General features: G+C 35.9%; 2 protein-coding genes across 7 annotated transcripts; one reads left to right on the top strand and one right to left on the bottom strand.

Annotated features, from left to right (window-relative positions):
- The first annotated feature begins 58,958 nt into the window (after nt 1–58,958).
- On the top strand, nt 58,959–182,050 carry CHD1 (chromodomain helicase DNA binding protein 1). Of its 6 annotated transcripts, XM_072597364.1 has the most exons (38): nt 58,959–59,441; nt 61,762–61,941; nt 88,143–88,344; nt 89,187–89,291; nt 91,556–91,623; nt 94,451–94,600; nt 94,997–95,256; nt 96,302–96,527; nt 111,258–111,358; nt 111,523–111,701; nt 112,881–113,008; nt 117,603–117,819; nt 117,939–118,028; nt 120,393–120,583; nt 121,076–121,264; nt 123,667–123,829; nt 125,884–126,036; nt 127,745–127,816; nt 128,244–128,393; nt 131,143–131,291; nt 131,469–131,565; nt 131,655–131,750; nt 138,037–138,213; nt 138,419–138,579; nt 139,920–139,961; nt 140,988–141,118; nt 143,264–143,305; nt 144,517–144,655; nt 144,865–145,015; nt 147,366–147,488; nt 148,187–148,315; nt 148,744–149,007; nt 149,596–149,736; nt 156,017–156,195; nt 157,644–157,740; nt 178,680–178,734; nt 179,417–179,624; nt 180,527–182,050. In XM_072597364.1, exons 2-38 carry the CDS (start codon nt 61,889–61,891, stop codon nt 180,885–180,887), a joined length of 5,439 nt encoding a protein of 1,812 aa, XP_072453465.1. In that variant the 5' UTR covers nt 58,959–59,441; nt 61,762–61,888; the 3' UTR covers nt 180,888–182,050. The 6 variants fall into 6 exon arrangements, with proteins under 6 accessions (XP_072453465.1, XP_072453466.1, XP_072453467.1 ...); XM_072597365.1 differs by lacking the exon at nt 143,264–143,305; XM_072597366.1 differs by lacking the exon at nt 148,744–149,007.
- A 36,635-nt stretch (nt 182,051–218,685) lies between these two features.
- Nucleotides 218,686–253,093, bottom strand: RGMB (repulsive guidance molecule BMP co-receptor b). Its single transcript, XM_072597363.1, has 5 exons — nt 252,424–253,093; nt 251,211–251,308; nt 247,759–248,009; nt 241,741–242,249; nt 218,686–222,021 (listed from the first exon to the last, which is right to left on the bottom strand). Exons 2-5 carry the CDS (start codon nt 251,213–251,215, stop codon nt 221,353–221,355), a joined length of 1,434 nt encoding a protein of 477 aa, XP_072453464.1. The 5' UTR covers nt 251,216–251,308; nt 252,424–253,093; the 3' UTR covers nt 218,686–221,352.
- Between the last annotated feature and the right edge of the window lie 35,265 nt (nt 253,094–288,358).

Raw genomic sequence — 288,358 nt, 5'->3', positions numbered from 1 at the left:
ATTGGGGAACCTGCGACCTCAAGTCCACGTGTATGATGCAGGCCAAGGGTTCCCACCCTTGTCCTATACTCTTTCCACTATAGTGAACTGCTTCGTCAAGTCCCAAATGTGCTTATGGAGTAACTTCCTACCAAAGAAGTCCCATTTTGCCCCTTCTGTAGAAACCTTAATGGATTTACTTTGAACTTGAGCCTGAATTAGGTATCTGGAGTGGCATATGGGAATAAGACAGAACAAGTATTCTTTTCTTTCTAATGATCCCTTCGCTACTGAGCTGCCACTCATATTGCTTCTATCTTGTTTCTGAATTATTCTTTTGTAACAAATTAAATCAACATGTAAAATTACAAGACTAGTCAGTAGACTACTGTAACAAACAATCTCTAGTTCTCCTAACTCAGTTCTCGGTCTAGAGTGACACAACACAAGTGTTGAAAAATATATTAATACTACAATCTATGTTCTAGATACAAATCTTACAGAAATTTTTTTAAAATAAATTTATCATGATTTTAAATCCAAGCATTTCTAGCTTAAAGAAATTTCCAAACTGACAGTCCCCACACCACCACCATGTACTTTAACAGCTCTCTTCTAAGACAAATTGAGGTAATGTTTATCTGAATCTTGAACAAGAAAGGGGTTAAAATACAGTTTGGGATTTAGTATTCCAGAAAAAAATAAAGATTTAGTACTAACTATTCAATTCCTTTCTTGTCTAGTCAGTTGAAAGACTGATTTTTTTTCTCCTTATGATCAATATTTTAATTTCTGTGAATGAAGAGGGAGTCATGGTGCCATCTCTTCAAGGGATAGAGAAGAAAACAATGATCTTAATTAGGCAAGAGATATTTATTTTTCTACCTAAGTCTTTGTCCTTAATCTTTTCTATATTTTCCTAAAGGGAAAAGTTTGGAAGAGATGTTAGATTGATGGGAAAAAAAGAATTTTTAATATTTTCAGCTGAACTGAAAAATAAGTTTTTAATATGCTCCCATACAAGGAAGAGTTTTTCCAGCTCCTTTGCAGAGATTTGAGGACTCTAGGAATCAGAGAAGATTTATGGGACAGGTTTCCCTTTCTATTGTGGATTTGGCTTGCTACTCAGTGAGTACGCCACTGAGAATACCTACCTTAATAAAATCTTAAGCTAAGAGGAAGTATTACAGTAATATAATAGAAAGATCACAGGACTGGGAGCCAGAAAAAAAAAATGGTTCAAGTTGACTAATTTGATGACTCTGGGCAAGTCATTAATTTCTATCAACCTTTGTTTCCTCATAACTAAAATGTGAATCATAATATTTCTGAGGAAAACATTTTGTCTTAAATTTTATTATAAATATGAGTTGCATTGCTCTTATTATTGGGCCAGTTCTACCACTATTCAATCCTTTAAATGTTTTATTGAAGTTCTTTTTTTTTCTTACATCACTTTGACTTCCTTATGACTCTGCCCTCCCTCAAGGAACCTAGTCTTTATAACAAATTAGTATAGTAAAACAAAACAAATCAACAAATTGAATGGATGAAAACATATACCTCATTCTGCACCTATTGTTCACCTCCTTTCTGCCTAAATGCAGGAAATATGCTTCACCATCAAGTCCTCTGAGGTAATGATCGAGGGCTGTCAATTGTTCTCCTGGTTCTGCTTACTTTGCCCTGGATCAGTTTATATTAGTCTCCCCAGGTTTCCACATGGATGAATAAGACCTTTACCCCCAGACAAAACTGGAAAGAGACAGATAACTGTACCTCAGTCAGGTCAATTTAAAAGCACAGCCAATTCTGGTTATATAGCTAATGGAAAGAAGCTATTTTCACTCATGTACTAGGGGAATGAAGAATGTCCTCTGCCAGAAGTAGGTCCCAGCCATCTCCTATACAGGTGTCTCCATCTCAGGTGAATTGAGCATGCTCAAAACCTGGTTATACTTGTTTGCATCAATTCCCTATATATCTTGGGTATCAAACTTTTATTGGAGATATTTTCTAAAAGTTAGCCAATTAACTAGTTCTCATTTCATTCTAACTTCAGTGATTTTGTTTATGCCAAAGCTTTTTAATTTTATGCAATTGAAATCATTTTGTCTGCTAAGATCACCTCTTTTCCCTTTTTAAATAAGAATCCCCTCTCTAGACACGGTTATGCAAGGTAACTCCTTCCATTCTCCATTACTTTTAATGATATACCACCATTAAAATTTCATGAATACAGACATGGGCTTAAATTTTAATAAATATGTGATATATTTAATATGATGATACCCCACTGTCATTGTTTTGTATGTCATTTATACAGGAGATCTGGGACTATAGCACCCAATATACAGAACCCCTTCATAAATAAAAGAAGATTCTTTGCACAATTGCCTATGTCCCCCAGCATTTTGTGACATTCTTGGTAAATAATCTAAAATTTCAAGAGTAAATACATCAACAACTTGAAGCTATTTTCTGCAAAGAAACACACTACCAAGTCCCACTTAAACTAGTTTCATTTTAAAATTTAGTAGGAAGTTTAAAGTACATTTGACATCATCGCACATATGTGTGGCAGGAAACTTAATTGTTTACAGCTTTTTAAAGGAGACCTGCTTACTGTCAAACCTCTATAAAAACTTGGCAATGTACCTTGTACTCACAAGTATCAACCTGCACCCTGCAATAAGATTTTGTCGGTGTAATTAGCTTGAGTTTGAAATGATATGACCTTGTTTTTAAAGGAATGTATTATAAATTAAGATTAAATGAAAAAATACTCTGAATTAAAAATTATTCAGAAGACAGAAAGAATTTGTATTTGGAGGAGTAATGTGATGAAAGAATACCTCATAAGTGAAAAAGGTTATTTCCTAGTAGTATTTTCACTTTAATAATAAAATAACATGACAAGGACTTCTGACATGATTCCTAGCAATAAAGCTCATTATAGCTTGTATCTGATGAGTCACTAGTCAGACAGACACACTGGCAATATCTCAGAAAATCAAAAAATGTTCTTTTTTTCCAAGGTCACACTTTTATTAAATTTTGGACAAATACTAAAACTTAAATACATAATAAGAAAAACAAACATTAAAACTTAAATATAAAATAAGAAAAGAAAAAACATGTCATGTGTCATAGGAGAGGATTCAGAATATATAGCAGTAACTTTTCATTTCAAGAAAGCATATACATTAAATGCTGTGAGTTACATCGAAAGCTATCTATCTTTTCTTTGCTTCCTTGTAGGTTTTCTTTTGTTCTCTGCTGTATACTTTTACATTGTTCCTTATTGCCCCCTTTTCCCCTCTCTCTGTTACTCCAAGGCTACATTTCATCATGGATATATATATATATAGGTACTGACACATGCCTACAAGTATATATACACATACATATATGTACATATATAAATGTATACTTTCCCTAAGAAATTCTATTCCTAATTTTTATTTTTATATTGTAGAGATCTCTTTTTTCCCATTTCTCCTAATTCCTCTGCTTTACTTCTACCTGCTACTTAACCTCCCTATTGATTAACCTACACTCCAGAAATTTCTCCCTTATCCTCTTATTTCTCTAACTCTAAACACTTTTCAATATGCTCTTTTTAACCTATTCTCTCACCCTCACCTCAAATGATCCCTCCTTAATGCTTTCCCCCCTCCCCATTCCCTTAGAGTTTTATTTCTTTCTAAATTTAGAAGACTTTTATACTCTTAAAGATGTATATAGGGGGGTGGAGCCAAGATGGCAGAGTAGAAAGATGCACATACACATAGCTCCAAACCCACAACCCATAGAACATCTACAAAGAAGTAACTCATGGGGAATTCTGCACCCAGAGGCCACAGAACATTGGAGCGAGGGAGATTTCTGTTCTGGAGAGACCTGCAAACCTCTCACAAAAGGTCCTTCACGCTGCGGACTGGGCGTCAGGACTAGGAGCTGAGTACAGCCCTGCTGCGGCCGCGGCACTGAGAGGAAAAGATCCGAGCGGGCTTCAGGTACGGGATCTCCAACGGCCACGCGGGTCCCTCCACCCACAGAGGGACCTGCAAACCTCTCGCAAAAGGTCCGTCGCACTGCAGACGCAGAGCCCAGCCCAGACCTGCCGTGGCCACGGCACCAAGAGAAACAGATCTGAGCAGGCTTCAGGGACGAGATCTCCAGCGGCCGCACAAGTCCCTCCACCCACAGGTGATGGGGGTCGGTGAGAGAGTCTCTTTGGCGGGTCGAGAGGGGAGTGGGGTGCCCCCATGGCTCAGGCCCCCTCGGGAGGCAGAAGCTGAGGGGCAGCAGCAGACCAGGGCTCCCCAAGCAGGCAGGAGCCTGGATCCATTGTTGAAGGTCTCTGCATAAACCCCCTGAGGGAACTGAGCCTGAGAGGCAGCCCTGCCCCCACCTCAGCACCTGAACTTAATCTCACACTGAATAGCAGCCCTGTCCCCGCCCAAAGTCCTGAGGCTGGAAGCAGCATTTGAATCTCAGACCACAAACGCTGGCTGGGAGGATCAGGAGGCAAGGTGGGTGTGAGGAGAATATTCAGAGGTCAAGTCACTGGCTGGGAAAATGCCCAAAAGGGAAAAGAAATAAGACTATAGAAGGTTACTTTCTTGGTGAACAGATATCTTCTCCCTTCCTTTCTGATGAGGAAGAACAATGCTTACCATCAGGCAAAAACACAGAAGTCAAGGCTTCTGTGTCCCAGCCCACCCAATGGGCTCAGGCCATGGAAGAGCTCAAAAAGAATTTTGAAAATCAAGTTAGAGAGGTGGAGGAAAAGCTGGGAAGAGAAATGAGAGACATGAAGTCAAAGCATGAACAGCTGATCAGCTCCCTGCTAAAGGAGACCCAAAAAAACGTTGAAGAAAATAACACCTTGAAAACTAGCCTAACTCAATTGGCAAAAGAGGTTCAAAAAGCCAATGAGGAGAAGAATGCTTTCAAAAGCAGAATTAGCCAAATGGAAAAGGAGATTCAAAAGCTCACTGAAGAAAATAGTTCTTTCAAAATTAGAATGGCACAGATGGAGGCTAAGGACTTTATGAGAAAGCAAGAAATCACAGAACAAAACCAGAAGAATGGAAAAATGGAAGATAATGTGAAATATCTCATTGGAAAAAAGATGTATATATATTTTCTTCCTTAAACCCATCCCTGATAAAAGTAGGTTTACAGAACTAACAGCCTCCTTCCCCCATCTAATGCCTCTGTATTGGTTCTTCTTCTTGCACCTCATTTGCATAAGATAACTATTCTTTTAATTATTCTTTAATGATTTTATTTCTTGAAGCTATATCATACTCAGGTCTACCCCAATCTTTCTTATAAGCTACCTAATTACCAGTAACAATCTTAGACACAGGTTTTACATTTTCCATACATAAAAGGTAAACATTCTATCCTTATTGAGTTCTTTGTAATTGGTCATTGGTATGTACCTAATATTTCTCTTGACTCTGGTATGTCAAATCTTCTATTGAGTTCAGGATTTTTTGCTATTTTTTTTAACAACGTCCTGAAAGTCTGTGTGCTGATCAAATGTCATTTTTTTTTTTACATTCAGAATTATGCTTATCTATGCTGGGTATTTTGGGCCTGAGGCCCTATTCTTCTGCTCTTCAATATCTAGTGTTCCAAGATCTGCAATCTTTAATATTGCCAATGTCTTGTGTGATTCTAATTGTGGTACTATTATATGTAAATTGTTTTTTTCTTGTTGCTCATAATATTTTCTCATTGATCTGTGGGTTTCAGAATTTGGTTATAATATTCCTGTGAGTTTTCCTTGTAGAATCTCAGGTGGTGCTCAGTGGATTTTTTCTATTTCTACTTTACCCTCTTGTTCTAATGCTTCAGAACCATTTTCTTTAACTATTCTTGTATTATTGTATCAAGTTCTTTTTTTTATCAGGACTTTCAGATAGTCTAATTATTCTTATGTTATCTCTTCTTTATCTGTTCTCTATATCTATTGTCTTTCTTATGAGATGTTTTACATTCTCTTCTATTTTTTCATTCTTTGTATTTTGGGGGTTTTTTTTATATCTTCATCTCTTCTAGCTTCACTGACATCCCCTTGCCCAATTCTGATTTTCAAGGAGTCATTTTCTTCCTTAAGATTCTGGATCTCCTTTTCTAATTGATTGACTTTCTTGTCATAATTATCTTGTTTTTCTTGTCTTATTCTTTTTAAAAAAATTTTCCTCCATCTCACTCATTTGATTTTGAAAGTCTTTTTTCAATTCTCCAATGAATTCTTTTTGGGCAAGTGACCATTTGACTCTTTGGGGTAGAAGAGTGTTTCTTTGCTTCAGTATCCTCTTCTGAAGATGAACCCTGGTCTTCTCTATTCCCATATTAGCTCTCTATGGTTGAATTCTTTCTCTTTTGCCCATGCATTTGGGGGGGGGGGGGGCAATAATTTGATTTTTATCAGTACCTCTAGTCCTGGGTGTCTCTGGCCTCTGGCCCTCTTCAGTTCTCCCCTCTGACCTTGATTTCAAACCAAAACCTACAGCCTCCTGTAAGTGCCCACAGCCAGCAGCATCCCACCCCACTGCTTCTACACTCACCAGTCATGTGGTGGTTCCTTCTCTCCCTCTACTCCCTCCCTCTGCAACTCTCCATGTAGCACCATTTCGATATTCACAGAGCCTACAAAGGCCATGAATATCCCAGCGCAATTCTGAATCATGACATACAACAGACTCCACATGAAAGACATAACCAAAACATCTATTCAGACACCAGAAAGCCGAATCCATCATAGTAACAAAAATCTATACACAATAACAATGAAGAGAACAACACCATCCTCAAGACTTCCCCCTGCTAGTCTTCCCACAAACCAGCTCTCTTCAACAAATCACAAATAAGCTGTCTTAAACAAAATCATGAACAGACTCTTTCATTCAAACTAGCCAGCAGCCTGCATCCTTCCCAGTCAGTTAGCTCTGACTAACCTGACCAATTTTCTCCCAGCTCTGCTCCATCCTTCCTGCTTCACCCATTCAGCAAGTTTCTCCCACCACATGTGACTTAGGCTTCCATGTGATTTAAGCAGGTCACATGCACCTATTAATGAATGGGAAATTTCCCATTTAAATTACCCTTATACTCCACAGCACAGCTGTGTCTAGCATTCCTTGTTAGCAGAGGATCCCCAGATCTTTTCCCCAGGTTGGACACTCAACTCTCCTTACTGTTCCCAGGGTAAACATTCCTGTGACTGGTGCAGAGGCAGTCTCTGAAACCAGCTAACCCCAGGGTAAACCCACTTGTTGTTTAATGTTCCTAGACTGGAGGTATTTACTCATCACAAAGAGGAAATCTAATCCTGGGATTTTTCTTCAGATCTCAGATTGTCCCAGGAGGTCCTCAGTTTTGTCCCTACTCTTACTTGTTTTCACAGCTCTATGTTTACCCAGAGGCACTATTTTATCCCTTTTGTGGTGGAAAATCTTGAGAGCTTGAAATTTTCTAACCTACTCCACCATCTTCCCAGAATCCTCTCCCAAAACTTTCTAATAGAAAGGGATCCTAGAGATCATGCAATCCAACTAATTTTACAAATGAAGAAATTGAAGAGGTTCATTGACCTCCCAAAGCAAAGATAGGAAGTAGTAGGAGTGAACCTAGAACCAAGTTTTCCATGTGTAAATCAGCACCTTTTTCTATTATCTTATACTGCCTCTGTCTAAGTTCAATTTCTGAGCAGAATTTTCCACTTCCACAGAACATGTTTTATTGCCATGGGATGATTTTAACTTATATTCTGTGGTCAGGAGAATTACCCTGAGAGAATTAGTAGGAGAATTAGTTTGTCCCCTGAATAAGTTTTGTGAGATCTGAAATCATCCAATGACACATAGAATCCTTCTCATGTATAATTCAACTTGGAGTTCGGTAATTGATCACAGCTTTCACATGGAAGCTACTCTGACAGGTACCAGGAGATTACCTGATTATTGTTTTCTGCATATGCTTTGTATTTACTTATCTGTGATAAGTAGGTTTTTAAATTATTACTTTTTTAAATTATTCACTTCTCTAGAATTCTAGGGTGATAGATGCAGAGCTAAAAGGGACCGCAGAAGTCATTTAGTTCTACTTCCTTATTTTACAGATGATGAAACTCAGTCACAGGGAGGAGAAATTTGTCCAAGACCAAATTAACAGTAAACATCAGAAGCAGAATTTGAAGCCAGGTCCTCTAACTCCAGAGCAGGTGTTGTTTCTTCCAAGAAAAAATATAAGTTCCTTGTAATCTCTAATTCCTAGTGAAGTTTACAGTATATAGTGGGTACTCAGTATTTGTTAGATTCAATTGAATTCTTAAGGGTGGTGTAAAATGGAGAGAGTCCGTGATGGCAGTGAGGATAATGACTAGATCCTAGGGTTATTTGAAATGACATCATGGGGACAGTTTCAAGAAATAATGATTCATGTATTTGCCACATGTAGTAGTTCTACTTACCAGATTTAACTAGGGTATTATCAACATCTTTTATTAATTTACTGAAATGTGCAGAACAATGTGTTAGGTGTTCGGAATATTACACAGAAATATAAGATACACTTGTCTTAAGAAACTTACTGTCTAGTAGATATAGCAGTATATACATAAAAAGATAAAAAAAAAAAATTCCATTGTATTAAATGAGTGGACTTGGTGCTACTTGTTGTGAGAAACAAAAGGAGGAATTTTGTTTCCACAGGATTAAACTCCTCCCAGCTTTGAATGATAACAGAGTGTAAGTCAGAGGTGACGTGTTCTAATCAGAATTGTGACCTAGCAGAGTTAGGCTTCCAATGAGGCAAAAGGTCAGAGTCTTGTACACATGCTTCTGTTTGAAGGATGTTTGATGGGGAACCTTCAAGAAGGAGAATATGAAGAGGGAAGTTCAGAAAGCTGTATCTAGCCAATGAAGAGTGAGGTGGGAAGTTCAAATTGGGAACAATATAAAAAGTGTTGCATTTGTCTGAGTAAATGTCCTTTCCATTAGGGAGTGACCCATTCACTAGGAATGTAGAATAATTGACTAAAATAAAAGGAGAATTTTCCTGACTTCACAGCGAGTATTGTTTTGTTTTGAGTGAGCATGTTTCTCACAATGTATTATGAGTTCAGAAGAGGGAAATGTTTTCTTTTATACTGAGCTTGACAAAATTCAACAAATATTTCCATATACAAAGAGCAGAAAAAGATGATTGTATGTCAAAACATGTATCTCCATTATGGTCTTGTTGGGTTGTTTTTTGTCACGTACAACTTTTCTTGACACTATTTGTGGTTTTCTTGACAAAGATACTGGAGTGGTTTGTCATTTCCTTTTCCAGCTCATTTTACAGATGAGGAAACTGAGGCGAAGAGGGTTAAGTGACCTGTCCAGATTCACAGACTCCAGAATCACACAGTCTGATGCCAGATTTGAACTCAGGAAGATGAGCCTTCCTTTATCCATTGTGCCACCTAGCCATCATGTACAGTTCTTTAAAATAAAATTTAATGGGGCAAAATCACCAGCACTGCCTTGTTTTTATCTATTTCCCCTTGTAGATTTCCTTGTGTTCTCTTTTGTATATTTTTAAATGTTTTGTTGATGCTTTTCTTTCATTTCTTTTTTTGCAACAATATGACTACAACTTCACTCTACACTGCACTATAATACCAACTACTACTAATACTACAACACCAACTCTCACCACTACCAGTGGCAATATCTCTTCAGACTTGGTTTTGGAGGCTTCTAGGAAGACAAAACTGAAATATTTCCCATTTGAGTCACAACACAGGAAGACCAGTGGACAAGATTAAGCAATGCATCCATTATAGATACCTAATATTCCCTGTCCTCTATCTCTAACTTTTTAAAGTTACTATTGCAGTATGGATTGATGTATAGGAGACAGATTGCTGAGAAATGCATGTATCACACCAATAACCTGTTATTTAATCTTTTTCTCTTTCTAATGCTAGTGAGAGAGTAGACTACCAACTCATTTGAGTTCTATCTCTTTTCAGTCCAGCAAAGTCAGGAGTTGATTTCACCTTTGTAGCTAGCAACTTGAGCAACCTTCTTTTCATCCAAACTATCCCCTTTACAGCTAATTATTCATAGTCTTTTCATTGTTATATTTTTATTCCCCATTGAGAAAATGGAAATTAGGTACTAATCCTTGTTTTTGTGATTAATACTAATGTGAGCAGAAATTTGCAAATAGGTTTTGGTCCTTTTAAAGAGATAAAAGCCCAACTTCAGCTTGAGTTGAAGTAATGGAAAAGGAACGAACATTGATCCTGTCTCAAGTCTCAGAAGAAAGGCAGACATACATCATTAGCCCTGGGAAAATGCAAGTTTCTCAAAGATAGCAGAGCCTATACTTGGAAAGCCCCAATGCATATACCTGTAGACCTAACATAGATAAGCACCTAATGCAAACTAAAATCCAGACAGGACAAGGGGGTACTCATTTACCATGGAATAACTCTAGTATAAACACATTCAGGTTCTCCTCTCTGGACGGCTAGATGACCCAGTGGATAAGAGTGCTAGGCCTGGGAGTCAAAAAGGCTCATCTTCCTGAATTTAAATCTGACTTACGACACTTCCCTGCTGTGTAACCCTGGGCAAGTTACTTAGCCCACTTTTCCTCAGTTTCCTCATCTGTAAGATGAGCTGGAAAAGGAAATGTCAAACCCCTGCAGTATCCTTGCCAAGAAAACTCCAAAAGCGTTCTCGAAGAGTTAGATACAACTAAAAATTAGTGAACAACAACAATGGATTAAAAACGGGCAGAAAAAATCTTCCCAATTGGGATAGGAAACTATGAAGAACGAAATTCTAATGACACAAATGAAAATAATTCCAGCAAATTGGAAAAAGTTGTCTGAAGAGATTGATGTAATATATAATTTACAAGAAACTCACCAGCCAACTTAGATTTTAAAAAGCTATATACATAAAATACAAGCAAGAGTAGAAAAGAAATGATTAGTATGTGGTTATGCTATAGTCCTGAGAAAATAGTGCCAGGAAAAAAATTAATGCCATTAGAATTAGAAGAGAAACAGCTAATTAAGGGGAACAAACTTTTCTTTGGAATAAATTTCTCTGATACAGATATCCATAACAGATGGAAAATTGATACAAATAGAAAAAATAAGAGCAATTGTCCAATAGTTAAATTGTCAAAAGATGTAAACAGGCAGATTTCAAATTAAGGAATGTAGGATATCAGAAGTCATATGAAAAAGTGATTCAGACCACTAATTATATAGGAAATCTAAATTAAAGCTACTCTGCAGTTCTACCTCATACTCATAAGACTGATAAATATAACACAAGGTGGAAATTACAATTATTGGAAGGGCTTTGGACTTTGGGAGGACAGATACATTAATATACTCTTGGCAGAGTTCTGAATCATCCCAACCACTCTGTAAAATAATTTGTAACTATATCCAAAGTTTAGTAATATATACATATCCTTCAGCCCGGTAATTTTACTATTAGGTGTATAACCTCCACCAAAAAGAAAGTCGAGATGGAAGGAAAGGATACACATATACACAAACATTTATAGAAATGCTTTCTGTTGCAGAGCAAAGAATAGAAACAAAGTGAATGCCTACCCATTGGAGAATGACTTAAATTCAGATATATAAATAGAATGGAATGGTGATGATGAAAGATTCAATAAAAGTTAGAAAGACTTGCATGAAATGATGAAGAGTGAAGTGAGCATAAGCAGAACTATTTTCACGTTGATTGCAATCACATTAAAAAAAAAAGAACTTTGAAAAACTTCAGAACATTGACGCATGTAGAGACTAGTTGTTATTTAAGAAAACTGATAATGAAACATGTTTCCTATCCCTCATCAGAGAGGTGATGAATTAGAGGTAAAAAATGAGACATACATTTTCAGATACGACTGAGAGGCCGATTGTTTCACTTGAATATATTTATCTATTTTGAGAGTATACGGAAGGGTTAGTGAGTAATGACAGAAATGATTTTTTTAAAATGAGCATCAACAAAATATTTATAATCCACAAAAGAAAAAAACAGATACTCAGAAGGGTACAAAAACAAATGACTTTTTTTCCAAGTTTAAATATACTCTTAAAAAACAACATAGCGGAAGTTCATATACACTCCTTTATCTTTTTTATTGAAATGTTTGTGTTTCTTGATTGTGTTCGTGGTAAAAAAAAAAAAAAAAAAAGAAAATTTATTTTTTTAAAGTGCCAACTACTAACTAAAGTATGGAACAAATTAAAGTTAATTAAAGCTAATGAAAATAAAGTCTTCAGAAGTGAGAGAGGGGTTGGGAGGAAGGGAATTATAGTCATAGTGGAAGAAATAATAATACTTGAGATAGATGTGATAACTGACAAGAAAGAAAAGGCAGGACTATTCACTTCTGATTTTGTTTCTTTATAAAGATAGGACACAAATGTGTAGTTTCTGGTATATTCTGAACTGTATAATTTTTTCTGCTTTTCCTTTCCTTCTTTACATGGATAAATATCTATTTGCTATTTGTTATTGGTGATAGTCTTTTGTGGGACTCGCCTTTAGTGAGAAGAATTCAGACTGGGTAAGTATAAACTAAGGACTAGTGACTAGGGAAATAGCTTTTTTTCTGAACCAAAATTGTGCCTTTAGTCTAACAATATTGGTGAGTGGAGGGGATGGGGGAAGAGGAGCAGGTAGATATAATTGTAGTCCATTATCTCTCTCAGAGCCTGAAGAATGAAGCAGGGAGCTTCATGACCCTTCTCCTGTTTCCCTGAAGGTGGTAATCGCAGTTTGTTTTAGAGAGGTATTTATAATTCCTCCTATAAGCTGCATTCAGACAACTCATGAAGGAAAACAATATATATCTGACATGGGAATACATAATATAAGTGAAAGATACTTTTCAAGATAGTGTAGTAGATAAAAAATGTACAAGACATAGTACTTGGTCTCAAAAACGCTATAATCCAGTATAGAAAATAATATAATTTGAAAGATGACAAAGGCCCTAAGATTCATTTCCCATTTTAGGATGAGAAAACAGTTTCAGGAAGGCAAATGTCTCACCCACTTTGGGTCCATCTCCATACCATAATACCAGCAATTCAGAGTCTTCACACCAGAACTTGAGGACACTCCTGAGACCTCTTATTGGTGAGTTTTCGTTTATGCTGAGCAGATCTAATCCATCATGTCACTTTCTGGCCATTCTCATGCCATATCATCAAGCTTGCAACTCCACTTCCAACTATGTGTTGTCTTCCATTACTGTATTGAAAGCTCCTTAAAGGCAAGTATTTTCATGCTTGTTTCTCTTGGTATCTCCAGAACTTAGCAAAGTGCCTGGCTTTTTTATTCATTCTTTCACCAAAGGTCACACACATATTAATGGTGATTCAAACCAAGTTTCAGGTCCATCACTCTTCTTGCCTATTCACAGATAATTTTCCTGAAAGACTCAATGATATATTCTATGATCATGAACAAAGTTCTATAGGAACTAAAAAAGGGAGAGACCACTTATGTCTGGAATGATCAAGGAATGCTTTATCTAGAAAGGAGCATTTGAACTAAGCCTTCAAGGATGAATAAATTTTCAACAGGTTAAGAAGGAAGGAAGAATATTAGAGTTGGAGGTAATTCCATAAACAACAGTTACTTAGGAAAGTGTGAGAGTATCTACTTTGGTTGCAGTATAGGGCTTATACAGAAAACTAGGGAGTGGGAAATAAGGTTAGGTGATTCCATTAGAGACATGTTGTAGAAGACTTTGTATATGAGGTTGAAGAATTTGTACTTTTTTCAGTAGGGAGTCTGAAGATCCTGAGATTGTTTAGGTTGGAAAGAGACAGGATCAGACTCATACTTTAGAAACATTAATGTGGTAGTGGTATACAGATAGATTTGAATTGAATGAAAGGGGAGGAGAAAGAGACTAATTGAGAACATGGACCAAATAGTGGAAATAGAATGGAAGTTGAAGAGTAAGTGACATCGTGATGGAAATGCTACCTGGATTTGATGAATCATGAAATGTTTGGGGCAAGGAATCAATCAACAAGTGTGTATCAAGCTCCTACTGTGTGTCAAGAACTGGCTATACAAAGACAAAAATAAAATAATATTTTCCCTCTAGGAGCTTACAATTCTATCAGGAGAGATAACATACACACACACACACACACACACACACACACACACACACACACATATATATATATACACACATATAGTGTGTGTGTATGTGTGTGTGTGTGTGTGTGTGTGTGTAGTATAGACATACACAATAAATACAAAGGGTTTTTTTGGCTTTTTTAATTTTTGTTTTTGTTATTGTTGTCGTTATTTTTAACTGGTAGTCACCGGTAGCCTAGTACATTAGAAAGGCATCTTGATGTGAGAGGTAAAATGAAGTTCAATTTAAATTGAACTTTGAAAAAATCTAGGGATTCCAAGAGGATGCTTAGCAGGTATTTGTAAAGACAGAGTTGTGAGTAAGGAATGCTAACCAAAGAGTGTGTGAAGAGGAGTAATGAATAATATATCTGGAAAGGTAGGTCAGAACCAGGATCTGAAGAGCTTTAAATGCCAACAGAGGAGTTTCAGAATAATATAGACCCATGATAAGATATAGAGTCAGCATTTACCTGGGACATCATCTAATCTAAATATTGTTTGAGTAATTGCATCAAGTCTCCTCTTCATTTTGCTTTTGTAGACACAGAGTTAGTTTCTTCTTTAGTCAAACTAAAAAGAAATTTGGCAAGGCAATTGAATCCAAGCTCACAATTAGCTAGAGAATGCTTACAAAGCATTTCCAAATTCTTCACGTCATCCTGTTGAACTAGATTGACTAGCTGAACAACTAAAACTCAGATTGAGATTGGACACACAAAAGGCCACAGATCAAAGTAGTGAAAAAAAAAAAACTACAGGAAACATTTCTTACACAAACACATAGAAGTGTTTATTGACTTTGTGACAAATCTTTAGAACAGAATAAGAGTCACTTCAAGCTGCTGATTTGTGTTCCTTTTTTTAGCTTTCTCATCCTAGCTTTCTACTATATAAAGTCTTTACAAAAAAAGAAGAAAATAATTGTTTAGGCTTTTCTTTCCAAATCACAGTATTCTTTTAAAGATCAAATAAAAATGACTGGTGGAGTGGAAAGGGGTAACTATTAATACCTTGGAATGAATCTCTAGTAAAAGTTCCCTGTTCTAAGTAAATAAATGAAATATTTTTATATCAATAATGGGTTTTTTATATAGAGATATTGTTTTTAAACAAATTAGAGAAAATCAAGAGCGTATGTGTGTGTGTGTGTGTGTGTGTGTGTATGTCTGTGTCTATGACTGCATTTGTGTTTGGTGGTACTGTTCAATCTCTCAACCAAGGGACATATTCTCAGTAATTGTGTACTTTAGTTACTGTGTGGCCTAAGGCAAATAATATAACCTGCCCAAATCTGATATTCCTCAGGTATGAACTAAGATAATAGTTTTTAACCCCCTGAACTAAAGAAGTAGCAGGCATAGTTTGGCTCTGCCTTAGTATCTGTGGATAAAAAGGTCTACTATACTAAAAAGGAAGTAATGGTGAGATACTACTTGTGCAGCAGCTGCACAAACCTGGTCCAACCCTGTCAAGTGAAAAAAGAGCATAAGTGATGTTTGAAGAGGTGTAAAGGATGGGGTAAAGAGAGAGACCAAAAATATAGGGTGAGGGACTGAGACAGAAACAAAAGAGAAGTTGGAATAAATTTGTTCTCATCAATTCAATTCTTTTCTACAGGGATAAGACAGAATTCTTCCCATGGGACTGAACTCCTGAAAATGTGGAAAGGAGAAAATCTTATAAACAAAACTCAAATCTTTAAGGGGTAAACACTCCCTACGGAGCTAGTTTTATAAACAACATTGCAAAGATAAACACCTTTGAAAGACCTAAAAATTCTAATCAAAGTAATAATCAACCCTGTCTCCAAAGGACACATGATGAAACACTTCATATCTTAGAGATGATGGACATAAGGTATAAAAAAACCCAAATTTTTGGACATAGCTAATTTGTAGATTTGTTTTGCTTGACTATGATTATCTGTTTCAAGACTTTTTTCCTCTTTTCTGGTTGGTTTTTAATTGGAGGTGGTTTCAGAGAAAAGGTGTCACCAGCAGTGATGAAAAAGAGGGCTCAGGTCATCATTTGTCTCATCTTTCTACCAATCTAGAATCATGCTCTAAAAATATAAAGCAGCATAGTGCTACCCTTTCCTTGCCCAGCTTGATTGGTAATTGGGTTAAGCCTCTAACTATCCTAAAATTTGAACTGCTAACTGCCACTTTCCCACCTCAATCTACATTCCCCAAAAGGAAGCATTAAAACAGAGGAAACTATACAATATTGGATCAATCTTCAACTTCACAAAAGAGAAAAATAACAACAAGCTGTTCTCTCCTCAGATATATATCCAAGTTTACTTTGGAGTAAGATATTGTTTATGGAAAAGTTTCTTCCTTGCTTAGCTGGAGTGACCTCTTCTAGCCTGAGTGTCTCAGCTGATGGGGCAATCTATGGCTTCATGGGGTGAAGGCAGGTCACCAGGCTACTGTTCGTACTCCTCAACAAACAAAACTGACACTGTTATCAGATCCAATGGTCTCTTTGTAGAAAGTCGCACTGATAAGGTCAGATATTTAGGATATGTATATATAAGAACATGGATCAATAAAAGTGAAAGCATATGAATAGGTAGTTCTCAGTGGAAGAAAACCAACATATGAACAGCTGTGTGAAAACTTTAGATCACTAAAAAAGAATTTACATTAAAACAACTCTGAGGTTCAACTCCATGCCCACCAAATTGACAAAGATGACCTATAAAAAGAAAATGACACTTCTTAGAGGATTCAGAGAAAGCTAGGCACACATTAATGCACTGGAGCTGTGAAATGGTCTAGTCCATTATGGAAAGCCTGTAGTCTTGAGCCCACATGTGAACTTCAAGGTCCTCAGATGTGGCGCTTTGAATTCAAACTTCTTATGTGAAGTTCCCCACCTCTGATCTAGTCATTCTGCAGACCAGTTTGGAATTATATACCAAAAGTTACTTAACTGTGCATAGAAGAGATGAACTCAATATGCCGAAGGAGACACACATTTTTCAACATGTCATGTATAGATTTGTTTTGTTTGACTATGGTTATGACAGCAGAATTTTTTTAATGCCAGGTAGGAATAATAAAAATGATAATTTTACCCAAACTAATTTATATATTCAATGCCATCCCAATTAAATTGCCAAACAATGTTAATAAATTAGAAAAAAACAATAACAAAATTCATTTGGAAAAACAAAAAGTTAATATCAAGGGAAGTAATGAAAAAAATATAAAGGAAGGAAGTTTAGCAGTAGCAGATCAACTATGAATGACTCAAGAGTTCTCAGAAACACAGGACTCACAAAGGAAAATGCTATCCAAATCCAGATGAAGAACTGATGGACTCTGAATGCGGATTGAAGCATACTTTTTTCACTTACTTTATTCTTTCTCCTATTTTCCCACTTTTTATTCTGTTTCTTCTTTCACAACTATGACTAATAAGGAAATATTTTTACATGACAGCTCATGTATATACTATTTCAAATTACCTATCCTTTTCAGAAGAAGAGAGGGGAGAGGAGGAAGGGAAGGAGACAAGTTTGGAACTCAAAATCTTTTAAAAATGAATGCTAAAATTTTTCTTGACATGTAACTGGGGGAAAAATAAAATAATATTTTAAAGGAGAAAATAATTAGCATTTATTTTATTAAAGAGATGTTTGCTGAGATATTGTTTTTATAAGGGGTTAACTGAGAAAATATAACAAGAACAGAAGTTATATAGGAACACCCCCAAAATTTGTAATAGCTCCACCCCTGGGGATAATGGGTTCAAACTAAAATATTGGATGCAAAATATTTGTCCCATTAAATTCACTTCCAAATGTGGCATGGTCATTTGATGGATGAATTGTTCCTCAGCTACAAGGTACGTAGGGAAGTCACTGTTGGCTCAGATAGCTCAGGTCAGTCCTCAGGCACCTCACCCAGGTTGGTTGCCTGCAAACTGAACTTCTGATCTTTGGAAACATCACAGGTCCTGTACCAAAGGAAAGAGGATACAAACAAGAGGCAGTTCCATTTCAGACACAGGTTTACTTACAAGTAAGTGCTCATAGTGTTTCTGGATAAGCAAAGAGCTAAGACCATTTTCCTACCTATAGGACCTTAGTAGTTCACTTGAACTCATCTGAGGAAAGAGTTTGAGATTGAGTTATTGGAGGCTTTTATATGCACACTCATTTCTGGCTTAGCAGTCATTCAAAAGGCACCTTATGGCAACAGAGGAGACGGATATAAAACAATCAGAGAATAACTTAGGTGCCCTGAAGAAGAGACCAGGGCCCTCCATTATACATGACCAGAAAGTTCACCAAACATCTATTTAGGGGAATTACAACAGATAGAGCATGAGGCTGACCATTAAGAGCTCCCTGTTATACTCATGTGATAAAGTTTCTTGAAATTTTATATTCTCACTGCCTTTAGTACTTTTTATTTTGATCTAGAAGTTGTGGAAGTGTGGTTCTCCCAGTTTCTGGTTGTTAAATTTGGGTTAAAGTAAAGTAAAGTGAAGGCAATAAGTGGTGAGAATTTTTGTAAACAGATTGGCTGGGGGAAAAAAAAGGAGAAATATAAAATTATAGCTTAAGGGAAAGGTAGAGCATTTAGCCCTGGCTAGGCAAAGAGCCACTTCTTTGTCAGAGACTTGAGGTAGGGACTAGGGAGTGAGAAATATTAGGAGGTTTTGAAATGAAGGGAATGAGAATTATAACCATCATAATGGCAATCAGTGAAAGTCACTGCAAAATCCTATCTGCTCCCCATTCTTACTAGTAGTTTATATTCTTTTCTTCCATCTTTTTTTATTCCTTTGTATTACCTCTTCATACCTTCATGACTCTTTAGACCCTTCATTCCATGGTAATAACTTGAAAGTCACACCCAACTTCCTTCATTTCTCTCAACAAAAATTTGAAAGACATACTCATCTTATTTTCTTCTTTTTTTTAAATTGTTTCCTTGCCTTACTAATTTGTTGTACTTACCTTTTCTTGCTTACTCTGCCTATTTTCAAGTGTCCAGACACATCTAATAATGTGTCCAGAAATAATGGACCAGAAAAAACAAAAGTTAAAATTAAGAATTATTTTAAAAATTACTGTTATGTAACAATAAGTTTTAGTTCATTCTTATTTCTATTTTGGTTTATCTAAGATTACCTTTCTTGTTATCTCAACAATGTTATTTTTCAATCACAACAGCAAATTAAGATCCCAACCAAAAAGAGAATTAAATTCTATTTCTGTTTAATTAAAAAGCAATCACAAAATAAAATTTTAACTTCATAAGTATTCCAGTCATATAAATTATATACCTGTCATTAAAGAGAGTCATCATTTTCTGTTTACACTGATATTAAGAGAAACTAGTGCTTATGTTTAATATTCCAGTTAAGAGACTAAATGCTTTAAATACAATTCGATAACATCTCTTTAGAGATTTTTCTGAAACAAATTATTTCAAAACATAAAAATTTAACATTTCCCTCTACAAAATGTGGCAAATCTGATAGATATCTGTGTCTCAGACTATTGGGCTGGATCCCGAAGGTTATTCTTTGGGGCATCAGTGTTGGACTGACTGGCTGCTAAACCTGGCATGGACTCTGATCCTAGAACTTCTCTACTTAGAAAGAAAGAGTGGACACAACAGCTATAGAAGAATCAGCAGGGCTATGTACTTTCAACTGCATGCTGACTCTGGGTAAGATAAGACTCCAGGACTGTATCTCACCCAGAGGCTTTCAGTCCTCCTCCTCCAATGCTAGCAAATGGAGAAAGAACACATATTAATATTGGCCTTGATGACTAGTGACCTTCTGAATGCACTCTATTCTGGCTATGCAGCCAATCAAAAAGCCTTCTCTTCACCTTGTAGTTAGTTGAATCAGTCACAAAATGTCAGCATGTGCTCCAAATCTCTCCAAGGCACTTTCATTACATGTCAGCACACCATTTTAGATGGATGTTCCTAGCCTCTTTCACATGGGGAATCCTCCCTCCTCCCCTATTACATATACATATGCTGAATATGGAGAAACATGGAAAGACTGATGTAAAGTAAAGCAAACAGAAAGCAAAAGAATCAGGGCTAATGACCAAGCTTGTCCCCTTCCATAACATACACATAGAGAAAGACAGAGAAAGATAGACAGAGACAGAGATACAGAGAATTCTTACCACTTCTCTGAAGAGATAGAGTTACGTGGGTATGGAATTCTATATATAACATTAGACTTTTTTGATATGATGGCTAGTTCTGCTGAACATTTTCTTAATTCTTCTTTTAAATACTTTATTAGAAAGTATATTTCTCAGGAAGGAGATGGAGAGAGTGAGAAATGCAGGTAATGAGAAAAATAAATCAATAAAAATTAATTTTTTAATGGAGCAACTGAAGCATGCTGAATCCTCATTACCAAGCTATCCATCTCTCGAACCACTTTACAGGCAAGGTCCTCTTAAATATAAGAAGACAGATTGAAATACTAATAAAAAAATAGTAAACTGGAAGTCAGAAGACATGGGTTCTATTCCCAACAGAGCCATAACTAGAAATTTTTATGCCTGGGGCAGCACAAACTGAGACTAGGGAAAATGAAAACAGCCCTAACATTTAAACCAGGACACCACATTTGCAGTCGTCCTGGGATGTAGCTGACAAGGGCAAAAAATGGGCCATCTGGTAGTTTCTTATTTTAAATATTTTAGCTGGTTAACTAGGTGCCAAACACTATTGTTTCTACATTGCTGAAGAATTACAAATGCCTTGGTGCCTTCTAAATTCAGCTTCCTGGGCAAAACTCTGATCACCCCACCCTACTAACAGCTGATTCTCAGCTATGTATGCCTCAATTAGTTAGGTGACCTTGGACAAGTGACTTAATTACCCTCAATTTCATTTTCCTCACTTATAAAGTGAAAGTATTGAACCAGACAATCTCAAGAATATCTTCTGGCTCAAAACTCTAGTATCATATGTGTGAGAATGATTTTAGAATTTAGAGCAGATACAAAATAAACCCATCTTATACCGAATTCAACATTACAGCTTGGATGAATTCTAGGGAGGCCTGAATTCACATCTCAATAATTATGGGTTCTGAATTTATGCCTGATAACACTGTTCTGAAATAACATTCATATAAATATCTACATTACAGAAAAACTCACCCTCAGGGAAATCCTATCTTACAGAGATAGATGATCCCCTAAGAGTCAAACAACAGTCCAGAGCTATGGTAGATTTTTTAAAGTGTATTATTCTTCTTAAATGTTACAGTTCTTTCATTCAGAGACATAACTCAGAATGTCTATTGTCTAGTACAGGACAACTTTCAGTTTAGTTGGTTTTAAATTATTTATACTAAATAGACATTGAAACAGGGTGCTTCAAAAAGAAACTATTTTGAAATAAATTTTCTTCAAATCTACCTTTAAATAATACCTTTTAAAATAAAAATCTGAGGCTTTAATTTCATAATACAATAATCAGAATTGATATTAAAGTTTACAAAGCATTTTTCTCTGAAATGGCCCTTTAAAGTAATATATTTAAGTATTATCATACCCATCTTAAAGGTGAGTAAATTGAGGTTCAGAAAGGTTAAGTGATTTCTCCATGGTCTTACAAGTAGAAAGGGCCAGTCTTGGACTTGGACCTGCTGTTCTGTCTCTAATCCTCTCTCTCAGATATTTAACATTTTAGTAAATAAATTTTATGCCATTATAAAAATGTTAGGACATGAAGTAATAATAAATAAAAATACATAAATATTAAACACATCCTTTATAGGCCATAATACAATAAAATAGTCATTAATAAAAGGAAATCTAAGTAGAAAAATACAAGCAAATGGAGACTAAGTAAAAGTCTGAATAAGCAGATTTTTTTAAAGTACTAATAGTAAATAATTGTTAAATGATAACAATTCAACAAACTTTTATTAACTGTCAACTATATGTAAGGTACAATAATAGGTGCTGTTTATAAAAAGAAACCACACTCATCTTCTATTAACTTATATTCTTCTAGGCCCAAGTAACTCCGGGGTTAACTTTTATGGAACACAGCTAAAACTTTCCTCAGGGAGAAATTTAGATCACTCAAAATATGTTAACAAAATTGAAAAGGAGAGGATTAATGGATTTAGAGTGCAATTAAAAAACAAAAACTAAAAAGTAAACAAATAAACAATTTTGAAACAAGAACAAAAGAACCATGAAAATTAGAGAAAAATACGTGCAACTAAAAAGAAAAAATACATATAGACTATACTTTTTTTGAGTAGTTTTTTTTTAAAAAAAGAAAGACTAAGAACATCAATCAACCATCAGCTATATTTTATTTCAAAAAAACCAGAAAAGTCAAGTTAACAAAAAAAATAAGGTGATATGACAGTGAGGAGAGAATAAAAAAGGTTATGAGGAAACTGTTGTAAGTAATCATATGACAAAACTGAAAATTTAAAGGAAGTGGATGGTTTTCTATATCAATACCTATAATCTTCATGAGGTAGTTCTAGGAGTATAGACCTACAGAATAGTTTGAACTTGAGATAGTCATTCACTGAGGGACCCTATTGGCAAGTGTGAGGGGCTATCAAGGTAGCAGACTAGAAGCAATATGTATGTGTGTGTGGTTATATTTGTATTCATATATGTACATATATTCACATATGAATCTAAACATACATATATACGTAAGTCTGTATCCATGCCTATATGATCAATTATGTGCTAATAATGATAGGTATAATCACCTATTTCTTTGAATCTTCAATCCTGTTGGCATAAATTTGTGATATATAGAGATGACAGAAATAGCCATATAGATAGAGATGTATAGATAGCTCTTCTGTGCTACACTCACCCCCAACTCATTCATATGTTGGATGACTATCTCAGATTCAAGGTACTCTGTTCCTAGAACTGCTTCCTAGAACTATGCCTCATGAACCCCCCACTCATGCACTTACCTTTATTCTAGTCAGCTGAAGAATACAGCCAGCTCAAGGAAGTTATTTACCATAATGGCGTCATAAGAAAAGCAGCAATATAGCATCTCTTCAGTTAAACTGGGGCATACTTTCCCACAGACACCATATGTTAGTAGAAAGAGTTGAAACCTATAGTGTTCACAAGTGGAGAGGCATATGTGTAACGTATACATGTGCCCCAATGCACAATTAAGAAGGGTTAATTCATGTCTCTGATGCTGTAGGACTGCAGGGTAACTGATGTCCTCAAATTATTCACATTGCCTTTGATCTTGAAGCTTACGCTGCACAATGCTTTACTACTTGGCTGTAGCCAACACTGTCTTCAGCTTTGGATTTAGCTGGTACCTTGGTCTATGGCGCTGTTATAAACTTTAGGAAAGAAACCAGATCCTAGCATGGACACGTTACTCAACCACCATACCCCTTTTCTCTGTAAACATGATTCTCCAGTCATCATGATCCCTTCAGGCCTGATTTCCATTACATTCTACAATCAAAAGGAAAATTTGAAATAGCACCTTAGTATGGTCTATCTCTACTTTAAGTGTAGTTTCATTGGACTTTAAAGGTTGGTTTTCCCCCTTTCAACCCTTTCACCATTATACTCTGTGGCCAAAAGGAAAGCCTGAGCCAGCTTTCAGGCTTTCCACCACCCCCACTTTGAGTTGTTTTTCCTTGGGCATCAAAGCTGATTTTCCACCCCATATCTCTGAACTCCCTCCTTCTACAACTGTCAGTAATGAAAAGAGTTTCAGCACAGTTGTCTTGAGTCAAGGTAATTTTCCATACCAATCTCTTCTCAGTACCAGTATAGTAATGTTTGAAATTGAAGGAAAAAGGTTTTGGGCTTACCATACAAGGCACATCCTACTTACTTTCAACTTCTGAAGAACCCACTCTTTTCTCAACCCCTCAAAAGTGTAACGATAATAATAATTAGTAATAGCCAGCATTTACGTAGTGCTTTAAGGTTTGCAAAATGCTTTATATGTGTTAACTCATTTGATGCATGCAAAAATCCTATGATCTAGACACTATCGGTATGCCCATTTTATAGATAAGGAAACTGATGTAGAGATGTTGTGACTTGCCCACAGTCACACAATCAGTAGTGACTGAAGCAAGATTTGAACTCAGATCAGGTCTTGTAGGTGTCAAACATGAGACTCAGAGGTTATATTGTACTTGTATGATCCCCTAGTTCCACCAAACAAAATTGAAATGTAATTAGGAAATATTTGACAAAATAAATACAAATATGATAGACTATCGATAATGTAATATGTGGTTTTCTAAGTCCATATGCAACGCCTTTGGGTCTACCATACAAAGCACATTCTACAGACCTCCCATCATTTTGAATTCCAAGAAATCAAGAATTTTGTATGGGTAGGATAGAGTTAGGAATATGGAACAGACTTGTGATTTCACTGGCAACACCTGGTTGAGGAAACTTCCTGGTAATGCAGGTCAGCACTTTCTCTGCAACTTAAAAGTTTTAGAGTGTTGTCCAAGGGCACATACAGCTTAAGTAACTCACCTAGCCTCATATAGCTAATGGGGTCGAGCTAGGACCTGAACCCAGGTCTTTCTGGCTTTGAGGCTAGCTCTCTATTTACTACATCATGCTGAAAATTGGACATTTCAAAATGGATGCCCCAGAAACAACCAAACATGTCTAAGATTGTACTCTTTATCATTAAACATTTTCCTCTTCCAAACTTCTCTGTTTCTAGTGAAAGAACCACCATCTTTCCAATTTCTCAGGTTCATAATCACTGCATTATCCTAGACAATTTTTACCCTATATGTTTAATCAGTTGCCAAATATTACCTTTACAACATCTCTCACATTCAAGATCTGAGTTCAAGTCCTGCCTCAGAGATTTGCTAGCTGAGTGACCCTGGGTAAGTCACTTAAACTATGTCAGTCTCAGTTTCCACATTTGTAAATAAGGGTAACTAACACCTACTTCACAGAGTAAGAATGAAGTGAGATAATGCATCTCAAGTACTTTGTAAACCTTAAGGTGCTATATAAATATTAACTATTATGATTACTATAATTAATCATCATCATTATTATTCTCAATACTCTCTCAGCTACCACCCTCATTCACGCCCTCAGGTCTTCACCTATATTATTGTAACAACTTCCTAGTTTTCTTCTTTCCTCAATTTGTCACCATTCCAGTCCATCCTACATAATATTTTGAAAATAATTTTTCTTATATGTAGATTTGACCATGTGATTCCCCTACTCAATCAAACCCAATTATTATTCATTCTTAAATCCCCAACCTATCTTTCTGCTTCATTGAATGTTACTCCTCCTTCACATGATATCATCTAGTCAAATTGTTCTCTATGTTTCTCACAGGCAACAATCCATCTCCAGGAAAATGGTATGATTTGGTAGGACCTACTTTGAACACACAGAATGTAAGTTGCATGCTTCCTGTAAGATATTAACTGCCATTTGGGACTAGTAGAGATCAAATTGTCTATTAATCCAGTATCCAATGTTATCCTACAGAGCTCTTAGGACAAGAGAGAAAAAGGAATTGAGTAGAATGCTTCATTTCATAAACATCTACCATTCTCTCAGCAGAAGGTGCCCATTGAGGAATAAAGCTTTATTCTCTTAAATATCCCCCTGCCAGTCATTCAAGAACAAAAGGCCAGGAGGCTTGGTTTAACACTGCAGTTTCTGTCTTATATTTCTAAAGGCACATTCTTCTAGTGTCAAGTCTGGACTGAAGCAGAATAAGAACATTAAAAGATAAAGTATAATTTATCATCATTACCTTGCTTTATTCTTTTATTTTTTTATTGTCTGTGTCTAGTTCATTTCTGTGTTAGCTTGCAGTCTCTAATTGAGAATGATCCAAAAGTGAACCCCAAGATGACTGAATGTTATTTGTTATGATCCTAATAAGGATTTTAGTTGAAAGTTGAAATGATTGATTTATCTGTCCTATATCTTTGCATTCATAGGGTCAAAGATTTAGGGCTGCAGGAGACTTTAGAGGCCATCATGTCCAGCTTCACTTTATTGATGAGAGAGAATTGAGGTTTGAGAGGTTAGTAACTTGTCCAGAGTCAGAAAACTAGTGTCTTAGGCAGGATTTGAATAATTAATCAATCCATTAATCAAACAATGAGTATTTATTAAGCATAGGAAACTGGGGTACAAATTCAAAGAATGAAATAATCTCTGTTCCCAAGGATCTTACATTTTAACATTGACATTACATTCTAGATATCATGCTGTACTTTTAGTTAGGAAGACAGATTTGGATTCAGCTGTGTGCTATTGAGCAAATCAATTAACTCCTCTAAGGCTCAGTTTGGTAATAATAATATCTACCTCACAAGGTTCTTATCATGATCAAATGAGATAACATAAGTAAAGTGATTTACAAACCTTAGAGCACTATATGAATGTGAGATGGATTCATCTATTATACTATTTTCCTTGAAAGCTAATAGTGTACTATTTGCTCTAAGGAAGAAAAAAGAAAACTAAAGAAGAGTTTGTGCAAATAATCAAATATAGTGTCTTCAATCCAGTTACACATATCTGATGGACTGCATCAGCTGTGCCAATAATAAAGCTTAAAGGTAAGATAAAATCTGATGATGATTACAAGCATATTTTAATAAAGCATTTTAATAGCCCTCATAACCAAAGTTTGTAATCAATCAATTGTTCTTCCTGGGGAAAGATCTTTGAAAAACTTGATATTACCCAAGATTATCAACAACTCATCACTGATGAAATTATTATACGTGTGCAATCATATCTTCTGTTTGGAATTTTTGTTGTCCTGGAATTTTCCATTAATTCATGGAGATCATGCTTTCTAGGATTCTACATGCCGTATCACAGCTTTATATTTTAATGATGGGATGCAAAGAGAATGAACTTGAGTAAGATCAAGGAACAGTTTACTAAGTGCCTACTATATGCAAGTTACTGGTATGTGTGCTTAGGATTCACATATTCCCAAATAGATTCACAATTTCATCAGTGTGGGTGCTTCCTTCAATGAAACTATGCTGCAATCAATTTGTCTTTAACTATCCTATGATACTCATTCATGCCTTCCCCTAAATTCACCACAGGGACTCACTCATGTGCTGAGTGAAGGTCTTTCTTGATTTCTCCTGCTATTACAAATGTAACATAAATAAAAAGAGTGTGGTGTTACTAAAGCTAGAGATAATGTGAGATATACACACTTCCACAATACTACATAAAATATATTTCCATCATCCCTCTTCTCACATGGCATGTCAACATCTCACTTCTCTCTGATTTTGGCTTTCTGACTCTAATGTGTTCATACTTGCAGGTCTAAGTACCAAGAGATAAGAGTCTACACACAGTTATAATCAAGCTCTCTCTGGGGACTAGAAAGAGAACTTTATTATTACCTTTGGCCTACTCACCACTCTAGCCCTTAAGTCTTCTTCCCATATGGTTTTTAACCTACACAGTCATCTCCTCATAAGGCAATGCTACTGTGTGATATTTACATAATCAATGACTCAATTTTTTCTGGGTAATTTAATCATTATTAGTAAGTCCCACACATTATCAATAAGAGGATGGCCATTTGGTCATCTCCCTTAGACCAAAGACAATCAGTGAGCTCACAGTTCATATTCCCTTCAAAGAGTAGGTGTTCCTGAGGGGTTACAATCAACTCTGAGAGGATAATACAATAGAAGGTGAGCTATATTAAGATGAAGGGCTGAGAGTCACATCCCTTGGATACAGAAACTGTCTCTACACCAGATTACCCACTGCTTGAGTCTATCTGTTCAAAGAATGTATTCAGCTACCTTCACACCATCCATATGTGGAACCATCAGTTACAGCAAATGAAGAAGTTTTGAATACTGTGGATAAGCTCACTTACCTTGGTAGTGTACTTTCCAGGCATGTACACATTGATAATTAGGTTAATACAAGCATTGCCAGAGCAAGTTCAGTGTTTAGAAGACTCCAAAGGAAAGTATGTCAAAGAAGAGGTATTAGATTGACTACCAGACTGAAGGTCTACAGAGCTACTGTGTTAACCTTTTGTTGTACACCTGTGAAACCTGGATGGTATACCAGTGTCATACCAGGAAACTGAATCTCTTCCATTTGAATTGTCTTAGAAAAGTTCTGAAGATCACCTGGCAGTATGAGATACTAGACACTGAGGTCCTTTCTTAAACTAAACTGCCAAGCATTCAGACTCTACTTCAGAGAGCTCTACTCTGATAGGCTGACCATGTTGTTTGAATGCAAAATGTACTATTTTATGGAGAACTCATACAGGGCAAGTGTTCACATAGTGGTCAGAAGAAGCAATACAAGGACATTCTTGAGGTCTCTCTTAAAAACTTTGGAAATGATTGTGTGACATGGGAGACACTGACATAAGACCACTCAGTATGGAGTGTACAGTACAAGAAGGTATTGTACTCTAATTCAAAGCAGAATTGAAATAGCCCAAAAGAAATGTGAGATGCACAAATTTAGAGAATCCACCCCAAATGTTCACATGGACTATTTGTGCCTGACCCCTGGTAGAACATTCAAAACTTATATTGGTCTGATCATTCACAAGTAGACACACTGACACTTGACTCTAGCATAGTGAGGTCATTTTGCTCATCTTTGAGAAGAAGGGCAACAACCAACCAACCAACCCCATGCAAGCCTAAGCAGAACACAATAGCTTTCAACAGGTTGGGATCTTGAACAAGAAAATTAGTTCCTTCTCATTATCAGCAATATCTTTCAAGAGACTGAACTTTTTATCAGGACTTTGGGAAAAGGGGAGAGCTCTACCTCTTCCCAAATTATTGAATATTAATGGTCATTTCTCTCATTTCATTTGATTCTATTGAGAGGTGTGGCCTCTTCAATGAATGATCAACTGAATGACAAACACTTTATCAAGAGTTTCTAACTATGAGACTTAGGGGAAATAATGCGAGGGGGGAAAGGGAAGGATGGATGGAGTGCTTTGACAAAATCAAAGCAGGTAATCCCCTTTGATAAGTAGACCTTATAGATAAAAGGTGCAAAATGAAAAAGTAAGCAACAAAACAAAATTATCCATTTGAGGAACAAAAGTCTCATCTCATACAATTGTCTGGTTCTTAGGACACCAACTGATGTAGTCCTGTGGTTTACGTGGTTTCAGTGCAGTTCTTCTCTGGTTCAGGTCACTTGTAAAATCCTCTTCTCTGCTAAAAAATTCCTGCAAAACAGGTCTTAATACGATTTTAAATTTACCTTGTCAATAACCAGGTCAGATAATGGAAGTCAGCTCAAACCTTATGTCTTATTAACAGAAAATCAAATTTGGAACCCTATAGACTAGGGAATTTACAATTTTAGATTGGTAAACTGTCATATTAATAGATAAAGGCAACTCAGATACAGACAGAAATTAGAACCCAATTTTTATATTTGTCATTATTCGTTTCCTCATTAGGAGGATGAAATTCCACTAAGAAATTAATAACAAAACACTTTTTATAAGATGATGGGCTCTAATACAAAAAATGAATTCATCTAAAAGTTGTCAGATTAACTTCAGTTGTAATACAAGGTTCTGGGATGGGATATACAAATACATTGAGTCATCAATTTTAAAACAGTGCATACACACGAAGTAAGTTATTTATAATTAAAACATTTTCATCTTCTAGCGACTTTCAAATGAAATAATCCCTAACAAAAGCCCATGACTCTTTAAGGCATTTACAAGACAAACTACAAGTCATCCTTCTTGTAAGATAACAATTGTATTGATATTACTTTCCTTAACACAGAACTGAAACAGTTATAATACTCACTGAATAGCAGAAGCATATCCTGGTTTCACAAGTCTTTACATCATTTGGCTAATTATCCCTATACCACTATGAAAACTTAAAGTACCTTAACTTATACAGGAATGTATAACTAGTAACAGAGGTCAAGTTTCAATAATTAGTTAGCTGTTTGGAATACAGAAAGGACTGAAATTCTAGGCTAAACAGCTCAGATCTTATACTTGTATCTTATAGTAACTTGGATATTCTCTAATATTAGTCTGTAAAGATTTAATACTATGTTCAAACTGATCATCTAACATGATATGTAGAAATTTGTCATAAAAGAAGAATACAGACATAAGGGCAAATGTTCCCTTACCTTGATGTCAATTCCAGGCAAAAGTTATATAGAGGGCCAATTGAATCGAGGCAGGCTAAAAGTAAGTTAGAAGGAAATGTAGTATTAGGGAAATTGAGTCAGGAGACTACTACCTCAGTCCATACCAAAAGTCATTCTTTTTTTGTATTTATTTATTTATTTTTAGATTTTGACATTCATTTCCACAATATTTTGAGTTCCAAATTTTCTCCCCTTCTCTCCCTTTCCCCCACCCCATAGTACCTTGAATTCTGATTATCCCTTCCTTCAATATTCTCTCCCTTCTATCACACCCCACCCTTCCCTTATCCCCATCTTCTCTCTGTTCTTGTAGGGCAAAAAAAAATTTCTATACACCATTACCTGTGTTTCTTATTTCCCAGTTATATGCAATAATAATTCTCAACATTTCTTTCTAAAACTTTGAATTCTAACTTCTCTCCCTCACTACCCATCTCCACTGAGAAGGCAAGAAATTCAATACAGGCTATATATGTGTCATTTTGCAAAAGATTTCCATTATAATCACGTTGTGTAATACTAACTATATTGCCCTCTATTCTACCGTCCCCCTTTTCTTATTCTCTCATTTGATCTTGTCCCTTCCCAAAAGTGTTTATTTCTTGTTACTCCTTTCTCCCATTTGCCCTACCTTCTAACATCCCCTTCACTCCACTTATCCCCTCCTCCCCTACTTTCCTGTAGTGTAAGATAGATTTTCATACCAAATTTAGTGAGCATGTTATAATCTCCTTAAGCCATATATGAAGAGAGTAAACTTCACTTTTCCCCTCTTACCTTCTCCCTTTTCTCCTTCATTTAACAAGATTTTTCTTATCTCTTTTATGAGTTGTAGCCTGCCCCATTCCATTTCTCCCTTTCTCCTTCCAGTATTTTCCTCCCTCACCCCTTAATTTTCATTTTATTTTTTTTATGGATATCATCTCTCTTCTGATTCAACTCGACCTGTACTCTCTATCTATACATGTGTGTCTGTGTGTATGTATAATCCCTCCAACTACCCCAATACGGAGAAAAGTCTCAAGAGTTACAAATACTATCCTTCCATGTAGAAATGTAAACAGTTCAGCTTTAGAACGTCTTTTATGATTTCTCTTTCCTGTTTACCTTTTCAAGCTTCTCTTGATTCTTTTGCTTGAAAGTCAGATTTTCTATTCAGTTCTGGTCTTTTCATCATGAATGCTTGAAAGTCCTCTATGTTATTGAATGACCATTTATTCCCTTGAAGTATTATACTCAGTTTTGTTGGGTAGGTGATTCTGGGCTTTAATTCCAGTTCCCTTGAATTCTAAAATATAGTATTCCATGCCCTTCAATCCCTTAATGTAGAAGCTGCCAGATCCTGTGTTGTCCTGATTGTATTTCCACAATACTCAAATAGTTTCTTTCTAAGTGCTTGCAATATTTTGTCCTTGACCTGGGAACTCTGCGACAAGGGTTGGGCTCTGCTCCATTCAGCATCCTGTAAGATAGACCTTTCTTGTTGGCCTTCCAGGTTACCTTTGGCTGGAAACCTCTTTCACTCTATTGTTCTGTGGCTTCTGTTGCTCTAGAATTTGTTGAAAGTCATTTTTTTACAGGAATTTTTGGCCTGTGGGGGAAGCGCTAGAGTATATGTGTCTTTCTACTCTGCCATCTTGACTCTGCCCCACCAAGTCATTTTCTCAATCTTTTCCCATGAGAACTCCATCTGTAATTCATGGATGTAAAATCCCAGAGTTGCTGACATCATCAATTCATTGGCTCAATAGCATTCCTTGATGATCATAAGTGGAGTGAAACTCAGAATAATGTCAGTTAACAGTCCCATAAGATCTTAAACAGCAAATTCCAATAATCAGAGCTCTGGATGAATTCAGCTCTCAAAGATCACATATCCTAGATGAAGTACTGATTATAATCTCAGATTGGTAAGTAATAGTAAAAGATTCATCAAAGAAAAATCACAACTTATCTTACTATGACTAGTACTCATGGGAAATAGATGCTTTGTCATCCCTAAGTTCAATATTACAAAGAATTTTGCTTTAAGATGCTTAATAATAAGCATCAAAAGACTTGTGATGGGATGTGTGAATATAAAAATCCCAAATTATATACAGAGAAGAGACTATATGAAACACTGTCTACAGCAAAACATGTTAGTCTGTTAACATGTTAAGTTGTTTAAATGGATATAACATAGACCACTGTTCTCACAATCCCTTTAAACAATAGGAACATCTTTAAGGTGACTCTTAAGTAATTTGCATGCGTTCCTACACATATTCTAATTCCAGATTAAATGGCAAACAAAGGTAAAATCAAATTCTTTAAGATGACACAAAATAGCTCATAAATTTATACTCTTCACTAACATAATTGATTGTACTGAAATACTATTCTTTAAACAGAACAAAAAGAGGTTCCTGACTTTAACCTCAAAGCTTAACAGATGTACACCTTTGCTTCACAGGTTTGTTTACCTTTGTCTAATTATACTTATATCATTCTAAAAAAAAATAAGATGCTTTAGGAACTGAATCATATATACATATATATGATATATATCATATATATGATATATATGATATATATATATGATATGATATATATACATATATACACACATATATGATATATATGTATATATATCATATATACATATATATGATATGTATGTATATATGATATATATGCATATATAATCATATATACACACATACACACACACACACACACACACACACACACACATATATATATATATATATATATATATATGACAATTCAAGCACCAATTTAACTCTTGCTTAGACCATGGAATGACCACAAATTCATATCCAAATAAAAACAGCAAGATATTTGTCACTTGCAGCTTATTACAGTAATCTAAATGCTTAAGTATTAATCTAATGACTAATAGATTCGGTATTACAATGGCAAACTGTATCAGACATACATGGAGGGCCTGCTATCACAGGATCTTAGATCTGCATTCATAAAAGGAAAGGCAACTTTTGAAGGGTTGACAATCACTTTAATCAAGGACATGTATCATTCCTCTAACCAAGCACATATATCATTCAGTTAGTTCAGGGGAGTCAGCACCCTGAATTACAAAGAAAATACAGAGAAATCAAAATATCAACAGACATGGCTTCCTCTGCCTAAATTCAACAGACAATTGGATCCCAACTGCCTGACCATAGTTACCAGAGAGGGAAGCAAGGCATCTGGGTTCTCAAAGCTAGGGGGCACTCCTTAGCTGCTTCCCAGAGACCTCATCTGGCACTCAAACTTTCTTACAAAAACTAAGCCCCAAAGTAAAACCTCACTCTCATTGTATTTATACATTTTTTAGAGCCAGAGGGCATCCCAGTCCTTGAGAACCAGTGCTTCATTAACAAAAGCTGTGGGTGTTCTTACAAATCTTCTCTAATCAAACTCCCCTTAATGAGCAGGCCCATTAATGGGTGGGGAAGATATTTAATCACATTAACAACACAAATACATATACTGTTTCTAGTTAAAGAAACTTTTGAGGCAGAGCTAAGATGGCAGGGTAGAAAGATGCACATACTATAGCTCTTCCTCCACAGCCCATAAAATATCTGTAAAAAATGACTCTCAACAAACTCCAGAGCAATGGAAGCCACAGAATGACAAAGTGAAAGAGATTTCCAGTCAAAGGTAACATGGAAGGCCAACAGGAAAAGTCTATCCCACAGGACACTGAACCAAATGGAACTCAGCCCTGGCAGTGCAGCACTGAGAGGAACAGGACCAGAACAGGCCTCTGGGGCAAAATCCCCAGCAGGGAGGGTCTCAGATCCCTCAACCCACAAGTTCAAAGAAAGTTTCAAAGGTCAGTGAGATGACTTTCCCAGCTGGGCAAAAGGGGAGCAGGGTCCCCCCACCATGGGTCCCAGGCAGTGGCAGCAGCAGCAGCAGCTGCAGTGCTACCGAGCAGTGGTGGAGTGGGGCAGCAGCCTCCATTGTGGGAGTGGCACAGCTTAAAGACCCTGGGGGAATTGAGCACCTGATCTGAATCTCAGCCCTGAGCATGGTCCTGGGGTGAGGAGAAGCATTAGAACCCTTCTCTTGATAAAGGATTCAGAAATCAAGTAATTGGCTGGGAAAATGCCCAAAAAGAGGAAAAAAATAAGACCAGAGAAGGTTACTTTCTTGGTGAACAGGTATTTCCTTCCATCCTTTCAGATGAGGAAGAACAATGCATTCTGTCAGAGTAAGTCAAGGATCCTGCATCCAGTACCTCCAAAATGAATATGTAATGGACTCAGGCCATGGAAAAGCTTAAAAAGCGAGTCAACAGCTTGCTAAAGGAGACCCAAAAAAAAAATGCTGAAGAAAATAACACCTTTAAAAATAGGCTAACTCAACTGTCAAAAGAGGTCCAAAAAACCAATGAAGAGAAGAAGGCTTTAAAAAGCATAATCAACCAAATGGAAAAGGAGGTTCAAAAGCTCACTGAACAAAATAGTTCTTTAAAAATGAGAGAGGAGCTGAGGGAAGCTAATGACTAAATGATAAACCAAGAAATTACAAACCAAAGCCAAAAGAATGAAAAAATACAAGATAATGTAAAATATCTCATTGGAAAAACAACTGATGTGGAAAATAGATCAAGGAAAGACAATTTAAAAATTATGGGACTACCTGAAAGTCATGATCAAAAAAAAGAGCCTGGATATTATCTTTCATGAAATTATCAAGAAAAACTTCCCTGATATTCTAGGACCATAGGGCACAATAAATAATGAAAGAATCTACAAATCACCTCTTGAAAGAGACTCGAAAAGAGAAACTCCTAGGAATACTGTGGCCAAATTTCAGAGTTCCCTGGTCAAGGACAAAATATTGCAAGCAACTACAAAGAAACAATTTGAGTATTGTGGAAATACAATCAGGATAACACAGGATCTGGCAGCTTCTACATTAAGGGATTGAAGGGCTTGGAATAGGATATTCCAGAAGTCAAAGGAACTGGGGTTAAAACCAAGAATCACCTACCCAGCCAAACTGAGTATAATACTTCAAGGGAAAAAATGGTCATTTAATGATATAGAGGACTTTCAAGCATTCTTGATGAAAAGACCAGTACTGAAGAGAAAATTTGACTTTCAAACACAAGAATGAAGAGAAGCATGTAAAGGTAAACAGGAAAGAGAAATCATAAAGGACTTTCTAAAGTTGAACTGTTCACATTCCTACATGGAAAGATAATATTTGTAACTCTTGAGACTTTTCTCGGTATTTGGATAGGTGAAGGGAATACACACACACACACACACACACACACACACACACACACACACACACATAGAGCACAGGTTGAATTGAATCAGAAGGGATGATATCCATAAAAAAAAATTAAGGGGTGAGAGAGGGATATATTGGGAGAAGAAAGGGAGAAATGAAATGGGGCAAATTATTATTCATAAAAGAGATAAGAAAAATCTTTTTCAATGGAGGAGAAAAGGGAAGAGGTGAGGGGGAAAAGTGAAGCTTATTCTTTTCACATATGGTTTAAGGAGGAAATAAAATGCTCACTAAATTTGGTATGAAAATCTATCTTACCCTACCGGAAAGTGGAGGAGAATGGGATGAGTGGGATGAGGGGGATGATAGAAAGGAGGGCAAATGGGGGAAGGGAGTAAGTAGAATGGTAGAATGGAGGGAAACATAGTTAGTCTTACACAACATGACTATTATGGAAGTCTTTTGCAAAATGACACATATATAGCCTGTATTGAATTGCTTGCCTTCTCAGTGGGGATGGGTGGGGAGGAAGAAGGGAGAGAAGTTGGAATTCAAAATATTAGAAACGAATGTTGAGAATTGTTATTGCATATAACTTGGAAATAAGAAATACGGGTAATGGGGTATAGAAATCTATCTTGCCCTACAAGAAAACAGGGAAGATGGAGATAAGGGAAGTGATACAAGGGAGGGTACATTGAAGGAAAGGTTAATCAGAATGCAAAGTGTTATGGGGTGGAGGGAGGGGAGAGATGAGGAGAAAAATTGGAACTCAAAATAATGTGGAAATGAATGTTAAAATCTAAAAATAAATACATTAAATTAAATTTAAAAAATAAGAAAAAAAGAGAAACTCTTCTTTCCGTACTTTACTCCTAGTAATAATCCTTGATTGATAAAAGCAAGATTCAATCAGGCACTTGATTATACTAAAGCAAAAGCAAAAGATCCTAATTTTACTTGCCATTACACAGACTTCTGCTTTTTGTCTACACTGGTAATAGAAATTTACTATAAGACTTAGAAGCAGGAACATGGTTCTAACAGTATCAAAACTGGTCCTCAAGCCCTACACCACTATAAATAGCCTAGTAAATGGAACCAGATGGACAGATTTCTTGTATGGGAAAGTCCAACCATTCCAGGGACAGATATTCAGTATTCCAACTACTGATGTTTTTCTTAAAGTGCTCATTTAAGGACAGTTCAAGGACACAATGAACCTAAGAATATGAAACTCAGAAAAAATATTCAGGGTCCCAAAAAAGGTTTCTCCTCAAACAATAAAGTCTCACCACTCAGTAGGCCTTCCAAAAATCACACAAAAGATTTTTGCAAAAGATTTTTTTTTTACTTAAGCATTCCTTCCTAAAAGTATTTCCCTTTCTTGAAAACAGTTTAAAATTTATCCTGGTGTTAAAATGGATAATCACTAAAATTTCATGAAGTAAATTAGTTGTAAACCTCTAAAATGACAGAAATCTCTTATTCAATCTTAAAACAAAAAATACCTCTTTAAAAGTGGGATTTATCAAAACAAATTTGGTGTAAAATATCTTTAAGTGACATAAATAAATCTCCCCAAAGTTTCATAAAACCAAAATAAATTCCTAGCTATCACTCTCCTCTCATCAAAAAGTATTTACAATGTATTTTAAAAATATTTTCAATTTACAAAAATGTTTACAATTCAGTTTTATAAGTCAAATATATATCTACATATATATCCTATCTCTATATAAATATCTATAAACCCAATGAAATTAGCCTTATGACAATAACAAAATTTACCAGGCTTTTAAAAATGTTTTTTTTTCCTTCCCTTTGTCTTTAAATATATCACTAGAAGTTAGGAAAATAATTACATTCTGGAATCTCACATAGTAAATATGTGATAGTCCTAGATAGTCCTAGAAAAACAATACTGGCCAATTGCTGTAAACCATCAAATTAACATACATACACATATCTGTCTCTAAAGGTACTTTGTATTGACCCCTTAAAACAAAATTAAGCTTTAAAGTTTTAAGCTTTAAAATTAAGTTTGTTAACTCAATAATTTTTTTTAAAGATCTTAAATAAACCATTGACTTAATAGTAATGGATTCCAATAGACATCTTAAACTCAACATGTCTAAAACTGAACTCATTTTTCTCTCTAAAACCTCCCCCCTTCCTACCTTCCCTATTAATAGAGGGCAGCATCATCTTTCTAGTTCCTCAGACCTGCAACCTAAGTGTCATCCACAATCCTGAACTATCTCTCATCCCCTTTAACCAATCTATTGCCAAAGCCTACCTGCCTCTTGAATATGCACTCTTCTTTCCTCTGTTACTGCTGCCAATTTTGTGTAGGCCTTAATCACCTCATACCTGGACTATTGCAATAACCTACTGGTGAGTCTGCCTGCCTCAAATCTCTTTCCCATTCCAATCCATCTTCTAGCCTTAAAACATCTACTTAAAACAGCTACTAATAAGTAGGGTTGATCATATTACTACCCCACCCCAACCACGCAACAAACTCCAGTGGCTCTACATTTCCTCCAGGATCAAATACAAAATCCTCTGTTTGGTGTTCAAAGCCCTTCATAACATAGTCCCCTCCTGCCTTTCTAGTATTCTTACACCTTCCTTCCCAATGCATACTTTTTTATCTACTGGCTGTTCCATGAAGATATTGCATCTCTGCTCCAGCCATTTTCTCTCTCTGTTTACCCAATGCCTGGAATGTTCTCCCTTCTCATCTCTGCCTGCTAGCTTCTCTAGATTCCTTCAAGTACCAATTCCCATCTTCTACTGGAAACCTTTTCCAATGCCTCTTAATTCTTGTTGTACAAATGTGTTTGCTTGTCTTCCCACTAGATTGTGAGTTCTTTGAGGTCAAGGAACTATCTTTTATCTTTTTTTGTATTACCAGCCCTTATCACAGTGCATGGTACACAGTAGGTGCTTAATAAATATTGATTGACCGACAATAAAACAAAAGAAACAATAACATTGTAGACATGAATATATTAAAACAAATGAATAAATAATAAAATGTATAATGTGTAAGTATACATGTATATAGTTTGTAAATAATTTTAACTATATTATCTCACTTGAACATCATATATACACATTTGCATATACATATGTGGATATATAATAACTAACATTTATAGTGCTTACTATGTGCCAGGCACTTTGCTAAGTGCTTTACAATTACTATCTCAACTGATCCTCACAACAACTCTGGAAGGTAGGTGCTATTATTATCCCCATTTTACAGATAAGGAAACTGAGGCAAAGAAGTTAAATGACTTGCCCAGGTTCACACAGCTAGCAAATATCTGAAACCAGATTTGAACTCAAGTCTTTCTGACTCCAGACCCAGTGTTCTCTGTTCACTGTACAAGATAGATAGATAGACAGACAGAGAGATATGTGCATGTACATTTACATGTGTATATATACATACATGTATATGCATGAGTAAATATACTCACATATACTTAGACCATGCTTTCTCTCCAATGTAATCAATATGTATGGTGAAGAGTGAACACACATTTGCAGGAACCTGGCAGGGAAGCATATTAGAGAGAAATACTCACTTGCTTAAGGTAACTCACACTCACAACTCTGTATTATAGGTCTTACTGGATTCATCCATTAAAGAACATCTGCATAACACGAAACTGTTTGCTCATTGTTTGACTGTTAATCCTCACCAAACATCAGTTGGGGAAATCCTCTCCTTTCAAGAGAAACATAGCCTTGCTAAGTTCTTTCAATTAGCCATCACCCTGGATATGGCATTTAGAAAGTGTTAGTTCTTAATGTGAATAGCAGTTCTCTTTAAGCTAGTAAACACTAAGGTCATCAAACTGCCTTTCTCTGGGCTCTATGGACCACGACAATCAGTTATTCACTCATCCAGATGCCAATTGTCTGTCAGAACACAAGTCACAGCAACATGGCTCAGGCTGATACTCACCAGGATATCAAAGCAGCTTCAAAGCCAGACCTCAGACCTCAGCTTTTCTTCTTCAAAGTCAGAGGCAGCAGCAGAGAGCAACAAAAATTTACAAGCTTTGCCTCTTCCCAACTTGAGATTTTGATGAAAAGCAATAGCTACCTTGGCCAAAAAAGTCATTTTTTCTCTCCAAACAATCGACAATCACTTAGCTGAAGGCTTCACCATCAGCTGACTGCTTTTAACTGTCCCACGGTAGCTTCCAGCCTCCCTACTATGTTCCTTCCATGTTCTGGCTCCTCTCCCTTCACTCCTCTTCCAGTAGCTTTGATTTAAATGATGGTCTTCCTCACTCTCAACCACTCTTCTTTTCCTTAAAGGGTAGCAACTCCTCACATTCCTCCTATCAAATTGAGAGTTCCTTTTAAATCATTGTTTAGCCTCCAAAAGTTTATATGTGTAGTGACAGTTGTCTTCCCCCACCCCCATCTAACATAGAGGGTGTAGTTGTGTGTCTCAAAGAGAGACAGAACAGACATTTCTAGCCTCTTCTCCCATACTCCAATTCTTCAAGGAAGATGTTAATTCCTGCCAGGAGAGGAAGCAGATTTGGGCCAGAAGCTTTGCCACTCTGCTCTTCTCAGAGAGAGGGGTTACTGGCTAGAATTTTTATCTCTTCCCTTAAATATTGTTAGTCGAGGGGATGTAGTTCAGGTTGAAGCTAAACTTCTGGTGCTTAGTGATTAATGAGGGGAGGAGGACCCCAAAATCTTTATCCAAGGCTTGACTTTTTCCCTCCAAATACCAGTTCCACAATGATCACATACATATCAACTAGGAAAAAAAGCAAAACTAAACAATAACACTTATACAAGTCAATAGCAAAACAGAAATCAGAAAAAGTCAAATAGGAGAATATGCACCCGACCATACATAATGAAGGAGCTTTCCCATTGAGGTAACTCAGCTCAGCAGAGAGAGAGAGAGAGAGAGAGAGAGAGAGAGAGAGAGAGAGAGAGAGAGAGAGAGAGTCCCAGATCTCACCCAAGGAGAAGTTAACAAAGTCCTAAGTGTAGAAAGCTGGGGATAGAGACATTATGGAGACTGCTAGCTCCTTTCATGTTGACTTCTTCCCAAAGTCTTATTTTCCCTTCAGTAACCTGAAGCACTATTAACATCATCCATCTTCTTTCTTGAAATTGAAAGCCAGACAGGCCCAAAGCAAATGCCAGCCTGGAGGGACTTTGAAATTACTCAAGAGGCCTGAAAAGACTGATGAACTCTCTTCTCTCCTGCTCTCTCCAACTTCACCCAGTCCCTCACCCAGCTGGAGGACACTGATCTCTACTAATGAAGAGGTCTATTCCAACGGGCTTTGGAACTTGGATTATATAGGATTTCTTATTTTTTTAGGTTAGCCTTTAATAAAAAAAAAAATTTATATACAAAGGAACTGATTTACCCTCTGCTTTGAATCCTGAAGTCTTCAGCAAAATTGTCCGTTTTTGCCACCTACGTTTCTTTATACTTACATTTCCCTAATTTTTAATGAATAAAAGATGAGCCCCTATTTCTTTATAACACTAAACTGTGGGCACAAATGAGGCACTGTGTGAAAAAGGAGATTCATATTTTCATATTTCCATATTGTTGACAAAGAGACAAAGAGATCCAAGTTCTCATGTTTATACCACAGATCATGTTCTGTCCCAACTGTCCAAATCCTATCTGAAAACTATTTCTTTACACATATATATTAGTAGTGTGTATTAAAACAAAGTTATTTTAGGATTCATAGTATCCTTGTGTAGGAGCAGGAATATCTCACATTATTTAGCAATCAATACACATCTCTTTCTTTACATAAAATATTTTTCTTCCCATTTAATCATTAACTACTCCTTACGAAAAGGGCCTTAACTAGATAGTACCGTACCTCAAGATTCCAGAGGAGAACAAAGGCTGTCTGCCAGTTATACCCTCTCTTTTCACTTAACTAGTTCATCTTCTTTTATGCTCATACTTTTTTGGGGGGTGAGGGGAGGGAGAAGGAGCATGGTATATTTTATTTTGAGTCTCCATAGCTTCTTATTTACTATTGCAGCCTACATACACTCATCATTTATCTTTGTATTACTTTCTAGGTGCTATCCATTTTAAATTCTTCAGAGATTATCATATTCTATAACTCATAGCCATATAGAATACTGGTATTAAATATCAGTAAAATATTGGAATAAAATAGAGGGGACTTCATTTTAGGGAAAGGCACAGAATCAATAAAGGAGCTTTTTGATTTCTCTTTTTCAAACTACCCTGCCTCCTCATTTATTCTTAACACTTGAAATACAAAGCAAAAATCAAATAGTATCTGCCCTCAAGGAATTTATATTCACCTGAAGGAATCAAATATGGACACATATGAGTAGACATAAGGTAGTTTGAGGGGCAAAAGAGCACTTTCATCTGAGGGATGGAGGGAATCTGGGAAGAGTTTATGTAGGACATAACACCTAAATTGACCCTTGGATCCAAATAGGTAAAGACTCTAAATGGCAGGTCACATTTTTTCTTATCCTTTAAAAAATCTTGATATCATCTGTTATTATATCCCCTACATTACCCACTGTACCCCTCCTATGCTGCCTCCCACAAAACTATCTCTTATAAATTTGTGTAATTCCAAATCACTTTCCAGAATGGTTGGATTAACTCACAGATCTACTAAAGATATACTGGTATGCCTGTCTTTCCAAAATTCCTCCAACATTAACCATTCTCATTACCTTGTCAATTTCAAGGCTGTGACTTTAGGCCTCAAGGTTGGTTTATTATTAATTATTTGTAACGACCTTTCATATGTTCATTAATGGTTTGTAATTGAGAAATAGTGTTTTCTCATATATTTCTGCTAAATGCCTACATATCTTGGATATGAAACCCTTATGAAAGGAATTTATATTTTATCCTAGAATACAAGTTACCTGTTCTTATTACTGAATTCCCTAGCCTTCCTCTCTACACTGACCAAGTCCTGGAAGTAACTATAAATTGACCCATATATAAGGGGTAGCCAGCACAGAAGATGGCTAAGAAATTTAAGCCATTTGTAATCTAGAAATATGAATAATTTGCCCATGAAATAGACTTTCTATGAATAGATCATGTCATTATTCCAGAAGGCAGTTATTCCCACTTTCATCTACATGTAATATATTCAGGAAATGTGAACATAAAATATAATCTTTCTTTTGTGTTACAAAAGGGGATTCTATGGCAGGCCAGGGGGAAATGTTGCTGCTATTGTTTTAACCATCGATATTTTTTTCTTGTTGACTTGCCTTTTTAAAAGCATGTTAGAAGTGCTGTCTAGTGACCTAAAATTATCCCATATTGAGAAAAAATATATAAAGCAAGAATTTTTAGCCTGGAGTTTGTGGACAGCCAAAGAGTCCATGAATAGATTTCAGGGGGTCTGTGAACTTGGATGTAAAAAAAAAAATCTTTTATTTTCACTAAGCTCTTACTGAAATTTAGCTTTTATGTCAATTGTGAGTTTTTTTTTGAAAATTGTTCCTTGTACCCCACTTCCTCAGTCACCAAGGATTAGTTTTCCCTAAACAATGACAAAGTTATCACTGAGAATTGATTGGTCCCTGCCTCCTTTGCTATAACTTCCTAAGCACCTAAGGGCATAACAATTCCCACCCACATGGAGTGCAGGCCTCTCAGACTTTCTGTGTACTTGAGACCAGCAAAGTCATCATACTCTGCTCTGCTTGCCAGATGAATTTAAAGTAAGAGAGTGTTCTACCAAACTTGAAGTTAAACACTACTTCATTCTTACTGATATATTTTCTATGTTTTTGCTAAAGAAACCTTTTGTTAATTGGATTGGGAGTGTCTCTTCATCACAACACTGAACCTGAACCTAGTTGGGTACCAGTGTCAGACCTGCCCCAAGCATGCCTATTACTAAACATTCATTTCTGACATGAATACATGTTCTATCTAGAGTTACTTATCATCAGTCTAAAAGGATGGTGCATTGAAACAAATTGCCAGTTTTCTTATCTGTCACTTAACATATTATTGAATGTTCAATAATAGTTGTCAGTCATTTGCTTTGTCTTCATTTAGATGTGAGAGGCAGTGTGTTGTAATGGGCATAGTAGTTCACAGTTATAATCCCTGCTATCAAGTTGAAATAAATCAATAAACATTTACTAAGGACCTACTATGTGCCAGGCACTGAGAAGACAAAGACAAAAAAGAAAAAAAATGAGTCTCTGCTCTCAAATAATAAGTAATCGATTATGTACAAGCAAGACAAATTGGAGATAATTTAAGAGAGAAGGTATTAAAGCCAAAGAGGATCAGGAAAGGCTTGTTGCACAAGGTGCAACATATCAGAAACTTAAAGGAAGCCAGGGAAACCAAGAGGTAGTGATAAGGACAGAGAATGTGTCAGGCATGGGGGAGGGGGGTGAAAGTGAGGGGGTGGATAGCTGTTACAATAACCAGTCAGTAAATCATGTGTAACTAGAGGTCAGTGTTACTGGATTGGAGACTAAATTGGAGATTGCAAAGGGAGTAAAGTCCAAGAAGATTGCGAAGATAGGAAGGGTTTAGGTTATGATGGGTTTTAAAAGTCAAAGATGGGATTTTATTTGATCCTGGAGGTAGTAGAGGACCATTAGAGGTGACTAAATAGGAGGGTGATGTGGTTGAGATTAGTGCATCACTTGAGCTTGGGAATTCTAAGCTGGAGTAAGGTTAAACACAATCAAGTATCTGCATTAAGTCCACTCCACTACCAGGACACCTTTGGGAGCCCCCGGAGAGCCTAACGAGGATGTATGTGAGTAGTTCAAAGCTCCAGTGCAGCGGGATCAGGACAGTGAGTGACCATTGCATTTCCAACCCTGGGTAAGTTTGGGAGACCCAGTCTGAGAGAGAAAGTGAAAGGTTAAGGAAAGGGAAGAGGAAGAAAGAAAAGTAAGGAGAGTGGAAACTAGGAGGGATGACATAGAAGAAAGTATATGACCTAGAGTTAGTAAAACCTAGGTTAAAATGTTGTAGGTTCAAATTATATACATATATATACACACACATATATGTATAAATATATGCATGTGTGTATCCTCCAAAAGAATTTTGTTATTAATTTTTCCAGCTCCATAAAGTAATACACACATCTACACATAGACATTCTTTACAAGTATTACATAAATGTCAATTATTACTATTAAAATATCTTCATTTTAATTCAATTTTATTCAGTTCCAATTGTCTCTCTCCAATCCCCACTCATAAACCAAAACAAATATGCATAGACATGCAAAACAAATTTCTGTTAGCCATGTCCCAAGAAAAAAATAGAAGAAAATATGCTTCAAACTTGTGCTCTGAATCTTTCAATTTTCTTTCTGGAAATGGATAGCATGTTTTATCACAAGTCCTTTAGAGGTGCGGTTGATCATCTTGATCAGACATGCTGTCTTTCAAGCTTGATTATATTGTATTTATAAATACTGCATATATTGTGTAAATTGTTCTCCTGGTTCTGCTTACTTTACTTTGTATTATTTCACCTAAGTCTTCTTAGATTTCTCTGAAACCATCAGCTTCATTTCTTACAGGACTATAGTATTACATCGCATTCATAAACCATAGTGGTATTGTTAGGTCAAATGGCATGTACATTTTAATAGTTTTTTGGGTGAAGTTCCAAAATGCTTTCCAAAATGGCTGGATTAGTTTACAGCTCTACCAACAATATATTAGTATATCTATTTTGCCACATTTTCTCTAGTATGTTATTTTCTTTTTGATCATCTTAGTCAATTGTGGTTATGAGGTGGTACTTCCAAGTTGTTTTAACTTGCATTTCTCTATTATTGATTTAGTAATTAGCAATTCTTTAATTATTAGTGACTTTTCATGTTGCTGTTGCTTTTTTTTATTTCTTCTCTAAAAACTGCATGTTCACATAGTTTGGTCACATCAGTTGGGGAGTCAGTTTTATTCTTATAAATTTGCTGTATTTCCCTACATACTTTAGAAATGAGACCTTTATTAGAGAGATTATCTCCCTCCCCTAGTCTCCCACTTCTAACTTTAGCTGCTTGATTTAAAAAAAAAACACATTAGTTTTTGTAATTAAAATTATTCATTTTACTTCCTGTGAACTTTACTATTTATTTTTTCATGAACTCTTCCCCCATCCATAGATCTGAAAAGTAATTTCTTTCATCCTACACTACTTTGCTTATAGATATATTTTACATCTAATTATGCGCCCATTTTAGCTTATTTTGGGATATGGTATGAGATGTTGGTCTATGCCTACTTTCTGTCAGACTGCCTTCCAGTTTTCCCAAAAATTTTGGTCAAATAATGAGTTATTGCCACAATAACTGGGATCTTTGGCCTTATCAAACACTAGATTACTGTGCTCATTTGCTACTATATACTGTAAATAATCTTTCCCACTGATTAACTTCCCTATTCCTTATCCAGTCATATTTTTTTTTCACTTGTTTCAAGTAGTTTTTAGGTGACTGTCTAGGATACTCTAAGTAAATTATAATACCATCTGCAGAGTGATAGTTTTATTTTCTCATTGCCTATGTTTATTCCTTTGCTGTTTTTTCTCTAGTCTTAATTGATATTCCTAGAATTTCTAGAAAAATACTGAATAAAAAATGGTAACAGAAATATCCTTGCTTCCCCCTTAATCACTGGAAAAAGTTCTGGCTTAACCCCATTCCAGCTAATACTTGCTCTTGGTTTAAGATAGGTACTACTTTTAATTTAAAGAAAGCCTCATTTATTCCTGTGCTTTCTAGTGTTCTTAATAGGAATGAGTGCTGTATTTTGTCAAAAGCTTTTTCTGCATTTACTAAAATAGTCATGATTTCTATTTTTAATACAAGTTATTAATTATAATATAATTTAATAAAAAACTATTATTATAATTTTTCTAATATTGAACCAGCCCTGCATTTCTGGTTAAATTCAACCTGGTCACATAATATGATATTTATCATATATTGCTGTAACTTCCTTGCTAGTATTTTTTTGCATTAATATTCATTAGGGAAATTGGTTTATAGTTTTTTTTCTGTTTTGACTCTCCGTGGCATAGGTATCAAGATCATATTTGTGTCATAGGAGAAATAGGGTAGAATTGCTTCTTTACCTATTTTTTTAAAAAAAAGTTAATGTAGAATTGGAATACATTATTTTTTAAATGTTTGTAGCTCTTAGATTTCAAAGCTAGTTTTATAGTGACTCCATCAAGTATATAGATCATACCAGTGTCTCAACAGAGACCAAGTATGAATCCTAGGAAGATAAAAGTACTTGCCACTTAATCATATACAAAGAATTTTTGAGAACTAAAAGCTTTTCTTCAATTTGCTGGCTCACTACTATTAAAAACGTGTGAGTACTTATAGTATCATCATTGAACTGCTCAGTGAAATCTTAGGGATATGGTTGAGAAGAACCAAGAGCAAGCCAAGAAAGGTCAATCTGGTTTGGCCCCTCCTACCATATTTCAGATTGCTGGAATGAAAAATGTGAATAGCCTTTAAACACTTGCTCAACTACTCTATACATGTTCTAGTACCTACTTATGTAAATCCCAGTAAACCCTTTGGTTACACTGAAAATAACCCGCAAGACTTGGGAGTATTGTTATTCCAAAAGAGTGATGATTATCAGAAACCTATGGCATTTCTCAATAGAGGGCTTACAGACAGTGAAACTTGTTATCCCATACATAAATTAAAGCTCCTGGATTAATCAGCTCTTGTCAGTAAATAAATATGTATAAAAATAGTGGTGATAATAAAGTAGCTTACATTTAAAAACACTTTAGGCTTTGCCAAGCATTTTAAGTACACTGTTAGTCTATAAATGCATATTGACTAAGTCGATTTGAATTATAGACAAATAGCAACCAATTGACAGATTTAGACAAGTGTTAACTTGGATACTGCCTGTCAGAAGTGGGTATTAGCACTAGTCAATTATTAATTCATTATTAATTATTACTCTAAGACTAATGTGAATACAGATACCCTATTCCATAGAACATGTTGATCCAAAGCTATAATAATACTCATAAAATGAGTAAAGGCTATCTGTGATACAAAGAAAATTGGGATTTTCTCATATAAGTGCATAAAAGTGCAGCAGGGAGCCCAAGATCATAGAGATCATAGAGAGTGCAATCAGTAAATGTGAACATCATTGTGTTGAATGTCTTTTTTTGCCCTTACATGATTAATAGGACGAACTGTATGACGTAAAAGGGAACAAACTTTATTCCTCAATAGGTTCCTCTCCATTGAGAGAAAGGCAAGAAGATAGAGCTATGAAATTAAGTATTCTACCCACTGCAATTTTCATTGCCATGAACACACTACAAGATGGTATTGGATACTGGGGGTGAGGAGACAACATGAAATCTATGGGCACAAATAGTACCCAATAGCTAGAAGTATAAGGTTTGTTCTGTATGTTCAAATAAAGTGCTACTGACCCATGCCACTCACCTAGAGTATAATAAGCATTGAGAGAGAGAGAGAGAGAGAGAGAGAGAGAGAGGGAGAGAGAGAGACAGACAGAGACAGAGACACAGAGAGACAGAGACAGAGAGAGACAGAGAGACAAAGAGAGAGAGAGAGAGACAGACAGAGAGAGAGAGAGATACAGATAGGTATAAATATATAGTCTTAAAGTATACATGTGCATATCAATCAGGAAAAAGTAAGTTAACAGAGGTGCTAATACATTACGAGAGAAGTTTTTGTGATTTTATATGGCTTCATTTCCAGTTTTCACTCTGATCATGACTAAGATTTTGAGAATAAATTATTTAAGAACATCATCACTTTGGGAGGTGTCAATAAACCTACAACTACTACTTAGTTGCTACTCTTGCTACTTGCTACTCTTAAGGAAACCCACAGCCTAAGCATCTTAAACACACTTATGAAAATGTTAAGACCTAGAGGCCTGAGTAGAAGACTCAGGGTAATCAACATGTGGTATTTGCAATGCATTTACACAATTTTACCATGAAGAATGCCAAAGAATTCATTTCATACCTGTAGATATTTGATGGAGAGACATGTTTACCTACTGACTTGTGCTTTGGAGTTTCTAAAGATGGAAAACACATAGAGACTCCAGGTATAATCAGTATGTCTTGAGTGAAGCTTACCACTTACTTTTGCCTCAGCTTAGAAAAGCTCTGATAGAAAGAAATAGCAGTGTTATGCTCAAGTTAATTGTCAAGAATTTCAGCAAGGGGACAGAGTTCTGCTAAGAAATGTTGGTGTGCAAAGAACACATTAGAAAGTAGAATTATATAAAAAGTCATCCCATAGCAAAGTTTTGGAAAACTGGGCTACTTGGGACTCTACAAAATAGCCCTAGAGAACAGGTGATTATGTAGACTGTAATATATCACAACAATCTCTTGCCTCTACTGGAAGGAGTTAGACATCATGATGAATTGAGGGAGAAAAGGGATAGAAGTTAATCCAAATGGGTTCCATACTACTCAGTGGTTATTGAAGGACTGTTAGGAGTCAGAAAGTGGCTGTTGTAGTGGGGATTCAGATTATGGTTCAGATAAGGACACCATGTGTTGGTACCCACCAGAGAGGTAAACAAGAAGTAAACAGTTTGTATCTCAGTCTGAGGCCTACCTCTGTTCAGATGGTTGTGGGGATTAAACCAAGAAGCACTCTCTTTTGAGCAAAATATTCTACTGTCTGAAGTCCCTATATAAGAGAGGTCATTTACAGCAAGCTAGAGATATTGATAACCAAGCTAAGCCATTCACAAGATTAGGAGGTCATAGTAGAATTGATAGACCTATTTGACCAATCACCTGGTCATTTTATGTCTCAGGAGCATTGGAAGATATAGTAAGCTAGACAATTGTCACTACCCACAGTATATAAAATGACTACTTTGTGTTTTGTTGTATATAATTTTGAAGTGCCAGAACTCTAACACTTTTAAATATAAGGTTGAGGGAAGTGGAAGTTAATCCTGGGAAATGGAAGGAAAAAAATTATTTTCTACAAGTACTACATGCATAACTAGATGAAATGAAGCATGAGTTTAAAAAATGAAATACAAATTCCGGGGGAAAGAATTGGAGGAACAGTGGTATGCTTCATCCAAGTAAAAGACTCCCCATAAACTAGAATGAAACAAATATAAAACAATAACTTCATCAGAGAGTAAGAAATATAAGAATAAAATCTGAATAAAGACTGAAAAAGTTGAGGTGGGGGGAGTGCAAAGAAAGGACCTTTAATGAAATAGGGAAAAAATGGAAATATTTGTGATAAAAAAAAGTAGAGCCAAATAAGTCTTTGAAATGCAAATACAAGTCAAGAGAAATCTATGAAGGTACATCTATTTGAGCAGCTGGGAAGGTTGTATGATGTCTCATACTGACATTCTAATGGGGGAGAAGAAAAATATCCCCTCAGAACCATATCTTGGGAGGATTTTGAAAGAGCTAACAAGAAAAACAAAGGGCTTGAGAGAATTGACTCTTCTGAGGTCACCGGCGGGGATGCGGGGTAGAAGGTCAAAGGAACATGCAACATATTTCTCACAATTGTTGGAGAGAGGCCATGAGAAGGGTAAACAAAATCTCTCCTCTTAACTTCCCTGGCACTACCACCATCCTACGCAGGCTCATAACCTAGGTGTCATTCTCAAAAATCCTCTCTCACCACCTATCCCGTCTGTTACTCAGTACTGTCAATTATACTCAAAACACCTCTTGTATATGCACATTCTCTCCTGACACTACGACTACAGCTTACCTGGACTATTGCAATAGCCTTTGGCTTGGTTGGTCTCCTTGCCTCATTTCTCTCTACACTGAAGTCTATTCTCCACTGTTATCCAAATGATCTTCCCAAAGGGCAGGTCTGATCATGTTGTCCCATCTTCCTTTCTCCTCACCCCCTCCTCCACCAATCAACTCCAGTGATTCTGCAGTACCTCTAGGATCAAATATAAAATGCTCTGCTTGGCTTTTTATGTCTTTCATAACCCTAATTCTAATCATCTTATACTTTATTCTTCTCCATTTCTGGAATTTTTCCCCTTCTCATCTCTGCCTTCTAGATTCCTTCAGATGTTACCTAAAATCTCACTTTCTGTAAAAAGTATTTCCCATTCCCCTAAATGCTAATGCTTTGCCTCACCAATTAGCTCCAATTTATCAAGTAATATATATTTTGGAAATACAGAATCTACTTAGGACAGAAATATATAGGATATATATGGTATATGTATATGCATATAATTGTACTATCTATATGTGTATACGTGTCTGTGAGTAGTTTGTACATACTTGTTTTCATATTATCTTCCCCATTAGATTGTGAGCTCAAAGGAATATACTTTTTGCTGTTCTCTGTATCCCCAGAACTTAGCACAATGTTTGACACATAATGGGTGTTTAATAAATGCTTCTCACTTGTTTTCATGGAGGAAAGATTCTGGGGAATAGGCATCAGGTGAACTACTCTTACCTGGACAAAGGGAGGTTGAAAATACATATACACTTCAAATCACCCAGTTTTGTGCAGAAATTCAGCAAACAAAAGGGGTTAGAGTACTAAAGTTGTCTATTACCTCAATTTTTTTTTGTTGATTTCCCTGTTTCCTGGGTATATAACTGCATATCAAAGATAGAGATTTTTAAATTTATTCTGAACACTTACTCCCGTAATTTTTTTTCATGCATTGTTACTTTTAGGAACTATAAAATGCATATCAAACAGGAATGGCAAGAGCCATTTGTTTTACTGGGAACCTAACACTTTATCACTGTACACATTAGTTCCTGGTTTCTTAATGTATACTTCTTATCATATTAAGGAAAGTTCCTTTTATTCACATTCTGATAGGATATTTCCCATATTATCAATGAAGACTCATCCAAAAGAAGTTGCATAAAATATATATATATATATATATATATATTTGTGCAGGGAGTAGGGGGGCAAGTGATTTTATTACTGTTGGGAACCCAGGATGTGGAAACTCTCTCTACTATATAGGTCAGCACTCTCCTACAACTTATAGTCTTAGAATTCTGTCATATGACTTACTCTTGGTTGCATAATCCCTGAACTTCACAGTTGAAAGGGACCTGAATAACAACATAGGCCATCTCATCCCCCCAAAATTATTTCCACTAGGTTTGACAGATGGTCATTAGTCTCTTCCTGAAGACCCCTGAGGGAGACCCCATTCTTTCCTGAGAGCTCATTTCACACTTCTGTATAATTTGTTAGGGAGCTTTCCCTGACAGGATGCCTAAATCTGCTTCTTTGGATACTTTTATCCATTTTTCGATAATGTAACCTTGAGGTAAAATATATTGTTTGTTCCTCATAATGAACTTCAAATACTGAGACAACTATCATGTCTTCCTTGAATCTTCTCTTCTCAAGGATAATAATCGCTAGATGTTCTAATCAATCCTCAATGGCATAGACTTCAAGCATTTCCTCATTCTGGTTCCCCTTCTCAGGACCTTCTATAATTTAGCAATCTCCTTTCTAATCTGTGGTCCTGAGAATTGAAAACAATCCTCCAGGTTTGGCCTGACTAAATGGAATTTATAAGACTCTCATCTCTATTCCTGAGAGCTATATTTCTCCTGCTCCAGTCCAATGTCTCAATTTTCCTGGGTAAAATACAGTATTTTTTTTTTTGACCTACATCAGACTCAGTCCACCAAAACCTTATTCAAATCTTCTTCAAACTCCTAAGGATGCCTCCCCTATTTAGTACCTGGGAAGTTCAAAGTGTAAGAGTTTATGTTTAAACCAATTTCATTTTATTAGATTTAGTCCAATTATCTGTCTGTGAAGATCGTTTTGCATCCTTGCCATCCAACGTGTCAACAATCCATTTTTTTAACCTGCAAATTCGATAAGCCTTGCCATTTATTTCTTTATTGAAGCTTTTGATGAAAATGTTAAATGGCAAAGGGCCAAGCACTGATCTCTGTGGAACTCCTCTGGAGACTTCCTTCTACAATGAACTGAACAATTAATGCTCTTGGTTTGGTCAATCAATTACTTCTGAAACCACCTAATTGTACACACTCTCATCTTTTCCAAAAAAATGAAATACTTTATCAAACGTTTGCTTAAAATCTTCGCAAAACAGATCTAACACATCCTCCAACCTAACAGGGTCAATTATCCTGTCAAAAGAAAATGTTGACATTACTTGTCCTTGATGCAGCCACACTGGCTTTTAGTTATATGCTTTTAATCTCTTTACCAGTACACTCTAGATTTTGCCCAAAAAACAATTAAATTCTTTGGATCATAATCTCTAGAACCTGTTCTCTTTATACATACATATCTGCCTCCCTTGAAAAAGAAAAATTGGATGTTTGTCCTTTTCTAGTCCAGTGGTCCCTGCCTTTCTTATTCTTCATCTTTTGAATGTGGTTCATAGTGGCTCAGCAATGGGACTGAATTAGAGTTTCGACCTTAACAGTTTGGGTACAGCTCCCTTACTTTATGTATGAAGAAACTGAGGTAGTGTCCAGTTCTTTTGGGTTAGGTGATGTGAATTCAAGGATAGCTAAATGCTTTGTTACTTTATTCTCTCATACATCTTGAGTACACTTTGCCTATTAGCAATTGTTTTCCTCTCCATCATTCAAATCATGCTCTTTCATAGAGAAAATATAAAAGAATAATTGAACAGCTCTCCTTCTTCCTTTGGTCATATTGTTCCTTACCTTCATGATCCAAGAAAGCTAAAAAATGCTTTGTTTTGTTTTGTTTTTGTCTTTAGCTATTCTTACTAGCTTCCACTCATTTTAAGCATTCACTCTCCTTATACTCTTATAGTACCGTGTCACATTTCTATATTCTGGTTATCTGTCTTTGACTACAACTTTTTGTAGATATCTTTACAAAAAACGATCAAATTTTCCAAAAAAACCCAGTGTGTTCTCTATGTATCAAAGTAGGTCTAGTCTGACAACTTCCTTGTTTACCCCTTCTCATTAGCAATCTCTATAGTTTTCAAAGACAGAAACTGAACTCATCCTCCTTCAAAGTTGCTCTAGTCACGCCATGTATTTCATCTGTAAAAGACATCATCTACAAATTTATGACAAGAAAGGGCTGGATTACTCAGATAAGCAATAGTGATGTGCAACAGATAAACAGTCCTAGCTAGCACTATGCAAAATAATTAAACCATGAATTAAGACTTCCAGTGCACTGAACTGGCCATATGTGAGAAGCTATTAAAAAATCATACATTATATGTCCAATTGCTTCAAATCTCAGGATAACTGAGAACTTAGAAGAAAAAAGAGAAGCTTCTGTCCAAAATATTAATTTTTGCTTACCTAATCCAGAGTTGGTCTAAGAAATGAGATTTTTCCCAAAAGTAAACAGAAAAAAAAACATTCACTAAATTTAGCATTTTTGCTCTTTGTCCCTTTTCTTTCTCCTGTGAAGACTATAACCTCCTACCCAATGAGTAGCAAAGTCATATTAATGTTTATGTCTTTAATCTTAGGGAGGTGGAAAATGAAAAATACATTACAGCTTTCCTTCTGAAATTGGACTAATAATACTGTCAAACCTCTAAATGATTTAGAGTACCTACAATGTATCTAGCAGTTTACATACCACTGCTCCTTAATGTTTTGAGCATGCCAATTCAGTTTCCTATTAACTCATTTTAACATGAAATATATGTTGTGACTCATCTACAATATTGTTTTACTTTCTTAGTTCTTCAAAATCTGTATTGAGGAACCTGTTAACAGGCTATAAGAAGAGGTAATTCCAGGTAAAACTGAGAAGTGTTTCTCTATAGTCCTGTCAACTTCCCACCATTTGCACCATTCTTTCTCTCACCTCCATATCTCTTTATAATCAGTTTTATGCTAGTGCCCAATTCCTGGTCTTCAAAAAATACTGAGGACTCAAGGGGACTCAAGTGTTTATTTCCCTGTGTTGTTTCCTGTGGATGGCTATTCTTTTGGAAATTAGTATTCTGTCATAAATATAAGAATATATAAATCATATTTTTTCTTTGCATCAAATTTTCAAGGAAAAATATTTGCCTGTCTTAATCAAATAATTTGTGTCAGATTTATCCTAAGAAAGAATAACATTTCCCAAAATAAAACTGACAATTCTACACAGATTCAAACATAAGAAAACCAATCTCACTAGATTTTTTTTTACATTGGTTTGAATATGCTTAATATTAATTAAAACTAATGAGTTACTTAGGGAAACTGAAGCACAGGATTAAAATAATTGTCTAGTTAAAGATAAAAACACTTTTGTACCAATGTTCCAGCTGTTAAAAAAAAAAATAGAATTGAGATTATTGTTTCAATTTTCTACTTACCTTGAATCTGTAGATAAATCTTGAATCTTCCTACTTACTTGGTGTATATCTTGTATGTATCTAGTTATTTATGTGAGATTTTCCCTCTTTAGAATGTATATTCCTAAGGCAAACACTGCTTTAGTCTTTACAGAATCCCTAGCATTTCATACACTGCCTTGGGACACAGTAAATGCAGACAGTAAAATGCTTGTTGACAGACTGAATGCCTGTTCTGCAAGTCTTGGGAATTAAAGTACTAGAATGGCAACCACAATCTTAAATGGGGAGTAGTTTATTGGACAAGACATGACTTGGGAAAGATCTTACCTTTATAAAATACAACTGGGAATCCCTCTATTTAATTCTTAAACTTCCAGTTAGCTGAATTATCAAGTCATAAAGAAAACAGAATGCTTAATTTCTTTTTTTTTAAAGGCAAAGGCAATGCAAAAGCTCATTTTCAGGATATACTTTGTTTATAGTCTGAAGTTGGCATCATACTGTCATTTTTTATGGCAACATTTCCATTAATGTATTAATAATTTTCTGCAATTTAAATATCTTCACTAAGTGTATTTTTGCTGTGATAGCTGTTGTCTCTGATCCTATATTATTGAATTTATATTCCAGTAATGCAAATTCATGTGTGTTTTTCTATCTGATGATTCTTTTTCTCTTCCACTACTTTAGTCTAAATTAAATTTTCACTAACATACTTCACTCAATTTTTGGACAGCCAAATTGGCAGGAATTTTTTTCCTTCCCAACAGTAAGTCAAAAGTTGCCTTCCTGTCACTTTTTGTAAGTTCTATTTTATATCTACTCTCTGGAGCCAAGGAGAACATATCTACTCACTTTCCACATGGCAGCTCTTAAATAATTGAAGACAGTGATCATGTTCCCCCTAATTCTTCTCTTTTCCAGGCTAAACATTCTCATGATCTTCAACTGTTTCTTATATGGAAGAGTTTCAAACCTCTTGACCCATCCTAGATGTCCATCAGCTTATAAAAGTCCTTCAGAAAATGTGGCACTGAGAACTGGACACTGTACTCCAGATATGTTTTAACAAAGGCAAAATACAGTGTAATAACTGCCTTTTATTTTTAACATTATATTTCTGGGATGTATTAGATAGCAAACCTTTTATGTTACATTACTTGACTCCCATAAACATAATTTGAGTTAATCACAAAAACTCCATGTCACATGAAATCTCATGTCTCATCTCTCCTCCCCATTCTGAGTCAACTGACTTTCTGGTCCAAAATGGATGACTTAAATTTATTTTACTTAATAGACTGGATATCTCATAAAAATCATAAAAATCTGTCAAAACCTTTTGGGATCTCAATTCTGTCATCCAAATTATTAATTTTCCCTCCCAGTTTCACATAGTCAAAAAAAGCACACCATTTTTACCTTTATCCAAGTCACTGATAAAAACAACAAAACTCAAAATGTAAAGGACAGATCCCTGGGGCACTCCACTAGAGACATCCATTCAATTAACAAGCATTTATTAAGCACCTACAATTTAAAAAATTTGCTAGGTGCTAGGAAAACAAAGGCAAAAATAAATTCTACATAAATTCTTGTAATACATATAAATTTATTTTTCCCTCAAGGAACTTATCTTTCCTGAGGATTAAAACCTGTATGAGGCAAAATAATTTGAAGGGGAGTGTGACAAAGGGGAATGGGTCAAGAAAGGCTTTAGCAGAAGCTGGCACCAGATTTGAGCCTGGAAGGCAGTTAGGGATTCTAAAAGACAGAGTTAAGAATACATTCCAGGCATTTAAAGCTCTTGGCAACCTGGTGGCTTCCTATCTTCCTGGTGTTCTTACACTTTATTCCTCTCCATGCACTGTATGATCAAGCTATACTGGTCAACTTGTTTGTACATAGTTGTCTGCATATTATTTTCCCCAATTGATTGTGAGTTCCCTAAGAGCAGAGGCTGCCCATTGCCCTTCTTTGTATCCCCAGTATTTAGCAGTGTCTACAAAGAGTAAGCACTTAATAAATGTTTATATTTACTGACTTCCTAGCACATACTTCATTTCTACCTCTTTGCCTTGGTGGTCCACCATTCCTGGTACGCTCTCCCTCTTAGCTTAGCTGGCTTCCTTTCAAAATTCAACTCAATTTTCACCTTTGACAGGGGGCATTTACCAATCAGTCCTGCTGACAGCGCCTTCCCTCTGAGATTACCTTTCATATAATCTGTACATGTGAGAAGTGTAGAGTTATTTAAACGCTATCTCACCTATTAAAATGTGAACTCCTTGAAGGCAGATAACAGTCTTTTTGATTTTCTTTGTATCATAGCCACAGAGCAAGGACTCTAAAAATGTTTGTTGATTAACTGATTCCTATTTTAGGAAGACATTTTGGCAATTCTATAAAGAAGATTGTCAGGGGTTAAGAATACAGTGGAAACATTAATAATCATTATTTGGATCTGGTCAAAATAACAAGTCTGAACCTATTTAAATGTATTATTACATTTCTATCTGTTCAACCAGGAAATCATGAGAAACTATCACAAACACCTTGAGGAAATTCAGTTACGCAATGTTTTATGAAATTGCATTTACCAACCAGTTTAAAATAACAAACGTTTTCCAGAAATCTTTTAACATGCTGAAAGATGCCACAAATCCAACTGTCTAATATGCTAACGGAATATTTAAAATATGTCACTAGAGAAGAATCAAGTAGCCCATAGTAAAATTAGGCAGTTGTTAATCTATTGCAGGATGATATATTATACAGCTTGCCTCACTCCACCTTTACCATATGTAACATAAGAATATAAAATTAATCCAGTGGGTCAGGATAAAAGAGAAAAATTAAATAGCAACAAAACTGGTGTGGTTTAAGATCACTGACAGGAGACTGGCAATTACGTCTTCATCAGTGCCTTGACAGAAAGGCAATGGCATTTATCAAGTGCCCAGGAGATGCTTTTCACCTAACGAGGCTTTTTGATCAGCTTATTACAAAGTCACCGCACCCATTCCCAATCCAACAAAACGCCTTTCGACAGTAAACAAAACCCAACAAAGCAGTACGGAGTTAGCCGGGAAAGGGACGGAGCCTGAAGACGAGAGTTACTGTTTCACTCGGGGAGAGTTACTGTTTCACTCGGGGAGAGTTACTGTTTCACTCGCGCAACCCAGGCCTGAAGCTGCAACCAACGGAAAGGACGCTTGATACATCGGTTACAACTCAAGTCCCTTCAGTTACAGTGGCTTTGCTGTAACTTCTTCGCCAGAAAACGGGCGCCCAGGAAGGGCCAGGTTCCTCCAGGCCGGGGTCCGGCCCCTCCCCCGCAGCGAAACACCAACTCGTAGGCCCTGGGCTCTCCGGCCCCAGCCCCTGCCCAAACCGAGCCCACATGAAAGGAGCGCCAAACCCAAACCAGGTCTTCTACACAGGCTGTGGCCCGAGTTAGGGGAGGGCGACCACCTGCTCGAGAGCGAGGTTTCCGGGCCGCCGACGCGAGGCACCGAAGCCGGTCCCTCTAACGGCGGACTTCCGCGACTTCGAAGAAAGCGTCCGAGGCACGGACGTGGCTGCGCACACTCCGCGGCCAGGTCCCAGGCGCGGCACCGCTGGACGCGATGGCGAACTTCCGCCTCCTTGAATCCCTCCCCGGGCAAGGCGGAGACCGCAGAGGCCGCGGGGGCAGAAGAGGCCGCGGGTCGCGACAGCCCCGAGCGCGGCGCCCGGAGCGCGGCCGCCGAGCCCGCCCCCGCCGCACCGCGCGTAGACTCCGGGGTCCCGACGTGCGCGAGCCCGCTCGGCTCCCGAGAGGGGAGGGGGCGGTGGGGAGCCGACGTCGCGCGGGAGGAGGTGACGCGATGCCCGAGGCGGAGCCAGGGGAGGAGCAGGAGGAGGTGGCTTCGCTTGGCGTCATGGCGGCTGCCGGGAGGCGATAAGCGGCGGGAGCGGGAGCGCGCGCGCGCTCACGGACGGCTCGTTACTTCTCTCTCCTCATCTCTCTCTGTTTGTGTTTCAATAATGAATTGCTTGTTGTAGCCACAACTGAGAATCGCCAGTTCGTGCCACGGGCCAGCGTTTCCCCTCCCCTTCTCCCCTTTTTCCCTCCCTTTCTGTACACACACACACACACACAGACACACACGCACGCACACACACATATACACACATACACACACACACACTCACACTCACACACACACGCGCGCGCGCGCGCGCGCGCGCACATACACAGACACTACCCGGACGACCGGGACCAGTCTCTCCACAGCGGCCGCAGCGCGGCCTGGGCTCCGGGAGGAGACCAGCAGAGTCCCACCGCCGGCCGGGGACACCCTTTCCACAGGTAAGGAAGGGGAAACAGCCGTGGCGGGACTTGGGGGCCGGCGGCCCCCGCCGGGGGGAAGGAGGCCCTGCCCGGCCGGAGGCGGCTTCTCCGTGATGGCCGAGTGCAGCGGCCCAGCGGCCCTTGGGCTGGCGGGATGGGGGAGGGAAAGCGGGCAGGGCGACCAGCAGAGGCCCGGGTCTGTGCGGCCCAGCGTAGATCAAGCCGGGGTCGGGGCCGGGGAGGGGGGTTACCGGGAGGCGGCGCGTGGGATAGGGAAGTGTGTGTGTGTATGTGTGTGTGTGTGTGAGGAGGGGACCGCTTCAGGAGCCGGGGGAGGGCGAGCGGGGATTGTTTCCCCTCTTGCGGAGTCGCCATCGCTTAGGCCTCCCCGGTGCGGTGCGGTACCCCGGGAAGAGCGAGGAGGAAAGTGGAGAGAGGAGCCAGCACTTTCCGGCTGCCAGCCCCGCAGCATCCAGCACGTGGGGAACTGGGGGGGGAGGGGGGGCGGCGGGCGGGGCCCCGAGTGCGGGACTAGGCGCTTAGGGACCGGTCTGCAAGTGGTGTAGGAAAAGGGGGCACCTCGGCGAAGTTTGAGGTGAGGCGGGAAAGGAGCGGATCCAAGGAGATGCGGGGCAGCAGCCTTGGAGTACTAGTAGGCCGGGGAAGCTGGGAGGAAAGCTCCGCTAAGGGGGGAGGAGGAGGATCCTGGCACCCTGAGGAGGAAGAGCTGGGGGGCACGACCCCTTTTTGTAAAATTCGGGGGTGGAGCGGTTATGGAAGAGCCTCAGGGAGAATCTCGGATAAGCTAGCTGAAGGCTGAGGACGGTGATGTGCACTAGGAGCTTGTGTAGGGGGAGGTCCTTGACAGAAGGACTCTGTCTTAAGAAGAGGACTTATTCTGAGAAAAGGGAAAGGGTGTGAGAGAAAGAATGAGGCTGAAAGGTACGGCGTAGTAGAAGGCTATGTGGAGTGGCAGAAGGAAGGAACAAGCAAAGTGCAAAAGATAAGTGGCGTTTCTAATTGAAGAGAGTTTGGAAGAGGATTTAAATCAAGGACTAAACTCTAGCAAATGGGATTTAGAGTAGAAGTAAAATTAATACAAGATGTTCCAGAAGTTTAAGTGCAGTTTTATTTCACATGAGGAAAAATGCTGGTGGGAGGAATGACCCTTAGGGAACAATCCTTGCATGAAGGACCCAGGACTGTATAGAGTTAGTCTCTGTCTCTTTCTGGGATTCTCTATTTCCGTTGAGCTGATATTTTTCTTAACGTTTTGGTAAAAAGAAATAATCCTTGAAATGGATTTTCTCTGTGCTGAGCTAGCTACACACAACAGTTATAGTCTCAGCAGGCTGTCTTGTTACTTTTTGGCTGAGGAAGAATCTGCTATCTCCCCGCCCTGCTTCTTCCTTTCTCTTCCCTGCCAGAGATCTCCTTTGTTTATTCATTGATGGGTTGTAGGTGACTCTTCTGTTTTGTGCTGGGGTCTTGTCTAAAAAGAGGAGGAGCTATTGTGGAATCTTAACCCCAATACTGACAGTCCAAAATTAGTGTCTTGGAATCAGTCTCCTTCTAAATTGGACAAAATAAGAATTTAAAGTATGTTCCCTCCCTATCAATAACTTTACATTGGAGGAACACATTTGCTCTGTTTCATTTTTTTTTCTTTTTCAGTAAACACACAGCAGTTCTACTTTTCTTACTTAGAATTTTGTTTCTTTTAGTATATGGGATGGTTGCCTTTATTTATTTATTTTGTTTTTATCTGGATCTGAGATTTCATAGATAAACTGTACTTAAGAGTTTTGGAAGTACAGTACTCTCCACCCACTGCAGGTTGATTATTCTGAAAAAGTTGTTTGGGGAAGAGATTAAGGAAGGGACTTGTCTCTCCTGATCGTCAAATCTTGAACCCAGATCTGAAGGCAACAAAGTCATCTCTCTCTCCATTCTACAAAGGCTCTTGGACTTCATTTTAGTCATGAAATGTTTTATTATGTAAAAGTTTTTGCTTTATTAATCTTTACAGTTGGACTAATTTTTGTGAATTGGTTTCAGATTGCTACTAAAAATTATCAATCTACAATTTTTCAGCATTTCTGATGCAGGTATTATATAGCAACACGGTATTTTGTCAATGAATGTCAGTTTATTGGTGAACTACTGTACAGTACTAGATGTGCCAGTCATATTTTTAAAAAAAATTTCATATCTTTTTAAAACAATCTAATTGTCACATATCTAATCAAACCAAGATAGCCTTTAAGTGCCTAATTTGTGTGATTTCTATAAAAAGTTTAAGTCTAATTTTCTAAAAATTATGATTCTTTTGCTCCAGGTAATTTGAAAAGGGTCCGAAATAACTTGTGACCATTTGGAAAGAAGCAGGGAGCAGTCTGAAATAAACAATCCAGCTTGTAAACTGAGAAGATTTATATTTTATTTTCAACCTTTGAATATTTACAATGAATGGACACAGTGATGAAGAAAGTGTTAGAAACAGTAGTGGCGATTCAAGGTAAACACTTAAATATTGTATTTGCTATGAGAATTCAATAGAAAAAACTGTATTTTGCCAAATTTCTTTGTAAAGGACAATATCAACAATTTGATTCTTTGGTTTCTTTGAGTTATTTAAATAATTCTGTCACTTTCCTATATTTGAGTAGTGAGAGAAGCATTGTACATATTTTAAATTTTGAATTCTGTCCCATTGTGTTACATTGAGGAAAAACTTGATCAAAGAATAAAATTCTCTAAAGGTTTCATATCTTTTGTTTTGATGACTCAAAATTTGCCAGTACAGTAAAGAGAAAGTTTTGTGATAATTTTGACTGAGTTGCTGCCTCCTTTGGTGATTTCATCCATTCCTATTATTTCATTAATCATCTCAATGTAGATAATTTCCAAATCTATGTTCATCCCTAGTCCTTTCCTAGAACTTAAGTCAAACATTTCCAGGACCCTGCTGGACATTTCCACTGACACCTTAAATTCAGCATAACTAATATAACTAATATTATATAACTAATAACTGATTCACTATAACTAATAACTATAACTAATAACTAATTCACTAATTCCTCATCTTCCTCTTGCCCCTACTCCCCACCTATAAACTTGTCCTCCTCATAACTTTTCTATGGATAATTCCAGCATCTTTCCCATCTTTGATCCTTTGTTAGTTCCTGCTTCCCCAGATCCAGCCATTTACCAGGTTCTGCCTGTTGTTTTTAGTTTTCATTTCTTTTGCATAGATTAATAGTTTTCCTAATTTTTTTTGCCTACAGTGTGTCACTTCCTTAATCCATCCTTCATTTCTGGCCTTACAGACCTTCCTAATGCATTACTTGGATCTTTTTAGTCAGCATTTATGATGTCTATTCATTTTCTTAAAAAACTCTCTGTGGACTCTCATTGTCTACTGAATAAAATTTAAATTTCATATTTTGATACTTGAGTGGAAGCTTAGAGGCTTGTAAAGGGGGCAGCTTTTATCTGGAAGGCTTAGTTTCCAGCCTTGTTACCCTGAGCAAGTCCCTTAACCTCTAAGTGCCCTAGGTCATGCTCTTCAGACTTTTTAGTTTCTGAATAGTTTGATGATCTGCATTCTGCCTTCCTAAAGAAAGTTTTCTGTTCTGAAACTCTCCATTCATATGAAATCAGTAGCCCTAGATCAAAAATGTGAAAACTACACCAAATTAGTAGCCTAGACCAGTAACATAAAAAACATAAAACAAACAAAAAAACCAATCTTTTTCATTTGTGTCCTTCCACTATGTAACTCCTATTACTTTTTAAAATTTACATTGACTATGTGTAATCATAGGCCTAGACAAAAAAATATATATATTGACACAAAGGCTTCTCCACAGTCAGTCTACTACTACATTTTCAACCTTGTCTTACCTCATATACAGTAGTTTACACATAGTCTTTTCTTTACACTAGTCTTTCAGTTGAGCCAAACCAGATCACTAATTATTTCCATTTCTCATCCTGCCTACTCTCATGTTAGTGCCTTTTTCCCTTCTGTCCAGCCGTCTTGCATACTTAGCTTGTATTCAGTACAATCTCCCTATTAAAATCTTCTTTAAATTGTCCTTTAAAGCCCAGCTGAGGTGCAAGTTTTTTAATAGTCTCTCCTATTTCCCCAGTTGAAAGGGAACTTTCTATCAAAATTCTTGACTTTTTTCCCCTTAATTGTACTCATTCTGCTTTCTATCATTGTCATTTCTCTATATATCTTAATAAATCTTAACTGTTTTAATTTCTTCTTGTATTCTCATAATTTCATCCTTGTATTCATCCTTGTATTAGCTCAGGGTTTTTTGTTTTGTTTTTATATGTAAATGTGCAATTGAATATAGAGAGTAATTCTGCCTTCATTTTGTGAGACTATTAATAAAAATGATTAATGTAGGGCTTTTTTGAATATGATAGTATTTTTATTACAAGTAGTGCAACCAGTAAAAGAAAAGAGAATACAGTACCTATGTTTTCATCTGACACTTTGTAATTCAAACTTTTATAGCTGAAGTGTTATTGTGGCGTTTTCTAGAAGCCTGAGGTTTTCATTTGAGGAACGAGCTAGTGTGCTGCTTATGAGTTTTTTTTTCATGAAGGTGATCAGTTGGTGCATGTCTTTGCAAATAAGATGTGTAAGTTTTTATATAAGCATGGGGGAAAACAACAGGTTTTTTTCTCTTCATTTAGCAATTATCTGTCATCATATTTGTATACATTTGTACATATCTATGTATATATGTGTATATTCACACATACGTACACTTTAAGAGTCCTTTGCACTTTTGGTAGTATATGGAGTGGCTTTTTTGTTGTGGTATTTTGCTATAATTTCAAAAATTATTATTCTTACCTTGTCAGAATGCAAGTGTAATATATTTTATCAGTTTCCTGTGACTAAGGTAAAACATGATAACTTTTTAAATCCCCTCTGATTTAACATTTTACCTTGTATACTTCAAGGATCTGTAATTTCACTGGTATGGGTACTGCCTCCACTGACATAGAACTGAGAGATGTCTGTAACTCACGAGATGGATTTGGAGAGTTGCTAAGTCCCCAAAATTTATCACTATGCTACCAAGCTGATGCCAAGCCTTAAATAGTGTGGTCTTCAGACAGTATATCTCTGCAGCTTAACACTAGACTTTTAGTTTATCATTAATGAAATTAGAAATAAGTCAAAGGAACTTTAGTCAAGCAGTCAATACCTCCCTCAGGTTCATATATACATATGTATGTGTGTATACATCTATATTTATATATTATATATATATATATAGCATATATATATGTGTACGTTAAAATTATATTTCACTTCATTGTGTTATGAGTTTTAAAAATTGGTTTCAACAAATGAAAGTCACTTATTGTCTAATATAGGATAGAAAAATAGATAATATCTTTACCCATTGTAAACTTGTGGTGGGGAAACAGGAAAGGTAAGGATCAGGGAAATATTGTGCAGTCAGATGTCTAAAAAAGTAGAGGGTAGGAAACAAAAATGTGATGTAAATCTCTTCTGTGCCATGTAGTAGATGAGAAAAACCTATCCCCCTCCCCATTTATGTAAGAAGGCATGTTGGCTAAGGACACTAAACTAGTAGTTAGGAAAACTGAATCCTAGTTCCAATTTTGTTATATACTAGCTTGAATAAGCTACTTAACATTTCTGAGCCTTAGTTTCCTATTCTAAAAAAATTGTGGGTTGGATGAAATGATCCCGAAATTCACATGTTTTGTTTACTATTTTTATGTTTTTCCTTTGGAGTCAGATTATTGCTACTTAAAAATGGAAGTTAAATGTTACCAACTAATACTTTGTAATCTAATCTAAATAGACTGTAACATGATTATTTATAAATGTAAAAAATTATTTCTGAAATATTTAAAAAATATTTAAAAATATATCAAAACATTAATGTCAAAAATTCTCACAACTAAATTTTAAAATTCTTGTTTGTTCAGAGGTTACTACTTAAAGAATATGTAGAATTTTTTCAAGCTTCTTTAAAACAAAAGAATGGACTATATGTTCTTTGCACTTCTTCTCCCTTACTTTTTGAAGATTTTTTTATTAAAATAAATTTGATGTTGAAATCAAAATCTTAGCCCCTATCAATTTTAAAATAAATTTCAGAGTAATCCAGATTTTGATTTCTGAAGATTTTAGTAAACATGTTCTCCTGGCAATGATTGTGAATCTTAGAATACCACAGTCTGCAAAAAATCAAAGATGTAGTAAATACTTAGAATAATGGAGGGTTACATGAATGGTGAAAGTAATCTGTAGCAAAATTGACTCATGACATAAGTGAAAGAGATGATATAAAGTACTGATGTCAAACTCAGAAATACATGCCACTAAATCTGTTTTTACAAAAACATATATTAATATTATATCCTATTGTGTTTTTATTTATTTTGTTAAATATTTATCAATTTTATTTTAATTGAGTTAAAGCCGCCCTGGGAGTGTTGCAAGTCTGGTATGTTTGACATCTGTGATATAGAGGATATCATCAAAGAAATGCATGATTGGAAAAGGAGGGTGGGCCAATCATGTATTAAGAGGAAGGGCTAACAGATGAACAGCCAGAGTGCTCCACTGGTACACATAATTGTACAACAATTCAGAGAGACCTTAGGTTTATCTTCTGTGGAATATCTATGGAAGGATAACACAGAATAAGAAGACATACTACACTGATGGTAGTGTAGACCCACATTGATCACCAATCCATTGAGTAGTAATGATTCCTTAGTTTAAGATTGTCTTTCTGTTCAGCAAACATTTATTGAATACTTCAGGTCCTGTGCTAATTTGGAGGATATAAAAGCAAAAAATGAAATAGTCTCTTCCCTTAAGGACCTTTTATACAGTTTAGAAGATACATTACATATACAATATATACAAGATAATTTGAGTAGGGGTGGAAAATTAACATTAATAACATTCAAAAAAGTCTTCATGGTGTAAATAGCATCTGAACTGAGCATTGAAGTGAAATAAAGATCCTCAGAGGTAGAGATGAAGGACAAAACAGAATGCCTTTCAGATATGAGGGGAAACTTGTACAACTGCAAAGAAAGGAACATGGAATGCCAGGTGTGGAAACAACTGGTAGTACAATTCAGGTGTCTGGTAGCATGTGTGAAAGAGAATAATAGAAAATAAGTTTGGAAATATAGGTGGCTATGAAGTATCTGTTTGAATACTTGTGATTTTGTCCTTTTTAACTATCACAAATACAGTCCTGCTTGTATCCAGTCCAGTTTTTTATTATTTCTGTATTAATGAACATCTGACATAATAAATTAAATCCACAAACTCTCTACAAATTTTATTTCAGTCAATAATTTTACTCTCCCAATTTCTTTTTAAAGAGGTAGCATAATGTAGTCAAATGGATGGATGGGAGTACCTGTCTTAGAACTTGTAAGACCTCATTTCTAGTCCTTCCTTGACACATACTGGTTGTGTGATGTTAGCAAAGTCATTTAATCTATCCATACCCAACACAACTTTTGTTTCTCCAATAAATTTTTATTCGTATCTTTTGTTTTGACTTCACCTAAATTTCCCTGTGTATTCCTTTCTTCCTCCCAAAGAGCCATCTCTTATAACAGAGATTTAAAGGGGCTGGGGAGACAACAGTTCAGCAAGATAAACACACATCTAGAGTCTGACATTCTGTATTGTGTTTCATATTTATTGTATCCTACCTTTGAAACTAAGGTACAAGGGAAGGTCCCTTCTCATCTCTAGTAACAGCAACAGGAATAGTTAGCATTCATATAGTGCTTTAATTAAAGTTTGCAAAGTCCTTTACAAATATTTTCTCCTCTTATCCACACAACGATCTTGGAAGTTGATGCAATTATTATCCCCACTGTAGCAACTAAGAAACTGAAGCAGCTAAGGTTACACTGTATCTGAGGCTGGATTTGAACTTAAGTCTTTTAGGTCCATCACGCTGTCTTCTTTGTTAAGCTGCCTTTAGGGTCCACCTCAGTCATTATAATATCACAGCATTCAGTTTCAGTTGTTTTAGTTGTTCTTCTTTTCATTGTTGTAGACTTTACTTTCATGATTTTCTTTACTTTTCATAATTCTCTTATCAGTCTCTTATCTTATTCATGCTTAAGTGGTGTGTGGTAGTATGGAATATATTCCTTCTACCTGTGATATTTCTATCCAAGGATAATGAAGCATGAGCACAAAATACATCATCTTTCTTAAAAGAAGGCATTGTAATACCTTAGTAGAGAATTTGATTTGAGTTTCACCACATTTCTATGTGAGAAAGATGGTGATGGATCCCTGTATATTTAACTAGCATTTTCTATAAGAGGGACTCAACAAACTACAATTTGTCTAATAATATTGATTATATTAAGAGGATATTTTTTTCTTTTTTGCCATTTGTTTGGTTTTAAATCAGAGCAAAAAGTACCAGTTCTCTTTTATTTTTTACCTCTGGCCTTTTCCCCTAGCCTATTACATGTGTTGTCATCTTGGAAATAGTGTGAGGCAAGAGGAATGAAAAGTGAAAAGCTTTCTAATGAGCTAGGTTCACTTGCTTCTGAAATTTATCTGAGTTCTCCTAGGGCAAGGATTTTTTAAATTTTTGTGTCATAGACCCCTTTGGCATTCTGGTAGAACTTTTGAACCCCTTTTTAGGATAATATTTATTGCCCGTATTCACAAGTAATAGAAATACTAAAATTTGAGGTTAGTGAAAATAAAGATAAATATTTTTCCTTCCAAATTGGGCCACAGACCTCAGGTTAAGAACTGCTATTTTAGATATACACCTGCATATATGCATACATGTATGGGATGTGTCTATTTTATCTATATTACATTTTAAATTTATATATTCTACATAATATATCATTTTGTATGTTATATGTGTATTAGAATAATATATACATCCCTAACCAGAACCTAGGCAATTGCATTTTTTTTATTATATATTCTAGAAGCAAATCCTCTTATTGTTTTCATTGAGTTCTGTTCATTTATGTGAGACGCTTTCATTTTTCCTATATATCTCTAACATTAATGGTAATACAGGGCCTCCAAACAAGATAATATCTAGCTAAAAAATTGAGAAGCTAGCATTTCAAATATTTTGGTGAAGTAGCTTGTCTTATCTGTCAGAGTGTAATAGATAATAATAATAACCCCCAAACATCTTTAAACATTTATGCTGAATGTAAAAAATTATTTCTTTAGAATAAACTTGATTTTAGACTTGAGTTTTTGCATCTCTACTATCAAGATGCTTGAGCCCCATAGTTGCTATGTACATTTGTGACAGTATTTGCACTTCTAAAATCCAGTAATTGAAAAATCACTCTTGGATAATTTTGGTAGACACAATATACACTTAGATTTCTTCTTGAAAGTTAAAGTGTTAGCTTGATTATTTTCTGCATGCAGGGGCAAACTGATTGACCAATAGTGGGGGAGATGATGAAGAGAAAGTAGGTAGTAAAATGGGTCACTTTCTTAGTACTGTGGTTGCTTACTACATTGAAATATATCTTCTGGGAAATGTGTGTCAGGATGCACCTGCAACTGTTTCAGCCCAACACAAGGTTGTATGTAACTGAAGAAGATAACTCCTAAAGACGGTTCCTTCACCAGTAGCATTTCACAGCAACAGTTGCCAGCTGTGTTTATTTGTTTATTACTTGCAAGAGTACTTTTCAAGCTTGGTTAGGGATTTTCCCATTTTTAACCTCCCTATAGTGATGTTTCATTGCAGGAATAGACTGGAGAAGAGAAGCAGAAAATTCAATACCTGTTTGGTTTTTGAATGGCCAGTATATTCTTTATCCTAGAAGAATTGTGTGAATGTATAATTGACTAGTCAGTAGAAAGTTTGTTTAGCAGATCAGGTACATACCTTTTTGAACTTATTGTGGAAGCTTCATTTTGGTTAATTTTGATCATTTTATGGCCCTCTGAAGTAATTCTTATATTGTAGAAAGGAAATTGGTGACTTTGCTAACATTCTGCAGTGAGTCAGTAACTTGTTTCAGCTTGTATCTTGTAAATAACTTTTTTTTGGTGTCACAATTTAACAGTGCTTCATACATAGATACACTGTTGATTATATTATGCCAATAAAGCATAGGTTTGATACTCAATGTTATTTTTATTTATAGACAATCACATTACCTTAAAAATTGTATCTGCTTATAAATAATCTTTACAACATGGTTACAGTATGTATTAGAATGTAGTTCCTTGAGAGCAGGGATTATCTTGCATTTCCAATTGTATCCCCAGTGTTCTGCACATAGCAGCAAATGATTATTAAATGCTTTTTCATTCATTCATTCATAGTTTGTAATTAAGCATTAACAGAATCATGCAGTCTGTCAATTTGACATCTCCTGGTTTGGTAGCAAATATTTCTGTCTACTTGCTGGGGACCATTTAAATGTAAACCAAGAAATATTTAATACTCATTACCTTGGTACTTGGTATTTTAGTGGCACAGTACTTAATTGAGTTTTGACACTGTTTGTGTCTTTCCCTACACAAAATTGATCAACTTGCTAAGCATTTATTAAGTAACCACTATGTATACATGTGTGCCAAGAGTAAATTGGCATCAAGAGTAAAAGACAGAGATGCCCCCAAGAAGCTTAACATTCTGTTGAGGAAGACAACATGTATGTGTAATTATATACAAAATACACATTAGGCATTTTGGGGGGCTAAGAAAGGCTTCATTTAAGTAGTTCATTTGTAAATGGACTACTTTTTAAAATGTTCTGAGACTCACCAAAAGTACTGTTTCCAGTGTTGCTTTTTTAGTTATCTTAAAAAGGCATACAGTCTTTGGGAAGAATTTTAATGGAGTTTTAAAAAATCATCCCCCTCTAATGTATGTGCTTTACCTCACAATTATGTATGTGGTGCTTAACTCAAAATTAAACCTCCTTTTGTGAATCCTGGAACTATAGTTGATGGTAGCACTAGCAACTAATCTTCCTGTTGGATGAATTCACCAGATTCTAAAAATAAGAGATTACTTGAATGATCATAGTCAGTGGAGGATACTACTAAACACATAGTCCAGATTCTAGTTTTAGAGTCAAAGTACCTACCTGAATGTGACTACTGACTCAGTTACTGTGTGGTATTCTGTACTTCAAAGTATATTGGATATAATTATTATTGGATATAATTTTCATTGCATTGTGGTCAGAAAAAATTCATTTAATATTTCTGGTTTTTTCCTGAGTTTGTGAGATTTTTATGCTCCAATAAAGGTCAATTTTGTGACCTAAGAGTCACCTAAGAAGACTTTCTTCCTAAGAAACTATGCATAGCTTGGTAATGCCTTTCTTGTTTATTTTATGGTAGATTTATCTAGGTCTGAGAGGGTTAAATTGAGGTCCCCCAGTAGTATAGTTTTACTGTCTATTTTATTTTTGCTTTGTCTGAGATCACAATCACTACCCCTGCCTTTTTTTTTTAACTTCAGCTGAAGCATAATAGATTCTGCTCCAGTCCCTTATTTTAATTCTGTATCTTTCTGTTTCAAGTTGTGTTTTCTAGAAATTACATGTATTTTGGTTTCTAATCCACTCTGCTATTTTGCATTTTATTTATGAATTTATGCTACTCACATTCACAGTTTTGATTGCTAATTGGGTATTATTTCCTTCTATTCTATTTTCTTATACTTAACCTCTTTTTCTTTTACCCTGTCCCCTCTTCAAAACTAATTCTGACCACTGCCTCTCTTAATCTACCATACCTCTTATCCCTACCTCCTTTCTCTTAATCTCTTCCCCTCCTACTTCCCTGTTGGGTATGAATTTTTGTACTCAACTGTGTCTATGCATTTTTCCCTCCTTGAACCAGTTCAGATGAAACCCATATTCGAATGGTGGTCCCCCTCTCCGCCCCACCACCCTCATTTTACCCTTCATTGTATAAACTCTTCCTTTCTTTTTTTTAAAATCTCTTTAACTCTTCTTGGATAACTCTTTTCTCATTTTTCTACTGCTTTTATTTGGTTTTTGGTTTTTTTTCTTTTTATCTCTTTAACTCATCTAAGAATTTTGTTGGGCTTGTATCCAGTTTTCAATTTTCTTTGAACTTTGCTTATAGGTGTTGTCATGTCATTTGTCTTATATGTTTGGCTTAAGCTTCCTTGTTACTATAATAGCTCTTTATGATTAGGTTCTTTATTTGTTTGCTCATTCTTCCATCCTATTTCTTGACTTTGGACTCAATGTTAATATTGGGCTCTGCTCACTTTTGGCAGAGATTATTTGATCTGATCTCTCTTTTTATAATCTTCTGCTATTTTTATAGCTTATTCTGGGGCATGAAAGTTTTTACTGTTTCCAGAATGTTGTGATCTGGGAAGAAGTTTGTTCAGTGTCCACCTGAAATGAACTTTGCAACTTCTTGACCCAGGCTTGAGTATATTTGATTATGTATAGTTCAGTTTCCTTAGACTGCTACTAAACTCAGTTTCTGCCTGTTTTTTTTTCCTTGACAGTTTTATGTATGAATTCTTAGGGGAAGATATGATTTCATTTTCACTGTTTTGTAATATACCACAAAGATGGTATAGTGTAATGGAGAGCAACCCCCAAAACTAGAAAGTTATGTATTCTAAGCCTGCCACTATCACACGGTGTGTGTTCCTACTATGTATAAAGCATTGTGCTAGAAATTAGGGGAGAAAGATAGCTAAGGCATGGTCTTTGTCATGGAGTGAAGGTGAAGGAGGGTGAAGCAATGCTATATCCAGAATGCAGAACACATTATGACAGGAGACTAAAAGGTACAAAGTATTATGCATGGTCAAAGGAAAGATAATTTTTTGATGGGAGATTCCATGGCAGGTTTTATGAAAAAGACATTTAAACTGGATTTTGAGAATAGGTTATTAAAAAGATGGGTGGGGCAGGAAGAAGTACTGGGAATGGTGTAAACAAAGGTACAGATAAATAGTAAAAGTAAGGAGGATAGGGTTATGGAGACCCTTCAATACCTGGCTAGGGAATTTCACCATTTATTTGTACCCTTTTATTATAATTGTCTCTATTTTTTCTCCTACATTCTAAGTTTCTTCAGAGCAAGAATATAGAGCATTATATTTGGAGTTAGTTGAGCTATATACAAATCATGAGCCTAACACTTTACTACCTTTGTGACCTTGGCAAAATCATCTAACCTTGGCCTCAGTTTCCTCATCTATAAAATGAAGAGCTTGGACTAGATGGCTCCTTAGTCTCTTCTCAATTGAAATCTGTGATTATATGATCCCATAATTACTTTCGTAACCCGTGTAGCTCCTGCCATTTAGAATACCTTTAATCATTGATTGAATGATTCATGAATTGTAGCATGAAGAAATGCTATTGAATCTATACTTTGGAATAAGCATTTAAAAAACACTAGGACAGCCAGTCTTTGAATTGCAGGGATAGTTATATAACTGTTTACACTGGGGAAGCTCTGCCCTTAACACCAGGTTTATATGGTAGGCGTTGCATGTGTAGCACCAACATGATATTCACAGCACCCATGGTGGCCATGAATATGCCGGTGCAATTTTGAATCATGAAATATAATAGACTCTCCATATGGAAGACAGAACCAAAACAGTTATTCAAACACTAGAAAGGCAAATCCATCACAGAAACAAAGAAATCCGTACACAATAACAATGCAGAGGGCCACACCATCCTCAGACCTTCCCTGTCAGGCTTCCCACAAACTAGCTCCTTTAAACAATCACAAACAAGCTCTCCCACTCATGCTAGTTGGTGCCCTTCTCAGCTCTCATTTCTCTCTTAACTTCCTCTCAGCTCTAACTCCACCTCTTCCTGCTTCACTCCGTCCTGTTCCCATGTGACTTGACTCATGTGACTCAAGCTTCCATGTGACTCAAACAGGTCACATGGGTCTACTAATGGATGAGAAAGATGCATAAGCAAAATTACATTAACACTAAGCAAAAATGCTTTATCTATAGAGCATGATGGAACATATGTGTGGTCTCATCTGATTTTGAGGTAATGGCCCCAAATGCAGATGGGTCAGAAAGATTAATAGCTTGTTATTTAGTGGCTCTATCTCCTACCAGAAATGCCCCTACTTCCACCCCAAGAAAAGTTCAGTTTTGCAAAAAAGCCTATCAGGTAGCCCCAGGAATTCTCCAAAATTACATCAAAAGATTCCTTATCAGTCTCTTCAGACAAAATCTTCTGAATTACATGATACTGATCAAAATGTTCCTTTACCTTCTTATTCCATTTAATGTCAGGATTTACAAATCCTGACATAGTACCTTTCTGAAGTACATAATAATGCTTTTAAAGTGATTTAATTTGTGTGCCTGCTCTTGTCACCAATAAAGACTGCAATCCATTGATATCTTCTTACTTTTATAGTTCTTGTATATAGTATAGTTCTTGTTCACGTCCTTTTGTAACTTCTCCATAGAATACCTATTCCTGTGCCTTTAGAGTTCTTCTTTTTAGTCTTCTGCTGTTTTGTGGATATCAGTGTAGAACTTGGACTTTTACCTTCTTTATCCTTTACTCGTGATATGTGACCTGGTCCACCTCTTTTTTCCTGTCATACATGTCCTTGATAATACTTCCCATGTCAATTCTTGTACATAAATTATGATTAGTAGTATATTACATCCTACTTACACCCATTATTCATTCATTGCACGTTGGGTATCCAACGGTTTTGATTCTCCTAAGATTCCATGATTTTTGCTATACATTTGATATAACATCAGTGAGAGATTATTAATGTTAAAAAGAGGGGGCTTTGTTGACAGGGAGCAGCTTCAAACACTTGACAGTTTTTCAAATATAATGCAAACTACTTTCTTCCTAATCATTTCTGGGCTAGTTAGAGCAAAGGTCAAAATTAATGCGAAATTTTCAGAAAGCATTAAAATAAGAGATATTGTATGTAATTAGGAGAGCTCTAACTAAATAGGCTGCTGCTGCAAAACACTGATAACTGTTTCATATTAAATAACTTTTTTTTGCTTTCTCTATTGTCCTACTTAATAATTTCTAACATGCATAATAATATGACCTTACAGGTTCATTATTTGTATTTGATTTAATAGTTGATTGTCATATTTGTGGTCATTGCTGTTGTTGTTTGTCAGGCATCAGTGTTAAGAAGATAAAACTCAGTTAAACATTAGTTCTGTGGAAATTGTGGAACCAGTTAGAGCCCTCAATTTGAAATATGAAGAACTTGGGTACATGTCCTCACTCTTTTATTAATTAGTCTTATGACTTTGGGACCCAGGGTCCTTATCTGTAAAATAAGAAGATAAGCTAGGTGACCCTTAAGGATATTGATTTTAAAAGTTTATGGTTTTTATAAACATTTGACTTAACTTCATTTCAATTTTTAAAAAATGATCTGTTATTAGCATGAGAACTTCCTATTTTAAAAAAAGGGGGTAGTGGGAAAATGATATTGGGGGAAAACAAATATAAGACCATTAAAATAATGTTTTAAACTTTTAAGTTACTGTTGTGTTTAATGGCAATGATTGACAAGTTTGGTAGCAAAAAGAGGGAAAAACAGCTCTAAACTTCAATAAGTTGTATTTTTACTCTTTTAGAAATTAAATAAGGAAAAAAACCTTTATTCCCCCATCTCCACACCATTTAACTTAATTATCAATATAAAGACCTTCATTCAACCCAATTGGGAAGTTTATATCCTTATTTTCTTAGCTATTGAAAAACAGATTAAGTTACCATACATTTTTAGTATTTTGAACTGCTTTTAGTTTAAGCTCTTTTTTTAAATAAAATGTAATTATATAACTCAGAGGGAACAACCCCCTTTCCCTACCCAAATGAAGAAAAAAAAGAATACAGAGCAAGTTAGAAAAGTGATAGAAGGAAAGAGGATCTGGAAAAGGATATGCTTAGTAATTCTAAGATTTAGGCTTATAGGTCTAAATCATATACTGAATGGAAAAGAGAACAGTTACATATGTTAAAGAGTTTTGAGTCATTTGAATCTCAATTTGAAAGTCATTATATAGTGAGTGCCATTTATTCTGTTTCAACTCTGAACTTTCACATAGTTTTATTTTCAAAGTTTAGCAAATAGATTAATTCTATATGACCATGTCTTAATTCTTTATGTAGAAGTGAATATAAATAGAGAAGAATAGAATGAAGTGGGGGGGAAGTAGATACCGTAAGGAAAATTTTACAAAAAGTTCGATTTTATTTTATTTTCACTTCCTGATTTTCTCTCATATACTGCCCTTTCTCTCATCCAGTAAGAGCAAAAACAAACAAACAAAACTGGTAGTCAAGAAAAACAAGCATTATTCTGGACACAACCATCTCTATTTGGAGGTGAATAGCGTATTTCATCAGAAATCCTTTGGAAGTGGTCATTGGGTTGATTAGAGTTCCTAACCCTTCCAGAGTTATTTATCTTTACAATATTCTTAGCATCGTATAATTCATTTTGATGATTAAATGATTTATTTTGTGTAACTGTTAGTGACTAACCCAAAGGAAGTGGGTTTCTTTTCCATTTTATCCCATAGTTGCAAAGGGGAAATAGAAAGGGTCACTCAAGAGTCATTAGAGAGAGAAAAACATGTCGATTTAGAGTTGATATTCTAGAAAGCAGGTATCTTGAATATACAACATTGAGAAGTTTTAATAGCAGGTCAACTCAGTGATAATTTCTATATAGCCTATGATATGCTTTGTTTGTATATGCTGTGTATTCAGCAGAGGGCGTTAAAGCTGGTATTGTATAATCAGTTTCACTGCTTGGTCTTCAATATATAACTGGAAATTCAGACCAACTTTAAAAAAACTTTTTTAATTCAGTGGGGTTTTTTGCTTTTAATTTTGTAAATCTCTTTTTTGATTTTCAAGTTTTCTGTTTGGTGGTTTTTTAAAATTTGTTGAGTTTTCTGGTGTTTTTAAGTTGCATACCCAATTTGTTGATATGTTCATTCCCTCTTTTGTTGATCAAAGTGTTTGAAGATGTAAATTTTCCCCTCAGGACTACTTTGATTATATCTTCCAAATTTTGGTATATTGTCGTGTGTGTGTGTGTGTGTGTGTGTGTGTGTGTGTGTGTGTATGTTGCCATTATCTTTAAGGAAGTAATATAACATTTCAGTGATTTGTTCTTTGGTCTACTTATCATTTAGATTAAAGTTACTTAGTCTTCAGTTGATTTTTACTCTTCAGTAATTCTTTATTAAATATAATTTTATTATCTTGTAGTCAATAAAGGGTATATTTAATATTTCAGCTTTTATGCTTTGTGAGGGTTTTATGTCCTAAAGGGTGGTCAGTTTTTAAAGGTGTCCATAGTTGAGAAATATATCTACTCTTTCTTACTCCCATTCAGTTACTATCAGAAGTCTATATCTAACTTTTTAAACATTCTGTTCAATTTCTTAAATTCTTATTTTTTTTTTGATTAGCTGTATCCAAGTCTGAAAGGTGTACATTGAGATAGCCCACTAATATAGTCTTACTATTTCTCTGTAATTCATTTATTTTTTTCCCTTACATATGTTTCAGATTGATGCTAGTTTTTTGTTTTATGGTACCTTTTAGACAACTGTATTTTCCATATTTATCTTTTTTATTCAGGTCTATTTTTGCTGTTGCCTTGTTTAAATCATGATCAATACCCCTGCCTTTTTTATTTCAGTTGCAGGATAATAGATTTTTCCCCCCAACCTCTTATTTTGACACTTTGTGAATCGTTATGTTTCCAATGAGTTTCTTATAAATATTTTTGGGTTCTGCTTTCTTATTCATTGTATTATCTTCTTTCATTTTATGAGTGAGTTCATTTCAGCAAGAAGACTTCTCAAAAGTTATTTTGGATGAAAATTTTCCAAAATATGTTACGTACTTTCCTGACTTTTAAAACACTCTAAACATAATTAACCTTTTTTCTCCTAATGATTCAAGATTATCATTATGCAGTTGTGTTTGCAGTAATATATTGATGTCTTCAGGATCTCAAGTGTATAAAACTATAACTGTGTAATGTCAACAGGCAATCATAACTTGACAAAGTATGCATGAAAACTAGGTTTATTACAAGAGAAATGAACATGCATGTGGAACCTAAAGAGTTCACAATCCATACAGAAGTTTATATTTTTATAACAGCAGGACAAAGGAAGGAAGCAAGTCATGGCATGGGAGGAGGAAAGGTACAGTAAAGGTAGGAAAAGGACAAAACCCCTCCCAAATGGGAGGAATAATTTTTGCTTTGGCAAAAACTGCATTCATTTTCCTTGGTAACTACTAAACTATGAAGATAGGATAGTCTGCTTATCTACATGGGTCCCAGCTACACAAGCTTGGTTCAGACTGTATGGCACCTGTCGATTCCCTAGGACACACAGGGACTCTAGTTTGGGATGCAAACAACAAATTATGTCAGTTGGGGAGGCTTCAACCTTGATTTATTCAGGGCCTCGTGAATAATCTGGGCCCGTGTTTGTGGAAAATATGGCAACTCAAAAAGACAAGATCAAGGGACCCTTTAACAGTTATGAGGCCTACATTAAATAACCTTAGCCTATTAGCACTTTTTGAATTCTTGTTTCTGACTCCTTAGTTTTTCTTTCTCTTTCCTTAATGTCATTACCTGTAGCAGCTCCTGTCTTTCCTTCTAATTTGCTTTGCTTTGGGAAAACATTTGCATAGGTCACGTTGTTAGAATGATATGTAACAATACAGCCTTAGTTGTCACTGCCTCAGTAACAATGTTTAGTGCCAAAACACTAAAGATTTGCAGGATACTTTCCTTATAATATGTGATGCAAGTAATTGCAAGTATTATTCTCCCCCTCCCCCATTTTTCAGGTTAGCAATCAGGTTCTGATGTTGGGATTTGCCTATCATAGTGTACATAGCTAATAAACATCTAAAATGGGATCCAAGGAGTAGTGATTAATAGTTTGATTGTAAAAAGGAGGTAGCTAATGGAATGTCCCATAGATTTTTGTTTGGATGTATGCTTTTTAATATTTTTATTAATATCTTAGGTAAAGACCAAGATGGTATGGTTATTGAATTTGCAAACAACACAAAACTAGGAGGAATAGCTAATGTACTGGTTAACAACCGAAAAGATCTGAAAAATTAAGAGATTGAATTGACTCTAATTATATGAAATTTCATTGGGATAGATGTAAAATCTTATGTTTGAGGTCAAAGAATTGGGCTTTACAAAACTGAGATAGAGGAAGCATGCTTAGATAACACTCTGTATGAAAGAAAAAAAAAAGATCTACATATCTTAGTGAACTGTGACCTTACTATTAATCCATTTTGTGATAGTTCAGCCACAGAAGATAAGTGAGTTTTGGCTGTTTTAATAGAAGAATAGCTTTCAGGAATAAGTGGGTTTTGCTTGTGTATTCTGCCACATAGATTATGTTCAGAACTACATTGATAAGCTAGGAGCATCCAGAGGAGGATTAGCAGTATTTAACAAGTATATCAGCAAGTATTTGAGTTCCTACTATGTATACCAGGCATTGTGTTAGTAGGAGTCAGGGATACAAAGAATGAAAAAATTCCTACTCAGAAGGTTTTACATTCTAGTCAGGGAGATAAGTACATATGTAAGTGCATATGCGTGCATGTACACACACATACATGCATACACATGCATAATATATTCTTGCATGCACACTTCCCTCTGCAACACACAAAGAAAGTGGTCAACCTTTGCTTGTAGATCTTCAATGAGGGGGACTCTCTAATTTTTAGTAAGTTTTCCTTTAAACCTGAATTTCTTCTTTGCATCTTTCTGCCAGTCAATTCTAATTCTAATACAAATCTGGAAAGAAATATTAGATACAAGATAGGAAGGAGAAAGGGAGCTAGTGGTTAGAGTGAATAGGAAAAAGCTTTGTCAAGAAGATGGTGCTTGAGCTGTTTCTAATGAGGCAGAAGTAAAGACAGTGCATTTGAGGCATGTAAGACAGCCAGTACAAAGAAATACAAATGGGAGATATGTATGTGTATGAAAGTAAGTTTGACTGGATCATATAATGTGGAATAGGAGTAATGTCCAGTGACACTGGAAAGTTAGGTTGGGACTGGATTGTATAGGACTTTAAAAGCTAAAGAGAAGACTTTATATTTTATCTTAGAAGCAATAGGAAACCATTAGAGATGATTGAGAAGAGAAATCACATAGTTAGATCTACCTTTAAATTACTTAGACTGAAGTATGTAGGATGGGCTAAAGTGGGAAAAGACTTGAGATAGGGAGGCCATTTAGGAAGGTGTTGCAATAATCTGTAATGAAGTTATAGGTATGTGAGTGGAGAGAATGGTTCAGACACTAGAGATGTGAAGGTAGAATTGGAAAGATTTGGCATCTGACTTCTTGAAAGGGAGAGTGAGGAGCCCATGATAATGCTGTGGGACTTCAACACAATTAGGGATTTTTGAAAGAAAAGATGGTTTAATGGGAAAGATAATGGGTTCAGTTTTGGATATGTTGAGTTTACAGGGACATCCACTTTGAAGTGTCCAGTAGGTAGTGGGTGATGTAAAATAGTGAAGGGCCTCAAAATCATGCCATGTGGTTTGATTGAGAGAACTGGATATATTTATCTTAGAGAAGAGAATTATCCGGGAACATGGCAAGTATTTGGAGGGCTGCCATGCAGAAGTGAGACCAGATTTATTCTTTATGAACCTGGTGGGCAATGGGTCAAAGTTGTAGTGAGGGAAATTTAAGTTTAACATAAGACTTCCTAATGATTAGAACTATTTGAGAGTAGAGTGAACTGCTGTCAGAAGTAGTAGGTTCTCATTGGAGGTCTACAAGCAAAGACTGAATGACCACCTGTTAAGTATATTATAGAGGAAATTTGCCAATGTAGGTGGCACAGTTGATAAGAGTATTGGGCCTGGAGTCAGGAAGACTTTTCTTCCTGATTTCAAATTTGGCCACTTACTAGCTGTGTGACTCTGAACAAGTAACTTAACCCTGTTTGCCTCAGTTTCTTCCTCTGTAAAATGAGTTGGAGAAGAAATTGACAAACCACTCCAGTATCTTTGGGCTCACAAAGAGTCCTCTGTGACTGAAAACTACTGAGTAGCAACTTATATTCTGAAGTGATGTTGTCCTTAAGTTTCAAAATACAGAATCATAGAATTTCAGAGTTAGAAGACAACTCAGTGATCATCTAGCCCAATCCATACCTTAGTGTGTCCAGACTTTGTATCTCCTTTTTTTTAATGTTTGTTTATTTTAAGTTTTCCACAAAATTTTGAGTTCCAAATTTTCTCCCCATCTCTCCCCTCCCTTCACCCCAAAACACCGAGCATTCTGATTACCCCTTCCACCAGTCTGCCCTCCCTTCTAACACTCCTCCCTTCCCTTATCCCCATCTTCTCTCTTGTCTTGTAAAGTAAGATGAATTTCTGTACCCCATTACCTGTACTTCTTATTTTCCAGTTGTATGCAAAAACAGTTATCAACATTCGTTCCTAAAACTTCGAGTTCCATCTTCTTTCCCTCTCCTTCCTCCCCACCAATCCCCACTGAGAAGGCAAGCAATTCAATACAGGTAATATATGTGTAGTTTTGCAAATGACTTCCATAATAGTCATGTTGTGTAAGATTAACTATATTTTTCTCCATCCTATCCTGCCCCTCATTTATTCTATTCTTTATTTTGACTTTGTCCCTCCCCAAAAGTGTTTACTCCTCCCATTTGCCCTCCCTTCTATAATCCCCCCACACACCCCACTTATCTCCTTCTCTCCTACTTTCCTGTAGTGTAAGATAGATTGTCATACCAAATGGAGTGTGCATGTTATTCTTTCCTTAAGCCAAATGTGATGAGAGTAAGGTTCACTTTTTCCCTCTCTCCTCCCCCCTTTACCTCTCCATTGAAAAAGCTTTTTCTTGCCTCTTTTATGAGAGATAATTTGCCCCCATTCCATTTGTCCCTTTCTCCTCCTAATATATTGCTCTCTTACCCCATAATTTTATTTTTATACATATGATCCCTTCCTATTCAACTCACCCTGTGCCCCCTCTCTATACATGTGTATATAATCCCTCCAGCTACCCAAATACTGAGAAAAGTTTCAAGAGTTGCAAATATTATCTTTCCATGTAGGAATGTAAACAGTTCAACTTTAGTAAGTTCTTTATGATTTCTCTTTCCTGTTTACCTTTTCATGCTTCTCATGATTCTTGTCTTTGAAAGTCAAATTATCTTTTCTGCTGTGGTCTTTTCATCAAGAATGCTTGAAAGTCCTCTATTTCATTGAATGACAATTATTTTCCCCTGAAGTATTACACTCAGTTTTGCTGAGTAGGTGATTCTTGATTTTAATCCTAGTTCCTTTGACTTCTGGAATATCATATTCCACTCCCTTCAGTCCCTTAATGTAGAAGATACTAGATCTTGTGTTTTCCTGATTGTATTTCCACAATACTCGAATTGTTTCTTTCTGGCTGTTTGCAATATTTTCTCCTTGGCCTGGTAACTCTGGAATTTGACTACAATATTCCTACAAGTTTTTCTTTTCAGATGTCTTTCAGGAGGTAGTCAGTGGATTCTTTCAATATTTATTTTACTCTCTGGTTCCAGAATATCAGGGGAGATTCCCTTGATAATTTCATGAAAAATGATGTCTAGGCTCTTTTTTTGACTTTGAGATAGCCCCATAATTTTTAAATTGTCTCTCTGGATCTATTTTCCAGGTCAGTTGTTTTTCCAATCAGTTATTTCACATTGTCTTCTATTTTTTCATTCTTTTGGTTTTGTTTTGTAATTTCTTGATTTCTCATAAAGTCATTAGCTTCCATCTGCTCCATTCTAATTTTGAAAGAATTATTTTCTTCAGGGAACTTTTTAACCTCCTTTTCCATTTGACTAATTCTGCTTTTTAGAGCATTCTTCTCCTCCTTGACTTTTTGGACTTCTTTTGCAATTTGGGTTGGTCTATTTTTAAAAATGTTATTTTCTTCAGCATTTTTTTGAATCTCCCTTAGCAAGCTGTTGATAGAATTTTCTTGCATCGCTCTCATTTCTCTTCCCAATTTTTTCTCCATCTCTCTTACTTGATTTTCAAAATCCTTTTTGAGCTCTTCCATGACCTGAGACCATTGCATATTTATTTTGAAGGTTTTTGGATGCAGAAACCTTGATTTTTATGTCTTCCTCTGATGGTATGCCTTGTTCTTTCTCATCTGAAAGGGTGGAAGAAAATACCTGTTCACCAAGAAAGTAACCTTCTATTGTCTTATTCTTTTTCCCTTTTTTGGGCATTTTCTCAGCCAGTTACTTGACTTTTGAGTCCTTTGTCAAGTGGAGGGTATACTTTAGGGACCTGTAAGTTCTCAGTTCCTCAGAGGTGAAACAATCATAGGAGAGGAGTTTATTCTTCTCCTGCTTTGTTCTGGAAGGAACCATAAGCTTCTCTGTCCTGGTTCTGTGATTAGAATTCCCTCTCCACAGAATCTCCACCAGGTCCACCAGTCCAGAGCTCCTCCTTACCCCAGCAATGCCACTCAGGCTTGAGATCCAAATCAGCAGCTCAATTCCCCCATGGTCTTTAGACTGAGAGTTCTTCTGCAGTGGCTGCTGCCATTGCCCTGGGCCCAGTGCTAGGACTGGACCCTACTCCCTCCTCACCCAGCTGAAAGAGCTTTCTTGCTGACTTTTGAAGCTGTCTTTGGCTACTGCTGCCTGTGATTCCACTCCCTGAAGTCTGCTCCAGTCCTGGCCGTAGTTGGTCTGCACTCCACTCTGAGCCTGGTGCGATACACCTTTCCTGTTGGCCTTCCAGGCTGCCTTGAGCTGGAAATCTCTTTCACTGTGTCATTTTGCGGCTTCAGCTGCTCTAAAATTTGTTTAGAATCATTTTTTACAGATATTTTATCGACTATGGGGAGAGAACTTCTACAGGTCTGTCCTACTCCACCATCTTGGCTATGCCCCCTCCAGTCTCTTATTTTAATTCTGTGTGTTTTTTTTCAAGTATGTTTCTTGTTCTAATCCATTCTGCTCTCATTTTTTGTTTTATTCACAGTTACAGTTGCTAACTATATATTATTTCCTCTGTCTTGTTCTCATACATATCTTTTGTTCTTTTTACCCTTTCTCCTCCTTAAGAGTCTCTTCTGCTTCTGACCACTGCCTCCTTAATTTGCCTTCCCTCTAATTCTGCCTGTGCCTCCCTCTTAGCTCTTTATCTTAACCCTATTCCCTCCTACTTTGCTTGCTACTGGGTAAGATGAATATCTGTACCTAATTTAGGTATGTATATGAATTTTTTTCTTCTTGAACTAGTTAAGATGAGAATGAGGTTCAAATATTGTCTACTCCCCCACATCTCAAATTATCCCTTTTATTGCATAAACTTTTGCTGATTGTCCAGTGTATTTGTAATGATTTTCCCTTTTCTTCCTTTCCTCCTCCCAGCCCTGTTCATCCCTCTTTCTCATTCTTCATTCTTCTTTTGAGATCATAATAGAGCCATTTCCAAGCCTTTTGTCTAATTAGCCTCTAAGAGCCTAGTGATGATAAAGTTCTAAAGGGTTATATGTGTTATCTTCCATTATAGAAATGTAAACAGTTTAACCTTGTTTGGTCCCTCATGCTTTCTTCTTTATGTTTACATTTTTATACTTAAACCTTGTGTTTAAAAGTAAAATTTTCTCTTCTGCTCTTACCTTTTTTATGAGGGATGTTTGAAAGTCCTCTGTTTCATTAAATGTCTGTTTTTTTCTCTGTAGAATTTTACTCAGTTTTACTAGGTTAGAGACGTTATTCTTGGTTGTAATCCAAGCTCCTTTCCCTTCTGGAATAACATTCCAAGCTTTCTGTTTCTTTATGGTGATGGCTGCTAAATCTTGTGATCCTGTGGCTCTACAGTATTTGAGTGCATCAAACTCTTCTCCCGACCTCCCAGAGAACCACAAACAAACAAAAACTTCCAAACAGATTTCAAAAACATACCAGACCAAGTCTTGATGGGGAAATGCAAGAAAAAGGCCACAGTCATTTTTTCAGCCCAAGCTGATGTAGGGAAAAATATCAGGGAAGGGTCCTGCTGTGTGAACTCAAGCAAGAAACTATAAATGATAGCAAGAGTCCTATACCCACACAAAAGTCCGTGGTACTCAAGAAAGCAGCAACAGGACAAGTTCATATCCTCCTTCCACTAGTACACAGAACCTGGCACTAACTTCAAGTGTAAAGTCAGGAAGCAGGCCAGAAGAATCACACAAAAAGTCAGACTATCAAAAGCTATAATGGTGAGATGAATGTTCAGTTCACATACCCAGAAGAAATCAATTCCAAAATATCTACAAGAAAAGCCTCAAAGTAAAATGCAGTCTGGGTATATTTTCAACAAAAATTCCTGGAAGAGATTGACCAAGAGTTTTGGGTTTTGTTTTTGTTTTTGTTTTTTAAGTTTAAAATGGTATTGTAAATGATATGAGAGCAGTGGAGGGGGAAAAAATAGGGGAAAAAATGAGAGAATTGAATTGGAAAGAAAATTAATAGCTTGGCACAAAAGCTACAATTTACACTGAAGTAATAAATTCCCTGAAAATTAGAGTGGACCAAATAGTAGCAAGTGACTCCATTGGACAAGAAGAAATATTAATAACCAAGTCAAAAGATTGAAAAAAAATTCAAGAAAATTTAGAGTATCTCACAACAAAATCAACTGAAAACCAGATTAGGAATCTTTGAACTGATGATACGCCATAACATACTCCCCCATTCCCTACTCCCCAAAAAAGAGCCTACATGTGATATTTCAAGAGAATTTAAAAGGAAACTAACTGCCTAGATCCCTTAGAACTAAGAGCAAAGTGGAAATTGAAAGGATTCATCAGTCATCTCATAAAAGAAAGCACAGTATGGAAACTTCTAGGAAATTATAGCCAAAGCACTTTAAGAAATCAGAAAGAAAGAATTTCAGTAATGAGGAGCTACAGTCAGAATTATGCACAATTGAACAACCACTAGTATAAAAGTTGTCAGTCAGCAAACTTTTATTAAGTGACTGTTATGTTCCAGGCACTGTACTAGCAGGGGGATCCTAATATGGAATAAGAAAGATAGTCCCTACCCTCTAGGAGCTTAAAATCTAATGAGGGGGAAATAGTGACAGAAGGAAACCTGGAGGAGGGAAAAGATGGAGGAAAGGGAAGTTATTGATGGATAAAGGCTTGCTGAAGAAGTCCAGAGTAGTACAGGTAGGTGAGAAATGAAGAGTTGTCTGGCCAGGGGAGGTTCTTCTTAAATGGAGTTTTTAGGAGGAGTTCTTCTCATTCCATCCTTCATTCAGAGGAATTCTAGGCAAAGAGTACTGGTAAGGTATGAGTACCAAGGCTGACTTGATCTTTCAGGATGTTTGGGCATGATAGAGTCAAACATAATACAGTAAGATGGGAAAAGAAGAGGGGACCTCTTGGAGTACTGTGTTCCTGAGGGCAAAGGATAGACTTTCAACAAAGAGTAACTTATGTAACAAAACTAAGTATGATTCTAAATAGGGGAAAATGGGCCATTCATGAAATAGAAGATTTTTCAAGCATTCTTGATGAAAAGAACAAAGCTGCATAGAAACTTTGAAATTCAAACACAGGCGTTATTAGAAACATAGGGAAACAGGAATGAACAATAATAAAGGATTATGCAAGGATTAACTGCTTATATTCAAATATAAGGAAATAATACTTGTGTCCCATTTGAATCCTGTCACCATCAGGCATCATGAAGGGAGTCTAACTAAATAGAATCCTATAAGTGATTCTTTTATACTTTGATGATCTTAAAAGAAGAATGAAAAGGGAAGAAAAAAGCACTAAGTGGCTATGGAAAAGGAATACTAGGTAAAATTATCTCTCATAGAGGGGGTGGAGCAACTGACACTTGAATTTCAATATCATCTGAACTCGTCAAAGATAAAAAGAATATGCACAGTTGGGTACAAAAATACATTTCACTCAACAAGGAAATAGAAGGGAATGAAGAGAAGGGAAATTCCAGGAAGGGTATATTAAGGAAAGGTTCAATCACAAGCCAAACAAAGTCTAAGAATGTACAAAAATATTTTAACTCTTTTTGAAGTGGCAAAGAATGAAATCTGAGAAGGTGCCCATAAATTCGTAAATTTATGAACAGGTTATAATATATAAATGTTACGGAGTAACTACATTGCTTTAAGAAATAATAAAGGATGTAAAATTGCTAGCCTTCTAAATGAGGTGGGGTGGAGAATGAGGAAGGGAGAGAATTTGAAACTCATAAGTTTTAAAAATGAATGTTAAGAATTATTTTTACATGTAAGTGGGGAAAAATGAAATACTAAATAAAAAATACTTAAGAAATGATGAAGGAGATCATTTCAGAGAAACCTAGGAAGACTTCTGTGAACTGATGCAGAATGAAGTAAACAGAACAGGAGTATAAATTATACCATGAAAACAACATGACAAAGAAAAACTAGGGCAGCTAGGTGGCATAGTAGAGGGAGTTCTGGACCTGGAGTCAGAAAGACTCATCTTCCTGAATTCAAATCTGCCTCAGACACTTATTAGCTGTGTGACCTTTGGCAAATCACTTAACCTTGTTTGCTTCAGTTCCTCACTTGTAAAATGAGTTGGAGAAGGAAATGGCAAACCACTCCAGTCTTTGCCAAGAAAACTGCAAATGAGGTCATGAACAGTCGATGAAACTGAAACGACTGAAAAACAACAACAAAGATGTTACTTTTTAAAAAATAGGAACTCTTGTCATTATAATGACCAAACACAATTCCAGAGGACTTCTAAGGAAGCATGTTTCCTTGTATCTTTCATCATAGAGAGGTGAATGACTCAGAGTATAGAACAAGAAATATATAATCTTTTGGACATGGGAAATGCAGAAATTTATTTTACTTGACTATACATGTTTGTTACAGGGATCTTGGTTTTTCTTTTCTCAATTTGGTGGAAGTGGGGGAATGGTGCAATGGAAAGAGAAGGCAAATTTTACTGATTGGAAACGTAATTTTTTTTAAATCACAAATTTTAGTTTACAATTTTAAATTATAGTTTTAATTACAAAATTAATCCCACTCTTAGTTATGTCCTATCATGGAACAGATGTTTCCTGGGTTCTGTAGATTAATATAATAGAATACAACTGGCAGGTTACATTAAGGAAGAAAGGCTTTTAGTACAGGCCTGGTAATAGTGTGTTTTGTCATCTGATGACAATCTTGGATTAAAAGAAGATCCTTATCAGTTTGGCTTCAAGGTGACAAATTTTTTGTCTTACCTATTTTGAAACACTGCCTACCAATTTGCAATGTAGTTGGAAGATGAAATAACAGATTCTTGAAATATGAAAATTGTTATGAAGATGAAATTTTTTCCAACTTGTCAGTGCGAGTCATTAGTAGATGAACCAGTTGTTATTCTGGGCAAATTATTTAATTACTCTGCTTCAGTTCCCCAGTCTTGAACATAAGAGCAATCCTTTGTGAAATGAGATGTGGTGTTTTAGAAAATGTTTGTTCAACAGATTATCATTTCAAGAAAGATTGAATTGTGTTTCTGGTGAGTGTTTTAAAATTAATAGAAACTATTTAACATTACAGCCAGTCGGATGATGATTCTGGATCAGCTTCTGGATCTGGTTCTGGATCAAGCTCTGGAAGCAGTAGTGATGGGAGCAGCAGTCAGTCAGGCAGCAGTGATTCCGACTCTGGATCTGACTCAGGCAGTCATTCTGATTCTGAATCAGATACTTCCAGAGAAAAGAAAGTACAATCAAAACCACCAAAAGTTGATAGCTCTGAGGTAAAAGGCAAAACATTGTAATGTATATGTCTTGAATTATTACATTTTTAGACATTTTTAAAGGATTCTTTTGCTTTTAAAAATACATAAAATTTTAAAAGTACTAAATTTTCATTTAACCCTTATCTTTCCCCAAATATTTTGGTTATGTATTTAGGAATTTTTTTTGGCAGCAAAAAAAATGGCAGGTGGTTAAAATAATAAAATAACTTGCATTGCAAATATGAGGACACAGGTCTTGCATATTTCAGAAACAAAACGTAATTGTTCCTTCTGAAACTCTTCATTAATTAGTTCTCAATGAATAAGAGTTAGAAAATATTTTTTGTAATGTCATCTAATCCATCTGCCTCAAAATTATTCTGTTTCTATATTTAAATTCTTTAATCTGTATCAGTAGCAGGAAAATTTAAGCAAGCTTAGTTCCTCTAGAGATAGTTAGTATAATACTTTTTGATCAAAACAAACTGCCAAATTGAAATGTTTAGATGTTTCACATTAAATAGTATCAGCACTTTATTCAACACATCTGTTAAACCAGTTTATTTCTTGATAATATATCATTTCTATTTCTGATAATTTCTTTTTTGAAAGTTAGCATGCTGTTAGTATTTTTGCAAATATTACTAAAAGTTTAAGCATGTCTCTACAGTTGTAGTGCAGTTTGACTAACTGTCCTGTACCTATTATATTCATGTTTTGAAATTGTCCAAGTAGTTAGAGCAGTGAATTCTATGAGTGAAAATGTTTCTACTCATTCCTCTGCTTTTTATATAGATTTAGCTGATTATCAATTATGCAAGCCTTTTATACTTTGCTATTTAATATTTTTCTCTTTTTAGTTTTGGAAATCAAATCCTAGTATTCTGGCTGTCCAAAGATCTGCAATGCTTAGAAAGCAGCAACAGCAACAACAACAAACTTCCTCCAATAGTGGATCAGAAGAGGTGAACTTTTAGAAGACAGTATTTTATAATTTGCTGTGGTGTTTTATAGATCATTCAAACTCTTGCAAAAGTGCATATATATATATTTTTTTTTTCTTTTTTTTTTGGAAGACTAGTTAGGGGAAATGACTGCCCTTTATAAAAAGCATTGGTCATATGTTTGCTCCAGGATCATTTATATACTCTTATGAATTTAAATTTAAGGAGCCTGGACTATGAAACTCAGGACAGCATTGATTGGCTATCAAAGTGATGATGTTGTTTTCTGGTCCTTGACTACATTTGAAAAACAGAATGAACAATTCTTTCACTAAATACTTAACACAGTTTTTGAGGCATCTTGATACTGGTATTTGGAGTCAGGTGGCTGTGATTTGACTGTCTGTGTGACTGACCCTTGGCCAAATCATTTAACCTCACTGGACTTTAGTTTTCTCATTAATGAAAATGAAGAAGCTGAAATAGATGGATCTCTAAAGTTCCTTCAACTCTAAATCAATGATCCTGTGATTGAGTATACTATTTTAACTGTAAGCAATGACTAGAAAGAAACTAGCATGTAGTGCAAAGTTTTAGGATTTAGCATACATGCTGCTTCCTTATGTAAATCTTACTTGGTTGCTACTACATAAGGAATGCTAAGAAATTTAACTGTGGCATATTCTAATTTACAACTCACTTCATTTGCAAAATTGAATTGACTATGGCTTAACATGTTTAAGTTATCAATTTTCTTCCTTTCTTTGGGAATTCATAAGGATGTGGAATTGCAGGTACCACTGTAGTTATTTCAGAAAATTCAGATAAGCTATTAAGCCATAAACTTCTATTCTAAAGTAGGATAGTGAGTAAAAATGAAACAGTTCTTGCAAACCAATTTAACTTTCATCTTTAAAAGTAGTAGTACACCTGTATGTTTCTTGAAAATTGTGTCTTTTTAATAACTAAGTAGTTTGTTACTTTATTAGAAAATTTTTGAATTTCTCTTTTGGTGGTTGATTTGATATAAGCATTAAACAAACCTATAATGTCAGTTAATTTTTTTTTTCAAATCAGGATGATTGAAATCCAAAGGATGCATAAGAATGCTTATTTTCTTTTATCAGTTCTGAAATTCAGTGTTCAATTTTTAGAGGAATTGCTTTAAACCACCCTGCTTCCCTCTGCCTACAAATTTTTATATGTATACATAATATATATATATATATATATATATATATATATACACGCACACGCACGCGCACACACACATATACATACACATTATATAATCTATTTTGGTTTTTATTAGGCTTAGTTTTAAGGAATAGCTCACTTGATAGAGAGATACTAATTCTTTTATAACAATGGGATCTAAGTATTAAATTAAAATTGTTAAGTAGATTTTTATGTAAGGAAAATTATCAGATATTAAAAAGTTGAGCTGTTTTACTCTCTTTTCACTAGAAAACCAGGTCCATCATTTTATATTTTAATGTTTAATTTGAACAGTTTGTTAAATTAAAGTTTGACAGAACTGAGCTAACACCTTTTAGAAATTCTTTTTATTACTGGAGTAGAGAGAGGAATCATCATTTAAGTGATCCAAATTACTGAAGGCCATATTTTTAATGTTTATTTTAGGTATTTATTCTGCCCTGTACAGCTGATATTTTAAAATTCAGATTAGCTCAGAAGAAAGATAAGGGACTGATGAAGATATGGCTGACATGTATTAAGATTTTCGGTAGTATATAGTTAGTGAACTTTGACAGGGGAAGAAAAAGTAGTGTTGGGTGTTTGGCTTGTTCATACATGGGATCCCCAACCATGAATATGTTACTACTAGCAAGTGACCAAGAGAAGGACCACCAGCACTTTCAACAAGGTTATACTTGTGTATGGAAAAATAAAATTATGCCTTATTGAGCCACTTACTTGAGCTGATAGTTTAAAATTTTTAAATTACTCTAGTCAATAAAAAAGGAGATAGTTCTACTCCTGTTTTATGTGGAGGGGGATAAAATATTACAGAGGAAAAGAGGGAAAAAAAGCCCTTTTCCTTGAAATACAATTTAGAGATTTAACATTATTTAAAATTGTAATTTCATTTTACATGTATTACCACTTAGAAATAAGTATGTGACAACATATTAAACTTTAATTCTGGAACCTGTCATTGCTTTTAAAATGTCTATCATTAGACATTTAGAATTAGAATTTCCATTAGAGCTTAACCTCAAAATACTGATTTTATTTTATAATATTTATTTTTCTCTTTGTAGGAGTCTTCTAGCAGTGAAGATTCTGAAGATGAGTCATCCAGTGAGGTGAAGAGGAAAAAACATAAAGAGTAGGATGTCTTTTTAATCAACATAGCTATATTTAACTTTACATCTAGTAGTAATCACGTGTGTGTGTGTGTGTGTGTGTGTGTGTGTGTGTGTGTCTAAAATAGCTTTTGCTTCATATTGGCAGTTACTAAGTTAGTTTAAGCACTTAGTTCTTATATTTTTTTCTCCCATGGCAACCTCTGAGGGTGTCTGTAGCTCCATTTCATACCACCATCACCACCCACTTCAGACTGATGAAAGTTATAAATTCTTTTTTTGTTATACTATCCCAGGGATCTTAACAACTATAGGGAAAGGAGTGTAATTTAGATGACATGACAATTTACTCCTTTCTGTTCATCTGTTTAGATAATTAACTTCCTGATCTCTGGAACCCCTTCTGAACTTCTTTACAACCTTATATGAGTCTCTACTTATAGTTTAAGAAACATTGCTCAACAAAATGACAGTAATAATAATGGAAATGTATTTATATTGAATAACAAAATTGGAAGAAACCTCCAGGGCCATCTAGTATAACTCATAGCTGAACAAGAGCCAGGAATTTTTCATCAAATCTTTGCCTGAGGACTTTCAGTGAAGAGGATCACACTACCCATGAAGGTGGCCCATTTTATCTTTGGCTAACTCTAAACTTTGGAAAGTTTTTCCTTTCATCAAGCCTAAATTTGCCTTTAGAACTTCTACTTTTTGTTCCTTATTTCAACCTCTGGGGCAAAGTAGAACAAGTCTAATCTTAAGAAATCTAACAAATGCTTTTCTACATGAAAGCCTTTCAGATACTTTTATGTACACCACCATCCTTTTTCACTACACCACACTGCCTCATAAAGGTGATAAGGGCTTGTCAAGTCATTAAGGTCATGATTGTTCAGCTTATCTGTGGAGGAAATGGAGCTGTATTGTAGCTTCAGCCTGTGGGGCAGAAAGGACCTTGGTGGTCATTTGAATAGTCTTTGAAATACAATGGTGTTCTTAGTTTAAGTTGTCCCACTTAGAGAGCATTATGTTTTCCTAAGCTTCTAACTGAGTTAAAAGCTAGAAGCTCTAGAATAGCTTGTGACTTAGAGTATTATTTAAGCATTTATTTTTGATAGTCTCCACTTTATTACCAAATTCACCTTTCTGTAGCTGTTTCTTTGCTCTTTTCTTCCTTTCCTTTTTACCTTTCTTTTTTCTTACAAAAAACACTTTTGGCCTATCAGTGGAAAATAGTATTTATTATTAGTGAGTCTGGCTTTTGTTACTTGATTACACTCATGACTAGATAGCTTACTTCCTTTTGTCCCTAGCTAGGACAGGTAGGTGGTTTAGTAGGTAGAGTGCTGGGCCTGGAATCAGGAACACCTGGGTTCAGATGCAACCTCAGATGCTTAAAAAACTGTATGATCCCAGCCAAGTTAGTTAATCTCTGTTTGCTTTAGTTTTTTCAACTGTAAAATGGGAGTATCAACATCTAATTCTCAGGGCTGTTGTGAGTCTCAAATAAGAAAATATTTGTAAAGTGCTTAGTACAATGCCTGGAGCATAATAGATATTAAATGCTTATTTTTTTCTCTTCTTTTCCCTTGCCTTCAAAAATATTGGTAGTTTATTTTCAAGTGAGAAACTATGTACAACTTGTTAAGAAAATGATTAGCATTAAGGCTGTTGTAGCACACAGCATAGTGTGTTCACAAATGTGTATCAAGAGGCATATAAATTTGATATTTTAGTTTGCTGATCATAATACTCAGGATTAGAAGAGAACTTAAGATTCAGTTATTTTTTAGAAAAAAATTTGTAGCTATGTGCTGCATTCCTAAGTGAGTTTCATAATGGTTTACTTGAGAAAATAATATGAAGAGTAACTTAAGGGAAAATGTTATGGGAGAAGAGGGTGCATAGTCAAATGGACAAATGATTTCTTTTTTCCCATGGTAATACAAGTTGAAAGTGTATGTTTTGAGTCCTATGAGAGTTAGCCTGAAGAGATTTCCAAGATATCTTAATATGTCATTCACTTAGTAAGGGAGATAACTATGCAGTTAAAAAATGCAGTTAAAAAGAGACTTAAGACACTGTAATCAGTGCATTTCCTAGAATTGAGTAGAATCACCAGTATCTTGATAGACAAGTTTCACTGATTTTTTTAATGCCTATATTCCTCTATTTTTAGTAGAAATATGTTACTCTATTAAGCAGCATTAGCACATGATAACTTTAAATCTCACATGTCATCATTAAAATGTCAAATAGGGGAAAACCCAAAATAATCCAATTCTGAATTTAATTAGAAAAATAAAAGACACACATAGTAATCAGCTTTATTACAAATATTTTGTTGATAGTTAAGAAAATCAAAGTGTGTCCTTAGGTTAGTAAATAAAAAAATGAATGATAATTAATGCATAACTTGTCTTCAATTTAAAATTATTTAGTAAATTCAGGAGAAAATATCATTTACAGGAGCCTAGGTTCTGTGCTCCTTGAGAAACAGGCTTTATATTATATCTGGTTTTGTATCTCCAGTACCTTTCATAAAGTAGTAGTTTAACAGATATTGGCAGAATTAAATTGTATGTTGGAATTTTTGGATGAAAGATATTTCTAATACTGAATTAGTTGGGAAATAGTGGCATTTTACATCTCACCCTACTTGCTGTTTGGCTAATTTTATAAATTTTGTATCTTATTTTTATGCTTCCCTTTTTAAAAGTTTCATTATAATATTGAAATACAGAAAATATATCTTAAGACAAGTGTAGTTTATGACAGATAAATCCGAACATATGATTATTTAAAAATCCGAACACAAACACTGATTTTTTTCTTTAACATATGCAGTGAAGATTGGCAAATGTCAGGGTCAGGATCTCCCTCCCAGACGGGTTCAGATTCTGAATCAGAAGAAGAAAGAGAAAAAAGCAGTTGTGATGAAAGTGAATCTGACTATGAGCCAAAAAATAAAGTCAAAAGCAGAAAACCTCAAATCAGGTAAAAATCATTATTCTCTTATTTGATATCCCATTAAGAATCTTCAGTTGTCAGGAGCAGTGATTCCTCTCTACACATATATATTTTACATTTAAGGTTAAGCCTCTTTTGGTGGGGGTAGGGGGCGGGGTAGTGGGGGAAATCTAGACCTTTGATTTCATTGATATGGTGAACTCCTGGTGTGGAAACTCTCCAGTAGGGGCAAATTATCACTTCCTTTAACTATCTTAGTTTCATGGTCATCTAGCAAGTATTTGTCAGAGACAGGAGTCTCTTAAGAGTCTCCTGACTCTAAGACTTGCCCTTGTTCCTCTGTGTCATGCTACCTTTCAACTAAACCACTGTTATAACAATCCTTCAAAATATTTTTAAAGCATCTTATTTTTACTTCCACAGAACTAAAGCAAAAAATGGAAAGAAGATCACTGGACAGAAGAAGAGACAGATTGATTCATCTGAAGAAGAAGATGATGATTATGATAAAAGAGGTTCTCGTCGCCAGGCAACTGTCAATGTTAGTTATAAGGAAGATGAAGAAATGAAAACAGATTCAGATGATTTATTAGAAGTTTGTGGAGAAGATGTTCCTCAACCTGAAGAAGATGAATTTGAGACAATAGAAAGGTTTATGGACAGTAGGATTGGAAGAAAAGGAGGTATTTTTATTTATTTACTCAACTTTAGCACAGACTTTAAGGAGGAACAATTCAAATCTTGTTTTGTTGAATATAGTTTTACTCCAGTTAATAATTCACTATGTTCTTCACCTTCTTTAGTTGAAATCACATTGACAAATATTTTTCTGTCCTTACTGTTTAATGGTTTGCTATTTGCATAAGAAAAGTACTTAATTTTATTGAATATTCTCTATAAAATAGAATACTATCACAGCCTACCTCATATGTTGGGATTAATTAAAAGTTTTAAAATTATGATATTATTTAAGTTTCTTGTAGTTGTGAAATGCTATCAGGAAGGTAACAACGTCAAGGTTTCTTTCACTTGAATTTTTCTAAGATTTGGTTTGTTATTTTTCACTATGCAAATGTAAGATATCATCAGTATTATTTTTATCTTGATATAGCTTTAACACTTCTCTTTTGTTGCTATTAAAAGCAAAAACAAAAGTAAGAATTCAAATACTTTGAAGCAGAACTCTAGAAGTACTGTTCAGTATTTATAAGTATTTATAAGAAACTTTTTTTATTGTGATTTGGACTTTGTGAGATTTTGTAACTGTCATTTAAATGGCCTGAAAAGTTGAATTGTCACTGAAAAGTCACATTCTAGTTGATATTTGGGAAATGGAAGTTATCTTTTGATATAAATAACTTGCTGCATGTCTGTAATTGTCCATATCATCCCGATATAAGTATTTATGCTATAAAAGTTTAAAAATTATTTTCAGCGGTGGAATTTATGTCATTTATTTTGACTCTAGGTTATTGACATAATTGTCCTGCTCACTTATATAAACAGCTTTTTTAAAAATAGTTTTGTAAATATTTTTTAAATAAATTCTTGACTGAATTCTTAATTTGAATCCAAAACAGCTTTGTTAAACCGTGAGAGGTTTACTTACCCCTCTTGTTGTTATGTATTCATGAATGCATATATACTTGTACTCATAAACACAGGGGTACCACTATACTTAGTAACATGGTAAAAAGTAAGAAGAAAACTAATTTTTTTTTTTTTTAGCAACTGGTGCTAGTACAACCATCTATGCAGTTGAAGCAGATGGTGATCCCAATGCTGGATATGAAAAAACTAAGGAAACAGGAGAGATCCAGTATTTAATTAAGTGGAAAGGATGGTCCCATATCCATAACACTTGGGAGACTGAAGAAACCTTAAAACAACAGAATGTGAAAGGAATGAAGAAATTAGACAATTACAAGAAGAAAGATCAGGAAACCAAACGATGGTGAGTATGCTTTCTGATCTCATTTAAATGTACAGATCATATATACAAGTATTAAACTAAGTGCTTTTGATAAAAATTATAGGTGACAGATAATAAAGTATCATGTTAGCTCAAATATATATTGTTATTGGCTTATTATTATTTATTCAGTGAACTAAATAGTGAAGAAAATGAAGGTAGTGCAATTAATTGCATATAGAAAGAGTTACCATTAAGCTAACATTCTTGACTCTAGGATATGATCTCCTAAGAGTAAGAGTAATATAAATGAATATGGAAGCAGGTAGAAACTACTCAGTCATGCATCAGTGTAAGAAGGCCACCTGAAAAGTTTCAAGTCAGTGTACACCTTTCCTTATGATTGTGGCCAACAGCAAATTGTTTATGTATGTCCAATACATGCACAGGAATTATGGACAGATTATGTCAACTTTACTTTTGTAGCCTCACAAGTTGTTGGAACCTGCTATCTACTAGGTGATCTTGTACTTAACCAAGAATAACTTGTTCAAAGAATGTCAGAATTAGAAGAGTCTTTGTCTTGTTTATATGGAGTGGAGGAGGAGGTAGTAGAGTCTTATGCTGAAAATCCTTTTCATTAAGGGAATTTGTTCTGTGAAGTTTGGATTCAGTCAAAGGGCCACACTTGAGGACCTAGATGACCACTTGTGGCCTCAAGGCCACAGGTTTTCCCACTCGTGGAATCCATTGCCAAAAAGAATCCCTTCTACATTTCTGATAAGTGATGAACCAGGAACTACTTGAATCTCTTCCACGTCAGTTAGCTTTTATTCAGGAGCTCAGGCAGGCCTTCCATGACCTTTTTAATGAATGGAAACTTCTAGTTTGTCAGTCCATAAATATTATTTAAGCATCTATTATGTGCCAGGTACTCTGATTCAAAGAAAGGTAAAAATCCCCACATGGAAAGAATTCACTGTCTAACAGTGGCCAGAGCTTAGCATGCCTGGCACATAGTCATCAGTAAATGCTGACTGACTAACTGGGAATAACTATGTACAAATGAACTACACACAGGATAAATTAGAAATAACCAGCCAAAAGAAGGCACTAAAGTTTAAAGGGATTGGAAAGGTTTCCTGTAGTAAATAGGGACATACCAAGGGCTTATAGGAAGACAAGAAGTGGAAATGAGAGGAAAGCATTTCATGGGGGACAGCCAGTAAAAATTACTGGAGTCAGGAGATGAAATGGTGATGAGTCTATGAAGGGATGCAGAGTGTAAGATGACTAGAAAGCTGAGAAAGGAGGGAGTTAGTTATGAAGGGTTTCGAATGTCAGAGAATTTATACTTGATCTTGTAGGTGATATGGATCCAGTGGAGTTTGCATATGACATGGTCAGCCTCTTCACTTTAAGAAAATCACATTGATAGCTGAGTGAAGGGAGGAGGGAGAGACTTGTTGCAGGCAGTACCAGCCAGCAGGTTTGAGGACCAGTAGGCCAGGCATGAAGGAGTGAGGGCCTGCGCTAGAGTGGTGGCAGTGTAGGAGAGAAAAGGCCGTATGCAAACGATACTACAGAGGTAAAATCAGGCCTTAGCAACAGATTAGATATGGAGGTGAGGGGAGGAGAAAAAAAGAGAGACACTTTATTGAACATCTAGTTTAAGAGATCTATAGGCTGCTAGAGATGCAAGAATGGAGTTCACTGAAGGTGTTACAGCTGGATAAGTTGATTTGACAGTCATCACCATAGAATTTGTTATTGATTCCATGGGAACTGTTGAAATAACCATAGAAACAGTGTAGAAAAAAGAAGAGGGCTCAGGAAAGAGCAGGCTAGTGACTATGACCTGGGTGAAGATCCAACAAATAATACTAAGAAGGAGCAATCAGAGGTAGCAGGAAATCAGGAGAGAGTGTTATTGGAAATCTACAGAAAAGAGAATATTAAGGAAAATAGGATGAATCACAGTGTCAAAGGCTGCTGGGAGGTCAAGAAGGATTGAGGGGAAAAAGCCATTAGATTTGGTAATTACGATATCACTACTAATGTTGGAGATAACAGTTTCAGTTGAATGATGTGGTCAGAAGCCAGGCTATGGAAAGCTAAGATTACATTGAGAGGAGAGGAAATAGAGGCACCTTTTGTAGACTGCCTTCTTAAGGAATGGTGCTAACCACAAGATCTATCACCTGTACTTACTGGGGATGGTGATGGGAATGAGAGTAAAATATTTCTTTAATATCCTGTCTCACAATTCCCCTCAGCCCAACCTTACTGAGAATTTCTTAAAAAGGCTACTCATGCTATCCATTAAGAATTAGTTCTCATAACTTATTTGACCTCTTAGCAGTTCTTGTTCATCAGTTTATCCTGGTTCAGGCTTTTCTTAGGAATCTGCTGCCCCTATTCCAGTTGGTCTGCTTTATGGACCTCTTGCCACAAAGCCAACAAATATTCCAGGAGACTGAATCTCAGAAATAGTCATGGTTCACCACAGGCAATTGGATCTAATATATTACAAAAGTGTGATTTCTGTATTTTGAACTTTGTGGACACATCTCAGCTAACTATTTCAGTAAATGTCTTGGTTCTATAGATAGTGGGAAAATGAGTCCATTGGCAGAGGCCCTCACATAGACCTTTCTTAGGGTCACAGAACAATCAACAAGCATTTATTAGTGATTGCTACGTTCTAACACTATGCTAAGCATTGGTTACACAAAGAAAAAAATTGCCTTCTCTCAAGGAGATTACATTCTAATTGGTGTGATAAATTATACCTAAATTGGTACAAAGTAGAAGATTACCGATTAGATGGAAAATTAATAGCCTTAGAGGGAAGAGGAGTAGCAGCTGGAAAGACTGGGAAAGGCCTCCTGAGATGTCACTTAAATTTTAAGGAAGCCAGGAATTCTACAAAGCAGAGATTAGGAAGATGAGCATTCCAAACATAGGAGACAGGCAGCGTCAAGTCTCCAAAGATGTGATGAAGAGCAGCAAGTAAGCTATTATGGCTAAACCATAATAGAGGTTGTGGAGGATAATAAAGTGTAATAAGACTGGAAAGGTAGGAGAAAAATTTCTGAAGAACTTTAAATTCTAAAGAGAGAAATTTACATTTGATCCTAGAATAGACAAGGAGCCATGGGAGTTCACTGAGTGAGATCAGAAAGTAGGATGTTCATGAGATGGTCATATTTATATTCTGGGAAAATAGCTTTGGCATCTGTGTTAGGAAGGGGAGACACTTGAGTCAGGGAGTACAGTTAGAAAACTGTTGGAGTAATCCAGGCAAGAGGTGATGAGTATCTGAATGATGGTAGTGGCTCTGTAAACAGAGAAAAGGTATATTTGAGAGATGTTTTAGGGACAGGAATCATAAGATTTGGCCAAAGTGATTTTGTCAGTTGATTAAGAGAAGGAAGTTCAAGATGACAACAAAGTTTCAAACCTCGGTGATTGGAAGGATGGTGGTATCCTTGACAGTAAGTAATACACTAAGATTGAATCATGTGTTTAAGAAGAGTAAGGCATAGGGAGAGATGGAAAGATAAAAAATGTTGAACAAGGAATTGAAATACTTGTTGGGGGAAGGAGAGCAGGGATGGTAAGGTATGACCATCTACATATGTTATGGAGTAGAAGAATAGATAATAGAACTAGGGTAGGTTGAGGAATTGTAATACCGGGATGTGTGAGGGAACATTAACTTGTACACTGAAGTATCCTGTATCAGGAAAGACTAAACCAATCAGTGAACTCATTAAGAACTGAAGGAATATGTCCAACCCTTGGAACTAGAATTCCCACATCATTGCATGTTGTATATCCAGGCCTTGAAAGACTATTTGCCTTTGAGAAATTCCTATATGTAGCACTTGTGCAAGAGTAAAATGAATTTCTCTGTAACTAGTAGATTCTCTTATGTTGCTGGTACTCATTAATATAATCAAGGAATCACTTCTGCAGTCCAGATCCGTGAGAGTGAATCCCCTAGAGGGAGCATACTAATCTCATTTCCCTGGATGTTAACTAACCTCTTCTGATTTTTTACTTTTAGAAATTAAATGACTGGCTTATTATAACTGGACCAGCAGTTGAGGTTCAAAATATCTCCTTACACTAAAGTAGCTGGGTGATATAGTGACCAGCAAACTTGAGCTTTCCTGTGATGCAAAACTTTCATCCTGATAACTTTAAGGACGTTGTCAGTTGAGTAGAGGCATAAATACCACTTCCTCTCCAACCATTGTACTGTACAATTGATCAAGGTTTATGTGCCCCTAGCCCAGCAGACCACATCTAAACTCTTACGGGTTCAGAAACCGAAGCCCCTTGAATTCATAAAGGGAGATTTACACAAAGGCATCATCTGACATTTGGCCTGCCCAATCTAAGTCTTTGTCTTGTTTATATGGAGTGGAGGAGGAGGTAGTAGAGTCTTATGCTGTTGTTATGATTTTTGTCCTCTGAACACTGTCATCTGAGGTGACTACCACCTCTATCATTAATTCCTATTGTCTTAATTAAATGAGTACATTTACTTTATTTCCAAGCTGATACTTTGAGGGTCTATAATCTGATAAGGATTTAGAAAGAAAATGAGTAGAAAGTAGTCTTCCATAAATGTAGAATGAGAGAGTGTGGCAGTTTATGGAAACTAATCTTAGAAAAAGACTCTAGGTTCAGGTCTCTTCTTTAACTCATTCTGGCTATGTTACTGCTTAGAAAGTCACTTAATTTTCTAAGAAAATTATTTGCAAGTCTAAATTGCTTAAGAGTTGCAGATTGGATTTATTGAGGGAATTTGTTTAATATGGATTCCCTATACTAATTAAATGGCAGATCTGGATTCCCACTCCTAACGTTGTGATCCTTTAAAAAAAAAAAAAAAGGCAACCCAAAACTGTATGCTCTCATGGTTTTGGGGCAATGCAATGTAATTGTGTTATCCCAGAGATATGTGAACCACATTTTTCTATTTCTTTTTCTTTTCCTTTGTTTTCTTTTTCTTTCTTTTCTTTTCTTTTCTCTTCTTTCTTTTTCTTTTTGAGACTGGGTCTCCCTATCTCGCCCAGGCTGGAAGTGCAGCAACCACTCAGGGGCCTGATCCCTCTGCTGATCGGCACGGAAGCTTTGACCTGCTCCGTTTCCGACCTGGGCCGATGAACCCCTCCTTAAAAGCAACCTGGTGGTCCCTGTGCTCCTGGGGGTTCACCATAATGGTACTGGACTTAGCTAACTCCTGGTCAGCTTTACCCCTACTGCAGCTCAGAACTCCGGAGCTCAAGTGGTCCACCAGCCTCAGCCTTCCCAGTAGCAGGGATTACAGGCGTGTATCACCACACCCAGCTGAACCACATTTTTCAAGACCTGCTGGACCTCAGGGTAATGTGGTGTACTTTAATAGCGTACCTTAATAGTATACCCAAATAGTCTGCATGGGGCTAGAGAGCATAGTTTACTTCTTGGAGAAGAAGATAAATATTGTCTTATCAGTGGAAGCTATTTCAAAGTGGTGATATACCTGCTACTGTCAAGGATCTAAAGCAATTCGTAGGTTTTATGATTTACTTAGGTATTAAATACATTGACAGTTTCCAAAGCACATTTCATTGAATGCTAGAGAAAGAAGCTGTCTTGACTAAACTCAAGCAGCAGTTTATATCAATTGTCACCTGAACCTAAGTTTCCACTAACCCTTTAAAAAAAAATCAGCAAAAACTGCCTTACCAAACTAAAATGCTAAGACCCATGGAAGCTTCTGTGCAGAGAGGAAAGTGTCAGAGTTGACTCACCAGATAACACGAAGGGAAGGGGGTACATGCATGTTAGCATAAAAAGAAACTTCTGCTTAACTGGTGTCAATCTCTTTCCTCTTCCCAGTTTTTCTGACTCCATGAATGTCTTCCAATTCCTGCATCCATTTAGGTTAGCTTTCCAGAAACTCAGCTACCACCTATATCTAACTTCATTTGTGGCTTTTCTCTTTCATACTTTAATCTCTTTTCTGTTTGTTCCTTTCTTCACTATTCCAAACTCCCAGGCACAATGCATGGGCACTCAAACTGGATCCTGGTCTTTTTTAAGTATTGATTAACCACCTACCTACAACTATTAATCCGTGCTGCTCTCCATATGTCATCATTTTGGGAAATTACCAATTACTGCTTTTTGTTTAGAACAGTGGCCTAACCAGAACTATTGTTTAGGAAGATATATCTGACAATGGTAAATAGTCTGGATTCAAGGATCCTCTAGAGGCAAAGAAGACAGTAATAATCTGCATAGTTAGTTAAATTAATGAAACTTTAGTCCTTAATAGACCTTTATATTTTGATCAAATCTTGATTTTATTAGTATGAATATTCCTTCCATTGCCAAAGTAGATTACAGCTCCTTCATGCCTTATTCTGTACTGTAGTTTTTATCATATATGTGTATATATACATATATGTCTATATATTCATATTTGATGATGCCACACTGACCAATGACCTGCAAATGTGGTATAAAAGATATTGAAGATATATATGACTGGTAAAGACTTTGTTTCTACCAACTTTTTGTTTCCATTCACCACTTGGAGGTCTAATTATACATAGGTAATTCAGAAATGAGCATCTTGTTTGTAACAAGTTGTTTTTTGACTCAAGGTAATAATTTTTTTTCTTTTTCTTTTTTTCTAATGAACATGGTTACTTCCCTCTGATTCTTATTTATAAATGCAAGTATGAGACATATGAGTAGTTTATAGAGTAGTCTAGAAACCTTATTCCTTGATCCCTAGTCATATTTTCCACCATAGTTTTCTCAGTTCTTCTATGTCAACTGTTGCATTGTGATATTAAATTATGTAGAGCTTCTACTTTATCTTCCACAATGGACTTGGATTAGTCATTCAGAATTCTCTTCCTCGTGGTCTGTTTGCTTATGATTATCTTGAGAACTGATGTCCTCTTTCTATAGGATGAAGACTCATAGCATTATTTACTTAGGGTGATCATCTAGTTTAACCTTTGCATTTTACAAATGAAGAAACTGAGGGTCAGAAAGATTATTACCTACTCCCAGTCACACAGGTAGCCAGTGACTGAATTTCTTTAGTCCTGTGTGGGTTTGCTTCATCAGGAACTTTGGCAGCAAAGCTAGTTCTATTTGCAAACTTAAACAGCACTGTAACTGAATAGACAAAATCAATTTCTCTGGCTCTCTGATATTACTACGGGACCTTAACCTTGATACTCTTTCTCTATTTCTGACTTAACAGTTCTTCTACTGAAGATTCATCTCTTTCCTGCTGGATTTTTCTGTGTTATACAGTTTTTATTGCAGAAGCATATGGGCAAATTTTTTTTTCCTGTCCTGGATGCTTGTTTAGCTAAATCAGTATAGACTTTATCATTACTTGATGGCTCCTTAATAATAATAGCTAACATTTTTCTAGTGCCTACTATGTGCCAGACTTATGTGGTAAGTGTTTTACAAATATTATTTCATTTGATCCTTACCATAGCAAGACTTATGTCCACTGAGGAGAACAGAGGTTAAGTTGCTTTCCCAAGGTCATGCAGCTAGTGAGTCTGAGGTGAAATTTGAATTCAGGCCTTCAGATTCCAAGCCCTGTACTCTATCCACTGCTATATAGCTGCCTCTGATGTACAACTACCCAGTCCTTTGTCTTGACCATTGCACATTAAGTAGCCATAGTCTCTGCCTGGTAGGTTCCCCTGGAATGTACCCTTCACTGTATAGGCTGAAGTTTACCTCTCTTCAGTAGTATACATGGCTATAGTAAAGGCCTTACCCTTAAAAGGTGGACCAGAGAGAATAAGTCTCTTTATGGGAAGATAACTAAGTGTGCCACAAAATTTTTTCTTGTTACCTTTGGCTGTGCAATAAAACATCTTTTATATTCATCTCCCCATGGTTACCCTGTGAGCTCCTTCCATTTACCTAGTACTCATTTTCACCATCTCCTTTTTACTTTTGACAAAGAGGTTTAATTCCTCTTGTAGTGACATAATTTATAAGTTGTTACAGATTCAGATTCCCAAAAGTTAGTGTTGTTAGTTGATTTGAAAAATGTTTTTGTTAGTACCTTCTGCCTCTTTTCCATGAGTCCACTGAGTTTTGGTACTAGATTGGTAAGAAAAAACAATTATATAGGACTAAGGACCATTGTGGGTTTTGTCTGCTTTATGAATTGGAGTGGGTTAATAGATAAAAAGCTGGCCTTGGAGTCAAGGTAACTTGGGTTCAAGCCAGACCTCTGCTATAAACTGACTCTGTGGTCTTGGATAAGTGCCCAAGCCTTTCAGGCTCCCAGGGAAGTCTCTAGGATGGTAAGGTGCAGCACAGTTGCCATTTTGTATAGGCAGAGGAAATTTCTTCACTGGAGCTCTCTTCACCAATGATACCATGGATCCATACCCTGTTTTCATGAGTTACTATGGCCAAAAATAATATGCCATAAAATTTTTAATTTGCAACATTTAGTTCTGAAATTTTACTTAGGAGTATGTAGTATATTTGAATTATCAGAAATTTCAAATTTGTGATTTCTAAATGAATGAACTTTTTTTATAATAGTTGGCCAGCTAGGTGGCACAGTGGGTAGACTGCTGGTCCTGAAGTCAGGAAGACCTGTCTTTCTTAGTTCATATCCAGTCTTGGACACCTAATAGCTGTCTGAACCTAGATATGTTAACTTAACTTTGTTTACCTCAGTTTTCTCTTCTGTAAAATAAGCTAGAAAAGGAAATGGCAAACTTCTTGAGTATCTTTACCAATAAAGCCCAAATTGGGGCACAAAGAGTTGGAATCACCTCTATTTTTCATGTTTTAATTCAGCTCACAGGCTTGTGGACTCTGTAATCTAATCTCCCTCTAGTGATGCAGATTGCAATGCATTCCATTCCTGCTCATCTGCTGCAGTTCTCATTTACATCTTTCCATAAATCTCCCACACAGGGTCTGACAATGGTTCTGGGCCTTCATCATTATTTCCTTATGCTGCATGAACTCTGGTCTATCTGTTGGTTAACCTTAATTTTCATTGTATGATTACTTCATTTTGTTGTCCATTTGTACATACTTTTGATGATGTCCTTTACAATACTTGCCTTGCCTATTTGCTTAGAATATGTATATAACTCTTCGTTTCTCTTATGAACCTCTCCATTGCCCTATGAATAATGAACTTGGGAAATTCATATTCCAGGACATATAGGCGTGTTTAGTGTTACAGGAATGAACCTTTGTTTTGGAGACAATCTCGAGGTCATTAAAAGAACTGAATTTTCATGGATAAAGAAGTCCAACTTGATTCCCCCCCCCCCTTTTTTTTAAAATTCTGTGTCCAGCTTATTCATTTGCATGTCAGTCAAAGTTCTGTGCATTAGTGAGAGAGATCTTTGGCTCACTATCCAATATGCATTATATATTATAGTGATATAATGATGATATTATATATCATCATCTTGACTATAAGCATTTTTTTTCATTTGATTGACTTTTTTTGTTTCCTGTATGTGTTTTTAGGCTAAATTCTAATAACATCTTTTAAAAGTCTCTGCAGTGTTTCCAGGAGTGATACAATCAGCACAAAGAAATTCACAAACAAGGGCACCTGGAGGACCTTTCCATCTAAAGTGAATTCCTCTTCAATTTGGACTTTGTGATTGATGTCATAGTGGCAAATAGATTTGACAAGCATATATCTTTCTACTTTCTACTTTCCTTAATGTTAAAGATTAGAGGGTAGCCTAGGAAAATATCCAGTAGTTAACATTTTTCAAGGGATCTTGTAGACATCATGTTGGATAAGGACATTTAAATTGGCATTTTACCATATTCATAATATTTTTAAAATAGTCAGCAGTTAAGTACAGTGAGATCTTATATTTCTATACTTGTCATTTAGTTATGTGAATGTAAAAGTAAGGTAGCTATAGTTTTTTTTTTTGCAAAGTATTTTTCTTACACTTAAATGCCTAAATTAAATATCTGATACATTTGTAGATTCGTACAAAAATTTATGGAAGTGATAAAGGGAGCATTTAGATTGGAAATTATTATTTTCCTTTTTATTTTTTAATTTCCTTTTTATTTTTTAAATTATTTTTATTTGTTAAGTATTTCTCAGTTACATATAAAAATATTTTACCAGTTATTTTTAAAATTTTGAGTTCTAAATTCTCTTCCTCTCTCCCACCCCTCCCTGCTCCTGGAAAAGGCAAGCAGTTTGATTTTAATTATACATGTGCAAAACACATTTCCATATTAGCCAAGTTGCAAAATAAAAATTTTTTTCAAGTATGCTTCTGTTAGCATTCAAGAGTTCATTAGTTTTCTCAGGAAGGAGGATAACATTTTTTGAAATTGTCTTGAATCATTGTCTTGATAAGAATAGCTAAGTCTTTCACAATTGATCATCCTTATAATATTGTTTTTGCTGTGTACAGTGTTATCTTTGTTCTGCTAACTTCACTTTGCATCAGTTCATGTAAGTCTTCCCAGGTTTTTCTGAAACCTCCCACATCATTTCTTATAGGACAATAGTATTTCATCACAATCATACACTGTAACTTGTTCAGCCATTCTTCAATTGAAGGACATCCCTTCAATTTTTAATTCTTTGCCTTCACACAAAAAAAGGTATTATAAATGTTTTTGTACATACAGGTACATTTTTTCTCCTTTGATCTCTTTGAGGTACAGACCTAGTAGTGGTATTGTGGGGTCAAATGGTATGCACGGTTTTATAGTACTTTTGGTGTAGTTCCAAATTGCTCTCCAGAATGCTTGGATCAGTTCACAACTCTTCCAGCAGTCCATTAGTGTCACAATTTTTCTACATCCCTTCCAGTATCTGTCATTTTCCTTTTCTATTAGCCTATCTATCAATTACTGAAGTACTACTTCAGATTTATTTTAATGTACATTTCTTTAATCAGTAGTGATTTAGAGCATTTTTAATATGACTATAGATAACTGTGATTTCTTCTTCTGAAAACTGCCTGTTCATATCCTTTGACCATAGTTCTTTATGTATTTGAGGAATGAGGCCTTGTAATTTTTTTCCCAGTTTCCTGCTTTCTTTCTTACCTTGGTTGCATTGGCTTTGTTTGTACAAAAGGTTTTTAATTTGATGTCATCAAAATTATCCATTTTCATATCCCATAATGTTCTTTGTTTCTTATTTGGTTCTCAGTTCTTCCCTTATATCTATAAACCTGACTGGCAAAATATTTCATGCTCCCCTAACTTGTTTATGAAAGCACTTTCAAGTTTAAATCATGTACTATTTTTTATCTTATTTTTATATATAGTGTGAAATGTTGATCTATACTTAGTTTCTGCCTAACTGTTTTCTAGTTTTCCCAGCAGCATCTGTCAAATAGTGATTTCTTGTTCCCAAGTCTTGGACTTTTAGGTTTGTCAAACACTAGATTTCTATGGTCATTTACTACTGTATTTTGTGTGTCTAATCTGTTTCCACTAATCCATCACTCTTGTTTCTTACCCAGTTTCACATTGTTTTAATTAATTAGTTTGTAACACAGTTTGAGCCACCTTCCTTCAGGGTGTTTTTTTTCTTTTTCATTTATTCCCTTGACATTCTTGACCTTTTGTTCTTCCAGGTGAATTTTGTTATTTTTTTTTGCTCTATAAAATAATTTTTTTTGGTAATTTGATATGGCACTGAGTTATAAGTAAATTAACTTAAGTAGAATTGTCATTTCTATTATCTTAGCTTAACCTACCCATGAACAATTAATATATCTCCAGTTGTTTAAAGCTATCTTTATTTGTGTGATAAGTGTTTTGTAATTGTGTTCATATAGTTCCTAGGTTTGGCTTGTCAGGCAAACTCAAGTATTTTGTATTGTCTGTAGTAATAGCTTTGGTCCCAAAGCTATATTTGTGTCATTAAAAGAATTTTGTAGAGCTCCTTTAATTGTTTTTAAGAGTAACTTATATGGTATTGGGATTAATTGTTCATTAAATATTTGGCAGAATTCACATGTGAATCTGTGTGGTACTGGGAATTTTTTTTTTTTTAGGGAATTCATTGATGACTTGTTCAATTTCTTTTTCTAAAATAATGTTATTTAGGTCTTCTATTTTCTCTTCTTTTAATCTGGGCAGTTTATGTTTTTGTAAATACCCATCCATTCCTTTCACGTAGATTGTCAGTTTTACTGGCATATAATTGGGCAAAATAACTCCTAATAATTGCATTAGTTTCATCTTCATTGGCAGTTCATTCACCCTTTTCATTTTTGATACTAGTAATTTGGTTTTATTCTTTTTTAAAAATCAAATTAATCAGTGGTTTATTTTATTATGTATTTTTCTTTAAAGAAAACTAGCTCCTGTTTTATTAGTTCAGTTTTTGTTGGGGGGGGGGGGCTAAATTTTAATTTTATTGCTCTCATTTGATTTTCAGGATTTCCATTTTAGTGTTTAATTGGGTATTTTTATTTTGTTCTTTTTCTAGTTCTTTTTTAGTTACATGGTCAATTCATTGATGTGCTCTTTATTTTATAGATGTATACATTTAGAAATGTAAATTTTCGCCTAAGAACTGCTTTGCATCCCACAGATTTTGGAATATTGTCTTATTGTTGTCATTGAATTATTGATTGCTTCTATGATTTGTTGTTTTCACTATTTATGCCTTAGGATTAGATGATTAGATTAGATGATTTAGTCCCCAATTATTTCTAATCTGTGTTTCCACGTTCCTTAATTGAATGTAATTTTATTTTATGATGATCTGAAAAAGATGCATGCAGTATTTCTTTCACAGCATTTGGCTGTGAGGTTCTTGTTCCAAGAAAGGTCAATTTTTGAAGGTTCTACGTGCTCCTTAGAAAAAGGAACATTCCTTTCTGTTCCCATCCAGATTTATCCATGTCTGAGAAGGGAAAGTTGAGGTCTTCTACTAGTATAGTTTTACTATCAGTTTCCTCTTGTAATTCATTTAACTTTTCCTCTTTAAGAATCTAGATTCTATGTAATTTGGTGCATACATATATTTGGTATTCATAATACTTCATTGTCTATGGTTTTATTAAGATATAGTTTTTCTGAGATCATGATTGCTATCCCTACCTTTTTTACTTCAGCTGAAGCATAATAGATTTTGCTCCAGCCCCTTATTTTTACACTGCCTGTGTCTTTTTATTTCACATGTGTTTCTTATAAACAAAATACTGTTGGATTTTTCTTTCTAATCTATTCTGCAGTCTGCTTCCATTTTGTGGGTGAATTCGTCCTATTCACATTCACAGTTGTGATTACTAACCACATTTCCCTCCATCTAATTTTCTTCTGTTTTCATTCTTTCTCTTTTATCTGGTCATTTCTCTGAAGTCTACTTTGCTTCTGACCACTGCCTTCTTTTTTCACACCCTACACCCTATTTCTCTTAATTTTCTTTCCCTATTTTTCTTCAGCCACTTTTTTCTGATTGTTACTTTCTCCCTCTCTCTCTCTCTCTCTCTCTCTCTCTCTCTCTCTCTCTCTCTCTCTCTCTCTCTCTCTCTCTCTCCCCAATTCTGTTTTGTTTTGTTTTTTTCCTCTTGGAGACTTTGTTGCTTAGAGGTGTTTTTTGACTTCATTGTCTTCTGTGTTGGTGTCTTGATCTTCCGTGTTACCACAGTAGCTCTTTATGGTCAGGTTTCCTTTTTTGTTGTTGTTTGCTTATTGTTTTATCCCGTTTCTTGATTTGGAACTTTATGCTAATGCTGAACTCTGTTCCAGCTGTGGAGGGGCAGGGAGAGCCTCCTCAAGCTTTTGACTTGTGCCACGCTATAATTTTCAGTGCTAACTCTAGAGGTTTCCAAGTTTTCCTTGCTTCCAAAGTAATGTAATCTGGGGAGATGTGTGGTCACTACCCTCTTCTGCTCTCTGGTCTTTATCCAGGAAGGGCTTTTTATTCCTTAGGATGGCCCACCTCCCTTGGTACTAGAAGTATTACTGGCCTTCAGAATCTCTACTCCCTCTTGACAAAAAGTGCTCTTTTCCACATTTGAACTGTTTGAACGATATCTTAGCGGTGGATAGAAACAATAGAGTTGCCAAACAGTTGCCCCTCAGGGTACCCACTCCCTCTTGACTGAAAGTGCTTCTCATTCCCCTTGAACTATGACCCAGAAGAGGGTATAGGCAATGGGTTCTGCATTTACAGCCAGCACAGAGGCACCCTGTGCTCTCTGACCAGTTGCCAGGTTCCTTTACCATCTATGGCTTGAGATCTCCCAAAGCTGCTGCTGATTCTGTCACTACCACCTAGTTCCACCGTCGGTGTTTCATTCCATGGGCTCCAGGCCAACCTCCTCTTCTGTTTCACAGATCTTTCCTTCCGGCTTCCTATGTTTTGTTTGTACTACCACTCTAGAATTCAATTTAAGGCATTATTTTAAAGTTGTTTCTAGGGGAATGTTGGGAGAGCTTGGCTAAGTCCTTTCTCTATTCTGCCATCTTTGCCAAGATTCCTTTTTAAGGAAAAAAAAATTATTTTCAGATTTTTGTCATGCTTTCAGTATCCTCCCCTCTTTCAGATATTTTGACAACCTTGAAAATTATTTGCCTCCTTCTTGAATCTATTTATACTTTGTTTAGTCTTGCTGCTCTTTCCAGCTGTTTCTTGTCATTTCTTCTTTCTAGTATAGCATATGTAAGAGTTAAATAAGAAGAAAAATTATTAAAATGCCACATGAAAAATGTGAAATATTATTTTTTTCTTAGGTTGAAAAATGCTTCTCCAGAAGATGTGGAGTATTATAATTGTCAGCAAGAACTTACAGATGATCTACATAAGCAATATCAAATAGTGGAGAGAATAATCGGTCAGTAATCATATCATTTTCATTACATTTTCATGTCTCTCTTTATGCTTTGTTAATTTTCAATGAGAAGTTGTTATCTCCATAGTTAATTGTATTTTTTTGTTTATGGTTCTGCTAAGAGGAAATATAAATATAAAATCTAACACAGTCTCTATATTTCACAGCTCATTCCAATCAAAAGTCAGCAGCTGGGTATCCTGATTATTATTGCAAATGGCAGGGTCTCCCATATTCAGAGTGTAGCTGGGAAGATGGGGCTCTTATTTCCAAAAAGTTTCAGCCACGCATAGATGAATATTTCAGTAGGAATCAATCCAAAACCACTCCCTTTAAAGATTGCAAAGTAAGTATAAATTAAAATTTTCTAATAGACCTAAATCATAATTGTAATTACATTTCTGAGTCCCAAATACTTAGAAGTATTAATGAAAGGTTGATTAACCCAGGTTTCAGATATGCAAGCCTGGGTGTATTTGTGACTTGCTCGTTCTGTAGACTGCTAATGCAAGTAAGGGATCTTACAATTGGGAAATTTAGGTAGAAAAAACAAGTGGAGTTAGATGTAGTAGGTGTGGTTAGAGAAGGTTGGACCATTTCAGGAATGGCAGACATAACTGATGGCAAAGTTCTTCTAAGAAAGAAAAATACCATTTATCTGAATATATGCCACACTACAAGAAATGAGACCTGTTTAAAAGGGGAAAGAAACAATGTGGAAATATATACTGAAAGCTTAGCATGTTACAAGCTACATTCAGGTTTTCTCAAATCAGGTTTAAAATGTAAGCATTTATTCCATACGTTGATTGATACCATAAAGAAAAGGGTATTGACTTATAAAATAATGGATTATTTACTCTGAGAAAAGAGGGAACATAAAGTTGAATGAAAGAATTGATGACGGAGAGAAAGTAAAAAACTTCTGTGCAAGACAAGAATTTCTTCGTAGAGGATATATACTGACAGTTTGGTTTGGTTTGTTTGTTTTCTTTATTGTCCTATGGGACTAAGAGCTTAATTTCAGTTCTTACTGAAAGTGTAATCAAATGATAATTATAATTCTTAACTGACAAGATAAAAAAGCCAAGAGTTAAGTAGCAATGACTGTTCCTTCAAATTTCTCTTAGTATTTTTGTCATGCTTAGTTTTGTTTTGTTTTTAATCAGGTCAAAGACAGTTCACATGTATTGAGATGAACTTGGCACTGCTATTGTTTGTAATTTTAAACTACTTAATGTGTCATAATTAACAAGAGGAACTTCAAACGTTTCATTAATTCTTGTGGTATTTGTCAAGAAAAACAATGCGTTTTGCTACCTTTCATTTTTATCTCTTGGACTGAATAGTCTTTTTGGACTGTATTGTCTCCTATGTTTTGCAGTCATAGAATCATTAAAGTGTTGTCTGTAATGACTGACATTAATAGGCCAGTTTGGAAATTTATGGTGATATCCAAGGTTATTATCAATGTTACTAAAATGTTGATTCTTAGTTCTGTATACTAATCCTTATTTCTCCTAAGGTATTAAAACAAAGGCCAAGGTTTGTTGCCCTGAAGAAGCAACCATCCTATATTGGGGGACCAGAAGGTTTAGAATTAAGAGATTATCAATTAAATGGTCTAAATTGGCTTGCTCATTCTTGGTGCAAGTGAGTATGCTATGATTATTCTTTTTCATATTCATTGAGCATATTTTGAATTTAGAGCAGATATAAATATGATTTCCAAAGATTTACTTTTAACAGTAAACAATAGAATAACTGTAAGCCATTATTGGAAAGAGTAGAAAGAGAAAGAGCATTTAAGTGCCTTTTGTGAGTCAGGCATCGTGCAAAGCTCTTTACAAATATCATCTTAAATATTGCCCCGTAATGCCCCTACTCTGTCCTTTGGAAATTACTTTTCAGGTAATTTGAAGTGGCAATGAACTTGGGAGATAGAGGATATTCCTTTGAACTTGACTTTGCCTCTTTGGGTCCCTGTATTCCTGGGACTCTTTTCATACTCACCTCTACTACTTCCCACAATTCCACTAATAATACCTCCAATTTACAGCTCAATTCAGGGTACTCTCTGTATCTTTCCTATTTTTTTAATCTCTTCCCTGACTTTTCCCTTTTTAATAGATAACTGATTGTCATCTAATGACCAAATCTTCAACCCTGATCCATTCTGAGTTTTCTGCACCATTCCTCCAATACTTAGTCTTTTTACAATTCTTCAGTTGTCATTGTCTTTCTCTTCTAATTCTTACCATCATGCTTGAATTCAGCCATATCCCTTTACTTTTTCCATTTTTCCTTCTGATAGTCATTTATTTTTTTTTTTAAATTGACTAAAAGTTATTTAGAGGAGCTATGGAAATATTTCAGTTTTTTATGTTTTATATGTTTATATGATTATGTAAATCAAAAAAATTGTTTTTCATTAAATCAAATTAAGGATTTCCTTCTCTCACCCTTTATGCTCAGAATTTTTTTTTTAAGTTAAAATGTTACAGCACTAAAATGAAAATTTATTTTCTTATAATACAGGTTATATAGGGCAGAGATAAGCTAGAAAAGTGGTTTCCAAACTTTTTTTGATCACTTACCTCACCAGTAAAATATTTTTGACCACTCCTCTATTATATGTATATTTGTTTGTTCATAAATTATGTACATAGCCTATTGTGCTAATATATTCAGTGTAATTCAGAAAAAATGGACACTTCAAAGTGTAATAAAAAGATGAAACAAGCCTGATTTTGAAATTATTTAGCAATGGTACATAAACCCTTTTTGCTTTAACAAAACAATCAGTATTTCTAATGAAAGTAGCATGTACTCAAATATTTATATTTCAAGTAACCTTGATAATTTCACTTTTTTTGACTGACTCATTAAATCTCTCATCATTTTTGCTTTGTAAAGTATTATTACTTTGTAATGTGATACTCAAAGAGTTCATACTCCAAATAAGTAAAGTGTTTTTTACTGTAAAAAAAGGTCATCTGTAGTAGCAGTCAATTCATGCTTTCATTGTAGGAAACTTTTAGGTCACTTTATGTCTTAATAATTTTTAAAAGAGTTAATTTAGTTAGTGTTAGAAAGTGTAATCCATAAATCCACTTAAGCAGATTCATGTAAACTTAATGTTATATTACAGTGAAAGCAAATAAACATGTAAGAAGTGCCTCTATCATCTCCACATTGTGGAACTTCCACTGATTCCCTCTGCGTATCTCCTAGGACACATGACTGTCTGAAATAGTTTGTGAGGGTACCAGTGTCAAGCTGCCTATTAAATATTAGTGCAGCTTAATTTGTTTTTGGATTAAAAAATAGCTAGAAGTTCTAATAGTTTCTTCCTGTATTGCCAAAACCTCTTGTCTTCCTTCTCAGGTTCACACAGAAATAATACTACTATAGATCTTATCATTACTTATCATTACTCATAAGTGTTCCATTGCCATATTAATGAATTCTCAGACTCTCTCACAGTCTCCCTCTACACCTCAAGTTCACCTTACATACAGGATGACTAAAGTGTACAAGTTAATATTCCCTCACACATCCTAGCATCCTAGTTGCTCAATCCTCTCAACTCCCATTTCTTTTTCCTCCACTCCACAAACAATTTATTTTTTGTTTTGGAAAATATAGTCATTTTGAATTCTAAAATGTTATTTATGGTATTAATTCAAAATACATTTAAACCTTATTATTTTTAATTTTTATATGGTAATGTAATGTAGCTCTTTCCCACATAAACAAAAGCTCTTTGGGGTCCTTAATATTTTTTAATAGTGTAAAGGAAGTGCTGAGACCAAAATATTTGAGAATTACTGATATAGGTGATTCTCAGATCCATATATCCAGCCTTAGTTTCTCCTGAGCTCTAGTACATCACCTAACTACCTTTTGGATTTTTCAAACTTAGTGTTACATAGCTGTCTCAAACTCCACATGTTTGCTGAAACTGTCCCATCTTCCAGACCTCCTTATTACAATCAAGTGTACCACCATCCTTCCATATTTGCAACCTTATTATCATCCTCACCTTCTTGCCTGGATTATTGCAACAGTTTTTTAATGGCACTCATTTACTCAAAATATTTCTCTACCCTAATTATGCCAAAGAAGTTTTCCAGAAGTGCAGGTCTGATTGTGTCTCACATTTCTAATCATGTGTCCCTCCAGCCCACTTAGTCAGTGAACTGCAATGGCTCCCTGTGTACCCAAGATCAAATATAAATTTCTCTTTTTGGCATTTAAAGTTCTTCATAAACTTTTTCCTTCCATTTTCTTACACTTTATGCCTTTCCACACTCTCAGCCATAGTACGTCTACCTTTTGTTTGTCATAGCTTGGTGCCTTTGCACAGGTTGTTTCCCACCCCACCACCCCATCTTCCAAGTCTGGAAACTTTTCTTGTTAGAATTTTTGGCGCAGCTGAAATTCCACCTCCTGCTTGAGTCCTTTAACCTTAAGTAGATAATGCCTTATCCTCTGGGGTTCCCCTCCGTTTACTTCGTTGATATATGCAAGCACTGTACAAACCTTAAAGCACCATATAAATGCTAGGCCTTGTTATCATTCTGTCTTTATTGTTATTTAGGTGATAGCTCCTCAGTTGGGAGCTCCGTAAAGGCGGTGATGAGTTTTGCCTTTCTTTTTGTCCTCAACACCTTACTGCATTGCCTGGTACATTGTAAGCTTTTAAAAAATGCTTGTTTGGTTGACTCTCTATGGGAATTTTTGTTCTCTACCTACCCCCCAAAGCACTCCACTTTGGAGAGCACTGATCTAGAAGCAATGTAGTTTGATTTTTTTTTTTTTTTGATTCTCATAAACGTTTTAGTTTGCCATATTAATAATACTCATGTAAATTTACTATTGCTTTCTATAAAGCTGACTCCCTCTTCCCATTCAGGCAGTTTAAAGAACTGACTGATATTAGAATCAGAATAGTGAAGTGAAAAGTCTGTATTTGGAGTCAGTCTATTAGGACCTCAGTCTAGTTCATGGCTCTTCTTACCTGTCTGATCTTGAGCAAGCCCCATAACCTTCCTGGATCTTAGTTTAGTCAGCTCTCAGATGAGTGGGTTAGCTTGCTTACTTATGTCTAATTCTGTGAGCTATGAGGAGATGAGGAGATCAGGATCATTTGTGTTTATAAGTTGGGAGACCAGTTTGGGCATATTGATGATTAACAAGAATGTAGCTATCCCAGTGCACCAATATTAAATTTAGCCCATTCTAAGTATTTTTTTGGGTGGCTGGGCTTTCAGTTTCATTGGAATTGTGAACTCTTCATTGAGGAAAATATATAATTGCAGATCAGCAACTGTTAGGCAACTTTTAAATTCTTAAGAGAGTCACCTAGACCCTTGAGAGGTTAAGTGAATCATTTAGTGAGGGTCCCATAGCCACTGTATGTATAGACAGGATTTGAAACCCATCTCTCTTACACAGTCTAGCTCTCTGTTAATTATTACAAAATTAATTCTCTATTTTAAAAAACGTGTGTGTGTGTGTGTGTGTGTGTGTGTGTGTGTGTGTATCTCAAATAGATACCTTATTCTCTTTGATCTAATATGTCACCTGTTAGTTTTCTTTGAATAACTTGGGTACAGTTTTATAGGAATCTGATTAATTGTTTATATTCAATGGCTCCGAACCCATAATTCCTAACCTCTTTCTTCTGTCACTATAACATATTCATTTCTTCTGCCTTCTTGTTATTCTGCTGCCATTTGTCTCTGAAACATCACACTGAAAGCCTGATAGTTTAATTCATCTTTTTTGATTCTTGTGTTTTAGTAATGATTATTTGATAGTGGAAAGTCTCCTTTTTTTTTTTTTACTTTTATTTAATTAGTATAGGCAGTTTGCATGCCTCTTTTCTTGAAAAGAAGGCTTAGTGTCCTAAATCAGATGTAGATTTTTTATGGCAAAAATCTCAATTATTTAGCATGCAGGATGAGAAATGCTAAAGACCAGTATCTCTCCTTTGCCCTGCTCATTTCCCTTTTTCTTCTTTTCTCTTGTTTTCCTCCTACTTTGTCATTTCGGGTTCATCCTTAAGTGTTTTTGTCTTTGTCTTCCTTTTTTGTCTACACGGAGCTCTTGGAAGGGACCATGACATTTTTGTATTGTTTACAGCACTTACCACACTGTCTTATATAATGGGTACTGAATTAATGTTTGTTGAATACGTGTTTGATATATGGAAAAACACTTCTTTTCTTGTATTTTGTAGAGGAAATAGCTGTATACTTGCTGATGAAATGGGCCTTGGAAAAACAATACAGACGATCTCATTTCTTAATTATCTTTTCCATGAACACCAATTATATGGGCCTTTCTTGTTAGTAGTACCACTTTCCACACTCACTTCCTGGCAAAGAGAGATTCAGACATGGGCTCCGCAGATGAATGCTGTGGTCTATTTAGGGGATATTAATAGCAGAAATATGGTAAGTTATTTCAGCATCACTGTCTTAAGGCACACCTCATTAGAAATGAGCAGTTTTTAACATTTGTTTTCATTTGGTATATTTTGTTTGAAACCATTTTCTGATCTGTTTGCTTGTAGATAAGAACGCATGAATGGATGCATCTTCAAACCAAACGGCTAAAATTTAATATTCTCTTGACAACTTACGAAATTTTATTGAAAGATAAGGTATGTAATGACTGGTAATTAAATAGGTCCTTTTCTGTGTTATTTTATAAGGCCGCACATGTTGAAAAGACATTAGGAACCATTTTTATTAACATTATTTCTTATTGTGTCCATGATACAATGTATTTTTGTAGGCTCTTAAAATTTATTGATGCTACATTAATTTTTACTGTGTCATTATGATTTAAATACCTCAAGAAAAAAACTGAATAATTTCTTTAGCTATAAAATGATGTCATAAAATGAGAAAATAAGGACTTAAATGCTTTCTAGAGTATCTTCCTGGTATGAAATTATGTTCCAATGGACAGATTGCAGGACTTGCGGAGAGATCTAGTTCTTATCTTGGCTCTGCCACTTTTACTAGTTTCGTGTTCATGATTAAGTCAGCATTTCCTTGTGTCAGTATCCTCATCTGTAAAATGGGAATAAAATGTTCACTGCCTTCCTCATAGAATGTCTGTGAGGAATATACTCTTGGGTTTATAATTTTATTGTTAGTGTTATTTCTGAGAAGTGGTATAATGAATGTAGGGCTTTACAACTAGGAAAACTTGGTTTAAGTGGTACTTGCTCTGTGGTGATGTGCAAGTTATTTGACTCTCTTAGTGTCAGCGGTGACATTTTAAGGTTTTAATTGCTCATGACTTGATGATTTGCACTGGGTTTCTGCATCGGAAATTCTCCATCTTGATGAAATCATAGATCTTTACAAACAAAAAAGACACTAAAAACCCTCTTCTTTTTGTTAGCATGTCTTCAGCTTGATGAAATAATTCCACCAATTAGCTTGTAAGAAGAATGGGTTAGCAGATTTAAAGTTAGGCTATATCATTTCTTCCCTGCTTAATGCTGGAAGGACCAAGTATGTCCAATGACTTTAGAATAAAAATAATTTTACTTTGAATCAAAAATTTTCATTGTGTTGCCTTATGTAATTTTAAAAAAATGCAGCGTATCAGTTAACATGACTTGGTCCTTCAGGGTATTATTAATTTCTGGTCCTTCAAATGTTAAGCCTGTACTAAAGTAAAATAAGAACATAAAAGAATAAAGCGTAGTCTGCCACCACTACTTTGCTTTACTTTTTTTTCTGTTGTCTTTGTCTAGTCCATTTCTGTGTTGACTTATAAGCTCCAACAGAAAATTAGCCAGAGGTAAAATTCAGGATCACTGAATCTTTTTACAACCTTGGTAAAGGAAGTTGAAATTACTTATTAATTTATAGTATTTATAAGGTCAGAAATCTAGACCTATAAGAGACCTTAAAGGCCATCCAATTGAGCTTCAAACTTTTCCAGAGCTATTAAGCAGGATTTGAAATTAGTTCTTTTCAACTTAAGTCCTTCATTCTATGTATTTTGCCGTCATTTGTCCTCATTATTAACAATGCTATAGAGACAATGAGGGTATAGGAATGTTAAAAGCACTCTTTGTTTTTTACCTCTCCGCACCAAAAGAAAGGAAAAAAATCTCTTTATGACAAAAATACCACACCAGTAAAGATGGGGGAAAACAATTAAAAGTAATTAAGTGTCATAGTGGATCAAATGCCTAACTCTAAGTGAGGATGACCTAAATTTTCAAATACCACCTCCAACACTAACGGTATGACCCCAGGCAAGTCATCTAATGGGGATTTTATTTCATTATCTCATTTTCTTCATCTGTAAAATGTAGATAATAACAGCACCTGCATCATAGATTTGTTGTGAGGATCCAATAAAAGAGATGATATTTGTAGTGTGCTTTGCAAACCTCAAAGTGCTATCAATATGCTGGTTGTGGTGGTGGTCATAATGGTAGTTATTCAGGATTGGGGAAAAGTTTGAGGATAGATATTCCTACAACCTCAATATCTACACAGATAAGACAAAGGGTAGAAAAATATAGTATAGTCTAATGTACACATGTGTGTAGACCCTGAATCATATTTCCTAGCTTATACCCATTAAGTTACCACCTACTAATAGAATATAATTTGCCCAAGGAATCAGGTGAAAATAGCTTATGTTCTGGACTCAGAGGTCGTTGGTGAGAATCCTGGCTTTACTACCTGCTACTACTACCTGTGTTATTTTGGGCAAATCACTTTAATTTCTCTGGACCTCAGTTTTCCTCATATGTAAAAGGAGAGTATTAGATGACCTCTAAGATCCCTTCTACTTATTGATTTAAGATGATCCTATGGTCCCTAGTCTGTAGAAAATGTCTAGTGTAGTTAGTATTTAATTAACACTTCTTCATAATCATATTATTCTACCTTGTAAATTCTGGGAAAGTACTTAGCAAAATTAAATTTGTATTTTGTACTTTAAAGTTTAAGTATCATCTTTAATTAAAATATGTAACTTTACATTTAAGGCATTCCTTGGTGGCCTGAATTGGGCATTCATAGGCGTAGATGAAGCTCATCGATTAAAGAATGACGACTCCCTTTTATATAAGACCTTAATAGACTTTAAATCCAATCATCGTCTTCTTATTACCGGAACCCCTCTACAAAATTCCCTCAAAGAGCTCTGGTCTTTGCTACACTTCATCATGCCAGAAAAGTAAGCCAACTATGAGAATGAGATTTTGTTCTGGATTTTAAAAAATTTTTTTCTATGGGGGAAATAAAAGGGAAAAAGTTTTAAACTTAATTATACTACTTAATGTTGTGGCCCCAGAACTTACTCCTGTGAGAAAGATGTAAAGGGAAGTGTTTTAACTTTGTGATTAAAAACTGATTGAAGTCTCAAGATAGTGAAAACACTTAAAGCTTTTATAGTGAATGCACATTGTTCAGTTATATTCATTGTTTAAAAAAAAAAAAAAGACTTCCTGAAATTCCTTAATAATTTAAATTCACCTTGACTCACACGGTATTCATATGAATTTCTTGGGGGTGGTAAGATTTTTCCAAAGTGGTAGAGAATTCGAAGTTGTGACATATTTTGGTATATTCATTTGTGTCTATTACTTTTGTAAAAACTGTATTTTTAATGACTTACTTTAAACCAAAGTTTTTATTTCCTTCAATAATGAATCCAATCATGTTCAAGATTTTCCTCCTGGGAAGATTTTGAAGAGGAACATGGCAAAGGGAGAGAATATGGGTATGCAAGTCTCCACAAGGAGCTTGAGCCTTTTCTGTTACGCCGAGTTAAGAAAGATGTAGAAAAATCTCTGCCTGCCAAAGTTGAGCAGATTTTAAGAATGGAAATGAGTGCATTGCAGAAGCAATATTACAAGTAAGTTATATCACCCACAACACATTCTGAATGTAAAAACCAGTTTGATTCTTGAATTGTTTAAGCAGTGTATTTACTGCTGTTCAGTCGTTTCAGTCCTGTCCCATTTGGGACTTTTGTGGCAAAAATAATGGAAACGTTTGCCATTTCCTTCTCCTGCTCATATTACATATTACAGATGAAGAACTGAGGTAAATAGTGTTCAGTAACTTGCCTAGGATCACACTGCTAGTAAGGTTTTAAGAACAGATATGAACTCAGGAAGATAAGTCTTCCAGATTCCAAGCCCATTGCGCTATACACCGTACCACCTAGCTGCCCTGGCAATGTATGTTTATGGACTAGTTAAAAAGTTTTTTTCTTGTGATGAATTTATTGGGTTTAAGGAATAACTTTTTGAACAGCAGGTGTCACAGTAATCAGTAATGTTTTACCAAGATATGTTTGAAACAGTTATCCTCAGAGATCCTCAAGAAGAGTTTATTTGTCCTATAGTTTGAATTTAGTTTATGTTGCTCCCCACATATTATAACCTTCAGTGGTTTCCCATTGATAGCATAAATTCAATCTTGACTTCTTAACTTGGGGTTTTAAGCATACATTTTAGGTTTGCAATGATTCCAACCTACCTTTCCAAGCCTTATTGAATCTTGATGTAATTTGTGTTCTGGTAAAAAATGTACTAATATCCATATTGTACAGAATAAAATAGTACCCTTAACAACTACCTGCCCTTTAGCTTAGTCATTCACTTTTGCGTAAAGGAATCAGCTGAACTAGGGGATCTCTTGAGGTTCTGTGTAGTTTTATAAGAAATTTATCATTTACATTATGACTTAATTAAATTTGGTTTTTGGCAGTGAGGTTTTTTTAATTAAATACCTACTGTGGGCCAGGGCAAAGTCATTCTACAATTTTTGATTCAAGATATAGCAGCAGAAACAATCCTATAAACATCAGGTGAGGTGTGAAATAAGGAGAATGTATGTGTAGCGCATGTGTTCATTGTGATGGAGGAAATCCAGCTCAGAGTCTGAGTTGATAAGGGCTTTCCTATGAATAATGAGGCCTCTTGTTGGCACTCCAGTTGCTCATGTTTGAGGGAGACATTGTATTGATTTCATTAAGTCCCATAGTATTGCAGAGCTTCCTGGAAGAGGTCTGTAATATTCAAAGGAGTTTGACCTGACCATCCTTACAGATGGAGAATATCTGTTTCCCAGTTGCAGCCTGCATTTGGCTAAATATTTGGTAGAACTGGTCCATCAGTGTGCATTTCTCAGATTATAAATTGACAAGTTGATACCAGAGTTGAATAGAAGAATTAACTGGATTGTCTTTAGATAATTGCAAAGCTCAGAAATCCTAGACTTCTGGTGAAAGCAAAGGTAACCTATGTTTTTTATACCAGCATTCTGCTAGTGAAGAACTAAAAATGAGTATCACATAGAGGGCAGTGGAGAGGTGTCTGAGGAGGCTGCAAAATATAACCAATGAAGAAAAGAACCTCAAAGAACAGGAGAAAAAGATGTCACTAGGAAAAATTAAATTATATAGAGAAGATGGCTCATTCACAAAATGAGGACCAGGGTTAACAGTTGTGAGCCTATGAAATCTTCAGGATAGTGGCTTTGATCTCTTATAGCTAATTTAACAAGAAGACATGGACAAGATCTACATGGGTGGGCACGAATGAGTTGTAATGAACTTTCATATTAATCAGATCAGAAATCCATTTGAGTATTTTAGTATCTGCAGAGCACTTTCGCTAAATGTTGAGAATAGAGACAAAAATGAAAGTCCTTTTGGGGAACAGCCACACATATGTTAGAAAATTAAGTTTAAAATGTATACAAAATAATTTCCAGAGCAAGAGCATTAGTAATTAAGGGGATCAAGATAGGAGTGTTATAAGACATGGCATTTGAGTTGAGCTTTGAAGGAAACTGGTATAGAAATGAGGCAGTGCATTCCAGGAATGGGGAGAATCTATGCAAAAACAGAGAGAAGGGAGTTAAAATGTCTTATGTGAGGAACAACATTAAGGCCAATTTGACTGGTCTGTAGGCTGTATGAAAGTGATTAGTTTTTCAGCATGTTGAAACCCTCAGAACTTAGGGTAGAAGATTAACTGGCTTTTCAGACTTGCCATCTTTTAATGGGGTCAGTGGTGTTTTGGGGAATATAATTTGATCTCTACATAAGCAGAGGTTTTCCACAGAAGTTATTTATACTGATGAAGTCATAAGTCCAGAATGAAAACAAAGACACATAAAAGAGCACCACTGAGGAATTCTACTCTAGTAAGCTAGGTGGTGCTATGAGTTCTTTAAGATTTCACAAATGTATGTTTGTTTTCTAGTGAACATACTATGATTTTTGATCTATGATTTTGTTTTTAGATGGATTTTAACCAGGAATTACAAAGCCCTTAGCAAAGGTTCAAAGGGCAGTACCTCAGGCTTTTTGAACATAATGATGGAGCTCAAAAAGTGTTGTAACCATTGCTACCTCATTAAACCACCTGATAACAATGAATTTTATAATAAACAGGAGGCCTTACAGGTAAGATTTTGCACGTTATTACTTTGCATTTCAATAAAGCATTTCATGAAGGACTTCCAGAGATTTTAATTTGATGGTGAAATTTTTCATTTTTGTCAATAGCCCACTATTATTAGATTTTTTTTATACTTATATTAGAATACACATAAGATGTGAAAGTTAAAGCTTATAAAATTAGTTTAGCAACTGTCTTAAATTGCAGTTTATAAGTGTTTCAATTATGCTGATGTAGTTTTTACTCAAGAATAATTCTTATCTGTAAAAATTAACATTTGTACCAAATTGCCAAAGGTATTACTGGATTTTTGTTAATCATATGTCAGGTCAAAGAAGTCAATCTTTTAAATGAGTAAATTGCATTCCTGAGATGGAGTCAACCTAGAACATCAGTATATAATCTAAAATTTAGCAATAAACAAAATCCTGACTTCAGAATCAGCGTTTCATTGGCGGAAAAAGAGACTAACCAGAGGATAGAGCTAGTTGTTGCTGTTAAGCCATAAAGGAACACAAAGTAAACATCAGCCGTAGTAAGCTAGTATATTCATTCTTTGTGTCTTCTACATATAAATTACAAACAAAGTCTTATTTTTCTCAGAATCTTTATTATACAACTTTGTTTTGGGATAGTGGTAATTTTTTTTTTTTTTTTTGCCAAGCCAATACATCTTACAGAAAAGATGGGGAAAGGCGGGCAAAAAACCACATCTGGTTTTTGACCTGCAGAGACCCTAGATTGATTTGTACCTGCAGTCATGTTGGAGGACCTTTTCTATAATCATGCTAAAAATGACCCTGTTAGATAAACTTCCCTTGATGGAGTGAAAAATACATAAGGGAAAAGTATAATTCTCTTTATTCCATCATTTAATAAGTACTATGTCAGTTTTCTTTTAAATGATCTTTGAATTTAAAGTCTGACATGAGAAATGTTCCAAATAAATTCCTTTAGAATGACTTAGATTCATATTGTGAATTCCAAGTCTAATTTCTTGCCTTAGTCCCTTTAGTACCATATCATTTTATTGAGTGGAATTTGCTGTGACTAGTATTTGTCTTGATTTGGGAGGTTTCTATTTCCCAGTCATTTTTTAGTGCCCCTTCCCAAATGAATATAAACTGAACTGAAAGGAGATCCACTAGCATTTGCTGCTTTTTTTGGAGAGGGGTGTGGAATTTGATTGCTATGGGGAAATCCTGTTAATTAAGCTTAATCCATCAATTCAAGCCAACAACTGATTTGTAGTTAGAGTCCTGTTCATTTGCTTACCTGGGGCACTAAGGAATTTAGTAATTTGTCCATAATTGTATAGCTATGAATAAAGCTCAAAAAAGGAACTTCTTTATTTACTGTACTGTTTCCTCTCATTTGTTTTAACTTCAGAGGGTAAAGGTGGTAATATCATTAAAGTGTGTATGTGCGCGCGTGTGCATGCGTGCGTGTGTGTGTGTGTGTGAGAGAGAGAGAGAGAGAGAGAGAGATTGAGATTCAGGAAAAGACAACTTACACCTTACAATGGACATTTACCCAATCGGTAAAGGGGTCATTTGAGATCTGAGGAATTTTAGTGACATTGCACCTTATGAATAAGATTTTATCAAAATTAAAATTTAATTTAAATTTTGAATGCAGTGGCAAGAGGATATTGGCTTGTTTTTTTTACTTCACTTCTAGTTAGTCTTTCCTTCCTTGTCTGAAGCAGAATCTTTTCAAGACTTGGCATTAAGTGAAAAGTATAAGATGAAGCCTGAATTTTTTTTGTAGGGAAAAGAACAATTCAACCTATAGTGACATACAATAGTGAATAAATTTCAACTGAAGGAAGATTGGAAAAAGACAGATTAAAAGATTTTTAAAGGAGCTTGAATATAATAAGTTACTCACATTTATATAGGTCTTTAAGAGTTAATAAATACAAACTAAAACTTCTTTTCAAAATAACATTTTTATTTTTCATGTTGTTCTTTGACGTATATGTAACAAGTTTGCTATGAAGGATTTCATTTCATCTTTTTGCATAATATATAATAATTATAACTGATTTCTTCTTTAGCATTTAATTCGAAGTAGTGGAAAATTAATTCTTCTTGATAAATTGTTGATTCGGCTAAAAGAACGAGGCAACAGAGTTTTGATTTTCTCTCAAATGGTGCGAATGTTAGACATACTTGCAGAATATTTGAAGTATCGTCAGTTCCCTTTTCAAGTAAGACTTTTAAGTTTCAACTTTAACTGTCATTATTATTGTTGGTGATTCTTACATTTTAGTCTACTTTCCAAGAAAATCATACAAAATTATCTTTCAGATTTTTTTAAAATGACATTAATATTAAGACTTCTTACTTTGATAATTTTTTATATTTGAACAACTCTCCTATTTTCTGTTTCATCTACTTCTGCTCATTCAATCTTTACCCAAAGAACCATTATGTTCCTCTTACAATTTTCTTACGTGTTTTAAAACTCTGTGAATGGCTTAAAGACATTCTGTAGGAATGCATCTAGATCTAAGGACACAACTGAATGATAGGCATGTTCCAAGTAATGGTTTTAGATAAAAGAAGCAGAAGGGTAGAAAACCTTAGGGCAAAATAAGAGTATTTTCTCTGTTTAGAGGCCAGTTTTTAGAAAAAGTTATTCAGATACAGCATTCCTCATGGGACTTATTATGTATAATACATTATAATTAAATCATATTCTGAAGTTCTTGAACCCCACTATAACACTATTAGGCCCATCTCACTCTTTATGTAATTGTTCTTGTGGAAGTAATTAGCCCCTTTGAAACCATTCAGCAGTGGTGGAGGTGGTAATGGTGCAATAGATAACTAAATGTAACAGTTCTAGGAAAAGTACTAAGGTGTTTTAAGTGTTTTTTAAATGCCTTGTGTCTCAGGTTCATGAGTTTATAAGTGCTACAATGTAATAGGATAGTAGTAAAACAAAAGTAGACATAATGTCTCATAAAAGGAAATTCAGTTCTGTAGATACTAATTTAGCACCTACTTTGTGTAAGGGACCCTGGCCTTTGCTAATTAATATGGGTCTAGTTTTAACCTTCTATGCATGGTCTTTGGATCTAAGAGGTATTCCATAGTTCTAAGCCTCTTGAATATAAAATTTCTTTCCTTGAGAAAAAGTCCAAATTCTCCCTGACATCTTACTCCCAATTAGTGGTAGCATGATTTAGTGTAAAGAGTGTTGAACATGGAGTCATAGAATGTCATTTAATATCAGACTTTGCCACTGTGTGACCCTGGACAAATCAGTTTAATGCTTTAGACTTCAGTTTCCTCATCTGTAAGTGGGCTAGATCAGAGATTCTAACAGTACTCGAACCAGATTAAAATGTAATTGGGATGTAAAAATGTAATTTAACAAAATAAGTAAAAATTAAATACATCATAATATTAGAATGTGATTTTCTAATTCACTGTGCAGCAGACAGGGTCCTTATGTATGATATAGTTTCCCACCACACCTGCATTTGAGTTTGACACAGTACTAAATGACCTTTAACTTCTCTTCTGCCTCTGAATCTAAACAAATGGTCAGTTGCTCATAAATCAACTGAAAAGTTAGTATTTAGTGCCAACTGTGATAGTAAGTTGAGAATAATTGACACAGTTAAAATCATGCAGAAAAATGTTTGGCAACCTTTTAAATTATGTTAAAGAAGCTTTATTCATCAATTATTTGACTTCCATATATGACTCTTCTAAAAGAAAGGACCCTAGTACTTGCTGTCTTTTAAACCCACTAAGAGAGATCAGAACTACTTCATTTTTATTAATGAGCTTTATGTTTTCATTTACATTTACTTTATTTTGCAATTTTATTTAACTTTTCATATAAGAATTTTGACTTAATTGTTTTCTTATTCATTGTCTTAACTGATGGTTTTGTCATTCCAGAGATTAGATGGTTCAATCAAAGGAGAATTAAGAAAACAAGCATTAGATCATTTTAATGCTGAAGGATCGGAGGTGTGAATTGTATTATTTTTTCTCCCATTCAAACATTTAATATATGTATGGCTCTTTAGTAACCATGATGTTATGTAATGTTAAGTACAATAATCTATTATCGTTGTAACTTTTTGAAATGTCTATATATTTGTCAGTTTGATTAAGAAAATTATTACCAAATAGATTTCTCCATTATTTTGACTCTTAAAGAATTTTTATTTTAATTCCTATGTTCAAGAGAACTGTGCATCAAGGTTTTTGTAGAATAACTTATGATACAAAATCATTTGCTGAAAGGTAAATTTGCCTCTGACATTTAAATTTTGCTAATTCCCTATTATCACTAGTCTTCACTCAGGGAATTGGTATCACTACCTTTTTTGTTTCTAATGACATCCAACCATAATTGATTTTAAAGTCTCACTATTTTCTTTTATTTCTATAGGACTTTTGTTTCTTACTTTCCACAAGGGCTGGAGGACTAGGCATCAATTTAGCATCTGCTGACACTGTTGTTATTTTTGATTCTGACTGGAACCCACAAAATGATCTTCAGGCACAAGCTAGAGCCCACAGAATTGGACAGAAAAAACAGGTACAAATACATCACCAATCTGAAATCCAATCTTCACTTAGGGCTTTTTAAATTGATATTTATTCATTCTTTAGTATCCTGTTTTTTAGGAAGATTGAAGTTAGATGGTCATATGGAGGGTTCTTGACTTGAGATCCGCAGATCCCAAAGGCATATCTGGATAGATTTCAGATTGTTTGTGAACCTGGATGTAAAAAAAAAAAAAATGCATCTTCATTTCAGTACAATTGGTTTTCTTTATAATCCTATGTATTTTACTCAATGCATTTAATAATATTATACTGAAAGTATATTCATAGACTTCATTTGTCTGTCCAAAGAGGTCCATGACTCATAAAAAATGTTAAGAATCCCTGCTCTGATTGATACATAACTGAATTTCCCCAAAGTTCAACCAGTCACTGAGAGTAAAGCTAGAACTGCTATTTAAGAAGACCATACCTTTAAAGGAACTTAAGAGATTTATAAGTGTAAAATTTGACATTTTTTAGTCCTTTTGTTTGTACATAAAAACTTGGGAATAATTTCACACTTTGTATATTTGGCAGAGAAGTGTCAGATATTGTATTGACTTAAATATCTTTCTTAAACAACAGCATTCTTCCTCCATTCTTTGAAAATCTGTGCACTTAGAAGCCAGTCCAATTTTCCATCTTATTAAATAACTATTTTTATTTGTATCTGTCAGATAGTTAGAATTTAACTGTTACCTACCTCTGTTATAGAAATGAATCATTTCCCACTAGATTTATATTTTTATTTGTACTATCAGAGTATTAGGAATCTAATCATCTAAATATTAACATTTGGAAATTGTGAGATATATATCTAAAATTTTATGTATATATATATATATATATATATATATATACATATATATAACACCTCTAAAATTCACAAAAACAAACTCATATATTATACATATATATATATATATATATCTATATATGTTTGTTTTTTTGTGAATTTTGGAGGTTCTTGTGTTTTGGCAGATTTTTTTCAATAAGCTAAGAAATTTGAAAGGAGATGTTCAATGTTATTTATTTACAATTCTTTCTTCTGCTTAGTTTCTCTACATTGAATTTCCCTACAGCTGTCATGATTTAGTTCTTTGATCTCTTCACTAGCTCATATTAACCTCCCAGGACATTAAACTCTTCTTCCTTCTCTCACATATATTTTTATAACTTCAACTATGATTTGACAGGCATGTTCAGTCATTTTTTAGTCATGTCCAACATTCTGTGACACCATTTGGGGTTTTTTTGGAAGAAATCCTGCAGTGGTTTGCCATTTTCTTCTCCAGTTCATTTTACAGATAAAGAACTGAGACAAAATGGGTAAAGTGACTTGCCCAGGGTCACACAGCCAGTAAATGTCTGAGACCAGATTTGAAAGTCATGAAGATGAGTCTTTCTGATATCAGGCCTATCCGCTGCTCTACCTAGCTGCCCCTAAAAGGCAGTACTGGACTGAAAATAAGGATACCAAACTTAACTCTTGGGAAAGCTTGGGCAAGTCAGTTTACCTCTTTGAGTCTCAGTTTACTTTATGCATAAAATGAAGGGATTTATTTAAATGATTTCTATGGATGTTTCCATTTCTAAAATTCTTTTATTTTTCAAAATCTTTATTTATTGTTCCTTCTCTTCCAAGCTCCAGATTGGCATTTCCAGCTACCTGCCAGACTTCTTCTTTTTACCTTCATCAATATGTCCAACAGTGAATTTATCCCCTTGTTTTCTATTAACAATAGAAAATGCCTATTCTCTCTGATGTTCCTATTTTTGTAAATTTTATTACCAGTTTTCTGTTCACAGATTTGAAACCTTGAAATTTAACAGTTTAGTTTAACATTTATTAAGTGCCTGCTATGTACAAAGTATTGTGTCTCTTAAAACTCTAAAGCTTTAATCATTTGCTACCCTCCAGTCACCAAGTTTTGTTAATTACACTCTCCAACTCTTACGCACAGTGCCACATACAGATTAAATGAATAAGTGAATGTTGAATGTAGTGTCCAACCTCTCCATCCCCTTCTTTCCATTTTCACAACTACCTAGTTCAGCCCTTTATTCTTATTTTGACCATTGTAGTAGCTTATTAATTGTTATCTAGTCACTTTCCCTTCAATACATTTTACAAATTGGTGCCAAATCAATCTTTCTAAAGTCTAGCTTCAGTCATATCAGTCCCTTGCTCCAGAACCTTTAATGATTCCCTGTTTCTATGCATTAAAATCTATACTCTCTAAAATCTGGGGCTATATAGCTCTACTATCTTTCATATATCCTATTCTTTACTGTAGCTACACTGCCCTGAACCATGCTTTTTGCTTTTCTTTTTAGTTTATTAAGTGTTCCCATACCCATGATGCTCCAATTCTTTGTTTCCTTCATGAAAATCTTATTCATCTTTCATGGCCCATCCCAATTCCATTTCTTCTACCACCTTCTCCAATCTTCTTAAACAAGTGATTTTTCTCCACTGTATTTCTATAGTACTTTGTTACCTAATTCTTTAATATTACACTATAGTTGCTTTTGTTTGTTGTGTTTTTGCAACTAAATTAAAACTCTCAAGAAAAGAAGCTTTTCATTTTTGTGATATTGCATAATGCAAACTTTAGTGCTTTACATGTATCAGTAAACTATATTGGTAGTTGTATTCCCTAGCATCTTTCTTTGTAATAATAGTAACTTTCTTCATTTTATCGTTTATATAAATTGAGGTGTACTTTTTTATATAGGTTAATATTTATCGTCTAGTTACAAAAGGATCAGTTGAAGAAGATATTCTTGAAAGAGCCAAAAAAAAGATGGTGCTTGATCATCTAGTAATTCAGAGAATGGACACTACTGGGAAGACTGTGTTACACACTGGTTCTGCTCCTTCAAGGTAGATGTTTTATAAGCAGAAAATGTCTTGTGAACATCAACTAGTTAAGCTAGATTCTGATTTTTACATAAATTTTCATGGATATTTATAGTTATATACTGAAATATTTAAAGAAACATTTTTCCATATTGAATTAACTTGTTTATTGGTTCATGGTCCATTTTTTTTCTGCTTTAGTTCTACACCTTTTAATAAGGAAGAGCTATCAGCAATTTTAAAGTTTGGTGCTGAAGAACTTTTTAAAGAACCTGAAGGAGAAGAACAAGAGCCTCAGGTAAAGAGAACTTAACACACAGAATTTATGTGGAAGAATACATGGCCACATTTAAGTTCCCAAGATTAAAATATTCTTTCTAATTACAGGAGATGGATATTGATGAAATCCTGAAGAGGGCTGAAACTCATGAAAATGAACCAGGCCCATTAACTGTAGGAGATGAATTGCTTTCCCAGTTTAAGGTATATTTCTCATTTTTGAAGCATTTTTTTTAAAGAAAAAATTTACATGAAAAATGATCAGGTATCACTTGGAATGTTGTAAGAACACTATTATCAGAATTCAGGAGACCTGAGTTTAGCTCTTATCTCTATGCTAAGTGGCAGTGCTTGTAAGGTGCCTACCATGATGAGAGGAGATATATGCCCTACATTGGTTAAATTGAAAGACCTAGTTTTCCTGGAAGAAGGGAAGGCTTAATTGGGGATAGGCACTTTGAACATGATATCCACAAGTATTTGAAGCTTTCACATGGAAGAAAAAGATATTTATTCTTTCTTGAAGCAGAAGGCAGAATTAGTAGTGATCAGTTTTGAGATGGAGAATTTGGCTTGGTGTGTGGGGGAAAAAAAGCAAGTTCTTAATGACTAGAATTGTTAAAGAGTGAAATGTATTGCTTTAGATGCAGTGAGATATGTGACTGAGATCTTCTAGTATGAAGATAACTTTTTGTGTATAGATTAGACTAAATGATCTTTGGAGACTTGAGATTCCATGATACTGGGTAAATTATGTACCAGCAGGGGGCCTCATTTACCTTATCAACTAATTGGCTGCTTAAATTTCCTGTTAATTCTGGCTTTTTGTGATTAAGATACATAGTTTTTCCTTTGTCACACTTTTTTAGTTTTTTTTTTGTTTTACTTTTCCGCTTAGTCTCCCAGAAAATAAAAGTATATAACCTTCTTAAAGAAAATGTTTGTCTTATTATGGTAGCCTATTTAATAGTCAATGTGGTTAGGTTATATAAAATTTTTATATCTTATTAACTCTTTTGTTATTTTCCTAGGGTGTTTTATTAAGGGTATTAGTATTATTAAGGATATTAGTAGGAATTTGGTTTATAAACAGAAAATATGAATAAACTCATTAAGTTGAGGGTAAGGCTTTTCTTGACTATATATTTTTCATTGCTGGCAAATTTTGTAGCAGAGTTTGTTTCAGCCAGGTTAGTTACAGTCTGTTAGCCACTGAAAAAATTGTTGCAGTCTAAAGATTTTCAAATAAGAGATTCAGAGGTTTTACTTTTTTTCCCAAAAATCTTAAGCAAATTAGTCATGTAAAGTAGCAAATAGTTATTACTTTAGGCACATATCCCCTAAATGTCAACGCCTAAGATATTGCAGGTGGTTTTTATAGGGTATCAAATGCACCTAACCTTAAAAGAAAGTTGTATCATTATTTAAGTTGTATTTTATTTTTTCATTCAGTAAAAATTCATCTTCTCACCCTCTCACCTCAATTGAAAAACAAAACCCTGTTAAAAACACGTATGGTTAAGCAGAACAAATTTCCCCATAGGCCATGTCCAAATTTGGATGTGTGTAGCAAAGAAAAAGAGAGACTGAGACAGAGAGAGTATTCCTTTGGCTATTCACCATCAGGAGATGGATAGCGTGTTTCATTTAGTCCTCTGGAATCATAGTTGATCATTTACATTTTTCACAGTTTCTAATACTTTCAGAAGATCATTTACATTTTTCACAGTTTCTAATACTTTCAGAGTTGTTTGTCTTTACTATATTTTTGTCATGGTTATAACTTGTTCTGGTTCTGATCACTTTGCTCCACATAAGTTCACAAGTCTTTCCAGGTTTCTCCAAAAACCATACTCTTCATCATTTTTTAAGGCACAATAGTATCCTGTTACATTTATTTACTATAACTTGTTCAGCCATTTCCCAGTTTTTGGAAATCTCCTCAAATTCCCATTCTTTGCCACATTGAGAAAAGCTATAAATATGTTTGGACATCTTTAGAGTATGCTTTGTGTAGGACTAATACTTTTACTAATCTACCCTCTAATTTCCCCTTCTTCTTTCTCCACCTTGTCTCCTATTGATCTGTTAAGTGAAATGTTTTCTACACCCTACTCTTCGTGCATGAGTTCTACCAGTTCAGATGACACTGAGGTTCAAGTGAAAGTCATTTCTCTCACTCCATTTGTTTGCCTATTTGTGTACCCCTGGTTATGTGAGATAATTTTCCCTAAACTTATTTTCCTCCCTCCCTCCCCTATGCATTCCTCTTCCACTTTTTTCCCTAAGATCAAGATGTAAAACTATTCTGTATTTGAATATAAGTAATTTATCTTTGTTTTGATCCTTTATGATTGTTATTTCAGTTTATGTTTTTATTAAAGTTACTCTTACTATCTCTGTTTAAGCTTCAAAGTTTCTACATGGCTCTATTATTTTCATCAGGAATGCTTGCAAATCTTGTATTTCATTTTCCTCACATAGGATTCTCAGTTATGCAGAGACAATTATTCTTAGTTGTAAGCCTATATTCTCTGCCTTCTAGAATATTGTATTCTAAGCTCTCCACTCCTGGCTGCTAAATCATGTGTGATATTGATTGTGCCCCCTCAGTACTTGTTTATTTTTCTTTTTGGCTACTTTGACCTGAAAGCTCTGGGTTTTCACTTTAATATTGGTGCTAAGTTTTCATTTTGTTCTTGGTTCGGTTTTTGTTGTTGTTGTTGAGGAAGTGACCAGTGGATTTTCTCCATTTATACTTTGACCTCTGGTTCTGAGAACAGCTCCTCTTGAGGTAGAAAGATGGGTCTGAATAGCAGCTCATACACTATATGATTCTGGGCTTAACCTCTTTAATCTTGAGTTTCATCATTTGTAAAATGCAAGTTATTATCTTAGCCCTTAGGTCACAGTGTTGTGATGAGGATCAAATAAGATAAGTTATTAAAGTGCTTTGTACACTAGTATAGTATTTTGAGCACTCAAATGGGGAGGGAGCATTATATAAATGCAGTGGAGGTAATTCTAAATCCACACTAGAATGAATATAGATTTTAATTGTTATACATAGAAGAAACTTTATCAGCACTAGGTTTTTTGTTTAAGTTGTCTTACTAAACATGTTGAATGCTGTTACTATTAGTATCAAGGGTCTTTTTAATAAGAATACTTACCTTGGCCTAGTCCCTTGGTAGTTTAGGTTTGATATTGAAATGAAACTTTTCATTTAACATTTAATAAAAAGAAGCTTGCACAGCCAAAACATAGAAAGGCCATTTAGCAGGGAAGACTTCTGTTCTTATTTTGTGTCAGTTTCTGCCCTGCAGAGGTGTATATATATGTATATATATAGTTAGTAAGGTAGGGTGTAGTAACCCACTCAGATTTAGAATATTAACCAAGTCTGAAGGGCCTCAATTCTGCAAGGATAAGAGGTTTTTCTTTATGCTTTTAAGAGACTTTAAGGCCACCAGGAAATTGCATTAATAAAAATGATGTTTGAGCTAATCAGTGCTTGGGGACAGTTCTCTAGCCTTTGGGGGTGGGGGAGGGGAGAACTGTTCTAATCTATATGGTGGGAGAAAACCTGCTAGGTATTGATCCCATCGTATCCCACTCCACTCTTGCAAGTTTCAAAAGATCTTCAAAAGGAATTTCCACAATATAAACGGCTTTAGGATTCTTATTGCAGGTGCAGCAGCCTGACAAAGGCTATCCCAGGGAGAGGGGAGAGAAACTTAACTAAAAAAAGATAGCAAAAACAAGACAAATGTACCACCCTCCCGCACCCTAAAGTAGTAACCAAAAACAAAAACCAGGGATCTTAGGCTTCACTTTCCTTCTTTAGAATGATGAAATTCTTGATCTCCACAGTCTGGTACCACATATTTGCAGATCTTGGTGGAGTTTCCTAATATAAAGCAGTGACAATGAGTAGCAATAGCACCAGCAAAGATTGACCCCTTAAACATCATCATCACCAGTAAAATATGTTTATGTTTTGTATATTTAAATACATAAATATATTTATATTTATATGTACATATATGTATATGTAAAAATATGACCATGTAAAATATGGTCATTGGTTCAAAGTGGAAATAGGCAATGAAAATTGTTTAAAATAACATAAATCTGTTTATTAATGTGATATAATAGCATAGGGTAAGAAAAATGTATTTCTGATTCAAGTATATTATAAAGCAATAAAGTATAGGGAAGCAAGATTTGTAAAATAAAAAAACCCTAAGTGCTGTACACGGACAGTCTTACACTGATGTATGACGGAAACAGCGTTATGATTGTGTAAAATTTATCAGTGTGAGCCGATCTGCCTTCTCTTTCTTTAAAAGCCATACTTAACGCTGTTAGGCGCGAAAGCTTTGTCCATATCTGTACAAATTTGTGTGCTCACATTCTCACACAATGAGCTAATTGTAGTTGGATGACTTGGAGCATTACCTAAATCAGTAATGCTTTAAGTTTGCTATAGCTGTCTTTGCAGTATTTTTCAACAGCTGGGCTAAAATAAGTTGAAGAGACGTACTCAAAAGCAGCTTTAATAATCAATGCTTTCTTATTTGACCACCAGAGAACTAGAAGTGATGGATGCTTTTTTATCCTCTAAGAGCACAATTATTGTAGAACCAACAAAGAAACATTGGTTTTACCTCCCTATAAAAGTATTAGGTGATACTTAGACACTTTAAAACCAGGTTAATTCTTTTTTTCATTTTAGAAATGTAAGTTCTAGAGGCATCCTTTTCTAGAATAAGCTTGTTTCATCCACAATAAAATTTTGTTGATCACTATATCCACTTTCTTCAGTTATTTTCATCAAAACATCATTTTAGTTTAGTTATCACATCCTCATCTGTGTTGACTACTTCTCCAGTAATTTTAATACTGTCCGTTTGAATTTGATTTTTAAAGTGATCAAATGAATAAAGGCTTTCAGTAAAAAAAAAAAAAAACCTATCCACTTGATTTCAGTTATTTTTCTCTGCCTTATTTAAATGTTAAGCTTTTGTCTGAATGGCTGTTCTGCCAAAATGAATGCTACTTTTGATTTTTATCTTCTATTCATGCAGTTAATGGAGTGCTACTAGCACTCCAAACACTATTTTTGTCACTGTAATACTTCTTTTACTTGTAGTTCTTTGCAAACCGTAGAAAGGTAATGCAGCTCTGCCTTTTTTCTTTTATTTTACCTGTGTTTTATAATATTTTATATCATAGATTCAGGCATTCTGACACATTGCAACTTATTTTAGAGTTACTATGACCATGGCTATGTTTTTCAAGTACATACTTTATTTTGTTCTAATGTAATAGTAATGCATCTCTTCATTTTTGCTCTGGCAGTATTTCCATTTATAGTATTCTTTTTCGTGTCCATTTGTTAACGGCAGCTTAAAAAAAATTAGTACAACCATTGACAAAATGGTATATATATAGCAGGACATTATGTCCACATTAGACAGTAAGCAAGGGCAGTATGATGACACATTAATTGAATTTTGGCTCATATTAAATATAACCTGGTAACATTTTATAATTCACACCAATTGCATTATTTTAACTAACATTAATTGTAACCTCATTGTAGCTAAGAGGTCATATGCCTCTTGTATGCTACCTGTTCCAGTATCTGAGTTCATACAGATACTCTTCTCATATGGAAATTCATCCCGTATTCCCTTGCTCACCCACCAAAACCTCCCTTTCCTTAGGACCTTTATCAAGGGGATGATTGATACCTGTCTTTGCCTCTTGAGAGGTCTCTGCAGAGGGACAGCCCCATTTTTTTTAAGGGCTGGATAAATACCTTTTCTCACATTTCATCCAGGGCTAACAAGTTAACTAGAGATTCCCTCTCTTCCAGGTTCATATAGTAACAATTGTTACAGATTCTCACATTCAGCATTGTCATGTAGTGACAATTTTACCTCCCCGATGCAATTATTGGAAAGCAAGACACCTTCCAAAAATATCATTCCTTGGTCCTTCCCAGGCTTGTTGTTAGAAAGCATTGTCTCAAGGAGAATAGAAGTCTGCCGGGGGAGAGGACCTGAGCTGTTTTTCCAGAATATACAGAGTCCTCAGAGGGAATGAGAGGTTTAATAAATGATTATTGAATTGAAATAAACTAGTGAATTTTTTCCTGAGATTTGTTTCGTATTGTTTTTTTAGAATTTTTCTTGTTATATCATATTGTGTATTAACAAAGATTTTGTTAAGGAGATTAAAGAAAAATAAAATCCTAGACTTTGAAGGGACTTTGGATATTGCATAGTCAAGACCCCTCATCTGATAGATTACAAAAGAGAAGCCCAGAGAAGATACAGTCAATTTATAGTTATAATCGCGGGAAAAACAAACAATGCTTTCCTAATATTAAGTAATTAATTATATTAATTAACTATTATTAATATTAAATAATTGTGTGAATTCTTCCAATGATTTTTTAAAAATTTTTCATTTATATTAGGTAGCAAATTTTTCAAATATGGATGAAGATGACATTGAATTAGAACCTGAAAGAAATTCAAGAAATTGGGAGGAAATCATTCCAGAAGATCAAAGAAGAAGGCTAGAAGAAGAAGAAAGACAAAAGGAACTTGAAGAAATATATATGTTACCAAGGATGCGAAACTGTGCAAAACAGGTAGCCCTTTCATGTAAAATATGTGTGTACTGAATGTAGTACTAAATCATACTTGGAATATGTTTTTGTGAGTTGGAAATATTTATGAATTTTCTGATAATTAGCTACAGAAGGAAACATGTATGTATGTGTATGTATATGCAGTTATTTCTAAGGGTATTGTTATTTTGGTTACTTAGAAATATTTTTCACCTTGAAAATCCAGATTAGCTTCAATGGCAGTGAAGGCCGGCGCAGCAGAAGTAGAAGATACTCTGGATCCGATAGTGATTCAATATCTGAAAGGAAAAGGCCAAAGAAACGTGGAAGACCAAGGACAATCCCACGAGAGAATATTAAAGGATTTAGTGATGCAGAAATTAGGCGGTAAGATTAAATAAGACCATTTTGCTTCATCTTGATGTTAATACAGGGTACAGCTAAAATAACATCAAACTCTCCCATCTTTCCAAAGGTCAAGTTCAACTTATGCAGGAACTGAATTTGTTAACTAAGATTTGTTTCACAAGCAGTTTTGTGGTACTGGCCTTGCATTTCATCCTATTTATGTACTATTAGGTTATTTAAAATGCTGAATGCCTAACTTAATGTTTTTGGTCCCATTTTGAGTAATAAAATTATACATTGACACAATAGTTTTCTTTATCCTCTACTGCCTTTTTTGGTAATCCATACCATTCTTGATACATAAAAGAATCCAACACATCTTTATTTTTATGAAGGGATAAATTACTTGAATATTTTTTCTATAAACACTGCAGTGATTTTTTTTTTTTTTAAGAACTATGTAAATGTGTTTGAGTTGACAGTAGCAATTGGGAAGTAAGTTCAGATAGCTATGCAGCATACAGTGGAATATCCCTTCAAATATGTTCATGTATGTGCAAATGCATTTCTTTAATGGTAGTGGGAAAATAACTGTCATTTTTGTTTGTGTAATCTTCTTTGGATTTGAAGTTTGTAAAAATGTTTTTCACTTCTGTATTTTCAGAGTTTCTATTATTTCTATTAAAACCATTGTAAACTTTTTCTTTTAAATTATAGACATGACATAAAGTTCTTCTCCATCAGAAAGCTAAAGTGCTGCAGCTATTATTAAAGATACTTTCATGCCTATTTGAGTGGTTGAATCCTAAAGAAATTAGAAGAGGCATTTGACCCTTCTTCCTTTCCATAACCACTCATATGTTTTTGTTTTTAAATAGATTTCCATTTTTCAGTATATGTGTTACTTCATAACTTGGAATTCAAATCCCTGAGTAATTATCAGAATTCTTTACTTTCATCTTGACTGTATCAAGGGAGTGTTAATATCATTGTCACCCACCCTGAATTCATTGAAACCTCCATTTCCTATGACTTAATGTCTAGCTCTGAAAATTCTCATTTGTCTTGTGAAAATAATAAAGTAATTTCTGAAATAAATTTTAGCTTCTATTGTTTTATTTGTACTGGATTCTAAAATTAGTATAAAACTGTGTTTTTAAATATATATATGTATGTATGTATATATATATATCCAATGGACTTTGGGGGATGTTTGGTTTTTTTTTTTTTTTGCATTGCCTATTTAATTTGTTCATGATAGCAATACTTTGATTTTTTCCATTAATAAGTGTTTATGCCCACTATTTCTATAATTATATATATATTTAATAATGAAGTTTAGTTGAGCACACACTTAAACAGCAATTATTTTCTGTTAGGTTTATCAAGAGTTACAAGAAATTTGGTGGTCCTCTGGAAAGGTAAATGCAGTTATCTTTGAAGTAAAATTTACTGTTTCCAAATAGATGGTTGTGTTTTGTTTTGTTTTTTCAGAAAATTTGTGCTTATGTTATAAAGTTAGATGCCTCATTTTCACTTATCTTGAAAAAAGAATTTTTAGAACCTTTTCCCTGCCACTGGGAAAACGAAATGATGTATTTTAATTTCTAAAATTCATTCCAGCTCAAAATTCTGTGATTCTTTAGATAATTTAGTGCTATCCTGTTTGCATGAGTTTGCTGTGCAAATCTTACCAACATTCAAACTGAAAAGCCTTTGGTTTTTCTGAGCTGGCCTGTTGACTTCAGCAATAGTCAGTGATTTGAATACTCTTTTCCCCTTTTTTAGCCAAACTACTGCTAAAAATTTAATTTTGGTCAAACTGTCCACTAAATGCAGAAATTACATATTGTATTCTGATGACATTTCTTTGTTCAGGTAAAATATTGTATTTTAATAGTTAATCTTCATTTGGTTCCAGAAAACCTACTTGAGTATTATACATTTGAACAAACTGTTTGCAGAGTATTTGTATTAATGTCTTATCTGTTCCTAGGAATCAAAAATGATATAAGCTGTCTTATTTGATTATTAATTACCTTTTTAACTTTCTCATATTTATCAAAAATGTTAACTCTTATTGGTTCATTTAAAATTGTCAAGCAGTTCATACTCTTCAGATTAGAAAAATGAGATTTTAGCAATTGACAAGAATCTTAACCATCCCTTTAACCTTGAAGATATTATACTGTGCTAGTATGTAAGCTAATGGGAAAACTGTATTTCTCACTAAATATTCCTGTAGCTTATTTTATTCAGGTTGTGTAGACTAGAATTTATAGAATTTTAACCAGATCTAGAATAATTTGTTAGACTTCTCTACTCTTAACTTGAGGGAGGTCATTTATATAAAACTCCTATAAACTTTAAAGTTCTTTATAAATGGCAGCTATTGGTATAGCCCACAATGTACATATATACCTGATAAATTTTACATTTTATTACAGATTAGATGCAATTGCTCGAGATGCTGAATTAGTTGATAAGTCAGAAACAGACCTCAGAAGACTAGGGGAGCTGGTGCATAATGGGTGTGTCAAAGCTTTAAAGGATAGTTCCTCTGGACAGGACCGAGCAGGTATAATGTTAAAGTACTATTGGAAGTTTTTTAAAAATGCAAATGAAGAATATTGGTATTTGATTCTTATTAAATTTTAATTAAATACTAAATATTTAGTGTGTTTTCTTTAAAAAATTTTTAAAATCCCATTGTTCATTAAATGCTTTCTGACGTTAGAAGAGATTCATAAATTTTAGTCTCATTGATGAAGTGAATCATTTATTTCATTGAATTTTCACTGATCTGTATATGCTATTTTGCCTAGTCCCTTATGAATGGCACTACTACTTGGGTTCCTGTAAAATAGGGGAAAGGAGAAATGGATCACATTGTGTGGTTATTGAGGAATGATGTCATTCATTGATTTCTTTTCATACCAGGTGCTCACTTCTGTTACAGGTGCCTCAGATTGCCCAACATATGTTCTTAGGGGGCTGACTTTTGCTTTTAAGTTAATTTCATTGAGACAACCAAGTTAATTTATGTTCTCATTGTTCCCTTTGACAGTGCAAATAGCAACCCATCCAGGCCTTATGTATCCTCTGTAGTTCTTTTTCCATGTCATTTCTTAAGCTAGGGGTTCATGCAACATGCTAGGGTTCTTTTTTCCTATCTCATGATATCAAAATATCTTAAAAACTATGTAATGATACAGGTCATACAGTGATTATCTTTAATTCTTACCACATGACCAGCCCTCCTTTTTTGTTCATACAATTTTTTGATGACACCTACTTCTTTACAATTCTTTATTTCTTAAATGTTGCAGCTTGATTATACCTCCCGTGTCCCTCTTCTTTGCCCTGTGTGATACACATTTAATTCTTCGGAGACCACTATTACATAACCCACAACAATACAGTAATAATTGTCAAATATTTATGTTAAAAAGTTAGGCTTGACTTTCAGAAAGAAGTTGGGAGTTAGTAAAGGTAAAAAGGACCCACTTTTTCAATATTGGGTAATTTCATCTATAGGCAGTGTCTGTCCAAAGTATTTATATATATCTGTGAATGCCAACTATGTGGACGGTCCATATAACTGCATGTCAGAGACTGCACAATATGTATTCTTCATCTATTTGATGTTTCCTGTTTAGTAGTTTCAGAACTTATCAAAGAGATCTTATGATGATGCAACCAGCAAAAAAGTAATCTTCAAGTAGGAGCTTCTGCAAGGCCAGTAGGAAATTTATATAGATTTAAAGTAAACAATTTTGAAGTTATAAGTTTTCTTGTACTGTAGAAATTTACTGAATTAAGTAAGATTATATTATTGGGCTCTTCAGGGATCAAAATTATCCCCAACATATTTCCTAGATTCTTTCCATTGGTCTTAGCAAAAGAAAGAAGAGCTGCTCTTGGGTGGCAGGAAAGACAGAAGCAGAGCTTGAAGCAGGCTGCATGGTGTTGAGAGAGAGCTGTTGATAAAAATGGCTTTAAAAAATGCTAAATGTTGATATTCCGACAGTTGTCATGTACTAACACAAGGTTCCACTATATTGTAGTTTTGCTTAATGATTTTCTTTTGTTACAAGAGAAAGTCCTTTGGGTGGGGTTGGGAATAGTATACAGTTATGATTATAGGGTTAAAAACAAAACAGAAACCATCCAGAAGATTTAAAGGAAAGAAAATGTTTATGAGAATTATCCAAATCTCTGATCTCATCTTTTAGTGTTGATAAATTGGTCATTACTTACTTAAATAGATTAGAGATGTCTGGGAATAAGTTAGCTTAGATTAGTTATTCATCATTCCATTTAAAGGATTTGAAATGCAAATCCACTGAATACTGAATGATTTTATTACCAATTAATTATAATTTTGGGGGGAGAATTCAAGAATGGCAGTATGAAAAGAGGCTACTTGAGTGGATGTAATCTTGTCTTTCTGGTGCATAAAGTAGTTTAAACAAATTTTTGAATGATGTGTATTTTCCATCTGTGTGAGGCAATTTGAACAAAATAGCAAATAAGTAGATGGTTAAGTTAAATGAAATAAACTGTAAAACCTGGAATTAAAAAGAAAATATTCAAGATTATTGCTAAACAACACAGTAGATCAGTTTGTTTCTTTACTTGTAATATTGTTTAACCAGAAAATGACTTCTATGTAAAACTAATTAAATGAGGTTTTGAGAAAATTTTTTTCTCTGTATTACAGGACTCTTGCTATTTGAACACAGACCTTTTATGACAGAACCTTGTAAGGAAACGCCTACTGGTTCTTTTTTTGTTTTGTTTTGGTTTGGTTTGGTTTTGGTAACTTTATTTTATTCCATTAACAGGAATTTAATTTCCCTCTCTCCTCCTGTTGAAAAAAAAAAGAAAACAAATTCCCACATTTGCTAACTTTAAAAATATATGTTTCATTCTCAGTCAGTTAGTATTTGTTAATTGCCTACTATGTGCCAGGCACTGTTTTAAGCAATGGGAATACAAAGAAAAGCAAAAGATGAGTCTGCCCTCAAGGAGCTCGCAGTCAAGTGGTGCAGACAGCAAGTGAACAAATATTTGCAAAGATACTATCTACAGGATAAATAGAAAATAATGAATAAAGGCTTAAAAATGAATAAAATAATGAATTGAGAGATTTGGAAAAGGCTTCCTGTAGAAAGTGGTATCTTAGTTGAGACTTGAAGGGAAGAAGTTAGGAGGTGGCTTTGAATCCTAAACAAAGGATTTTGTATTTGATCCTGGAAATAATAGGAGGCCACTGGACTTTATTGAGTGTGAGGGTGATAGGATCAGACCTGAGTTTTAGAAAAATCACTTTGGTGGCTGAATGGAGGATAAACTAGAATGGGGAGAGACAAGTGACAGGCAGACTCATCAGCAGGCTCTTTCAGTAGTCCTGGCATGAGATGATGAGGGCCTGTATCATGGTGGTGGCAGTATCAGGAGAGGGTACGAAGATATGGAGAGATGTTCCAAAGGTGAAATAAGCAGGCTTTAGCAACAGATCGGATTTTGAGGAGAGAGATAATGAAAGTTTGAGGGTGATGTCTAGGTTGCAAGCCTGGAGACTAGGAGGATGGTGGTGCCCTCATTTTTTATCACCTCTCTGTTTGTAGTATTTTTTATCATCAGTGTTCTGTAATTATGATTGGTCATTGAATTGAACAAAGTTCTTAAGTATTTCAAAGTTGTTTGTCTTTATGGTGTTGGTTTTGTGTAAGTTTTTTTCCCAGTTCTCACTTAATTTTGCATCAGTTCATACATGTCTTCTGGTTTCTCTGAAATCATTCTTTTATAATTTGTAATGGTTTAATGGTGTCCCATTATATTAATTTACCATAACTTGTTCTTTTGAGTATGTTATCTTTATATTGCTGTACTTTGTATCCTGTAAAATTAATATATGTTATCATGTTATATAGTATATATATAATTTTGCCCTAAAAATCTTTTTTTAAGGTGGTAGACTTGGAAAGGTAAAGGGCCCAACATTCCGAATATCAGGAGTACAAGTGAATGCCAAGCTAGTCATCTCTCATGAAGAAGAATTAGTACCATTGCACAAATCAATTCCTTCAGATCCAGAAGAAAGGAAACAGTGAGTATTTCCCTCAGTTTAAAATTTTTTTTGATAATTAATGATTCGTATATGTGTTAAAATCTATCTTTCATGATGATATATCTTAGGTAGTTTTAAAATTGAAATAGAGCATATTTTTTAAATGGGAACCATAATCTTAAAAAAATCCTTTTTTATATAAAAATAAAATGAAGTGGCTTAATAAGAGTTATTAATTTTCTTACTAGGTATACCATCCCATGCCATACAAAGGCAGCTCACTTTGATATAGACTGGGGCAAAGAAGATGATTCCAATCTATTAATTGGTATCTATGAATATGGGTATGGCAGCTGGGAAATGATTAAAATGGATCCTGACCTTAGTTTAACACACAAGGTATGTATGTTTTAACATTCTCAATTCACATTTTGAATTTTTCTTTGGTATTAATATAACCTTTACCTCTTTGAATTGCAACTTTAGATTAAGAGTCAAGACCTCTACATTTTAGTCCTTTCCTTGTGAAGAAGCTAGATGGTATAGTGTGCAGAACACTCAGACACTTTTTGTGTGTTCCTGGGCAAATATCTTGACTCTTCTCAGCCTAAGTTTCCTTATCTGTAAAATGGGAATAAGTGAGCACCACCTACTTCCTAACATAGGATATGGACCCAAGAAGGCCTTTCTGAATCCAAGGCCATTATAGTATCCTACTCTATGACATGTCTGATACCTAAGTTCTTTCCAGTTAAAAAATGCTTTTTATAGCAAATTCAGGGCAGGAATGCTTAACCTTTTCTTATAAGTCAGTGACCCCTTTATCATTCCAATAAAGGCTATAGACTCCTCAGAATGTTTTTAAATTCATGAAATTGAATACATGGCATCGTAAGAAAACCAAATCAGATTTTTAAAAAATTTTGCATGCCCCAAGAACCCCTTACTATCAATACATTTAAAAAATTTTTAAATTACCAAACTTCAAAAATGGGCTTTTGACAAATGTTTTCCATTTTCTAATACCAGAAAAATAATGACATTTTCTTTAAAAGTTCAGAATAATTATTTTAAAAATTTAAGTGACTTAAAATTTTAGGTTACTTGAATCTTCCTACGTACCAAGGGCTAGAAGCAAAGTTGGTTCTAATGAAAGGAAGCAAATTTAATCTGACAGGTATCACTGATATTCGTGGGATGAGAGCTCAGATTAAAATATGACTCTAAGAATGTTTACATCATTCAAAAGAAACAGAATAGTCAAAAAATGGGGCATCATAGCATTATATGTTAGGAAGGTATGTGAGGAAAGTCAAACCAGAGGAGGGATCAGTGTAGTGGAGAATATCTCAGCTAAAGATCAGTAAAAACCAGAACCAATATTGTCATTAGACTTCTCTTTTCTCTGACAGTGATTTGGATAAAACATGGATTACATATTTACCAGATTTGCAAATGACATAAATATGAGACAGTTAACCTTGGTTATCAGAGTTGGGATACAAGAATACCTTGACAGATTAGAATATTGGGTTGAGTTGAATAAGATGTAATTTAGTGGAAATAAATGTAAAGTCTTCCCAATTGGGTTAAAAAAAATCATCTCTCAAGTATTTAAGTTGAGGGAGACCTGATTAGAAAGTAGTCTGAAAAAGATCAGAGAACATTAGCAGATTACAAACTCTATTGTGACTTGGCATCTAAAAAAAAAGAAATATGGCTTAATTTCCTGCCTTGATTAAACACATTCCTAGACTTTCTAGTCACAGAAGATCAAAACCCCATAATGAGGAGAGGATAGTACTAGTACCCTAGTACCCTTTGTGGCGGTGTGACTACTTCTAGAATACTGTGTTCAGTTTTGAGCATTTTACATTTTAGGAAAGGGAACAGGATGACAGCTGTGTTTAAGTATCTGAAGAGCTGTCACCTTGAATCAGGGATTAGACTTGTTCTAACTAGTGCCCAGGAGCAACAGGTAGACATTGGGAAGAGTTAGGTTTGTGTTTGGGGTGATGAAAAAGCTTTCTAACAGAATTATCTAATATCATTTTATTGTTTTTAAATTGGTATTAAACTTAGTCTTTGTCAAAGAAAATATACGGTCATAAAGTTATTTACTAAATCCCCATAATAAAGTTCTCTGCACAGTTCATGCTCTGAGATCTCCATATGGGTGATATCATTTATTACCATGTTTAGAATACATACACACACATGATGTATGGTCACTGCATAGTGTAATAATTAAATTTTTTTATATACAAACTGAAAATTTATAGTGAATTCTGCTTTGTAATATCACATCAAGGGTCCAGTTAAAAGTCTTTCTATGACTGAAAAAAAATAAAGGAATTTCAAAATAGTTCTGTCCTCCTTTTACTTGCTTGATCCAGTGATAGTGATCTCTTTCCTTTCTATTTTGAAGAGTCTTTAGGAGAGTAGTATAATTCTGTCTTTGAGGAAACTCTCTTTATTATGTTATTTAATGCCTCATATTCTCTGAGAGTTCATTCACATGAAACAGGAATTTTCCTATTCTGCAGAGAAGGGTCAAAACAGATTTTGCGTGCCATCTTTTTCTTTAACTTCTTTGTAAATAATGTGACTGCATAGAAAAGCAAATGATACAATATATGTAAAGTTTTGGGTAATGATTAAAGTAATTGTAAATGTTAGCTGTTATTATTGCTGCAGTTATTATTAATAATTCAATATGATGAGACTTTAAAAGTTAGTTACTTTGCAGATTCTACCGGATGATCCTGATAAAAAACCCCAAGCAAAGCAGTTGCAGACCCGAGCAGACTACCTCATTAAATTACTCAATAAAGATCTGGCAAAAAAAGAAGCCCAGAGACTTTCTGGTGTAGTAAGTACAATTTGTTTATTATTGGGTTTCTATACATTTGATCAAAAGTATCATTATCTAAAGTATATTTTTCCTTTTCTCACTTTTGTTCCTTTATTTTTAATATCTCACTTCCATCATGAATCCTAGGACAGAGAATAGCAGAAATGTGATATCTTATAGGGGATTCCTTTTTGAAAAGGCAAAGGTTTACATTTAGAGAAATGATGGAGATTGAAAGAATGTAGCTTGTTGGAGGAAAATTTAGGCAAGAGGTCATGAAGATGTTAGTCTTGGGAAAAATGAAGTGCCTAGAGGTGGGATAGGATTATTAAAAAAGAGGTAGGAAATTAAATTATGGACTTTTCAGTTTTGTCCAAGACTATACGGGCAACATTCTGAAATTCATGGAACTTGCAATTATTTTCACTGTTACTTTGATACATGTCTTGAGGGAAATGTGGCCCTAATTTCTTCACCCTTATTAGTATTTATTAATTTAGATTTGGGGAGTTACTGTTGAATTCCACATAAGTTATTTCTTGACCTCTATTATCTCTGTGGATTTGTTTTTATGATTGCTTGTCACTAAAAAAAAAAATTAAAAAGTGGGTGTAAATATTTGTGGTGTCTCATTACTTTAAGTTGTAATGAATTAAGTTCTCCAAAATGGAACCTAAGAGAGTTGATTAGTATAAAAGTAAAATTCTTATTTTTAGGGAAATTCAAAGAGGAGGAAAATAAGGACTAAGAAGAATAAAATGGTGAAGTCTGTTAAAACGAGAGAAGAAATAAGGAGTGATTCTTCTCCATTGCCTTCAGACAAATCTGATGAGGATGATGACAAGGTGAGAATATTTTTTTAAAATGACTGAACTTTTTATGTCCTTTTAAATATATTTATTGAGTCTCTTATTGATTATGTAAATTAATAAGTTGAGTTAAAGCACCTGCCATAGATTTCCCACATGGAAATTCTCTTTATGGCTCATATTTCATGGCTCAATTTACACAAAGTTCTACTCATAACTAAAGTCTTTTTTTTCAAATATTTGCCATTTGAATTCTTTTCCATCCTAGTTCATTATGAATATTTGATGGGGCTGCTTGCCTTCATTTTATTACAAGAAAAACTTGCAATGGGATTTGAAGTTATTTTATTCAGATTCCATATTCATGCAAGTGCCCTTTATTGTAGAAGGGATTATTAATTTTTAAATAGTTAGCTATTGCTGAGACTTGGTTAGTAATATGGTGCAAATTTTGCACTTTGCAGGATGAGATCACTTCTGTGAAACATCCAAATAGAAAAGTAAAAGCAGAAAAAGACAGTGAAGAAAAATCTGAGCCAGATGTTTGTGTAAAGAAGGAACAAGAAGAAAAAAGGGAAGCAAAAGAAAAGGAAAATAAGAGAGAACTTAAAAGGGAGAGAAAAGAAAAGGAGGATAAGAAAGATATAAAGGAAAAAGATATTAAAGAAAAAAGAGAAAGCAAAATAAAAGAAGCTATGCAGAAAGACAAAGACATAAAGGAAGAAAAGGTATGATAATCACATTATGCAACTTTAAAATATGGAAAATTGAACAGAATATTGACATTCGGGGAAGAGATACTGCCCAACAATTCCTCCAATATTAAGTTATGCTGAAAACCTTTCCCTTAAAGGTCTTATTATTTCCACCTCCAGCAGGAAGAAATTATTTCCATTCCCAGCAGGAAGAAAATCAGTTTGGGAACAAATTGATAATATGTCCTTAATAATATAAAAATAATACATGTGTTAAAACATTTTGCATATATTGTCTCATTTTAATCCTCATAACAGTCCTATTAGGTAGATAATACAAGAATTATTAGCAAGTACATTATTATCCTGTTTTTTACAGATGAGTAAATTTGAAGCTTAGAGAGGTTAAGTGACTTGCCAAAGGTCACTTAATGTAGAAGGAAATTACAGGAAGTTTACATGTTTTCTTCATTTTTCATTTCCTCAATTAAATTTGAGGAAGGTAGGATTTTTAAGAAATTTAGTAAGGATAAGTACTATTGAGTCTAAAGTTTTAAAAAGTGCATTTTTTACTGTAGTCAGTTTTCTAGAATTATGTTGTTGTTTTATTTTTTCTCTTAGCTCAGTGAAACCAAATCTGATAACAAAGAAAAATCTAAGAAATCCACAATTTCAGATGCACCAGTTCATATTACTGCTAGTGGTGAACCAGTTCCTATATCTGAGGATTCTGAGGAGCTGGACCAGAAGACATTCAGTGTTGTAAGTATAGGCTTTCTATCAACATTGAGTTATTTTAATATTATTTTAGTTGAAACTGTATTTTTATAATTTAGGTTTCTATAGTCTGGGGATAAAAAAATATATTAGAGTTAAATTGAACAATGCCGTAATTCAGATTGATTCCCATCATAATGGCATTTATAACTTTTACAGAAAGTTTTTTATAGGTCACTTTCAATAAGGACATGGAATATATTTTATTACATTGCCCCTAATTCTAAGGTCTTATGTTTCTTAATTATATCATTTGTCATCTAATATAGTCTAACACCTCACTTAAAATGCTATTTATTATGTATGGAATTCAAGATAAAAGAGTGCATCTTAGTTTGCTTAGGCTGTGTAAAGCTGCCTTACCTATAACACAATCTGAGACGTGGACCCTAAAGATAGCTTTCATGAGGATTCATTGTGCTCTGCTGTCTAAATATGTACTATCATGTCAAATGACTTCTTTGACATAAATGTTGTGAAATTATAAAATCATGAAGAAAACAAGAGGTCTAGATGCTGTAAAAAGCAAGGAACTAATGAATCTAAGGGTTTGATCATCTCTGGAAGTTCCAAGTCTAGAGATCCATTTCCTTTCACTTCAGTCAACATTTACTAAGTACCTTCTATGTTCTCTATTTACACTGCAGCCACTCTAGTTGAGGCTTCCATCACTTCCTGCCTAGACTATTGCAGTAGCCTCATCATTGGGCTCCCTCATTCAATTTTCTTTCCTCTCATTCTCCACATAGCTACCATAGTTATATTTCTACCCCATCCTTCACTGCCATTTATATAAGCTACAAAATCCTTTCTTTTACTTTTTGGCGATCTAACTGTGGCCTGTCTTTCCAAGATGATTACACATTACATATTATCACTCATTCTACCTTCCAGCCAAATTGCTCTCCTCCTCTCCATGGTACATGATGATATTTTAACTCCAACTTTGCACAAGCTGTCACTTATGCCTGGAAGGTGCTCTCTCTTCAGCTCTTGGAACCCCTCCAAGTACCACTTCCTTCAAGAAACCTTTCTCAGTTCTCCCCAATCGTCATCACCCTCAACACTGCATTTGTTTGGTATATATACTGTATTTATTTATCTGTGAACGTTATAGCAACATCCCACTAGAATGCAAACTCTTTGAAGGCAGGGATTCACTTTCATGTATATAGATATATACATACATATGTATATATGTGTATATATATGTACATATATACACATATATGTATGTATGTATATTTAGTATTAATAGAGATCACTAACTCATGGTTCTTTCCTATCAGCAAGGATTTATAGTTGATACTTCTTTATTAGTCAACAGAGTTGATATCACCTCTGACTATAATTTTACCCAGAAGTTCATTCACTGTAAATTAATTTCCAATACAAGAGTCCAAAAGAACCCAGAAAGCACCTTAGCTAGTAAACATCTGACTTTACTTTCTAGATAGAGAGATGCTACCAAGCCATGCTGGATTAGAATATAGATTTGTAAGATTTTTGAAGAATCTTGATGGATAATCATGAACAGTAAAATTATCATAAAGTAAAGGAAAAGTGGTGGAAGATGACTCTAAGAAAGTAAAGCAAGATAGGTAACTAAGCAAAGTTATCCCTAGGGGTTTTTTAGGAATAAACATGGAAGGAAGATGCCAAAACAGACGACAAATGGAAAAAGATTGTAAAAACCATTTTAACAAACTTTTTTCCATTGAGATACTTTTTTGAATCCTAACCTCATGGTGCTTATAAGAAAGTAGACATAGCACTAAGGAAAACAAAGACCAAAGGAAAAAAAAGTAACCAATTTAGACTAAGTATATATAGAAGAGAGCCATTCTGCAGTCAGTACAAATGTGAAAATACTGAGGAACAAATATACAAGGCTTCTGAAAGGGCAGTGCTAAAGACATGAAAAAAAAATCTCAGAATTTATTAACACTGAAAAGAAGATGATCAAGAGAACATCAGTGGGTACTGACCTGTATGCCTACTCTCCTATTGTTATAGAAACTTAATTATAGGTTATCCATACATGAATCTAGGGTCTCCTTGTTAAAGGGTATTAGTAGGGAATAAGCAAGCATTCGCAAACAAAGTAAACCACATTTTTACCATCTCACAACTGACTTCAAGATGTAGAGAATAGAAGATCCCATTGTGCTTTGTATTCATCGATTACAAAAAAAAGCATGCTATCCTGCAAAAGAAAATACTGCCTTACAAGAGTTTTTCCAGCAAAGTGTCTTCTCTCCATACATTAAAATCTCTGAAGACTCCTTGGAAGAGAACTCTATTTGATGACCCTTTGATAATAAATATCAGACAAGGCATATAAGAAGGCAATGTATACCACAGTGGATTTCAGTACAAAGTCTGGGACAAGAAGGACTCACAGTGCATGGGGAGATCTTCCACATGTTCCTGTTTGCAGATGACATAATTTTGATTACATCAAACACCAAGACTTTGCAGAGCCTTTTGGAGGATACCTACATTCAAAGGAATTAGACACATATATCCACATTGGAGAAACCAAGAAGATGAAGAAATTCTGCTGTTCATATTTCAGTATTCATTTAGGCACACACTTTATAGAGCTTCCCAATAGTGTGTGTATGTACGTATGTACGTATGTGTGTTTACTTATATTTATATTTAGGGCAGAACACATAATTGGACAATGAGGTTAGGACATAGTTCAAAAAGGAATAGAATGGGCTGTCTTGGTTTTAGCAAATTATTGAATCTTTTACTGATCCTACACTTTACATAAAAGCAAAGGTTTGTCCATCAATGCTAACATTTTATCATTTAACTTGAAATACTAGTGCCTCCAAAGCAGTGAAGGTGACAAAGAGCTTTTTCCTGGAGGCTGCAACATATAAACAATGAGGAACTTTGAAGAGTAAGACTAAAGAATATTATCAAGGAGTTGTATAGTAGAAAGAGGAGAGGTACTTCACAAATGGCTAAAAGGCTCTACTTTGTACCATCATAACATCGTGAGAAATTGATACAGGTCTCTAATATTCTGGGTGGACCTCCTGTAGTGAACTTTTGGACAAGAGTCACATAGGATGGGCAGGCATTGATGAGTTGTTCTCCACATTGTTGGAATTCACTCAAATTGATGAAGTCGTAGATCAATTTAAATACACTCTAGTAGATTTTAGTGTTATCTGCAGCCAGAAGGGGAGAGGGGATAGAGAGTTACCTACACATTTTTTCAAAACAAAATTTAAGTTCATTTGACCAGTAGTGTAATTCCCCATATATATGTCATTCATATGTCATTCATCCCCACCCATCAAGGGTGGGGAATCTGTGGCCTCTAGGCTACATGTAGCCTTTTAGGTTCTTGGGTATAACCTTTTGACTGAGTGCAACTTTTATACAACAGATCTTTTATTAAGGGAATTTTTTCTTTGAAGTTTTAATCTAGTCAAAGGGCTGCACTTGAGGACCTAGAAGGCTGGCCACATGTGGCACTGAGGCTGCAGGTTTCCTACCCCTGGTCTGCATTATAATCTACTCTATACTTTATTGCTCTAGTTCATAGGACACTGTTAAAGAAAAATGTAAAACCAGCATAGTCCTTTCTCAACTATGAATTCATATTGTCCAATTCGTTTGGGTTCTGTTTCATTGGATTTGAAGGCACCTTAGATGTCATTTAATCTCATTTTACAAACAAGGAACTTGAGGCCCAGAGAAATTCAGTAACTTACTTAAAGTCATGCATGGAGGGTAATTACTAACAGCTGAGATCTGAATCCAGTTCTTCTGACTTGGAATCCAGTATTCTTTCCACTGCATTCCAGTTGTTGCTTCATGATTTCCTGTAAGTCTTCTCATGGATTACTTGCAGCATTCTGTCCTCATCTCTATCCTTGTTATACTTTACCTGCTATTATTCTGAAATTTAAGAAACCTATAGTGAGTTATTGCTTTCAGTAGCTCTGTATTTACACTTATGCTCTCTTCTTTTTTTATCTCATAAGGTGAGTTTGGCCACCCTCCTTTCACTTGTGCCTTAGATCCCATAATTTCCCATCTTTTGCTCTTTCTCATTTGTTTTTTGGTGTTGATCTTTTAATTCTGCTTTTTCTTCTCTCCTTCACTACCTAACATATTTAGGCAGTATTTTATTCCTTTGTTTTCTTATTGACCATTGATTAATTAGCCTCTAAAAATCTCTTCTTTTTCCACCTCTTTATTGATGCTTTTCTCTCAAAATCCAAGTTTCTCCCTTTTAATTTTAATTTATTTCAATTTTAATTTAATTTATTTAATGATTTAACTATTAATATTTACTATTATTAATTATAATTTAATTCTAACAGTACATAACAGTATGTTAATAATTAGTAATAATGATTAATAAATAATATATTAACACAATAATAAAATAAATAATAATTATACATTATTAATAATTTAATGAATTTAACTTAATTCAGCAAATAATTCATTAAGTGCCTATATTGCACAATGTGCTTGACCCCAAATCTGTGCCCATTAGTCCACACAGATGAAAATAATATATTCTCTATTTTGTTGTTGTTGTTGTTCCTTCTATGATTCAGTAGTTTAGGGTTGTCCTTATCATCATTTTCAAATCCTATGCCTATTGACTTCTCATTAGCTGCTTTCCTTATTCACATTTTGGTACAATAGAATATACATAGATGTAGCTGGAGGACTGCTTCCATACTCAATTGCCATACCATTTATGAAACCACCGTCTAATCCTCCTCACTTAGAACTTAGTTCTGCTGTGTTCTCAAATACTTAGCTTTTTAATATTATCATATGCCCCTATTAAACTATAAGCTCCATGAGGACAGGGACTGTATCTTATCTGAATTATGTATGTCGCCTACTGAATAGTGCGTTGTACAAATAGTATGTTGTACAAAGTATGTACTTGATATGTTTTGATGAGTAACATTGAATGAACCTGAATAAGTTCAAAGGGCTAATTCCAAGGGTTGGAGAGGTAGTCAGACTTTATTACCCATTCCACCCCATTTGGCAGCCAGTACTCTAAAAATGAGTAAAGTTCATGCCAGTATCCATTACTGCCATGCCATTAAAACGTGAAAGCAAAATCCAGGTCACAATTCGTGTACATTCCAGTGGCTCTTTATGACTTAGACTTTGATAGCTACACTTTCCACTAACATTCACCTACATTTTAGGAATCTAAAAAAAAATCCTGATACCTGTCTTAGATTGAACAACTTCAGTCCCTCTAACTCTCCATATGTCCCTAGTTTGCCAAACAATATAAGTTTTATACCCCTAAGAAAGTTCATATTTAAATTGGTGAACTCTCTATCAACCAGAAATTGTACGATGGTTGTACTTTCAGTGTGTTATGACATAAGGGCATTATTTACATGATGAATCCTGGATTCACTGATCCTATACGCCAAGACATCATCTGAGTAGCTTTTTGTTTTGTTTTCTGAAGCAACTCATCTTGACAATTAGGGCAATGTTCAATGATTGATACTAAAAGGCCAAGCACTTTCTTAGGTCTTTTCTTCATCTGATATACAGTCTGGCTGATTGTCCAAATAAGTGTTATTCTAGAATAAAAAAAAAATAATTGTCGACAGTATCATGCTGTTTGACTCATTACCAAAGTGCTAAGAGGGAGAGTACTCTAGATTGTCACCTAGAAAGAATCCTTAAAGACCTTGACTCAGAGATCTGAGACAATGACAGCTGTAGTTTCAGCACAAGTAGGTAGCCTTTTAACTTACATTTTGCCTGGTAATTTTTAAGGAACATAAGTATTTATCATATTAATTACATATAGATTTTATGATAGGCATGTAAACATTGATTTGTAACATACATCACAATATTACTTTACCATTGATTTTTATTTCTTTGAAAGGATATATATACCTTAATTGTTATAGAAAACTGAAGATCATTATATTGTAAAAAAAAAAGTCTCCTTATGTATCTGAGACTTTAAGATTGTGTCCGCTAGTATAAATTTTTAAAAAATGTGTAAAGTATAATTCAGTACTTTTACCATATTTAAATATAGTAATTTCAAGCTATGTGTAAATTATTATTTTTACAAAGAAAATTTAAGGACTGTGAAGTGGGTTTTATTGTTTAATTTGACTTAGAATAATGCTATATTTATCCATTATAAATATCATTGAAAAGATGATTGATATCTTAGAATTCACATTTTTAACACATATTATACTTTTTTCCCTCTGTTTTACAGTGCAAAGAAAGAATGAGGCCTGTCAAAGCAGCCCTGAAACAGCTTGATAGACCTGAAAAGGGACTTTCAGAAAGAGAACAGTTGGAACATACCAGACAGTGTCTAATAAAAATTGGTGATCATATCACTGAATGTCTAAAAGAATATACAAATCCTGAACAAATTAAGCAGTGGAGAAAGTAAGTGATATTTTCAGGGTCTTGATCTTTAATTAGGTAATTGACCATTTGCATATTGTTGTATATTTCAGTTTATCCCCTTCAGCTTTGTGAAGTTTTTGTAACTTTGTTATTAAGTTGTAAATTTTTGTTGTAAATTGCTTTCAAAGAAACTTGAATTAATTTCAAAGCTATGTTTTTCTTTATATTGATATTGTAATGTGGCATTATTGTATATCCTCCCATGTTTTAGCATTAAACCACTAGGTGGCAGATATACCTTTGACAAATACCACTGTCGTGTCAATTGCATGTTAAATCCACAAAATTAACAAAAAATCTGCATTTGAAATTACACTGGGCATGATTCTACTAAATATTTATCCCTTTTTAAACTCCTCCTTGGAGCAAAAGAAATATAGAAACTTACCTTATAGCAAAGAAGCTTAAGAAAACAAGCCGACATATTGACCATGTCTTAAAATTTTTGCTACATTTCCCATCTCTAGTCCAACATCCTTTTATAAGAGAGGGGAAGAAGTATGTTTTACTGTCATTCCTCTGCAATCACAATTACTTACTGCATTGATTCTAGTTTTGATGTTTTTCAGGCTTATTTCCTTTACTGTATTTGGTTTCTTGTGTAAATTGTTCTCTTGACTCTTTTTTACTTTGCTCTTTATCAATTCACACAAGTCTTACCAAGTTACACTTAATTTTAGCCCTTACCCATTTAATGAACATTTAATTTTTAGCTTTTTGCTACTACAAACCATACTTTAATAAATTTTTTTTTATATATATGGGACCTTTCCCATATGAGTTAAAATCCAACTTCAGATACTTACCAGCTGTGTGACCCTGGGAAAGTCATTTAAGCTTTGTTGGCTTTGGTTTCTTCAGCTGAGAAATGGAGATAATAATAGAACCTACTTAACAGCATTGGTGTGAGATTCAAATGAGATAATATTTGTAAAGCACTTAGCAGAGGGCCTGGCACATAATATGTGGGGTTTTGTTTATTTACTTTATAGTATGCTTGTTTACTTATTTTGATCACCAGGCATATCGTATAGTCTGTGCAAGTTTGATGACAGATAGAATACTGACTTCAAGGGACAATGAGTGGATCAGTTTGGCTGGAACACAACAGTGTGTTGAACAACAGTGGTATGGGGTAAATCTGAAAGGTAGCAGAAACCAGACTGACAGGCCTTAAATAGGTTAAAAAGATGTCCTTTGAAATTTAAAAGTTTAAGGCATAATAACAATATCCTTACTACTTTATGTCCTAAATAATATAAGATGTAGGAATTCTTTTTGGAAGCCTATTATGTCTATGTGTCTTCTCAAATACTGTGTCTGCAGTTTGAGGGACTCTATTTTCCATTGAATGAGATAAACGAGAAACATGAATTTTTTTTTCTTAAATTATTCTACATAAAGATTAAGAATGTTTTTTCTCCTAGGAATTTGTGGATTTTTGTGTCCAAGTTTACAGAATTTGATGCAAGAAAACTACACAAATTGTATAAGCATGCAATTAAGAAACGGCAAGACTCTCAGGTAATAGGTTATAATTTTTTCCCATAAACTTATTGTGTCATAAATTTCCAAAGAACAATATGAGTAAAACTAAAAATGTATTTTCTAGGAGCCCACATACAGATTCGTTTTGTAGCCTGTTGAAAGTATTAGTTGGTTGTGAAAAGCATAAGATTTTGCAAAACCACATTATATGTGGCAGTTAATTTCAAAAGAAACTGTTCTGCCTCTAATCCTGACTTGGACATTGTGTTTTTTAACATTATGGTGAGGTTTGCTTGTAATATGCAAATGGCATTCATAGGGTGTGTCAGTAAATAAACTATATCTCTCCCTTTGTGTATAACACATGTTTTCTTTCATTGCTTTTATTGATGCCTTCTGCCTTTCATGCCAGAATTATTTCCCCAAATAGACCTTACCCCATTGATCTTTTCTATGTAGGAAAGATAAACCTTTAAATAAAACTAACCAATACAGTGACTCCCATTAAACACCAATAGCAATATCTAGCAGCCTTGCCTTCCCCACCTTTATAAAGAGGGAGGAAGTTGTCCTTTTTTTTTCTTTTTAGTCTAATCATTTGCCTTTTGAAATCAGTATTGGTCAGTGCATATAAGTTAAATTATGCTGTGTTTTGGTGTTGTGTTCATTTATGTCATTGTAATCATTGCATGTAGTTTAATTCTACTTTTGCTTTCTTTATGCGTTTTTAGTTCATACAAGTCTTCCCAAGTTTTTGAAAGCTTCGTATTAGTCACTTGACAGAATTGTAAAATTTCAGATTTGGAAGGCATCTCAGTAGCTCTCTGGCCCAATTCAAATCTGCAAAAACTTCCCTCTGCAGCACACCCAGCAGTGATCTTCAGCCTTTGCTTAAAGACTTCGAACAAAGAAGAGAACATTACTTGTTAAAGACAACCCACTTCAGTTTTGTGTAACTCTAATTTGACCTGATTTTGCTTTCTTGAAACTTAAACATTTATGCTGTATCTCTCCAAGAGAGTAGGAGAACATGTCTAATCTCTGTTTCGGGTGACAGCCCTTCAGATGCTTGAAAACAGCTCTCATGTATCCCCTAAATTTTCTCTTCTCCTGGTTAAATATGCCCAGTTCCTTCAGAATTTACCTTGAGGCCTTACGTCATCATAGTTACCTTCCTCTGGATGCTTTCTAGATTGTCTTTGTACTTAATGAAATGTGTCACTTAGAACTGAATAGACAGGGTTTTAACAGAGGCAGAATACAACAGAACTGCTACTTATTCCTCAGAGCTATAACTTTTTGACTATATCCTAAGATCACATTCACTTTTTCAGCCACATACCACAATTTGATTCATGTTAAGCTAGTAGTCCACTACTTTAAACAAACTGCTATTTCATCTCTGTCTTGTACTTGTGGAATTTATTTTTTATTTTATGTGTTTTTATGTTTTAGTCAGGTCAGGTCAACAAGCAAACATTTATTAAAGTGCCTACTATGTGCCAGGCGCTGTACTAAGCATTGAGGATCCAAAGAAAGGCCAAAAAATCCTTGCCATCAAGAAGCTTAATCTAATCCAGTTTTTACATTTATCCCTAATAAATTTTGCCTTGCTCATTTTACCCTGTGTTTGGGGCTAATAGTCAAAGAGGGCTTGATTTGAGACTTGATTAGAGAGGTGAGAGAGGGTCTGTTCATGTCCATTTCTCATTATTTAGATTGTTTTATAAGTTTGTAACCACACCAGGGAAGGAAAAGAACAATCCTTGACACAAGTCACATATTCTGAAGATTTTTTTTGGTGCAACCAGCCAGCTACTGGACTGTTGACCATTGTGTGGATCCAGTTGCTGAAGGAATTCCTCAGATGTTTGTAGGTAAGGGAGTGAACTACATCCAGACCCATAGAATCTCAGATCATACAACATCCACTAATACTAATACAAGCAGTAGCATCTGAGATTTATGGAATAAACAGCATTGAAACTTAGTTGACTGCTCTTCTGCTTTTATGCAGAAACAACCTTACTTCTGATGTGTAACCAGCATTCCTCACTTCATAGTCTGTTTTTTTATGGCTTAAGGGGATAATGATTGGTTCGGATGCTGGGGGCCAACTTCATAATTGGTACTTTCTGATCTCTTTTACTACTATTTCCTGTAGGAATCTTGGCCTGACTATATTTTCTTATATGTTATCCCACCCCGCTGTTTCTTTTGGATAAAATATACTCTTTCAGAACCGTATTCCAGTCGGAGGTGTCATCCTCTATGTATCAGGGGATTTGAGCCATGAAGTCATATTTTTCTCACTGCCCTTGGGTCTCTAGTTGTTGTTTTTTACCTATACTTTGTGCAAATATGTAAGGACATCTGAGGCCAATGATTTTATTGCTGATTGCTTTCTTAGATTTTGCTGTGTGAAATTCAGTTACTGTCCTTCTTACGTTGTAGCCACTACAATCTACTACTATCTAGCTTTATAGGTAGAATTTTTCTCTTTTCATTTTATAACTGTTTTGATTTGGTATACAAGAATTTGGCCATTTTTATTCTAATTAGCCCTAGCATTTGCTGCTCTTTATAATACTCTTCCCAAAAGTATATACCTCTTTAGATTTAAAGTAAGACTAAGATCATCAAACAAAAGATGCTTCTTTATACCTTAAAGAGGAATTTCAAGTTTCCTTTATGCTACCTAAAATGTGAAAAAGGTTGCTTTTTGGAAGAACATTTGTACTTTGAAATGGGGGGAGGGGCACCTTGGAAATTGTGCTCAAATTTGTGATTGCGCTGATTTACTGGTCAGAAGGTCCTTCCATATCATCCAGAGAGCACTGTATGGATCTTTTTTTTGTCCTAGTCCATGGTAGGAACTGAAATAATTAAGCAATTAATAAGCCCCACTTATATATTTGGATTGGTTACCATACAGTATAATCTTTAAGTTCTCAGATTTGAGGTATTGCTATTTTATTTATATTTTTGTATGTGTATAAGTATAAAATTAGCATAGATTGAAGTAAGACTGGAGAACCTTTAAACCATCACTAACAATTCAGATAGTTACTAAATGTAAGTTCTATGTAATGAGTAAATAGCATTTAATGTTTCTCAATGAAATAATGTATATATTAATTTTAATGTTGTTTTAGTTGGAAGTAAGTTCCAAATTTGATTTGAAAGGTTTTTAAATTGCAAACCCATTTCTGAAAAAGTTGCTATTATTCTAAGGGTTTAATAAACAAAGTGTGGTTCTTTATAGGTGGATTCCATCCTCCCAGCAGTAGTCTTTAAGTTATTTTAAGTTTCTCACATCACAAGTCAGTGGCCAAAAGATAGTAGCTTACAAACTGAGTCATTCTTTTTTACTTTCTAATAAAAATCTAAAACTGATTGGGTTTGTGAGATTTACTTACGATTTTTTGTTTTATTTTAATCCATTGTTAACAGTGTTTGTAAGGATACTACCAGTGAATTTTTAGCTTTCTAATCTAATAAAATTCCAGCTTTAGTGTGACCTTTAAGGTCATTAAAAGATCTAACATAATAGTGTGGTTTCACCAAGTTTTTGCCTTCCTGCTAATCTTATATTTTATGTAGGTAACAAATGAAAGGTGGGTATAGTTTTTATTTAACTTATCTGGTGACTTGACAGGAGAATGGAAGAAGGTTTTTTGTCTTTTTTTAAACTGCTGGTGCCTGTCAATGTGTGGATAGAAACCTCTCCAAATAGATGACATGAAGCACTAGAGCAGGAGTACATAGTAGTGCTACCTCAAATGTATAAGAGTTTCTTAGGAGACCACAAGTAATAAAAGGCAGTTCTAAAGCCCAGGAATCACATGTAGAATGTGAGTTGTGAAAACTAAATCTGTCTCTTTTGTGTGTAGAAAAAACTAAACATTTTGACTAATTTAAAAACTAGAATGTCAACATATCATAAAATTCAACAAAATCCAAGTGCCCTTTAGAAAGTACTGTATGAAATGATATTAGAGAGCTAGGAGGGAAAGTGATTTTTCTCTTTCAATATGACAATTCTTTTGATTAGCATTATTTTAACAGTATTTCAGCCTATTAGTAATATTAGGATCTTCCCCTCCCAGTTTGATTTTTTTTTTCAAGGGACCATCCCTTGAGTAACTACTTAAAGAAGCCTGTTTGTTGAATAGGTGTATCTCACTCAAAGTGAGAAAGTGATAAGACCCTAGCCTGGAAAGGGCCAGCATCACCCATTGCATCCTGGACCATCTCCAGTCATCCTGATGAATATCAGGCCACTGGACCCAAATGGCACAGGAGAAGAAAGTGAGGTTGGTGACCTTACACAACCCTCCTTCACTCGAATCAAAGTCAACTGCAAGTCATGTCACCATCTTGATGTCATGGTCCTCTTCGAGAATAAAGGACAAAACACACAAGTTAGGTATATTCAAGAGTGTGATGGTAAATGTTTAATCACGGGCTTTTCAGGGGGAAAATATGTGTGCACAATATACTTTTAAAAGTTCAATATTCATCATTAACATTTTCTCCATCACTTTGTTATGTCTAGACAATTAACAGAATAACAGATCAAGCTCTGATTTCTAGCATTTGCTGATTTCTGAGGTACAAATCCTCACTGATCTTATCATTCCTTTATTTTAAAATGTGGTCCAGAAACTTAATTTCCTTTCTCAGATACTTTTCTTCTTAATCAATTTTTCACTTAACCAAGTGTTTTTTTTCCCTTCTATTCCTTTGTTCTCTTTAGCAACAGTGACCTTTTGTCTCAAGTCTTCATTTTTGCCCAGAACTTTATAATCTTGAACAATGCTTTATATTCCTTCTGGCAGGATCATTTATACCCAAATGAATCATCCAAAGAGGACAAAATTCATTTATTTTGACACATCTTTGTAGATTATCTGAATGCATGTTTTGGGAAGACTACATACATCTTTTATCAGGTCCATAAGTAGGTACCTGAATATCCCCATAGCAGGAATCATCACTAACTATTGTTAAGTAATTTCTACTGACAAAAATGTTTAGAATTACGTAATAATAATTCCTTGGAGGACTGCAGCTAACTGAGTATCTAGCTCCCTTTTCTTAAAGAGCACCCTCAAAATTAGTTTTATAACTACAATCTACCTCATCTTAGCTCTTCTTTTGCAATGTCATTCCTGCTTCCTGACATAGGTCAAGATTTTCTTACTTCTTCTTTACCTTTTCCCTTCTCAGTTTTAGCACTAAAGTTCTTTTAGTTTTCAAATGAAGATTTTGTCCCTGATAACCTAGTTCTTTCTTTATCCTCTTTGTCTTTTCTTGATCAGAAACCAGTCAGCTTTTAGCAGTCACTTGTTCGTCAAAGAAATACAAACACTGGACAATCAGTGTAGGCAACTGCAAAAAGTTCCTTTCTTGCCATACTACAAGTAAGGTTCTTACTTAAGTTTTATTTTTCTTGTTAGTCACTCTTTTGTAAAATCACCATTGCAAACTACTTGTGGGTGAACATAACTCCAGATTTGTTACTCTTTTTAATTCCATTAATATCTGATCTTTGGTTTCTCTTAAATCTTGTAAGCTATATACATTCCCTTTTCCACTCTCTAACCTCTACTTGTCTAGCCAGTTTATTTTACTTACCTCATCTTTTCAGCTACTTTTCTCTTTGAGTACTTTTACTTCTTCCACTTTTCTTACTTTTCTTTCTTCAGCTCAAGGCATTGCTGGCTATTTCTCCTTCATTTTGGGTTTTTACCCTCTGGCCTTTCTCAGTTCCTTCTACTAAGATTTTTCTCCATCACCTTGCATGTCCTTTAGATGAAGTTCTTACTTAGCTCTAGGACATCTTCTTTTTTTTTTTTAAATCTCTATCACTTCTGTTCTCCACCTCCAAACTTTCTTGTCCTTCAACTTCTCAAGTCCTCTAAAATTTGTCCTCCTCAAGTTCAGTCTCTGGACATCGCAATTCCAAAGTTTTCCAGATCACTTTGATACTTGATTTATACTTGATTTGTTTATTCAGCTCAAGTCTATCTCCTCCTTTCCCTTCTCCCATAAAAATTTTCTTTCATGAACTATATGTCTGTAAAGGCACACTAATTTCCATTACATTCACCTACACCAATCAGTGGGTACCTATTTGTTTCCAGTTTTTCACTCCAAATGTTGAGTCAAAGAGTATGATAATGTTAATAACATCATAATTCCAAATAGTTTTTCAGCATGTTCGGAACATTTCTCAGTGACACCATTGCACTTTCTTTCTACATTAATATTTCCCATTAACTTCTCTTTGCCAATTTAGCATGTGTTAGGTGAGAGTTTATAGAGTTCTTTGTATTTCTAATTATTAGTAATTTTGGACCACTTTTTAAAATAGGATTTTCAGTTTTTCTTTTGAAAGTTGCTTATATGCTTTAACAATTTATTCACTAGGGAATGAATTTTAGACTTCTTTATTTTTATCAATTCCCTGTACCTTAGATATCTGACTGTAGCTGAGATAATTAACCCAAAAATAATTTTCTCCATAAATATTTTTTCTTATTCTCCTTGCATTGTTTTTTGGTGGCAAAGGTTGTTTAATGAAGTCACGTTATTTGTTTTTGTCTTTTGTTGTCACTTCTTTCTCACATATGGGTAAAATTTAATTACCAATCAGTGTCTTAATGTTTGAATAATGTCACTTTTTATTTTTAGTTAACTTTATTTGGAACTTATTTTAGGGTACAATCAAATACTTTCCAGTTTTCCCAGCAGTTCCTGTCTAATTTCCTATTTTCTGCTTTTGCCACTGGTTTATTTTCTTTAGTTTATCTAACACTGGCTACTTATTTTTGAGTTTTGCTTGGGTTAAGTCTATTCCACTTTTTAATTTTTTTCTTTAGCACTAAATACTTGTATTTTTTTTGAAAACTGATTTTTGATGCTGTTTGACTCTTCATCTAATAATAGCTAGCTAGCATTTATACAGCACTTTAAGGTTTGCAGCGCTCTTTACAAATATTACTTCATTTTATCTATACAACAATCATAACAATTGGATGTTATTATTTATGCCTATTTTACAGATGATGAAATTGAGGCAGACAGAGGTTAAGTGACTTGCCCTACCTATTAAGTGTCGGATGTACTCAAGTGTTGCAAACTCTGGGTTTCCACACTCTGTTTACTGTGGTGTCTAGGTGCTGTTTTCCACCAGGGAATGACTCTTAGTCTGATTTGTGTGTATGAATTCCTAATATATTGTATATCAGACTTTTATCAGAGAAAAGGTGATAAGAATCACACAGTTTTTAGAATATCTATAAACATTAAATTATAAACTATTGCTACTCTAAAGGTAGAGAGAGATGTTTATGCACGGACCAGCTATTGTTAGATATGCTACTGAAGGTAATGAGTATTAGCAAATGGGATACTTTTATTCTAAGAAAAACAATAAGACAAGTTCAGCTAAATGGAAGAATGGCTAATAGGTTCTATTTGAAGAGATAACTGAAGGAATTGGTGGAGTTGCTTTTACCACAAGTCCAAATTCCTCAGAGATATATTTTGTAAAACATGAAAGGATGTGAGTACTGACGATATCTATTTGCAAAAAGAAATTGAAGCTTATGCTCCAACACGTCACAGAAATAAGGAAAATCATACGCCATTCAATTAAATAATACCAGCTCATCCTGTTTAAATAACCCATTATGTTAGGATTGGCAGAATTGGTCCCAGAGCTCTGTCCAGTTGCCTCTCCTTACTGATAACCTTTTTCTCTGTCTTGCTTCCTAGAAAGTGAAGAAATGTGTTTTTATAAGTAAAGTAAAAGTAGAGCTTCCCATACTACCAGGAGGACTGTATGCTACCTACCCCCTTTCTTGCCTTATTGGAATTCTTTTGGCTATTATGTCTGAAGGGGCAACATGGTCTGTTTCAGAAGTTAAAAATTAGGTTTCTGCTCCAACCATGACATGCCTACTGCAGTACAGCTGGACCAAATTGAGTCTTAAGATTCGGGATTGGGGGAGGGAGAATGCAGAATATAATGAGATATAATATAATAAAATGAGAGTTCTGGCAGAGCTACTTAACACATAAATTCATGTTTGGTGTACAGTGAAATGAATGAATGACTCATCATAAGATAATAAAAAAAGATAAGAAATGACAGAAAGGACTGTAGCAATTTTGCCTAGAAACCTAATCAATATAAATTAATTGCCAAAATAGGAAGAACAAAATATCCTAAAAACCATCAATTAGCAAACAGTTGATATCGTTGTCAAGTGGAGCAGCCATGGTCAACATTAGTTAGGAATATAAATGCATTTGTTAAATCTTAGTGAAATCTTATCGACCATATCTCTCCTTAAAACAGAAGGAAGCACTCAAATGAAAAATAGGTTTAAAGAAAGCTTTTGAGACACCCAATTCAGTCATCCAGAAAGCCTCCGCTTGTGGACAAAATTGGAAGAAGATACAAAGGATGGACAATATATAAAATTTTCGTAACAAATTCTTTTCACCATCAAAGATAGTCTTAGGTGTATTTATTTATTTATTTATTTATTTTTGAGAAAGCAGAATTGGTACTGAAGAAAACAAACCTGGTAAAACAAAACAGACTCTTTTTTATGTTTGGTCAACATAATCTTGAAGGCATTGAGGAGTCATTCATGCTAAGAATGGGAAAAAAATCACCTTATTTTTTTAAAAGGTGACATACTTTTTCATCTACATATAGTTTTGAATGAGAGTAATCTGCATATGCATCAAAGACAGGCTTGTTGAAAGTATTAAAAGGAATTGGTAAGCTTTAACATGTGTGATACTCTATAGTAGATTACATTTCTATCATCGTGCAGATTTTGGAAAGATGTACAAAATACAGGATCCATTGTTGAGTAGAGACATTCAATTTGGTAGAGCAAATGCCACCTTAAAAGGTCTCCCACAGTTTGTTTCCCATGCCTGTCATAATTATATTAAGTTCCTTGAAAGATAAAATAAGATAACCTTGTTTGACCTTCTGGTTTCCAGTACACAGGGAAATGGATCTATCACCTGTAGTAAATGGTGAGGTCTCCCAGGTGTTCCTTTTGGCAGTGTGTTCGTTACATTAAACCCCAGAACGTTGCAAAGTCTCCTAAATGATATTTCTAGTCACTCTCAAGACTTTGGCCTAATTAATTATATAGGAAAAACCAAATAGACGAATAATGCCTATTGTTAAGATTATTTCATTCAGTTAGGACACTCTGTAAAATATATATTCTCTTTACTCTTTCTCTCCTCTCCCCATCCCCTATTCCTCCGTGTGTGTGTGTGTGTGTGTGTGTGTGTGTGTGTGTATGTATCTTGTATAGACACTATAAATGGACTGGGCACAGAAAGCAAAAAATAGGCCCTGTTTTCAAGAAGCTTGTTGTCAATGGGGGAGACAACAAGCAAAAACATAATGTACAAATAAGTTATTTACAAGACAAAGAAAAAATAACAGGGGGAAGGCAGTAGAATTAAGAATTATTAAGAAAGACTTCCTGTCCTAAAGAGATTTTAGCTGAGACTTGAAAGAAATCAGGGAACAAGTTAAAGGATATTATTCAAGAAATATTTTATAAAAAATGAAAATATGATGTTAACATGTCTAAGACAAGGAAAAACTAAAAAAAAAATCCATGCAAGAACAGTTGTGCACCCCACAACTTTGGACAGATCCCTCCCCATTGGCAAACTTAGGAGAGGATATGAACTGTAGTTGCAATATGATATACAAGCATGGGTAGATTGTGATCCATATTATTAGTAGGAATGCCTGCATCAGTAAGTTGCATTGAAGTATTAAGAGCATGAGATCTGACCAGATTTTTACCCCCTTGACATTTTCTCTTATTCTAGCAGCTTTAATTTTTGTTGATTCAATTTTTTAAAATTTTACAAAATCAGAGTTGTCTGATTTATGTCACTTCTATCCCTGTTTTAAAGAATTCCCTCTATAATTATGTTTTATAATAGCATCATCTTCTATTTTTTTTTGTGACTGTTTATGTCCCTGAACTATTTGGAGCTTCTTGTCTTATATAGTATAAGTATTAGTTTAAATTTATTTTTTTCCACACCATTTTTCATCTTTGCTGGCATTCCTTGTCAAATAAGTTCAGTAGTTTATATTTGGAGTTTATCAAATGCTGGGCTGCTGTGTTCATTTGTTTTTGAGTTGTGCTTGTGGAGTCTGTTCCACTGATCTATTTTTCAATCAATAGCAAATCGTTTTGATGGTTATCTTTATAATCATTTTAGATCTGATAAGTCATATTAATTTCCACATGGTTTTATTTAATTAACTTTCCTTAAGGTTATAGACCTTTTTTCTTTCAAATGAATTGCTATTCTTCCTATTTTTATAAATAAGTACTTGTAAGTTAGATTGGCATAATGTAGAATCTTTAAATTAGTTGCTATTGCCACTTTTATTATGTGGAATATACATCCCATCCATAAATAATGTTTATCTTTCCAGCTGTTTGAAGTTTCACCTTTATTTCTGTAAATAAAGTAGTTATGTAAGTCATGAATAAATCTTAGTAGATTAATTCCCAGATATTTTGTATTATTTTAAATAATGTAATTTATGTAATCTAATGTAATTTATCTTGCTACAAATTCCTTCTTTTTAAATTTAATTAACCATATAAGTAGATGTCAGTGTGTTAGCTCATCAGAAAAAAAAGCATACATGTAAGAGAATCAAATTAAATTGTGTAGTAAAATATGAATGAGGTAAATTCACAATGAAGAGGAAAGGAGAGTTTTCAGAAACTACCATATATAGTTTTTTCCCTAATCAAACAAGTTTTTAGTATGCATTTATATTTTGCTAAGTTCTTAGAGTACAAAAACAAAATGAGAAACAATCTCTGCCCTCATTTTTACATTGTATTGATGGACAAAACAAATATGCACATGTGGTTATTTGAGGAGGTAATTAAAAAGGGATCCTGTTGGAGATTGGGGTTTCTTGATATGGAGGTGAAGAAAGGCACGGAAGCAAGAGATAATATGGTAGTAAGAGATCGGCAAGTAAGTCAGTCTGTCTGGAAAGTTGAATGTGTTTATGTTGTAAAGGTAAAGTGGAGCCATTTTGTGAAAGGTTTTAAGTGCTACACTGAGGATTTCCCCTACCCTGCCCCCCCCAAGTATAGACTAGACTCTCTCCCCGAAGAGAAGGTAAAGGGATTCGAGAGATATCTCTCCACGCTCCTAGTTCTTAGACAAAATGATGGGTTTCTAAAGGAAATCGAAGTAGGACTTTAATGGGAGAACTGTTGTGGAGAAATAGAAACTTCACTCTTGTTAGGAGTTTGGAGATTAGAAGTGTCACTTAGAAAAAGAGGGGAAAGGACAGAATTCAAACAAACAAAAAATTTTTTTAAGTTTTTCCTGAAGAGGAAGGTGAGTGATGTGAGAAAGAAGCAGCACCTTGCCCTCCAAGTAATGATATCATTGTGCCAGTCATTAAGGATCACAGAAAGAAGCAAAAAGAAGTAGCACTTGGGAATTTCTTACTGAGGATACTAAGGCATCCATTTGTTACCTTAATACCAGCAGACAACCCTGTTATTTTCTTGGTATGTATTGAAGACAAACTTCTGAACACTTATTAGAACTAATGACTACTTTCCACTTCTGGTGATTAATATGGGCACAAATGCGGCTCTCAGAAGGAACCTAAAAAATTATTGCTACAGATAATGAAACTTTTAGCACGAAATTGAAGATCTTAAGGCACAGGTTGTGTTTTCCTTACTATTTATTGCTAAGGAAGGAAAACAAAAGAGAAACTGAGTTAGGAAACAAATGGTGGCTAAGGAAGTAGTGCTTGAAAATGGGTTTTGAGCTTATGAACAATGGCATAAAATATAGGGATGACAGATTCCTCCCCATGGATTCAGTATACCAGACCAAGAGTAGTAAGATTATATTAGCAGTTTTCCCTGAAAATCTTATCAAAAGAACTTTAAGCTACACAAATAATGTGAAAGAGAAAATGTCTATATAGATCTGCCCATCTAGATATCATGAAGAGCAGCTACAATGAAGAAAAATAGTATTTCAGACAAGAAAAGTAAAAGGAAAATATTCAAGAACAGAGCTAAGAGTAAAACTCATGACCTCAAATGTCTAACTACAGTTTAGATAAAAAGTGAGAAGTAGGTAGATGTCCTAATGTCGTTCATGTAAACAAATTTGAAATCATAGGTACCACTGAGGTCCAATGAGATGATACCCATGATTGGAATATGATTATGACAGGATAATATGCCTTATTCAGATGAAATAATATAGTGGGTTGGGGTTTAGGTAGCATTGGGAAGTAATCCACAATGTAATAGATAAAGATCAGTGGAGGAAGAAACAAGTGATTTTGTCATTCATTATGCTGTAGAATACCTCAACAGAAAGATAAGAGTTAGGGAGATAGATCTCAAGCCTAGTACATAGGTATGATTTGGTAGTAATTTCAATTATAATAAACATAATAAGGGATTCACCTATCCAGAAATCTTCTGAACTCTGCCAAAAGCAGAACACTTAATAATTTCTTGACTTTTCTTAATGATAATTCATCTTTTAAAACCAGCAAGGGGAAATTGTATACTGAGTTTGATTCTGACAGTGAGATTTTGAATGTTAGGGGTCAGAATGATGGAAATTTTGTTGGTTAGGAGATTGACTACTTCATTTCAGAGTTCAGGATATAGAAGTAAATCACATTTCAATTCTTAGAGTCAGGATAGGTCTTGGGGACTAAAATTATGCAGGAAAAATCAGCCTACAAGAGATGGGACACTCGAGTATTTTGTATTTTGGATACAAAGGGGAAAATTCCAGTGAGACAGAAAAATGGGAGTTACCTGAAGATTTTGAGCTATATGTACAAGGAACCAACCAACCAACTTAGATTTTAGAAAATAAGCACAGAAGTTAAAAGTAAGGACAGATAAGCAGAGTGTGAATATGAGTGTACCATTTTTCAGTGTCCTGAAAAATAAGTTCAAGAGTTGAGGAAAATTCAGACAAAAGTTTTTTAAACCTTATATTGGAGACAAAAGAGTAGAATTGAAAAAGGTACAGTACTGCTGCTTAGAGTGGATGGAACAGAGATTATTGAAAGCAGAAAGAAAATAGAACTGTTAAGTATATTACTTTTTCTCATTCCAAAAGAATGACCTTTGCCCAGAAATTGCCCAAACAAAAATGGTTAACAGGGATTTGATATAAGTAAGGAAATAATAAGAAAGGATTTGGTTCCTGCAATGACTTCAAATCACCTGGTCCACATGAACTGTGTCCTTGGCTACCGGGGGAAAATGACAAAAGTGCTAAGCCATTTTAGTTTTATATTTATTTTGATATTCAACTTTGTTAATAGCTTTTCTTTTTATATCACCATCATTTATGAATGAATCCTTAACTAGTGAACTCTCCCTTGTAACAAAGAATATATAAGAAAGAGAGAAAGCATTGGCAAAACTAACCAACATACATAAAAAAGGAGGTATACTTTTCCACATCTTCTTTGGGGTCAATTGGTCATTGTAATTACAGTATTCAGTTTCTTTTTTTTTCTCCTGTCCTTTCCATTTACATTGTTTTAGTCATTGTGTATATTGTCTTCCCAGTTCTGCTTGCTTCTCTTTACATCAGTTCCTGGGTCTTCCCATGTTTCTCTTAATACTTCATATTTTGTGACAACACATTGATTTTCCATTATGTATCAGATTTTTTTATCCATCCTTGAATTGATGACTATATACTTACTTCCTCTTCTCTGCTATTACAAAAAAGAACTATCATGAAGTATAGTATAGAAAACTAGTTTGTGTCTTTGACCTCCTTGGATATGCACCTAGTAAAGGGCTGTCTTAATCATACTGTGAACATTTTAATCATTCAGCATTATTCCCAGTTGCTTTCTAGAGTAAATGATCATATTCACAACTCATTGATTATTCCCCTTTTTGCAGTTTTTTAATATGCATTTCTATGAGGCAAAGCTCAGGTTAGTTTTAATTTCATTTCTCTTATTATTAGTGACTTGGAGCATTTTTTTCATGTGGTTACTTATAGTTAGCAATTCTTCTTTTGAAAGGGACTTCTTAGCATCTTTTGACAACTCATCTCTTGTGGAGCGGCCTTTAGACTTTTCTGTTTGTGCTAGTTTCCTTAACAAGGATATTTCATACAGACCCCCACCACCACTTTTATTTTTTTTTAATTTTTTCTTTTATATTTTGTTTAATGCAAAAGACTTTCAGTTTAATGTATTTGAAATTAACTACTCTGTCTTTTGTAATCTTCTCTAACCCTTATTTGCTTAAGAATTTTTCCTCAGCCATCTTTGCTGTTTAATTATTTTTTTTAATTGCATGGTATTTATTGTTTGGGTCAGATATATTTTGAGCTTGTTATTATATGTAAGATAGGATGTTGGACAAACTTAATTTATACTAATCTCATTTCCAGTTTTCCTAGCAATTCTCACAGATAGGGAGCACTTCTCCAAGTAATTTAATATGTCAGGCTTATTGAACACTGAGTTATTTAGTTTAAGTGTTTCTGTTTCTCAATTATCTAATCTGTTCTACTGATCTATGTTTCAGTTATTTTTAGCTAATATCAAATAGTTTTGGTGATTACTGCTTTGTAATATAATTTCAGGTGTGTAGTTGCTATTCCTGATTTTTTAATATTATTATTTCCCTTGAGATTCTAGACTTTTTGTTTCTCCAAATGAATTTGTTAGTATTTTGTCTAGGTCTCTAAGGTATTCCTTTGGTAGGTTGATTGTTATTACACTGAATATATAAATTAATGTTGGAAGCATTATAACTTTTTTGGGACAGCCCAATCATGGGAAGTGAATATATCCCTTCAATTATTTAACTCATTCTTTATTTTTTAAAGAATTTTATGTAATTATATTTAGGTCTTAAATGTATCTTGATAGATGGATTTCCAGATAGATTATTTACTTTGCAATTATTGTGAATGGAATTTCTTTCTCTTATTTCCTCCTACATTTTGTAATCACTATAGAAAAATACTATTGATTTTGTGGGCATGTTTTATACACTGCTACTTTGTTGATGTTACTAATTATTTAAACCATCCAGTCAATCAGGAAACATTCAGTAAGTGCTTACTATGTGCCAGGCACCAGGCTTAAACATTGGGGATAGAAAAAGACAGCAGAAGACATCCCTGCCCCACAATCGGCAGACCACATGCACAAAATATATACAAACAGGCTATATACAGGAGAGATAGAAACATTAGAAGTAAAGAGGGGTTGGGAAAAGCTTCCTGTAAGAGATAGTTGGGACTTAAGGAAGGTAGGGAAGTCAGTATGTAGAAATGAGGAGAGAAAGTTTTCTAGGAATGGGGGACAACCAGAGAAAATGCCTAGAGCCAAGAGATGGAGTGTGTTGTTCATGGAGTAGCCAGGAGGCCATTGTCACTTGATTGACGAGTACGTGGTAAGGAATAAGATGTAAGAAGACTGAAAAAGTAGGAGGGGGCTGGGTTGCAAAGGGCTTTAAATATCAAACAGGATTTGGAGGAATCACTGGACTTTGAGAAGACCTGGCCTTTAAGAAAATCTCTGGTTTTTGGTTTGGTTGGTGCATTGGAGTGGGGAGAGATTTGAGGTGCAAAGGTGAAATTCATAGACCCTGGCAACTGATTGGATATGGAGGGTGAAAGAGAGTAAGGAGTTGATGATGATTCCTAGATTGTGAGCCTGAAGGACTGCATTTTGCCTTCAACAGTAATAGGGAAGTGTTTAGAGGGGAAAGATAATGAGTTCAGTTTTGGACATGTTTCGTTTTAGATGTTTACTGGACACCCTGTTCCAGAAGTCTCAAAGGCATTTGGAGAATTAATGGCAGTATAGGTAGATATGTGAATCACCAGCAACCAGGTGGTAATTAAATACACGATGAGATTACCAAGTGAAGGAGTATAGAAGCAAAAGAAAACATTTATCGGTAGAGGACATGATCTGGATGAAAATCCAACAAAGGAAACTAAGAAGGAGCAGTCAGGTAGGTAGGAGGAGGACCCGAATACAATCAGAGTTCCCAGAAACCTAGAGACAAGAAAATGTCAAGAAAGAGAGGGTGACCAACATTGTTGAAGACTAAAAAAAAAGTTAAAAAAGAATGACAGTTGAGAAAAGGCCATTGGATTTGGCCTCTAAGAGATCATTGGTAACTTTGGAGAGAAGTCCCATTGGAGTGACAGGATCAAAACCCAGGCTGTAAGAATTATAAGCAATATTATAGGAAGAGATTGGGGAAGGAAAAGGTAGAGGCACCTACTGTAGTCAGTCTTTTTAAATTTAGCTACAAAGGGCAGAAGTGAAAGAGAATGATAGCAGTGATGAAAGGATCAAGTGAGGTGTTTTGTTGTTTTTAGGATGGGGGAAATATGATCATGTTTGTAGGCAGTAGGGAATGAGCCAAACAACAGGGAGAAATTGAAAATAATTGACAAAAGTGAGAATTACAGAGGGAGAAGTCTATTGGAGGAGACAGGATGGAATGAGATCCTGCTTGAACAGGCAGAGGGGTTAGCCTTAGTAAGGTATAAGGTCACTTCTTTTCATGAAATTGTGGAAAAGGACAAGTGGCAAAAGGCATCCGAGTGATATGAGATGAGGAAGAGGAAGTTCTTAGTTAATGACCTTAATTTCTTCTGTAAAATAAGAAGCAAGGTTGTTAATGGGGAGGGGGAGCCAAAAGAGGTTTGAGAAGGGATGAAAAAGAACTTCTGTGGCGAGTTGATAAGGAAGGTATAGAATAATTGCATAGCTGTAGCGGACCCAGTTGAAACAGTTTCATGATTTTCTCTACCTTTATTCAACAGCATGTGTATAGGAGCAAAGTGGGAGTGACCCAAGGTTCAGGCTTGACAGAGTATAATTGTCAAAATTATATGGACACTAGGGATATAAGAGAGGAGGACAGTGTAGAATATTGGCTCACCATAGAGTCAGAATAGGGAAAAGAGGAGAGAAAGACTAGTGCAGGGGAGATTGGAGGGAGGGGAAATTTAAGGGATGGAGGTTTAGTTTCTTTGCTGTATCTTTGGGTTTTCTAGTGTTGTTCTCAGTGATTATTCATCTCCTTTTTGAAAGAGAGAGAGAGAGAGTTTTCTTTTGTTTCTCAATTGGGATCAGGTGTTGGAGTGTGAGGATAGAGAAGGTAAATTTTTGCTGATTGAAAATGAATATTTTTAAAAAATTGTTAGTATCCTTAGAATAGTTTCAAATGAATGGTTGGGTCAAGAAGCCAGATTAAAAACAATTGAGATGTTTGGGGTGGAAGAAAGAATGGTGGGGAGAGAATACAGAGCCAATGAAAGAATCTGGATTTTTCTAGGAACTTGGCGGTGAAAGAGCAGAGAGGTTTGGGAAATATATTGAAAGAATGATGCTTACAACAATCCTGAGCCATAGGTGCTGTTATTATCTGCATTTTCCAAGTAAGGAAACTGAGGTATTAACTGAGGTTAAGTGACTTGCTTAGAATAACACAGCTATTTAGTGCCTGAGGCTAGATTTGAATTCAGCCTGACTTCAGGTACAGAGCTCTTTAGGCACTTTAGGTACCATGTGACTGGTGTTACTAGTGCATAAGAAAGTTTATCATTGGCAACAACAACCACTTTTCTCAGAGAATGAAACGAAGAATGGTTAAGGGGATTAATATTGAGGGTTTTGAGGTATGGAGCAGCAGAGAAGCAGCAACTTAGGTTGAATTGCCCGTTATCTGTGAGGCATGATGCTTAGGTGAGAGAGAGAAAAAATGGTGTTTTAGGAGACTTGAAGGTTTGATAGAGTTGCTGTTTATATTAATGTGAAAAAAAGACATAAATTTGTAGTGGACTTTTTTGGTAAAACTGTCCAGCTTGTTATACAGAAATATTTGATTGTAGGTGTGTAGTATAGTAAATAGAGAAGGCAAATGGATGGGGTAACTCAGGGTTAAGATTCAGCATGAGCCAGAGGGGCCAAGATATTTGAAAATTGAGGGAAAATGAGTAGCTGAGCCAATTTAATATTGGACCAGTATTCCCCAGGTACACTAAAAAAAAAAAAAGATCAAAAGTCAAAACAGGATTCTTGGACTATGCCAAGAGGGAGAAAGATCATGTAATAGAGACCACTATAAGTACCAAAAAAAATGGGGGGGGAAGGCTTTAAGGGGGGTTAAGTCATAGCCATACATGGAAGGTTAGGAGCAGATCAGAGGAGAGGGTCAGATGACATTTCAGATCATTAATGAAGATACATTCCAGTATATAGCTGCAGTGTAGTGAAAGGACAGTTGAGGTTATTAGCTGGAAAACCAGAATACTTGTGGGCACACCACCACCTAATTTAAGTTTAAAAGAAGAAAAAGACCTGAAGGAGCAGGTGCTAGTAGTAACAGCACCCAGGGTCTGAGTAAAGTGATGTAGATACATAGATTGAACCTCTAAGAAGTTTGTTAGATAGTGGAAAAAGAAATGTCTGAAAGTGGCACTGAGAAACAAAGAATATGTCTAATTCTCTTGGCTAGTGTGTTGGGTTCCCTCTGTACTGGAAATGGTGGATAAGGATGCACATGGAGTTTCAGGGGATGAGAGAAAAGTTCTCCATGAATGCAATAAGATTGAGTTGTTGTCAGAGGAAGAGGTATAATAATGATAAAATAAACTTCTGAGGTTCCAGAAGACAATATGGAGGAGTAGATGGGTAGGATAGAGACTTGGGAAGTGATATAGAACTGAGGTAGATAATGATGTGGTAGCAGGTGAAAAGGATTTTTCTTAAGTAACTAGCAGCGATCATTAGGATTAGGGAAGGAGAGGTGGAAATTTGCTAGTGTGGGAGTAGAGAGGAGTGAACACCGTATTTTCCTTTTCTTGACATGAATAGTGTCATTTTAGAACACACCTTCATTTCATTGTAGAGTTACATCTAATCCCCATGTTTCATGATCCTTTATCTCATTTCTTGAGTAGGTCTAACCAAAGAATAGGATTTCTACTCTGTCTTAGACTTCAGTCAGTGACAAACCAATATAGAATAGGAAATCTTTCTCTTGCAAAGTGCAACAAACTCCTCCCAAGGCCAGTGACCAGTTTTGAACCCATCATGATTGTGCTTTCTGTATGTTCCAAATACTTGTAGGACATGACTCATCTTCAGAAGACATCCTTTTGTTTGAGCTAGCTGATAGTTCTTCCTTGGCTTAACTTGTTACTACAGACAAAAATAAAACCTTTCAATGGCATGTATCCTAAATTATAAACAATAGATTTTCCTTCCCTAGCCCTAGCTATAAGATAGTGATCTAGAACTTTTGATTGAGGTTCCTGCCTTCCAGGGTTCCGTGAAGAGAAAGAATAGAGTCATTTAGTTCTCTTAAGCACTTAAGGCAGATTTGTAAATCAAGTAGGTTCCCCAGGCATGAATGAAATACACATTCACCATTAGTTTCTTTGCCTCACCTAAGGATTTCAAGATGATACCCTGAATGTGGAATCATATCTTGGTGTTAAGAAGTTTAAATCCTAAATGAAGTCCTTAAGGCAGGAGGTCTGATATTTGAGGTTCTGATACTAGGTAGGGCTCTGGAAGGTGAGATTTGGTATCGAGAGCACAAATAATAATGCAAAACTGAGAACTGGAAGGAAATGACTGAATATCTGCAGAAGTATAAAATGTCCAAATAAACAAGAAAAAAAATAGATATCCTCACCAAGTCTCAGAGAAATGGAGCACGTCATAAATGGACTACAAAAGAAAAAATTCCTCATCCCTTATCAAATATTTAAAGAATAATAATTAACATGCTTCCCAAAAAAAATGTTCTCAGGAATAGAAAAATAAAATTCCATACCACTGTGATACCCAAACCAAGAAAGAATAAAGCAGAGAAAGATAACTCCAGAGCAGAACTGCTTAAACTTTTTCCACTCACAACCCTTAGTTTAAGAAGCACTGATCTAGAGCAATCTCACTAATGAATACTGATATAAAAATTCAAACAGAGTTTTAGGAGAGATAATAGTAACTTATGCCAAAAATCAATCATTATGATCTGACAATATGTAAACTCCTTAAAAGGAAATATTGCTTCATATTTTTATGTTACTTTTTCTATCCTTGGCATCATACCTTACCATGTAATAAGCACTTGATAAGTGCTTATTGAATTGAATTTGTAAAAGGAATGAAAATATACATCAACATAAGGAAAATAATTAGCATAATTAATCATACAAAGAGCAAAAACAACAGTTATGTAAATAGATTGAGAAGGCACCTTCAACAAAATGCACCACTTCTAAAATGCAAAGGCATTGCATTTTACATGTTAGAAGCTTGTATCTCAAATTAAAAGCTAACTTTATTTATAATGGAAGACATGTAGAAAGCTTTCTCAATGAATTTAGAAGCAATGCAAGCATGCTTTTTTCCTTCACTATTATTTGACTCAGTATTAAAATATTAGCTGTAGCAGTAAGAGTAGAAAAATAAATTGAGTTATTAAACATTGTCCCACCCAAAATGCAAAATTATCCCTCTTCACAGGTAATATGATGGCTTGATTTGATCACAGAAGTACCATGAAGCTGTCTAGTTCAGTTCCCTAACTTTACAAACATGAGGCAGCTAAAATGGTGAAGTAACTGGCTGAAGTAGAAGTGCCAGAATTCATATCCAGGTACCCTCTGACTCAAAACCTGGGGCTCTTTTGATTTCTCCAAGGACTCAGTGAAGAAACTAATTGACATGCTTTTGTAAGGCATCAGAATGATTGCACAAAGATTCATCAGCATTTTCTAGATTGATTTTTCTAGGAAAATTTTAGAAATTATTTCAGAAATGATTTTTAAGGATTTTTACATGTATATGTTTATTGCAGCAAAACAGTGACCAGAACAGCAGCAGCATGAATACTCATATGATTAGGAATCCAGGTTAGTTTTATTTATTGTTGCCTTTCCATAAGAAACATAAATATTTTGTATGCATCCTAAGATACTTTAGTTTTGCTCTGTAATTGTATATTTAACTCTTTAACTAGTCTTATTGTTTTCATGTTTTTTTGTCATCCAGGTATGTTTACGTGTTAGAGCTAAATAGTTCTATTTCCTTGTGAATATGTATTATACATCAATTATATTCCCTAAGTCATTTCTAAGATTGCTGAAAGTTATTTTATTTAAAACCATGTGGTTAATAATTAAGGTAACCTAATTAAATAAAAACTTGTAAAAATATTTTGGCTTAAATATTTACTTTCCTTAACTGCCAGGCTTCTAGGTATCATAGACTACTCTTATGATATTAGCCACAAATGAAATAACGTTGCCCAATTTCCACATTTATGAATAGTTTTTAAGGATGTTATTTTATAGAACTGTGCAAGTAGTGAAAAGAAAAGAAATACTACTGTTTCCTATAATTATTTTCACATTTGATCAAAAAAGTAGTGTCCCCCTCTCCTCTGCTACCAAACATTTATCTGGCTTCATTCAGGAATTGAACTTTGCTTTTTGGGGGGTGGGAATTGGAGGTATCATTTTTTTCAGTTAATTTTAATTCCTTTTAGTGTTCCTTAATGTTATAAGCATAAGTCATACTTTTCTTTTTACACAGATGTGGAAAGACTAAAAGAGAATACAAATCATGATGACAGCAGCAGAGACAGTTATTCTTCTGATAGACATTTGTCTCAGTATCATGACCATAAAGATAGGCATCAAGGAGATGCTTACAAAAAGAATGAGTCCAGGAAAAGATCGTATTCATCCTTCAGCAATGGTAAAGATCACCGGGAATGGGATCATTACAAACAAGAAAGCAGGTAAACTTTGACAGTCGTCTTATAAAAGAGATTTTGTGAGAAATAAATATGCTCAAGTAAGGTTATAAGTAAAAAAAAACTTTCTTCATATTATATCTTTTGAATTTCCCTGTAAAAAAAAAACCCATTCCTCTTTCACCTTTTTAAAATGAGGTTACAATAGAACACAACATTACTTTGAGTCAAATAATCTTTCCTGAAAATTTTCTGAAATTAGTTTCAATAAATGTCTTATGAAATAATGTACATTTTATTCTCTCTGCTAATATTAGTGTTTCTTTTCTAAAAAGCCTTCTGTAGTATTTTACTAAAATTCATCTTTTAGAAGCTAAAAACCAATCGTAGCTATGGACTTAATCTCACCAGGCTTCACTTGCTATGATAGTAAAATGAAGATGCTTGGACAACTTTATCAGGGCCTGATTCCAGTTCCCAAGCCTATAATCTTAAGTATTTTTGTTATTAGAAGGTGATTTGCTATTGCGAATAACCCTGACACTCCAACCAAAGTGGATTTACAAAGCTTAGAATAAATACACTGAAGGAAGCAATACTTATTATACAAGTTTCAATGTCTTAAGAATAAACATTATTTTCCCCAATTGTTGTATCAGTTTTGCCTAATAAACACATGGTAAGTACTTGTTAGTTGATTACATAAAAAAGCTATTTTTAAAATCTTTTTTTTTTTTCAAAATTAGGCTTTCATTATTTTATTATAATTAAATACTTATTATTAGACATTTATTAGATTATACCAAAAATTCATAGTTCCCAATCTGAAATGCTGAACTTATGCATTATTTAAAAGAACAGAGAACAATTTTCCATAAATCTGCATTAGTAAAGTTTAATTTTAAGTGCTTAATTCTGCTAATGGACTTACTTTCCTCTCTCATCAGATATTACAATGATAGTAAACACAGGAAAATGGATGACCATAGGAATAGGGATCACAGATCAGTTTTGGAAGGAAGTTTAAAAGACCGATCTCATTCTGACCACCGTTCTCATTCAGATCACCGGTTGCACTCAGACCATCGATCAAGTTCTGAATATTCACACCATAAAACATCAAGGGATTATCGGTATCATTCAGATTGGCAGATGGACCACAGAGCTTCCAGTAGTGGCCCTCGGTCACCACTAGATCAGAGGTCACCTTATGGTTCAAGATCACCTTTAGGTCATAGATCTCCATTTGAACATTCATCTGATCACAAAAGTACACCTGAGCATACTTGGAGTGGCCGGAAAACATAACAAATACTGACATTGCCCATTTGGACTTTCTTTTAGCCATATATTGTAAACTACCACAGTAATTGCCTTACATGACTTGAAAGATATGGACAGGATCCTCCATCAGTAGCAGTATTGTTACTTCTTTCCAGGATGCAAGGTCTATTATCCCAACAGAAGAAAAATATTTTTGTATTTAAGGATTATGCTGCACTGTGTTACAAAGTGTTGTAGCACTTTTTTTTTTTAAATAATGGAAGATGTTTACTTTTTACAGGGACCTCAACACTGCCCCATTTAGACTGGATAAAATTTGTGTCAGTGATTTTAGGCTGAACTCCATTTAAATTATGTTTGTAAATGAACTTTACACACTGACCTGTAATCATGTTTCAGGAAGGAATGAAGAGTTTTGTTTTGTTTCGTTTTTCCTTAGCAAAGAACTCTCAAGGACTTTGTTCACTTTCCAAAGCTACTTGTTTACATTGTACACTGCGACCACCTTGCCGCTTCTCATCACAAGCTTGAATATTTAAATTCTGTACCTATGACTGTAAAATATCCAGGAATTCTTGTTTGTGATAAATTGTAATGCCTTTTTACAAAATAAAATAGCTGTAAATTATTGTAAATTAATTAAATGATCTTTCCTTCCCTCCCCTTCTCAGGCTTTTTTTAACTGTTCCTTTCCCCACCAACTCAGGCCTTCTTGTCATAAAAAAGGACAAAAATCAATGTATTAACAACACTTTTTAATAAATTGTCTTGATGGAATCACTGTTTAGAATGTAAAAATGGGGAAAGGGAACATTATTCCATTATACTATCCTTTAGGGTTCGTTTTGTATTGGATATTTTATTAGATACATTTTTTTAAAAGCCAGTGTTGTGATTGTTTGTAGTAATATGTACTATCTAAACTGCATGCTCTGAAAACTTTTTTTTTTCAGATGCATTGGTTTAAAAAATACCTTTGTGAACACATCAGAACCCAAATCAGCCAAAATTTATTGTAAATCCATTTGTTTTCCATTTTAATGTGGGCAATAATGTCAAATGTGCTATGCAGCCAGTCAATATTTTAGATGAACTGATTAATTGACTTTTAATAGAAACTGTTACAATGCACACTGATTGTATATAGATACCTTCTACATATGACAAATTAAATTTAACAAAAAGGATATGTGGACTCCTGTACTTTTCTGCCTTTTTGCTCCCTCAATACTTAATAAAATTTTTATGAGCTGCCAAATATATAAGTATATATATTTGATACCAGTTTAAGTATCAGTTGTCAATAACTATATCTGATTTAAAGATATCTGAGCAAAAATTATAATGAACAGCTGACAGTTAAATTTAGGTCACTGTTTTAAACTGTTTTGGAACTCTGGTTTCTGCAAATATTTTATATTTTCTTGAGGGTATTTCACATGTATATTTGGTTTCTTTGTGAATTTTTAGACCATATAAAATGTCAAAAGTCAATCTTCAATTTCCAAGAACACAGGAGCCTCTTAATTATAGGAAAATTATTTTTATAAGAGGTTATGGAATAAATTGATTTATAGGTGAAATATATTTTAAAATATTGTTTGCCCTTTAGCTGATTAGTATCTCAAATTTATTTTACCTGTAAAAAAAGTGATTGAAAATATATTGATTATACTTCAAAAAGAAAACCAAAATTTCCTATTTTCCATCTGGTAACCCTGCTTGGCAAATCAGTAAGATGTCTCCTTCTTGTTAGATAAGGAGAACCCAAAAGGAATTGCTTCAAAATTTTCAGATCTGTTTTGCTCTATTAATCATCAGAGAGTGATAATATGGTATTTCTCCTTCAATATGAAAAGTGAAGGTATAATTCTTTTTAATTTTTTCAACTTTTTCACATTCTGCTCTTTATAAACATGGGTTTATTGCACAAAATGATAATTAACTGAAGATTTATCATAATGCCTAAATGAAAAATCATAACATATTAAACATATGTTAGGGTTGTTTGATCTTTTTCTTCATTATAACTGTAGATAGACTTATTGATCTGTTATTGGATGTATTATGTTCAACCCATCACACATTATTGTTACTGTAGAATGGGCTAGATTTATATCTTACTGTGCTACATTTAGTTAGAATATGTAACATGAGAATTACTGTGAGAATTATTCTTTTTTTGGTAAGAATCCAAAACTTATGTGAAAAAGGAAATAGCCATATACTCAGAATAAGTGAGAGAGAAACATACCATGTAGGTGTTCTTAATGGAAAATTCTCTGCACAGTGACCCTTTTTTTTAATCTGTGTTCCACTTGCTTAGTTTTTATTTTAGTCCATTTCTGTTTGTTCGAGAACGAGAGAATCTATTGCACAGTACTGTATTAAACACCCACTTTACAATAATGATATATAATAAATAAATCTTATAAAAGCAATGGCCTATTTGCATATATAAACAGATTGATCTTTTTTATTAAAAAATATTTTAAAGTATAAGAGAAACTTAAGAATTTGACTAGGATCATTCTAGGCTGAATTGCCATTTTAATAAAATGGAATCCCTATCCTTATAAGTAATATTGTTGAGGTTTGTATAATTATACCTGAATAATTACAAAACTTAAATATGTTCTTTTATGTAATTTGCATTAGTTAGCTCACGGAGTTTTAGGGCCAACAATTTTTTTTAAAGACTGAAAGGTAGAAAATGATGTACTACTTCTAACTATATAACACATATATTCTGTGAGTATCTTCTGTGGTACAAGTCATAAAGATTATGTCAAATGGAACTTGTTTAAAATTGGCAAACTTCATAAATGTTAGGACTTTTAGGTATTTTGGAATGCAAGCAACATTTCTAGGGTTTCTTTGGGTGTGTGAAATTTAATCATGTACTAATAAATGTGACTGTATGCTTATAAAAAGTCATATACTCTCCACACCAATGTATTTACTGATAAAATGTTACAAGTTGGTTTAAAGAAATATATTAACATTAGTGGATATTTTCATATGAAGGCATGTAGCCTTAAATGCAAGACTTTGAATTTATTTTTTTAATAAAATATTTTTAATAAAATAAATTGTCAATATAACAGAAAAAGACTGAGGAAAGGAAGGATATAAATATGAATTGACTTGTAAGCAAAGCTGAGCTTTTCTAAGTGAAGTTCTTGATTATAAATAATGAATTCACCTATCACAAAGATTTTTTACCTGGAGGAGGTGAACTTGTCTTGACATTTTGATGACTGTTTCACTATAATTGAGTTCCATCGTAATGCTATGTATTTTGTACATTTAAGAGCCTTCTTCTGAGTCAGGCTTCACCAGACTGCCAAAAGAGTTAAGAACCCCTCTTGTGTAAAAATCTTTTACCTCCCTGGAAGATATAATGCCATTCAGTTGTAATTAACTTTTTAATGACTATATAATATCGTTACATATTAGGCTGTTGATTCTATTTCCCACATTGGAGTTCCTTTTGCAAAAAGACTTTGGAATACAAAATTTGAAGACCTGATTTCAAGCCACGCCTTTTACACATGCTTGACTGTATAACCTCAGGCATAATTTAACTTCTCAGATCTCCTAAGCAGCTGCAGAACAGTTGCCAGTCAGCATTGATATGTTACCAGTTCGTATGAAGGTATGCTAATTTCCCATATTGAAACACAGAACAATGGAATAATTTCATAATACCGATTTGGGGGGGGAGGGGGTGGATCTGTTGTTTGATTTTGGAGACAGTTAGCGTTGTTACTTGCCCAGGATCACATAGCTAGTGTCTGAGGCTGGATTAGAACTCAGATCCATCTGGCCAGGGCTGGAACTCCATCCATGATACTGAATTTTTAAGGACTTCCTTTTTTTAACACATTGACAATATATTAAGGAAAAAAAATACTAGATTTTTTGTGAGAGCATCATACTCCATCACTGATATTAGTCATCCATCTTATCTCTAACCTTCATAAATGTAGTACTGACTAGTATAGTTAAATTGTTTTTGAAACCAAGCAAGGGTTCTATGTTTTTCATCTACTTGGAAATGACAGTAAAATTAAAGTTCCCAAAGTACTGAAATGACTTTTTCCTTTGTGCAGCCTACCTCAGCCCTGATTAGTATATGCATATATGTAGTGACTTGCACAGAACAAACCTTGTAACTAGAGAGAATTATGAAATGCACAAAAATGGAACAGATACGTGAATAAATATCCTTACAGACAGCGTACACAACATTCACACATAAAATTTTGCTAAAACAAATTTGCTGTTCAAAATCAGACCTTGAGATGGAAATACCTTTTCTTTAGTGTATTAAATAGAATTTCAACAAGTGCCTTGAACAAGTTGCTTGGTCCTCAGAAGTCATACTCACATACCATTTGTGTGAATGCTAGCTGTCAATCACCTGCTGACTCCTTCCCCTACATTAGGTTGCTTGGGTTCTCAGAGTCAGCTTGAGGAATGCATGTTCACTAATCCCTTGAGGCCAGAGCCCATCTCTGTCTCTACCTCTCTGCCTGTTTTTCTCTCTCTCTGTGGCTATCTCTTGGTCTCTCTGCCTGTTTGCCTCTATTTTTCTCTGTGTCACTACCTATCTGGGTCTCATCTTTTTTTCTCCCTGTCACTCTGGGTCTCATCTCTCTATGTGCCTCTATCTCTGCCTTTCTTTTTCTGTCTGTGTCTCATTTCATTTCTCCATTTCTCTCTGTCTCTTTCTCTCCCCCTGCTCCCTCCCCAGTGCCTATTTGTCTGTCTGCCTCTTTCTTATCCAGCTTCAGTATGAGGGTAGCTACCCCAGGACTTTCAGATTTCCTATCTCCCTGTGAAGAGGACCCATATGTATATAGTCAGTTACTGAGATTAGAGATTGCTGTGTTGAAAATGAGCACAGCCAAGCTTTTGGTGATTTTCATGGTCACATCAACATAGAAATAGAGGACCACAGAATTGTTCGCGGGGTCTCATGACCCTGCCATGCTCTACCATGCTCCAGAACAATGAAATAAGGTCTGCTTTATTATAATGATGTTTTATTATAATAATAAATAATATTGTATGGGTTAACAAATATTAATATAACCAATATTGGCAATATATAAATCATAAATGCTAGCTATTAATAATAATGATGATGATGCTTTAAGGTTTACAGAGTGCTTCACAAATATTATTTTATCCTCATAACAATCCTAGGAGGTAGATGCTGTTATTATCCCCATTTTACAGATAAGGAAACTGAGGCATACAGAAGATAAATGACTTACCTAGGGTCAAACAGCTAGTAAGTGTGTGAGATTTGAACTCAGATCTCCCCAACTCCAGGTTCAGAGTTCAATCCACTTCACCACCTAGCTGTTTTAGTCTTTTATATGTCATGGTCAGGAAATAGAAGGACAAAATTAACTATCCCAATTTTCTTCTATTTCCTATAATTTATGATGTATGACTTTATGTTTTCTTTACTTGTTAGAATATTTACTTAGCCTCAGCATCAAAAAGACCCTTATACATACTGATTGTGAAACTGGGCAAATCATTAAACTTTAGTGCCCCAAGTAACTCTTTGAGCCAAGAATTTTCCAGCAGGTTCTGAGCTGCAGTGGCAGAGGGAGTTCCCTTCTCCGGAGTTTCCTACATCAAAGAAATTGTAGGCCTAGTATTTAAAAAAAAAAAAAACATTTTGTCCATGAACCAGCTAGGTTATAGAAGTATCTTTAAGGTGCAGAATGATTCTTGGAAATATTTTGTTATTCAATTTTTTTCCTGTAACTGGATTCATCAACAGTTGTGAATTATAACTTTTAATTTTAATGGGAAATCTTGCATTTGAGACCTGCTTATATGTGTTTTGGCTAAGGTTTTACTGTAAATATGCCATCATTCTGAAGGCATATTTCATAAGTATATTATTTTATATTTTATTATATCATCCAAGTATACATTTGCTTTCCAGAATATCATAAAAATACTACATAGCAATATTAATGGAAATAAACTACGTAACTATGACATTTCTAAAATTTACTTGAAAAATTTGCTTTAGCATTTGATATTTCTTTGGCTAACTAGTATGAGTTATTTGTCTTTGTTGTATTTTACACAGATCAACCGCTTTGGGGCATCTGCAATCAGATTGCTATATAACATTAAGCATTCAGAGAAACATAGACCAGAAAGAGCTGGAAAGGATTTTAGAGGTCCATGAACCACTCCACCTTTGCTCCCTGCCAAGGTGACTATGAATAGATTTCAGCATCCTTTCCATTTCAGAGAAATCCATGTTGAATTTTCCAATTTCATCATGTGATTCTTGAGGTAGCATACTGGGTTTTCCCAGAGAAATAAGGGCTTTATAAAAATTTACTAATGAAATGAGCCAAAAAAATTAATAAAAAATTATGAATAAGCAATGAAAGAATGCTTACCTGCTACATCTTTTTTGTACCATGATCCAGTTATTTAATGTTTAAGATGTATTTAAAGACCAACATGAGAACTATAAAACATGGGAAATAGTGAAATTATTACCAGCAACAGTTAATAGATGTTATAAAAAGACTCCAATAAAAGAATTTTTAAAATTGATACTAGTAAAACAGCTGTTGGGTTGTAAGTGACCACACTAATATTTGTCAGTAAACCATATTTATTCCAGTGAATTTGGTCTGGTCATCTGTGGCTTAACAAAAAAGTTGGTCTGATTTCCTCTCTTTTTTTTCTCACCAAGTCAACTAAGCATATATATTGACAAAGAACTGTTACCTCAAAAGAGCAAGGGTTCTGGTGTCCTAGATATAGCCTTCAGTGAATAACCTTCTATCCAGTATACGGGATCCACTGGAATCTATTTGGTCTTACAAATCTGGGGAAATAGCAAGATGTGGCATTCAGGAAACAAGCTGGTACATGTTTCAGCTCTGACATAGTTTGACATCAGAAAAAAAAAAAAGCTCTTCACCTCTCTCTGTTCTCTAGTTTTCTCACTTGTAAAATGATAAGATTGAATTAGATCAGGGGATCTTAACCCTTTTTTTTTTTGCTTCATGGATCCCTTTAGCAGTCTGGTAAAGACCAGAGACCCCTTTTCAGAATGTTTGTTGCCTGTATTCATAATTCAAGGAAATGCTAAATATCAGTTAAGGGTTAGTGAAGGTAAAGATTTTTTTCTCCATACTATTTCATAGATTCCCTCACCCCTGAAACCTATCCACAGCTATTGTGGGGAGGGGTCCATGGACTCTAGGTCAAGAATTCCTGGATTAGATCGTTCAAAATCCTTTCCAGTGCTTTGGTGGTATTAAGTTTTTAGGAAAACTTATCATGTGGCAATTTGACTATGGCCCCCGGCCAGGTGGAAGCCAGCAGTGCTCTGAATGGAAACAGATCACATTTTACCCTGGCACCATTTCTATGACCAGTGTAAGGTCAAAGTTACCCCTAAACTGCACCAAAAGTGAATCAGACTTAATTGAAGAAGTGACTAATGATTCCAGTTTTTTAGATAAAACTGACTGTGGGATAGATATCAAGACATTTTGTACAACTATGGGATCATTTGGACAATACAGTGCCCCCCTCCCCAACTCACACGCCATGCACCTCAAGCTTTAGAAAATTTCCAAGAAACAGTTCACTGGATCAAGACTGGATCATCAAACCTGTGCTGATCTTTGGGGACTAATCTGGCCCCCACCAATCCCACGGGAGTTCTGGACCTGACAGATCAGCAGCAACTGAAGGAATAATTGAACACTTTCTGAAAGCTTAAAACCATCACTGAGTTGGGATTGTGATAGTTTTGTTACCATAATGTAAATTTTATAGAATAGAGTGGGTGCAGAAATTCCAATGCAAAAAATGGTGTCTTTCTCCAAATTTAAAGTTTAAAATCTCCAGGTGGAATTGTAATGCCTTATTCCTGAATTCAAACTGATGATTTGACTATACTTGTGAAGCTTATTTATGTATTCCTTTCAGATAAAATAAATTTCTTAAAGGTTCAGTCCTAACTGCTGTCTTGTTACATAACCCTTGCAATGGAGGTTTCAGTTTTTCCCCCCAGCCTCCATCTCCTGCATTAGTACATTCTAAAGTAAATGCAGTGGAATCTGAGTGGGATAGACTTAGTGAAGACTCCTCAGATTGTAATTTTTCTCCCAGGGGTGAGGTAAGGCCTAAAGGCCCAAGGATACAATATTTTTAGAATAGAATAGTTCCATATAAGGATATAAAACTGTGTAGTGTATTAGGGTCTCAATGATTGGACAAAACTTACATAATTCCTCGATGTCTTCATTTCAAAAGGGATTGGTTAGATTTCGCGTCTAGAATGTAAGACCATATTCTCAGCTAATGAGGAAAATGGTCAGTGGGGGGAGGAGGGACTTGTGTTAGGGTCTATATAAATCACTGTCCTTTTCTTTGTCTTCAGCTTTCCTACTCCAGGTGAACTGCTGTAGGATTGTCCAGATTCTCGAGAATCGAATAAATCTCTTTTCTGTCATCACTTTGAGAGGCCTCTGAGTAATTGATTTATGTTGGGACCTGAGCCATCCCACACAGTTTGGGGGCATTCGCCCGGGATCTGTGACCTTTCTGAGAGACGGCTGATAGCTCAGTTCAAAGACTGGGCGCCCGTGGGGAGATTTCCCCATGGTCCTTGAAAAGGGCTGCTGGGCCTCCCTCTCTGCAAGGTAACGACCCGAAGCAGAGGAACTCAGTGAAGACAGAAAAGAATAGAGATAGGGACTCCAAAGACTCCAAAGCTGTGAAGTGTGTAAAAATGCCAACCGGTTGGTGTTGAAGTTTGCAGTCAGGCAATTTGTATGTGTATACGACCCAGCGGTAAGTGCGGGGTGGGGCCTGGGGGTCAATTTGTTGAGTCTTAGACAGACTTGGGGAGAAGGTGACGACTCCCAACCAAATTAGTGGACTGTGGGACCTCAGGGTGAAGGGCCCCCCAAAAAACGTTTGCTGGGTGACTGCTGGTGACGGGTGACCCTCACCTGAGAGCTGGCAAGAGAGCTAGCAGGAGAGCTAGCAAGGGAGCTAGCATAATTCGTTGAGTCTCAGACTTGGAGGTGTTGGCAACAACCCTCAACCAAAGAAGCTAGCAGGAGAGCTAGCAGGAGAGCTAGCAAGGGAGCTAGCACAATTCGTTGAGTCTCAGACTCGGAGGTGTTGGCGACAATCCTCGACCAAAATGGGACAAAAGCAGTCCAAGAATAGAGCTTCGGAGTGGAGTCAGGAAGAAATACCGGTAAATCGTCCCTTGGGAAACTGATTACAAAATTGGCATGAATTACCAAATTTTAGAGAAAAGAATGTAGAAGAAGATGATTAAGTATTGTTGCTTCATATGGGGTGAAAAGACATTGGAGGAGGAGGCACAATCTGGCCCAAATATGGTTCCTCCGAGGACTGGGTTTGCCAAAAATTTAAACCTACACGTACTATTCTATTCTGTTAAATGTTTTGTCTGTATATGTTGTGTTGGTATTTCTGTGTGAATGAAAGTCTGTGTGTCTCTGTTTTTATCTGATAAGGTTGTAAATTTAGCCAGCCAGCCAGCAGGACAGAAAGGCTGAGCTGAACTGTCCTTGAAATTCCTGTTACTCCCTTTCTTCAACCCCTCCAGACTAGTTTCAGAGGGGCAGAGGGACAAGGAGGGAGAGAAAGGAAAAAAAAAAAATCTTTTTCCCTCAGACCTAAGAGGCATGCTGGCAACCATTTAACCATTTCCTGCCTCACCCAAAAGAAGAAATTTTAGTATAATGGGAAATAACAGAAAGTTAAGTGAATTCACTGGTCGTATTTGGAATTGTGAATAGGTGAAATGTGTCATTCTTAATTTAATGTTTCAGATAGGTTAGAATTTATTAAAGTTTGGTGGAAGTAAGCAGAAGATTAGAAAGTAAAAAAATCTCAAGTAAGCAACTAAGAGCTGAGAGTTTTGGATTTAGGTTTAATTAGATCAATATATTTGATGCCAGACAATGTATTTAAAGTAAAAAGATAATAAGTTTAGGTTTTTCTTTTTCTTTGCAGAGTGGGAGGGCCAGAAAGGGGTGGCCTTGGGAATCCTGGCACAAATAAGAGGAGGGCAGAGACACCCAGCAGCATTTCTGCCAAAAATGTTAGATCCATTAACAAAAGGATAGGTATTTGTTAGATGCAACGTTAATCTAATGTAACTCTTACACGATTTTAAATTTTGTAATTTATCACATATAGATTGGGGTTTTAAAAAGATGTGATAGAAATTTGATAATTTGAAACTTACATTTGGTTATAAAAAAAGAGCTGAATAGGTTAATGGCTTCTTTTAAGTTTTAAGTAAACTTAAATAAGTTTAAATTTTTAGGTAATCCATCTAAATATTGTATTAGAAATTGCATTGTTAAGTTAATTAATGAATTGGTTAGGAAGAGATGTTATGAATTTTTTTTATAAGAGTTTCCTTGTTGTAGCATTCTTAAGAAAATGAGAACGCTTTAAAAATGTACATGTATATATATATATAGGTGTGATTTTCAAGCCTGTTTCATCTAAGCATGTATTATGTTAAAAGTTTATTTCTGTTGTTGAAAAGGAAATTTTAGCTAAAATTGTTTTTGCCATGAATCAAGCATTTACTCTAAAGTTATGTTTGTAAAAGAAAGTTTATGGGCAAATGTGAAAAGGCTTTGGGTTTAGGTCTTTTCTTGTGATTTCTGTCAATTAGTTTCAAGGGGATTGTGATAAATTGTAAACTGTTCGTAAGAGAGGAAATATTTGCTGTATTAAGAAATACTTTGTAAAATCTTTCGTATGGGTTTTTGGAAGGCCTACCTATCCAATTTGTATTTGTAAGTTACAAAAGTGGGAAGAATTTAGTTTCTCTAATAGGATATGAAAACGCAATTGGTGTCATCTGAAATTTGTTGTTCGGGTTCATAGCTAAAACAATTTGTTATCACTTATGAAAATTATGTTTGCCATTTGTAATTCTAATGCTAAAACCTAAAGCTGGTACACTGTGTGTATATGTGGGAAAAGAATCAGTCCTCAGGCTAGTAACAAGTACAGCCCCAGCAGCTGAGGAGATTGTATATAGAACTTGGCTTTGGTGAGAATTTGAAAACGTACAAGAAATGATCTTCAGTGATTGACTTTTTAGGGCAAATTTAAGATCTAAGAGGTAAATAAAATCTCTGGGAACATTCTTTCTAAATCTAATGGGAATAAGTAGATATTGTATCATTGTTACATAGAACAAGACTGGGATTCAAAGTTAATTGTAATTGTATTTTATTTACAGGGAGATTCAGGGAAAGGAATCCCTTACCAAAAAAGTGGGGGGGGGGGGGGCAGGTGGTCTGGGAGCTCCAGGAATGGTCTTGATGGGAGTGGCCAGTAAACTGGAGATTTGGACTGATAGAATTAAGAGTGGGAAGTAGAATAGACTTGGGCATAGTGATAGAGTGGACCTTAGGAGAGCCAGTTCATGTGGAAAAAAAAAAACAAAACAAGGAGTTTTCAAGGTGAGGTTTTCCAAGGCCTTTAGACAAATGGGACTAAAACTTTTTTGGGGTAATGGACAAAGGTCCCAACTTGGAATGAGATCTTTACATGTTACAAAATGATGTAAAAACAATTAGTATTAAGACAATTAACTGAATTAATTACTGAGACTAAATCAGAGACATCTTCAGTTTGGGGAAAGAATTTCAGTCTAATTTTCTTAGAGGTAGGTAGCCTCTGGTAATATTTGGCATTGAAAGTTAAATGATTGTTTTGATTTGAATTCATTACAAAAACATAAAAATTCAAGTTAGTGTTTGAACTTATCACATGTGTAGCTCATTCTTTTAGATTGAGCAGGGTTAGAAAGGGATAAAGTAGTTTGGGAAACAGATATAAATCTACTAGAGCAATGACTTATGATTGTTATTCAATCAGGAACTAGAACATATATAGAAAGGCATGGAGGCTACTTAGACCTGCTTCAAAGATGTTCCTTGGCCAATGTGAAATTAGTCATGTTTGAAACTGATTATTGGAGTTTGCTATTTTAAGATTTTTGTGGGACTATTAACTGACTGTTCTTCTGAGTCTAACTCCAGGTGTGGATAGCAAGAGAGGTGGTCTGAGCCACTGATCCATGATGCCAATAAGCCTGTAAGATGCTCGTATGAACTGCAAAAAGGTGATCTCATGGGAAGGTTAGGAGAGCGGCTATTCAGACTGGGCTGAGGTAGGATTCTCCTGACTCAATTTCCCCACTGACACCTGGCAGACTTTAAGCCTAGCTGAATGCAAGTTGACAATCTACTCCTGCCTAGAACTGACATGAAGTAAGGGAGATGTTGTTTCCCTGCAATATCCCTACTCTTAGTGGCAAATTCCTAAAATCAGAAGTTTTGTAAGTAATAATACCAGATCTGTTGAATAATAGATTGTTGGTAGGGGAACATCTGAGGTTAAGTCTAAAATTGAGCTAACAGGTTTAGGACTTTAGACCAACAAAAATTCTTAGTAATTGTGTGGAGATGATTAGGTCAAGGGCTTGTGAGACTAGCATGCACAGTTATTATTTTGTCTTAGTTGGTTAATGTTAAATGAAAAATGGTTTGTGGACTATATTGTAAACGCTTTAAAAGAAGCATCACATGATCAGAAGTTGGAATTGTTTTATGATGTGATATGCACTGTGTTAAAAATGATTATTTCTTGTATTTATATAAGTACTGGAGCCTGGTATTGACTCCTTAGTGAAATCTCATCTTCCTAATGAGGGAATGAATAATGACTTACTGTGAAATGTAGAAGCTGCATTTTAATGTGAATTTTCTTTTTTTTGTTAAATGACAATTTGTCAAAGTTTCAATTTTGATTTTTGTAAGAATGATAGGAGTGGTAATCTAAGAAGGTATTAAGTTCAGTTCTGTAGGAGAGTGGACATCTGGATTTCTACAAGAAGATGAAGAGAAGAAGATGCTGAGATGCTGTGCTGAAGACTGTTTGAAGGAGCATCCAGATCAGAAAATTGCATAAGATGATATTTTTCCCCAGACTGCTGTATGAGATGGAACCTCTAAAATGGACAGTTCATTAATTTAAATCTCTGTATCTGTACTTATGACAAGGGGACTGCCCCCTGTAATTTGCTAATGTGTCAGTCAACTTTGCTTCCTTCCCATATTCATATATAAAAAAAAAAGGAAGATAGATGAAGGGAAGGATTCATAAGGGAAAGAATGTGAAGAGGTATTTATTGATTGGATTTAGGTATGGAAAAAGGAAAAATAAGAGGAGGGGAGGAATATGGGTAAGTTGAACCTTGAACTATCTATTCCCCCATCCCAATTCAGAAAATGTTTAGCATGATTGGGAAGCCAGTAGACAAAGTTATGGAAGGTTATTGCATTTAAAAATTTTAAAGTTGTTTACTTTCATTTATAATTATTGCTATTAGTTATTAAACTCTCAAGCTTCATGCTTGGAGACACACTTTGTCAGTATTTAAAAGCTCCATTTGAAGTGTATGTGAGAACACACAGAATTTGGAAAGGGATAGCCAATGAGGTATATATATATATATATATATTCATTATAAGTTTTGTTATTTGGGGAACTATACTAGGATTATTACTGTTTGTTCTTAACAGGATTCTCTGTTCAGCAATTGTCCTAAGCCATTAATCACAATATCTAAACAGGACTCTTCTATTAAGACTGGGTGGACTTGACAAACCGTGGGAACAATGCAACCAAAATGTAATACCCTGGGAATGTCCCTTTTAGGCATGATCCTGTTCCCACTGCTGGGACACCAGGCCCCAGTTATCAACCCCCCCCTCTTGAAAATAGTTTCCTGGCCCTAATTCAGACCATTGCGGACACCTTTGAGGTATCCGACTGTTGGATTTGTGGGGGGACCTCAGCGGTTAAGCCAATGGCCATGGGTAGCAGTACCGCTGAGTCCAGTCTGGATTTTAAGTAATAGATCTGTAGTACATGACAGAACAAGATTCTGGACAAGCCAAGAGAAACACCAAGGGTCTTTGTCTAAATCAGTTCCAGTTTAAACCAAACAGGACCTGAATTGCAGGAGATATGGCTGGGAGAAAGTAATTGTAAATGGACATTCACACAAAGGCCAGAAACCCTGGCTCGTATTGATTGTGCCCAGTATGCAAACAGATGGGATCAGAATGGTATTACCTGTTCAGATGGTAGGGTGATTCCCTGTACCCATTCATTTTTCCCATCCTCTTCATACGAAGAGAGAGCAAAAGGGGAATATCACAAAAGTTGTGGGTATAAGTTTTACAACCCCTCTGATCCCAGAAAACCATGTGAAGGGGGTCATGACCATGACTATTTGTGGAGTTGTATATATATGAACAGTATTAAGAATAACACAGAATATAAAGAATGGGTATGGAAGTGGGAGAATGGAACACATAGGATGATGTTTGATACTTTCTGGAGTGTAACCAATAGAACTGGGGAGAATTATCAACATTGTATATGGAAGAGGAAACAACAACTATGGAAGGGTAAGTCAGAGATCATGAAAGGGGGACCATTAGGCCCGGATGATATGAAGTACTTTCCAGCTGTGGATTATAGAGTAAGACTGTTTCTAGAGGAAAATCCTGCTTTGAGAGGGCATTATTGGATATGTGGACAGACAGCTTATACTCACCTTCCGCTAAACTGGAGAGGTGTTTGTTACATTGGATTGGTGAGACCTAAATTCTTTTTCTTGCCTGAATCAGGGAAACAGCATCTAGGGGTCCCTCTATATGATGATCTAGCAAAAAGAAAGAGGAACATCGACACCTCCCTCACTCAGACTGGAAATGCAAATGGGTGGGGCGATACTTGGCCTCCTGCGAGGATAATCAGAGAGTATGGGCCTGCAACTTGGGCTCAAGATGGGAGCTGGGGTTATAGAACCCCTATATATCTATTAAACAGACTAATCAGACTCCAAGCAGTAGTTGAAATTATAACCAATCAAATAGCAAAGGCTTTGGACTTATTGGCTGATCAAGCCACACAGACTAGGGAAGCAGTACTGCAACATAGATTAATCTTAGATTATTTACTTGCAGAAGAAGGAGGAGTTTGTGGGAAACTCAATTTATCTACATGTTGCTTAAAAATTGATGATAATGGAAGGATAGTGAAAGAGATCACCAAGAATATCAGGAAAGTTGCTCATGTTCCCATACAAACTTGGGGCTCCCCTTTCAATACATCCTGGTGGTCCTGGTTTGAGGGGAGTTGGTGGAAGAGGTTACTGTGGTTTGGCCTTATAGCAATTAGTGGTATTGTATTATTTCCTATTTGTTTATCTTCTTTGATTTCACTAATTACTAAAATAGTTAGAAATTCTTTACTAAAACTTGCTAGAGTAGGAGAAAGGACTGAAGGAGCCATTTGACTGATGATATTAAAGAAGGAAGGTTGGGCACCTGTGGAGACAAGAAACATGAATAATCCTGATTGGGATGAGGAGATTAATAGACAGTGTGAGATTATGTTACAGAACTTTGGTTGAAACATCCGTGAGAAGTCTTCAGGCTGATAAAATAAGAGGAGGGATTGAGTGGGATAGACTTAGTGAAGACTCCTCAGATTGTAATTTTTCTCCCAGGGGTGAGGTAAGGCCTAAAGGTCCAAGGATACAATATTTTTAGAATAGAATAGTTCCATATAAGGATATAAAACTGTGTAATGTATTAGGGTCTCAATGATTGGACAAAACTTACATAATTCCTCGATGTCTTCATTTCAAAAGGGATTGGTTAGATTTCGCGTCTAGAATGTAAGACCATATTCTCAGCTAATGAGGATAATGATCAGTGTGGGGAGGAGGGACTTGCGTTAGGGTCTATATAAATCACTGTCCTTTTCTTTGTCTTCGGCTTTTCTACTCCAGGTGAACTGCTGTAGGATTGTCCAGATTCTCGAGAATCGAATAAATCTCTTTTCTGTCATCACTTTGAGAGGCCTCTGAGTAATTGATTTATGTAGGGACCTGAGCCATCCCACACAAATCAAAACCTCAAAGTTCCTGAAGTAGTAATTCATTTACATGAATTGGATGAAAGTGGCTCCTTCTAGGCAGATTAGCCATGAAATCTGGAGTGAAACTGGAGTTTTTGACTTTTTTTTTTAATTTGAGTCTCCAAGAATAAACTGAAAGACTTTAAAAGCGGGAAAGAAAAGGTACAAATATTTTTCAGCTGTACATGGCACCTTTACAAAACACAACCATATGTTAGGGCATATAAACCATCATTACATATGCAGTGTCTCTGGTTTTGTTCATCTTTCTTTTCAAAAAACTACTTTAGGAGAAAGCTTTTTTGTAGAAGACAATATGGTATATCTTAGGAATTTAGCTAGGAATATGAGCTAAAGGGACAAAGGATCATGACCCTTTCTTTGAGGGCTTATAATTGCCCTTGACTCATGCCTTGTTCCTTGTTGTCCTGAGGGCCACCCAAAAACATCTCTTCAGGAAATGCGGTGTTTCTTAAACCGCTTCAGTGGCCAATTCATTGGTATTTGATAGTCAGTTGGTCTTCAAGAACTTAGATGTTTATGCTATCTCTTTTAAAACTTAAAAAACAACCACATTTCACGTGTAAATCTCTGTTCTGTTTGTTTCTTGTTGTTGTCTGAGTCATGCCAATTAAAGAAGAGCCGTACTCTGTCAACCCAAGAGCATCCCTACACCCATATACACAGCTGTACAAGTGTTTCATTTTCTAAAGTTGAATAAATGAAGGTTTAAAAAAGTTAAAGACCAGAATAAAATTTAGAAATCTTAGAAAAGATCTTGTAAAGTTCCCTGGCTAGGGAACCCTGTACTTCCCCCATAACCATAAGGTTATCGATCCCAGAAGAGGCCAAGGAGCTCCAGATTGATTATAAGAGTTTAATCAGTCATTACAATTACTTGCAAAACAGGGGTGATCTGGGGTGTAGGGCAGACAGTTCAGTGGTTCCCCACCAAAGAACCCTCCACATCCCTATGATAATTATAGGAAACAAAGGGAGGAGGAGCTAGAGAGTGCATCTCTACTGATTGGTGGATATTTTTGGTTTTCTACTTAGTAATGAGCTTGGACGTTAAGCCAATGTTATACCCAAACATAAGTTTGTTTATTGATTACGTACCCATCACATAAGGGCATGATATTCTTGTTAAGGCTTTCATAGGTCATAGTATCTAAATTTTCATTCAGTGTCTAAATTATGATTCAGTTATCAAAAGGTATGATTTTTAACAGGTCACCATGTTTGGGCTTCCACCTTTCACAGAGTTTAAGTTTTTATGACTTTTCACTTATTAGTGTATTTTATGGCTTTTCCCCAATTGAGACCCCACAGATGACAGAACTCTGATGTTTGAGTGACAATAGGAAGGAATATACATATTTTTCAGCTGTACATGGCACCTTTACAAAACATGACCATATGTTAGGACAAATAAACATCATTATCTAATGCAGAAAAGTAGAAATGTTAAATGTGTCATGTGTTGACCACAACATAATAAAAATTATTATCAAGGGCATTTAAAAAAAGTCAAACTTAAATGGAAAAATATCCTAAAGAACTGATGAGTCAAGAATCAACTTCTGCTACTCCTGAGTCAAAGAAACACTCTTTCAGTTGAGGACTTTAATTCATTTAGTTCACTTTAAAATTGGGACTATTTGTCAAGAGCTCCCTTTTCTCTTAGACTCATCTCTCTCTCTCTCTCTCTCTCTCTCTCTCCTCCCCCCCTCAAAATTTATTAAGTATCTGCTATATACTGGGCACTGCACTCAGTGTTTTATGAATATTCTCATTTGGTTCTACCTGTGAGGTAGCATTACATATTCATTTTACAATTGAGGAAACTGAGGCAGACAGAGGTTAAGTGACTTACACAGCTGTAAGTGTCTGAGTTCAGAATTCTATTCATTATGTTACCTAGCTGGAACAATGCAATATCATTATACTACAAGAAATGACAAATGGGACATATCCAGAAAAATCTTTATATAAAGTGATGCAGAGTAAAGTGAACAGAATCAGGACAAGAATGTATAGTGTAACGACAATATTGTAAAGAAAAATAGCTTTGAAGCATTTACCTCTGACCAGTACAATCAGCAGAATGCGACCAGATAAAACATTAGTCTGATAAAAAAAAACCCAGAAAACTGTCAGTTCAAAAATAAAGCAGAAATAATAAATGGAGAATAAGGAAAATTATCGAAATAATTTTCCCCAATTATATGCCAACAAAATTGATCATTTAATAATGGATGAGTATCTACAAAAATATAAAATATCTGGATTAAAAGAAAATGCACATGATTTAAATAATCCAATTTCAGAAAAAGAAGTTGAACTTTCCATAAATTCTCAATAAAAAATGAACAGATGAATTTATAAATTAATTCTATCAAATAATAAAATGAAAATTAATTCAACATTCTATTTTTTTTTGCAAAAATGTAAAAATAAGGGATTTTACTAAAACCCTTCTATGATGTGAAAAAAATAATACCTGAATGAGGGAAAGAACAATCAGAGAAAAAAGCCTACACACTAATATCCCTAATGAATATTGACAAAAAAATTTTAAAATAAATATGAGCAAAGAGACCATGGCAACAAACTTTTAAAAATTGTACATTACAGTCAAGTAGGAACATAGGAACCAATAAATTGGCTTTTCTATATGGTAAATAACATTTATCTCAATCTGAAAGTTAGCATTACATGTAGTGAGGATAAACTAGAGACTTCCAATAAGATATTTTCCAATAAGAATAAGTAAGAGTGTAGATGCTTGCTGTTATAATTAAATATAGTGCTACAAAATAACAACTTCAGAAACCTGATAATGAAACCTGCTGAGTACTTCTTGATGGAGAAGTGATGTACAGACGAAAACATTTTCAGGCACAATAAATTGTGGATTTGTTTTACTTGATTATGCTTATTATATGGAGGGATTTTTTTGATGAGGAGAGAGAGTTGAAAGTGAGAAAACAGTGATAGTGATGCAAAAAAAAAATACCAAAAAGGAAAAGCATTTTTAAAAAAGCAATAAAAAAATTAATGGAACTTTTTAATACATAGAATAAAACAGAAGAATGTCCAAGGGAAACAAGGTAAAACAATATAGCTTTGGAACTGTGTAAAATTTATTATATGCTTCAAAACAAACTGTATGTAACAGATCTACTGTTTCATAGTTCAATAAGCTTTTTTCTGTTCATATTTATATTTCTTGATAGTTTTCAAGTTCATATTAACAAAAAATTAAAATCCTGAAAAAAATATGGAACCAGATTAGTCCAACTTAGACTTACACAGAATTTCTGTATATGAAATAGTGCCCATTTTTTCAATTAATTTGTTTTTAACCCCTCTTCATCCCTCCAAATTCCTCAAATAAAAAAGAAATATAGTCAAGCAAAACAAAATTCACAACATTTGCCACATTCAAAAATATATTTGTCATTCTGCACCATTTTGGTTATGATGTTCTCAGTATTTTTCTTTTCTTTTGATTATTTTTTCGGTAGTCCAAGGATTCTAAGATTTATCTTCCCCTATTTTGTAAGTCAGTTGTTATTTTCCTCTATTTTTTCAGACTTGATTTTGTTTAAAATTTCTTACTATTTTGTTGAGTCATATCCATTCTAATTTTCAAGAAGTTTGTTACTGCAATAAGATTTTACACTTCCTGTTCTGAAGTATTTATTTTCTTTTCAATTCTTCTAAAGCTGTTATTTTGTTTATAACATTTCTTTTATAGTTTCAATGTCACCTCTTAAAGGAATAGACTTTGTGGGCAAACCATGCTTTTATCTAAAGCTCTCCTCATAATTGTTCTGGAGTTATTCTCTTCTTCTAGGCTTGTGTCCTGGACATCCTTGGAAGATAAGCAGATAGATATATCTATATCCTCTAGATACATAGCTTATATAACTTCATGGATATATTTCTATATACATATCAATATTTTTTCGCATGTGCATATGGTACATATTTTTGCTTATACATATACACATGTAGATGATAGAAAGACAGCTCCTATTCTCCTCTAAGTATATCCAAACCTGGAAGAAAGTTCACTCAAGTTTTAAAGTACATTTGGCAAAGAGATAACAGCTCTTGTTTGCTGGAACTTCTCTTTAGACATGGTGTAGCTTTTCTAGTCTTGAAACCATTTTTTCCTCAGTGAGTCTAATTTTATCTCACTTGCCAATTCAAACACTATCAGCTATTTAGGAGACATTTCTATAACTAGGGAAAAGTCCAAATTTTCTGGCTATCTAAAGCTAATTAAATCCTCCAGTGTTCAAAGTTGGGAAGGAATCTGAGACCAAGAGTAATGGTTTCCTTCCCCTTCCCCCAAGACATTTCTTCTCAGAGACTTCCTTGGAATAGCTGTCCTTTATGCTATCTTTGGGTTCCAAATTAGCTGATTATTGTAGTATAATCAGTTTCCTTTGCCAATCCAAAACCAGTTCCTATGTGGTATCATTCCATCTCATTGAATGGAACCTAGAGATTGATCAAGGATTTTTTGCATTTAGTCTATAGCCTATGATTGACTGACTTAATTGATTGTCCTCACCTAACAAAGATATCGGAATGTAATAACTTGTTACTTGCTTTAAGTGGGAAAGGATAATTGATTGATTGACTTGACACCCTAGCCGTCCCCTACCATACTAAAATGCTGAGTCACTGAATTGAGACTGAGAAATTTAAGTGAGACATTTAAATTTACATAAAACCAGTTTTTCTGACTTTGCTATTTTGACATATGGTTGTTCATATCTGTGATTTATTTGCTACTGATTTTGTGTTCTTGAAGGAATTATATGGCATGTCTCTTAGGGAAATATACATTCTCAAGGTCTCTCTGAAGAACTTTGTTACTGATTTCATGCACTACCCAGCACGGCATACTTACATCAACAGTCACTGCTGGAATTTAGGCACACTGGTGCACTATTGTTGCAGTCATGAATCAGTACAACTATTTGGGAAAAACAATTTGGAATTACGCAAATAAAGTGACTAAAATGTGAATACTCTTCAACCCAGGAATTGTATTACTGGGCGTATGTTATCCACAAGGATAATATTGATAAGAATAAAATCCCTCTATCTACCAAAATATTTAGAGTAGATTTTTTTTATTATTGTAAACAATTAGAATTAGTAAAGAAAAAGAATTAGAAAATAAAGTAGATGTTCATCAATTGGAGAATGGCTAAACAAATTGTGGTATACAAATGTAACAGAATATAACTTTGCTGTGAGAAATGATGTTTGATTAATACAGAGAAGTAAAGACCTACATGAATTGATGCAGATAGAAGTGAGTAAAGTCAAGAAAACAGTATACACAACGATTATAACAACGTAAAAAAAACATTGATCACACGTACAGTCAAAAGTGAATGTTGCAAAATTATAAAGAACAAACGTGACTCAAAACAACTGATAGGAAAAGCCACTCCCAATTCACCCCTTTGCAGAAGTGAGAAATCCACAATTGTTGCACATTTTTTCAGAATTTTTGGATGTACTGATCAGATATGTTGATTTTTTTCCTTTTCTTTTTTGTCTTTATTTTTTAAACTTTTATTTAGTATTTTATTTTCTCCCAGTTACATGTAAAAACAATTTTTAACATTCATTTTTAAAACTTTGAGATCCACATTCTCTCCTTCCATCCTCACCCCACCCCCTCATTGAGAATGCAAGGAATTCTATATAGGTAACATATGTGTAGTCATGCAAAACATATTTATAATAGTCATGTTGTGAAAAAAAACACAGACAAGGAAAAAAACTCAAGAAAAATGAGGTAAAAAAAAGTATGCTTTGATCTGTGTTCTGACACCATCAGTTCTTTCTCTGGGGGTGGATAGCATTTTTCACCAAAAGTCCTTCGAAGTTGTCTTGGATCAAGACAAATTGTATTGCTGAGAATAGATAAATCATCCTCAACTGATCATCTTACAATATTGCTGTTACTTTGCACACAGTACATTTACCTTTGTATCAGCCCATGCAAGTCTTTCCAGATTTTTCCAAGAGCATCCTGTTCATCATTACTTATACTACCATAATATTCCATCATAATGATTTGTTCGGCCATTCCACAATTGATGCACATCCCTTCAATGTCTAATTCTTTGCTCCCAGAAAAGAGCTGCTATAAATATTTTTGTACATACAGTTCCTTTTTGTTTTTTATCTCTTTTAGGATACAGACTTAGTAGTGGCATTGCTAGGTTAAAGAGTATGCATGGTTTTATAGTCCTTTGGGCATAGTTCCAAATTCCTCTCCAGAATGATTGAATCAGTTCACAACTCCACCAATAGTGCACTGAAGTCTCATTTTTCCCACATTCCCTCCAACATTGGTCACTTGCCTTTTCTATCTTATTAGCAAATTAATAGTGAGAGTATTTTTTTTTCATAAGGCTATAGATAGCTTTGATTACTACACTTGGAAACTGATCATATCTTTGGATAATTTATCAATTGGGGATTGGCTCTTATTTTTTATAAATCTGACCCAGTTCTCTATCACCTCCTCTTTCTTTCCCTCCACTGCAAAATCTTTTTTTTCTTCTTTTATGTGAGATAATTTACCCCATTTTACTTCTCTCTTTCTCTTTCTCCCAATACATTCCTCTCTCCCCTTAATTTTATTTTTTAGGTATCATCACTTTATATTCAATTCACAAATGTGCCTTCTGTCTATATATGTTCCTTCTAACTACACTAATAATGAAAAAGATCTTATGAGTTATAAATATCATCTTTCCATGAAGAAATATAAATAGTTTAAACTTATTATTTATTATTTATAAATTATTTATTATTTATTTATTTACTTATTATTTATTTAAACTTATTTAAACTTATTATTTCCTTTTCCTGTTTACTTTTCCATGCTTCTCTTGAGTTTTATAGTTGAAAGTGAAATTTTCTATTCAGTTCTGGTCTTCTCATCAAGAATGCTTGAAAGTCCTCTATCTCACTGAAGATCTATTTTTTTTCCTCTGAAGGACTATACTCAATTTTCCTGGGTAGGTGATTCTTAGTTGCAACTCTAGCTCCTCTGCCCTCTGAAAAATCATATTCCAAGGCCTCTAATCCTTTAATGCAGAAGCTGTAAAATCTTGTGTTTATTCTCACTATGGCTCCATGATATTTGAATTGTTTCTTTCTGGTTGCTTCCAATATTTTCTCCTTGACCTGGAAATTCTGGAATTTGGCTATAATATTCCTGGGAGTTTTCATTTTGTGATGTGTTTCAGGAGGTGGATAAGTGGATTCTTTCCATTTCTATTTTACCCTTTGGTTCTAGAATATCAGGGCAGTTTTCCTTGATAATTTCTTGAAAGATGATGTCCAGGCACTCTTTTTTTAATCACAGTTTTCAGGTAGTCCAATAATTTTAAAATTATCTCTCCTGGATCTATTTTCCAGGTCAGTTGTTTTTCAATGAAATATTTCACATTGTCTTTTATTTTTTCATTCTTTTGATTTTGTTTTGTTTCATTTTGATTTATCATAAAGTCATTAGCTTCCATTTGCTCATTTCTAATTTTTAAGGAATTATTTTCTTCTGTGAGCTTTTGTACCACCTTTTCCATTTGGCCAATTCAGCTTTTGAAGGCATTCTTCTCCTTATTGGCTTTTTGAAACCTCTTTGACCATTTGGCCTCGTGATTTTTTTAAGGTGTTATTTTCCTCAGTATTTTGTGTGTGTGCGTCTCCTTTACCAAGCTGTTGAGCAATTTTTCATGATTTTCTTGCATCACTCATTTCTCTTCCCAGTTTTTTTCTACCTTTCTTACTTGACTTTCAAGATCTGTTTTGAGCACTTTCATGATCTGAGACCAATTCATATTTTTCCTGGAGGCTTTGGATGTAGAGGCTTTGACTATTGTCTTCTTCTTAGTATGTGTTTTCTTGTCACCAGTATAACTTTCAATAGTCAGAGTTTTTTTTTCCTGTTGTTTGGTCATTTTCCCAGTCTATTAGTTGACTTTTAGGTCATTGTTAAAGTAGGGCTCTGCTTCTGGGGTGGAAGGAGCACTGTCCCAACCTTCAGTAGTTTTGTACAGTTGTTTTCAGAGATACTTCTGAGGATCTGTAAATTTTCAGTTCTTCCAAGGTGATATGACCTAGGAGAGGTGTTTACTCCTCTCCTGGCTTGTGCTCTGATCTGTGAGCAACCACAAGCACTCTTTTCACCCTGGAACTGTGAGGGGAGTCCCCTTTCTGCTACAGCTACAAGTTCTGCTGTACTAGTTCTTCTCCTGGGAGTTGGATCCAAGTATGGGCAAATTAACAAAGTGTTGCCTCAGTGCTAGCAAAGAGACCCCTTGTACTCTTCTGACCCCTTGCTATTGCAGCTATTGCTGCTGATTCAGTCACTCAGAAGGCCTGCTCCTGGTTTGCTGGGGCTGGAGTTGGGCTAGCACAGCCTGCACTGGACTGTGCTCACCCTGTTTCAACAGCCCTTTCCTTTCCATCTTCAAAGTTGTTTTGGGCTGAAAATCTGTTTCACTCTGTTTTTTTGTGGGTTCTGCTGCTCTAGAATTTGTTTAGAGTCATTTTTAAAAGGTATTTGGAGGGATGGGGTAGAGTTCAGGTGAGTTCTTGCCTTCACTCCGCCATCTTGGCTCCACCTCTCCTCTTTTTTTTGTCTTTAAAAATACTATTTTTCAAATGGTTTAATTTTCTTGAAGACTAAGGGAGAGGAATAGTGAGAAAAACTATAGTGATGTAAAAAACAAAAGATCAATTAAATACTTATTTTAAAAAATTCAACCTGGTCATATCTTTTTGACATGGTATTTTAAACTCTTTGCTAATGTTTTATCAATTTTTTTCATTGATATTCACAGAAAATATTGGTTTATAGTTTTCTTTCTCCACTTTTCTTTTACCTGCTTCAGAGTATCAGGTGATATTTGTCTCACAGGAGTATTTTGGTAGGATACATTATTTCTCTCTTTTTGAAAAGTTTTATATACCATTGGAATTATTCTTTCAATGTTTAATAAAATTAACTGGCAAATTCATCTAATTTGTGTATTTTTCCTTTGAAATTTCCTTTATTTTCTATTAAAAAAATCGAATACTTCTCTAAAATTGGATTATTTAAATTCATTTTCTTTTTTTGTTAACCTGTGTATATGCTTTTGTAACTATTCATCTACTTCCTTCAAGTTACCAAGTTTTTTTTTTGCATTTAATTAGGAAAAATAATTTCTAATAGTTTATTTCATCTTGTTGAGAATTCTCTGGTTTCAATTTTTATGTGGTTTTTAAAAATTGTTTTATTAAATTAGCTAATGGTTTATTAGCTTTTAAAATAAACCTCTAGTTCTATTTACCAGTGGGTTTTTATTTCAACTTAGATTTTATCTTTGATTTTTAAATGTTCATTTTTTTCTTCATTTGAGGTTTTTGATTTATTACTTTTATTTTATTTTGTTTTATTTTTGGTTGCATGCCCAATTCATTGACATATTCCTTGTCTATTTTGTGGATGAAAGTCTTTAGAGATAGACATTTTCCCTCTGGGACTACTTTGGCCAAAAGAGGTATTTTCTCCTATTTTTATATTATCATCATTTTCTTCTATAAAATTATCTACTACTTCTATGATTTGTTTTTTGCCCTACCTATTCTTTAGGATTTTTCATCTCTAAACTTAGGATCCTGCGAACATTTTATGAACTCCCATTTTATAAGCTCCCCTTCACACCTCTAGAGGGCAGTGTGTCTCTATGAATCAAGAACAATGTATCTTCCTATGTATATTTGAAGCGTCTATTATCAAAGTATTTCGGATCACAGATTAGATCTGGAAAGGGCCTTAGAGATAATCCAATTCGATCTCCTCTTTTTACATATAAGGAAATTGAGGTCTGGAAGGGTCATACAAGTCTTAAGTGGTCAAGGCTGAAAGATCTCTATCTCTTATTGAAAAATTCAGGGAACCCACATCCTCTCAGTTCAGATCTCCCATATTCTTTTCTCTTGTATTACACTTCCATGCTGATGGGAGACAAAAATAGTTTGTTTTCTCCTATCTTTGTCCCTTTGAAACTAAATAAATTTGAAATAGCGGGTGAAATATAACAACTACTAAGAGTGGAAGTCCAAAATACTATGTATTTCCAAAACAGCATGCCGCAGCAAAATAACTAAAAAATAATAATTATTACTTTGATCAAGAAACCTTTGCTTTAGCATCACGTGTTCTTCACCTGGGCGTAGGTGTTAAATTAAGGTGAGACAATCAATCAATAAAAAATTCTGTTGCATTGTTTCAGAGGTGTCCAACTCTTCATGACCCCATTTGGGGTTTTCTTGGCAAAGAAACTGGAGCAATTTGACATTTCCTTCTCCAGCTCATTTTACAGATGAGGAAACTGAGGCAAACAGGGTTAAGTGACTTGCCCAGGGTCACACAGTAGTAATTATGCCTAATATGTGAGAGGCACTGGGTATTTAAATATAAAGACTGAAACAATTCCTATTTTCAAGAATTTTACATTATATCAGAGTGACAAAATGTACATATCTAAGTATGTGCTAAATAAATACAAAAGAGTTAAACACAAGCTAGTTGGGAAGGACAGGACAAGCTTTGCGTAGGAAGTGGTGCTAGAGCTGCATTAGAATGAAGAGAGAGATTTAGAGAAGCATTGAGGGAGGAGTGAATTCCAGGTGTGGGGAACACTAAAGGTATAGAGATGATGGAGTGCTCTGCAGGAGGAACAGAAAGGCCAGTTCATGTGGAGCTTAGAAAATGGGAAGAGAAATGTATAAGGAGGCTGGAAAGATAGATTAGGGTCAGATTTTAAAGTACTTGAAAAGTCTAACAAAAGAATTTTCTATTTTGCTCAGAGGTGATAGGGAGCCACTGGAATTTGTTGAGAAGATCAGATCTGGTCTTAGGGAAAATCATTTTGGCAGATGTCATCCCAATTAAAAGGCAATTGCAAAAGTCTAGGTGAAAGACTGAGGCAGAGGATACATGAGTGGGGAGGACTGATTGTAGCCCTTGAGTTTCATAATGTCTGATTTTTGACATCCGATATCTTTAAATTTAGGGGGGGGTTGAGAATATAAATTAGAATTTTAAAACAATAACAACAAAACTCTGTAACCATGATTTTAAGAGTAGACACAGCAATTCATGTGTCTCAAGTGGAAAAGTTTCCGAGACAAATGGTGTTCATCTGTTTATGACCTCTGTAAAGGGGCAGCTAGGTGATGCAGTGGATAGAGCACCAGTTGCAGGAGTCAGGAAGACCTGGGTTCAAATCTCACCTCAGACACTTGACTCTCACTAGCTGTGTGACCTTGGGCAAGTCACTTAACCCCAATTGCCTCATCCTGGGTCATCCCCAGTCATCCTGATAAATATCTGGTCACTAGATTCAGACAGCTCTGGAGAAGTGAGGTTGGTGAACTGCACGGCCCTTCCTCACTCAAAAGAAAGTCATGTGCAAGTCAAGTCATTATTTCTCTGAAGGCATGGTCTTCTTTGGCAACAAAGGATGAACACACACACCTCTGTAAAAAAAGCATGCATGGCATACATACGTGTATATGTGTGTGACTTATTGTTGACATATGATCTGAAGTCTGTCTCACCTTTGTGGAAAGTAGGGGAAGGATGTTACCTAGGCCACCAGCAACCTAATCAGATCCCAGCAGCAACCATAAAAGAACAACTGAGGGGAGGGGAAAAGTATGGGAGGATAAGATGGAGGGAAATACACAATGAACCCCTTGCTTCACTGACCAGTCTTTGAATGCTATTTTCTGTTCGAAAGTGGAAATGACTGGTAGAGAAATGAATGTATCACTCATCTCCCTTCCCCCCAATCCAAGTGCTGGAAAGAGATTGAACTCTTTTCCAGGATTCTTTGTAGACGGGAAAACAGCAGTGCATCTCCATAGCTAGGATTACAACATGGTTTGGAATAATCCTGTTAAATATAAATGAAATGCTGTTGATGGATGACATAATTCCTTCTTGGTTGATCTATATCAATCCAGCAACATACTTTCTCTGTTGACTTTTAAAGCAGGATTTTTTGTTTTCATGGATGTGTGAACTCCCAAATAACAAATCATTTAGTTTTTTTCCCTTTTTTTTTTTAATGAGAAAGAGCACAGAATTTAGGACCAAAATACATAGATTCAAATCTAAACTCTGTGTGTGAATAAAAAAAATGTGTGAGCAAAAAATCATTTAACCTTACTGTGAGCCAGTCTCCTCCAGTGGAAAAAGGAGATAAGTCAAATGAGTTTGAGGTACAGTGGGTAGAGTGCTGAACCTGAAGTCAGGAAGATCTAAGCCTCAAACATTTATCAGCAGTGTGACAGTGGGCAAGTCATGTAACTTTCTCTTGATCTCAATTTCCTTATCTGTAAAATGAGGCCTCCAAGGTCTTTTCCAGCTCTAAAGTTATGATTTTATGAAGTATTCAAGTTCCTATTTGTTGGGACTGGAAGCTCAATTCCGTGTGGACAGTCTCGGGCAGGTAAAAGTGGGACTTCTAAATCTTAGAGTCTTACGAGGCCCTCCATGAACAGCGGGGGTTCGAGAAGGTCAGACCGAGCTAGCTCGGCTAGCTCGGGTATTTCCGCCTCTCCCCTGGAGATACCTGATGGGTGGAGTCTCCCTGCCCTCGAGGTCGTCCCGGATTGGAGCACACCTAGTTACCTAACAGCATGGTATTGAGATGCAAACTGTGTGGCTGAAGATTAAGTAGGATTGAGGAAGCCTAAAAGCTCTCTTAGCACGTGTGGAGCCAAAGAGAAAAGTAGGGCTCCGTTTCTTTTCTTTCCTCTCTCCCCTCCCCCTCTCTCCCCGCTTGTACTTCTACTTCCATTCCCTTAAGCTTAGCCTTCTTAGGAAATCTCCCCCTCTTCGTCCTAAGAAAGAAGACCCCCTGCACTTGTAACCGAAACCCTGTAATAAAGCTCAACCCCTGTTTGACTCTGGAACGTCCTTTCTCTCATACGTGCATCCGGCGTGGCCAGCCGAAGACCTGGACAGGTAAGAAAGACTCGGGTAGCCCAATACAGGCCTCTAGGCTTGGCACCTATTATGAACCAGGAATAATGAGAAATAAAAAAGAGAAAAACAAAATAGTCCCTGTCTTCAAAAATCTTACATTCTCCTGAGGAAGAAAGACAGCATGCACATATGTAAATATATACAAAATACATACAAGATATACAAGATAACTATGAGAGGGGCACCAGTAGCTACAGGGATCATTGTATATAAGTTTTGTGTAGAAGGTAATCCTTGAATTGAGCTTTGAAGGAAATTAGGGTTTCGAAGAAGAGGTAAAGAGAGGGTACATTCCAGGTATGGAGGCCAGCCTGTATAATGGCATGGTGATGGGATTTAGAGTACCCCTTGTAAGAAAGCCAGTTTGGCTGAACTATAATTCAGGTGAACTCTAATTCATATAGGGTAAATCTGGAAAGATAGGATGGGGCCAACTTCTGAAGGGGTTTAATGCATATTCGATCCCAGAGGCAGTAGAGAATTACTGGAGTTTCATGAGTAGGGGAATGATGTAGCAGTTGGCATTTTTGTTGTTCAGTCTTTTACTTGTGTCAAACTCTTCATGGACCATAGCTCTTTGGAAGGAAAACTATGAACCATAGGCCCTTCTATCCTCAACTATCTCCCAAAGTTTTTCAAAGTTCATGTTTTTTAAAAAAAATATTTATTTTCAGTTTTCAACAATCACTTCCATAAGTTTTACATTTTCTCCTCTTCCCTTCCTCCTCCCTCCCTAAGAGAGCATGCAATCTTATATGGGTTCTACACATACATTCTTACTCAACACATTTTCACATTGGTCATGTTGCATAGAAGAATTTTTAAAAATGGAAGAAACCATGAGAAAAACCAAAATATAACACAAGAGAAAAATAGTCTGCTTCATTCTGCGTTCTGATTCCATAGTTCTTTCTCTGGGTGTGGATGACATCAGGAGTCTTTTGGGAATGTTTTAGGTCCTTGCATTCATTGCTTTTGTAACCCTATCTATCCCTCTCATTTTCTGTCATCCCCTTTTCCTTTTGCCTTCAATCTTTCCCAACATCAGGGTCTTTTCCAATGAGTCTTGTATTCTCATTATGCAGCCAAAGTATTTAAGCTTCAGCTTCAGTATTTGTCCTTCCAATGAATAGTTTGAATTAATTCCTCAAAGTACTGACTGATTTGATCTCCTTGCTGTCCAAAGGACTCTCAAAAATCCTCTCCAGAACCACAATTTGAAAGCATCGATTCTGCTGTGCTCAGTTTTCCTTATAGTTCATCTCTCACAGTCATTCTTTACTACTGGAAAAAAAAACATAGCTTTGATTATATGGATCTTTGTCAGCAAGGTGATCTCTGCTTTTTAGTATGCTGTCCAGATTTGCTATAGCTTTCCTTCCAAGGAGCAAGCATCTTTTAATTTCATGGCTATAATGCTGTCTGAAGTGAACTTTGAGACCAAGAATATAAAATCTGATACTGCTTTCATTTCTTCTCCCTCTATTTGCCAGAAAGTGATGGGACTAGTTGCCATGATCTTGGTTTTTTGATAAGCTTCAAACCAAGATTTACATTTTCCTCTTTCCCTCTCATCAAGGTTTCTTTATTCTTCATTTTCTGCCATCAGAGTGATATTATCTTCATATCTGAGACCGTTGATATTTCTCCTGGCAACCTTAATTACTTAATTATTCAGTTACACCTATGCTTCAGAAAAATCACCTTCGCAGCTGAATGGAGGATGGATTAGAGTAGGGAGAGAATGAAGCAAGGAAACCAATTAGGAGGCCATTGTAATCACCCCACAGAAAAGAACATTCACTAGTCTGGTGTCTCTGTGAGTGGAGAGAGTGGGATAGATGTGAGATATCATGGAGGTAGAAAAGTTAGGACTTGATGACTAATGGGTATTATGAAATCAAAAATTAATACCTCACTTCAATTTGTAGTATTTTAATTTTTTGATAAGGTTTAGTCAATTCACTATGAATTGGTATGTAAGTTTGAATTCCCTTAAACATATAATTCAGTTGACTATTGTGACATTTGAAAAATGATATTCCATGATTAATAATTGAAAATTGTATTTAATCAATGTATCTAATCAGAATTAATATTTGTGAATCAAATTCAGACTTGATTGCATAGGCCCTATTAGTAAAATCTGTAGGAGCTTAACTTCCCTATGAGCTAAAAAGATTCAAATTTGTGAGCTTCTGCTGACCATGCGGGGAGATGGGTCAAAATTGGTCATAGGATGTTTGCCCACCACAGGACTTTCTAGGGAAGATGAGTCAATCTGGTGATAAGAATTTTGCCCATCATGCCAAAGAGTCCACCTGGTGAGGAACTGATATAAGCAGTTCAGGAGCAAAATATTTAAATAGTCACTACGTAAATGCTATGAGTTGTTCTGTCAGATGCATCCTTGACTGCTGAGGGATTTTAGAGCCAATTTATTGGTATTTACTAGCCATACTAATAAATCAATGAAGCTTGGAACTTTGTGCCTCAGTTTCACTTTATTGCAGATTTTTAACATAACATTACTGCAGTGAGGGAGACTGAGGATGGCTCCAATGTTGTGAGCCTGAGTGACTGGAATGATCATATTTGTACTGCCTTTGCCACAGGCTTGTTGTGAAGATCAAAAAGACACTAATGATGATTTTGATACACACCTATGATGTCCTTGATGTGGGGAAACTTTCAGTATTTAACATCATCTGTAATTTTTGGATTGAGAATTGCTTGGAGCATTGAAAACTTAAGTGACTTGCTCATGAATACACAGCCATGTATCAGAAGTAGGACTTGAATCCAGGTTTTCAGATAGGGGTTAGACTAGACTTCTCCTTCAACCTTGACAAACTACATCACTTCAAAGTTTATAGAATATAAGCATTTGATTGTATATAGCTGAACTGTAACCTGGGTCCCAAAGGAGGCAAGAGATCCAGAAAGCTGAGCAAAAACTGGAGAACAGAATTTGTTCGCAGCATCAGCACCGTCTTTTAGGGATGACAAACTCCTGGTCTTATAGATAGTAACCATGGAGAAGTTGTAATAGCTTCTAGGCTCAAGATGTCATCAGGCAGGGGTGGCATTATGGAATTTCCTCAATCTCAGTCTTTTGGAGGAGTGAAAAGTATTCCCTGTCACAACCTTTTGGAGAGATATCAAGAGTTCTAAGACCCAGCATTTCAGAAAGAGAAAGTGCCTGGAAAGCATAAGAATCCTAGAGAGAGGAAGAGGAAATTGTGCATCAAGTGCCTGGACTCAGGTTTCTGGAGAGAAGAGGTAGAATAACGTAGCCTCTACTATCACCATAAATTATTTGGAATACGAATGACTGATAGCTGATTGCACTTACCATGTATCTCAAATGCCTTATTCCTTCTTAGGAAAGTTTTAATCCTTAAGATTGTACTATAACTCTATAACATTATATATGCCCGTAAAGGAAAATAAGATTAGAAAAGAGAATTTGTTGTTGTTTTTTTATGAATTACTACTATCCTTTATGCGGTTTTGCATTTTATTTGGGGGTGAAATAAAGGTTGTCCTGTAACTTAAATATATTAATTGATGAAACTCCATTATCAGTTTGGAAATGTGAATGCTAAGTAAAGACACCTATTGAGAACTAGACACAAGTTATACTTCAAAATTGCCAAAGGTGGGTATGTGCAGACAAGAGACTTTTTTTTCTTTTCTCTTTTGATATGTCCCTAAGATTTTACATGGTCTGTTCAAACCCAGAAACTTGGGCCTCTGAGCCATGAGTAACATAAAGGCATAGGGTTAAGTTGGTGATGGTCCCACCGGTCAGGTCAAATCTGAAATACTGTGTTTGGTTTAGGGTATCATACCATAAGAGGTATCTTAATAAGTTAAAGGATGTCTATCAGAGGAAGGTTTTTAAAATAGCAAAGAGCCTCAAGTCCAGACCATTTTAGGATTTGTTGAAAAAGTCAGGAATGATTAGCTTAAAGAAGACATAACAGGTGTCTTCACTAGAAGGCAGAACCAGGAGCAAAGGTTCAAATGTTGTAAAGAGATGAATTCAAACTTGATAGAAAGAAAAAATAATTACACTTGTCCAGAAGTGGAATGGGTAGCATGGAAGGCAGGGTGTAAGATAATATTTGTAAAGTACTTAATACAGTGCCTGTCACATAGTAGGGACTTAATAAATGTGTATTCCCTCTTTCTCCTTCCCTTATGGGAGGTATTTGAACAAAAGATGGACCACTACTTGTCAGGTGTACTTGATGAGTGATTTTTTTTTACATGAGTAGGACTAGATGGCTACTGAAATTCTGTGATCTATTTCTATGTGATTGACAGATTTGTGCCATATTCATGTATTGTGCAATGCTTGTTTCTCCTATTTTGTCTCCATCCTGCCTATAGCTAAGTCCTATGTTTTAAAAGTATATTGCATTAATGTTACTAAATAATAATGAAATTTATTGATTCATGTATGTGTCCATGTGGTTGATCAGAATGTAACAGGGATGGAACCTATTTTTTTTCTCATTGTCCTACGAATTGTTACACAAGCCTACGATGGACTCAATGTTGAGAAATGCAGTTTGATGGAGACCTTCTACATACTAAACTTGTGGACAGATAGGCAAATGTAAGCTATGATTTTTCTTTGGCAGTTTAAATAGTCCTTACTGGGCATGTTTCAGCTAGTATTTATACAGTCTTTAAGATTTGCAAAATATTTCACATAAATTATCTGATTTTGTTTTATTTTGATTTCTATTCTGCTATCTTTATTTTATAGTTGAATTCATCCCATCCATGTTCATAACAATGACTCAACTTTGTGCTCCCCATCATCCTAAGTTTGTTACAGAACCATGTTGAATCTAATAAGGACACAGGGTCTACCTCTCCTTGGGGTGCAATCTATAGGGCTTTCACTTAAGAGATCAATGGCTGTTTGATCCTGCTGGCACTGAGCTAGAGTGAAGTGAAAGGCTAGAATGAGAATAAACTAGGAATCACAGACTCTCAAAGGGCAGTGAGAGACCAGCTCCAGGGTGCTGAGTGACAGAGGAACTCTATTCATGAGTAAACACTGATGCAAGTCACTAGGTGGCAGACTTGGCTTTGCTCCCTGCTACTGGTCTGCCAAGAGGATTAATGCTAATTTTGTCTCTGCTAAATTTTAAAAAGACCCTCTGACCACATTTTTCCAGGTGGTTTAGTCATTCTGCTCCATGGCTACTGACCTTACCTTTCACACTGGTCTTGGTCACTTGGAAAATACATACTGAGGCAAAAAACAAAACAATTTTATCACTATTCTTGAAAAGATAACTCAGAACATACACCCTTCTAATGACAGCCTGTTAGCCACTTTATTATCTTTGTATATGAAAGATGGAAGAAGACTCGAGTTCAGGTTCTGCCTCTGACACATACTCTGTGTAACCCTGAGCCGTCACTGAAGCTCTCAGTGCCCCCAAGAACTAAGACTATAAATTGCAGGCAAGCAACCCACCTTGCCTCAAAGGGAGTTTCTTCATCTGGCAGTTCCCTAGGACAACGATCACAGGTCTAGTCTCTATCCCTATATGATGAATATCACATTACTACCTTAATTTAGCTGATAATGTGTCCACCTTGTTGATTTTTAAAGCTTTCAAAATAGAAAATTCAAAAATAATTAAATAATGATGCATCTGAATATAGATGCAAGTGATTTATATGTTTGGATGGCAAATAGGAGGAGCCATAGTGCAACTTACTTGAATTCATTAATCAAATTATCTACCAAGGTGCAAATCAGGATGATATAATAGGAAAAACACTGAACCTGAGACTGAGTTGGAGCTCTATCACTTCTATTTGTGTGAGCTTGAGTAAGTCACTTAACTTTGAGAAGTGTGCACTCAATTTACAAAATGGAATAGGAGTACCAGCCCGCCCTTTGGAGGGGTAAATGAGACCTTTTCTCTTTTGACACTATAAACACTATATATACCACAAATCGATATCAGGAATAAAGGAAAAGGCTAGTGTTTTCATGTTCAGATGTAATTCTAAATAGGAATTTGAAAGCAATTGTAGGACATCCTTACTGAAAAAAAAAAAGTGGAAAAAATGTAATGCTTTCCCTCCTAAAATTATCTTCTATTTGCCTATTATGTGTTGTTTGTCATCCAGTATAAAGTTAAGCTCCTTGAAGGAAGAAATTGTTAACTTGTCAAGTATCCCGAGCCTAGCCCAGTGTTGGCATGTAGGTAAGGAGGCAGCAGATGTTCACATTTATAATAAAGACAAATTTGATTACTTCCATTCTTTCATTCCACAAATACTCATTAAGCTTTGCTACATGCAAATCATTGCACTAGGTTATATGGTGGAGCAAATAGATGAAGAAAACCCCTGCCTTCTAAGGGCTGATAATGTTAGTAAAGAGAACAAGGATGTACATAGATAACCGGAGAGAATGTGTTGCAACAGAGACACAAAGTGCTACTGGGATGCTGAGAAGGGACAGAAGGTAGGAAAATCATAAAGGAGGAAGCATTTGAGATGATCTTTGAAATACAGGGTAAAGAAACAATAGGAATACAAAGAAACATTTGAAGACATAATGAACTGACATACTGTTAAGTAATACTAGAAAAAAATATGCACAACTGCAACAATGTAAATAGAAAAATCAAAATACCCTGAAATTGAACTTTGTGTAAATTAGGATGAGAAAATGTATTTCCCTCCCTTTTTGCGGAAGTCAGGGGTACTTCATGGGTTGGAATTTGGCATACACTCTGAGACTTCTTCATGTGTTACTTAGTTTAACTAAACTGCTTTTTCCTTTTATTACTTTATTACAAAGGATGGTTCTCCCAGGAGAGGGATGCATATAAATCTATATGGGAATGCAAGTGATATAAAAATGTTATAAAGAAAAAGTGCATATATATACATACATGTGTATGTATATATATGTGTGTGTGTATAAACATGTGAGATAGAAAAATTTAAGAAAAAGACTTCAGTAAGAATAAATGTAGGGATAAGCAATAAACGTAGTATTCAAGAGAACATGCCCAGATGTGGAGTCAGAAAAATTTTTAAAAAAAAGGGAACACTTGGGGAATAACTATAGTTAGTCAATAAAAGAGTTTCAAGGACAATGATGAGAGTTTCATATGATGCAGACAGGGCATAATAAAGACTTAAAGTCAATGGACTTGATAACTGGTCACTGTTAAAAGCAGAGCCTGGAATGCAAAAGGTTAGAGTAATGGGAAAGAGAAGAAACTTTAAAGTTGTTTGCCAGAAAAAGGAAGTTGAAAGAATGGTAGATGGAAGGTGCAGCTGATTTTCCTAGGATAGGATTCCATCAAGTTTGAGGTTAAAAACAAAAGACAGAATAGAGGGAAGATGCCCAGGAAAGATGCAATAATTGATAGATAAAGTGGGAAGGACGAGAAGAGAAATTTCTTGCTCAGAATAGGAGTGAAGAGAGGACAGGTACAGATACATATGGAGAGGTGAGGAAGTTTAGTGGTCTCAAGTCAGTCTTCCATCAAAAAGCATTAGTAGGGTGAGGTGAGAATGAGAGAGGTCTGAATATGTGAGAAATGTATTAAGTAAACAAGAAATACGTAAAAAGCAGCAGTGTGGGTCCAGGTGAATACATTGTACAAATATACAGTGGTACCAACCAGTTAAGTTTCATGACATTCTTCAGCAACACAAGAACATCCATCCACAAGCAGATTGGAATGATTCCATACTGGCTGAGATAGTCAAGACGCAGCATTAGACTTAGCATTCTAAACAAGAAATAAAGGAACTATTGAAGAGGTTTATTGCAGACAACTTGTTTTCTCAGGCTGAACCCAAGAAATGAACCCAAATTTTCTCCTATTCAATGCATTTTCTAAATAATGAAGAAAGTTGTAATGTAATTTTAAAGAAAATCCAAGATGTGGGAATTTGCTAAAAATTTAAAAATTTTCTATCTTTATGTGAAAATTATGGTGAAGTATGATGGAATGCTGGACTTGGGAGTCAGGAGGTTCTGAGATCAAATCCAATCTCATACCACCTATGCAACCATAGGCAAGTCACTCAAACTAAACCTGAGCTTCCACATCTGTGAAGTGGGGATAATACCACCAATTTCATAGCATTGTTATAAGGATAAAATAAAATATAAATGCAGTTTTGCAAACTGAAAATTCACAAAATTTAATGTTATTACTAATGCTCTCTCCAACATATACTGTAGCAATAAAACTGTCTAAAGTCAACATTGAATATGAACATGAACCAGATAGCTATTGAAAATAATGATGCTGGAACATTACTGGATCTCACGGACAATGGAATATTTATAGCCTGTATCCTCACTTGTAAAATGATGGAGGTTAAAACTGAATAATTTTTGAGGTCCCTTCCAGCTCTGACAGTTTTCTGACTTATAACCAAAAAAAAAGCCCCATGATCCCTTAAAAAATTTACTATTTAATAATAAGGGGGGGATGAAGAAAATGTTGGTGTGAGTTTGGAGGTAGGGGACACAACGTGTCTAAACATATGGGTCATCGATATGCTGTTTGGGTGCTTTTTAAAGTCTTTCTTCACCTGTGTTTCTCTGTCACTAAGCCACAACAAGCATTCCACAGCAGGGTACATAACTTTATTTTTCTAGCATAATAATTTAAAGTATTTACACACTGCACACTCACTCTTTTACACAAATACTTATTAGTATATCCATTAACTACATCTAAAAGTTTCCTGCAAAGTCTTGACACATTGTGAGGGTTTCCAAGCACACAAAGAAATATAAAAGAATTGAAGGCTTCTTAAGGCAGTCACTGGAAGCATCTGTGGAAAATCCGTGTTCCTTCCATGCTTGAGTTCCCCAGGAGACCATTCACCAGCTTCAGACTATCTATCCACATGTTTGGGGTGAAGGGAAACTTTTTTTTGGCTAATGGTGGATTTCAGGAACCAACATGTGCAAGTAACATTTTCTCCAGAAACCCGAGAGAAGGAACAACAGAAAATGAACTTAACCCTCTCCCTAGGGAAGAACTTCTATTTCTGAAACATTGTGATCTGTGGGGCCTAGGATTAGAAAGAAGTGTATAGGTTATTATAGCAAGAAAGGGAATTGGTTAAGTATACTGTGAGAGTTAGGTATTTACACCCAAAGTGTGACTATGCACCTGGAATACAAACCGCTTCCACTTATCTTTTCATGTGAAATACAAGGTTCAGCTTTATCTTTTTCAAATCATTAATAGAGGCACTTTTTTCCTCCCTGAAAAGGACCTAAATGTAGAAAAGTGATGGCACACCTTTCAGTCTAAAAGTCTTCAGGGTCTCATCTAGTGCTTTGAGAAATGGTCTTTCTTCAATTTGATAACAATTTGTGCAAAACCGACGATTAAAAAAAAAAAAAACAAAGAATTTGTTCAAATAGCACTTGATTTGAAGGTAGAGGACCTGGGATCAAATCCCAGGTTCTATTACTTACCTATGTGACTTTGACAAGTCAATTAACTGCAGGATTCTGGTTTCCTTATCTGTAAAACAAGGGAACTGAACTAAATAATTTCTAAGATCCTCTCAAGATTTACTTCCACTGAACTAGCTCTGGAGTATGTGACCCATCCTCTGATACACACTGACTTTGAGACCCTAGGCAAGTTACTTAACCTCCAAGTGCCTCTACACAACTCTCTTAAGACTACAAGTTGCAGAGAAGGTGCTAAACCTGCACTGATAGAGGGAAAGTCCTCATCTGAAAGTTCCCTATACCAATGAAGTCAAAGGTCCAGTCCCTAGTACTGGAGCCGGTGTGAGAGCCAGGATTCTTTCCAACATTTTCCCAGACCTAGCACCAACTTGTTCTCTTAAGCTCTTGGATACATGAATAAACAAGGAGTCAAGGATATCTATCTCATTACAGACCTAAATTAAATCAGCATTTCTCAGTGCAAAGAAGCCTCAAATCACTCAAGATTGTTGCTGTGTTGAACTTCAGCCAGCTTCCTCAGCGAACGAAAGAAGACTTATCATTAGCTATGCTACGTCTACAGGCAAAGTGATGTGGAAGAGGGAGGCAGTTAGTTGACACATAAAAGCTAAGCACAGATTTATATATTGCCAGAATTATCCAAATGTAGTAAAGCTGTCATGGTTCCACCTGGTACAAGAACATAGTTCAAGCTGCAATAAGATGGTCAAAGATTCATTTGACTCTGCTTTTTCTTTTAGGTGGGAGAATGGGGGGAGGGTGACATGGATGAATAAGAATTAGAGCTCTGGCTCCCAGACTTCTGAAAACAACATTGAGTTGGATGGATAAATTGTTACTCTTTAAATTCATTTAGAGGTCTTGAGAGAGAAGCTGATGCCATGACCTGGGCAACAACTATTACTTTACCCAACCACCTCCAATTCACTATGTCAGCATAACAAAGCTTGTGTTGTCATTGCTGCCATGCTCTATTTCTTCTTGGATATATAAACACAGTCCTAACTGGGGAAGGGTGACATGTATGAAAAACTTGGAAAAGAAGAGCAAAAATAAAAGAGGGTAAGAAAGACTACAAGAAACAATATAATGACATGTAGAAAGATGTTCATAGGGGAAAATGTTGATGGTACAATAGGGGACAAACATTTTAACTCAGAGAGAGCTTCTCTTTTCTCTCTAAAGAGTGATCAACAAAAATGTCACCATAAGATTGGCAGTTGGGATCTCTTCCTCAGTAGTTTAAGATAAGCATATATGCTTATCACTGGATGAAAGATGGAGGAAAATAGAAGAATATAGTTTAAAATGACCTAATCAGCTTGATCTATAAAAATAAAGAATGTGATTTTTATGAATCAGAAAATTGAAGTCCTTGGCAACACAGCACTAAGAATCAGGTAAAAAAATAGTAGTAATGAGCATATCTGCATCTTAAGTAGGCCTTCTTCAGAGGGAGTACTGGGTGTGGTATCTGTGTGTATGAACTATACATATTAACCATATACACACATAAATATTTAATATATAAAAAATAAAGTGCTTTCTAACAGGTCCCAATGCAGGGACATTATAAAACATTTCACAAAACTGCAAAGCAAAATTGATACAATCAAAGAATACTACATCCAACATACATGAAAAACAGTCCAACACAATATATACAATCCAGTGGGTGTCCCTGGACAAACATCCCTTCATATACATGGTATATACATATATACTCTCATCTTTTTACTCAATATATTATGACAATATATATTTTAAAACTTTTGTTATAGACAAAAAAAAAAATCCTAAAAAAACGCCACAAGAATCAAGCACACGAGTCTAAGACTGATGGACAAGCTGCTGCTCCCCATCAGGCCCTCAATTCCATTGCTGGGGAAAATGTGCCAGCGTTCCTTTCTAGGGTGCAGTGCCTCCACATCCTCCAAGGCACTATGAGCTGCTGCAGTGAAGTTGGCATCCCCGGTGGTGAGCAGGTCGAAGACACAGGAATGAAAATAGATGTCTTTCACTGGCATCTTCTCATGACATTGAGTTGTGGCAGTCTCCAGTGTATACCCAGGCCAGGCCGCTGCTGAGGCAGCTCGAGGAAGCATCTGCCCCATGATGGCAGATACCTGCCCCTGCCCATCATCAATGCGCTCACTTGAGGGGCAGCCATTCACGCAGAGCTGCAGATCCTGGCTTTCTTCATAAGCCATAGCCAGATTCTTGGGCATGCGGATAGCCAAAGTCAGGTAGCGACCCAACTGCCGCACATACACTGTGGTTCCTATATATCTGGCATGCATCTCCACGTGATGGCCGCTCACCTTCTCCACAATGTGCAAGCTTTTGATATCACCATCCCCACCACTGGTGGAGCCATCAACAAAGGCTGCTGGCAAGTCATCTGTCACGGCCTGGTATACTTTTTGATCGGTACACTCGTGGTGGGATTTGAAGATAATAGTTATCTGTGGAAAGTAGGAAGGAAAGAGTTGTTGTTTTGTTTCTTTAAAGTAGAGAAATATCAGAATCATAATATTTAGGCTACTCAGTAGTCATGGCATTAATGGCAAGGGGTCACACTTATTTGGGAAGAGGGAGTAATAGCTTGGGACACCTTGTGCCTTTGCCTTCAACTCCAAATCAATTACAGAGATCATGCTGGATACTTTTCTGGTGTCATTTTAGGAACCCTCTTTATCCAGAACCAAATTTTAAGGCAAATGCAAGGAACATACCCAAAGGAAGATTTTCTCTTTTTTTTCCAGGATGGAGAGCAACGCTATTATGAAGACTATAATTGCTATAGAATATAATTCAGTAGGTAGCAAACAGAGCAACAAAAATGTGCCAGACTAAAATCTATTCATGGTTCTTTTAGTCAAAACTTAAAAAAAAAAGCATGGTGATGTTATCTACTAGAAAGAATGAACTAATAGGCTCAAAAATTACTGGAGCTCAAACGTACAGCACTCACTTTACCTCAGCCCACCCCCTCTGACCATAGTGTCCCCCTTTTGAGGGACACACTTAGGCTTCTTCCTTCTAAGTCAATCTTTCCTCTATCCCTATCCCACTTGATGCAGCCATGCTTCCTTCCTCTTCCTATTTTCACCCACTTTTTTGTCCCATTTCTAGTTCCCTCCCAAAAAGGCTCTCTAGTCTTCTTAAAATGACAATTAATCTAATAAATTAATTGTGCTAATGAAAGATTTTAGGAGTTCTTCATGACTCTCCTTAGTCCTTAGGCTTCCAGTCAAACCCTCACATTTTAAAGATGAGGACATTGAGCCTACAGAGGTTAAATGACTTACCCACAGGTAACACACAGCTAGTAGCTAGCAGGGCCAGGATTCAAACCTTGGTCCTCTGACTCCAAACCCAGGACCCTTTATACTACACTGGACTAATAAAGACTCATCTCCTTTGAACTACAAAGTAATCAGATCAGATATTACTTTTAGTCATATCCATTGCCAAATGTAAATATTGAGATTAGAAGCTGAGAGCTGAAGTGAGGGAAATCCCAACAACAGTTATCATGCATGTGTTTCTAAGACAAAAGTTACTTAATAGTTGGAAACATTTCCCACCACATTCCAGCAGGGGAAGGTACTGGGCAATTATGTTTCATGCTGGCAAGGGAGAAAGAGCCTGACTTTGTTACAGCAAATGTTCCCCTCAAATATCACCTTTATTCTGGACACTAGCTGGCCCTTTCACTTTCCTGGCAGTATGCCTCTTGGTTTAGCTGCACTACTGCAGAACAAGAGATTACACAGTGAGGAAGAAGATCCACTGGTATCAGCAAATGATTTTTGATAGCATGGACAAGCAACAGGAAGAAAGAAGAGGAACTTTTCCCAATCTGTCTAAAGTCCAGTGACTTCCCTTTGTCGATTATTTCAATTTTTCCTGACACATCTTGTTTGCACTTAGTTGTTTTGATATTACCTCCTCCATTAGATTGTGAGCTCCTTGAGGGTAGGTCTGGATTGTCTTTTGCCTTTATTTGTATTCCCATTGTTTAACACTCAGCCAAGCAATTTAAAGTCAGACAAGATAAAGATCCTAGAATCCTAAATTTGGAGCTAGAAGGGAACTTGGAGGTGATCTAATCCAACACCCTCATTTTACTGATATGAAACCTGAGGCCTAGAAAGTGGCAGAACCAGGATTTGAACTAAGGTCTTCCAATTTCAAATCTAGTGTTATTTTTCTTTTATACCATAAATCAGTTCTGAATAATAAATCAACTCTACTCTGCCAATCTTTAACTTATGAATACTCTATCCTTTCCCACTAACTTTCCCTTTCTTCTGTTAAAGGACATCTGGTCTACTCTCTCATTTTACAGATGAGGAAAACTGAGGCTCAATGATGTTTAAGGAGAAAATTCAAAAGAACAACTGTTGCTGAGGAGGCCTAGACTGACGCAATTCTATGTACTTCGCATACTACAGGTTCTCATCCCTACTGTCAAGCTTGTCTCATTTGCCCAACTTAGTCCACATTTGCTCACAAAATTTAACTTCACATGCTCCCACTGGTGTTGCCTGACTGGAATTTTCCAGACATTTCATTTTGCTTCATTCAGGCACTTATAAAGTCAGATCTGAACCAGCTGCGCCATAGCAGCTGGTTCACAATTCATATCCGCCATCTACAGCTGGGACTGAAAAACACAGCTCAAAAACAATGCACTATGAAAATGCTGGGTTTCCCCACCCCCAATTACCCTGAACCACAATTTCATTTCACTACCAATCTTCTCACATTTCAACACTCTCTAGAGGAACGGGAACAAAGATGATATTTCAGTAAATTGGTTGTACATAGGAACTTCATATGTAAATAAGGTCTGTGGAAGTAGGCATTTTTCAGGTTTACTCAATAGTTTTATTTCATGGTTCTAAATTCAAACAGCCTGACAAGTATGATACCAAGAATATATAATAAGGAGCAACTCAAATCAGTTCTGTACCTGAACAAGTTAGGGGTTAACATAAAAGCCAGAAATCATGGAAGTGGAGTTTTCATATAATAACTACCCTTATTTTCAAGAATTACAACATCAGCACTCAATGATTAAAATGAACATTGCTTCAAAGAGCCAAGCAATTTGTTTTTCTAGTTTACCAAACTCTAAATTTAAACCAGTTTGGCATCATCTCCAGAAATAAGCATTTTGTGCTCACCTTGGGAAAAAGCAAGAGGAAATCATTTGATTGGGACAGAAAGAAAAGCACTGATATCATCCAGATCTCAGTAACAGTTTCCAAGAGAAGCAAACAAGCTTCAGTACAAAACATATGGAACTATTCATTAATCTTAACCAAGAATCTGTTTTATTCATTAACACTCTCATTTCAATCCAGAAATTTAACACACATACACACACACACAAAATTTTATTTATCACTTGCACCTAAAACACTTTATACAGACTCCCACACATCTGTTATGGTGTTCAAAATACTAGGTTTTGTTACTACTCTTCTGTACCAATGAGGGATTCTATTTACCCAAGACAAATTTCTGTCTCTCTTTTCAATTTCATGGGGATAATCTCGACAGGAGAAACTAGTGAGGTTTTCTACTGCATAAGATGATCTCATACAAAACACATGTGTGGAATGATAACCACTCTAGAAAGTGTGTAGAATAACAGATTCCAAAGTGTACTTTGGGATTATTTAGGGGATTCCATCTAGTGCATATCTGCTTATATAAGAGGTTGTGGGATATAAAGAGAAAAAGAGGATAACTAGACATACCAGAAGAGTAAAGACCAAAAATATCATGTCACAGAAAAAAGGTGCTGGCTTTGGAATCAGAGAACCTGGGCATGAATCCAGCAGCTGTCTACCATACCTTTGTGAGAAGGGGTAAGTCTCTTCACGTCTCTAGTTTCTTTATCTATAAAATGGGGTGAGGAAGAATAGAATGGATGACATTCACGTTTCTTTTTTGCTCTAGATCAGAGGTTCCCAAAATTATTTGGCTAGCTCACATTTTAAAAAGTTTCTCAGCGCCCACCTGAAAATCCTCTTTCTTTAACCCTGTAACAGTTTTTTAAATTTGCGTTATTTCAAAAAATATTAAGTATATTTTTAAAAAGTGATGATTTTTAAATTTAATAATTTATTATAAATTTGAAGGCTTTATCCTGCGTTGAAATTTTGATGATGCAATAGCACCACAGAACCATACAGCATCATATTGTAAACAAGTCATTACACACAAATATTCTGATGCATGCTGGACTTCCTTACAATGTGCAACATGTTCCCCTGCCAACACTTGTTTATTAAGACCTAATCAGCAGACTTGACCATTCATCGGTTATAACTTCCATTTTGTGTGTTTATTTGGAAAAGAATATAATCAACTTTAACTCTGTCATACAACATATGAAACATGTATGAACAGTTTTTCATATTTTCTTCTCTTCTTTCTTTATGCATCATCCCTCCACCCCTCACCTTGGATCATTCCAGTGCCCTACAGAGGGCACTAACAGCCACTTTGGGAACCTCTGCTCTAGATCAATGATTTTATAAAATCACATCTTCATTCTGCATCCATTTCAATATGAAAAGATTTGCTTCCTTGTAACATTAAATGGGATGAGATATCAGGAATTTATTTTCTCCTAATTAAGGACAGAAAAATCTATTCATTCTGAATAATTCTTTCCTAAAATATTTAAAAAATTTTAAACTACAATTTTTGTTAAGTAAAACACTTTTATGCTTCCAAGCAGAAGTTATAAAAGCTTGAGTCAAAAGGAACATAATTCTTACAAATTTTAATTAGAAGAATTCCGTGAATCTTTAACATCAGCTATACAGTTTATTTTTTTCTCTATGAACTAATCCATATACTGTAATAACTCAATTTGGCACATCTGCTGTATGCCACACTATTTATTATTGATGAATCCTACTGCTGTGCATTTAAAACATCAATGCCTTTTGTTAAATTTCCCCCACCCCACCCCCTCAACCACCAATCCTTAGACAAACTACTCCACCTCTTCTCATTCATTTTTAATGTTTTCTTCCCCATGATCTTCACCACCCACAAAGCCCATCAGGAAGGGGGGAGGGAGTAGAGATAGTGAAAAAGAGGGGGGTGGAGAGAAAGACAAGAGAAAAAAAGAAGAGGGAGAACAGAGAGGGTAGGGAAGAAAAGAGAACAAGACAGAGACAGAGAGAATACAAATCAAATTCCCCTGAAAAAGCAACAATAATCTAAGGAAATAGAATTTCAGAGATGGAAGGGACCTTGGCAGTGTAGTTTAGTAAAATTCCCATCCAGAAAAGAACTCTAGTTGATACAACTGATAAGTGGTGATCTAGTCTTTACCTCCAGACCTACAAGTGAAGGGATAGCCACTACCTCCCAAGGCAGCCATTTCAGGACTGCTTTAAGTTCCTTGAAGACAGGGGTTGTTCCATTTTTGTCCTAATCTCCAGTGACTAGTAGAATTTTGCACATAGAAACACTTAATAGCAGCTTTTTTTCCGATATCAAGCATAAGGTTGACTGTGTGTAACTTCTATCATGCCCTGATCTAGCTTATTTCACACCCTGACCTGGATTTCATGATCTCTAGAAATTCATCATTCTGCAAGATGAAATCAACTCTGAAACTCACCCCTCAAGTACCCTTGCCAGAGCCTTTTCCTGCCTTTGACCGGAGGACACTGGAAAGCTCTTTCCTAAGGAAAAGGAAAATGACAAATGCTGGAGGGGCTGTCAGAAAACAGGTCCACTAATGCATAGTTGGGGGAACTGTGAACTAGCCCAAACATTCTACAGAACAATTTGGAACTATGCCCCAAAATACATTAAACTGCGTGTTTGAACCAGCAGTACTATTGCTAGTATACCCCAAAGAAATCAAAGAAAAAGGAGAAGGGCCCAACTATACAAAAATATCTTTAAAGCAGCTCTTTTTGTGGTGGCAAAAAATGGAAACGAAAGGGATGACCATGAAGCAGGGAACGGATGAACAAGTGTTGGCAGATAAATGTGGTGTACTATTTAAGTCTAAGAAAGTAAGAAGGGGATGGTTTGAGAAAAATCTGGGAATACTTGTATGAACTAATGCAAAGTGAAATGAGCAAAACCAAGAGAAAAACTTGTACAACAATTGTAATCAACTGTGAAAGACTTCACATCTGATCAACACAATGACCAGCCACAACTCCAAAGAACTCATGATGAGACACACTATATCCAGATAGAGAGCCGATAGAGCCAGAGTACAAACTGAAGCATATTTTCTTTTCTTTTCTTTCTTGTTCTTTGTTCTGGGGGCATGACAAATGCAGGAATTTGTTTTTCATGACTATACATTATTTTAACATGTTTTATTCTTTTGCCTTCTCCATTAATGAGAGAGGTGGGGTTGGGGGAGAGACTTCAGAATGGAAAATAAAATTTAATTACAAAAATGAAAAACTACAGTGATTTCTAGCCCAAGTAAATGCATAATAGTGCAAAGTAACTTCAGGAATATGAGTGCCTGTTAATTTTGGGTGATCATGGAAGATCTTGTGCAGAATTGTACTTCTTAAGAGGAAGAAGTAAAGAGGGAGTACAGAAACATTAAGGTAGGAGACAGAATGTCACTTCTGGGAAACAATTAGTGAACCAGTTTGACTGGAATGGAGACTAAAACATGAATGGTAATATACAACCTACACAGACTGTTGTGAAGAAAGCACTTTGCAAGCATTAAGATGATATATAAAATTGAGTTGCTATTATTATTAACAAAACCTTCAGACTTCTGGCCAAAATAGTTGCCTGAATGGAGGGATACTGCTCAGCTTCCACATACCTACTCTAGCAAAGCCTGGAAACTCAAACCATATTGAAAGATTTTTAAAAAGCCAATAAGAAACTACAGTCAATTTGCTCCATCCCAGAACTGCACAAAAAGTGACCCAGAAAACTGATGGCAGTAAAGCCCAAGAATAAAGCCAATGACAGTCAGGCAAACGACCTCAGACTAGTGAGACCAGAGACAGCCCCATTAAATTTGTAGCCTGGAAGCCCCAGGGAGTGGCAGCAGAGGGCAGCAACCACCACCTAACAGTAGTCCTCAGACCTCCAACACCTTAGACCCAGTGGCTACAAGGTCCCTAATACACTCCACAGTGAAGCTATACATGGACATGAATATTCAATACTCTGAACCTCAAAAATCCATCGGACCTAATCAGCCCAAGAACTCAGGGTGAAACCAAATTAGGCTGAACATAACATTAAAAGTCACAGCAGGAGGCAGAGCCTGGTCACAGCACAAAGTTTCAGTTTGGCAACTAAAGTTGGAAAGGTCAGTAAATCAAAGAATAAAGAAACTAGCATCAATTCCTTTGCCTTTCTAGTCCAGAGATTGCCAAAAAGGAGAAAGTGACTTCTAGCTACAAGTAGTAACTTAAAAAAAAAAAAAGAAAAAAAATTTTATCCTAAGGACTAACTACATAAATACCTATAAAGTGGTAAATCTTACCCAAGAAATCTATTTCCTGAAAACTAGAATAGACCAAACAAAAACTAATGACCCTGACACAGTAAGAAACATTGGAACAAAATCAGAAGACAATCAAAAGTCTCAGCAATAGCACAGTCAAAATTCAATTCTCTTACATTAAGGAAAATATCCTGGAAACATCTAGAAAGTAACAGCAAATACTAAGTAAACAGAGGAAGGATTCACATGTGATCTAGCAGCTTCTACTATTAACTAGAGATCTTGGAATACAAATTCCAAAAGGCAAAAGAGATAAGCTTGCCATCAAGAATAATTTTATCTTGCAAAGCTAAGTAGACTCTTACTGGAACAGAGGGGGAAAATTGGATCTTTAATGGAACTGAGTATTTTTGATGAAAATACTAGAGCTGAGAAATAACTGAAATATAATCACAGAGTCAAGAGAAACCAAGAAAGATAAATTTATTTTGGCATTTGGGAAGGAACTATATGGTGATGTAGTGCTAACATTCTAAAAGAGGGAAAAGAAACAAGAATCCCTTCAGAACTTTAATATTCTCAAAGGGTATTGAGGGAATTGGAGAAAAAAGGCCTGGCTTAGATTAGTTCTGTTCTGAGGGTTTGAAGAGGGAAAAGAAACGAGGAAGAAAGGTTTGGAGCTTGCTGTTTCTCCTAATTGGGATAAGAAAAGCCTACACAAACATGAAGAAGAAATGAGCTCAGAGTGAGGGCAGCAGATGAATCTCACTCTTATCTGAAGTGGAATAAAGGATGGACACACACAGCTTTGTGTGGAAATACATCAAACTCAACAGACAAACCAGGGAGAAGTGGGGGACAGTTATATAGGAGGATAATACTGGAAAGGGAATAATCACAAGCCAAACATACTGAAATCCTGAAGGCAAAATGAAAAGGGGAAAAAAGAAAAGAGAACAAGTAGATTCCAAGGGGATGTCCCTTACATTGCTTATCAGACAACTGAGAATAGTTGAACAAATTGTGGTATGCAAATATAATATGTAACATGAACTTAATATTATTATGCCATAAGAAATGACGAAAAACTATTTCAAAGAATCCCAGGTTGTGTGAGCTGATTCAGAAAAAAGTGAACAAAAGTAGAACAATCTATACAAGTGCAGCTACGACATAAAGAAAAACAACTCTGAAAGACTTAAGGTCTCTAATCAATGCAATAAGCAAGCAGATCTCCAAAGGACCTTTGATGAAGCATGTTAGCTACCTCCTGAAAGAAAACGATGGGCACAAAGTGAAGAAAGAGACATAATTCTGGACATGGTTATTGTGTTCATTGACTTTTTGGTGACTATGCTTATTTATTAAAAGGTTTTTTTTCCTTGCAATTTTTAAATGGGCAAGGGGGGGTTCAGCAAGAGATGTCAATAAAAGAGGCCACTGTAACATTTTAAAATGCAAAAAAGAGAACAAAAGGTAGTTGAGAAGAAAGCACAGACAAGCAGGGCAGTTTTGAAAGTAGTGTACTGTTTATTAATATATGCTTTTTTAAAAAGTGAAGTAGAATAAAATGAAGATTCACGGTTTCATATTTGAAGCCTCTGTGTTCTGCTTCATGAATGGAAATGCTATATCCTTTTTAGTGCTTAAGTTAAGAATTTTTAAAAATTAATTTAAAAAACTTTGAGAACATTCCCCAAAATTTACGATAGCTTGATCATCTTTATGATCACTTTCATCCAGATGAGTTAGAATATGTTTTAGAACTTCACAAATATTGAAAACATAAGATTTTACATTTTAATTTTAGAAAAACAAGTTGCATTGAAACAAATTTCCTGACTTTACAAACCTATACAATGCCAAGAAACCATATGTAAATCAATGAAACAAATACAACTTTATTATCACTATATGGTATGTATGGTGTGATCAAGAGAATGAGAATGAAAGAATGGTTAAGAGATAGAACACTGACCTCAGAGTCAAGAACTTTCATGTCTTGCCTTTGACTTCAGTGAACTATATTACCATAGAAAAGTTACAATCTTTCCTTTCCCTGTCCTTGGCAAATCTCTAAGAGCATGTGGTGATCTGCATTAAAAGAATGAAAAGGGAGCACTTTTGTTGTTCCTAACACTGATGAATCACAGGTCTGAACCAAATACATATAGAGGCCAGAACCAAGATGCAGATGTTTTTTTTAAGCGATCCAGTATTGTATTTCAGAAGTGAATGCTTTAAATCCATTATTATTATTTCTAACTCCTTGTAGGTAATTAAGGTTCAAAATGAGAGTGATTTTATTGCTTTTATAAGTTATCTCCATACGAAGTCTCTCATCCTCTTTTCCCCACTCCTGTGCTACATTTCTTCTCTATCCAAAGAGTAACAAGACTTTGTTTTGCCCTTAGGTGAGTACTACATAACAGGAACAGAGGTGGCTTGGTAGCTAAAGGACCACTTGGCAAACAGGGTGATGTCTACACACAGTTGGAGGCTTTGAAGGTAGTCTAAGCTATTAACATGGAACCCAGCAGTGGAAATCCACTGGTAGAGAATAACCATATTAGAGGCAGGGATAAAATATGCCAATTCCACAAAGTAACTTACAAAACAAGAAAGACTAATTAAATTAGCAACTCTTAAACAAATACTTGTTAAGCACAAATATAACACACGGATAGGTTTTGGGTATACAAAAACGAAACATTAACCAACATTTATCTACTATGTGCCAGGTACTGTACTAGGACTCGGGTATACAAAGAGAAAAATTTAAGTCTCTGCCCTCACAGATGTTATTTCAGGGGAGGCAACATATGTGTGTTCGCATGTATTTATACAGGGTATACAAGGTATTTGAGAAGGAGGGAGAATTAAGTGAGGAGAAGGGGAAGCTATATAGTCAGGAAAGGTTATGTAGCAAGCAGAGCTTGAATTGAATTTTGAAGGAAACAAGGGATTATAAGGCAGAGATGAGAAGGAAGCAAATTCCAGGCACAGGGGGACAACCAGTGCAAGGGCACAAATGTAGGAGGCATAAAGTTACAGGTTACAGACGTAAGGAATCACACGAGCAGTTCTAATGGATCAAAGAGTAGAATAGGAAAGGGAGGTGGGGAAATAGTTGTGAAAGGCTTCTAAAGTCCAACAGAGAAGTTTTTATTTGAGCTTAAAAGCAATAGTCACTGGAGTTCACTGAATAGGTGAATGACACAGACATGGTTCTGGGAAAATAACTTGCCGTTTAAGGTAAGGAATGTTCCATTTGTGTCTTTGTATACACCCACTGCCAAGGAGAATGCATATAATAGGTATCTTATAAATGCTTGTTGAATGATTGATGAAATAGAATAGAGACTTAAGACAGTCCAGGTGAGAGATGATGAGAGCTTGATCCAGTACAGTGAGTGGACAAGAAGATTTAACAAATGAATAGATATCTGCAGTCCTGGATAACTGGAAGCATGGGGCCCCCAACAGTAAGTGGGAAGTTTCAAAGTTGGTTAGGTCCAGAAAGAAAGATGAATTCTGTTTTGGACATGGTGAGTTTGAGTTAACTAGGGGACATCCAGTTTGAAATGTTAAAGGCAGCTGGAAATGTGAAAGTGATATGGGAATCATCACCATAGAGAGAATAATTAAACCTATGACAGCTGATGAGGTCACTGAGTAAGACTATAGAGAAAGAAGACGGCTCAGGACCAATATCCACAGACAGTTAAGAGAAGAAATCCAGGAGGGAACAGTGCCATAAAAAAATAAAAACCAAGAGAGGCCAGAGTGTACAGAAAAAAAGCATGGTCAACAACATCAAATGTTGCAGAAAGGTCAAGAAGGATGAGGACTGAGAAAAGACCTGGCAATTAATAGATATGTAGTAAACTGGAAAGAGCAGTTTCAAGGTTTAAGGGTTAAGAAGTGAATAAAACGAAAGGAAGCAATGGCAATTGGTGGAGGGCAGGAGTTTGTCTTTGAAAGGGACGATTACAGGGATGCTAGAATCTAGTGAGGAGTTGTTTTTGAGGATGGAGAGATTTGATCGTGTTTGTAGGCAGCAGAAAAGAAAGATTAGAGAGCGGATAATTGTGTTGGCAAACTGCTGGAGAAGATGGGGTTGGGATCAAAAGTAGTTATAGGGGATTCAAGACAAATGAGTTACTTATTTTGATAGCCGAAGGAGTCAAGATTTCACAGACAGAGAGAACTTCTGTGAATGACATTTCATAATTCTATAGTAAATGTTCTCCATGAGTAATGTCTGCTTTACCCCCCCAATAACAACCAGAAAAATCATCTGGTGCTCAACCAGCTTTCTGGTGATAAGATTATCTACATTTAACTAGGCATTACGACAATAAGTCTAAGAGATTCTGATAAGACTCTATGTTCTGTTAGCAATATCACGCAAGAATTTATGATACTTATCACCTCACCATGAAAAAACAAAATAGTGTAGGTAAAAAACATTATGGCGAATGCACAGGCAAAGTTAACGAGTAGTATTATAAGAATTTTGATGAAAATAAGATTACTTATTAGGGGAGAAGGGGAGAAATCAGAAAAGGTTTCATGAAGGAAGGTTATCATCTGAGTTGGACTTCAAAAAAGAAGGATTACAACAGGGAGAGACATGTTTAGGGGTTAGGAGAGGTGGAAAAAGGAAAATAGACCAGTCCAAACCCAGGAGACACAGTGAACAAAGACATGGAAGTCTGATAATGTAAGATGAGTTCAGGAAACAGTGTAAAGCCCAGAAAAGCAGATTACGTCAAGAAGTGCAGCATCAAAGTAGCCTAAAAAGGTTGGTAAATTGCTTGTTGAGTCTGATGGTGCTGAATAAGGGGCTCTGGAGTTTGTACTTTATTTTGAAAGCAATTAGGAACCACTGGAGGTGTTTCAGTAGGGGAATCCCAGTCACTATTCCACTATGATTTTTTTTAAATAGCTAATTTGGCTATCACCCTAACATTATAAACATATCCAGAAAGAAGATGCTACCAACCTTTCAGGGGACACCTAAAGAAGTAACAGACCCCACCATCCTCAAATCATTGATGTCACTTAAGGTATCCTGCACGAAAATTCACCACCAGTCTCCCTCTATTTTTCCGCAATGTAATAACCTTTGAATTACGAAAGGCCAAAGTTGCTGTCAAGTGTTAGGTCTGAAGCTAGACAAGTGCAGACAGTTTTCCCCATCGTGGCATGGGTGTCCTCAAAAGACCCAGATTCTACCCTAGGCTACAGTGAGGCCTGAAAAGACTAAGGAAATCAGGGGCTTAGTTACTGATTCCTAGCCAGGCCCACTCTTTGTAGTCTGTTGATGGGAGTCAAATAATAGTGTAATAGCCTGGAAGCCACAAATGACTAAGTTTACTTGTCAAGTGATTGGTCCTTAGAGTTACTCAGGCTGAACTCTGAGGTGGCAGGGGTAGAGATGGTCCAGACAACAGCAGGGGCTCACCCTTGCTGAGTCTATCACAAACATTTTTCATATCTAGAAGAATGCAAAACAGCAAGAAAGGAAGGAAAGTTGAGGTTTTCCACAGAGCTTCTTTCCTCTTGGGAACAGTAAGTCAGGCAGGAAGGAAGGTCAAGGACAATAGTTCCAGAGACCAGTGACTCTGTTAACTGCAAATTTTCAAATCAATGCTCTTTCCCTCTTTTCTTAGGTCCTCTAGATTCTGATTCCACAAGGCAGAAAGGCATGCCCAGACAAACACACAAACCTTTAAAAAAAGATTACCTTCATTTTGGTAACATGAAGAATACCTCACAAGTTAGTTTATAAAATGCTATCATATCAATTCTACACAGCGTCAACTCAAAATAACCATCTAAATGGAACATTTACTACTCTTACAGGGCTGAGTCTCATGAGAAGTCCCTGAACCTCAAGCATCCCCCAACCCCTCCCAGGTTGACCAAGTTAAATATTTTAAATGTGTGTCATTCCATTCTCACTGGCAATTTTTTAAGATGTGTTTGTTGTTTTTTTAAAGTCACAATTTAAGTTGCTCTATCCAAAGGACAACAAACTTTGTGTAGATAAGTAAGTTCCATTCAGTCAAAATAAATGTGGAACAAAAAAAATAGGAAGGATTTTTCATTGCTCAACTGGATAGGCAATTTTTGCCCACCACATTCCATACAAGCGAACTATTTGGTTAATATTGTTTGATGCCAACTAAAAATGAGTAACCATCTAATGCTTCTTCTTGCCCCTTCCTCTTACATTTAAGAGAGCTCCAGCCTTGGAAATGTGACAGAAAAGCAAGTTCTAACTTTCAGTAGCATACAGACTACGCTCTGGCTTCTGGCCTACAGACTAACAGGTGATGCAAGCAGTGTATTGGTTTTAAAGCAGAAGAAGTATACTGTTTCTTAATGAGGACACTACTTAAGTAGCACAGGCAACTTCTGAGTTAAGGAATGGATTATTAGGACTCCATTGCTCCAACTCCTTCTTCTAAGGCACATCTGAAAAGGAACAATGGAGGAAGCTGCAGGAATGGGGAAATCTAAAATGTGGCAGTGCTTTAATTTTTAAAAATTATATATCTATATATAATATCTAGCACATGTTAATAAAGATACAGGAGAAGTAAAAAAGTGTTTTGCTTTATATAAAACAAATTTATAAAAATCTAGATAAATTAGGGAGGGAATAAAAATAGTTTACATTTATGTATTTCTATACAATTCATAATACTGTATTTCCTTTAGATTTCTCTCCCTAGGGACAACCATATAATCACTTTTTAGCTCAGTAAAAGTGTGAATAAAAATGGTATCCAATATCTTATCTATATAATACCATGAAAATTATGACATAATACTTATTTAATCTCACAGGATAAACAGGATTGGTAACACAACAAAGTAATTTTTGGAAAAAGAAAGCAGTTTGTCATACAATATGTTCATGTTAAAAAAAAACACAACTTACTCTGGCTCACTGTGTATAACTTGGTATAATTGTAAACAAATTATCAAGGTCACCTGCCTGTAACATAAAGGTGTATCACTACAGTTGACACTCATCTTGGCAGTCTCAGTTAAAGGTGACTAGATTACTGAAACCTTGCTCCAAGGACTACACCACTCTCGAGGACAAGAAGGACCAACAGCCAAAAGTTATCAAACTAAAGATCAATGTAGACTGATGCTTTTCAATTATTGGACACATAACTAAACCCTGGTCATGACCCTGGAATTCAAGGAAGGTATAAGAGCTAACTGAAGGCATCATGTACAAAGGAGAATACTGTATGCTGGGGAGAATCATGAAGGAACTAAGACACCAAAGCAGCCACTAAGAAACTTTTGGGGTAATTAATGGAGCTTTAACAGCAGCAGTGGAAGACACTACTATCAGAAAACAATGGCTTCCCCTTCATTTGGAGATCTTGTGTAAAGACTTGCTGGGAATATGGGATTATTTTTCAGACATGGGATGAACTAGGTTGTCACTGAGGTCTCTTCTAACTTTGAAATTGGGATTTTATAAACAATCCCTTGAAATGTATACAATATTAGTATACCTACTTTATAAAAAAATAAACTGAGGGTCACAGAAGTAAAGCAAGTTGACCATGGTCATTCAGAGAACAAGTATGATTCAGAATCTGAACAAGGGTCTCCTGTTTCAAAATCTAGTTCATCTTCTACTATTCTATAGGCTTTAAATGAAACATAACTGAGGAAGATGGAAGACAAGAAGAAGTCATCCAGATTAAATTGCTTTGCTCTTCTCCCCACCATTATGAATTATTGGAGAACTCAATGAAAAGTTACTATGTAGCTAGAGAGATGGTGTCCTTTTTAAATGACTAACAAGAAAACTGACTGACTCCACACAAGGGGCCAAAGGCTAGGCTGGAAGAATTTGAGAGCTTTCATTGACCAGAGATGGAGAATGGAACACCAAGATGTATATTCTCAATAGCTCTGGGAAGCTGTTAAGATTTATCCTGCCCACCTGAATCTAGAGAACTGGTAACACGTCAGCTTGGAAAGTGGTGACAACAGGAAACAGGGACACCAGGGCAATCCCAGCTTGTCCATTCACCAGAAACAATTTGTCACTCTCCCTCATGAGCATTATCTGGTACAAACATGTACAACTTCTTTCCTGAACACATACGCTAACCTGCAAATAAATGAGCTTCTATAACAATCCAGTGCACAGGAAAATTTACAATGAAAGGAAATAGAAAGGTTCCATAGTTTTCTTTTCTTACTGAGACAAGAAAGAAGTAGTATGACTGAAAGCAATAGAAACATGACAGAAAAAACATGGACATAAGAGTATGTGATTAGAGAGAGAAGCAGGGATCAAGGGCAGCAGGATGTTGGTTTGAATAAGAAAAAAAATTAATCAGCATTATAGATATATTTTACTTTAAAAAGTAGGTATATTCCTGAATTATGGCATAAAAATATAATTCCTACAAACAGTCACATTTCAAACATTCCAGTGCAAGCTGCTCCTGAGAGACCACATGGAACAGCTCCTAGCTTAAGAGTTAAGAAACCAAATTTTAGATTCAATTGTATTCATAATGATCTATATGCCCTTAGACAAATCATCTTGTGTCTCCAGGCAACAAAGAATAAAAATAAGGTTTTCGGACTATAAATTCTCCAGGTCCCCTCCTGCTCTAACATTTTAAGTATCTAGTAATTGTTTTGAAAGATAAATAATTCAACCTAATTTACACTGTCAGGGAATCTGGATTTTAATATTCTATCCTGGATTTGCTTATGTCAGGATACATAACACACATAACTTGGCTAAACAATAACTTACAGTGAGTATAAGTATAGAGATTGTGGCATGAAGGGTGGATGCAATAAAGGTGTCAAACATGCAGGAAGTGTGGCCCAACCAGATAACTGGGAAATATCTAACAAAATAAATACAAATACAATAGAACACAGATGCTAATATGTGATTTTCTTAGTCAATATGCCATTTGCAGAGACCCTTACATATACATAAGTGGCCTGTTTCCATAAGAGTTTGAAACTATTGCACTGAGGATTCCTGAGAGGTTTTTTAGCCCCATCTAAGGCAGCTTATGCTTAGTGTTTTGGAAGCCAATGAAATTGGGCTCTCTTCATCCTACAAAGAAATGCTTCCTCTTCAAGAAACTATCTGAAGTTCCAGTTCTGTGGTTCTCACCTTGCCTTGCCTCCATGTTTGGGTGCTAACATTCATCTCAAGCATCCAGTTAGGGAGGAAGACTCAGAGATGATAGGGATCTTGCAGAGGAGAGCTGCTATGCCAGAAACCCCTGCAGCCCCCTTCTTGGGTAGGGAAGGAGGCTGAGAGAAGAATGAGAACCTTACCAGTTGGTAAAGTACCTTCCTGATAGTGTGGAAAATATAACACATATCTCCAACAGAACCGACCCTCCTCCAAAAGAGGAGGACTATTAACTTATGGTGGAGGGGAGGAGAGAATGCAAAAAATAGCTCCTGAAAAAAAAAACACCTAAACACAGCAAGATATGCTACACTCTACTCTAGGAGTGGGGAAGAAAAGGTGGACAAATGACACATCTATACATGTGGTGACAACACTGTATGGTGGGGAGAACTCAGGCTAGTTATGTGAGCTGGAACAAAAAAAACTTAAGACTCTCTAGGGTCTCAATCCCTCGTTTGTAAAATGAAGGGTTAGACTACCTGACCCATGTAAGTATTCTTCAGATGTTTTGTCTGGACAAACCTATCTGCCCTTCAGCTATCAAGTCAGAGCACATTTCATAAAGTAACAGGTCCTATCACTTATTTTGTTTAGTTAGAAAAGGCCTCCTGAGGTTTAAAAAAAAAAAAAAGTTAAAATTTTACCTGCTAATTTTTCTCTTGGGTTGTTTTTCTGGGGGAAGGGAGAAGGATAGATGTATAAAAGTATGAAAAGGGAAGGGGAGAAAAATTAAAAAGTGAATGGAAATAGTACTTACAGACTAGAGAAAGGACCAGAGTTAAAATCCCATTTCTGACTCCACAAATGTGACCTAGAGCACATCGCTTAATGTCTCTCGGCCTTCATCATCTCATCTTCAAGTAACAAAGTTAGACTGAGGTGGCCCCTGAAGACCCTTCCAGTTCTAAATCTATAATCCTAAACTGACCTGCTCAAGAAAAGAAGTGGACAGAACTCGGCGTAAGAGAGGAATATCCCACTTAGGAGTCCTTTTCACCATACTTTTTTTTTTTTTTAACAAAGGGAGAATGTTTTTGGGAGGAGGGATTAGGCAAAGGGTATCCAAGTCCAATGGACTGTCCAATTTTGGATGGAAACAAAATAAAAATGTGCTTAAATATATCAATCTTTTTAATGGAGCTGACCACAGCTTAATAGATTATAGGTCAATCCTGAAAAGGGAAGTTAAAAGAAATCCTTGAGATATATTCTAGTATTGAGATTAAGGAAATTTTAGATCTAGTACAGAGATTAAGGAAATTAAGGAAATCCTTGAGATATATTCTAGTATTTCCTACCTCAGACTAGCTGGTATATGATATGTATATGCATTCAACAAACCCTGAGAAAGGATTTGTAGACTGGTTCAGGAAGAGACACAGTACAGGCTGTAGCAAAGTCATGGAGGATTTTGTTGCTGGACAGCATGGTTACCAGATGTGAAGAACCATTTTTCAACAGTGTAACAAAAGACCAATGAAAATATTTCAATTACTCCTTTGCTATTTGAGCATTCTATCTATAAATATCAATCTCCACAAAATAGCAGATCCTACAGAATAGTTTTAAGTATAGTTATTCCAAAGTATCAAATTTTTAAAAGGCTGAAAGAAGACAAGAGCCATTACTAGATGTGACAATTTGTAAGGTGCATCAGTCTCTTGCAAAACAAGTCATCTCTTCCTCTCTGACCCCTACACAAGATAATGGTTGCATTCTATGCCATCTCCACAGGCCTCCAGTAAGTTATGAAATTTCCAGTACTGACTTTTTACACCCCCAAGAGAGATTTTCTTCTTGCATTTCAAAGTTTAGTGGACTTAAAGAATGTTTTGGTTATAAATGATGGGCTTTTTTAAAAATCACAAAAGTAATGAGATGGATTCTTTTACAGTCACACCTTGTATACATTATAACTAACATGTTCCTTAACAAAATGACAAAAAAAAAAGTTCTACACAAAAATCTCTTATAGAGTTGATTACAAGACTGAGAAAACCAAAAGGGAAGTTTTAAGTCTTGGCTGAGACTGTAACTGCAGACATTTTTGTATTAATCCTACATGTCCAAAGCTCTTCTTAGTTTAAAGAAATGAAGTTCAAATTGGACACCCATAAGAGTGTCTCCAATTATCTCCAGAGGTTTTGTAACAGTTTTTTTACGTCTACAAAAATTAATTTTAAAATACATATGCCATGTAGAACGTTTACAGGTGAGGCAATATAACATTTTCTTAGAAAGTGATAAAAAACACAAAAGTTTGGCAATTACTTGGTTCAAAAAATCTTTGTCTAATATGATATATTTACATTAAGACCTTCCACAGAGACAGTATGTGATGATGGGAATACTGAGGATACCGTTTCTTGCAAAAATTCTATATTAGTAATTCCTTCGTTTATTTACAGCGAATAAGACTGATACAAGAATCTAAGGCCAGCACACAGATCATTCTCTCCCAGGACAGTCCCACAAAAGTTTTGAAGGCAATGGGCAGGTCTCCATCTAGTTCTATGTAAAACACTAATGATAAGGTTCTTAACCTTGGGATCCAAGAACTTGGATTTGTTTTTGGTGTTATATTTTAATGAAAGATTTCAATATAACTGGCTTCTTTTGTAATTCTATGCATTTTATTTTATGCATTAAAAACATTTTAAAAAGGGGGTACTGCCTTTTTGAGCATTCTTCTATCTATAAATAGCAATCTCCGCAAAATAGCAGACTGCCAAAGATATTCAACACACAAATAAAGTTAAGAACCCCTCATATACAGTGGTTACATAAAACATGGACCAGCTGGTCAGAGCAAGCAGAATGTAATTTTTTAGCTCCTTTCCCCACCTTTGGCCTTAACTTGCTATTCTGTGGTCCACAGATTATCCTGTGATTATACATCACTGCAATGCAACAGACACCCTACACACCCTTGGTCATCACTAAGTTCATAGCTAAGACACCCTAGACAGTCTGCATCAGTGCTAGTTTGCAGCTACTATTTTTTATTACCTTTTCTAAATTTTCAACGAAATTTGTTTCCCAAACAGGTCATTCCTTGGGCCTCAGACACCTACTATTACCAACTCACATATTTCAGTTGATTTGTTATTTGAATGCCTAAAGAGACAGGAATAGTATTATTCAGATGGAGGCATAATTGATAGAAACAGGCATACTGTAGAAAAACTATTATTATTATTGCCTAGTTGTTCAAGTTTTGAGCTTTTTTTTTCATCCCACATATTTCTGTTTTATAATCTGGCTTGTTTTACAATGAACCCTAGCACTGGGTTGAGCAACTCAAAGCTGTAAAAACCTAATCAAAAACTCTTAAAACGGACCCTTATCAATTCTTAAAAAAAAAAAAAAAAGGAAAAAAATGGCTCCATTTTAATTGAAACTCTTGCTTCTCAATTCAAATTTGGCTCATTACATAACTCAAAGTTAGAAAAGTTAAAAAAGAAAAGTCAGTCTTACCTTATTTGTAGCAGTAGCACTGGATCCAGGGACCACAGGTACATTTGTCACTTGTACAGAAAGATAATTATTATCTATAAGAGGCCAGGCACCTTCCACCTTGCATGTTTGAAAGTGATCATTAAAAGTTCTAAGATGAGGATCTCCAAACAAGCCACAAAAAAGATAAGTGGGAGGACTCTGGTCCCCTCCCTGATGTTCTCTAGCTTCTGAATGGCTATGATAGTTACAAGGGTCATGGGTAACTTCAGGGTTGGTAGAGGATGTGGGTCCATCCTTGGAACAGTTTCTCTGGCTCATGAGGTCATTGATTCCTAGCACAGCTGAATGGTAGACCAGGTTTCCACGGCAGGCTTTGGAAGTACGCTGGGTACAGCCAGCATAAGCACGTAGAGCCTTGCAGAACTCTGAATCAAAGCCGTCAATGGCAGAGTTCAGGTGAGAAGTCTGCGACACAAAGTCTGTAGTACATTTCTGGATTCGACACTGGGCTGGCTGTTGGCAATAACCTAAAGGAAGTAAGATAACAACAAATTGCTTAAAAGGTGATACATTTGTAGAGGTTATATTACTTCCTGAATGAACTATGTAAGAAAACTAAGATTTTCCTTCAGGAGCTATTTGTTTTGCCCTCCTCCCCCATCAGGAAGAAAAAAAAGAAGACAGGGGCTTCAGCAATAATTTAAAAGAGCCTAAAAGAATACAGATTCAAATCTGCTTTTGTGCCTCTCTTAAATCAAACTACCCTAAAAAAACCCTGTTCTCAGACAAACTTTTTACCTAAACCAACCACAAACAATAATTATTCTCAACTTAGATGACCCTTAGAGAGAAGCTATGATAGAAAAGTATTGATATGAAAGTATTTGTTCAAATTGTTATGTTTTTCAAGTACACTTAAAAATACTTAGGTACTTTAATGTAAATTCTATTTTCTACTAGAATTCTATTTCACTATTAAGAAAATTTTGAGCTAAAGTAAAGCAATACTACTTGAGATGATACTGTGAAAAACAGAAGCACCTATCATTACCCAAAGGAAAAAAACACATTTCTAAACTACAGAAAATCTATTTAAAAGTTCAAAATGTGGGTCTGAAGTCATACTATGTATCTATGTAGCCCCTATACCAAGAAAGCGAAAGTACTAAGAGTCAAAAAAAAAAAAAGTTTCTATTAGCCAAGCATAGACACACTCCACTTTAACCACAACATATGAACCTGCCTTCTAGAACTACCTACCTATAAACAAGTGTATTGCCAAAAAATTTTAATTTTTCTAATTTCCTCCTGTTCTCCCAGGGCCATGAAATCAAATGCTCTGAACCAAACATTTGCATGGGATTTATTATTCCATGGATGGCCAACTACAAAGGAAAAGACAGGCATTGAGATATTCTCTATAACAGAGACAGATGGCTATGACTGAAAATGTTTTTAAAATTTAGAACCATGAAAACAAATGAACATAAAAGTATGATTTCTAGATGTGGCTATAGCTAGCCTTTTTTCTTAAGGAGAAATAATGCATAATGAATGCCATAAAAGACAAAAAAATAACTGCCAAAATATCTTTTTGGTTTGTTCTTGAATTATGAAAGCACACATAAGAAAAGAGAACAAAACCAATATTTATCCTAATAAAAATACTGGAATATAGAAATGGACCTACAAAAAATAGATCAAGCCATGGGTATTAAAAATAAGACATTTAAATAAATCCTAATTCAGCTTTACCTTACAACAATGACCTTAAATTTGAACCCAGAAGAACTTTAACATGTTTTACTGGGAAATTTTTAAAGTCCATAATAAATCACTGATGACATAATTTTTGTTAAGAAATTTAAAAATATATAAAGAAACATCTTATTCCTCTATTTACCTTTTAAATTAAAAAAAAAAAAGGAAATTAGAACTCCTAGGCTTTGATGTTAATTTTAACTGATTCAAAACCAGAGGAATGAATACTGCACATTGGACAAATGAAAGTAATTACTGAACCATAACTATCATCCTGAATTTGCATTATCTTTTAAGGCATCCATCACAAAAACAGCTGATGGCATTGGGTCCTATTTTCTAAGCGTCATAGTTTAGAGTAGTTAAAGTAGGTACTTTTTAAAGTCATTCCCTTCAAAGGAAACTTGATCATTTTCAAAGCAATATACTACAAAAAAAAAATGAGTTGAAGCTATTTTACAGATAGAAAAATAAAAAGACAAAGTTCAGAAGACTTAGTTTTGTTAAACAGAAATGGTAAGCACAGACTCCTGGGTTTAACACTTGATTCAACACTATTGATCCCCAGTCCTCACAGGATCATGGATCATAGATTTGGAGCTGAAAAGGTCCTTACTGGTCATAGAATCCTAGCCTCTAATTTTATAGATGTTGACATGGTTGCCCAAAGAGGATAAATAATTGTCCAAAGTTAACAGGTAAAATAAGTTAGGGGTGTCAAGATTCAAACCCAAGTCTTCTGATATCAAATCTAGTGCTCTTTCTGTCTTTTACCTTCCATTAAAAGCTACATTTTCTCTATTATGTATTATCATTTATACATTAGTAGTGGCCGTGGTGGTAAAGACTCAAGCAAGTGATTCACAGCATATGAGAAAGTAAAGACATGAAAATATGGTCTTAAGATAATTTCGTTAACATCCAGCTTTTATACTTGTGTGATAGCACAAGAACTTTCTGCTAAACTTACTGGGCCTATTTGTTCTTTTTATGGTCTATAAAATTCAACCGAGCATACATTTACTTGTAATTATTTCAAATAGTCATAAACTATCAAAAGTAGTGGCACTAACTGTCCAAAAAGAAAAGGAAGAAGAATTAAATTTCTAACCCCTTTACTTTCCCTTTTTCTCCCCACTCCCTTCCTTTAGCTGGTAGGTGGATGTTGATCCCTTTGTGAAATACTACACAAAACAGAAACTAAGTATTCCAGGGATGAGGAACTAATAGTGCTGGGCTGCTGTTTGGTCTTTTAGTATAGAATGGTGAAGGAAGTGGGAAAACTGCAGAAAAAGCAAAGGAAATACAGGCCCAGATCCAACCGTTTCAACTCTGTGCCCCAAGTTTCTTTATGATGACTAATTTGCAGCATTCCCCCAGAAATATCTAGGCTTCATGAATTTATAATGGCAATGCACACTCCGCCTGTTATAAGAGGTAAAATAAACCTCCTGTCAAAATGCCAAGACAAGGCTAAGCAGAAATAGTCTCAAAGATCCAGCAAAGGAAAGCCAAGAAGTATATGAGAAAGCAAGTTGCTTCATATTTGATCCAGTCAGGAAATGCAGAGCTTTGTTAAATATATGTGAATAAAGCACTTTATGCTTTCCCAAGGGAGTAAATTAAAAATTTACAAGTAAAGGTTTCACTGTTTTTCCCATCAAGTTATTTGTTATTAATGTGAAGGAAAATTAGCTGCTCTATTTTCATTTCATTTAATGGAGAAGAATGTACTAATGGATGTGTATTTTACAAAAGATCCTAGTGCTAAGGATTTCAACACAAAACTGTCACAAATCAACGGGCCAAATTTACCCATATAATTTTGAAATGTAATGAATTTTTTGATGTGAGATATGTGCAAGCTACATTAGAAAGAATGAATGTTTAAGCCATATGCATGCTGAGGCAAATGCCAAGATTACAGTGATAAAACATATGGTCGCCCATCTGTGAAAAGCACTTGACTAGGATCCCTGAAATGAACACAAATCATTCCTCGCATTTTCACAAAGTACAGCTTTTACAAGAGGGCTCACCCTAAAGAAAGGGGCTAAGCAATCCCTTTTCCAGAACATAAACTCCTTAGGACAGAGTGAAACAAATGTTCAAAGAAATCTCTCAACTATTGCCTTAATAAAGTAAGGCTGCATTAAAAATGATCTTAAAAAAATAATTAAGCTTCAAATTCCAAATTTTTAAACAAAGAAGTCTTAATTTTCCAAATAAATATTTCTGTTATTTTTTGCAGCCTACCCAAGAAAGTGATAGTCTTCAAGGACCAAATAGTATGCTTCTAATAGAATTTTCATCAGCATGCACTACCTGAGTAGTCAAAGCTAAAACAGGTCTACCTTAACAATTACAATAAAAAATAACATTAAATACCACTGGACAGTAAGTATGGCATATCATATGGCTTGCTGAACTAGGAGTCAGAAGATCTAAGCATAAATCTCACCTCAGACACAATGTAACTATGGGCAAGTTACTCAACCTCTGAGCCTCAATTCTTCACGTGTAAAATGGTGGAGGGAAAGAGGGGAGGAGGGTAAAAATAGCTACAGTGTTTATCCCACACAATTAACATGAGGCTCAAATGAGATTACATAAGGCAAACTTAAAAATGCTATATAAGTGTTAGCTATTACTACAATTATGAGCAAGACATTGTGCTTTATATTGTCTTATTGCAGATACCTAGTACTTTACACATCAACCCACACAATGCAAAACATTTATTAAAATTGCCCTTTCGTTAAAACACTCATTCGGTTCAACTTTTATTTTCTTTAAGCACAACCAGAAAGTGATGCAAGCACTGAAATGCTTCCTACCACCTTCTCAAAGATCCTCTCAACAATTAAAAACAATGCACCTTTTACACATGGACAAAGAGTATTCCTGGATAATATAGCATACAATCAGCTATTTCTTTTCAAAACGAAATAAAATCACTCATTTAAAAATTTAATTCTGAAACCTGACACACTTCTTAAGGTCTGCCTCTATCTTCCCTTCATATCAGCAGTTGCAATAGGAAACACATCATACAAGACAAAATTGGTCGTACTGCCTTCTACAAGCAGCAAAGTGTTTTCTTCTGTTTCCCCCTCCACTACTCAGATATCCCCGATTTTAACATGGATGGTGTGACCTAGTAAATAAGTGACAATTACACCATTCATCTCGGTAGCTTGAAAAGCACAGTACTCACATACTTTGCTGATACAAGCACTGGTGATTAATGTTCATATGAATACACTGGAAAGATCCTGAGGTAAAAAGAGAAAACTTACAGCTCCCTTTCCAGTTGGTAGTACATGACTTTTCTAAGCCAATGCCTTACAAAGAAACCTTCTTGTGGTCCTTTTAAGTGGAATGAATCCAACCCATCTAGGAGGTACTCTGACACACTAAGGATGATCTCCTTCTCTGGCAGCCCCAAATCAAAGTACCTACAACAGTGCTGTTTTCATTAGGGAAGAATAACATGGACGATACAACAGCTGGCAAATATTAACCTCTCTCACACCCTCTCCATAGTCCCCGGAAAATGTTTCTAGCCACAAGTTTTTAGGGAGAGAACCGAAGGCTGCTTCAAATCAGATTTTTCCAATGCGGAGTCGGTTAGAAGTGTTTAGTTACAAGCAGAAGATGCCACATTACGGCTAAAAAGCCCGATCTCTGCTTCACCACTCCCTCAGCTCCAGAGGAACAGCCCCGGCTCCTCTGCAGCAGCGGAAACTTGGTCTGAGCCCCAGCTTCAGGTAAAGGCGATCGCAGAAAGCAATGGTGCCCCTTCCCTGCAGCACCCCGAGGCTCTCACCGAGGGGAGATCCCTCAGAGGTCTATGCAAAGGAGGGAGAAGGCTGGAGAAAAGGGGCCATCAAGACCGGCCAAACGTCTGAAAGTTTGGAGCTGTTGTTCCAGCGACAAGGTTTGGCTAAAAGGTGGCTCTGCTGCCAGGTGTCCCGCACACACACCGCACACACGCACACGCGCACACACACACACACGAGAGCTTGCTGCTGCACTCTCTAGGGGTTTCCACCAGACACAAAGAAGTGGAATCTCTTCCGTGGGCTCCCCCGCCCCATCCACACCATTACCAAGTTCTCCCGAGGGAGCATCTCCAACTCGTCAGAGCCAGGGGGCCTCTCCCCCCTCCCCAACCTCCACCCCTCCCCGCGCAAGTCCGCGCCTGTCACTGCGGTCGAGCGTGGGGAGCAGGCGCTGCGTGGGCGCCCCCCAGGGGCAGGGGCCCGTCTGTACCTGCGGGAAGCCCCCCGAGGCCGAGCAGGAGCAGCAGGGCGGCCAGCGGAGGCGAGCGCCAGCGGCTTCGGAGGCGGAGGCGGCGCGGGCGCGGCTCAGCCCCGGCGGCGGCGGCGGCGTCGCAGTGAGGGGCAGCTCTCCCCATGCCCGTCCATACAGGTCTCCTCCAGGGCTCTGGCGGCGGCGTGGGGGCCCGGGAACCGGGGCTGCTGCATGGACACGCGATCGGGCCTCGCTTCCTTTTCTTCCTCCTTCAGTCCCGCGACGCCGAGAGGCGGCCGCCGCCCGCGCAGCAGCGGCGAACCCCGCGCCAGAGGAGGAGGGAAACGGCCCCCGGCAGCATCGCGAAGGGGGAGAAAAGAACACAAAGAACGCCAGTGAGTGCGGCCGCCTTCCTCCCCGCGTCCGAACGCCGCTAGCGCGCGGGCTCCTGCGAGGCCGGGGGCAGGGGCTGAGTGCGCCGCGCGGGCGTGGGGGGCGAGCGTGCGCGCGGGGCCCGGCCTGGCTCCAGTGTCTCCGTTCGCCCCTCCCCCGCCCCATCAATCAATCTCAGCGCCGCACTCCCCGCCCACGTCTGGCGCGCCCCCAGCCAATCCGCGCCTCGCTCCTACCTCGGCGGCGTCCCCGGGGGCCGCGAGCACCGGTAGACCCAGACAGACTCGACGCTTCCCGGGACCCTGCAGGGCCCGCCTTCCCTGCCCAGGGCTCGCTAGCCCGGACTGTCTGCGACGCAGCGACTTGCCATCGCCCTCATTCAGCCTGGCCTGCTCTATCTTCCGTTTTGTTTTTCCCAGTTTGAATACAGCCTAATATAAACAAGCGGCCCCACAAGCCGGGGGGGTGACTCTTTCGGGGTTACTTTCAGAGCGCCCCGCTCGGCCTCCCAAATTTGGCTCGCTCGTTTTCTCTCGCGGGCTCCCCGCCCCCGCCGGCCACGCCCTATCTCCGTCCGCGCTCCTGAGAAGCCGCGTTTGGGAATCACGTGCTCGGGGCTTCACCTTCGCAGCCAATCACCTCCCCTGAAACCACATTCCGACTTGGATCTCCAGAGTGGAGCCCAGCAGGAAAGAAACGGGGCTTTTCTCAGTCGGAATGTGGCTGGCAGGCCGGGGCCTCCTGATTGGCTGGGAAAGGTCTCCGCAGGCTCGCGCTGGGATTTCCTGGCACCTCTAATGCGGCCGGGGCGCTGGAGCCCCGCGAGAACGCTGTTCTGCTTTGCCTTGACCGTCAGAGTCAGGGCTTGGGGGCTACCTAGGGACCCACCAGCTCAGAGCCGGCCACTTCGGGCCCATAGGGTCGTTTTTCCTTAGCTCACCCACCGTCGGCAAACTTTCACATGCCCGATCAGAGGATAATTTAGATTAATGAGAAGTTAATGCTCTGCCCCAGATGCTTCACTGATGGTGAAATCGTGCATAGGGCGAGTCACAACTTCTCAGCCTCAGTTTCTTCACCTGAAAAAAGGTAGCTACCTGTCCTACATGCCCCCCAGGTTTAAGCTTAGGAAAGCACGTAGCTTACAATGCTATATAACTGTGTCCCAGCTTAGGTGAGGCATGACCAAGCAGCGCATTAACTAAATCTCAACTTTTCCCCCAGAATTGAAAACTAAGGAAAAGGCCAATTTGTAAGGAGACTGAAAAGGGAGAAAACCAGAATCTTGGGATAAGATAGTAGGATTCAGTACGATTATCAGTAGTGGTGAACTGCCATCTAACCTCCTTGAATCCACTTTCCCTATCTATTATCATCCTTAAACTGATGTCACTACTGACTTTTTTTTTAGTCCCCACATAGGTCCCAGATCACAACATTGGCACTGTTTGGAAATAATAAATCATGCCGATATTCACCCTTTCCCCTCCCCTCCTTTTAAATAATGTGCTATTCCATAGTAGGGGCTTGCAGTATCCTTCCTTACCTTGATCATTTACTCTGCTCTAGCCAAGACTGGGGCCTTCATGCAGGATTGCCTCCGCTATCCAGTCATGTGTTTTCATTGCATAATTACTACACATGATGGGGTGACTCAAGTAGTAAACATAACTTTCACTGCCTAAGATATAATTCAAGCTTTGACTATGTTATAACATAATAATAGCTCTCCTACGACCTGGAGAAATGATTTTTGTTAGGGGAATCAGATGTGGAATTAGCGTACTTGAAGATTTTGCGTAGGATATAAGTAATTATCATACTCGATTACGTAAATCAAAATTGGAGCAGTGGAATTTTTTTCTTAAAAAAATAAACAGGTACAATTAAGTATTCCAAAGTATTTTAACAAAACTGCCACAATTTATAAAATTTGCTTTTTGAATCCTCCTTTAGTCCAGAAGCTTGTACTTTAAGAACAAATTAAAAGAAGAATCATAAATTCTTTGTACCTCAGTACATAACAAATATTCAAAATAAAGAAAATAACTTAGGTCTGTTTTTTTCCCTGAGGTTTTCTTAGCTTCCTTATTATGATGATCGGTACTCTAGAGTTTGGTAACAATAGAGGGCGCTCTCTGCAAACTCTAGGGTCACTAAATGACACTTCTTAACAGGAAAAATTTCATCTCCTCCAAGGTGCTTTATTGTTCTTCTGTTGTAAAATTTGACAAGCCCAGGATTTATGTGTGTAACAATTCACTTTTTATTGCTATATAAGTGCATAGTTGGCTAGAGGGAAATACTAATTTTTACAATTAAGCTGGAAGGAGATTCCCATTTTCAAGTGTCAAGGCATTAGGTGAGGTGAGAGACAGGAACAGTAAATTAGAGTTGATATCAATAAATTAAAGTATCAGTTTTTAAACCCAAGAGCCTTGTAGATGGACATCGAAGGGCACACAGTCTTTTTTACTAAAGTAAATGAGATGAAGTCCCCAGCATTAACTTTGTAAAAGAACATTCCATCACTGATATATGACTTTACATTTCAAACCAACAATATGCTGAAATCAATTATTTTTACAAGTCAGGAATCTATCCAGCTACTTAGTTTCTCCCTCTTACTTCTCCTTCCCCCATTTCCATTTTTCTTTTAGACCAGGAAAAGGAAACAAGATAGCAGGCTATTCAGGGACCCAGCAAAACATAAACTTAATGTGTAACTGAATTCAAACAGGGTAGAATTCAAACACATGTAAGAAGCATTAATGGATTTTAAACAAAATGTGTTTTGCTTTTCTTGAAGGCATTCATGACGGCTTAACTGTTCCCCTGTTAATATAATCTCCATTTTCAGAAATCCAACACAGGTCTCAAGGTCTGTCTGCTTAATACAATGCATTAGGAAAGAGCAGCTGGGTATCAGACCTTGGTTTTCAATTTTTAAAACACAGTATATGTGATATGTTCCCTCTCCCCCACCTTGTTATCTACCATTTTGAGAAGGAAAGGTCAAGGGACTAAAATAAAATAACTTCTAAAAGAATACAAACTCACCATGTGTTTGTACTTACATCATCTTTAACCCTTATGGTTCCAAATGGTGACTGGAGGGCCAAAGGAGCATCCAAGTTCCTGGAAAAGCTTGCACCCTGGCACTTACTTTTTGAACCTATGTAGTAGATAATAGACAGCATAGTTAGTATACCCTGTCTAGAATCGGAAGGGTGCAAATTCATTAATTGTACCTACAAAAATTGGCTGACAGGATCTGGTAGCATCTTTACAACCTCTCACTGAGCTTGAAAGTAGCAGGTGCAAAAAGCATTTGGGAACCAATTGCCAGAGCCAGGGAGGTAATGTGCTTCCTGGCCATTTATCTCAGGAAACCAGCACAGTCTTCCCTCCGAAACAAAATTAACCTCTCATTAGCCAGGCACTCACTCCCAAGAAAGCCTTAAAAGCTTTACCATCTCACTAATGTATTTAGGATTTTCTTCCAGGCAATTATTACCATCAGTTACACTTTGTGATCCTGAGCCCAGGCCTGGCTTACATTTCATCAGGCTCTGAAACCACCTGCCCCAAAGATGAGGGTAACAAATACTTTCTTTGGGGTTCCTCCAGGGTCTGTTAGGCACAGCGCCGGTTTATCCTCAGAAGTGATAAATACTTCCAAGTCAGTATTACTAGTTGTAAGAATTATAAGGAAAATCACTCACATACAAAGAAAGCATACATTTTTCTGGTATTCCAACAGGACAAGTTTTCCCTCAACTCCACCTACATGCTCCGCACATCTACTCATCTTACAGGAACCCTTTTTTTGGAAGTAACGGAAGAGGCAGAGGCTGATTTTTTCCGCCTGGGAAAAACTGCTGCTGCTAGCTGAACACTGGAAACCTGCTGCCTGAACATGCTGTTTTACAACTAGTGTGTTCTGTGAAGGGTTGTGTTTATGCCCGATGTCTATCAGCTTCCCAGTGTTAGTTAATGTGTAATGTGCTACACATGCTTCAGATTGGCTCAACTCTGTAAATGTTGTAAAGGGACAATTCTTATAGATGGGGAGCAGTTTCTAGTGCTGACCACTTCTCTTAGCGGCTTGTTTGAGGGCTGAGAGATTTATGCAACGCGGGTAGATGGAGACCCAAGCAATACAGTTCAGTTCCCAACGCCCTCGTCCCTTTACCTCTCCTCTACACCCCTTCATTCCCTGTCTCTCTCCCCCCTTCCTCCCCGCCCCGCCTCAGCCCCACCACACACTTAACAAAATAAACAACTCACCACAGGCATTCCCTTGTCTTCATGGTGACGTTTGCCAGCTGGGAAAATAAGCCACAAGCCATGCAGCCTTGGTGCAGGAGGAAAGGAGCGCGGTCCGGGCGTCCCTTTCCCCAGGTATGGTAAGAAGATCTGTAACACCTCCACCCAGGCGGGGCTTGCTCTTCTCAGGGTCGGCTCGCCAGTCTTCTGATGCCTGACACAGCCGCCAAGGGATGGGATGTGTTTTTAATGACAGCGTGATTTCTCCGCCACCTATGTAAAGGAGAGGAGGGAATTCCTTAATTCCCTTCTCTGTTCTGAGGAAACTATCCTCTTTCCTAGTTCCCCGCCCCTCTCCCTAGCAAAGAAGGGTTGAAGGAGTGCGCTGGCTCGTCTTCTCCTCTCGCATCTCTGAAATCCAGATGGCCCCCTACAGGAGTTTTCACCAGCTACTGTAACCGCTGGAATGTACCTGCACATCTGGCGGAATCAGCTGGCCATGGCAACCCTACCCTTTCAGTTTCCCCTCTCCTTTTCTCTGCCTAACTCCCTCCCCCTTTTCCAGAAGACTTGCACAAAGGGTGTCTTTCACCGCTGCGACATTCAGTGCCTCCCAGTCTGCCGCCTCGCCTTTTCCCACCCGCGGCACTTGTTCACAACATAATACTGTTTCAGCCTTTGCCTGGACCAAGCAGTGACCCACGCGTGCTACAACATCAAAGTATTTAAGCAGTCATCAAACGCTCCGCCCCACTTTTTGGCGTGTCCAGCAGCCTTAGAGATAACAATGGCCTCGTCCAGGCTAGCCCTCCGACATTTTCCTTCCAGTTGTTTCCTAGCTAGAGGTCACATTCTGTATTTGTTTCTTTACCTTAGCCATGGGACAGACGTTTAACCCTTTCCATCATTTTGTTGTTTATATATTTTGAAGTGTGGAAGGTTGTGGGTGTGCATGAATTTCTTGTCTGTGAAGTGAAGGGGCTGAATGAAGCTGGTTTCTAAGATCTCTTCCAGTTTCTCTCTCCCTCCCTCCCTCTCTCCTCTCCCTTCCTCTAGCCCTCTCTCTCTCTCATACACACACACACACACACACACACACACACACACACACACACACGCACGCACGCACGCACGCACTGATTTAACGCTTTACAATTTAAATTAAAAAAGAGATGGGACTTGCTCAACTGTTTTTTGTATCATGTGAAACCAATGAAGTTCTCAGAATAATGTTTGTAAATGCATAAAAGAAAATACATTGAGTTGCAAATGTAATGCTTCCTCATCCAAGTCTATGTGTACCCTAAAATCTATCCATAGATCATAGTTTGAAGGTTAGGAACTCCCATTTTATGGGAATTAATCATACCACTAGTAAACAGTCAACTGAGCTCCTTTTTTTTCCTGCCGTTTAAGGGTCCAGGGGAGAGAGAACAAGTTTAAGAATGAGGTGTAATTTGAAAAATACTAGAATTCCCAGGAAAAGGAACTTTCCATTAAAGTGAATATGGCTGGGGCTTAGAGAGGGATGGGAGATATTGTTCACACAAATACAAAGAATAGTTTCTTTCTTCATTGTGTTACACTGCCAATGTTAAGATTTGTAGGGCAAAAGTTAAAGTGAAGAACCTGATCTGTCTATCTACCTATCTAATCTATTTATAATATACAGCCAGTTATCACTATTAGTTTATTGAATTCAGTACTTTTAACTCCAGTTTATTTGGGCTTTTGCTTTTATTCCTATACTATACCATCACTTTTTCTCCTTTCTCTTTCTTAAAATAATAATCATTACTCATTTATATGGTGCTTTAAGTCTTGTAAAATACTTTCCTTTTATTTCCTTTCTGTATATGTCACTTTCTCAGTCCCTGCCTATCTCTGTCTTTTTCCCTCTATATGTCTTTCAGTCTCCATTTCTCTATCTCTTTCTGTCTTTCTGTCTCTCCTCACTTGTCCTGCCCCTCTTCTTCTTTCTCTCTATCTGTTTCTATATCTCTCTGTCTCAATCCAGTTCTGTCTCTGTTTCAGTCTTTCTTCTCTTGGTTCTATCTATGACTCTGTCTGCGTTTCTCTGTCCATCTCTTTCTCTTTGTCTTTCTCTCTGTCTCCCTGTGTCTTTGTCCGTCTGTCTCTTCTCTTCTGAGTAAATCAACTGGAAAGAGAAAAATATACTATGGATGTTCTTAGAAAGATTAGGGTAAGAGTAAGACACAGTTGAAAATATGCTCTTGCTGTAGAGCTTTTCAAAAAACTCAACTCCTAGCCCACAGGAACATGGGATTTTAATTTGCCCTTTGAAAATCCACTACAGCAATCAGCAAAGCAGCAGCTTTGGTGAAAAATCCTAAAGGCTAGTCCCTTGTGTTTTTCTTCTCTCCACCACCAACACAAAGAAAAGAAAGTACATAAAATAATAATAAGCAAGAGTTCAAAGTCATCCCAGAAAGCTAGTTTGAGAAGATACTTTGTAATGCAGGTTCAGCTCTTCACCATTCCTCTACTTTGTTGAATTTTTGCTGCCATCATCATCATCATGACCACACACACACACACACACACACACACACACACACACACACATTGCATGCAAGCAAGCAGAATTTTTTTCCCCATTTCTATAAATGTTGGTCAGTGGGTCTCAGATGCTAGCTCATTAATACTCAAATAAGTGTATTAAATAACCACATTTAAATTTTATTTAGCCTCATTATGCTCTGGAAAAGACCTTATGCTAGCATTCCCGTTCCTTTCTCTGAGTGATAATGTCTTTATGTTTTATGCTAGATGTGCTCTGATACTCAGAAAATAATAGGCGATTCAAAATGAAATATTAATGCTTTTTCTCTTCCACTTCCAGGATATGTAAGTAATAAAACAAAAAATGACACTAGCTTTTCAAGTTAATTTTGAATTTTTTCATAAATGTGAGTTTCAGAAGTGCTTGACTTGTACATTAATGCTGACTTATTTTATTGATTAATTGTTTTAAAGAAATCTTTTTTCTTTATATTATCACTCAGTTCATGTTTTGAAAATACTATAAACCTCTGTGATTTTATGTTGTTTTCCAGTTTGTTTCAAGCTCCAAACACCCATGTGGAAAGAATTAATTCCCAACAGTCACCCTCACATTCTCAAACCTTAGGTTTGTCATTGGTTGTCAAAGTTGTTACTGATATTTGATGGACCCTTACCTGGTCACTTACAGGCATTAAAAGGTTCCACTCATTTCTCAGCCCCAGGCCCACACCCTGCCTGAGTTACCTGATGAATTTCAATATGGAAACCAAGGGGACCCAGTCTGTAGAAACTGTGTATTAAACTTCCTATTGTGAACTCTTGAGTGCCTCATTTTACATTTTATATCAACATCTAAACCAAACTAACAGAATCAGAAATTAGCCCTACTCCTAACAACCTTTTGTGATACCCCAATCCAATGCATATATTTTGAAAATATTGAGATTTCTAAACATTAAAAGTTCTCTTTTAAAGGAAACAACCAACAGTTAGTATCATTTACAATAATAATAATTTTTAAAAACCATCACAAGCCTATCTATCCAATAAGACTAGTAGTAAAATGAGTGTAGGTATCCTACGATTTTTCCTTAGGAGGTTCTAAACTTGGATTCCAAGCAAGCACATAGAAGATGAGGGTGACGTTACATAAAGGTATATATTATAAAAATCAACCCAGTCTCTGTCCGCCACCCCCACCTTACATGTGCTTCCAAGGATGAGATATTCTCTGGCTGATTCGTGTCAATTAATGATTTAGGGCTGTTTACAAGGTGGTGGCAAAAAGTCTATAAATTCAATACTGAACCACAGCTCCAACTAAAAGAGTGAACCCACCACTAAGGCTTGCTCTTTCTATAGGATCTGAAGTTTGTGAGGACCTGGTCAGTGTAGGGAAATGACATGCAAGCCATGAACTCATGACCTTCTAGAAAATTCTGTACCCAGGTTGGGGCCACCTTCCACTTGTATCTTCTTCCTTTTGGTACAGGACCTTGTGAGATTCTTTCCAGGAACCTAAACAGATGTGAAAAATGCAAAATGGCAATTGACCCTCAAAAAGAAACCTCTTGCAAATGTCTCAATGAGGTTTGTATGCTGGTAGTGGAGTAGATGGTAGTAGTAGATGAGTACCTGAACTCTGTTCTAATCATTCTGTGGTCTCTAACTAACTTATACACTCAAGACACCTTTAACACTTTCCACTCTTTTTTAAAAATTTATTTTATTTGTTTTCAGTGTTCTACAATTACTTCCATATATCATATCATATATCATATATTTTCATACATATCATATATCCATATATCATATATCATATATTTTTCTCCTCCTTCCCTCCTTCTCCCCTACCTCCCCACTCCCTCCCTGAGATGGCATACAGTTTTATATAGGTTCTACATATACATTCCTATTAAATACATTTTCACCTTTGTCCTGTTGCATAGAAGAATTAAAATGAATGGGAGAAATCATGAAACAAACCAAAACATAATACAAAAGAAAATTATCTGCTTCATTCTGGGATTGAATTCTATAGTTCTTTCCCTGGATGTGGAAGGCATTTTGCCTTAAGAGACCATTGGGAATTATTTAAGTCCTTGCATTGCGATGAATTACTAAGTCTACCAGAAAAAATCCTCACACATTATGGTTGTTGCTGTGTACAAAGTTCTCCTGGTTCTGCTCCTTTCACTCAACATCAGTTCATATAAATCTTTCCAGGCCTCTCTGAAGTCTTGCTGTTCATCATTTCTTATAGCACAATAGTATTCATTACATTCGTATACTACAATTTATTCAGCCATTCCCCAATTGATGGGCATCCCCTTGATTTCTAGTTTTTGGTCACCACACAAAGAGCTGCTATAAATATTTTTGTACATATGGGACCCTTTCCCATTTTTATGATCTCTTAGGAATACAGTCCTAGAAGTGGTATTGCTGGGTCACAGGGTATACATATTTTTGTAGCCCTTTAGGCATAGTTCCAAATTGCTCAGAATGACTGGATCAGCTCACAGCTCCACCAACAATGAATTAGTGTTCCAACTCTCCCACATCTTCTCCAAAATTTATCATCTTCTTGTTTTATCATTTTAGTCAATCTTATAGGTATGATGTGGTATCTCAGAATTGTTTTGATTTGCATTTCTCTAATCAATAGTGATTTAGAGCATTTTTTATATGACTATAGATAGCTTTAATTTCTTCCTCTGACAACTGCCTGTTCATATCCTTTGACCATTTATCAATTGGGAAATGACTTGTATTCTTGTAAATTTGACTCAGTTCTCTATATATATTAAAGATGAGTCCTTTATCACAGACACTAGTTATGAAAATTCTTTCCCAGTTTTCTGCTTCCCTCCCAATCTTGGTTGCATTGAGTTTGGTTGTGCAAAAACCTTTCAGTTTAATGTAATCAAAATTATCCATTTTGCACTTCACAATGCTTTCTATCTCTTGTTTGGTCAAAAATTCTTCCCTTCTCCATAAATCTGATAAATACAGTATTCCTTGCTCCACTAATTTGTTATAGCATCAATCTTTATACCTAGATCATGTACCCATTTGTCATTGGTGTATGCCTAGTTTCTGCCACACTGTTATCCAGTTTTCCCAGCAATTTTTGTCAAGCACTGAGTTCATATCCCAGAAGCTGGGGTCCTTGGGTTTATCAAACAGTAGATTGCTCTATTCATTGACTACTTTGTCTTGTGTACCTAACCTATTCCACTGGTCTACCCTTTTGTTTCTTAGCCAGTACCAAGTGGTTTTGATAATTGCTGCTTTATAATACAATTTGAGATTCGGTAGAGCTAGGCCACCTTCCCTAGCAGTCCTTTTCATTAGTTATCTTGATATTCTGGATATTTTGCTTTTCCAGATGAATTTTGATATTATTTTTCTACCTCTGGAAAATAATTATTTGATAGTTTGATTGCTATGGCTCTGAAAAAGTAAATTAATTTGGGTAGAATTATCATTTTTATTGTATTGGCTTAGCCTACCCACAAGCAACTGATGTTTTTTTCACTTCCTTAGATCTGACTTTATTTGTGTGAAGTGTTTTGTAATTGTGTTCATATTTGTTTTGGCAGGTAGACTCCCAAATATATTATAGTGCCTACTCTAGCTTTAAGTGGGATTTCTCTTTCTATCTCTTGCTGTTGGGCTTTGTTAGTAGTATGTAGAAATGCAGAAGATTTGTGTGGGTTTATTTTGTAACCTGCAACTTTGCCAAAGTTGTTTATTATTTCAAGTAGAACCTCTGGGATTCTCTAAGCATTTCATCATATCATCTGCAAAGAGTGATAACTTAGTTTCTTCTTTGCCTATTCTAATTCCTTCAATTTCTTTTTCTTCTCTTACAGCTAACATTTCTAGAATCATATTGAATAATAGTGGTGATAATGGACATCCTTGTTTCACCCCTGATCTTATTAGGAATGCACCTGGTTTATCTCCATTGGATATAATGTTTGCTGAAGGTTTTAGGTAGATACTGCTTATTATTTTATGGAAAGTTCCAGTTATTCCTATGCTCTCCAGTGTTTTCAATAGGAATGGGTGTTGTATTTTGTCAAAGTTTTTTCTGCATCTATTGAGATAATTATGTGGTTTCTGTTAGTTTTATTGTTGATATGATCAATAATACTAATAGTTTTCCTAATATTGAACCAGTCCTGCATTCCTGGTATAAATCCTATCTGATCATAAGGTATTATTCTCGTGATAAGTTGCTGTATTCTTTTTGCTAAAATCTTATGTAAAATTTTTGTATCTTTATTCATTAGAGAAATTGATCTATAATTTTCTTTCTCTGTTTTAGTTCTTCCTGGTTTAGGTGTCAAAACCATATTTGTATCATAAAAGGAATTTGAGAGGACTCCTTCCCCAATTTTCCCAAGTAGTCTATATAGTATTGGAATGAAGTGTTTATACTTTCCACTCTTGCTGAATTAAACTTGAGTCAACAGTAGAATTGTTCCTAGGGTGGGCCTCAACCAATAACTGAGAGTAGGAAGCATTATTGAGGGGGTCAGCTTCTATCAGGGGAACCTCAGCAAACCTAAAGGACAGGGATTGGCACAAGTGACAGCCTTACATACACACACACACATGCACACACACACACGCACACGCACACTGGACTCAGCTAATCATGCGTGGCTGGTTATTATGCCAGACAAGGGTATCTGCTATCATTACTATTATTTGTTCTAGAAATACCAGCTATGATAATAAAATGAGTTCTAGAAATACTATGGCAATAAAATGAGGAAAAAATTGAAATAAGCATAGGCCAAGAAGACAAAAAAATTCTCACATTTTGTAGATAATATTTACTTATAGAGCACTAGACATTGAACTCAAAATTAATAGAAACAATCTATGTCATTAAAGTAACAGGATTGAAAACCCACAAATATAGTAAACACAGAAGGAAGAGAAGCAACAAGAAAAAAGAATTCTATTCAAAATTTCCACAGAATGTGTGAAATATTTGGGAGTCTACTTAACAATACATACAGAGAAATTATACAATCATCACTGTAAAACACTGTATAAATAAAGGAAGACAAATAATTAGAGGGAATTAATTGCTCATGGTTTAGCCAGGCCAATGTAATAAGATAATAATGATGCTATTCCAATCAAAGTACCAAAGGATTACCTTATAGAATTAGATAAAATAATACCAAAAATCATCCAGAGGAAAAAATGGTTAAGAATTTCAGGGGAAGTAACAAAAAAAAAGTGGGAAGGAATTGCTTCAAGCTATGGATCTTAAACTAAAAGAGAGAGAAAAGAAGAGAAAGGAAAAGAAAAGAAAATCTGACCCAAGGAACACAAATAGGTACACAACGTCCAGAATTAATTGAACACAGTCACATGGTGTTCAGTAAACCCAAGGACAGTAAGTACTGAGGTTGAGGACTCACTATTTGGCAAAAACTGCTGAGAAAGCTGGAAAGTAGCCTGGGAGAAATTAGCCTTAGATCAACATCTCACACCATCTACCACAATAAGCTGTAAATTGATACATGGCCTAGATACAAAAGGTTGTATCATAAATAAATTAAAGGAGAATGGAAGATACCTTTCATAACTATGGATAGGGGAAGAGTTCTTGACCAATCAAGGGATAGAAATGATCACAAGAATTAAATGGACAATTGTGATTATATAAAATAGAAGTTTTTGTACAAATGGAATTAGGACGGAACCTTTGCAACTTTCTTTTCCTCCAAAGATCTGTCCGATATTCAAGATATACAGAGTTGATACAATTGTTTAAGAACAAGAACAATTCCTCATAAATGACCAAATGATATAAATAGGCAGTTCTCAAAAGAAGAAAAGTAGACTATCAATAATCAAATGAAAAAGTGCTGTTCTACAACCTTCTCCTACCCCTTGCTGGTCAGATTGGCAAAAGTGACAAAAAGGGAAGATAGCGGTTGTTAAGACAGCCTGTGAGAAGGTAAGCAATTCACTAATTCACAACTGGTCCAACTATGAGATGATCTACCATTCTGGAAAGCAATTTTTAATCTAAACAAGGTCCCCTCCAGTGCTGAGTTGAAGGCAAGAGGTGGGGATAACCTCCTGTGCCCCTTGCTGACTTCTTTCTGTAAGGCTCTAAACTAGAGTTACTTCCTAAAACAGGCCATGCAAGGATGGGAGTGGAGAGTGGGGGAGATCCTTAGCACCACACACACACACACACACACACACACACACACACACACACACACACACACATATAATGTATATGAGGCACCAAGAATGGGATGGTATTAGGTTTGCTGCTTGCCTCCCACCCCAGTAGAACCTCTCCTGGGACTCTCCTCAGCACTTGGCTGTCCTGTAGTTAAGGCCTTTTGTACCTCCTTCATTCCAGGTCATTCTTCTCTAGTGGACCTTCTTAAGTCTCACATAATAGAATATTTCCATTGGCCAGCAAACTGCACCTCAACAGAGAACCTTGAACAGTCTAATCTCATATAGCTTTTAAATAGCTTCTCTCTAATCCCTGACATTCTGCTTGGACTCACTGCTCAATGCTTAACATCCCCTTATAGTCCCCCCATTCTAGTGATTCAGATCTACTGAACTGCCAGCTGCCAATGTACAACAAGCTCTGTTTCTTATTTTCAAGTGACCTCTCCCTCACACCTACCTATCTCAACCCTAATTCCCATCTTCCTTACCCAATGTTTCACTCTAGAACTGTCTGCCACTCTCACTGTGCCCTCTGGAATGCCTGGTAATTATTAAATTTCCTTTCATCTTAAACCTTTTTGTTTCTCAATCCTTCTATCTTCAGACTCTCACTGAGATATTCTTCCTTCCAGAAGACACTATCTTCCTCATCACCCCTCCAGGAAGAACTACATTTTTTCTCATATTCCCCCACCCCCATCTCACCACAGACACACATTCATTGGTCAGGAGAAGGAAAGATTGAACTATTCTTATCTTTCCTTTGCCACTTTCAGAACTTCTCCTGACCACATTCACTAGGTGACTCTTTTTTTGAGAATCAAAATATAAAGATTTATCATCTAATCCAATTCAGACTCTTGTGGCTATTATTTATGGAATTCCACCCACAAAGAATTCTATTCCTTTCTTCAGTGAATTCAGTGCTTGACTCACAGTCTTCTCATCTCCCCATCTCCTACCCTCATACTAAGGCATTTCAGCATATATGTGAATACTTCCTCAAATACCCTAATTTCCCAGTTCCTCAATCTACTCATTTCCCATGAAGAATTCCTCCACTGGACTTACAATTACCTAAAAAGATTGTTCTACTTCCATGTTCATGAACTCTGAAATTCTTTTATCTGATAATATTTTTTGCCATTCCATTTTTCCATATGCCTTTATGATCCATTATATTCTGCTTTGTCATCAACATGATCTTTATTGCCTCCATGGCTCAATTTTTTTCTAGGCCATCATTCCTCCACTGGCTATAATCCTTGCCCCCTTTTTGTATTACAAATCCCTCAAAACCTTCTTCAGTTGGAAGTTCAGCTAAGGAGGGATTTACCTGAGGTAAAAGATCAATGTCTCAGCATTGATTGATGATGGTCTGCTGAGAACACTATGGAAGTGTTCAGCCCATTTCTCTAGGATCATGTCCTTATCACCATTCAATGTGGCTCCAGCAGTACTGAGTAGTTGTGATGCACCATAGGTTTTTGGTCCATAAATAGCTTTCATAAAAGTGCTTTGGATTGTTACTATCAGCATAAAATTGAATTTCATCTGCCTTCTTACTGAGCCAGGAATCCTGCATCTCTCTAAGTTTTGCTTGTACTTTGCTTTTGATGGAATTAAATGCTGCTTTCTTAGAGGTGGATGAACTATCCTGTTGGTAAATCCTGTGGAGTTCTCATTTTTCATTTAGCAGCTTCTGAATTTCCCCATCATTTTCATCAAACCACTCTTGGTGTTTGCGAATGATCTGACCCAGATGAGCAAATGCAGTGCTGTACATCAAATCTCTGAAAGCTGCCCACTCCTTTTCTGCTCCACTGTTGCCAACTGTGTGTTGGCTCAACTTTCCCTCCAAGTCAGCAGCAAACTGTTTACACTCAGAGAAGAACTCTAATTTGTTGACATTAATTCTTCTGGTAGTCATTTTTCCTTAGGGGCAGCACTTTTGATGAATGAGAATATTTAGCTTAGAAAGTCTACAATCAGTCCAACACTCTGCACCACACATTGCCTTTGTCACTCTCATATCTTGTCTGTCTCTTCTTACAATTACATAGTCTTTCATGGGACAGGCGATCACATGATGACCAGATGAAATAATACAAGGACACTCTCAAGAACTTTGGATTTGACTGTGCAAAATAGGAGACACTGAGACAGGACCACTCAGCATGGCATGCTTACATAAGAAAAGGTGCTATGCTCTTTGAGCAAAGCAGAATTGACACAGCACAAAATAAATGCAGGATATGCAAATTTTGGATATCCACCCCAAATATTCATATGAATTATCTGTGCCCAACCTGTGGTAGAGCATTCTGAGCTCATATTGGTCTGATCAGCCACAGTTGGACACACTGAAATTTCACTTTACAATGGTGATGTTATTTTGATCCTCTTCAAAGACAAAGGACAACAACCATATTACAAGTCATGTCTTGTTAACTCTCAACTCTGTCTTACTCCTACCATCCACCTTTGTCATTCCTATTCATGTTCTATTGAACAGAGCTAGAGGAAATCACAAAACTACACTGACTGGGCAAATTGATGGTATTTAGTCTTCCCTGGACTTTCAGTGAAGCAAGACAAACATTCAATTTCTCCCTAACTGATTTGCTAGTCTACTTTCCACAGTGGTTATTACAAATTTTGCTTCTTTTTAAGTCTCTCAAGATACTCCCTCTCCCCCACCCTCTTAGCTTGGGATCTCAACTAGTACTTCACTGGAAAAATAGAGACAATTCATCAAAGTACTCTATTTCTCATCATCTCATTTCTTTTTAGAAATCTTCCTTCACTATTTCCTCCTTCACTCCAGGCTCAGATGAAAATATAGCCCTTCTTCTTTCCCAGGCAAGCCTCTCTATACATGCCCTTAATCCTATACCCTTTTGATTTATGTAGCAAATTGCCCTCACTGTCATCCCCAGTCTCTTATCATCAGGATTACCCTACATACTTCCTGATGCCTACAAATATTTCCATGTCTCCCTCATCCCAACAACAAAACAAAAAACAGTATACAAACAACAATAATAAAACCTCATTTGATTCATTTAGCCCCACCAATTATCATCTTATACTGTCACCTCATTCGTGGCTGAACTCCTTGAAAAAGCCATTTGCAATTGATATCCTTAATTATTCTCTTCCAAACTCTCTTCTAAACCCTCTGGAACTTGACTTCAACTGAAACTGGCCTTTCCAAAGTTTCCAGTGATTTCTTCAGTGCCTAATCTTCAGTCCTCATCCTTCTTGAACTTTGAACCTGTCAATCAGCATCTTCTCTTGAATTCTCTCTGATTTTGACCACTCTTTCTCAGTCTATTTTGCTAGATCTTCATCTAAGGCTAATCCACTAACTGCCTGTGTCCCTCAAGGGCCTACTCTTTTTTTCTTTATTATCTTAGTTGGTGATCTTATCAGCTCCTCTGAGGTCAATTATTATCTCTATGTAGATGACTACCAGAATTACATATTTAGCCCTAAATCTCTCTCGTTAGCTAGTTATATATCACCATCTTTTTAAATATCTTGAACTATATTGGAAGTACTGTAGGCATTTCAAGCTCAGGATTTCCAAAACAACTTATCTTTCCCTCCCAACTCTGCCCCTCTTCCAAATTTCCATATTACTTTTGAGGGCTCCACTATCCTCTTAGTTTACCCAGGCTTAAAACCTTGGTGTTATCTTTGACACCTTACTCTTACTCACCTCATATGTCAGATTCTTGGCTAAGTCTTGTCATTTCTACCTTCACACTACCTCTCTTATAGTTTTCCTCTTCTCTACTCCTATAGCCACAGTTCTAGTTCAGACCTTTATCACCTCTTACCTGAATTATCATGAGTCTTCTAATTGATTTCTCTGCCTCACATCTCTCCCAACTCTAATCCATCCTCCACTCAGCTGCCAAGGTGATTTTTCTTAAGGTACAGGTCAGATTCAATGAGCACAAGTGGAGCTTTTATTTCCAGGATCAAATATAAATGGTTCTGTTTGACATTTAAAGCTCTTCACAACCATTCTCTCCATCCCCCCCCACACCTTTTTACCTTTCAAGTCTTTTTATACTTTACTCTCCTCCATATACTCTATGAACCAGTCACACTGGCATACTTATAATTCCTCAAACACTATTGTCTATATCCATACCATTGCAATGGCTGTCCCCCATGCCTGAAATGTTCTTCCCTCTCACTTTAGCTTCTTAAGTTTCCGGGTTTTTTTTTAAGACTCCACTCAAAGCTCCCTTCTACAAGAGACCTTTCCCAGTTCCCTGAGATATTAGTGCCTTTCCCTCTAAGAGTATCTACATTCTCTCTCTGTCTCTCTCTCTCTCTCCTTCTCTCTGTATTCATGTGTGTATATATGTGTGTGTGTGTGTGTGTGTGTGTGTGAGTGTATATGTATATATATATATATACACATAAATACATGTATGCATATGTATGCACACACATATATGGTTGTAGCTATAGCTATAGTTACATAGTTATAATTATTACTAGATGCTTTCCTCCATTAAAATGTATACTCTTTAAGGACAGGGATATTTTTTTTTTGCCTTTCTTTGTATCCCCAGTGCTTGACACAGTATCTGCCATATAGTGAGCACTTAATAAATTCTTGTTGACTGACTCATTATACTCTCATAGTCTCTAAAATGAACAAATCTCTTGACTCAATGATATCACTGCTATTGATATATCCCCAAAGGATCAAAGGCAGAGGGAAAATTCCCATTTGTTTGAAATGAATTGTAGTAGGATTTTGTCTTATAGCAAACACCTGTGGAAACAAAGTGACTATCCATCATTTAAAGAATGGCTGAACCAATTATGGTATAGAATTTGATGGAATACTATTATGTCTTGAAAAATGGCAAAAAGAATAGATTCAGAGAAACCTGGGAAGTCTTCCATGAACTAATAAAAAGTGAAGAGAAGACTCAAGAAATTATTTATACAATGACTGTGCCAATTGAAAGGAAAATAAATTTTAAAGTCTTAAAAGTTCTAATGCAATAACTAATCATAATTCAGGACAGTGGATAGTGCTTGGCTTTGAGTCAGGAAGACTCCTCTTCCTGAGTTCAAATCCAGCCTCAGACACTTACTAGCTGTGTGACCCTGGGGAGGTCAGCAAGGCTTCTTGAGTTGAAAAAGGAAATGGCAACTTACAGATGAGGAAATGGAGGTAAACAGGGTTAAATGACTTGCCTGGGATCTTTGCCAAGAAAATTACAGATAATGTCAAGAAGAGTTGGATGTGACTGAAATGACTGAACAATAACAATCATGACTACTGAACACTGATGTTGAAGCATGAGACATATGTTTTTAGAAATAACCAACACAACACAAATTTGCTTGGCTTTATTTGTTAGAAATGTGGATTTTTATTTTGGAGGGAAATGGTAGGGAGTGAAAGTGATTCTAAAGCATCTATTAAATACATAACACAGAGAAGAGCAGAAGGAAATTCAGAAGGGAAGACAAACAAACAGTAAGTACAATATTTGTGCTACTACCTTAAATTTAATATTAAATTGTGTCTCATAAATACACAATTACAACTATGACCTTTTTTCTCAAAATATTCATTTTGTTGGTGATTTTCTAGTTCACAATCAAAGTTTTTCTATATTTCTTTTTTAAAAATTTATTTATTTTTAGTTTTCAACATTCATTGCCACAAGATTTTGAGTTCCAAATTTTCTCCCCATCTCTCCCCTAACCCACTCCAAGACACTGTGAATTCTGATTAGCCTTTTCCCCAATCTGCCCTCCCTTCTATCATACCCCTACCTTCTAATCCCCATCTTCTCTCTTTTCTTGTAGGGCAGGATAGATTTCTATACCCCATTACCTATATTTCTTATTTCCCAGTTGTATGCAAAAACAATTTTCAATGTTCGTTTTTAAAACTTTTAAGTTCCAATTTCTCTCCCTTCCTCCCTCCCCACCCATCCCCACTGAGAAGGCAAGCAATTCAATATAGTCCATGCATAGTTATGCAAAAGACTTCCATAATAGTCATGTTGTGAAAGACTAGCTATATTTCTCTCCATCCTATCCTGCCCCCCATTTATTCTATTCTCTCTTTTGACCTTGCCCCTCCCCAAGAGTATTTATCTCTAATTGCTCTGTTCTCCCATTTTCCCTTCTTTCTATCATCCACCCCATACCCCACTTGTCCCCTTCCCCCCTACTTTCCTGTAGTGTAAGATAGATAGATTTTCATATCAAATTGAGTTTGCATATTATTCCCTCCTTAAGCCAAATGTGATGAGAGTAAATGTCACTTTCTCCCTTTTACCTCCTTCCTTTTCCACTCCATTGAAAAAGCTTTTTCTGGCCTCTTTTGTGGAGATAATTTGCCCTATTCCATTTCTCCCTTTCTCCTCCCAATATATTCCTCTCTCATCCCTTAATTTTATTTTTTTACATATCATCCCTTCCTGTTCAACTCACCCTGTGCCCTCTGTGTATGTGTGTGGTGTGTGTGTGTATGTGTGTGTGTCTGTCTGTCTGTCTGTGTATAATCCCTCCAACTGCTCAAATACTGAGAAAAGTTTCAAGAGTTACAAATATTATCTTTCCATGTAGGAATGTAAACGGTTCAACTTTAGTAAGTCCCTCATGATTTCTCTTTCCTGTTTACCTTTTCATGCTTATCTCGATTCTTGTGTTTGAAAGTCAGATCTTCTATTTAGCTTTGGTCTTTTCCTCAAGAATGCTTGAAAGTCCTCTATTTCATTGAATGACCATTTTACCCCCTGAAGTATTATACTTAGTTTTGCTGGGTATGTGATTCTTGGTTGTAATCTTAGTTCCTCTGACTTCTGGAATATCATATTCCTTGCCCTTTGATTCCTTAATGTAGAAGCTGCTAGATCTTGTGTTATCCTGATTGTATTTCCACAATACTTGAATTGTTTCTTTCGAGCTCCTTCCAATATTTTCTCCTTGACCTGGGAACTCCGGAATTTGACTACAGCATTCCTAGGAGTTTTTCTTTTTGATTTCTTTCAGGAGATGATCAGTGGATTCTTTCAATATTTATTTTACCCTCTGGTTCTAGAATATCAGGGTAGATTTCCTTGATAATTTCATGAAAGATGATGTGTAGGCTCTTTTTGTATCATGATTTTCAAAATTGTCTCTCCTGGATCTCTTTTCCAGGTCAGTTGTTTTTCCAATGAAATATTTCACATTGTCTCCTACTTTTTTATTTTTTTTTTGTTTTGTTTTGTGATTTCTTGGTTTCTCATAAAGTCATTAGCTTCCATCTGCTGCATTCTAATTTTTTAAAGAACTATTTTCTTCAGTGAGCTTTAGAACTTCCTTTTCCATTTGAATAGTTCTGCTTTTTAAAGCGTTCTTCTCCTCATTGATTTTTTGGACCTCTTTTTCCATTTGAATTAGTCTATTTTTAAAGATGTTATTTTCTTCAGCATTTTTTTGGATCTCCTTTAGCAAGTTGTTGACTCGTTTTTCATGATTTTCTTGCATTTATCTTCCCAACTTTTCCTCCACCCCTCTTACTTGATTTTCAAAATCCTTTTTGACCTCTTCCATGACCTGAGACCATTGCATATTTATTTTGAAGGTTTTGGATGCAGAAGCCTTGACTTTTATGTCTTCCTCTGATGGTATGCCTTGTTCTTTCTCATCTGAAAGGATGGAAGAAGATACCTGTTCACCAAGAAAGTAACCTTCTATAGTCTTATTTTTTCCCCTTTTTGGGCATTTTTCCAGCCAGTTACTTGACTTTTGAGTCCTTTGTCAAGAGGGACCTGTAAGTTCTCAGTTCCTCCAAAGTGGTACATTCATGAGAGAGAAGTTTACTCCTCTCTTCACCTGCACTCTGCTCTGGGAGCAACCACAAGCTTTTCTGTCCAGAATCTGTGAGTAGAATTCCCTCTCTGGAGTCTCTACCAGCTCCACTAGGCCAGTCCTCCTTCTCAACCCAGGACTTCCACTCAGGTCTGAGAGCCAGATCAGCCACTCAATTCCCCCAGAGTCTTTAACCTGAGGGCTCCAAAAAATGGACAATACTGCTGCAGCCGCCTGGGGCCAGGACTAGGGCAGAATCCTGCTCCCTTCTCACCCAGATGAAAGAGTTTTCTCACTGACCTTTAGAGCTATCTTTGGCATTTGTGGGTTGAGAAATCTGGGAATCACAGGTGCTGCTGGGATTCCATGCCGTGAAGCCTGCTCTGGTCCCTGTCCATGCCCTGCTGTGCAGCTAAGGCTGTACTATGCTCCTTGGGCTATGTTCCACTTGGAGAGCAATGCAATAAATCTTTCCTGTTGTCTTTCAAGCCTACCTTGGGCTGGAAATCTCTTTCACTCTGTCATTTTGTAGCTTCTACTGCTCTAGAATTTGTTTAGAGTCATTTTCTTCAGGTGTTTTATGGGCTGTGGGGGGAGAGCTGCCACAAGTCTATCATTCTACTCTGCCATCTTGGCTCTGCACCCCCCCCCCCCCCATCTTGCTCATTTCTTAAAAGCACAATTGTATTCCATCACAATCATATACAACTTGGTTAGTCATTCCCCAGTTTTCAGCTCAGTTTCCAATTCTTTGCCACCACTAAAAGAGGTACTATCAATATTTTTGTAAAATAGGTTTTTTTTCTTTTTTCTTTTTTTTATCTCTTTGGGATACAAATCTAGTAGTGACATTGCTTTGTCAAAGGCTATGCATGCCTTTCTAGTCCTTTAGGCATGATTCCAAATTGCTCTTCAGAATGTTTGAATCAGTATATAACTTCACCAATAGTACATTAGTGTTAAAACACTAAACTAAAGTTTTCCCACATCCACTCCAACATTTGTCATTTTCCTTTTCTGTCATATTAGCCAATCTGACAGGTATGAGGTGGTAGCTCAGAGTTGTTTGAATTTGTATTTCTCTTATCAATAGTGATTTAGAACATTTTTTTATATGAGTATAGACAGCTTTAATTACTTTGTCTGAAAACTGCCTATTCATATCCTTTGACCACTTGTCAATTTGGAGAATGACTCTTATTTCTATAAATTTGACTTAGTTTTCTTCATATTTGAGAAATGAAGTATTTTTCAGTTAAACTTACTATAAATTTTTTTTCACAGTAATGATTACCAACTATGTATTTCTCTCCCCATTTATCCTACTCTCTCTCCTTTTACCCTGTCCATTCTCAAAACTGTTTTGTTCTGACTTTTATCTCCCTTCTGTCAGGAATCCTTCTTCTCTTATCCCCATTCCTTTCCTACTTTCCCATATGGCAAGATAGATTTCTACACCAGTATATGTATATTACTCCCTCTGTACCAATTTTGATGAAAATAATGTTCATGTCCACTCCCCACTTCCCTCATCTTCCACTCCATTCTAAAAATCTCTTTCAGGTCTCTTTTATGTCAGATAATTTATCCCATTCTACATTTTCCTTTCCCCTTCTCCCAGTGCATTCTTCTTTCTCATCCCTTAATTTTATTTTTTTAGATAATCATACCATCACATTTAAATCACACCTCTATCCTAATAATGAGGAAGTTTTTTAGGAGTTACAAATATTATTTCCTATGTAGGAATATAAACAATTTACCTTATTAAATCCCTTATGATTTTTCTTTCCTGTTTACCTTTTTATGCTTCTTTTGCATCTTGCTTTTGAAAGTTAAATTTTCTATTCAGCTCTGGTCTTTTCATCAGGAATGCTTGACAGTCCTCTATTCATTAAATATCCATTTCCCCCCGAGGGATTTTACTCAGTTTTGCTGGGTAGATGATTCTTAGTTGTAATCTTAACTCTTGTGCCCTCATATTCCAAGCCCTCCAACCCTTTAATGTAGAAGCTGCTAAATCTTGTGTTATCCTGATTGTGGCTCCACAATATTTGAATTATTTCTCTTTTGACTGCTTGCAATATTTTCTCTTTTATCTGGGAGGTCAGAAATTTGCTATAATGCTCTTAGGAGTTTTTATTTTGGAATCTCTTTCAGGAGGTAATGGGTATATTCTTCCCATGTCTATTTTACATTCTGGTTCTCGAATATCAGGGCAGTTTCCCTTGGTTATTTCTTGAAAGATGATGTCTAGGCTCTTTTTTGATACTAACTTTCAGATAATCCAATAATTAATTCTTTGATTGTCTCTCCTGGATCTATTTTCCAGGTCAGTTATTTTTCCAATGAGATATTTCATGTTTTCTTCCATTTTTTCATTCTTTTGATTTTGTTTGATTGTTTCTTGATGTCTTATAAAGCCATTAGTTTCTACTTGTTCAATTCTAACTTTTAAGGAATTATTTTCTTCAGTGAGTTTTTATAACTCCTTTTCCCTTTGGTCAATTCTACTTTTTAAAGTATTCTTCTCTTGATTGGATTTTTTTTTTTTTGCCTCTTTTACCATTTGGCCTATTCTGTTCTTTTTAAGGTGTTATTTTCTTCATTATTTTTTGGTGCCTCCTTTATCAAGCTGTTGACCCTTTTTTCATGATTTTCTTTCATCACTCTCATTTGTCTTCCAAATTTTTTGTCTACCTCTCTTACTTGATTTTTAAAAACCTTTTTGAGCTCTTCTATGAACTGAGACCAATTCATATTTTTCTTGGATGCTTTGGATTCAGGAATTCTGATTTTGTTGTCTTCTCCTGAGTGTATATTTTGATCTTCCTTGTCACCATAGTAACTTTCTATGGTCAGATTTTTTCTGTTTTTTGCTCATTTTCCTGTCTATTTTTTGACTTTTAATTTAATGCTAAAGTGAGGCTCAGCTTCCCAAGTGGAGGGGGCACTGTCCCAAGCTTCAGGTTTTTTACGTAGTTATTTTCAGAGGTAATTCTGAGAACCTGTAAGTTTTTGGCTCTTTTCAGGTGGTATGATTTAGGAAGAGGTGTGTTTACCACTCTCCTGGCCTGTGTACTGGTTTGTGAGAGACCACAAGCACTCTTTTCAACCCTTGAACTGTGAGCAGGGTCCCTGCTCCCCTGTGACTATAAGGTCTGCTATATTAGTCCTCCTCTTCACACTGGGACTAAGACCCAGACTGTGACCCACATCCAAGTATAGGCAATGTAACAGAAACCTGTCCATGGTATGAGCAAAGGGACCCTTGTAAATCTCCTTCTTCCTCCATCCCCACTCAGCACTATTTTATTTTTTCCCAATTATGTGTAAAGATAATTTTTAATATTCACTTTTATAAGACTTTAGTTTCCAAATTTTTCTTTCTTCCTTCCTCCCCACCATCTTCCTGAAGATAGCAATCAATCTGATATTATTAAATATATTTCCATATTAGTCATGTTGTGAAAGAAGAATCAGAACAAAGGGGAAAAACCTTGAGAAAGAAAAACAAAAAACAACAAAACAGTGAAAATAGTATGCTTTGAGCTACACTCAGACTCCATAGTTCTTTATTTAGATGTGGACAGCATTTTTCATCAGGAGTCTTTTGGAATTGTCTTGGATTGTTGTAGTGCTGAGAAGAACTAAATTGTTGGTATTGTTGATCATTGCATAGTGTTGCTCTTAATGTGTACAATGTTCTCCTGCTCACTTCACTCAACATCAGTTCATGTAAGTCTTTTCCAGGTTTTTCTAAAATTTTTCTAAAATTTTCTAAAATTTCTAAAATTCTCCCACTCATCATTTCTTAAGAAACAATAGAGTTCCATTGCTTTCAAATACCACAACTTGTTCAACCATTCCCCAACTGATGGATATCCCCTCAATTTCCAATTCTTTGCCAAAGGGATGCTATAAATATTTTTGTAGATATGGGTCCTTTTACCTTTTCAATGATCTCTTTGAGATACAGACCTAGTTGTGGTATTGCTGGTTCAAAGCATATGCTCAGTTTTATAACCCTTTGGGTATATATGCATTAGTGTTTATAGCCCTTTGGGCAACAATGCATTAATGTTCCAATATAAATTTCCTTCTGATCCATTGTCCAACCCTCTTACCATCTGTGGGCTCAGCAGTCTGGAAATGGCCACTGTAACCATTTGTTCAGTTGTTACAGGCCTGTTCCTGGTTTACTGGGGCCTGGTCTGCACTGGCTTGGCCTGTGCTGGACTGTGCCCCACTCTTATCCTGGTGCAACAGACCTTTCTTGCTGAACTTCTAAGTTGTCTTGGATTGGAAAATTGTTTCATTCCATATTTTTGTGGATTCTGTTGCTTTAGAATTTATTTAGAGCATTATTTAAAGGTATTTGGAGGGGCATAGGGGAGAGCTCAGGTGAATCCTTGCCTTTTTTCCATCATCTTGGCTCCACATCTTGAAAGGAGAACTTTTGCCTCTATTTTCTCAATAAAATAACAAATGTAGTGTTTTGCTGAGGTTGTAGGGTTGGAGGACATGGTTTAGAAGTCCTTAGGAAAGGGAATGTTTAGAATTGATGCTGTGGGCATTGCAATAGAAAGCCAATCAGGGAAAAATAAAAGAATTGTCATATAGCTATGTAATGAGGGAGCAGAAGAGGGTATTTATTGACTGTAGAGTGACAGGCTTAAGGTATGTTGGAATGAGAATACAGAAAGAAGTAGATAGGGAAAATTTTCTCCTTGACAGACACTGACTTTGAATCATAAGCAAAAGAGGAGCAGTAGTTGGGAGCTTGCCCAGAATATCATGGTAGAATAATCTTAAGTGGGTACTTATACTCTAGTATCTAGAGATGGCAGAGCATAGAGTTGGTATGGTGCCTTGATTGCTTCTGGTTCACAGGCATTCAGGAACTCTTGTAGTTCTGGGGGAGAGAATTTATAATGTGGAGAGAATTTATAATGTGGCAAATAGATCTTTGGGAATTGTGCTGAACTCAACCCCTTTTGGCCCTCTCTGGAGCCTCATTACAAAGTGGTAGATGATAAGGCTCAATCCAAAATATCCCCTGAATGTAGAGCTGACATTCAACTTCTATTCTTTGGGTCCCTGGATGCAAAGCCCCACTCTGCCCCCTACTCTAAGGACCTTTGGTTCACTGAATTCCCTTGGCACCCTGAATCAGAGCCAAAGATAGATATGGGTCTCCTTCAGAGCAGGTCTTCTATTGATCTACAGCACTAAAGTGGGGAGCAATCCCCAGATTCAAATTGATTGTCAAGATCTGGCCTTATTTCTGACACTTAATTGGTAATTTAATTAGTAATTTTAGCAATGATCAAGCCCCAAATGAAATACTGCCACTAAGTAGGGTAGATTGTAATACATATATACAAAAAAATTGGTCATATATCTTGGGAGAATTATAAGAGTTTATGACTCTTTGACTTGAGGTCACAAAAAGGACATTCCTATCCCAAACATTCACTCTGATAGGTAAGATAATGGTTGTATGTGTCAGAAATGTTGTTGAAATGCATTTTTAGTCAATGTATCAGTCAGTGTCAATGTTCTAGGTGAGGGAAAAATTTGATAAAGGGATTTTAAAAAATATTTCATGTATGTGTATGTCAACATCAAGAAAAAAGATCCTTGAATTAGCAAAAAAAAAAAAAAAGACTTCATATTTGTTAGTCTTCATAGGTTTCTGAGACAGTTTCAGATCTAGTCATAGATGCAATTCCTGGCACTATGATCACTTAAGTGATCTCTGAGGTAGATTAGCATGAGGTTATAAGTGTCCAGATTGCTATATGGTCTTCATAATCCCAGTCTCTCCCAGTGGTCATCTCCAGGACTCACTGGAGTGGCCATGCTTTGTCACTACTGGTCACTTTGCACACCAATAACAGGGTTGGAAATCCTTGGTCTAATCTCAGTTCCCAGAGGCATTCTGGGGGTAACAGTATGTAAATATTATTAAGGAAAAGAGCATTTAACTGAGTTTACCTCCATCAAATCTGTCAGGTGGAGACAGAATATAAATAATGTATTTATATATATATATAATATAAATAATAAATAAATAAAATGGACACAGAAGGGAAACATAGCTACAGTTCATGAAAATTGATGATTTATAATAAATGTATTGATGTAGATGTTCAGACAGAAGCTAGAGGTTTCACATAGAATAATGGGATTTGTTTGTCATCACCCTTGAGGACAAGGAGCATCCATGCCTTAACATAGCCATAAAATCTAGGAGAATGAAATGAAAATAAAATTTAGTGTAACTGAAAACAATCTCCATATGGAAGAGGTTGGGGAGCCTGCTTTTGGAAAAACAAGGTGAAAGGTAATGGAGGAGTGTTGCTTTCTGATTTGGACCATGCACAGAATATTCTGTAACTCGTTCTGGTCAGCTAAACATGTGAGAGGGACAGGTAGGTGGTGCAGTGAATAGAATGCCTGGCCTGGAGTCAGGACAACTTATCTTCCTGATTTCACATCCAACCTCAGACAGTTCCTAGCTGTGTATCCCTGCACAAATTGGTTAACTCTGTTTGCCTTAGTTTCCTCATATGTAAAATGAACTAGAGAAGGAAATGGAAAACCACTCCAGTATCTTTGCCAAGAAAAGCCAACAGGGGTCTTGAAGAGTCGAACCTGACTAAAAAAATGACTAAAAACAACAAAAATGTGATGAAGAGATGTACAGTTAGGTATATAATTGGAAGTTTGGTACATTCAAAAAGCATGAATGAGCCAAAGTGAGGTTAGTCTTCATTCCTCCCAAGGTGTGTTTCAGTGAAGAGGGAAGGAATGTTGGGAAAAGTAGAGACAGGCCTCAGGTCTTTTATCTTTCTGATAGTGCTGCAACAGTATAATCCATAAGTTCATAGCCTTGCAGTTGCTTCTGTCTCTCTGGTACCTGTTCTTTCCTGTGTACTTGGAATCTGGTTCATGAGCAGAATGCCTCAGATAGCATCTCCACATGGAGGACAGCAGGGAAATGCTTCTAAGAGAAATGTGAAAAAAAGTGAAGGAAATGCCTTGACAAGACTATGGAGTGTAGCTAGATATTCTAGGACTAGTTTTGATTGGGTAATCACACAGTTGAGAGGAGCCTTTTTCAATTCACTGCAACTGTCAAAAGACCTTAGTCAACTTTGTCCTTTTCTGTACTATATTCATGTTTAGGGAGCTTAGTGATTCTTTCACTTATAACATCTAGTGAGACCACGTGGTAAGGGGTGGGTAGAGCCTTGTTTCCTCTCTGAGGTCAAGTGGCCTCTGAAAAATGATGCCTCTTTTGCTTTTTTGTTCATTCTTTTATTTTTTTCAGGTGTAGGGAGTGTCTCTAATCTAGGCTGGGAGCACAGGCCACAAGAATCCAGGAGTCAGAAGCAAGATCAAGTATTGCCTCCAGCTCAGCATCAATGCCCTAAGGAACAAGAAGTGATTTTTGGTAGTGACTTTCAGAATTCTTGTCCCTTCATAGGATACACTCAGCAATTATGTTGCATCTGGATATGGACTTGATAGAACTAAGTATATTGGAACTGAGCTAAACTATGAGTCTAATCCTTCCCAGACACTGAGTTGGTATAGAAAGGATTATGCATATGGGGGATTATGCTCTCAAGGTGTTGGGCGGGGAATATTAGTACATTTGTTCTTTTTTTATTATTTTATTTGTTTTCAGTGTTCTACAATCACTTCCATATTTCTTAGATTTTTTCCCCTCCTTCCCCCCTTCCCCCCTACCTCCCCACTCCCTTTCTGAGATGGCATACAATTTTATATAGGTTCTACACATACATTCCTATTAAATACATTTTCGCCTTAGTCATGTTGCATAGAAGAATTAAATTGAATGGGAGAAGTCATAAAACAAACCAAAACATAATACAAAAGAAAATGATCTGCTTCATTCAGTGCTTTCCCTGGATGTGGAAGGCATTTTGCCTTAAGAGACCATTGCAAATTATTTAAGTCCTTGCATTGCAACGAAGTACTAAGTCTACCAGAAAAATTCCTCACACATTGTGGTTGTTGCTGTGTATAAAGTTCTCCTGGTTCCTGCTCCTTTCACTCAGCATCAGTTCATATAAGTCTTTCCAGGACTCTCTGAAGTCTTCCTGTTCATCATTTCTTATAGCACAATACTATTCCATTATATTCACATACCCCAAATTATTCAGACATTCAGATGCCCAATTCATGGGCATCCTCTTGATTTCCAGTTTTTGGCCACCACAAGGAGAGCTGCTATAAATATTTTTGTACACGTGGGACCCTTTCCCATTTTTATGATCTCTTGGTAATACAGTCCTAGAAGAGGTCATTTGTGTGTGTGTTGATCTTTCGTTGCCAAAGAAGACCATGCCATCAGAGAAATAATGACTTGACTTGCACTTGACTTTGTTTTGAGGGAGGGAGGGCTGTGTAGGTCACCAGCCTCACTTCTCCTCCAGAGCCATCTGAATCCAGTGACCAGATATTCATCAGGATGATTGGAGATGACCCGGGATGAGGCAGCTGGGGTTAAGTGACTTGCCCAAGGACAAGTGTCTGAGGTGAGATTTGAAATCAGGTCCTCCTGACTCCTGCACTGATGTTCTATCCATAGCACCACATGGCTGCCCCTCCTAGAAGTGGTATTGCTGAGTATGCACATTTTTGTAGCCCTTTGAGCATAGTTCCAAATTACTATCCAGAACAGATGGATCAGCTCACAGCTCCACCAACAATGAATTAGTGTTCTCACTCTCCCACATCTTCTCCAACATTTATCATCTTCTTGTTTTGCCAAGTTAGCCAATCTGATAGGTGTGATGTGGTATCTCAGAGTTGTTTTGATTTGCATCACTCTAATCAATAGTGATTTAGAGCATTTTTTCATATGACTAGAGATAGCTTTAGTTTCTTCCTCTGAAAACTCCCTGTTCATATCCTTTGACTGTTTATCAGTTGGGGAATGACTTGTATTCTTAGTACATTTGTTCTTGCTGATGTTACATGGTTAAAGGGAACTAGGGTGTTCCTCATTGGCTCCTAATAATTGGGAGGAAATACAGATGGTGTGGACTTTGAGCCAATGGCAATAGAAAAGAGATACCTCCAAACTTTTCAGGGTACCTGACAACATGGAGGGGGATGTGTAGCAAGCTTGACCCTGAGAGAATGGGGCCAAGGCGTCTATGTTGCACCTGATTTTAGTGAAGGAGATTAGAAATGACTATGATCTTGTGACCTTTTAAAGGTCTTTGAAGGTGAGAATTAACAATTAATCTTCAATTACCAGCCATCTTTCCAGGTTATACTTTGAATGACATTTTATCTTTTATAACAATAAAAATGATTTAAATCTTAGAAGATTTCTGTGAGGAATCTATAATGCCACCTCACCTCTTCACTTTTTGAAATTCAGTGGAGAACCAGGAAGTAAACACAAAGCCCATTTAAAAGTATCCAGGAATTTTTTTGTAAAGTCCGTGAGCTAATGCTCTTAACTTTACCTGTGGAAAGACTTTTAGACTCTCCCTCAGAGCATATTTGTTCTTAGTTTAACAAAAAATCTAAATGATAATTTTCTTCCACATTAAGAGCAGATTAGAACCTGAAAATTAGGAGGAGAATATGGATTTGTATAGCAAGAAGTGACAATTGGCAGTAAAGGTAGAAGATAAAAAATAAAACAACCCTATAAAAATCAGACACAAAAATTCAAATAGACCAGTAGACTGAGGGCCCTTTGAGGCGGCAAATAGTTACATATGCTTAATGGTCCTGGAGGCATCACTATATTTAAGCACATCGTAAAAATTTGTGTTTATAATGATGTCAAAGAGGCAGAGTTGCATAGTGAATAGAGAATTGATTGGTCCTTGGAATCAGGAAGACCTAGGTTCAAGTCCAAACTCTGACACATACTGTGTGACTCCCAGGTAAGTCACTCAACCTTCTCAGTGTTCTAGGTAGCTCAAGTTGTAGACAAGGAGAAGAGCTGCATTGGTATAGGGAGCTTTCTTACCAAGTGGTTCTCTAGATTACTACTGTAACTTCTCTGGTTAAAAATTAAGAAAAAATAAAATGATAAACTTCATTTATTTAAAAATAAACATTTAATTACTTCTAACAGTGTTGATGGTATACTTATTTGACTGAAGAGGACTTTTTGCTCCTCCCTTCATCTGGTCCACGACCAAGTACGAACAGAGCCACCTATCTCCTCCTTTGAAGCTTTCTCATAGACAGGCTTTTCCATTAGTCACTGCCCTCCATTATCTTTAACCTGCTGCAGAGGAGAACTGAGGCAGAGGAGTTTCCCATATCAATTTCTATTCTCTAATTACCAAAACTTTCCTCCCTCCAGAACTCTGCTGACTCATTCTATGTCCATGTTTCTTTTTGGTTCCAAATCCACTTGATCTTTTCCCTTTTTGGGGAGAGCTACAATAATAGGTATCAATAAAATCTCTTTGGTTTCCCCTCAGATTTCCAGCTGGTGATCACAAAAAAATAAAGAAAAAATTTCTTTCTCTGTGTATCTATGTACATCATATTCTTCTCAGCTGTCTTTGAGAAAATGAAATACATACAGTCCAGTAATGCATTAGGTTAACCACAATTTTATCTTACTGTCAGCTTTTAGAGATTAGGTGGACAGAAATGCAAACTAGATATTAAAGAAATAGAGATACATTTTGGAATGAATATAACCCTTGAGAGGGAGAGGGGAAGAGAAAGATTGTCACCATTTTCATTCTCAGCAAACAAAAGTAGGTACGACATTTCTGCCTTGATTCTGAGACTCTCTACCTTAGCATATGATTAGTAATTAAATTCTCATCTTTTGTATGTGGTCAGATAAATTAAACTTGTCCTAAAATTATAGAACAGTTCTGATATTCATATTCTTGTCACATTCAAAATGAGCAATAACTATTGTTTAGAACTCTGAGTCAGAGGAACTATTTCTCTTAGGACTCTGAGCCAAGTTCTCTTTGAACCCTATCTATCCAATTAAGTGAACTGTCTAAGAAGATTTAAGCCAGGAACTATATTTCTCAGAAGTTGACTTAGGTCCCAAACAAGCAAACTATCATTCCCCTGTATAAGCAAAATCTAAGTAGGAAGAGAACATGTAAAATAACAGAAAGGTTTGTATCCAAAATGCTTTTGTTAGGGTCCCATGAATGCTGATACAGGCATAGGTGACTAAATTGAAAAGAACTCAGAAAGTGTTAACTCCACAAGTTGCTGTTGAGATTATGGCATAATCACTAAAGCCCAGACTCGTCAGTAATATTTACTCCTGAGGCCTCAGGACAGCTCAAAGCACACCCTAATACACAAAACTTTCTCAAGGTCATATACATACCAGAGAACACAAACACAGACTCACAGCAATCCATTTAGGAACACCAGATCCCCTCTAGTCACAAGGCTTTGCCACAGCTAAGTCGTTCCTGGCTCTCTTGCCAGTCCTGTGCTCTAGGCCCCCCTGATTTATCACTATGTACAGAAAGCCTCAGATACCCTTTTGAGAGTTACTGATAGTAGTAGTCAACTGACTGCAGATGCTGCCTTACTATTTTTACCTGCATGTATCAACTGACTTTTCTCCCTGATATGACAAGATCAAAAAAAATGTCCTGATGCTTAAACCCTCAGCTATTCACAAAAAAGAAAAGAAAACAAAGCAAAACCTGACTATTCAAAATAATTAATTTCCCCAGGGATTCTGGGGAAATTAGGCTGTCAGGGTTTTTAGATTTTCTTCTAAATATGAATGTGTGTGTACATGTGTGTTTGTGTGTGTATGTGTGTGTGTGTGTGCACCTGCCTAGCTTCCATTGGCTATATCTAAAAGAGCAAAATAAAAAATTACCTGTACACATGTATGTTCAGGCAATACCACCTCTACTGAGGAAAAATAACTTCTCTAAAAGTAGAATTGGATACCTTGAGAGGCAGTGGAGTCCTCACTCCTTAAATGTCTTCAAGCAGAGTCTCCATGACCACTTGTCAAGTATATTTTAGAAGGAATTTCTTTCATATATAAATGATGGCTAGTCTAGTCCCAGATGGCTGCTGAGGTCATTTACAGGTGTCAAACTATGTAAAATTTGTAGGTTGGGTTATGTGGTAGGAGGAATATCAATTAGGGTCCCTTGTCATTTGGCCTGAGCTTAAGATATATTAAAACTATCCTTGAAACTTCATTGGCCAAGGGAATGAAAGATTCTGGTCATTGTCATCACTTTCTGATCACCTGAGTTAAAAAAGCCATGAGAAAGAGGAGTTTCTCCTTGATCAGAACTAGAGTTCCTCTTCAATCAGTGGACCACCATGGGCAACTCAGAGGCAGAGGGTCTATGCTCAGCTGCATCAACCTGTGGTATGCTAAATAAATATCATTTTCCTCCTATTGTTAAGTAAATCTTTTGTAAATCTCCTTTTGTACCTGTTCAGTGGACCATGAATATCTCATTTCATTTTGGTCTCAAATCTAAACTGCTAAATAGCTGCCTTGGTCAGCCCTGGTCTGCAGTAGATTGTTATACTGATTTGACTACAAAGCCCAAATTCAATGTATTATCATCTCTCAATTTTGCTTGTGTAGACTTAACAGTTTAGTTTGAATCTAGTGGAAATTCAATTATCTTTTTTTGAAAACGATTGTGACCGTGAGTCTGTTAGCACTCAATCAAAGCAGCTTTCTTGAGATAATATTCTATCCCACTATGAAAATTTGTTGTTTTGTTGTTTTCTGATTTTAATTTTTTTAAACCAGTGAGCTCAATGCTTACAACTGATTTGTTTTTGTTTTTTTAAATACCAGTTCAGATTACTAAGGCTGAAGTTGTCAGGTCCTTCTCGCACCCCTTCTTCCTGTTTGTATAGGTGTCTTCTTGTACATCTTGATTATGTATGATAATTTCCCCTAACTTTTTGCAAAATGTATTCATTTCTCCCCTCTCTTTCCATTCTTCTCTTAAGATAATCAAGACATAACAGAGCCACTCCCAGGTCTTGTCCAACTCCTGATGATTTCTGGGTTCAGAGAGGACACTTGTATCATCTCATATTTGAATATAAGCAGCGTATCCCCGTTTAGGTCTTTGTTATTGTTTATTTATGTTAACTTTTTTGTATTTCTCTTAACTCTTGTGTTTAAACTTCAAAGTTTCTATGCAACTCTGATCTTTTTATCGGGAATGCTCAGAAGTTCTTTATTTCATTAAAGATCTATTTTCCCCCCTTTAACATTATACTTAGCTTTTCTAGGTAAGTTATTCTTGGCTGTACCATGTCTTTTGCCTTCTGAAATACTAGATTCCAAGTTCTCCACTCCTTTAAAGTGGTAGCTATTAAATTTGTGATCTTCGTTGTAGTTTTTGATAGCTGAATCCTTACTTTCTGGTTGCTTGGCAGCATTTTTCTTTGATGTGGAAGTTCTAGATTTTTGTATGATGTTCTTGAGGGTTTTCATTTGGGGGTATCTTTTAGGAGATAACTGGTAAATTATTCCTATTTCTACCTTGCCCTTTAGTTCTAAGAAATCTGGGCAGTTTTAGGATTTCCTGAAATATGGTATCTAGGCTCTTTTTCTGCTCATGGAATTCAGATAGTCTGATGAGTTTTAATTATTTTCTCCAAGATAGATGTTTTCCAGCCCAGTCATTTTTGCTATAAAAACCTTTACATTTTTTTTCCTGGGTAGAAACAAAGTTTATTTGTGACACATAGTCTCTATCCCTGTAGTATTATACTCTACCAGGAAGGTAAGAAACCGATGAGAACAATAGTACAAAATAATTCATAAAAACATTGTTAAGAGTTGAGAAACAAAGTGCTAAGTGAGGTCCAAGAAGGAAGGTCATTATGACCTGAGAACAAGCCTAGAGAATCTAGTATGGGTAGGAAATGGGGCCAAATATGCTGATTAGAATATTGTATTCAGACCAGAGAGATACAACATGACATAGATAAAGGACTAGGCTTTGAGTCTAGAACACCTGGTTCCAATCAGCTTCTGCAACCTGATCATGTGATTCTGTGTAATTCATGTGTGTGTGAAGAACTTTCTAAGGCTAGGAGTTTCTGAGAAGTTGCCACCTGAATTGGTAAGAAGGAGTTTATAAGCCAGGAGTTACCAGTCCAGATGAAACCAAGCATCAGTTCCAGAACAAATTATAATGTAGCAAGTTTATAAAAACATAAAAATTATAAGAAAAGTTTAGATTTTCTAAGCCTGAAAAAATTGAAATATGTGATTGGTGAAATAGTGATTGATTATGCTTTACCTTCATGTACAAATAGATATTGCCCCAAAAGAGCAACACTCTTATAGAGATGACCTAAAAAAACAGAAAATGTTCTATTTCATATTTCCAGTGCTAGCATTCTGATCCTTAGTTTTTTAATTTTTTTTATTAATTTATTTGTTTTCAATTGTCAGCAATCACTTCCATATGTTTTAAATTTTCTCCTGTTCCTTTCTTCTCCTTCCCCAAGATGGCATGCAGTTTTATACGGGTTCTACACAAACATTCTTCTTAAACACTTTCACCTTACTTGTGTTGGAAAGAAGAATTAAAACAAATTGGAGAAACCATGAGAAAAACCAAAACAAAAAAAACATATGACAAAAGAGAAAATGGTCTCCTTCATTCTGTGTTTCGATTCTATAGTTCTTTCTCTGGATGTGGAAGGCCTTTTGCATCAAGAGTCCTTTGAAAATGTTTTAGATCCTTGTATTGATGTGAAGACCTAAGTCTATCAAAAACAGTCCTTGCACATTGTGGTTGTTCCTGTGTATAATATTCTCCTGGTTCTGCTCATTTCCCTCCGCATCAGTTCACATAAGTTTTTTCAGGATTTTCTGAAGTCTACCTGTTCATCATTACTTATAGCACAATAGTATTCCACAGCTTGTTCAGCCATTCCCCAATTGAGGGGAACCCACATTTTTATAGCCCTTTGTGCATAGTTCCAAATTGCCCTTCTGAGCTAACAGCTCCACCAATAAATAATTAGTGTTCTAACTCTCCCACATCTTCTCCAATATTAATCATCTTCCTGTTTTGTCATGTTAGACAATCTCATAGGTATATGTGGTACCTCAGAGTTGTTTTGATTTGCACCTTTCTAATCAATAGTGATTGAGTCCATTTTTTCATATGACTGTAGATAGCCTTAATCTCTTTCTCTGAAAACTTCCTGTTCACATCCTTTGACCATTTATCAATTGGGGAATGATTTGTATTTTTGTAAATTTGACTCAGTTTTCTATGTATTTTAGAAATGAAGCTTTTATCACAGATATTAGTTATAAAAATTCTTTCTTAGTTTTTTGCTTCCCTCATAATCTTGGTTGCATTGAGTTTGTTTGTGTAAAAACTTTTCAATTTAATGTAATCAAAATTATCCATTTTGCATTTTGTAATGTTCTCTATCTCGTTTGGTCATACATTTCTCCATTCTCCATAAATCTGACAAAAACTATTCCTTGCTCCCCTAATTTGTTTATAGTATCTGCCTTTACACCTAAATTGTGTACCCATTTGAACTTTATTCTGATGTATGGTGTCAGGAATTGGCCTATGCCTGATTATCCTATCTGCCACACTATTATCCAGTTTTCCTAGTAGTTTTTGTCAAACGGTGAATTCTTATCCCTGAAGCTGGGGTCTTTGGATTTATCAAACAGTAGAATGCTACGTTCATTAACTACTGCGTCTTGAGTACCTAACCTATTCCACTGATCTACCACTCTATTTCTTAGCCAGTACCAAGTGGTTTTGATAATTTCTGCTTTATAATACAGATTGAGATCTGTTATGGCTAGGCCACCTTCCCTAGCATTTCTTTCCATTAACTCCCTTGCTATTCTGGACCTTTTGTTCTTATGGATGAATTTTGATATGATTTTTTCTAGTTCTAGAAAATAATTTTCTGGTAGTTTGATTGGTATGGCCCTGAATAAGTAAATTAATTTGGGTAAAATTGTCATTTTTATTGTATTAGCTCAGTCTACCCATGAGCAACTGATGTTTTTCCATTTATTTAGATCTGACTTTCCTTCTATGAAAAGTGTTTTGTAATTGTGCTCATATAGTCCTTAGGTTTGTTTCAGCAGATAGATCCCAAGTAGTTTCACATGTCTTCTGTAACTTTAAATGGAATTTCTCTTTTTATCTCTTGGATTTTGAGCTTTGTTAGTAATATATAGAAATGTGGGTTTATGTGGGTTTATTTTGTATTCTTCAACTTTGCCAAAGTTGTTTATTATTTCAAGTAGCTTTTTTAAATTGATCCTTTAGGATTCTCTAAGTATATCATATCACCTGCAGAGAGTGATAACTTAGTTTCTTCTTTGCCTATTTTAATTCCTTCAATTCCTTTTTCTTCTCCTGTTGCTAAAGCTAATATTTCTAGTACCATATTGAATAACAGTGGTGATAATGGACCTTGCTTCACCCCCAATCTTACTGGAAATGCATCTAGCTTGTTCCCATTACATATAATGCTTGCTGCTGGCTTTAGGTAGATACTATTTATTATTTTGAGGAAGGTCCATTTACTTCTATGTTCTCTAGTGTTTTCAATAGGAATGGGTGTTGTATTTTGTCAAAAGCTTTTTCTGCATCTATTGAGATAATCATAAGGTTTCTGTTTTTGCTTTTGCTTTGTCTGAGATTAGGATTGCCACCTCTGCTTTTTTTACATCAGCTGAAACATAATATATTCTGCTCCAACCTTTTGCCTTTACCCTGTGTGTATCTCCCTGTTTCAGATATGTTTCTTGTAAACAACATATTGTAGGATGATGGTTTTTATTCTATTCTGTTATCTGCCTTTATGGGAGAGTTCATCCCGTTCACATTAAGAGTTATGATTACTATCTGTGTCTTTCTATTCTATTCTATTTCCCCCCTTGATTATGGTTTTATTTCTCCCTTCTTCCTTCACCTCCTCAAAAGAATTTTACTTTTGACCACCCCCTTCCACAATCTTCCCTCCCTTCTTCAGTCCCCTCCCTTTTATTTCCCTTACTACTTTTTCCCTCTTTTTTAACCCACCTCCCTTTTCTTTCCCCTTTCCCCTCCTACTCCCTGTAGGGAAAGTTGGATTTCTTTGCTTAACTGAGTATTTTGTTCCCTCCTTGAATCATATCCAATGAGAGTAAACCTCAAACAATGTTCATCTCCTTCCCCTCTTTCTGTCTACCATAATTTTTTGTACCTCTTCCTGTGATGGAATTATATTTTCCTGCCTCCTACTTTTCTCTTCTCTTGTTACAATCCCTTCACAACCTTTAATTTTCATTTTTATTATCACATCAGTTAATTTATACCCACTCCCTCTCTCTATGTATATCCCTTTTAAATGTCATAATGAATACACAGTTCTCAAGATTAACAACTATCATCCTCCCATATAGGAATGTAAACAGTTCGTCCATATTGAATAACAATTTTTTTTCTTTTCTCTCCCGTTTATCTTTTTCATTCTTCTCTTGTGTCTTGTATTTGAAGATCAAATTTTCTACTGAGCTCCGGACTTTTCATCAGGAAGGTCTGGAAAATCCTTATTTCATTGCATGCCTGTCTCCTTGCTTGAAGGATTATGCCCAGTTTTGCCAATTCTTGGTTGTAGTCCAAGCTCCTTTATCTTATAGAATATCATATTGCAATCCCTCCTATCTTTTAATATAGAAGCTGCAAGGTCCTGTGTGATCCTGACTATAGTTCCTCGATATTTGAATTGTTTATTTCTGACTTCTTGTAGTATTTTCTCTTTAACTCGATAGTCCTAGAATTTGGCAACAGTATTCCTTGGCATTCTCAATTTGGGATGTCTTTCAGGAGGTGGATTCTTTCGATGATTATTTTGCCCTCTGGATCTAGGACCTCAGGGCAGTTTTCCTTGATGATTACTTGGAAGATATTGTTCAGGCTCTTTTTTTCTTCATGGCTTTCTGGTAGACCAATCATTTTTAGATTTTTCTCTCCTGGATCTATTTTCCAAGTCAGTTGTTTATCTAATGAGATTTTTAACATTTTCTTCTATTTTTTCATTCTTTAGATTTTGTCTGACTGATTCTTGATGTCTTGCAGAGTCATTAGCTTCTACTTGCCCGATTCTATTTTTTAATAAATTGTTTTCTTCAATTAGCTTTCTTACTTCCTTTTCCATTTGTCCAGTTGTCCCAGTTAGGTTTTGTGCTTCCTTATCCATTTGGTCAATTTTACTTTTTAATTTTCTTCAGTGAATTTTTTCTTCATTTTGTCAATTTTATTTTTAAAATCATTGGCCAAATTTTCCTCTGCCTCTCTAATTTGGCTTTTTTTAAAACATTTTTTTAATTAAATTTATTTATTTAACTTTTAACATTCATTTTCACAAAATTTTGGGTTACAAGTTTTCTCCCCTTTTATCCCCTCCCCCCCCCAAACACCAAGCATTCTAATTGCCCCTATGACCAATCTGCTCTCTCTTCTATCATCCCTCTCTGCCCTTGTCTCCATCTTCTCTTTTGTCCTGTAGGGCCAAATAACTTTCTATACCTCTTTACCTATATTTCTTGTTTCCTAGTGGCAAGAACATTACTTGACAGTTGATCCTAACACTTTGAGTTCCAACTTCTTTACCTCCCTCCCTCTCCACCCCTTCCCTTTGGAAGGCAAGCAATTCAATATAGGCCAAATCTGTGTAGTTTTGCAAATGACTTCCATAATAGTTGTGTTGTATAAGACTAACTATATTTCCCTCCATCCTATCCTGTCCCCCATTACTTCTATTCTCTTTTGATTCTATCCCTCCCCATGAGTGTCGACCTCAAATTGCTCCCTCCTCCCCATGCCCTCCCTTCCATCATCCCCCCCACCCTGCTTGTCCCCTTATCCCCCACTTTCCTGTATTGTAAGATAGGTTTTCATACCAAAATGAGTGTGCATTTTATTCTTTCCTTTAGTGGAATGTGATGAGAGTAAACTTCATGTTTTTCTCTCACCTCCCCTCTTTATCCCTCCACTAATGAGTCTTTTGCTTGCCTCTTTTATGAGAGATAATTTGCCCCATTCCATTTCTCCCTTTCTCTTCCCAATATATTTCTCTCTCACTGCTTGATTTCATTTTTTTAAGATATGATCCCATCCTCTTCAATTCACATTGTGCACTCTGTCTCTATGTGTGTGTGTGTGTGTGTGTGTGTGTGTGCATGTGTGTGTGTGTAATCCCACCCAGTACCCAGATACTGAAAAGTTTCAAGAGTTACAAATATTGTCTTTCCATGTAGGAATGTAAACAGTTCAACTTTAGTAAGTCCCTTATGCCT

The sequence above is a fragment of the Notamacropus eugenii genome, chromosome 3 (assembly GCF_028372415.1).
Source record: "Notamacropus eugenii isolate mMacEug1 chromosome 3, mMacEug1.pri_v2, whole genome shotgun sequence".
NCBI classification, from domain to species: domain Eukaryota; kingdom Metazoa; phylum Chordata; class Mammalia; order Diprotodontia; family Macropodidae; genus Notamacropus; species Notamacropus eugenii.
This window is presented reverse-complemented; position numbering and strand designations above follow the sequence as displayed.

What these genes read in the sequence shown, in the direction of transcription:
- CHD1 (XM_072597364.1), top strand. Translation starts at nt 61,889, where the DNA reads ATGAATGGACACAGTGATGAAGAAAGTGTTAGAAACAGTAGTGGCGAT. An exon ending in CACTTCATCATGCCAGAAAA is followed by an intron (nt 120,584 to 121,075) that starts GTAAGCCAACTA and finishes ATCATGTTCAAG; the next exon opens with ATTTTCCTCCTGGGAAGATT. An exon ending in ATCGTCAGTTCCCTTTTCAA is followed by an intron (nt 126,037 to 127,744) that starts GTAAGACTTTTA and finishes TTGTCATTCCAG; the next exon opens with AGATTAGATGGTTCAATCAA.
- RGMB (XM_072597363.1), bottom strand. An exon ending in CCTCGGGGGGCTTCCCGCAG is followed by an intron (nt 242,250 to 247,758) that starts GTACAGACGGGC and finishes TACTTCCTTTAG; the next exon opens with GTTATTGCCAACAGCCAGCC. An exon ending in GTGCTACTGCTACAAATAAG is followed by an intron (nt 222,022 to 241,740) that starts GTAAGACTGACT and finishes TACTTTCCACAG; the next exon opens with ATAACTATTATCTTCAAATC.